Below are 288,358 nucleotides of genomic sequence, written 5' to 3'. Positions count from 1 at the left end.
TGCTGTGATAAACTCGCAAAGACGTCGTCACAGTGCAGCTCACAATGATATATCGATATGCCAACACAGATCAACTGCGGGGTCATAGATACAACTCGCGCGTTATGCACTACTCTGCCGCCGACCAACGTCTCTGGCGCATTTGCATCTGTGGCCGCATGCGCAGTCTCGCGCGGTACAACAGTATAAAGGGACGAAGCGAGCACTGGAGCCCCCCCCCCCCCCCCCCCCGAGTCATTTTGTACTCCCCTTCTCTGCCTTCCCCAATCCCTGGCACGTCTGCTCAGCACCCCCCACCCCTCTTATGGATCCTTCTCTTCCATTGGCTCCTTTCCCCCCCTCCCCCTTCACTTTTCCTCTCCTTCCACCCCCCCCACCCCAGCCCTTTTTCCCGTCATGTGACCAGTTTCCCCCCACCTGCTCTCGGGTGTGGTATGTCGTATTTGTGCCAACTTTTAGCGCAGTGTTTAAGTGAGTGTTCAGTGTTGTGCGTCCTTCCACAGTGTTGCGAACAGAAATCATGCTGTCGCTGGGTGTGCTTTTTATATCTCTTGCGAACAGAACTCAGACTGTCGCCGTGTTTTTTTAATTGTCTGTCTATTATTTTTCTGCTTCCTGTGTATTTTATTAGCTTCATCGACCCTGTGTTTTATGTTTTATGCTCCAGAATCTTCTGCCATTTTTACCTTTAAGTCACCGATTTTATCGCCAACTGTTATTATTTTTTTATTATCTTCATCTTTTTAAAACAAATTCTGTAGGCTGCAGAGCGGCGTAATAAGCTGCTGCCAGCCCGCCCCCTTTAGGGGGAATCGAAACTCAATAAAGGAAAAAAACTGGAGCGGCAGTCTTGCGGCTCACTCTGAAGATGGCTGAACGTTATACAACCGAAATATTAGCAGAAGAAGGAGATTTCTTGCGACTGCACACCCGAAACTTAATGGAACAGTCTTTGCGCCGCCAAAACCTGAAGATTCACAACAATGTTAGTGGGAGCTTTGAAAAACAAAAGGGCGCATTGGGCATCGGGAATCCAACGCAGCTACTGAATAAATATGTGCGTGAGGCCAACAATAGCTCAGTCTGGTTGCAGTCCACACAGCAAGTGTACAGAAGTCGCAGCACCAGAAGAAGACAGCTGGGTCGCTACCGCAATATTGTGCATAAAAAGGAAACAACAACTAGACCGAACACCCGGAAAGGCACCATTAGTCTATCACGCCGTCGAAACCTGAGAGACTGCGTCCTTACTTTGTCGATTCTCTGAACGTTTCAGCCGACAGACAAAAGGGCTTCCTCGGTGCGGAGGCCCGTGCCCAGCGCTCCTCCGGGGGAGGAAGTGTTGGAGGGCGCCTCGCCCGACACGGACTACCAGAGCGCGGCTTCGACCCCGCGCGCCAAGTCCGCGGCGCGGCCGGAGCCGTCGGCGCCGGCCGGCAGCGCGCTGTGGCCGCGCGCCGCGCCCTGCCCCTGCTGCCCGCCGAGGCGGCGGCGCCCGCGGGGGCCCGCCAACTGCCCCGAGCAGATCCTCTGGGCCGTCACCAAGATCTGCGTCTTCCCGGACGCCTCGCGCACCTACGAGGTGCTCACTCCCACTTTCGAGAAGCCACCCAGGGCTTCGGGCCGCACGCACGTCGTGTTCGCCATGAGGCCGCCGTAGAATCCCACTGCAGCACCACAACTCGACAGGACGAGACTAGTACCATAACTCTGGACGGATTTGCGCAACATTTATTCATATTCCTTACTGATTCTTTCTACCACCTACGCGCCTGATCTACTGAATATCTCACTGTTTCCACTTCATGCCTCAACTTTTGCAACATTGCATTAAAAAATTTTCGTATATAACACTCAATGTCATTACTCCATCTCCTGTGAGATCCAACTGGAGTCTCCTCATCCCTAAAGCTGTCAAGTCATTTTAGTTTCGTTTCACCTTTTCCTATTTTCCTGTGACGAAAGTGCTACTGTACTTTTCTTTAAAGCGATATTCGTGCTAATATTTAATTTCTACTCTGTATTTTAGATATTTTGTGTCTACGTTTTTGTAACGTTCCTTTTTCTGCGAGTACATGTAGTCCACGTAATTAAAGATGATAATTTTGACTCTGATGCCGCACTTGTTGATTTTACTTGAAGAAGTTGAAACGTCTCTGTGAAGTCGTTTCATAAAACGCTTGTCGATTTCGGTATAACTTATTCATTTTACTACCTGATTTTAGCTCAATTCATGAACTCTTCCAGAAAGACTGAGCACTCAAATAAGGCCTATTGAATATTATATGTATGTTTTAATGTGGGGTTTCGGTTTTGTTTTTGTGGGAAACGCTGAGTTGGTCTTCGTCTGTTGGGAGCAGACGATGTTGCTTCTCGTTCGAAGGAGAGCATAGGATGGCCAACTTAGGTTTCCAATACCTGAACAGAGAGGTTTACCCATCTTAGTCGAAGGCTGTTTTTGTGTGTGAGGTTGGTGACGGATCTTCCGCTGCACGGGGAGCTAGGTAATCTCGAAAGAGAAAGGGACTCTTCGGTGAACGCTTGGTGAGTACGGATCAAAGCTCTTAAGGTGATAGGAATCAGGTTGAGTTAGGACTTCGTTATGTGTAACTGTTGAAATACTTAAGAACTTCAGCTTAACTGAAGCGTATGAAGCGAGTTATTTTTCCGAATGTGCCTTTATTATATTTCTTTAAATAGGCGATTTTTGGGTGTTTGAGTTAAAAGTGTGAAAGTTGCTTTGTTCATTTTGAACAACGATGAAGTAGAATTTCAAACGGCAAAGCTGGTTAGGATCACTTCAACCGTACGTGGGTGTAATACTGTATCGAAGGGAGTATGATTTTAATGATCTTTGATATTATATTTTGTGGAAATTGATTTTGTCTTTATGTGTCGATTTTGTGCCACTTGTTTGGTAATCAATGACGCTTCTGGTCCACCACGGCACCGCAATAGGCTTTATTTTAACAGTTTGCTTGCTTAATGAGCTATAATTTCTGCAAGAATATCTGTTCTTTCGTGCGCTTTCTAAAAAGCAGCACAACAGTTTGATTCGGAATGCACCACGTGCCCTAGTTCGGCCGTTTGCAAGCAGCAGACGCAGTTAGTATGTTGAATAATTATCGCACAACCTCGTGCATTGGTTAGACCTCTGTCCAGAATAGTGCATGTGTATAATCGTAATGCGAATCTCACTGAGATATTTTTATGGTATGAATGCAAAGGAGATGATAGATAGTACCACTGTCTCCCACCCCCGTTTTCTGTGTTTCTTCTTGTTGTAATTTAATTATGCTGTGTTACATTCTCACGTAAGTCTTACTTAAATATTTCTAATCAGGCACCAGTTATGTGTAGTTAGGATGTGCAACCAAATACTTAGATACAATAAATAATCTACGTGAAAGATAAATTATGTGGTGCTGATCTTACCCACTTACTCCGATTTCCAATTCTGAATTAATCAAGCTGCTTCATGCACGACATGGAGTGCTACTTATCTGGCTACTTAAGGAAATTTGCATACTTGTAATTAAATTATTAAAGTAATTAAACTAATAATTTTCCAGCTCCGTTTTTTCTAAATGGTCAGGAAGGGCTGGGGCTGGTGGCGACCCTGAATTTCTGAATTTTTATCATTATTTGTGTGAGAGAAGCAAACGTCGTAAATATAGTAATAAGTTACACTATTTAAAAAAGCTTCTTTTTCTCAGTAATAGTAATCCAGCTAATCCATGTGACTGTTACTACTATACTTGCACCAAAGTAGTGGAGATCAATATAAAGACATGGATATTTGTAGGAAAATTAACATTGTTGGTTGAAGTAGTTGTGCACAGTGCACATGCAATAGTATGGGATTCAGTAGACTAATAAATACAGCCAAACTGTATCGCATTTGATGTCAGTAGTGCTGTGTGTAACAATACATCAACTATTCATGTAGTAAAGGGTGGAACTCCGTATAAGGACACTCACCTCTGTGCGATTTTAGTGTGTGCGTAGGCTCCTTTCCTGCAGATAGGAGAAAGAAACTTTGACAAAGCCACGTGGAAAATAGTTCTCATGTGATGAAAAAACAACAATGGGTGCTTAGAGGGAAATGGGACTCTAATTGTCAAGAAATTGAACTGTTAAAGTACAGTGATTTATAACTTTGTTAGATTCGCGGACGATACGGACAGAACGGAAAATATGGGCAAAGTAGAAACTTATCTGGATCATCCAAACGTTTACTTTTGCGCAAAGCAAGGGTCACAAGCCTTATTCTTCTCATGTTATTCGTGATTTACGGTTGCCAGTAACTGCCAGATGTGTACGTCAAATTTTTTCAAATGAAAACATCTTGCATTCAATAAACGACTGCAGAAACCTGCTCTAACACACAAACATAAACAGGCTAGACTGAACTTTGCTGAAAAACATATGTCAAGGACTTCAGAATACGATGAAATGATCTTCGGTGATGAGCAAAAGTTTAATTTAGATGGTCCAGACGGATTTCAGAATGATTGGCATGATCTGACAACAGAGCAGCAGGTAAGAATCAGCAGAAATTTTGGTGATGGAAGTTTTATGATTTCGGCGGTATTTTGCACTAATGGTCAATCACGCACTGCTTGGGAGAACACTTGAATAAATTTTGATATTTACACTGAGATGCTACAGGCAGAATGGGTTAAAAGGTGTAAGGACGTAGGAGCCGAAAATGTAATGTTTCAACAAGACAACCCATCTGTAAGGTTTCTGCACAACGAAAAAGTTGTTTTAAGGTAAATATATCGAATGCTTGCCCTGGCTTGCACGTACCCTGGATATGAACTTCGTGGAAAACCTTTGGGCAATACTTGCAAGGGGGTGTTTATTATAATGGAAAGCAATTTGAGGCCGGGCATGAGCTGAAAAGAGCGACATGAGAAGACTGGGCGACAAAGTCACTGCAAGAACTACAAAACTTAACTAAATGAATGTCGAAAAGAATTTTTAAGGTAATTTATACTAATTTCCATCCAGGAAATGCAAACACCTTATTTTGTTACTCATGTTATGAACGAAACTACGTAAATCCGTCATGATTGTTTATCTATTACACGTATCTATTACTTTCACAATAAATTCGATGCGTATATGCTTCAAAAATTGTGTATTACTTTCGTAGGAACCCTGCCTTTATACTCATTTCCACTACTGTATTACTTGCCATCGGAGCGGAGGAATCTTTGGAAGTGGGATGACTTCTGGCGGATACGGACTGCTTGCATGTTGCCAAAGGCCCAAGTGAAATACCAGTGAACGGAAATCGAAAAGAAGCTATTTTGCTTTCAAATACGGTAGGGCATACGGATATCTTATTATATTTGTAAGGGTTAAGGCGCATGCATTACTCGATATTTTTAATGCAATTTCTCTACGACACATTTTTATTTAGTTCGTTTTATGTAGTTGGCACTCCCCCTGTAACTCTTGTAAAGCAGCAGTTGAAATGTGTGTCGACGTATGCGTGAAGAAAGCCTATAATCCTATCTACCGGCACCGGATAATGTTGCTGCTTCTCATAGGTGGCGCATTACAGCAGCACTTATTCCATCTCGCGAATACGCTAGTGGAGATCGATAAGACAACATGGAAGCAGACAGGCATGGCAACGGTGGACTGTGTGGTTTCTCTGAAGGGAAGAACTGGCTGCTTCATATATCCGCAAGAAGTAAGTAGGCATTTCTGGGAAAACAACACCAAGTCGGAGATGTGTGTTTCGTTGCATATCAGAGAAGGCAGGCACTGCACTGAAAAACGTAAAAGCAGTGGGCACCCAGCAACTGCATGTAAACGAAACAATCCCAGTGTGTGAATGACTTGATGATAATGGGGCACGGGCGAATCGCGTCGATGAACTAGAAGACAACAGGTCTATCACGGGGAATCCTCCGCACCATCATCCAAGACGATTTAAACATGAAGAAGGCGTGTGCGCAATGGATGCCCAATTCCCTCACCACTGCGCAGAAACAGAGGCATTTGGAGATATGCCGACGGTTGGCGCAAATCCAGCGGTGTTCTTTGAGCGTCTGGCCACAGTCGGCGAGTCATGTTTCTTCCACGAGACCCCACAAAAGCAACGTGACTATGGAGTGGAAGCATACTGGGAGCCCTCGTTCCAAAAAATCACGGACGGAACTATTCGCGTAGAAAGAAATAGCGTCTGTGTTCTCATATCGGAAAGGGATACTACCAGTTCAAAAAATAGTTCAAATGGCTCTGAGCACTATGGGACTTAACATCTGTGGTCATCAGTCCCCTAGAACTTAGAACTAGTTAAACCTAACTAACCTAAGGACATCACACACATCCATGCCCGAGGCAGGATTCGAACCTGCGACCGTAGCGGTCACGCGGTTCCAGACTTAAGCACCTAGAACCGCACGGCCACACCGGCTGGCGATACTACCAGTGGATTGGCTCCCTCCATATACGAACTTCATACAATGCCCTCAGTGCCGTAGCGAGAAGGAAGCTATTCTGCCTTACTTCTCTGGTTTCTGTACTACTAACCTGGGGTCTTGCTGCTTCGGTAGTCCCTCGTCGCACAGCTGTAGCGCCCAGGCCCCAGGTTCAATGTAGGTGATCCTGCTGAAGTGGAGTGTTTCGGGATGCCAGTTGTTAAATGTCAACAACGTTTGTACTATACTCGTTTTAATAAAGAAAATACTTTGAAACACAGTTTACAGAATTTCCAATATGGCGGCTCTTGGCTACGCAGTTATTCAACCCTTTACAATACATTAACACATTTCTCGCTTTCCATACTCGTGATATACATTGCTCACGACACGTGGCGTTCACTGATAACTAACCTTCACTTTATATCTCATGTTTAAAACCTGGAACATTTACTCGCGACCGTTCTTTTGGAGCCGCACCCGGTTATGGTTATTCGACCGTGCGTTTTGAATGGCGCCTCGCTACTAAATCACCCTCTCTTCCCGACGGACAAGCGAGACCTCACCTTTCTCCCTCAGCCAATAAGGACATTTCGCTCGTTTCCCACACACACACACACACACACACACACATATATATATATATATATATATATATATATATATATATATATATATATATAGTGAAAAGTGTTTAAACCGAGAAACTTTGGGAGGCTGTAGGGGACATCAGATCAAATATTTTTCCCTAATGTCCTTTTTTTCCTATGAGGATTATTTAAACCGGTGGAGGCCATATGCCGCTCTTCAGTTGTTAGAGGCCGTATTACGATCTTCAGTTGTTAGAGGCGTATTACGCTCTTCAGTTGTAGGCAACTACTGTCCACCAGTGATTAGCGCATTGTCTCTGTTTACTAATGGAGCGATACACCCCGATTGAGTACACTGATATGATTGGTGCGTACTAGGTAGCGCAACACAATGGATGAACTGCACAGCGGGTTTGTCAACAACAATATCCTAATCACCGTATCCCGCATCATACGACCTTTTGTGCTGTGTATCAACGTCTGCGTGAGACCGTATCATTTAGCAGATTACCTGGACAGGGATGCCGTCACACGGTAAGAACGCTGCAATTTGAGGAAGCTGTCTTGCAGCATGTGGACCGGGATCCTTCAATCAGCACTCGTGCAATTGCACATAACATGAGGACGAATCAGACGAATGTAAGAACAGTCGTTCGAGAGCAATTGTTACGTCCACTTCACTTACAGCGTGTCCACATCATAGAACCAGTTGATTATCCACCCAGAGCACAGTTTTCACAGTGGTACCTGGAACAGTGAGAAAGTCTTCAACATGCACAATTCGCATGTTTGGAGTGAGGATAACTCACATGCCTAAGTTACTAGCGCTCATCAAGTGCGGTTCTTCGTTAATGTGTGGGTCGGTGTTGTTGGGGACTGTTTAATTGGGCTGTATCTGCTACCTAGGCCATTAAATGACAGGCACTATTACAATTTTCTCGCCAGAGCATTGCCAGAATTGCTGGAAGATGTCCCGTTCCCTGCAAGACAAGGCATGTGGTTCCAACATGACGGGGCACCGGCACGTTTCAGTCGTCGTGTGCGTCGATTCCTGGACCGACGGTTTCCAGAAATGTGGATTGGCAGAGGTGATCGCTGTTGCTAGGCGGATCTGACGCCACGTTTGCGGACATCGTGACGGAAGTTTGTCTCGTAAGATCCTACTCCCGAATAGTCGGATCTTGTCCCTACTAAGGTTGCACAACATAGCTTACTATGATTTCATCACTAATGCTCCTTGCTGACGCTTAATTGTCAAATCTACATGTAGCCTGGCTGCTACTGAGCTTTCCTGATCGCATAAATGTGCGTAATACTTAGCATAAACACGTGAAGGGAATGCATGTATGCATTACACTCAACAGTGATCAGTACTACAGTTCACTGCACCTGTTCTGCCGACGCATTCAATAACGCCGCCACGGAAAATAGGGCCGTGGGTTTCTGCTCCGATACGACTATGCGCAACCACAAGCCAGTTGCCAAACCATTGCCACCGTGCGTGAACTAGGGTGCACTGTGTTGCCACTGTCTCCACATTCTCCGAATCTGGCTTCGGGTGACTATACCCTATTCGACACTGTGAGAGAGGTCATGCAATGTAAAAGTTCACCACCATGCAGTTGCCCACCTCCAAAGAATGGTTTGGTACGCAAATACGGAAGCTGTCAGAACGACTGAAAAAGTGCATGGATGTCGTAGGTGGGGTGGGTGTGGGGGAACACCTATAATATAGTCTGTATTCGTTTGTTCAGTAAATTGTACTTACGAACAGAAACAAATTATAGTGACAATCATTTTTCAACACCCCAAGTAATACCATGCAAGATAACAAAAGTGTTCGTTACCATACTCAAATAAAAAGTTTTGTTGGATCATAAGGTTCACATTCAAGTTTTATTGTCGACAGAAATGAATGGGCGCCTGTAGACGTGCTTGAAACGTCTGTAGCGCTCGAAGATGCAACTAAATTTGTTGGCAAAATATCAGTTGTACTATTCTTGTATGCATTCATAGTGCCTACTTTGCTTGGTACTTCAGATGGAAATTCCTAATTTTTACAGCACATTGACATCAGAATACGCCCTGCTTGTATTGTAATTATTACGTTTAACAATTCCGATGACATTCTATTGCGTAGTTTGTTTTTCGCAATGTTCATGGTACTGAAAATTCCTTTCACTTCTGCATTTGACCATGGTAAACTAGTAAAGAAGTTGCTACGTCCACTCAACACTCAAACGGATTAACAAACGAAGGATCTTTATAGTTCACCATCTCGTGTCAAAACACAAAGTCCCAGAAGTTCCTTTTGAACAGATGTCAAATCTTGCCACTGATATTCTGTTCTCGCTTCCCGAGCACGGGGTCCCGGGTTCGATTCCCGGCGGGGTCAGGGATTTTCACCTGCCTCGAGATGACTGGGTGTTTGTGTTGTCCTCATCATTTCATCATCATCCAGGAAAGTGGCGAAATTGGACTGAGCTACGATTGGGTAATTGTACGGGCGCTGATAACCACGCAGTTGAGCGCCCCACAAACCAAACATCATCATCATCATCATCATCATCATCATGATATTCTGTTTTTATGATCGTTTCGCCGGGATTTTTGATTTTTCGTTATAGGTATAAATCATTCTTTGACTATTCGCAAAGAAGTTTAAACTGACAACACTGACATATTGCTCAAAACTTTAACATTATAAGGAATTCTTGCTTGAATTCACTATGTAATTTAAGAAGCAACGTAAAGCACCTTTTCCTAAACTCACTTTCCTCCTCCGTACGCAATTTTGAATTGTGTAACTTCTTCCAAATCTCAAATCCTAAATAGGCACGATACATCTACATCTACATTTATACTCCGCAAGCCACCCAACGGTGTGTGGCGGAGGGCACTTTACGTACCACTGTCGTTACCTCCCTTTTCTGTTCCAGTCGCGTATGGTTCGCGGGAAGAACGACTGTCGGAAAGCCTCCGTGCACACTCGAATCTCTCTAATTTTACATTCGTGATCTCCTCGGGAGATATAAGTACGGTGAAGCAATATATTCGATACCTCATCCAGAAACGCACCCTCTCGAAACCTGGCGAGCAAACTACACCGCGATGCAGAGCGCCTCTCTTGCAGAGTCTGCCACTTGAGTTTGTTAAACATCTCCGTAACGCTATCACGGTTACCAAATAACCCTGTGACGAAACGCGCCGCTCTTCTTTGGATCTTCTCTATCTCCTCCGTCAACCCGATCTGGTACGGATCCCACACTGATGAGCAATACTCAAGTATAGGTCGAACGAGTGTTTTGTAAGCCACCTCCTTTGTTGATGGACTACATTTTCTAAGGACTCTCCCAATGAATCTCAACCTGGTACCCGCCTTACCAACAATTCATTCGACTTCTAATCGTTCCGCACGCATACTCCCAGATATTTTACAGAAGTAACTGCTACCAGTGTTTGTTCCGCTATCATATAATCATAAAATAAAGGATCCTTCTTTCTATGTATTCGCAATACATTACATTTGTCTATGTTAAGGGTCAGTTGCCACTCCCTGCACCAAGTGCCTATCCGCTGCAGATCTTCCTGCATTTCGCTACAATTTTCTAATGCCGCAACTTCTCTGCATACTACAGCATCATCCGCGAAAAGCCGCATGGAACTTCCGACACTATCTACTAGGTCATTTATATATATTGTGAAAAGCAATGGTCCCATAACACTCCCCTTTGGCACGCCAGAGGTTACTTTAACGTCTGTAGACGTCTCTCCATTGATGACAACATGCTGTGATCTGTTTGCTAAAAACTCTTCAATCCAGCCACACAGCTAGTCTGATATTCCGTAGGCTATTACTTTGTTTATCAGGCGACAGTGCGGAACTGTATCGAACGCCTTCCGGAATTCAAGAAAAATAGCATCTACCTGGGAGCCTGTATCTAATATTTTCTGGGTCTCATGAACAAATAAAGCGAGTTGGGTCTAACACGATCGCTGTTTCCGTAATTCATGTTGATTCCTACAGAGTAGATTCTGGGTTTCCAGAAATGAATGATACGCGAGCAAAAAACATGTTCTAAAAATCTACAACAGATCGATGTCAGAGATATAGGCCTTCTTGAAAACTGGGACTACCTGTGGTCTTTTGCAATCATTTGGAACCTTCCGTTCCTCTAGAGACTTGCGGTACACGACTGTTAGAAGGGGGCCAAGTTCTTTCGCGTATTCTGTGTAGAATCGCTGTTTCCGGAATCCATGTTGATTCCTACATAGTAGATTCTGGGTTTCCAAAAACGACATGATACTCGAGCAAAAAAACATGATCTAAAATTCTACAACAGATCGACGTCAGAGATATAGGTCTATAGTTTTGCGCAATGTTCGTAGCTCTCAAGATTCTGTCAAGAAGTCCTTCCTACATATTAAGAGAACGAATTTCGTTGCAATACGCTCCACTGAAACTTTTACGCCTTCCAAAAGTTTAGAATGTAATAAGCGTTTGCACTTCGGTAGAAGAAAGAAGGAAAATGAGATATGTAATATTTGTTATCTAGGCGCATGCAATGCAGGAGAGAGGCAGCATAATTCATCTCTTTCGACCTCGCCCTACCAAATATAAAAGAGAGTTCACTCTAGTGTTCCACAATTCGAACAACTACATTTTTAATCGAAAACCATTTACAGTGACAACTTAACAAGTTGTGTTGACTCGTATCCATCATTTAGTGCGGCAAACTGGGTGTTTTAATTGTACATGCAGCGATGTACTGCAGAATGGGCAAACCAATTATAAGTTTCTTTCACGAGAAAATTTAAATTCATCGGTAAATATCCTAAAGCTGACTAAATCACTGCCTGTAAATAATGATATACTCGTCGAATCATGAAGAGACTGCGACATTCATTTCGCAATATGGCACAAACTGCACAGTTAAACCCTGCCGTCACACTAGCGTTATCATCATCAATTCTTTCATGTTCTTTACATTTAGCCCTTGCCACGTAATGTTTGCAGCGTACATGCACTGATACACTGGGCGTCACAGTTTTGTAGCTCAGACAGGGACAAAAAAGTAGAAATCCAACCCATTTTACGACGATTAAAAAACACGATAGCAATTCCCAGCATTTTGTTGACACTGATGTCATTAAATTCATTAATCAGAATACCAGAAAGTCCACACCCAATATCCTACAACAAAAGCATTTAAAAATGAGGACCAAGACAAACTTCCATATATGTATTTTAATTCCTGCTGCAGTTAGTCTCTGGTGAAACCTATTTCGGCAAAATTCACTGAGGTCATCAATACTGTGTATTGATGAACGACGTGTTACAAAAAAGGCCCGAGGAGCTTCAGATTGTTCTGCCGTTTGTTAGGTTTCTTTAGTTCATGTAACAAATTCGAGCAACTTCCCTGACGACGAACTTGATGCCGGACGACGAAAAGCTTTTTTTGTTTTTTTGTTTTATTTTGGAGTGCTGCACAAGGTCACTGTGTTTGGCGTGAAAAACGGGTTCACAAAATTTACACTTTGCCTTAACATTCTCCCCGGGAATCTCTGTTAACCAGTCTTTAAATAAAGGATTTTTCAACCAATCTTTGCGAAATTTCTGTTGGTATTGTAGAGGCATTGTAAATTAACACACGAATACTTTCTGCTTGTATATATGTACCACAAATAGAATTAAATAAATAAGCAGGACTTGACACATAAATAATTCGTGACTCGCTAACACTGCCGAGTAAGAAACTCACTGCTAGAAACATGGAGACAGAATATTACGAGATCTGTGTCGTTGCACGGTGAGAAATGCCGTCTCCAGGCAAAAGCAGATATACTGTCCTTCGTGGATTGTGGAAGTTCTCTGTGGTAACTTTGCCAATACGTTTTGATATCTGAAAGCCAGATACATTGAATTCATGGAGGTTATTTACGTACTGCGTCTGCAGCAGCAATTTGAGCAGCCGTTTGCACCACAGTGACACAGCGACCTGTTACAAATCGGCTGCTTGAAGGACAGCTCCGAGCAAGACGCCCAGTAGCGTGCGTTCTATGGACGTCAAACCACCGCCATTTGCGACTTCAGTGGTATCAAGCGAGAGCTCGGTAGAGGGCAGGATGGAGGTCTGTTGTGTTTTCTGATGAGCGCTGATTCCGCTCCGGTGCCAGTGATGGCCGTGGGATTTTTAGAAGGAGCGTAGTTGAGGGCCTGCAACCGACCCATTTGCGTACTAGACACAATGGATTTATGGTCGGGGAACGATTTCGTAAGACAGCAGGAGCACCCTCGTGGCTATCTCAGGCACCCTGATTATAAATTTGTATGTCAATCTGATGATTCGACCTGTTGTGCTGCCAGTCATGAAGAGCAAAAAATGGCTCTGAGCACTATGGGACTCAACATCTTAGGTCATAAGTCCCCTAGAACTTAAAACTACTTAAACCTAACTAACCTAAGGACATCACACACACCCATGCCCGAGGCAGGATTCGAACCTGCGACCGTAGCAGTCCCGCGGTTCCGGACTGCAGCGCCAGAACCGCTAGACCACCGCGGCCGGCTCATGAAGAGCATTCCAGAGCGTTTTCCAACAGCATCACGCTCTACCACACACCGCTGTTGTATCTCAACATGCTCTACAGAATGTCGACATATGGCCTTGGCCTACTCGATCACAGATCTGTCTCCAGTGGAGTACATATGGGACATTATCGTGGGACATTATCGGCCGACAACTCCAGCGTCACCCACAAACAGGAATAACCGTCCCTGTATTGACTGACCAAGCGCAACATACACAACTTCATGTAACCGAGATCCGGCACCTGTAAAGAACAACGCATGCACGTTTGCATGTTTGCATGTTTGCATTCAACATGCTGGCGGTTTCAGCGGTTATTAATGTACCAGCATTTCATATTTGCAATGGTTTATCTCGCCCTTACATTAACATGTGATCTTGCAATGCTAATCACTTACATATGTTACCTAGACAAATATATTCCCAAAATTTCATTACTCTACGTTAATTATTTTTTTGGTGTTGTTATTTTTTCCGTCAGTTTAATATAAATGCGAAAGTTTGTGTGTGTGTGTTAGTATGTTTGTTGCTCCTTTATGTCGAAACAGCTGGATAGATTTGGATGAAATTTGGAACAGAGATATCTTATACCCTAAATTAACACATAGGCTACCCTATATATACTTACCTATCAAAGGAGGGCTGGAGGAGGAGGGGGGGTGGAAAAGAAGTGTAGCCCACAACGGGCGACTACCCATTCTTTATTCATCTGCTGTTTCAGGATGAGGGCACGTAGTAACGAGCAACGAACTTTACACATAATTTCAAAGCTTTACGAAACATCTTCTCACTGACAGTCCCCACAGGATGATGAAAGGAAAAAAAAAACTTTACCGCTTGCTACATTTTCGCTGTTCGTGCAGTAAAACTGCGCTATGAATCAAGACGTTTTAATTTATTACTTCTTTGCTGCTTACTGTAATCGCGACATATTTTGCAGAAAGTATTTACATATAACAATGAATATACCAGCAGTACTATATCACTGTGCGACACATAGTGCAAAAGATATGACGTAATCACTGAGATGCGTGAAAAACAGCCGCGTCATGAGTGACGTTTTATCTTATTACTTCTTTACTATTAGCTGTAATCACAACATATATGGCAGACGGTATCCTCATATGCCGGTGAACGTATCTAAAATAATATATCATTGTACGACGTATAGTTCAGGAGATGTGACGTCAAACATTGAGATGCATGCGAAACTGTGGCATCATGTACGACGTCATGTTGTGCTCTGTATACAGAGAGAATAAGTAAATTGTTAATATGCAGCCTTTCCGTATTCCTTCCTGAATCTTGATCCGTTCACAACTCATTTTTCAGACAATATCCACGTACACCATTCGATGTACCTGCAAGATTATATCATTGTACTTGACATAGTTCAGGACATACGCCGTCATAAACAATGAGCCATTTGAAAATTAAAGTACAGGGCGAAATTCGCTAGAGATACGAGTGAAATATTTGTACGAATGCATGTGAAACGTGTTAAATACATGTGGAATGTATTTATCATATAAGTATATCGGCAAAGCAATGGGCAAAAATCTCATCCTGAACTCCTGGACCGATTTCAGCCAAATTTGGCACACTGGGAAGAACTACTGTCGGGGTAAGAACCACCAGCCAGCTATTGAGATGGGAGTGATAACGTGAAGAGAGAAGAGGTGAGAAGGAAGTGGACAGATTGAGAGAGGAAGTAGGGAGATGGATACAGACAGGGTGAGGAGGAGACGAAGAGAGAGAGCGGTGGGAGGAAATGGACAGTGAAAGGGACGAGGAGGAGATGGGCAGGGAGCGGGAAGAGAGGGAGATGGACAGGGAGGAGGAAGAGGAGGGAGGATATGTTGGACATAGAGAAGGGGGAGGAGAAGACGGGTAGAGAGAGGGACAGCAGGTGGGGGGGGGAGGGGGGAGGAGTGAACAGAGAGAGTGGGCGGAGTAGTTGGACAGAGGAGGGGGGGGGGGGAGGAAATGGATAGAGAGAGGCGGAAGGAACTCGTTAAGGCCCTCTTAAAGAGTAAACTTGTGTCACATTCGCCACGGACGTGTTGAACCAAGGCGTACACGTGTCAATGAAGTTTGCCACTGTAACCTTACTCCTGAAGCAGCCTTTCTCGTGTACGTTGCATTTTGACTCTAGTGGCAATGGCTACAAATACAGATAAAGCATTTATAAGTGCGACTCTGGCACTATGTTTAAAGAAGAAGAAAACAAAACGCTAGTCCAGGGAATGGTTTAAAATGAGAGAAATATACACATGAAAATCTGTTAAAGGATTTGTTACACACGGATCCTGGTAATTACATCAAATTCCTGCGAATAGACAGTGAAACAGAACAAGTTACTAAAAACTCATTTAGAATTACTTCGCCATCACACTGAAAAGAAGACAAGTACCCGAAAATGGATTCTCTTGTACTTGGTCCCGTGGTGACAGTTCATTAAAATATCACAACGTGGGAACAGATAGCCCACATCTTGTGTAGAAGACTGGGGGAGAACTTCGATTTTTTTACTTTATTGCACTCCCGATATATGTTGTGCGTAGAATACTGATTTTGTTCTTAACCTCTGCCTGCGTAGTACTATGTCTGGGAAACATGCCTCAGCGCTACTATTTTGTTAACTGCCAGGGCTATTTTGTTTTTATCTTTGGTAGTAGTATCCATACTTATGGATTCTCACGACACAGTGAGATACATTGCAATAAAACTGTTTTTGAATAAACATGTGTGGTGAAACATCGACACAAAACCGTCCTCCGTGTTGTCAAACTTCCGTCAATCAAAATTTCTCGAAAACACATCAGACACTATCTGTACTTGAAAAACACCTCATTCAGCACCGTACACAATCAAATATTTGGCAAATATAACAAAGCTTGACAAATTGTTTGGTCGTGTACAGGACCGTACACTATATGCAGACAAGCTCCACACACCTCACACACAGTGAGATGATCTATGGCTGATCCCCAATACTATATAATGATCCTGATTGTTTCAGGAATGCAGCAGCTGCAGCAAACTCGGATACATCGCCATCGCCTGCCACGGTAATGATGCATGATACCCATACTAACGAATCCAACCTTGCATGAACTATCGCATCTAGTAAGCCACTACTGCTCTTACTACTCATCACACTGTCGCAGAGGTTTTTCTTTCCCACGGCACGAGCCGTGCCACTTTTTTCCCTCTGCTCTTCAAATTGCTACCCTCATTCGCGTTTCGTCCACTATCTATCACCTGATGGACCATGTTAATGCGTAGTCTTACCCAGACGCACGGATAACATCACAGCTCAACATCCTGTGATCCACCTATTAGATAACTAACATGATGACGGAAATGACAGTAGAACTTTTGGTATGGTCACCACGTTGGTGCCGGCGTGGAGGGGCCCCAACTCTATAAAAGGGGCCTTAAAATTGGAGCGGACACTGAAGAAGAAAACATGGTCCTAGTCCAGGGAATGACAGAGAAATATACACATGAAAACCTGTTAAAGGTAATGTTACACTCACAACCTGATGATTACATCAACTTCCTGCTGATGCGCAGTGAAACTTCTAATATCTTATTTAGAGTTACTTCATCCTCATGCCGAAAAAGAAGCACAATTATTTTCTTCTTAACCTCGTCCTGTGGAATATATGGCTTGGAAAGATGCGACAGTTCTACCATTTTGATAACTGCCAGTGCTGTTTTGTTTTTATCCTTGATTGTAGTTTTCATAGTTGTGGAAACTCACAGTACGGTGAGATGATTGTAATAAAACTATATTTTTCACTAAAATATGCGGCGAACCATCGACGCAAAAATGTCCGCCATCTTGACAAATTTCCGGTCAGTCAAAATTTCTGGCAAACACGTCGAACGTGCTGTTTGTTTGACAAACACGTCAAACAGCACATCACTTTACAGTCATATATTTGGCAAACATAGCAAAATTTGACAAATTGTTTGATCGTTTTCGGGGGTCTTCAGCTAAGAAAGAATACTGCATGCTATAGCAGAACATCGATATTGAAAATAATCGATTTAGAATCGATCTTGTAATCGATTCTGAATATCGATTTTGAAAATATCAATTTGAAAATCCATTTACAAAATACTTTTTCTATCCTACGGAAACGCTCAACCTTTTTTGAAACATACTTTGGTTGTCAGGTGCCTACCTGCTTCTGAAATGTCGACTGGTCTGGACTGTGTGAATTGTTGGGTAGTGAAAGAGAAGAGGAATATAGAAATGATGAAGAATTTACTCAAACCTTATATTTAACTGAAAAGAAACAGCTACCGTGCCGAGTAAATCGGAAACTGGAAGAGCTAATTTCCAGGACATTGTGTGAAACATTTAACGGTCGGAAAATCAATATTTGAACTGTTCAGTTCTCACATGTAAACACCACAGCCAAAAACTATTTTTGAAATTAGCTTTTCGTCTTCCGGAAGTTGTGTCACTTTTGAATGTCATGTGTTACCTAGCTACTAACGTAAATCCTGGCTCATATTACATGTACTTCTCATTCTCCAGATCCATAGTGAGGAGATCCTCAAGAATGTAGAACGTGTCACAGAACCATAATAAGGGGAAATGACGCTAGAGATTTGCTTTGAAGCCGACACCGTCATGTTAGATGCCGCAAAACATTAGCAGACGAGTGATTCGTTTTCTTCTGTCGTAATCCAGTATTTTCCTTAATACTAACTGACAAAACTCACGCTCGGTCTACATCATTTTCCTGACAATTCTGAAAACACGTTCTGCTATGTTTCATCGGTTTCCTCTCACAGCGTTCACCCATAGAGATTTCCGAGTTGGACTGATAGGAAATCTAAAGTCAAATAGCAGAAATGAAACTGCTATCGTGAAAATAAACAGTGCATCCTAAATTTGTGCACGTAACAGAGAATATCGCTTGAGTGAGTCCGCTTACGAATGAGATGTGATTTCTTTGCATTTTAGACTATAATTAGAACGACTGGTACATCCGTAAATGAAGTAACGTGGCCTTCTTGGTCAAAACACTTTACTAGATGCTAATTTTTGGGGCAACTGACATGGCGGATGTCGGCTTCAAGTTTGTGGTAATAACAACTCCCCTTGTCATACCTCCATGCACAGAACAAGAATCATGAAACCGGGATCAAGGTGATAGCAGGTTGACCCCGACTGAAACCAATAACTCGATCAGCTGACTAGTGCCGGCACCGAAAAAAATGGTTCAAATGGCTCTGAGCACTATGGGACTTAACATCTGAGGTCATCAGTCCCCTAGAACTTAGAACTACTTAAACCTAACTAACCTAAGGACATCACACACATCCATGCCCGAGGCAGGATACGAACCTGCGACCGTAGCGGTCGCCGGTACCCATTTTCAGGCCACTTCTGAAATACTGTTCAGTTTTGTCTTAGCTGTAGTGTTTTCAGTAAAGACATCTTTATAACAGTGGTGAAATCATGTGCAGCGCTTGGTTGCATCGAACGATATATGATAGGAAGTAATATTTCGTTCGCCATCTTAAGTTGTAAAAGCACAATAAAATTTACGAACACATTTTTTCGAGATTCAGCCAAAGAATTTACAGGTTGAAGTTTAGATGTCACATCGTTTCCAAGCAGAAGCGAATTGTCTGCTGTTTGAGAGTATTTATTTGTGTAAAAACGATGCAAAATTAAAGGTAATGGAGGCTGTATATGTATCTTCTAAAAAATACGTTGTTCCTCAGATCTAAAACTCGATGAATGATTAAGATTTTGAGGCGTCAGCCTGTTAATGTCTAACTCACTATAAGACGTTCTCTAATATATTACTCTTATCTTGATACTGTTTCGTTTGTCGTTTCTTAAGAAAACATAATAAAACATTCCACACGTATTGTTAAGGAATCGTCAGAAAACTAAACGCTTCCTTCGTGTCAAACTGATATTTTGTCCTTTGCTCGTGTCGAAGTAGTGAACTAAATGACTTCCGATGCAAAAACTACAGAAATTCACGAAGAACTGCACTTCTGCCGGTAGCGCTGCCAGCACAGAAAAATTTATTCCGTTAAACTGAAGTTAAAATTTCGCTAAATACTTGTTATTATTATTTACCCTCCTAAAAATGAAATTTTAATGCACTGATAACTTACAAATAAGATTTTTGCCCTCGTCATTGCATATTATTATTACTATTACTACTACTTCTAAAAGGAAGTTTAATAAATTTAGATTCCACTCAGCACATTTATGTAGTGCAAGCGACAATATTTAATTTTCCTTTTCGTCCTGCAGTAGCTTGTCTCGCATGTCCACTGCTCAAATACTGGAACGAGTCAAGAAATACCTGTGGCGTACGCTTCATGGTGCCGATTTCTCGGTGAACATTTTCCGGCAGCTCGTAATCGTGACACGATTAAGACCAGCTCTTACTATAATAATGGCGTTCACCATAATAGTAGTTAGTTTGTTCTGGAGAGATGTTTTTATCAAATTCAGTTGCCTAAAGGCCCTTTCCACATCTGCATTGGACGACGTTAAAACCAAAAGCATAACAGCCAGTTCTGGTAATTCTTGGAAAGGATTGAAGCCGCTGGCACCTCTGTATGTCCTAATGTCATTCCAAAAGGCCATAGTATTGTTTATTTCCTTCCATTAGACAGTAGTAAGCTTCGAGCACTGAAAATCACTTTCGTATACTGTACTATCCGAAAGTCCCATATCCTTAGCCAGCGATGTTATTGGTTCTTTTACCACTCGCAAGCAATTAAGGATACATTTCGGGGCAAGCGTTGCAGCCAGAAGCAAAGGCAACAAGAAAATGTTCACGTTTTCTTGCTTATTGCATTCTCAATCTGAGGTGAAATTCTAAGGGAAATTTTCATACCTTGCAGTAGGACTTCCACTTCACGATAAGAATAACCTCGGCGACTCATATTTGCGAACATCTGCTGTTACAGATCACTTTTATACCCTGGTACAACAATTCCGCTTACAAGCCCACAGATAAGTAAAATAACATCATTTAGGAGCTCTGCTTGATCTGCAGAATTTAACTTAAAAAAATGGCTCTGAGCAGTATGGGACTTAACATCTGAGGTCATCAGTCCCCTAGACCTTAGAACTACTTAAACCTACTAACCTAAGGACATCACACACATCCATGCCCGAGGCAGGATTCGAACTTGCGACCGTAGCGGTTGCACGGTTCCAACCTGAAGCGCCTAGAACCCTCGGCCACTCCGGCCGGCCAGAATTTAACTGAAATGCTTTATTTACCAGCAGACATTCTTGCAAAGGTTTCAGAAAATAATATGAATTTTGTTTACGTCATCATTGTACATATTATGGAGGACTTTAGTTTCAGTTCTCACCAAACGCTGTTATCTCAAAGTGGGATTTTAGTTTAAGCCATGGAGAAAAGCGGGAGAAACAGCCTCTAAAATAGACACTTCTGAACTATTTCCAGTGGATTAGCTCCGTCATTTATTACACCGACAAACTTTCTATAAGCGATTTGACGAAAAACTAAGAATACTTTTCTGAGAACAAAACTCTAAATTCCGGGGCAGGATTTCATCTGCAGCAGAAGATACCGCCAGCTGTACGGAATGGCAGGCACGAGGAATTAAGACAAGATGTGGAACTTCTCTTTTCAAATTCTGATACACACCATTATTGATGCCTACCATAACTGCTGCATTTTCAGTTTCCAAACAGCGCATTGAATGAATGTTGAGGCTGTACTCATTAAGCAAAGATTTCAGACCGTTGGCTATTGCCAGTACGTTGCTTCTTCTAACTCCACCATTCCCAAGAATGTGGAAATAATGCGATCTTGGGCTCTAGAAAAGTATACCACGCACGTAGCTAACGATTTACTGACACTAATGACCGCAGATTTATACATAAGTATACTGAACTTTCTTCCAGACTGCCCTTTAAATGTGAGTAAAAGAATGTTTTTAATCACAGCACTACACTGGCTTCTATGTAAACGCATCTGAGAGGTGTGGTCAGCACCTTTAAAACACCTTTTTTAAAGGCTGCAAAACAGGTGATCCACAGATCTTACTGCGCAGTAGTTAGCCTCAAAAAGCGGCATCTGCAACAGAAACTTGGAATGCCTTACTACATGAGAAACTACTTTCAGCCGCCCCTGTGAAGGACAGGGTGCTTCAGCTCTTACATGCTTTTTGAATGATTCAATAAATCCGACAGACGTGAATTTAAATAGCGCCGTCAAAATAGACATTACACACTGGAAGAACCGACGAGGATCTCAACACGACAGTCTTTCAATTGTTATTTGCTAAGCTACTCTTTTCTAAACTTTTGGATGTATTTTTTGTCCTTCAGTTTCGACATTTTGACAACACAACTAACAATACTGCAAAGAAAGTCACTGATTACACTGCTATCAATTTAACCATTAAGATTAATAATTTAACACTAAGCACTGTACCGACGCTAGAGCTAAACTTTGGTCCAGGGCAACTTATAAATGCACAGCTAAAAGCAAAGTACTAAGACTGGGAAGGATTGTTTTCTTGCTGAATTGCACGAACAATACGAGACTGGAATAGAAGGGAGAAACGACAGAGGTACTCAAGGTACCCTCCGCCACACACCGTCAGGTGGCTTGCGGAGTGTGGATGTAGATGTAGATGTAGATCATAACTTAGCTAGAAGAGCTTATCAGAGATGGAAACCAAAGAACTGAAAGGTGCCTGTTCTGATTCATTTGTTATTTCTTGCTTGTGGGCTCTCATTTAAACTTGAGAAAAGCATAAGCTTGCTATTTTTCAATAGCATTATAATTTCGGCCGCATCGTATTACGACAATCATGCGTAGAAACACATTCCTCGAAGGGCAAGTTGGTATGTGTAGATGACGTCATGTTTCGTAGGTATTGTGTACCGTGCACGTTTCATTGGAATGGATGTGTGGGAAGAAGGGAAGTTAAATTGCAGTCTCATCATAATTTAATGGTAAGAGTTAGCTGTAGCCCTATCGTTGCCAGTCTAGGGTTTTTCGCACTAAATATATATTCTACAGTAATTGCTTAATGGAAACACTGAATTAAACAGAAAAATATTATTGCAAACAATCCAAAATGCCTTAAAAATCGTTTGACCATTAAACGTCAAATTTCACACGTTTACAGTGTGTAAAATCCGTCAGTTTTAGAGGAAATTCCGCTAACGTGGCAACCCTCCAGGGAAGGAAAAAAAGTTAACAATACAATGTTTCAGACTGATACTCTTTCACCTGGCCGAACGCAAAACCGATAACCACTGCACTGGCATCGAGAATTTCATAGAAAGTAGGTTAACTGTACTGCTACAGGTGTAATACTAACACAACAAGTCGTTTCATCGTTAAAAGCAATACCTGATTTCACCTATAAATGAGAAAAACTTTAAATGTCGGCTCCACACGACACAGTGTATAATGACAGAAACTCGGCTTTTTTATTTCTGTTACGTGAATTAACCCATTTGCGTAGGATTTTTTGAGAACAGATTTGTTACAGGAACATAGCCGTCGATAAGTTAGTATCAGGTGTATTATTAACAATAATATTCATCTCCTCCCTTCTTTCATTTCTCTCTCTAGAGCAATTCGTCATTTATGCCCTATACCCCGTAGTGAGAGCATCAGATCTTTCTTCTTAAATAATAACAGGCATACAATAAAATACTGATTTATTACTAAGTGTAATCTTTTACAAAACTTTTTTTCAAAGTTACGTTAGAATACAATTGTTTTTTACTTTGAAAGAAAACATAAATACAGAGATATATCAAACAGTTATTACATGTATACTATTATGTTTTCCACTGAATATTTACATACTTTTTTACACAATATACAGTTTTCTTTCTATGTGCAATATGTACAGTACACGGGGAAAAAGAGGCAGACTGCTACAACTACCAGATAATGGACGCCGGCACGGTGACTCAGCGTGTTCGGCCAGAGAACTGGTTGGCCTCTGTAATAAAAAAAAAAACTGAGTGGAAGGATCAACAAAAGAACTTGAACGGATGTCTTGTGACGTCCGCAACGACCAAACACAACGATCAACAACGAACAAAAAATGAAAAAAAAGTGGTAACATGTTTGCCTATCATGCAGCAGGCCTGGGTTCGATTCCCTGTCGGGCTGGAGATTTTATCCACTCGTGGACTGGGTGTTGTGTTGTCCTCATCATCCTCTCACCATCATCACTGACACGCAAGCCGCCCAGTGCGGCGTCACGTGAAATAAGACTTGCAAATGGTTCAAATGGCTCTGACCACTATGGGACTAAACTGCTGTGGTCATCAGTCCCCTAGAACTTAGAACTACTTAAACCTAACTAACCTAAGGACATCACACACATCCATGCCCGAGGCAGGATTCGAACCTGCGACCGTAGCGGTCGCGTGGTTCCAGACTGTAGCGCCTTTAACCGCTCGGCCACTCCCGCCGGCTAAGACTTGCAACCTGGTGGCCGAATTTCCCCAGATGGGGCCTGCTAGCCAACAATGCCACACTGTCCTTTCATTTTTACCAGCAAATGAATAATAAAAAAAGCACAGTCACGTGACGTGGCAGACTGACTTTCAGCTGCAGAACAGTATGTACCTCATGACTTGCAATAAAAATACTACTTGGCGCACCAAGTGCGGAGGTTGAGACTGAGCACCGCAAAAGCCCTTGAGTAGACACTCCTTATAAATTTAGATTGTTGGAGCCTTTGAAGCTCCATGATGCACACACTTAGCCTGTCTTTGGGTGGTAGACCTACTTGTATCTTTATGGCCTCTCCACATTTTCGATCAGAGCCTCAGAAACTTTCCATTCACCCCACCTTTCATCATATCGATTATTTTGAGGTGTAATACTATAAGGATTATCTTCTGCATAACCAGACATGTCAGAAGCTTCAGTATTGTACTTAACTTATATGTATTGCAGCCTTTCACACAAAACATAAAATTGTATATAGCCTGATAAACTAACTTCGGATTGGCAAAGTTTGGTTTTGCAAACTCGTAGTGAAAGAGGTACATATGGAGATGGTGAAGGACCAGTGTACTCATACTTACATAAACAGGTTTTGTGAACTACACTGAAACGCTAGTCATCTCCAGGGCAACAAATTCTTGATGGAAATAGTGACCCACTTAAAATTAGACCTGGTGACGTAATCTCTAGAGGCATAGCACCCAGACCAATAGTAAACTAAATGAATTTCTCGACATATTCTTAGATCTTTCCATAATTTTCCTAAAAATTAACTGTTCAGTAATTTTTAAGAAATCTTTGGAAATCATACGTTGTGAGAGACCTCTTTTCTGTACTTACAGCTGTGTACTCCCTCAACCAGGCGACAGTTTGCAGGAGATGGTGCAGGTGACTGATAAGCTCCATCCCCAAGCTGAGGCACAGCTGGAGGTTTCTGTAGTGCGTTATGCATCTCTGTCTTCAGGCCGACCGCTGTGTCATCCTCGGTGGAGGATGCGGATAGGAGGGGCGTTGGGTCAGCACACCGCTCTCCCGGTCGTAAGATGGTATTCTTGACCGAAGGCCCTACTATTCGGTCGAGTAGTTCCTCAATTGGCATCACGAGGCTGAGTGCACCCCAGAAAATGGCAACAGCGCATGGCAGCCTGGATGGACACCCATCCAAGTGCCGACCACGCCCGACAGCACTTAACTTCGGTGACCTCACAGGAACCGGTTTATCCACTGCGGCACGGCCGCGGGTCATGCAAAAGGACAGAATATGCTATGTCAGCCTTCACAACGTATCCACACCAGAATCTGCAGCCACATCTTGGAACTTATCCAGTCTGGTGATTTCCTTTTTGGACGGACATCAGAACACTCAATCGGCACAGATTGCTCTATGGTTCACCTGCATAGGTGCCTTACATCTTAGTACAGGATATAACTCAAATCGTCATATGATTTGTGCTCCTCCTTGTTCATTCGTGGATTATTCGTCTTAGCATGCCTATGCAAACACTAGCAAAGTCCATCATGAATCCCTCGTTCGAAAAACAGCAGCATGTCACGAAAAGTCAATAGTCCGTTGCTGCCATGTGACCTTCTGAACACTGCATCCCACGAAAGCCCTGGTGTGGTACAATAAGATGCGGGGTCCAGATTGTATGAGCCACGCGTGCATTCCGGAGTTCCGCGAAAATATCTGTGAGCAGGCGTATGTAGGTGTCAAAATACAGACTGACATATTCCCCTAAAGTGGGGATGCGGATCTCCTGCCAAACATTCACCACGCATCCTTACACCGGATCTGGCAGTACCTGTAAGTTTATTAGTGAATGAGGCTATGCCGGGCAATGTGTTTTGTTGAGTCTGTCCTTCAAATCCGGGTATTTGTAGGATAAGACCCCTTTCTGCGTCACAAGCTGAAACTTAGCGTCATTGAGATGTGCAGTTAAAGTGATGTACATGTCCTCCTGATCAATTGTCTCAGCAAGTTTCCAAAGAGGTCATCATCATCATCATCATCATTTAAGACTGATTATGCCTTTCAGCGTTCAGTCTGGAGCATAGCCCCCCTTATACAATTCCTCCATGATCCCCTATTCAGTGCTAACATTGGTGCCTCTTCTGATGTTAAACCTATTACTTCAAAATCATTCTTAACCGAATCCAGGTACCTTCTCCTCGGTCTGCCGCGACTCCTCCTACCCTCTACTGCTGAATCCATGAGTCTCTTGGGTAACCTTACTTCTCCCATGCGTGTAACATGACCCCACCATCTAAGCATGTTCGACCTGACTGCTACATCTATAGAGTTCATTCCCAGTTTTTCTTTGATTTCCTCATTGTGGACACCCTCCTGCCATTGTTCCCATCTACTAGTACCTGCCATCATCCTAGCTACTTTCATATCCGTAACCTCAACCTTGTTGATAAGGTAACCTGAATCCACCCAGCTTTCGCTCCCATACAACAAAGTTGATCGAAAGATTGAACGGTGCACAGATAACTTAGTCTTGGTACTGACTTCCTTCTTGCAGAAGAGAGTAGATCGTAGCTGAGCGCTCACTGCATTAGCCTTGCTACACCTCGCTTCCAGTTCTTTCACTATGTTGCCATCCTGTAAGAATATGCATCCTAAGTACTTGAAACCGTCCACCTGTTCTAACTTTGTTCCTCCTATTTGGCACTCAATCCGTTTATATTTCTTTCCCACTGACACTGACATTACTTTCGTTTTGGAGATGCTAATCTTCATACCATAGTCCTTACATTTCTGATCTAGCTCTGAAATATTACTTTGCAAACTTTCAATCGAATCTGCCATCACAACTAAGTCATCCGCATATGCAAGACTGCTTATTTTGTGTTCACATATCTTAATCTCACCCAGCCAGTCTATTGTTTTCAACATATGATCCATAAATAATATGAACAACAGTGGAGACAGGTTGCAGCCTTGTCTTACCCCTGAAACTACTCTGAACCATGAACTCAACTTACCGTCAACTCTAACTGCTGCCTGACTATCCATGTAAGGAACTTTAAATGCTTGCAAAAGTTTGCCTCCTATTCCATAATCTCGTAGAACGGGCAATAACTTCCTCCTAGGAACCCGGTCATATGCCTTTTCTAGATCTACAAAGCATAGATACAATTCCCTGTTCCACTCATAACACTTCTCCATTATTTGCCGTAAGCTAAAGATCTGGTCCTGACAACCTCTAAGAGGCCTAAACCCACACTTATTTCCATCCAATTGGTCCTCAACTAATACTCGCACTTTCCTTTCAACAATACCTGAGAAGATTTTACCCACAACGCTGATTAAAGAGATACCTCTGTAGTTGTTACAATCTTTTCTGTTTCCATGTTTAAAGATTGGTGTGATTACTGCTTTTGTCCAGTCTGATGGAACCTGTCCCGACTCCCAGGCCGTTTCAATTATCCTGTGCAGCCATTTAAGACCTGACATTCCACTGTATTTGATGAGTGCCGACTTAATTTCATCCACCCCAGCCGCTTTATTGCACTGCAATCTATTGACCATTTTCTCCACTTCCTCAAATGTGATCCTATTTCCATCATAATTCCTATCCCATTCTACCTCGAAATCTGAAACATTACTGATCGCATTTTCACCTACATTGAGCAACTCTTCAAAATATTCCCTCCATCTGCCCAAAGCATCCACAGGATTCACCAGCAGTTTTCCTGACCTGTCCAAAATACTTGGCATTTCCTTCTTACCTCCCTTTCGAAGACTGCTAATTACACTCCAGAATGGTTTTCCAGCAGCTTGACCCATAGTCTCCAACTGTTTCCAAAGTCTTCCCAAGATTTCTTCTTGGATGCTGCAATTATCTGTTTGGCTTTGTTTCTTTCTTCAACATAACTTTCTCTGTCTACCTGGGTTCTAGTATGTAGCCATTTTTGATACGCCTTCTTTTTGCTTTTACAGGCTGCCTTGACTGTATCATTCCACCAAGCTGTTTGCTTCATCCTACTTTTACACACTACTGTTCCAAGACATTCTTTAGCCACTTCTAGTACTGTGTCCCTGTACCTTGTCCATTCCTTTTCCAATGACTGTAATTGACTACATTCAACTAACTGGTACCTTTCTGAGATCGCTGTTATGTACTTGTGCCTGACTTCCTTATCCTGAAGTTTCTCCACTCTTATCCTCCTACATATGGACCTGACCTCCTGCGCTTTCGGCCTCACAATCCCAATTTCACTGCAGATTAAATGATGATCAGTGTCATCAAAGAATCCCCTGAATACACGTGTGTCCCTCACAGCCTTCCTGAATTCCAAAGAGGTGCGTGCATAAAATGTAGGGAATCCAGGAAGTGGAGCTTTATTACTTTGGAGAATGAAATGGATTTTTCGACGTTATCAAGCAGGAGATCACCTAAGTGCTCAACAAGGAAGTGAGCATTATACCTGCTTAAACTGTGAAAGAAAACAGTATTTGTCGTGGTAGGTATTATTTTAAGTTGCATGCGCTGTGTGCTGCCCCACACAGCTCTTTTATTTCATGAAAATGGTCTCTATTTGTCGTTTCCGCATTTCTATCCCACTGCAGCCCACAAATACGACAATCAAATGCCTGTTCGTATAAGGTATAATTCTCGCGCAATTTGGTCTCAGGAATGTTAAGCGATAAATTTGATCAACACTTAGTGCACGTTTTTCGAGCTCAGTGAGTAACCATCTCGCAGGATTATCGCCAGTGTATGATGTGATTTGTTTAAGAACGGTATTCCACAGTCAGATTTCTTTGCCAAAGAAATTTGATTAAATAGGCATATTTCTTTGACAAAAATCTTTGACATGGTGAAAAAAAGGGTATTACACTGTCATCGAATACTTCGTCAAAATTCGTTCCAAATGGCCGACGAAGACTTTTACTTTGTTCTACAGTTGCGTGTACCACAAACGCATTGTGTTTATATTTGGAAGAGAACCACATAAAAATGAAACGTACTTGGGTGAAGCCGTGGGTTTCACGGAGAGATAATAACAGCATTCAACAAAATCCGTTATGAGAGCTGCGAGTCAAAGTCATAAAGTCGTGTTGTTGGCGAAGTAAATCCCTGTATGATTCAAAGTAGTAGGCGTCATTCTGTTCTGATTTTTCCTTCTTTTCTTTTTAGCTTATGTGACCCAGTGAGTTTCAGATACTCCTGCAACCTCTGTACTTACTATCCCACATTCTTTAAACTTCCACGTCGCCTTTGGTAACGTATTTCACATAAACACCCCGTGAAATGTCAGGAATTTGAGTTTTTCGAGGAATTTAAACAGATCAGCTTTTTCACATGGTCTTTCTGTTAGTAAAGCTAGGGGACTGTTTTTTGTAAACAGACCACGTTCTCTCCTGTACGGTTGTAAATATAGTCCTTCCCCAACAGTGATGGCGTCCATCATCTTATTATGCCTTATAGTGTCCTGCAATTTTCCTCTGCATTTTGTGCATTCTTTACAGTTTGGCTATGGCCGCCGCTCATCCTGCTAAAGAACCAAAAGCCAGAAGCCCCACAGCTGTTTGAATTAGGAATGGAATAGTCTCACAAGATGCCTTATGCATGCTTTAGACATTTACCCCTGCTCCCAATTAAAATTTAATATCCAACTGTGAATACTGCAGTACATTGTCCCATGCCTATGACACTACTTCGACCTATTTGCTTGGTCCTTTCAGTTAAAATTCTATCAGAAGAATGATGTCCTGCCAGACCTTGATTTGCAGCATACGCTAATTCGTGTTCTTTAAGGTCTCGCCTAGTAGATCACCAAGAGCTAGCCGCCTTCTCAGCTCCTTCCCAGATCAAGAGTAATTATTAGGTTGATGCTTAAGTTCGTACCGTTTTTCCTTAAGTTTAATAAATACAACAGATACACATAACAGAGACGTCAGTAACAAATAATGTTTTCTGTTTCAATAGTTACAACAGACTGCCAACGCTGAGGCATCATTTCGATTCCACGACTGTAGAAATCATGTGGTGTTGAAGTGAAGAACTCGTTGAGCCATGTTCGGAGTGCATGTTCATTCGGAAAGGAAGTTCCTTGAAGCTCGTTCGACAGAGTGCAGAAAACGTGAAGATCTGAGGGCACGAGATCAAGCGAATAAAGTGAGTTAGGGACGACTTCCCAACCCAACTCCTGTATAGCATTTTTTGTCAGTCTAGCAGAACTCGGACGAGCGTCATCATGGAGCGCGATCACTTCACGCAGTCTTCCTGGTCGTTGTTCTAGGACTGAGTCAGCAAGACGTCTCAGTTTTTGACAATAAAAGTCAGCAGCGTTCGCTACACCTCAGGGAAGTAATTTGTGGTACACCATATTGTCACTGTTCGACCAGATGCATAATATTATCTTCTGTGTTTTGCACTCAGGTCTTTGTACAGGGACTTACTGTTTTGTTTGGGCTCAACTATTCCTTTTTTCCCTTATGTTAGTAAAAGACGCCACCTCTCACCATCAGTAACGATAAAAGATAGGAATGGTCGGTGTTGTTCATGAGCCAACTGTCCACGAGCAAGCAGAGATACGCATATGACCACCCATCTGCTTCTGTGATGTTGGCTTGTAGCATGGGGTATCCATACACCCGATTTTTGAAACTTCCCCATTGCTTATAAATGTTGCAAGGTGGTGGAATGATCACAGTTCATCACATTTGCTAGTTTTTGAGTACACGGATGTGGATCAATTTGAATTAATGTGTTTGGACAATCTTCATTAAACCCCAAAGGTCTGTCTGAACATAGAAGGTCATTAACGTCAAAACGATACACCTTAAAACGAGGAAACCGTTTTCTTGCCATGCACTGTTCAATAGCATTATCCCCATACATGGCGCAAATGTTTGTGGCTGCTTTCATTGCTGTCACTTCTCTGTTGAAATCAAACAGAAGATATGTCAGAAGTGTTCCGATTTCTCCACTTGGAACTCCATTTTCTAGCATCCACAGATCCACTCACTATCTCCAAATGACGAAATGACAATATGTAAACTCAAATAGCAACAATGAACTACTAATAATGCCTATCGATAAATAAACCCAGAGCAACCAGAATACCATTTTATGTAACACAAAAAAGGCTACAAACTTACGCACCGATCTAATGTACCAATGGATAAGCAATGCAACTGCTAACTTATCAAGAATACCATTACGACCTCTGACATGCTTTGCAGTACTCATGTTACGCTACTGCACTGTCTGGGGTTTGCACGCCCCATTAAATACCAAATCGCAAGTGAGATACGAGAGAGCATTACATATATGCTCTGTTTCTACATCGTTAGCAATACTGAATGTGAGACTATATTTGTCAGGTTTGTTGTTGAACCGAGTGAATCTGTATCTTGTTTTGCTTGGTAATAGTTTCAAATCTATCATTATGTTTTCTGCAGGGCGAATACTGTTTTCTATTAACGTTCCTCAAATTGAATGAATTTGTTGGCTGGCATGCGTTCATCTCGGCTTGGTTTCTCATCGAAAATATAAGACGCTATTGAAATCAGCACCTTGGCATAACATCCTTAATGAAAGGAGGTTTTTTTTACAAATGACTCCCTGAGCGTGCATGACGAGTAGGAATCATTTTCTCAGTTCCTTAGTGACACGGTAATGTCTCTATTTTTAGTACTGTTCGAAAATTCGAGGCTCTGTATTTCGCCGTAAGACTTACCATTGCTTCATCAAAAATAAGACAGACAGCTCAGATGACTGAGTCGTCTACTCGTTGGCAGGCGTAAGTAATAGTACTACATATTTCCTTTAGTACGTCTATGTCCTACCTTCTTCCTGAAGATGAAATACTGACAAGCTTCCACAAGTTACCACTCGGTTCCACCCATAATGACCACCTTCGTTGAGGCATTCAGCTGGGCCTCCTGTAATTGATAAGGCGAGGACTGACGTATATCAGTATCTGAATCCGCCTCCACTAAACCCTCCTTGTTCACAATGTCTTCATCTTTATTTGCACTTGCGTCTTCCACAAAGTTCTCATCCTCATCAGTAAATTAAGTTTCGAATTCAATGTCGAAATTCTATGAGAGACGTAATATTTCTTCATCAGAAAGTTCACACTGAAAAGACATGTTTGAAAACATCTTTCTGGGTGACATGATACCAACTGTGGCAGATTGGAATGAGCACGTGCCAAGAAGCAACAGTTAGCAGCCACTCTGCATGATTGCTGAGTAATGCCACTTCATTGTTCGTTTCTATATATTCAGGATACAAATTACATCTGTGACAAATTAACCCCTTCCGCCGTTCTAGGTGTATCGAATGAAATGTCCCAGAAAATAAAAAATGTTTTATTTATCCCAATACATTATCGCAGAGAGGACAAATAAATTAGGTAAGTCATGTTTTCATGAACTAAGAAAAAAAAATGGATACAGCACTAGGCCAACGAACGCCAGTGAACAACTAATCGCTTCATTAGCCGAGATTTGCTTAGTGGTACGGGCGGCAAATCGTTGACAACCAAGCTGATGTCCTGAAGTTGCGGTTCCGTTTGGTCTGCCTGCAATATCGTCAAAGCGTTGGCGGTGGGTTGGCCTTGGAATCCCTCTTCTGGTGAGGATGCAGGGCCGAATGTTCGTTGGTTCAGTAGCGATTTCCCGTCTCTGTTAAACGGTTGTGTATTTACTTTGTTTAAAAATAATGGACTATGGAATGGAATATATTAAAGCTGACAGAGTTTTATCGTAAACAGGGATGTTTATGTGACACTACGAACTGCAACTATAAAAACAAATTAAACAGATTAGTCTTGGAGGGAAATAACTAACTGTTAGAAAGTGGATGTAAAAAAGATAAAGGAGCCTCTATTGACATCTTTTCGCAGCAAACGACAAAGAAAAACAATCAAAACTAGGGGCGCTCTTGATTAAGTCTACAAATCGTCATGTTTTGCCTTCAGCAGCATGGGCTTTCTGCAGGATAAATTCGCAGTAAAAAAGCTGAACACAGAGGTAATGTTTTCTTTTACTTTCGTATACCGAACTTTATTTCAGGCGTCAGTATTATCAATGTAATGAAAAAACGTTTTGTTAAACGTAACACGCTCTCTTGAGTTCAAGAGGAAACGTAAAATTTAAAGGTACATTTTTTTTTAATTTTTTTTGTAGAAACGCAGATTCGTTACGTATTACGAAACATGTCCAGATTCACTATGCATTTAATTTTGAATGAACATTTCAAATATACATTTATATTGTATCCTTTTTCACTTCGATTTTTCAAGCATATTTAGGAGAGACTGGATGAATATCAACGTCTTAAGAGATTTTTCGTGTTGTTTTGGATTCTGTAACTTCCCTGGAAAAAATCATGGCATCCTCTGTGACCCAGGAATGTAAAACATGTATCCGTACCAGAAAAATCGAAAAACGTTGAATACCTCCAGAGCTATTATAAAAATTTTCTCAGATCTGCAATCAGTCGGTATTGTCCTGAGTACCTGAGTAATATCGATACCCTTACATAGTAATACCAAAGGTTTGAAATACAAACAGAATAAAATTCCTGTTCTAGGAAAGCAACCATTTTTTCTCGTAATATGTAACTCATAGCATGTTTTTCGAAAATGGTGTTCTACTTGAAAAAAATAAAAAGAAAAACTTCAGCTTTACTGGATGGAACCTATAACTCTGTTGATACTTGCTGGTGTCGATTTTTCTAAGCTTATTTTAGGATTTTTCTTTTTAAAACAAAAGTCCCAGTCTTCTCCCGCTGTTTAAGGTTTAGTTTTTCAGCAAGGTCATAGGCAGTTCGCCGCATCTCAACGAGGGAAATGCCATATAATAATTGTGTCATTGTAGTCACATGTCTGACTAATTCTTGCACTTGTTCGGAAACAAAAACAGATCGTCTTTCCCAAGGAAGGTTTATGGTCTCAATTTGATTTTAATCTAACAAAAAGTGTAATTTTCAGTATGTTCAGCTTCTTTGATATGCTGTTTAGTGCTCGCCTTAACTTAACTGAACTTGATGCCTTTTTTATGGTTGCTTCAGTGCATTTAGCCCTCTCTGATTTTCTTTTTCTTGTCTTGTCCGTCCGAAGTTAGGTATAAGACCTTACTTAAGTGTAAACAACTTTTTTCTGAACTTTAGAGCATGGGTAAGTATCTACACACTGTCGACATTACCCCATACTCGTACGTCGATATTTCCCCGCTCAGATATCATGGTAGAGCCAGAGACCAGTCTTTAATGGCTTTGTTAATACAGTAAAAACTCGATTAACCGTCACTCTTTAAACCGTCAGTTTCTGTTAACCGTCACTGCTGTAACAGCATAATAATACTGTAATAACAGAATGCTCTAAGGTGCAGTGACGCGTTCGCTTTGTTTATTTACTCATTTTAGTGGGAAGTGAATGTACCGCCCGCCGTAGAATGGTACATAAAATATGACCTTCAGTTGACGTGCTAACATATCTTCCCCTTTTCTTGTCTTTGTCTCACTTGTGAGTCAACAATCACCACTGGATCGGTTTCCAGTTGTGGCGAGAAGACTGTAGTTGTCGCAGTGTATCTAGCGGGCTGTGCCGTGTTACATGTTTTCTACTTGAATAAGCTTTATTAACTAATATTTTACACTACCGTATTTAGTGCAGGTAAGTGTGATACAGTGACTTGATAAAATGTCTGAAAAACGTAAACGAGTTGTTTTAGGACTTAATCAAAAACTTGAAATTATAAAACGCTTAAGAAAGGGCGAAACTGCGACAAGTGCAGCGCTGATTTATGGTATTGGAAGAACAACAGTTAACGATAACGTGATGCTGATAAAATGGAACAACATGTGTCAACAATGCAGAGCATGGATGGAGATGTGCGAGCAAGAAAGACAATGAAACCTGCAAAATATGATGAACTGGGCACTGCAATGTACCGATGGTTTAGACAAGCAAGAAGTCAGGGGATTCCACTTTCAGGGCCTATAATAATGGCCAAGGCTGTTGAAATGAACAACAAACTTGATGGTGAGTCGTCTTTTAAAGCAAGTATCGCATGGCTCGACAAGTTTAAATCTCGTCACGGCATTCGCCAACTTGATATCAGTGGAGAAAAACTCAGCGTGGATAGCTCTGTAATTGCTGAGTTCCGAGAACAATTTAAAGAAAAAATGGCTGAATTGAATCTTGTAGGGAGCAAGTTTACAATTGTGATGAAACTGGGCTTCATTGGAAGACTTTACCACAAAATACATTAGCATCACTCTCTGAAAAAGCTGCTCCAGGTTTCAAAGTACAAAAAGATCGCATCACTGCTATGGTTTGCGCAAATGCGACCGGTAATCATAGGCTACCCCTACTTGTGATTGGGAAATCAAGAAAACCCCGTGCATTCCAGAATTTGAATTTGAATGCTCTCCCTGCACAATACTACGCCCAGAAGAGTGCTTGGATGGATCAATCAATTTTTTCTGACTGGTTTCACAAACAATTTGTACCTCAAGTTAGAGCACATTTGGCTGAAAAAAGTTGCCACAGAAAGCGCTATTGCTATTAGACAATGCCCCAACGCACCCTACTTGTGAAGTGAAAAGTGATGAAGGCAACATAACATGTCTCTTCCTTCCAGCAAACACAACTTCACTTATACGAGGTGCATTCAAGTTCTAAGGCCTCCGATTTTTTTTCTAATTAACTACTCACCCGAAATCGATGAAACTGGCGTTACTTCTCGACGTAATCGCCCTGCAGACGTACACATTTTTCACAACGCTGTCGCAATGATTCCATGACAGCGGCGAAGGCTTCTTTAGGAGTCTGTTTTGACCACTGGAAAATCGCTGAGGCAATAGCAGCACAGCTGGTGAATGTGCGGCCACGGAGAGTGTCTTTCATTGTTGGAAGAAGCCAAAAGTCACTAGGAGCCAGGTCAGGTGAGTAGGGAGCATGAGGAATCACTTCAAAGTTGTTATCACGAAGAAACTGTTGCGTAACGTTAGCTCGATGTGTGGGTGCGTTGTCTTGGTGAAACAGCACACGCGCAGCCCTTCCCGGACGTTCTTGTTGCAGTGCAGGAAGGAATTTGTTCTTCAAAACTTTTTCGTAGGATGCACCTGTTACCGTAGTGCCCTTTGGAACGCAATGGGTAAGGATTACGCCCTCGCTGTCCCAGAACATGAACACCATCATTTTTTCAGCACTGGCGGTTACCCGAAATTTTTTTGGTGGCGGTGAATCTGTGTGCTTCCATTGAGCTGACTGGCGCTTTGTTTCTGGATTGAAAAATGGCATCCACGTCTCATCCAGTGTCACAACCGACGAAAAGAAAGTCCAATTCATGCTGTCGTTGCGCGTCAACATTGCTTGGCAACATGCCACACGGGCAGCCCTGTGGTCGTCCGTCAGCATTCGTGGCACCCACCTGGATGATACTTTTCGCATTTTCAGGTCGTCATGCAGGACTGTGTGCACAGAACCCACAGAAATGCCAACTCTGGAGGCGATGTGTTCAACAGTCATTCGGCGATCCCCCAAAACAATTCTCTCCACTTTCTCGATCATGTCGTCAGACCGGCTTGTGCGAGCCCGAGGTTGTTTCAGTTTGTTGTCACATGATGTTCTGCCTTCATTAAACTGTCGCACCCATGAACGCACTTTCGATACATCCATAACTCCATCACCACCTGTCTCCTTCAACTGTCGATGAATTTCAATTGGTTTCACACCACGCAAATTCAGAAAACGAATGATTTCACGCTGTTCAAGTAAGGAAAACGTCGCCATTTTAAGTATTTAAAACAGTTCTCATTCTCGCCGCTGGCGGTAAAAGTCCATCTGCCGTACAGTGCTGCCATTTCTGGGACGTATTGACAATGAACGCGGCCTCATTTTAAAACAATGCGCATGTTTCTATCTCTTTCCAGTCCGGAGAAAAAAATTCGGAGGCCTTAGAACTTGAATGCACCTCTTACAGCCCATGGATCAGGGAATCATCGATAACCTGAAACGTCATTATAGAAAAATATTTATCGAAAGTTTGCTCTCATCTGATGAATCAACATCTGTAAAACAGTTTTGGAGGTATTACAGTATTAAAGATGCCATTTTCAATGTGTAAGTATGCTGTTTATATTTTCTTATTGGCAACGTTACGTAGCGCTCTGTATGAAAATCACTGGCTGTGCTGTGTGCAGTCTGTGGCTAGTTAGCATTGTTGTCTCCCATTGTAGTGTTGGGCAGCTGGATGTTAACAGCGCGTAGCGTTGCGCAGTTGGAGGTGAGCCGCCAGCAGTGGTGGATGTGGGGAGAGAAATGGCGGAGTTTTGAAATTTGTAAAAATGGATGTCATGAACTGCTGTATATATTATGACTTTATATGACTATTAAGGTAAATACATTGTTTGTTCTCTATTAAAATCTTTCATTTGCTAACTATGCCTACTAGTAGTTAGTGCCTTCTGTAGTTTGAATCTTTTATTTAGCGCTGCCGGTGTGGCCGTGCGGTTAAAGGCGCTTCAGTCTGGAACTGCGTGACCGCTACGGTCACAGGTTCGAATCCTGCCTCGGGCATGGATGTGTGTGATTTCCTTAGGTTAGTTAGGTTTAATTAGTTCTAAGTTCTAGGCGACTGATGACCTCAGAAGTTAAGTCACATAGTGCTCAGAGCCATTTGAACCATTTTTTTTATTTAGCTGGCAGTAGTGGCGCTCGCTGTATTGCAGTAGCTTGAGTAACGAAGATTTTTGTGAGCTAAGTGATTTGTGAAAGGTACAGGTTAATGTTAGTCAGGGCCATTCCTTTGTAGGGATTTCTGAAAGTCAGATTGCGTTACGCTAAAAAAAATATTGTGTCTCAGTTTAAGCACAGTCTTGTATAATTGTTCTAAGGGGACGTTTCATATGTCGACCCTTAGCCGAGGAGACCTCACAGGAATCTTCTGATTTTTTTCTTGTAGTTTGTGTAATTAGTGTAGCTATTGTTTATTGCTAGTGCGTAATTGTAGAGAATATCTCCTTTGTAGTTGCAGTCTTTCATTGTTGTACAGTAAAACAGTTGTGGTATGCATGTAGATTTGCACCAAGTATTTCGCAGCTGCGCTTGCAATTAACTACATATTATTTTCAGTGCTATGTTAATGTGTTCTCTTATTTTTGCTCTTCAAATTGTGCTTTTCTGTGTTATCGTGTGAAATATTGTGACAATAATGGCATGTGAAAAACGTAATACTAGGCTACCAAGTAAACTGAGAAATAATAGTGACGACGTGCGTAGCTTATCAGCACCACTGTGTAGTGAATTAACAGACATTTGAAGTAGTAATTTGGTAATTGTGCATATGGAAATGGAGCGGGCGGCAAACAATGGCGTAGACAGTGAAACAATTAGTGAACAGGGAAGCATTATCGATCGATCGGTCGGCAACAGCTCGCCTCAGAAATCCGAAATGACAGGACACAATCTTGCAAATACTGTAGATTCAGGTTTTGCGTCCTCACCGTTTTCTCAAATACGTCAAGACACATTTTCTGCTTGTCAAAATGTGAATGTTGCCGGTGCAAATGCACTGCCGAGTTAACTACTGAGTTACATAACATTGAATCGAAATGTCAAAAAGTCTGTAATGACGTAAAAACACAAATTTGTGAGCATTTTCAACCTATTTTTTCGCGGCATGAAAATGCATTACAGAATCACGAAGCAGCCATAAAAGAACTGCAAACCATTGTTCATGAAAATCTTGAGACCTTGTGGGCTAAAATTGACTCAGTTGCATCTACCGATTCAGTTACGCAACTTGCAAAAACTCAGGAAAACTTAAAGGACACAGTAGATTCGATTTCAACACAAATGGACACTCTGAAACTTGGTTCAGAAAAACACACTGAAGAAATGTGTTCACTATCGGAGAAAGTAGCTGAACTTTCGGATCAGGTCACTAACTTATCTACAAAGGTAGATGATGATCTGAATGACACAAGACCCGTAGCCTTCACTGATACAGAAGAGTATGAACAAATTAAGAAATTCAAACAAAATCAGAATCAAATTAATACGCAATACAAAAGAGAAATCCGGGAAGTACAAGGTCAGTTGGCACAAGTAATACAAAAATTTCATATTTCAGAGGACACTCGCGCTCCAACACGGGAAGAGGAACTTAGAAATACGGAAAAGCCACAAAATAATAACCCAGGGCATTTCGGAAATTATGAAAGAAATTGGCAAGGTGCACCGAATTTTGAGATGGAACAGCCGACACGACGTAACAATGACCGATATGCTACTCGCCGACACGATGATTTTGACTATAAGCTGTTCATTACTACACGTAAATTCAAAACGTTTAAGAATTCTGCCAACGACATTCATCCACAAGCGTGGCTCCATCAATTCTCTCATTGCTTTCCTCCCAACTGGTCATTAGAACACAGATTAGAATTTATGTGTGGCTACTTAGAGAATGAACCAGCTGTAAGAATGCGATCGGTCATTCACGATTGCCACAGTGAAGGAGAATTTTACCATGCCTTCCTCTCAGCATATTGGTCTCAAGCCACACAAGGCCGAGTAAAACATGGCATCATAATGATGAAACATTTCGAACAATCTGAATTTTCCAGTCTTGTGAAATATTTTGAAGACATGTTGCACAAGAATCCGTACCTGTCAAACCCATACAGCCCCTCAGAACTCATCCGCATTTGCTTAATCAAATTACCTGAACACTTACGGCATATTATTTTGGCAGGACGTTGCAAAGACGACATTGAAGCTTTTCAGGGGCTCTTACAAGAACTGGAAATTGACACTGACAATTGCGGAACGCGAAAACAGGAACACAACAATTACAGGTCACATCCGTCGCAATTCCGCGATGACAGAAATAAATGGACACAACAAGGCTATTCTTACAACGTAAATCGTGACCAAAACAGACACCACCCGTATGACAACCGTTGGCAGAGTAGTAATAATTACAGGGAAAGATCACCTCTTCGCAGTAATGACTATCACAGAGACAATCAGAGAAACAGACAATATAGGAACCAAAATAAATATTATCAGGGGAGACAGAATATCTTTAGACGCAACGGTCCAGCGCGCAGTTACGACTCAGGGAGAAATTCTCCACCACGTGACCGACAAGAAAGAAACTATGGAATCTACCGACATGACGACAGACGATATGATCGTAACGACAGACCTGAACTGCATCAGAACTGGCGGGATTTAAACAGGTCAGGGCCCTCTCGTCACGGTGAATTTGTAGAAGTTAGGTCTCCAAATCCCAATAACGACGCGCGCCAACAAAGGAACAGACAATGACTCGCACCGCAGGTTGCCGCGTGCGCCGGCTGGCTCAGAGAAAAATAACATTGACGCCAACCTTGAGAAAAATTCCAGTATTCTTTACCGACGTATACCGCATGATAATTGCGCTAAAGTTGAAACTCTGCATACTAGGAAGAGCAAAGGGCTACACCACATTTCACATGTAAAACAGTTTATTGAAAGATAATCTGCTTTTTAACTTAGTCTTTGCCATAAAATTTTTCACTTCACATTTCTAGTATGCATTGTCAGACTTAGAATCTGTTAACATGCAACAATGTTTGAAGTTAAATATCCAGTCAAGAACCAGGAGAACGTATTTAAACAGAAATTAGGAATGCATTGTTCTAGTGAACAGAAGACACAGTGTGGTTATTTGTACATTCTTGCTTGTTAGTTGCACAATCACGTAACGATTATAAGGCTCATATACTTAGAACATATACAGGTACTGCTAATGAGATTTTAATGCAACATTTTGGTTCACTTGAAAATACATTCTTTATTTGAAGTACTTTCTGTGGGACTAAAGATGACTTAGCATTTGGTTTCTTTGACAGCTACACGATTATATCACGACGCTACTAGTGTGACACAATTTACATTGTTGCTTTTGCAGTGTATCTGTTTTTCTGAATTCTTTTGGAAAGTAAAACATGTTTTAGTAGTAAGCTACAATGCGACAGCCTTTTTCGTAGCACAACAATACATTACAGTATAATGCTTTCTTGATCACGGTAATGTACGTAATAACTACGATATCTATACACAAAGCATTTCACTTTCGTTTATGATGAGGTAAGTACATTGACTTCAGCAGAACTTTGCTTACAGAGGACAAAAATTACGACACTTCCACAGGATTATCTTACAACAAGATGCACATTGAGCACTACAGGACACGCATTTCAGTGATTAATTTTGTACTTAAACGATTTAGTTTTCAAGATTTTTGAATTACAAAGAAAGTTTTCCGTGATACATTTCATTCCATTGCTGTAATCTGTAACACCTGAGGGTATAATTACATTAATCCTCAGGGGGGTACACGCCTACTTTGTGTACCACATGTTTGGCAAGCACAAGGAGCCCTAGCTAATATGGTATTTGCTTATACAACTTTACACATCGGTACCATATTCCTCTAACACATAAATTACACAACTATCTGATCATTTAACTGAGAGATAAACTTTTTTACTACATCAGTGACAGATGTTTACGTAATTACACCGTTGGATAACTTCACACTTACGAAATTGTATTTTGTCTGTACTGTGTGAACTGTTCATATTTTTTCGGAACCATTGTGATACTATGAGAGCTTTGAATGATGTATTTGGTATGGGATCATGATTTTTAAAGTACGTTTGAGGTAGATGACACTATTGAAATGAGCAAAGAATTTTCTTTAGGTTCTGAAATTATTGGAGAAAGCTACGACGTTTTCTTGAGATTTGGCTGAGGTTTTATGATGTTATTATTACGATGACGATGTGTATTATGCTGTTGCGGTATGTTTATGATCAATAAGCTGATGTTATATGAGGAATTTGATTATGCCACGTATTTATTAAGATGAAATATTGAAGAACTGTCGACGAATATGTATATGTGTAATAAAGTAAGGACTAATGAATAGTGGTTAGGGACTCTGACTTGTGAAAATGGATGTTGGAAACCAAGAATCGTACTTTAAGAGTTATGAAATGTGTGTAAATGCGTGAATGTATCACAATGCCGGCGAAAATTTTTTGGACACTGTTATATTCATAAGATTTTGTTTCTACACATTTGCAACGCAAATTATCGACCCGTGAAATTTTGTATATGAGACTGTCACTGTAGCGGAAACTGCTGTCGTAAATATTTCCGTAAGAAAGTTAAGTGACCACCTGCACGTAATGCGTCGTGGGCACCCAGCTGTGTCAGACGCCTGGAGAAAAAGCCATTAGTGGTGCCTTTTCAGCGGCACAGGCAGAAGAAAAAAAAAGGGGGAGGCCATTATCCTCGCTATTGACATTCCTCTGTAGAAAGCATCGCAAATACGACACGCTCAAACTTGAAAACATATGATTATACTGTGGAGCTCTTAATTTATGATATTTACTAAAATGCCTAATGAAATGATGAGAAACATTTCACGGCTATTGTCTTGCTAGTTGAGAAAAATGCCATATGGCTTGCTTTATGTATTTATTTACTCGTTTTGTTTAATATCACGTTTCTAGCTGCAGCAGCATTGGTTAAAATAAAATTTAGTAGATGTACTAATATAAATATTTTATGCCTACAGATCCAGTAAATAATTTTATGATCTATTCAAAAAAACGAAGGAGCATAAAAAGACGTTTCCCTTCACAGGAATTGCATACAGAATTTTATTTTCAACTACTTGGTAATTTTTTTTGGTAGAAGTACTTCTTGTGGTGCACCACTTTAATTACATAGACATTAAGATGTGAATATACATTTCCCTTGTCTGCATTGTTGTCTTTAGTGTAATGTTTTTTTCTGCTTGAGCTATGTCATGTTTAGATATAAGTTATTTCATTTGCTGCTGCTGTTTGCCAGGCATAGTGTTACTGAATTTGACTTTGTGTTACTCTTCTAAGCCAGTTTACTACTGATTTATTTTTCTTGTTTGCTGCACATTGCCTTATATTAGTTGTAATATTGCAATTGCTTTGCTAATTTCTATAATGCTGCTTGCTTCGCAAATCTGCATTTTTTATTGCTGTTTGCGTTAATTGTTTTGTGCTGCTGCATTGCCTCGTCCCTTAGTTTAGCATCTGAGCTCAGTAGATTTAAGTTAGCTTAAAAGGGGTAGACTATATAAGAAACTGACTATGGAGAATAGGTAAAGAATGCATTCCGAAGTTATATGAAAAAGATTTGGGCCAAAATGAGTATTGTACAATCAGAAATAATTATTTTGAAAGAAATATGAATAGAATACAGGAAGGAGGTATAGATAGGACTTATTTGAAATAATGATGAATGAAGGGAGATCTCCTAGAAGCAAAGAAAGTTTTGTTTGCAAAATACTGCAATAAAACAAAACCTGTCCTTTCCTTGTGTTATCCCACTATGTGTTTATGTACCCTTGTTTATTTGTCTTTTTCCTGTCTTTATGTGTTTAGCTGATGAGAGCTATGTTGTAGAATTTTTCTGATAATATGTTATTTACTTTGTAAAGATGTTTAGACATTATTTATTCTGTTCTGTTTTAATGCTCATGTGTGAAGTTGATGTTTCGAAAGTTATTCTGATCTTTTATGTATGTACTCATGTCATAATTCCTGTAACACTGATGTATATGTTATTTCTATTCTTTTGTAAAGCCTGTATTACTACAAATGTTATCTGTATTGTTACGTTTTTAATGATGTATTTTGTACCTTTGTAATTCTATTCTCATGTTATAATATTGTAATTGACACCAGTTCATCAAATTAAGTAACTTGTAAGCATTCATTTCACTGCACACATTTCTGTTGGTCATAGTATATGGACAATATGTGAGAAGTAGGGACTGATAGTGTTTGCACGTGTGTTAATAATTCAGCAAGGGACTGGATAACTGCATTGCTGGTTCTAAGGACAATTCCAAAAACTTTGTGAGTGCACAAGTGGTGGTTATGGACTTGCTCTATTATCCGCAAGACTCTTCAATGGTGATTGTGCACCTGCACAGTCACAACAGATGGCTGCTGGCCATCTCTACAAGGACTACAGTGGGTCTGCATCTTTGATGACCCAACAATACCATTATTTCTACAAGGATTACAGTGGGTCTACACCTTTGCTGACTCACCAGTACCATTATTTCTACAAGGACTGCAGTGGGTCTGCACCTCTGGTGGCCCATCAATACCACAATCTCTACTAGGACTACAGTGGGTCTGCACCTCTGGTAGCCCACCAATACCGTAATCTCTACCAGGACTACAGTGGTCTGCTCTGTGATGACCTACCTACCAATATTCTTCAAAACTTCGAATGACTCTGCTGTGGGTTTACTCTGTTGTGGCCCATTACCTGTCTGCATGTCGAGAGTCAGCACTGTCTTTCTGTTGGAAGGACAACACTACTTCTTTAAGACTGCATGGAAATCCACTACTTTCGTGTGCATTTTCTTTTATTGTCCACACTTTGTGAAAAAAACTGTAATTACTATTATGATGAATGATCAGGACTATCTTTATGGTCTGTGAGAAAATTTTAGCTTTTGACCAACATTGTATTAATAAGTGTGTGCATTTGATATCTTTGTTATTGTAATTATGAAAAATTTTATCAAATCATTATTGGCCACTGCCCAAAACAATTTGTAAAATTTTTTGTGGGGAGCATGGGGGCTGTGTAAGTAGGCTGTTTATATTTTCTTATTGGCAACGTTACGTAGCGCTCTGTATGAAAATCACTGGCTGTGCTGTGTGCAGTCTGTGGCTAGTTAGCATTGTTGTCTGCCATTGTAGTGTTGGGCAGCAGGATGTTAACAGCGCGTAGCGTTGCGCAGTTGGAGGTGAGCCGCCAGCAGTGGTGGATGTGGGGAGAGAAATGGCGGAGTTTTGAAATTTGTAAAAATGGATGTCATGAACTGCTGTATATATTATGACTTTTGATGACTATTAAGGTAAATACATTGTTTGTTCTCTATTAAAATCTTTCATTTGCTAACTATGCCTACTAGTAGTTAGTGCCTTCTGTAGTTTGAATCTTTTATTTAGCTGGCAGTAGTGGCACTCGCTGTATTGCAGTAGCTTGAGTAACGAAGATTTTTGTGAGCTAAGTGATTTGTGAAAGGTACAGGTTAATGTTAGTCAGGGCCATTCCTTTGTAGGGATTTCTGAAAGTCAGATTGCGTTGCGCTAAAAAAAATATTGTGTGTCAGTTTAAGCACAGTCTTATATAATTGTTCTAAGGGGACGTTTCAAATGTTGCCAGTGCATGGAGTGATTTGTCAGTGTCAAATCTCAAGAACGGCAGGAATAAACTTTGGCCTCAACCTAGAGGTGAAGAATCAGAGGAACCTGAGTGTGTGACAGTTGATGAGATGGTCAATTTGTGCAATTATTTACAAATAAGCACAAATTTGACGTCAGAAGAAGTATCAGTGTGGTTAGAGTGTGACAAAGTGTACGGGGGTTTTCAAATTTTGAGTGATGACGAAATTGTTGCCAGCGTAAGTGCCACCAAAGAAGAAGAAGAAGGGGCTGATGAAGACAAGTGTTCAAACCATGAAGAAAAACAAACTATTAGCCATTCAGAGGCCGAAACAATGCTGTCCAAGTGTATAGAATGGTTTGAAAGTCAAGAAGAGGCTAATGCAACTGAGGCACTACTCCTCCGAAAAATACGAAATATTGCCGCGGTGAAAGCTCGAACATTATAAAGGCAGAAGAAACTGACTGACTATTTCCAAGCTAGATAAACTATTTCACCTGTATGTTTATAGTACAGTACAGTACAGTACAGTACTGTACATTACGTATTTTGCAACTTTTGTAGCTACTGTACGGATGTTTTTATCATGTAATAAATAGTTTTATTTGCTATTACAATCGTGTTTAATTTGTTTTCCCTCCGAAATATTATTATATTACAGTGAGACGGATATGTGTCTATACATAAAATAACTGATTGAGGTTATGTTTTTGAGGAATACAGTGTTTCTGTTATCCGTCTATTCACTCAACCATCACAACCATGGTCCCGAAGATGACGGTTAATCGAGTTTCCACTGTACTCGAAAAGTTACAAAACCCATGCTAAAAGATGCGCTAGAAAACATACTATCTGTTTACATTATACAGGATGAGCAAGAGGAAAGGTACATGCTTCGAGGGATGATATTGTTCCTGATTCTGAACAAGAAATATTATAAGGTCATACATACTGGTACTTTTCTTAACAGTTTCTGAGGAAACTAATGAAAATGAAGGGGACCAGGAGAAATATAAGGGACAGTAAATGAAACATTGCAATCTAATGTTTCTTTTAATTGTGTACATTTCCTCACAAAAGATGTTCAAAAAGTCCACCATCAACTACAATGCATTTTGCAGCTCTTGTAGAGCTGTTGTGTTGCTGATCTGAGCTCATTCATACAGTTCTTTACTTGAGCACACACATGTGAAATATGAGCAAGTTCTTCCTTTGTCTCCACTGTGTACCCATAGGCATCACCCTTAAGCCAACCCCACAAACAGTAATCTAATCGAGTAAGATCAAGTGATCTCAGTGGCCAAGAAATACCTCCACTGCAACTGGTCCAATGCCCAGGACATCTTTCATTGATGTACTGGGACACTGTACTCGAAAAGTTACAAAACCCATGCTAAAAGATGCGCTAGAAAACATACTATCTGTTTACATTATACAGGATGAGCAAGAGGAAAGGTACATGCTTCGAGGGATGATATTGTTCCTGATTCTGAACAAGAAATATTATAAGGTCATACATACTGGTACTTTTCTTAACAGTTTCTGAGGAAACTAATGAAAATGAAGGGGACCAGGAGAAATATAAGGGACAGTAAATGAAACATTGCAATCTAATGTTTCTTTTAATTGTGTACATTTCCTCACAAAAGATGTTCAAAAAGTCCACCATCAACTACAATGCATTTTGCAGCTCTTGTAGAGCTGTTGTGTTGCTGATCTGAGCTCATTCATACAGTTCTTTACTTGAGCACACACATGTGAAATATGAGCAAGTTCTTCCTTTGTCTCCACTGTGTACCCATAGGCATCACCCTTAAGCCAACCCCACAAACAGTAATCTAATCGAGTAAGATCAAGTGATCTCAGTGGCCAAGAAATAACTCCACTGCAACTGGTCCAATGCCCAGGACATCTTTCATTGATGTACTGGGACACTGGCCTTATCATGCGGAAGTGAAATGCACACTAAAGTGGTCAGTAAGGACAACACTACATAACCTCTTGTCATTTTGGTGTGTTTGAATCTGTGTACTGGTGAAGAAAAGAAATGTGACTGGCACATGATTTTTGAACAACAGTATGTTGTATATAGTTAAGAAAAGGGCATATTTTCATTTGAATATTTTTATTCAGAATCGCCAGTACTATCAACCCTCAAAGTATATACCTTTCCTCCTGGCTAACCATAAGTTACTGCTGCCAAAAAGATTTTGAAATGCTTATCTCAATCTAAGTATAAATCAAACATGACATCAAAATTCAGTAAAAATTAATTTTTAGCACCACAAGAATTTTCAAGAATTTGTCAGCTCTGCACTCCACATCTGGCATTATCTTCTATGCTGCTGCACTATCTCCCACTGACCACAACACTACTTAACTGAGAAATTGATGTTGTCGGTATTGCATGGTATGTTGGTATCTCCCAAGTCTCTCCTATCCTGCCATTCTGCTCTACCTTACAAATGAAAATAATCAGTTACTTCATCCCTGATTGATTCACTTTTTATTGATTGGCGACTCCATGGAGTGTCCTGTGCACCACGACCAGGTAATGTATATACTTGGAAGGTGAGACGGCATTGGTCGCATTTTTTTGTTTTATGAACTGCAAAATCGATTTTCGGTCACTAAGTGACCATCCTCAGTGCTGTAATATACAATTTAAATTGGTAGGCACTGGTGTCATCAGGCTTAGAGCGATCACATAAAAAAGGTGATCGCTCTATGCTTGTTGACACCAGTGCCTACCAATTTAAATTGTATATTACAGCACTGAGGATGGTCACGTAGTGACCGAAAATCGATTTTGCGGTTAATAAAACAAAAAAAATACGACCAATGCTGTCTCTCCTTCCAAGTATATGATTCACTTTTTCTAGCTTTTTTTTCCTTATTGGAAATAAAAGAGTGTAGATTACTGTTTTGGCTTGTTATCCTCCAAGAAGTTCCTGGGATTATTACCCCTCCATCCTCATGAAACGTACCAGGTGGCATGTAAAGACTGGATGATACTTTGCTGTTTCTTAAGGAGTTGTGCAAGTATACACTTGGCAGAAGTTCAGTAGTTGTTTTGCCTGCAGTCAGTAACATGGGGTTGTGAAGCTACAAGGTCAAACGTTAATTTTATCTCAACACATTGCTCCCTGGTTTTTAAAACAGTGATTGTGTACCAGTGTCGTGTGTAATATATATTAACAGCAAAATTATCCCACATCCATTTAGGGCCAGATACTATTACCCCCTCGAAAATGACGTCAAAATGACGGGCCACATGATGCAACATTGATTTTGGTGAGTTTAGTTGCTTTGTATTATAAATACGGGTTCACACAGACAACAAAAGTATCGCCACTGCTAATGGCGAACTGCAGTTGCTTTGTAGTTCCATGTGTGAACTCCTAGTTTTCGGTGACGCCATTTAAGAAGCGCAACTTTCGTCACGCCACAAAAAGTTGAACTTGGTTCTACTTTGTTGCGCCATTTTGCCTTCTCCACAATCGAATAACGTCATTCAATTGCTACCTCGCGGCTACCTTTCTAGTGCGTATTCGTTCGCAGATACTGCTTTTGTTTGTGCGTTTGCTTTTAATATGTCGAAAAAGTGGTCAACAGCGACAATTATGAGATTCTTGGAGGTGTATCAAGAACGAGAATGCCTTTGGAACCACAAAAGCGAATCATACAAAGACAGAAATTTGAGAGATTCTGCATTAATTGAAAAAGTAAACAGTATGCTTGAATATGTACCTGGATTTGATGTAGCTACAACAAAATTAAAAATTCGAAGCATTCGAAATGCTTACATGACTGAACATAAAAAAGTGCTGAAATCACTTAAGAGTGGTGCGTGTACAGATGGTATTTTTAAACCCAGCCTTGCTTGGTTTGAAGCTGCAGACCGGTTCTTAAAACATGTAGTTGAGACAAGAGAGACGAGAAACAGTTTGGTAAGTAATATTTTACATTTATTATGTTTCCAAAACATCTTATTTAGTAATATGTACAGCCGTTTAATCAGCTGTGACAGGTGACGCCACTTTGCAAACTGCGCTTACGAAGAATTTGTGGCGTCCTGTGTGAATGGTAGCTCACAGCGCCACTCCAGAATGACTTGACTTGTGGCGATACTTTCGTTGCTTGTGTGAACCCGGCTTAACCTGCAGCATGCTGTTCCAAGACAATGCTCCATTGAAGATTTGACACGAACATGTCATCCACATAATTAAATGTCAGTTAATGATGCATCAATGATATAAACCATCAAGAGATACGATGATAACACACAAAAGACGAAAACTGCTTGTCAGTAGCGCAGCATAGTGGATGAGGATGTAAATTACTGAGTCAAAGGAAGCAGATTCGCATCTTGCTATTTCCTAATTTTCTTTCTTTCTTCTTTTTTTTTCTTCAACTTAGCGTTCTTAACACATTCTGGTACTTCTTATGAAAATAATACAAGTATGATCTGCAACATTTGTTATTTACATATAAATGCGCGTTCTCTGAAGAATGAGTTTCTTTGATTTTGCAACTTCCATCATTAGAAAACGAAGGATGAAATACCATAAATATTTGGTTGTTTATTTCCGAATATGTGACGATTTCTGAATATATGATTGGGCAGAAACCTAAGGGAACAGCGTAAAGTACTGTGAGTGAAAAATAAAATTCATATTCTTCCTTGCCACAAATATTTGGCTGTTAATTACGAATACGTGGCGATTTCCGAATGTGTAACCTAAGAGGACAGCTGAAATTGCTGAGAATGAAATCGTCTATGCTTTGTGCATGCAAAAATCATGAAGAGACAGATACTTCACATGTTACAAACAATTATCACCACTTCCAGTTGGTATAATTCTACCGTAGACGACATGGATTGTTTCTTCTTCTTATTATGATGACCGGCTTCTTGCAGTAAAATAAATTATGAACAACGTTCAATCACTGCTAAATCCTCTTCTTCTTTCATAACATTGGTTGACAAAATTGTAATTGTAATGCTACCTTATATCAATAACAATATGGCCGGCCGCTGTGGCCAAGCGGTTCTAGGCGCTTAAGTCAGGAACCGAGCTGCTGCTACGGTCGCAGGTTCGAATCCTACCTTGGGCATGGATGTGTGTGATGTCCTTAGATTAGTTAGGTTTAAGTAGTTCTATGTCTAGGGGACCGATGACCTCAGATGTTTTAAGTACCATAGTGCTTAGAGCCATTTGAACAATTTTTTGAATAACGATATGAGAGTAACCACAACAACTTATCAGCGGCAAATAAGATTCCACATCACCCATCCCATTTGTTTGGTGAGAATAAGAGGTGAAAACACCAGTGCATTGGTGACCAACATTCAGCCGAATCCATTGCCTGCTTTTCATTGGCCTCCTTTGGCCTAATATGGACACCCTTTATGAAATATTCCAGTGATCTGTAATACCTTAGTGACAGTCATGCAAAAATTAACGTCTTATTATTGAATTACTGTAACACCTTAGTGACAGTGATGCAAAAATTAACGTCTTATTATTGAATTACTGCTCAGATTAACTAAGTTAATAGTGGAGACTCATAGTGTTTATGAACATATAAATAAATTTAATTTTAGTGCATTTGCAACTATAGAAATATTATTTTGCTTGAACCTAGGAGATACTACTTTATATAGCACAAACACCTTGCCCAACAAATGCTAATTTTCTATTTATAAAAACCTTACTAATAAATTTATGAAACTATCACTTCGTGTCACACAGGAATTGTATACAATTTTTTATCTGATTTTTCCTGACTGGTAGGCTGCATGCAATAAATGATGAGTTCCCAAGTAGCATGTAAGTAGAAGAAATATTTTATCACTTCATTAATACAGCAGAGAAAGAACAAGTTCAGCGTATGGTAGCTTCTGAATGATACAACTGAATGGGATCCTTCTGATCTGGTAATGTAGCACAACCAAGATTCTGTCGTGATCTAGGGTCTTGATGATGTTGTGATGTAGGTCATGATACTAGACCATTGTGATGTGGTGTATAATAGTAACTGTGATGACTGCAGAGGTACCAAGTACAGGGAAGGCTAGTGCCAGACATTCAATGGCCCCAAAAGCAGAGACTGGCAGTTGGCATGGTGTGACCTCCAAATGATGGCCATGAGGCCAGCATTAAGTACAGAGCGTTAGCTGGTGTACTGCAGACTGCTTGCAGTTGAGTGGTTTCTTAGGCAGTGGGTGGAAGAATGTCACGCAATGCTCAGCAAGCACATAGTGGCAGCAGATCCAGTGTAGTCCCTGTGATTGCAGTGCTGCTGTTGTTGATGTGTGCACTGTTTGAGAGCAAGGCTGGTGATATCTGCTAGAGGTTGGCATGTCAACAACCATATTACAGTTTGTTGTAGTAAAGTTTCCATAACATGCAGTATACCAACAATACTTGGTGTGTGATTGTCTTGGTGGAGGAGTCCCTGTGGCACTGGGGCAAACTCCCCATTGGTTACAGGAGTTGTGCTGGAAGCCGAAGTAGCTGACATGGTCAGGTACATCAGATCGCTTCCCCCTTAAGGAAAAAGATGAAGAGCCCATCTTGACCTCAGCTATGGATCCTGCATCCCTTCCCCTGTGGGGAGGGGGGGGGGGTGGCGTGCAGCTGGACAGCATATCTGACAAGAAAGAGCAGTGCCAATGGGTATCCACAGAGAAGCAACGCCTTGTCCAGATGACAGGATTCCAAGTGTGTGGAAAGCTAGAGGGGACTGCGATCCTTTCTCTGGAATGTGGGTGCCGAGGTTGTGAAGCAGTTGCTGTAAAGGGTGTGCACAGACAGGGAATAGCTGTGAAGGATGTTGGTGAGACTTCTGAAAATGGAAAAAAGCTGCAGGACCATTGTGGCGACGATGAGGGCAAAGAGTGCTGTGTCACCCTTATGAGGGAGACCACCCATGACTGTATCTTCTAAGTGAAGGCACGAAGCATCGTGCAGTTTTGGGCATGGCTGACGGAGGTGGTCGAGAGATGATGGAGCCAGTGAGGGAAGTGGAATGCAGAGATTTGGGCATGGGGTGGTGGGGTGCTGGGAAGGCTAATGCCTGAAATGACAGAGATAGGGTCTGTGGAGGTGTATGCATTGGGCAGCATTGGATTCACCCATGAGGAGCATGAGAGGTGTCTTGTGGTGGTGTATGCACTTTGAAGCATTGAGGTAGTGCATGCAGAGCACAAGAAAAGTGACAGCTGTTTGGAGGCCTGATGCTGTGGGAACGTTGTTGCCAGATGGAATACGTGCAGGGGCACAAAAGAAGGTGACCTGGTTGGGAGGTCTGGATTAGTGGGAGGATTGTTACCAGATATGGTGTGCACTGGAGCAAAGAATAAGGAGGCATCAGGTAGGCTTAAAGCAATGGGAATGTCGTCACCATGGTGTGCATAGGAGCACGGAAGGAGAGCCAGTAAGGAGGACTGATATGGTGGAAGGATTGTTGCAAGATTTGTCATTCACAGGAGCATGGAAGAAGCAGGGTCAGTAGAAAGGCCCTGAAGTGGTACAAAAGATTGTCACCATGGCGTGCTTTGGGGCACACAAGGAAGAGGGCTGGTAGGTTGTTCCAGAGTGGCAGGATGGTCGTCACATGGCTTGCATAGGCACACGGAATGAGAGGTCAGAATACCAGAGGAAGTGAGGAAAGAGGCATGCAGTTGCAATCCACCGAGAGAAGAGGAGGCATGAAGTACGGGAGGCTGGCCATGGGAGCACATTTGTTGCAAAGGCACATAATGTGCAGGGCAGTGCTGGGCCAGGTAGAGGAGAGGGCAGTGACTCAGTGGAAAGCAGCCATCCATTGTATGCTGATGCTGCCAAGGAAGGGAGGAACACTCGTAGCACTGGATAAAACAATGGAGCCAGCACAATGTCATACTGAACACAGATATGGTGAGGACATGAAGTGCTGAACCATCCTCATGAGGAAGATGTGCAAGGCTGCATCTTCTGGATGAAGGTGCGATGTGGTGGGGCAGTGTTGGGCTCACCCAGGACAAGGTAGCATCCAGGTAGGACACAATGGCTTGTGGGTCCAGTTGCTGTGATGGGAAATACTGACTGTATGCTCATTGCCATGTGATGTGCTGAGCCACCCTCATAAGGGAGGCCAGCTGTGGCTGCATCTTCAAGGTGAAGGCCAAACTGGTGGGAGCAGCAGCAGGTGCAGCAAGGGAAATGCAGTGACTGGGTCCTGGTGCTGTGTGAAGAAGACTGGCTATAGATGCATCTTGTGGCAAAGGTGCATGGGTATGGATAGGGGACAGATGGGGGAGAGAGTGAGTGGTGTGCTGTGAGACTGGTGTTAACCCTGGAGTATGAGTGGAAGCATGAGCTGGTGTACTGCTACAATGGCAGCATGCCACTGTTGCTGGTGCACGTGGTGCTGAAGAGCAAGGCTGGAGCCCATTTTGGTGCCCACTAGAGATTGCCATGTCAGAAGGCATTTTATGGTTTGTCTGCATTAATGATTTCCATAATGCACAGTATGCGACTGATGCTAGACATCTTGAGTGAGGAGTGCCTGCAGCACTGGAGTAGACTACATGCTGTGCCAGAAGCAGAAAAGGCCAGTGTGTCATCAGTTTATAGCAATATACGAAGTATAATATTCTGTAATCTTCTTTAGTCAACTCTTTAGGTTAAATGAACTACCCTTAAAAATCATCTGAACTTTATCATTCATAAGTATCTGAGCTTAAAATCTACATTTAAATTACAGTGCTGCACATAACAAAACTGAAAATTGTTGCTGAATTATTTTCATTTTTGAACTATCTTATAATAAAATGCAATTTGGTAATCTCTTAATTGTTATTTTCCATTGAATTAAGATCTTTAACTGAAAACTTGAAACACAATTTTCCAGCAGAGCTGACAATGACAATCGGTGCAATCAGTGTGTGTGTGTGTGTGTGTGTGTGTGTGTGTGTGTGTGTGTGTGTGTGTGTGTGTGTGTGTATGGGGGGGGGGGGGGAGATGCCAGATGTGGGGTGTAATACAATATCCATTATGAATAATGCTGTTCATTTTTGGAGATGCATTGAATGTCACTATCACTACATACTTTGGGAAAAAGAGCAGACAACGAACAAAGCTTGCACTAGAACTGATTTGGCAATAAAAAAAAATGAAGGATTAACACAACTACAAGCTGCAGTAGTAAGCAATGTCAAGGTCAGATCAAGAAACAAGATTACAGACAAGTCCTCTGAATCAGTGAAAAGGTCCAGGAGGATCTGCGAGTGTGATAACTTCAGTCTGACTCCAAAAGCTTTCAACTTTGGAGATTATAGAGAGCGCAGACAGACAATCCAACAACCTCAGAAGCAGTCAATCTGCACAGGGCATAAGGTGCAAATCAGAGCTATAAAGGAAAGTGTTGGGTAGTAGTCATGGGAGGAGAACGTCAGAAATGATACAAATCTCTATAGGAGAATATTTGCAGGTGACTAGTAATTTACACCAAAGAACAAGGCTCTGCTATGTCACTTGTGAATTAAGCTGTTGCGAACATGTCTTGGAAAAGGTCATACTTTAATAGTAGGAGGTACAGGCAACAATTTGAACTGCAACCACAATCAGGCACATTGACGAGAATGTTCCTCATCGTAATGTAAATGTCACATCAGTCTTTGAGTGGTATGATAACCCTTAAATAAGAGTTTTAGGGTACATGTTTATTCAGAACTTCAAAAATTGCTCTGGAGAGATTCACATGTGAGTGCAGCACACGACTTCAGACTGCTTCTGATAATAAGCTGCTTACATGGCTGATCACCAAAATTATTGCAGTCTTCTCCCAGTGATTTACTATGTGTTCTGTAGGCAATTTTTAAGATAAAATTGTGAGGAAGACAGAGGTGCAGAATAAGTATAGTTAAACAGCAACAGCTACCAGCAAAACAAAATGGTGCAGCTTGGACAGAGTTACGGACATTAAAAAACACTCAAAACACTCCTTTAGTATCTTCACAATATTATGAAAAGAATATTCTCTACTCATCATACAGTGGAGATGCTGACTTGTGAGTTTCAGATAAGCACAACAAAAAGACTGTCAGAAAATGAAAACCAGAACACACACACACGACCTCGTCTCTGGCTGCTCAGGCACAGCAACCAGAAGCTGCAGTTGTGTGTGTGAGTTGCATTTGCGAGAGTGTTTGTGTGTGTGTGTGTAGTTCTATCTCTGATGAAGGCATTATTGGCCGACAGCTCATTTTCAGAGAGTATTTTTGTTGTGCATATTTGTGACTCAGCATCTCTACTATATGGTGAGTAACAACTATCCTTTTCATAATATTGTTGCTTTCCATCCCAAATTTCCTACTGTCACATTTAGTATCTTCCATCGAAATATCAGAAGCCTCATTAATAACAATTAAGACCTTCTCATATCCATACAGGAAAATAAAAAGACAGATGGATATTTACTAGATGTGTTATGCTTATTGGAAATTAATGGTATCCAGCACTTACATTTTAATGGATATGAGCCAGTATTGTTCTACTACAGAATCAGCACAAGGAACGTAGAGTGGCTACATATGCAAGATATGAATTATGTCCTAGGCTCTTTAGGTTAATTAATACTGTGTTTAACAGCTCTTTGAATCTTGGATCACAGTATTGGAACAGGAAACAAACACCCTAGTGGTACTGACAGCTTACAGGCAATCAGCAGGAAATATCTAAAGCTTCATTATAACTATACAGACTTAACTGGAGAACTATTGTTTGTGGAGACATACCATTCATTTTCTGTCAGACAGTACTGATTGAAGGCTCATGGAAACATTGGTGTCCATCTTTGAATTATTTGCTACAGTAAAATTCCTTAAGAAGATTGAAGGGTTTAGTACAACAACCATTACTGATTTGTTTTTAGATCCAACTATTTTTTCTGATTTAGATGTAAAAGTGATAGTGGTTTGTCTTAACACGATAGCCAAATGTGAACAATAAAATGCACTGACTAGTTATGTTTTTATCGCAGTGAAAAGTTATTGTTTCACAGAATCATGAACAATCAAAGTGTTTGAGGAGAAATTGCATGAAGTGTACTAGGAAGTGATTTAAGAGGCAGACAATGAAAATGGATAACTGACTACTTTCTTAAACATATTCCTGCAGGACTTTGTCTTGTTTTCCCATAAAGCAAACATGGGTAAAATATATCAGCAGTAAGGACAAGAAATAGATAGCACCCAGAATTAAAACATGTTGCATTTGAAAGAGAGAACTTCAGCTAATTCAGAAGACAAATTGTTGTCAATGGTTGAAACTCCATTACCATCAGTATTTTAAATCCCTTCAGTTTGTTATTATAGCAATAAAACAAGACCAGTATGCAAAAAACCAAAAAGTGCATGCTTCAAGAATAATACAAGAAAAGTTTGGGAACATTATCAAACAAGAAAGATATGGTAATAGTGATGCAAGTAAAACTGAGTTCCCAAAAGATGGTTGTGGCAGAAATGATAATACACTGAAATCAACTGCCACCAAATTCAGTGATTACTGCCACTCAGTGGCAGCAAACAGTGCACTCATTAGTAAAGAATAATAAAATACGTGAGCATTAGGTTTACTTTGGCAGACATGGTGTATACAACTAACAGATATTAATTTCATGTGGTTATAATAGAAGGAAACATTCCACGAAGGAAAAATATACCTAAAAACAAAGATGATGTGACTTACCAAATGAAAGTGCTGGCAGGTCGACAGACACACAAACGAACACAAACATACACACAAAATTCAAGCTTTCGCAACAAACTGTTGCCTCATCAGGAAAGACGGAAGGAGAGGGAAAGACGAAAGGATGTGGGTTTTAACGGAGAGGGTAAGGAGTCATTCCAGTCCCGGGAGCGGAAAGACTTACCTTAGGGGGAAAAAAGGACGGGTATACACTCGCACACACACACACACACACACACATATCCATCCACACATATATACAGACACAAGCAGTGTCTGTATATGTGTGGATGGATATGTGTGTGTGTGTGTGTGTGTGTGCGAGTGTATACCCGTCCTTTTTTCCCCCTAAGGTAAGTCTTTCCACTCCCGGGACTGGAATGACTCCTTACCCTCTCCCTTAAAACCCACATCCTTTCGTCTTTCCCTCTCCTTCCCTCTATCCTGATGAGGCAACAGTTTGTTGCGAAAGCTTGAATTTTGTGTGTATGTTTGTGTTCGTTTGTGTGTCTGTCGACCTGCCAGCACTTTCATTTGGTAAGTCACATCATCTTTGTTTTTATTAATAATATGAATATAATAGAGGGAAACATTCCACGTGGGAAAAATATATTTAAAAAGAAAGATGATGAGACTTACCAAACAAAAGCGCTGGCAGGTCGACAGACACACAAACAAACACAAACATACACACAAAAATCAAGCTTTCGCAACAAACAGTTGCTTCATCAGGAAAGAGGGAGGGAGAGGGAAAGACGAAAGGATGTGGGTTTTAAGGGAGAGGGTAAGGAGTCATTCCAATCCCGGGAGCAGAAAGACTTACCTTTGTGTGTCTATCGACCTGTTTGGTAAGTCTCATCATCTTTGTTTTTATATATATATATATATATATATATATATATATATATATATATATATATATATATATATATATTTAAAAAGAAAGATGATGAGACTTACCAAACAAAAGCGCTGGCAGGTCGACAGACACACAAACAAACACAAACATACACACAAAAATCTAGCTTTCGCAACCAACGGTTGCCTCGTCAGGAAAGAGGGAAGGAGAAGGAAAGACAAAAGGATATGGGTTTTAAGGGAGAGGGTAAGGAGTCATTCCAATCCCGGGAGCGGAAAGACTTACCTTAGAGGGAAAAAAGGACAGGTATACACTCGCACACACACACATATCCATCCGCATATACACAGACACAAGCATACATTTGTAAAGGCAAAGAGTTTGGGCAGAGATGTCAGTCGGGACGGAAGTACAGAGGCAAAGATGATGTTGAAAGACAGGTGAGGTATGAGCGGCGGCAGATTGAAATTAGAAATTAGCGGAGATTGAGGCCTGGCGGATAGCGAGAAGAGAGGATATGCTGAAGGGCAAGTTCCCATCTCCGGAGTTCAGACAGGTTGGTGTTAGTGGGAAGTATCCAGATAACCCGGACGGTGTAACACTGTGCCAAGATGTGCTGGCCGTGCACCAAGGCATGTTTAGCCACAGGGTGATCCTCATTACCAACAAACACTGTCTGCCTGTGTCCATTCATGCGAATGGACAGTTTGTTGCTGGTCATTCCCACATAGAACGCTTCACAGTGTAGGCAGGTCAGTTGGTAAATCACGTGGGTGCTTTCACACGTGGCTCTGCCTTTGATCGTGTACACCTTCCGGGTTCCAGGACTGGAATAGGTCGTGGTGGGAGGGTGCATGGGACAGGTTTTACACCGGGGGCGGTTACAGGGGTAGGAGCCAGAGGGTAGGGAAGGTGGTTTGGGGACTTCATGGGGATGAACTAAGAGGTTATGAAGGTTAGGTGGATGGCGGAAAGACACTCTTGGTGGAGTGGGGAGGATTTCATGAAGGATGGATCTCATTTCAGGGCAGGATTTGAGGAAGTCGTATCCCTGCTGGAGAGTCACATTCAGAATCTGATCCAGTCCCGGAAAGTATCCTGTCACAAGTGGGGCACTTTTGGGGTTCTTCTGTGGAAGGTTCCGGGTTTGAGGAGATGAGGAAGTGGCTCTGGTTATTTGCTTCTGTACCAGGTCGGGAGGGTAGTTACGGGATGCAAAAGCTGTTTTCAGGTTGTTGGTGTAATGGTTCAAGGATTCCGGACTGGAGCAGATTCGTTTGCCACGAAGACCTAGGCTGTAGGGAAGGGACCGTTTGATGTGGAATGGGTGGCAGCTGTCATAATGGAGGTACTGTTGCTTGTTGGTGGGTTTGATGTGGACGGACGTGTGAAGCTGGCCATTGGACAGGTGGAGGTCAACGTCAAGGAAAGTGGCATGGGATTTAGAGTAGGACCAGGTGAATCTGATGGAACCAAAGGAGTTGAGGTTGGAGAGGAAATTCTGGAGTTCTTCTTCACTGTGAGTCCAGATCATGAAAATGTCATCAATAAATCTGTACCAAACTTTGGGTTGGCAGGCCTGGGTAACCAAGAAGGCTTCCTCTAAGCGACCCATGAATAGGTTGGCGTACGAGGGGGCCATCCTGGTACCCATGGCTGTTCCCTTTAATTGTTGGTATGTCTGGCCTTCAAAAGTGAAGAAGTTGTGGGTCAGGATGAAGCTGGCTAAGGTAATGAGGAAAGAGGTTTTAGGTAGGGCGGCAGGTGATCGGCGTGAAAGGAAGTGCTCCATCGCAGCGAGGCCCTGGACATGCGGAATATTTGTGTATAAGGAAGTGGCATCAATGGTTACAAGGATGGTTTCCGGGGGTAAGAGACTGGGTAGGGATTCCAGGCGTTCGAGAAAGTGGTTGGTGTCTTTGATGAAGGATGGGAGACTGCATGTAATGGGTTGAAGGTGTTGATCTACGTAGGCAGAGATGCGTTCTGTGGGGGCTTGGTAACCAGCTACAATGGGACGGCCGGGATGATTGGGTTTGTGAATTTTGGGAAGAAGGTAGAAGGTAGGGGTGCGGGGTGTTGGTGGGGTCAGGAGGTTGATGGAGTCAGGTGAAAGGTTTTGTAGGGGGCCTAAGGTTCTGAGGATTCCTTGAAGCTCCGCCTGGACATCAGGAATGGGATTACCATGGCAAACTTTGTAAGTAGTGTTGTCTGAAAGCTGACACAGTCCCTCAGCCACGTACTCCCGACGATCAAGTACCACAGTCGTGGAACCCTTGTCCGCTGGAAGAATGACGATGGATTGGTCAGCCTTCAGATCACGGATAGCCTGGGCTTCAGCAGTGGTGATGTTGGGAGTAGGATTAAGGTTTTTTAAGAAGGATTGAGAGGCAAGGCTGGAAGTCAGAAATTCCTGGAAGGTTAGGAGAAGGTGATTTTGAGGAAGAGGAGGTGGGTCCCGCTGTGACGGAGGACGGAACTGTTCCAGGCATGGTTCAATTTGGATAGTATCTTGGGGAGTTGGATCATTAGGAGTAGGATTAGGATCATTTTTCTTCGTGGCAAAGTGATATTTCCAGCAGAGAGTACGGGTGTAGGACAGTAAATCTTTGACAAGGGCTGTTTGGTTAAATCTGGGAGTGGGGCTGAAGGTGAGGCCTTTGGACAGGACAGAGGTTTCGGATTGGGAGAGAGGTTTGGAGGAGAGGTTAACTACTGAATTGGGGTGTTGTGGTTCCAGATTGTGTTGATTGGAGTTTTGAAGTTTTGGAGGGAGTGGAGCTGGAAGTGGGAGATTGAGTAGATGGGAGAGACTAGGTTTGTGTGCAACGAGAGGAGGTTGAGGTTTGCTGGAATGGTTGTGAAGGGTGAGTGTGTTGCCTTTCCGGAGGTGGGAAACCAGGAGATTGGATAGTTTTTTAAGGTGGAGGGTGGCATGCTGTTCTAATTTGCGGTTGGCCTGAAGGAGGATGCTCTGAACCACCGGTGTGGATGTGGGAGAGGAAAGATTGAGGACTTTTATTAGGGACAGGAGTTGATGGGTGTGTTGCTTGGCTGAGTGGATGTGTAGGTGAAGGATTAGGTGGGTGAGGGCAATGGATTGTTCGGTTTGGAACTGGTATAGGGACTGATGGAAAGAAGGGTTGCAGCCAGAGATGGGAACTTTAAGTGTGAGGCCTTTGGGGGTGATGCCAAATGTCAGACAAGCCTGAGAAAATAAAATATGGGAGTGTAATCTGGCTAGGGCAAAGGCATGTTTGCGGAGGGAATGTAAATAAAACTTAATGGGGTCGTTGTGGAGGTGTTGTGAGGGTGACATGGTACTAGAAGGTGGAAAGTGGAACACGAGGCTGAAATGAAAATGAAAATAAATATAAAAATATATGGGGAGAGATAAAGGTAAAACTAGAAATCAAATGGAGATCTGGTGTGAAAAAAGGCGAAAAAGGGTTGGTTAGAGCTGGGCTATGTTGATCCTATGGTGAACTTGTGTAGGTAGATAATGATGTGCATAAAGGTTAGGTGGTTGTGTTGCCGCCAAAACACGTTAAAGGGTGGAGAAATACGGGAAAATTTCGAAAAAACTACGTGAGGATGTATTAAAAGGGTGGTTTGGTGGTGGCAGATTATGGAAATGAAGCTAAAAATTGTCTGATGAAGAGATAATGACGTTAAAACCTGTGGGAAGCGGCTAAAAATGATCGATGATGTGAGAAAAACGGAAATGGAAATAAAGCAAAAGATATTAAAACTGGCCGAAAAGGTTGTTTAATAGCTGAAAGGAACTGTTTGTGAACTGGAAACGGCGGATTTTATAGCAGCGGTAGTGTTGAAAGCGGAAAAAAATTTTTGGTTATGGTTTGGAAGTGGGTTACGTATTATTACGTATTATTGAGTATATATCGGCGGGATAAAATTGTATACTGGATTACGGTAAAAAAGGAGAAGGTGAATAGAAAGTAAAACTGATGGCAAAAACAGAAGGAGGAAATAAGAAGACAGAAAAGACTACGAAATGTAACAGTAACAATAACAATAACAATAACAAACGTGATTGTTGGGTTCAAATTAATGATATGAATATAATAGAGGGAAACATTCCACGTGGGAAAAATATATTTAAAAAGAAAGATGATGAGACTTACCAAACAAAAGCGCTGGCAGGTCGACAGACACACAAACAAACACAAACATACACACAAAAATCAAGCTTTCGCAACAAACGGTTGGTTCATCAGGAAAGAGGGAGGGAGAGGGAAAGACGAAAGGATGTGGGTTTTAAGGGAGAGGGTAAGGAGTCATTCCAATCCCGGGAGCAGAAAGACTTACCTTTGTGTGTCTATCGACCTGTTTGGTAAGTCTTATCATCTTTGTTTATATATATATATATATATATATATATATATATATATATATATATATATATATATATATAAAGAAAGATGATGAGACTTACCAAACAAAAGCCCTGGCAGGTCGACAGACACACAAACAAACACAAACATACACACAAAAATCTAGCTTTCGCAACCAACGGTTGCCTCGTCAGGAAAGAGGGAAGGAGAAGGAAAGACAAAAGGATATGGGTTTTAAGGGAGAGGGTAAGGAGTCATTCCAATCCCGGGAGCGGAAAGACTTACCTTAGAGGGAAAAAAGGACAGGTATACACTCGCACACACACACACATATCCATCCGAATATACACAGACACAAGCAGACATTTGTAAGGGGAAAGAGTTTGGGCAGAGATGTCAGTTGGGACGGAAGTACAGAGGCAAAGATGATGTTGAAAAGACAGGTGAGGTATGAGCGGCGGCAGATTGAAATTAGAAATTAGCGGAGATTGAGGCCTGGCGGATAGCGAGAAGAGAGGATATGCTGAAGGGCAAGTTCCCATCTCCGGAGTTCAGACAGGTTGGTGTTAGTGATTTACCAACTGACCTGCCTACACTGTGAAGCGTTCTATGTGGGAATGACCAGCAACAAACAGTCCATTTGCATGAATGGACACAGGCAGACAGTGTTTGTTGGTAATGAGGATCACCCTGTGGCTAAACATGCCTTGGTGCACGGCCAGCACATCTTGGCACAGTGTTACACCGTCCGGGTTATCTGGATACTTCCCACTAACACCAACCTGTCTGAACTCCGGAGATGGGAACTTGCCCTTCAGCATATCCTCTCTTCTCGCTATCCGCCAGGCCTCAATCTCCGCTAATTTCTAATTTCAATCTGCCGCCGCTCATACCTCACCTGTCTTTCAACATCATCTTTGCCTCTGTACTTCCATCCCGACTGACATCTCTCCCCAAACTCTTCGCCTTTACAAATGTCTGCTTGTGTCTGTGTATATGCGGATGGATATGTGTGTGTGTGCGAGTGTATACCTGTCCTTTTTTCCCTCTAAGGTAAGTCTTTCCGCTCCCGGGATTGGAATGACTCCTTACCCTCTCCCTTAAAACCCACATCCTTTCGTCTTTCCCTCTCCCTCCCTCTTTCCTGATGAACCAACCGTTTGTTGCGAAAGCTTGATTTTTGTGTGTATGTTTGTGTTTGTTTGTGTGTCTGTCGACCTGCCAGCGCTTTTGTTTGGTAAGTCTCATCATCTTTCTTTTTAAATATATTTTTCCCACGTGGAATGTTTCCCTCTATTATATTCATATCATTAATTTGAACCCAACAATCACGTTTGTTATTGTTATTGTTATTGTTACTGTTACATTTCGTAGTCTTTTCTGTCTTCTTATTTCCTCCTTCTGTTTTTGCCATCAGTTTTACTTTCTATTCACCTTCTCCTTTTTTACCGTAATCCAGTATACAATTTTATCCCGCCGATATATACTCAATAATACGTAATAATACGTAACCCACTTCCAAACCATAACCAAAAAATTTTTTTTTCCGCTTTCAACACTACCGCTGCTATAAAATCCGCCGTTTCCAGTTCACAAACAGTTCCTTTCAGCTATTAAACAACCTTTTCGGCCAGTTTTAATATCTTTTGCTTTATTTCCATTTCCGTTTTTCTCACATCATCGATCATTTTTAGCCGCTTCCCACAGGTTTTAACGTCATTATCTCTTCATCAGACAATTTTTAGCTTCATTTCCATAATCTGCCACCACCAAACCACCCTTTTAATACATCTTCACGTAGTTTTTTCGAAATTTTCCCGTATTTCTCCACACTTTAACGTGTTTTGGCGGCAACACAACCACCTAACCTTTATGCACATCATTATCTACCTACACAAGTTCACCATAGGATCAACATAGCCCAGCTCTAACCAACCCTTTTTCGCCTTTTTTCACACCAGATCTCCATTTGATTTCTAGTTTTACCTTTATCTCTCCCCATATATTTTTATATTTATTTTCATTTTCATTTCAGCCTCGTGTTCCACTTTCCACCTTCTAGTACCACGTCACCCTCACAACACCTCCACAACGACCCCATTAAGTTTTATTTACATTCCCTCCGCAAACATGCCTTTGCCCTAGCCAGATTACACTCCCATATTTTATTTTCTCAGGCTTGTCTGACATTTGGCATCACCCCCAAAGGCCTCACACTTAAAGTTCCCATCTCTGGCTGCAACCCTTCTTTCCATCAGTCCCTATACCAGTTCCAAACCGAACAATCCATTGCCCTCACCCACCTAATCCTTCACCTACACATCCACTCAGCCAAGCAACACACCCATCAACTCCTGTCCCTAATAAAAGTCCTCAATCTTTCCTCTCCCACATCCACACCGGTGGTTCAGAGCATCCTCCTTCAGGCCAACCGCAAATTAGAACAGCATGCCACCCTCCACCTTAAAAAACTATCCAATCTCCTGGTTTCCCACCTCCGGAAAGGCAACACACTCACCCTTCACAACCATTCCAGCAAACCTCAACCTCCTCTCGTTGCACACAAACCTAGTCTCTCCCATCTACTCAATCTCCCACTTCCAGCTCCACTCCCTCCAAAACTTCAAAACTCCAATCAACACAATCTGGAACCACAACACCCCAATTCAGTAGTTAACCTCTCCTCCAAACCTCTCTCCCAATCCGAAACCTCTGTCCTGTCCAAAGGCCTCACCTTCAGCCCCACTCCCAGATTTAACCAAACAGCCCTTGTCAAAGATTTACTGTCCTACACCCGTACTCTCTGCTGGAAATATCACTTTGCCACGAAGAAAAATGATCCTAATCCTACTCCTAATGATCCAACTCCCCAAGATACTATCCAAATTGAACCATGCCTGGAACAGTTCCGTCCTCCGTCACAGCGGGACCCACCTCCTCTTCCTCAAAATCACCCTCTCCTAACCTTCCAGGAATTTCTGACTTCCAGCCTTGCCTCTCAATCCTTCTTAAAAAACCTTAATCCTACTCCCAACATCACCACTGCTGAAGCCCAGGCTATCCGTGATCTGAAGGCTGACCAATCCATCGTCATTCTTCTGGCGGACAAGGGTTCCACGACTGTGGTACTTGATCGTCGGGAGTACGTGGCTGAGGGACTGTGTCAGCTTTCAGACAACACTACTTACAAAGTTTGCCATGGTAATCCCATTCCTGATGTCCAGGCGGAGCTTCAAGGAATCCTCAGAACCTTAGGCCCCCTACAAAACCTTTCACCTGACTCCATCAACCTCCTGACCCCACCAACACCCCGCACCCCTACCTTCTACCTTCTTCCCAAAATTCACAAACCCAATCATCCCGGCTGTCCCATTGTAGCTGGTTACCAAGCCCCCACAGAACGCATCTCTGCCTACGTAGATCAACACCTTCAACCCATTACATGCAGTCTCCCATCCTTCATCAAAGACACCAACCACTTTCTCGAACGCCTGGAATCCCTACCCAGTCTCTTACCCCCGGAAACCATCCTTGTAACCATTGATGCCACTTCCTTATACACAAATATTCCGCATGTCCAGGGCCTCGCTGCGATGGAGCACTTCCTTTCACGCCGATCACCTGCCGCCCTACCTAAAACCTCTTTCCTCATTACCTTAGCCAGCTTCATCCTGACCCACAACTTCTTCACTTTTGAAGGCCAGACATACCAACAATTAAAGGGAACAGCCATGGGTACCAGGATGGCCCCCTCGTACGCCAACCTATTCATGGGTCGCTTAGAGGAAGCCTTCTTGGTTACCCAGGCCTGCCAACCCAAAGTTTGGTACAGATTTATTGATGACATTTTCATGATCTGGACTCACAGTGAAGAAGAACTCCAGAATTTCCTCTCCAACCTCAACTCCTTTGGTTCCATCAGATTCACCTGGTCCTACTCTAAATCCCATGCCACTTTCCTTGACGTTGACCTCCACCTGTCCAATGGCCAGCTTCACACGTCCGTCCACATCAAACCCACCAACAAGCAACAGTACCTCCATTATGACAGCTGCCACCCATTCCACATCAAACGGTCCCTTCCCTACAGCCTAGGTCTTCGTGGCAAACGAATCTGCTCCAGTCCGGAATCCTTGAACCATTACACCAACAACCTGAAAACAGCTTTTGCATCCCGTAACTACCCTCCCGACCTGGTACAGAAGCAAATAACCAGAGCCACTTCCTCATCTCCTCAAACCCGGAACCTTCCACAGAAGAACCCCAAAAGTGCCCCACTTGTGACAGGATACTTTCCGGGACTGGATCAGATTCTGAATGTGACTCTCCAGCAGGGATACGACTTCCTCAAATCCTGCCCTGAAATGAGATCCATCCTTCATGAAATCCTCCCCACTCCACCAAGAGTGTCTTTCCGCCGTCCACCTAACCTTCATAACCTCTTAGTTCATCCCCATGAAATCCCCAAACCACCTTCCCTACCCTCTGGCTCCTACCCCTGTAACCGCCCCCGGTGTAAAACCTGTCCCATGCACCCTCCCACCACGACCTATTCCAGTCCTGTAACCCGGAAGGTGTACACGATCAAAGGCAGAGCCACGTGTGAAAGCACCCACGTGATTTACCAACTGACCTGCCTACACTGTGAAGCGTTCTATGTGGGAATGACCAGCAACAAACTGTCCATTCGCATGAATGGACACAGGCAGACAGTGTTTGTTGGTAATGAGGATCACCCTGTGGCTAAACATGCCTTGGTGCACGGCCAGCACATCTTGGCACAGTGTTACACCGTCCGGGTTATCTGGATACTTCCCACTAACACCAACCTGTCTGAACTCCGGAGATGGGAACTTGCCCTTCAGCATATCCTCTCTTCTCGCTATCCGCCAGGCCTCAATCTCCGCTAATTTCTAATTTCAACCTGCCGCCGCTCATACCTCACCTGTCTTTCAACATCATCTTTGCCTCTGTACTTCCGTCCCGACTGACATCTCTGCCCAAACTCTTTGCCTTTACAAATGTCTGCTTGTGTCTGTGTATATGCGGATGAATATGTGTGTGTGTGCGAGTGTATACCTGTCCTTTTTTCCCTCTACGGTAAGTCTTTCCGCTCCCGGGATTGGAATGACTCCTTACCCTCTCCCTTAAAACCCATATCCTTTTGTCTTTCCTTCTCCTTCCCTCTTTCCTGACGAGGCAACCGTTGGTTGCTTAAGCTAGATTTTTGTGTGTATGTTTGTGTTTGTTTGTGTGTCTGTCGACCTGCCAGCGCTTTTGTTTGGTAAGTCTCATCATCTTTCTTTTTAAATACATCTTTGTTTTTAGGTATAGATATTAATTTCAGAAATACGAGATTACAAAATTCATCAGGTCATTAAAAATCATTTCTGCTGACTAAGATGTTGTTTCTATTACACCATTATAATCATGTCCTGATTTGACAGCACTACTCTTAAGCTATCTTTCCAATTCATTAATCAGCGATGATTCAGAGCATATTTCATTACAGGCAAATATGCTTAATACCCATATATAGGCCTAAAGATCAGCAAACCACTTCCAATAATGGAGCGATGACTCACGTTTCTGAGCATAATTTATTAACTACTCATTTTAGTTTGTATAATATGCAATACTTAAAAAAACATTGGACATGTCATGTTTTTCATTGAAAACTAGTTATTACCTATCCTCTGATATTTAAACAGCTGTTCTTGTTTGGATGCTAATGTTTTCAAAAAGGCTGGTCCATTCCATAGTCATCTGACAGAAAGAAAAAATGAAAGATTTCTTTGGCACTGTTGCTTGGGAGACTCCAAGAGATAGGTTCTGTCAAACTGAAAAGGGTTTTCTTCCCCCACATGCATTGGTCCTGTTACTGGTGATGTATGAGAGTTGTGTCTTAAGTGTATCTGTTGAGTGTGGGAGAATGTAATGGATGTGTGAATAGTGTGGCATCAGGTTTATGTTACACAATGGTGAGAGAATGAAGACAGTGAAACTAGGTGCTGGCAGATGGCCTACTTCTCTCAAATACCACCAAGGTTAATGTCCACAGCCATCAGCTTGATCAACGTCAATAGTGCCACATAACTTCACCCCATGAATCAGTGTAGAGAAGTTTGAAATTTCATCCAGCACATTAACAGGAAGTCTAGTGGTTAGGAACTTTCTTGCTTGACCAAGAACTTTATGCTACCACCTCTCCTCCCCTTGCCAGCCAAATTCTAGTGGTGAATATTTTGTCCACCTCCAGGAACCAGGTACGTCTGTATCAAGTGCCATAATACAGGCATGTCTTGGCAACCTCTGCTATGGTGGTGAGTAGTCATTTCACACATTTCAAATTACCAAATGATCGTGTCAAAGGCATCTTGACTGTAGAAAGCACATGTCTTTCCAAAGGTCCTGTCTTCTCTTTTCACTACAGTGAATACATTTTATTAGAGAAGTTTTATTTGCTTTATTTAACAACACAGTACATAAACTTCACATCAAATATATTTTTCTTTATATCACCACAGTAAAAAATTGCATTAATTATGTAATTCATAAACACAGACTGCTTAATTAATTATAGTCTGGAACATGGAATTAACAGTCAATATTAACATGTTCATTATTATTACAATGATAATGAAGTAAGGCACTTTATCAACTGTTTTTCACTGAGATGCACCATTAAATGTTGTATGGATTTGTACACAGTATCAGTAGATGGCACAAAAGTCAGTACCTGTGAGCTTGGTACAGACTATGTAGTGGTATCCAATCAACTCCTTCATTTTCAGAATCAGGATTTTTGTTTACCTTCCAGTATTCACTACAGCTTTCATACTGAAAAATAAAAATATTATTTTCTTTAGGCAGCATAATATAGGAGAGTAAGTATTAAATCACAGATATGATTGAAATGCAAAATCCTTACAGGAAGTCTGGTGAAAAAAACAGAGAACTACAATTTGTTGATTAGAACTTGACTATAGGGCACGCAACCTTTCTGATATTCTACTGAATGTAATTGAATGAGTGCATAGAACCATGAAATGGCACAGAAAATCAATTTTTCACTTTCTGAGCCTGTGAAATGGTACAGAAAGCTCATTTCCACTTTCTTAACCTGTGCACATTAATTTCACATACTGAGAAAACCGTAAGGGCTTAATTTGTCTTCAGAAAAAGAAATTGTTGAAAGTGATGCAACAAAATAGAGAAAAGGTGATGGTGGAAGACTCTCTGATAATAAGGATCTTCTATTTAATGAGAGGCATTTTCCAAACGTTTTTAGGAGGAAAGACTAATAGAAGTGTGCTATTTCAAAGGCAGTAAGAGAAAAATTTTGCTTAAACAATAATGTACAATTTCAGCTGAAAAAACAAAATTCATGACAAATATAAAAAATGCGGCAAAATTCATAGAAACACAAATAGGTGAAATAGAGCGAGTAAATAATTGAAATGTCTTGGAGAAACTATACAACAGAATGGACTAGAAAAACATGCAATAGATGCAAGAATTAACAAAATGGAAAGAGCATATGGTGTGACCAAAAATATTTACAACAAGAAATGTATATCTAGAAAAACAAAACTACAACACTACATCTCAGTGGTACGACCAGAATGTTTATATGGATCTGAATGCCTAACAATGATCTATAAGATGGAGAAACTAGAGGTAATAAAAAGAAGGATTATTAGAAAAATAATGAGATCAATAAAAACTGCAGATGGTTGGAAAATAAGACGTAATGAGTTGTTGTTGTTGTTGTCTTCAGTCCTGAGACTGGTTTGTTGCAGCTCTTCATGCTACTCTATCCTGTACAAGCTTCTTCATCTCCCAGTACTTACTGCAACCTACATCCTTCTGAATCTGCTTAGTGTATTCATCTCTTGGTCTCCCTCCACGATTTTTACCCTCCACGCTGCCCTCCAATGCTAAATTTGTGATCCCTTGATGCCTCAGAACATGTCCTACCAACCGGTCCCTTCTTCTTGTCAAGTTGTGCCACAAACTCCTCTTCTCCCCAATTCTATTCAATACCTCCTCGTTAGTTATGTGATCAACCCATCTAATCTTCAGCATTCTTCTGTAGCACCACATTTTGAAAGCTTCTATTCTCTTCTAGTCCAAACTATTTATTGTCCATGTTTCACTTCCATACATGGCTACACTCCATACAAATACTTTCAGAAACGACTTCCTGACACTTAAATCTATACTTGATGTTAACAAATTTCTCTTCTTCAGAAACGCTTTCCTTGCCATTGCCAGTCTACATTTTATATCCTCTCTACTTCGACCATCATCAGTTATTTTGCTCCCCAAATAGCAAAACTCCTTTTTACTTTAAGCGTCTCATTTCCTAATCTAATTCCCTCAGCATCACCCAACTTATTTTGACTACATTCCATTATCCTCGTTTTGCTTTTGTTAATGTTCATCTTATATCCTCCATCCAAGACACTGTCCATTTAATGAGTAGACCGACAAAAATATAGAGAAAATATATGAGGTAATGGCCAAACAAAATTAACCTTTTTTGGACACCTCTACCGAATGGATGAAAATAGACTAAAGAAACAAATACTCCTATATTTATGGAAGAAGAAATTGACAGTAGCATGGATTACAGAAGTAAGAAAAGATCTTGAAAGGAACAACATCAAAGAATCAGAAATAGCAGAAAGAAACCGTTTTAAAAATAAAATACAGAGTGTTTATAAATGAATACTGGGGTTTTAACACTTTATAATATTTATTATATTAAACTTACAGTTATAAATGATATGTCAAATGAAAGAGCAACTCAGACAGTTTTACCAAGGACCTTATAAATGTTCAACGTGAGCACCATTTGTCACATGGCACACATCAAGTCTATAGCCAAGTTCTTCCCTAACATCGATAAATGTGTCTTCAGTGATTGTAGCAACAGCTGCTTCAATCCAGTTTCTTAATACAGGGAGGACTGCCAGTAGTGGAGGCACATACACATGATCTTTATACAGGGAGGTCTGCTGGTAGTGGAGGCACATAACACACAATCTTTGATGAAGCTCCAAAGGAAAAACTTGCATGGTGTTAGGTCACGTGAACGTGGAGGCCATGCAAAGCAAGCCTTGTCATTGGGCCCCTTGCAGCCTATCCAGTGCTTGGGTACAGTGAAATTCAATCTGTCTCATGGATTGCAGCGGAAACATTGCACACTGCGCATGCGCACTGGTGCCAAACACAACTGTTTGAGTTGCTCTTTCATTTGTCATAACATTTATAACTGTAAGTTTAATGTTGTAAATATTATAAAGCATTAAAACCCTGATATTCATTTATAAACACTCTGTATTAAAATTGGAAGGCTTTCAAAGCAGAAGAAATAAAAAATCAGGAACAACATGGACAGAAGAAAGGAAGAGACTTCATGGGGAGAAAATGAGGGAATACTGGAAAAGTAGGAAACAACAATAAAGGAAGAAGAGGAACTGAAGTTGTTAATGTGATCCTACTTGGTCAATACAATTGTAAAAAAGTACAGTCACATATTTTTAGCACCCATAAAGTCACATATTTTAGCACCCATTTATAAATGTCATAAATCTTAGGGCAGAAGTTTACTAATATTGGTAATTGACAGTTTTTTAATCTTGAAACTGGATTTTGACTTATTTCTCATGAATGAGGTACCTGTACAATCTTGAAATGAAAGGTCATTTCATGTATAAAGAACTACGACTCTAATGTGATGTCAAATAAAAGTATCCTATATCCTATGAACTTCATTCTGGCAACAATTTTAGTTGCTGATGTCACATTTCCAATCACTTTTGCATAAGTTGTCCTAAAAACTAAATTTTGCAAAACCTTTATTGCAGTGCTATAAAATAGCTCACAAGTATCATTGTGAAAATCACCAAATATAGTACTTTAGTTCCACAAACACATAAATCAACACAGTATCAGCTCAGTTTGTTTCTATCAGCCAATCACAACTTAAGATAGTTGATGTCTTGCAAACATACTGTCAACATACAAGATGAAAAAATTTAAATCATGCTGCATGGGTATAGTATGATAGCTTCTTATGGACTCACATTCATTGGCTTTGCCAACTCTCAATCAAATTATTAACTTTTGATCTAATCTGTGGTATGCAACAAGTTGGGCTGTCACCATAACAGAAATAATATTGAAGTAAACATTCTGAATGTTATGTTTTACTGCCAGTAACATGTTTATATATGTCACATGCCCTATGCTTTTCTTACTTACACATGCATACTACAAAAGTGTGCAGTTTACTTGATGCACTGCAAGAAAGAGTTCTTTAAAATGTATATAGTTTTCGGTGCAATTTCTTGTGCAAAAATATCAGCATACCAGATAAAACTATTATTTCTATTTCAAGTTAAGAGAGTTTGAAAACTGTTTCCTTATTGTGGGAAGAGGAATTTTTGGTGATGAAAAATTTAGCTATTGAGTAGGACATGTCCTAACATTTAGTTACTCTGAAGGTATACAAATCTCTTCATAATTAAATGGAAACACAACTTTCCATGGAAGAAAGAAATGTTGGCATTATCAAAAGTTTAGTGTTGGTGCTGAAGGCACTTTGTCTTCTGTGCTCAGATAGAGACTCCAGGTGGCTGTTTCCACACTACATGGAAGTGTTGCCAGGTTGTCATGGAGGAGAACTTCGTAGTTATGCTTTCTTTTGAAAAACTTTCACATGTATAGTTGCAGAACTACTTTTTCTATAATTGATTGGATTTAAAAGGTTTAATGTAAATGTTCCTCTTTTTCAGTAATGTAATGAAACGAGGCAGTAAAAATAAAGTTATTTGATGGCTATATTTTCGTTTTCAATAGAAGAAAAAAGGTCAATAACATACAATACTTCAAAAAATCCATCAGAAATTAATGCCAAAATTGAAAAATATAATAGAAAGAATGACAGAAAATCTGGTAGAAAATAATACTAAAATTAGCAGAAAATATAAAACCAAAAGAGGGCCAAGAAAACTGTTTACAAAACATGGAACACACGATAATGTATTGTATCCTGTTTCAAGATGTACCACACAAATTACTAATCACCATCAGATGCACAGAAAAAAATACATAATTGGTACTTCTCAGAACCTCATCAAAAAAGAAAGGTTATATATGAAATAAAAGCTAAATGCAAATACACTATTGAGTTCAGAAATACCTGTCCGAATGTGCAAACAAAAATAATATAGACTGAAGAAGAAATGTTATGATAAGTAGCTAGGAAGGAACAGTGAACAACTGAAATGAATAGGTACTGACATGTTTCTTTTGTTTATAATAAACTGGCAACAGATTTTTAATTCTTAGTGAGAAAAGCAATTTTAGCATCTCTTGAGTTTTACCATTACAGTATCAAACTTATGAGAAGCTTGAGTCAAACAATGACTGATATTTATAATTTTTACAGCACTGTACTTTGGTCTAGGCAATTACAAAGCAATAACAGTCATCATTGCAAGTGAAGTGCTTCAGAAACATTAAATACAGGACAAAGAAGACTATGTGGGTAACTCAGCACCTGGTAATGTTCTGAATGCAAGTCATTCATAGCAGGCTGATGGATAAGAAAATAACAATTTAACAATGAAGATAGCATGTAGCAATGTTATCTGCAGCACTCAAGAGTTAGTTAAGCTAGTTGAGGAGTCATCTGTTTTCAGCATAATTTCTGGACCAAGTTGTGATGGTAGCTCATTCAGCTCATTCAGGAGTTAATGGACACCAGTGATGTTCAGTTGATTACAAATGATCTTTGACAACTACCAAATTCGTTAATCCCACAATATAAATCATGATACATCAGTCTCCCAACCTTCATCAAAGACACCAACCACTTTCTCGAACGCCTGGAATCCCTACCCAGTCTGTTACCCCCGGAAACCATCCTTGTAACCATTGATGCCACTTCCTTATACACAAATATTCCGCATGTCCAGGGCCTCGCTGTGATGGAGCACTTCCTTTCACGCCGATCACCTGCTGCCCTACCTAAAACCGCTTTCCTCATTACCTTAGCCAGCTTCATCCTGACTCATAACTTCTTCACTTTTGAAGGCCAGACATACCAACAATTAAAGGGAACAGCCATGGGTACCAGGATGGCCCCCTCGTACGCCAACCTATTCATGGGTCGCTTAGAGGAAGCCTTCTTGGTTACCCAGGCCTGCCAACCCAAAGTTTGGTACAGATTTATTGATGACATTTTCATGATCTGGACTCACAGTGAAGAAGAACTCCAGAATTTCCTCTCCAACCTCAACTCCTTTGGTTCCATCAGATTCACCTGGTCCTACTCTAAATCCCATGCCACTTTCCTTGACGTTGACCTCCACCTGTCCAATGGCCAGCTTCACACGTCCGTCCACATCAAACCCACCAACAAGCAACAGTACCTCCATTATGACAGCTGCCACCCATTCCACATCAAACGGTCCCTTCCCTACAGCCTAGGTCTTCGTGGCAAACGAATCTGCTCCAGTCCGGAATCCTTGAACCATTACACCAACAACCTGAAAACAGCTTTTGCATCCCGTAACTACCCTCCCGACCTGGTACAGAAGCAAATAACCAGAGCCACTTCCTCATCTCCTCAAACCCGGAACCTTCCACAGAAGAACCCCAAAAGTGCCCCACTTGTGACAGGATACTTTCCGGGACTGGATCAGATTCTGAATGTGGCTCTCCAGCAGGGATACGACTTCCTCAAATCCTGCCCTGAAATGAGATCCATCCTTCATGAAATCCTCCCCACTCCACCAAGAGTGTCTTTCCGCCATCCACCTAACCTTCGTAACCTCTTAGTTCATCCCTATGAAATCCCCAAACCACCTTCCCTACCCTCTGGCTCCTACCCCTGTAACCGCCCCCGGTGTAAAACCTGTCCCATGCACCCTCCCACCACCACCTATTCCAGTCCTGGAACCCGGAAGGTGTACACGATCAAAGGCAGAGCCACGTGTGAAAGCACCCACGTGATTTACCAACTGACCTGCCTACACTGTGAAGCGTTCTATGTGGGAATGACCAGCAACAAACTGTCCATTCGCATGAATGGACACAGGCAGACAGTGTTTGTTGGTAATGAGGATCACCCTGTGGCTAAACATGCCTTGGTGCACGGCCAGCACATCTTGGCACAGTGTTACACCATCCGGGTTATCTGGATACTTCCCACTAACACCAACCTGTCAGAACTCCGGAGATGGGAACTTGCCCTTCAGCATAGCCTCTCTTCTCGCTATCCGCCAGGCCTCAATCTCCGCTAATTTCTAATTTCAATCTGCCGCCGCTCATACCTCACCTGTCTTTCAACATCATCTTTGCCTCTGTACTTCCGTCCCGACTGACATCTCTGCCCAAACTCTTTGCCTTTACAAATGTCTGCTTGTGTCTGTGTATGTGTGGATGGATATGTGTGTGTGTGTGCGAGTGTATACCTGTCCTTTTTTCCCCCTAAGGTAAGTCTTTCCGCTCCCGGGATTGGAATGACTCCTTACCCTCTCCCTTAAAACCCATATCCTTTTGTCTTTCCTTCTCCTTCCCTCTTTCCTGATGAGGCAACCGTTGGTTGCGAAAGCTAGATTTTTGTGTGTATGTTTGTGTGTCTGTCGACCTGCCAGCGCTTTTGTTTGGTAAGTCTCATCATCTTTCTTTTTAAATATATATATATATATATATATATATATATATATATATATATATATATATATATATATATATATATATAATAGAAGGAAACATTCCACGAAAGAAAAATATACTTAAACTTTTATTAAGGATAGGAGATGACGGGTGTGTTCATTGGCTGAGTTGATGTGTACACCTACACATCAACTCAGCCAATGAACACACCCGTCAACTTCTATCCTATATATATATATATATATATATATATATATATATATATTTAAAAAGAAAGATGATGAGACTTACCAAACAAAAGCGCTGGCTGGTCGATAGACACACAAACAAACACAAACATACACACAAAAATCTGCAACCAACGGTTGCCTCGTCAGGAAAGAGGGAAGGAGAAGGAAAGACAAAAGGATATGGGTTTTAAGGGAGAGGGTAAGGAGTCATTCCAATCCCGGGAGCGGAAAGACTTACCTTAGGGGGAAAAAAGGACAGGTATACACTCGCACACACACACATATCCATCCACATATACACAGACACAAGCAGACATTTGTAAAGATTTTTGTGTGTATGTTTGTGTTTGTTTGTGTGTCTATCGACCAGCCAGCGCTTTTGTTTGGTAAGTCTCATCATCTTTCTTTTTAAATATATTTTTCCCACGTGGAATGTTTCCCTCTATTTTATATATATATATATATATATATATATATATATATATATATATATATATATATATATATATACCTAAAAACAAAGATATGGTTATAATAGAAGGAAACATTCCACGAAGGAAAAATATACCTAAAAACAAAGATGATGTGACTTACCAAATGAAAGTCCTGGCAGGTCGACAGACACACAAACGAACACAAACATACACACAAAATTCAAGCTTTCGCAACAAACTGTTGCCACATCAGGAAAGAGGGAAGGAGAGGGAAAGACGAAAGGATGTGGGTTTTAAGGGAGAGGGTAAGGAGTCATTCCAGTCCCGGGAGCGGAAAGACTTAGATAATGTGACTTACCAAATATAATGTGACTTACCAAATGAAAGACTTAGCTAATGTGACTTACCAAATATAATGTGACTTACCAAATGAAAGTGCTGGCAGGTCGACAGACACACAAACGATCACAAACATACACACAAAATTCAAGCTTTCGCAACAAACTGTTGCCTCATCAGGAAAGAGGGAAGGAGAGGGAAAGATGAAAGGATGTGGGTTTTAAGGGAGAGGGTAAGGAGTCATTCCAGTCCCGGGAGCGGAAAGACTTACCTTAGGGGGAAAAAAGGACAGGTATACACTCGCACACACACACATATCCATCCGCATATAAACAGACACAAGCAGACATTTGTAAAGGCAAAGAGTTTGGGCAGAGATGTCAGTCGAGGCGGAAGTACAGAGGCAAAGACGTTGTTGAAAGACAGGTGAGGTATGAGCGGCGGGAAATTGAAATTAGAAATTAGCAGAGATTGAGGCCTGGCGGATAGCGAGAAGAGAGGATATGCTGAAGGGCAAGTTCCCATCTCCGGAGTTCTGACAGGTTGGTGTTAGTGGGAAGTATCCAGATAACCCGGATGGTGTAACACTGTGCCAAGTTGTGCTGGCCGTGCACCAAGGCATGTTTAGCCACAGGGTGATCCTTCTTACCAACAAACACTGTCTGCCTGTGTCCATTCATGCGAATGGACAGTTTGTTGCATATATATATATATACCTAAAAACAAAGATGATGTGACTTACCAAATGAAAGTGCTGGCAGGTCGACAGACACACAAACGAACACAAACATACACACAAAATTCAAGCTTTCGCAACAAACTGTTGCCTCATCAGGAAAGAGGGAAGGAGAGGGGAAGACGAAAGGATGTGGGTTTTAAGGGAGAGGGTAAGGAGTCATTCCAGTCCCGGGAGCGGAAAGACTTACCTTAGGGGGAGAAAAGGACGGATATACACTCGCACACACACACACATATCCATCCACACATATACAGACACAAGCAGACATGATATGGTCTTTCCGCTCCCGGGACTGGAATGACTCCTTACCCTCTCCCTTAAAACCCACATCCTTTCGTCTTCCCCTCTCCTTCCCTCTTTCCTGATGAGGCAACAGTTTGTTGCGAAAGCTTGAATTTTGTGTGTATGTTTGTGTTCATTTGTGTGTCTGTCGACCTGCCAGCACTTTCATTTGGTAAGTCACATCATCTTTGTTTTTAGGTATATTTTTCCTTCGTGGAATGTTTCCTTCTATTATAACTATATATATATATATATATATATATATATATATATATATATATACCTAAAAACAAAGATGATGTGACTTACCAAATGAAAGTGCTGGCAGGTCGACAGACACACAAACGAACACAAACATACACACAAAATTCAAGCTTTCGCAACAAAATGTTGCCACATCAGGAAAGAGGGAAGGAGAGGGTAAGACGAAAGGATGTGGGTTTTAAGGGAGAGGGTAAGGAGTCATTCCAGTCCCGGGAGCGGAAAGACTTACCTTAGAGGGAAAAAAGGACGGGTATACACTCGCACACACACACATATCCATCCGCATATACACAGACACAAGCAGACATTTGTAAAGGCAAAGAGTTTGGGCAGAGATGTCAGTCGAGGCGGAAGTACAGAGGCAAAGACGTTGTTGAAAGACAGGTGAGGTATGAGCGGCGGGAAATTGAAATTAGAAATTAGCAGAGATTGAGGCCTGGCGGATAGCGAGAAGAGAGGATATGCTGAAGGGCAAGTTCCCATCTCCGGAGTTCTGACAGGTTGGTGTTAGTGGGAAGTATCCAGATAACCCGGATGGTGTAACACTGTGCCAAGTTGTGCTGGCCGTGCACCAAGGCATGTTTAGCCACAGGGTGATCCTTCTTACCAACAAACACTGTCTGCCTGTGTCCATTCATGCGAATGGACAGTTTGTTGCATATATATATATATACCTAAAAACAAAGATGATGTGACTTACCAAATGAAAGTGCTGGCAGGTCGACAGACACACAAACGAACACAAACATACACACAAAATTCAAGCTTTCGCAACAAACTGTTGCCTCATCAGGAAAGAGGGAAGGAGAGGGGAAGACGAAAGGATGTGGGTTTTAAGGGAGAGGGTAAGGAGTCATTCCAGTCCCGGGAGCGGAAAGACTTACCTTAGGGGGAAAAAAGGACGGGTATACACTCGCACACACACACACACATATCCATCCACACATATACAGACACAAGCAGACATGATATGGTCTTTCCGCTCCCGGGACTGGAATGACTCCTTACCCTCTCCCTTAAAACCCACATCCTTTCGTCTTCCCCTCTCCTTCCCTCTTTCCTGATGAGGCAACAGTTTGTTGCGAAAGCTTGAATTTTGTGTGTATGTTTGTGTTCGTTTGTGTGTCTGTCGACCTGCCAGCACTTTCATTTGGTAAGTCACATCATCTTTGTTTTTAGGTATATATATATATTAAAACCCACATCCTTTCGTCTTTCCCTCTCCTTCCCTCTTTCCTGATGAGGCAACAGTTTGTTGCGAAAGCTTGAATTTTGTGTGTATGTTTGTGTTCGTTTGTGTGTCTGTCGACCTGCCAGCACTTTCATTTGGTAAGTCACATCATCTTTGTTTTTAGGTATATATATATATATATATATATATATATATATATATATATATATATATATATATATATATATATATATATATATATATATATACCCATTAAATTCATACAACCAGTTTCAGACTTCGCATTAGGCCCTTATCAAGTGAATGTGAAACTGCCACATATTAGTACGTAATATGAAGTGCATATCAATTTTTTTAAATAGGAGATGAGAGACAGTGGTTATATATGTACAGTTCAAGTGCACAAATAATATACAACTCAAATTATGCTGTAGAGAAGCAACATCAAATGATAAAAACAACAGAATTCAAATGGATTTAAGAGAGTTTCAAGTCCAATGATACCTTGAGAAAAATGGGCATGTTGTAATTATAAGAACAGTACACTCCAGTACTTGAAACTTGTCTGATAACTCTTTTCAAGCTAAACCATGTAACAGTTTTAAAGGATCAGAATTGCAACATAACCAGTTTTTTCATGACAGCATTGGATGCAAAACTTTTTAAAATTGACTTAACTTCTACTCCTTTTATAATTTGATATTGGTTCTCTACAGCAAAAAGTAAGTTATATATTACTTTCCATATAGCGGAGATGCTGAGCCACGATAGGCACAATAAAAAGATTCACACAATCATACCTTTTGGCCATTAAGGCCTTTGTCAGCAGTAGACACACACACATTCCATCCTGGATTTTCCATTGTTTGATTATATATTACTTTTGCACTTATACCATACATAAGTAAGCATAACCTCTTATCTCCTATTATAAAAAATATATACCATTTATATGCACATCATATTACGTACTAGTATGTGGCAGTTTCAGATTCAGAGGCAAAAACCAGTTGTGTGAACTTAAAGAAGTTCTATGAAAGCAACTGGACTAGCTTTTCATTAATTGAACATCAGTTGCAGAATCAGTAGCATCATCATCATTCAGATATGGAGAAATTAATAATAAGTGATCTCGTCATAACAATATGTATTCAACTAAGGCTTTTGTTCACAATGAAGTTCTTGCACTAGGAATATTGAGTGTTCCTAGATAAGACAATTTGTTTGTTTAGGACTACTAATTGTAATGCACTGAGTCATTTTGAGTGAACATCACCTTGTAGAACCACATGCCCACTTTATAACTATTTTTGTTACAACTATATGGCACACAGTACTTTTTGTATGCAACAGAGATGTCAAAGTCCTGAAGCAACCCAATTTTTTATTCCACTTTACTTACCTCTATTTCTATTGATGGAAGAACACCATTATTACTACTCTCACTTCCAGTGCAACAAACAAACAACAAATGTATTTTGGTCATGCCTCTACATAGTAAAACTATAATTCTACCAATTTTGAACACATTTAGTTCCATGCTAAGTCATGTTTCCTTTGACAGTGTTCAGTAGTTATATCATGCAAAAATTTTGTAAAAATTTAAATTCACAATATCCTTACATCGTTAATTATAGCTTTTAGTTTTTCTTCATCGGTTAACCTAAATGTAGCATAAGGGTTGACTCTTGCTGTTGTATCTGATGCAGATGAAGTTTGATGGAGCTTCTGGTCCTGTGAAACATCTGCAGTGCCGTACCCCACCTTATCTTCAGATTGGACATGTGAATCTGCTATATTCTCACCTAAAACAAGAATTCAGTTGTATAAATACATATTGTCAATATATTAATCTGAAGACCTTTGCAATAATTTGAGAACATGATACGTTGTATTACAGCATAAATTATCATATCAGGCACCATGCCATAATATTAATTTTAGACATGCTTGAAATATTGCATTTTTTTTCCTTGGTCTAATGCTGAACCATGTCCATATTTATCCAAAGGACACATTTTCTTTTATCTAAAGAAGCAATTCATGCCATTAAACATGAAATTTGACATGAAACAATGGAAACTCCAGGTTGGAATATCAAAAATATTAGGAAAATTCATACTCACCATAAAGGTTACACAGTGAATTAACATACCTCACACACACACGACTGCCATCTCAGGCAGCTTGGACTGGAATGCAATGTGTGTTTCTGCAAGTCAATGCGTCAGCTTTATGGTGGGTAGCAACTATTCTTTTCCTAATATTGTTGAAACTTGGGTTGGTGATCTACCTCAATCTGCATTCTGTAAACCACAGTAAGTGGCAGAGGGTACTTCCCATCATACCATGCATTATGGTTTCTTCCTATCCCATTTCTATATGGAACATAGGAAGGATGGCTTCTACATTTGTTGATGAATTTCCATCCCAGATAAGATGCTGGTCCTCCCATCCAAGAAATCCTCAGTCCAGTCACAAATTCTGTTTGATTCTCTATTTAATCATATTATCTTTAATGAACATTGTCATAGTATTAAGACAAATGCATTTAGAATGCAAAAAAAAAAAAAAAAAATCTACCTGATTGCCTTGATCCATGTCACATCAGCTAGTGATAGTGCACATATATGACTGATATTTGAGATATGATATAAAAATATTTACCCCTCAGTCCTATTTGATTATGTAAGAGCCTTTTTACTACATGTGACTTCCTCATTTTGGTATTTGAGAGAACAACACTGTTTGTCAGCCCTACTACATTTCATCACAAATCACTCTCCATCTCCTCACAGAACTTCTCTTTAATAATTACCCAAGTTTATATTTCACGATAAGAGGGAAGCTGTTAGGTCTAATGGTTTAATAAAATTATAATCACTCTGAATTCTACTTTAAAACTAAATAAAATTATAATTTCTCTGAATTATCTTTTAAGACTAAAATTTTAAATGGACTGTTTCGTACATTATGAAATAATATTGTGGCTCAAACATTTTACATGTAAAACGGCTAGTGGTTTGGATTTAAAAGGGTACCTTCACTTTTGAGGAAGCTGCTGTTGGCATAAAACAAATCCTGTATCATTAGTATCAAATGTGCTTTTAGTTATTGAAAAAAATGTATTGTCTGACAAGATATTGCCATTTCGCACATGTTAAGTACTGATACACTTCCTGAAGCAGTAAAAATTTTTAAACACTTTGAATAACTCCCACTGTCAATGAAATAAATAGCCTATGTATACAGAGGAGGGTCTAGAAATATGAGAAAGACTCATTCGATGAAATATATGTACTGCTATTACAGCACAGAGTACCTTTAAAAGTGATGGGTTGTCTTTCCAAATGGTAATTACAAAATTATCTGTTTTTTGATTAATTCATGGCTTTATTTTTTGTGATCATCTACCAGCTTCTAGGAAGCATTTGCTGCAAGACATTGACTGGAGTGTGTGCTGTTTGTATTTCTTACCCTTTGGTTCTGAGTTACTTATTTCTAGCTCTTTAAAGATGATTTTTATTGATTACATATTTTACTAGTCTAGTTGGTCTTGCCATGAAAAAGAAACTGCTTTAAATGCAGCAGTTTAATTTAGTTCTACTTAAAATTTCCATCATTGAGAATTCTTTTGATTAGAATTCAGTTTGAACATTAAATTATCAGCACTTTGTGACGGCAATAGTATGTGACAGTTTTCTCAGTAATAGAGAATAAAAGCTCAAATCTATACTTGCAAAATTTTTGCAACCACTGTTCTGTATATAATATTAAGTTATTTAGATAACACTTCATCAAATCTTTTAGTACACTATTATTTCTTGTCTGCATCTTTACCATTTATTTATACTTTCCTGTGTTCTATCATCTAAACATTTATTTTTGTGATAATGGCAAACAACTGAGTCATTCTTGTGGCTTCCATTTCAGAACTAAGCAATGCAAAAATAACGAACAGTAAGAATAGATGGGAAAATGAAGAAGGTGGATGAAAGTGATCTTGTTTGGAATTCAGGTTAAAAGTCCATGCAGTCACATGAAAAAAAATCACACCTGATGATAAAATAATCTATAGTTGAAATTAAATATATTACCTTCACTCTTGCTGTCAGTGTGGCTTCTTTTCTTTCTTTTCACGTACAGAAACATCCCAATTCCAGAAGTTACTCCAATAAGTGTTATAACAGCAACAGGTATAATTACACCAGGATCTTTGTAGAAGTACTTTCTTCTATAATTTCCCCACATAATGAGTTCAGGCTGCACAACAGCTGAAACAGAATGTGTATCATTTTGGGATTCACACTGTGAACTTGTTATTAATGTTGTATTTTCTGTTTACTGTGCAATATGAATAATATTTCTTTTATTATTTATTACTCTTACTTCATTAGCTGTCTAAGTCAACACCATTTCAGCTGAAGCCTAAAGTCTTGTCCCTCATATTAAGTTTTTACTTCATATTCAATTTATAATGACAGGTTTCCAATATAGACTCTGATGTCCAAAATGATACCTTCCACCATCAAATTAGATTCAACAAGTGGAAATGAGCAACTTTTCAGGGAGTGGCCATCCAGCTCTGACACCTCTACAAAAGTGTCCACCAAAGACTACCAATGCTCCACTTCACACATTCTACAAGCAAAATAAATCTCTCTGACATCTCCTGCAACTGTGATAAGTGGGAACATTTATCCAAATATAATGTTAATCTTATCAAGTCATTGTCGTACAGACCATATTCTACCCACTTAGTGCACAACCAGACTTCCCATAGGATGTTTTCCTACAACCAAACAATCCTCTCACCTCTACAGACCAGATACTAATTAATGCTTTTTGTACCACTTAATATCAGAGCTTGAAAATAAAACCAAATTCATTGCCAGGGCTTCAATTAGCTGTTGTTGTGTCCTGAGATAAGGGATATCTTACCAGTAATTTTACTATACATGTCCACAAAATGTAAGTTATATCCTAGTCCATTTAACTAACCAACTGTGTACCTACATGAATGGTCAATGCTGAATTCTGTATTTCTATACAAATGCAAACTTGCCTGCTACAAACCATAACATCACACATTAACAGCTGCTTCTGTGTCCATGCTATTTGGACCCACCTCAGCAGCACATCCTCCATTACTGCAACCCTCTAGCCTAAAACTCCACTAGTTCACATACACAACCATTCCCTTATCGCTTATTTCTTACCCTTACTTTTCTTGGCATTTTACACTCTGTTCTTGTTTCCTCCCAATCCCTATTCTCTCCCATCATCACTGCCTGTGACACAGAATTTTCCACAGCTGTATAGCATGGTGGTCACAGAAGAATGCTCACAGCTTATAGTTATAGACGTTCAGCAGCTTTCACCAGTCTCCAGCTCAGGAACCCAAGGTTCACCAAAATACTTATCAAACGCTGTGAATGTGATGAGCTTTACTCCACCCCCTCTCCTGGTTAATAACAAGAGGTAATTTAGGACTAATTTGCATTTCACAACCAAAATTTTAAAAGTAACAACAGTTTCTGTACAGACTATGTATCCATATGTAGGGTTCTGAATGGAGTTTTATATTCAGATGCAAAATTTTATAACAAATTGCTGAGGGACATCAGGCATGAAACTGAAAATCCCCAAATATTTAAAGAGAGAGAGAGAGAGAGAGACAGACAGAGAGAAATTTGAAAGAATACCTCATGAGCCACTCCTGCAAAGTACCTGAATATTTAGACTCAGGAATGTAAGTTTTACATAACTCTAATGTATATATTGAACAAATCGACTTTGCCAGAATGTAGACAGCTGATAGTGGTCTGTGTAAGGTACAGAAATGCTTTGAAGTACTAGAAAAAAATCAGCAACTGAGTAGCAGTGAAAGACTAGTGGCTATTTTTTTCCAAAGTGTAGTTACTGGGAGATGAAGAAGCTTGCACAGGATAGAGTAGTGTGGAGAGCTGCATCAAACCAGTCTCAGGACTGAAGACCACAACAACAACAACAGCTTTATTCCTACTCTTTGTAAAAAGGTTGTCTACATACATTACTGAAATGGTTTATTTGTCACAAGAAATATATACACAAGATGTTACTAGGAACAGTGCGAGCTACCTTAAGTTGTTATTTCCCAGTCCAAGCTGTATTAGAGTTCTATATATTACACTGAGAGTCTACCAGAACACCACCTTAGCCAATATAGTAAGAACTCATGCCATGTATTTCACTGCACACATCATAACACACACATAGAAGAGATTGAGACCAGCCCTACACTGGCTTGTTTGAGGTGTGGCTATAACATAATGGAAGTGATGCTGACACAAAGTAAGTAAGTGTGCACCAAAGATGAACAACCAACAGCTGTGAGGCATGAACCTTCTTAGTCAAATGCAGCTTCTCTGGTGTCTATAGGCAAATCAGGGTGGCCTTGGCCTTCATTTGTGTAAAAGCGGTTATTCTGTTTTGCCAGAAAAATGATAAATGTAATAACACAGCAACAAACTGTTGTGAAGTTTCACACAAAACTTTGAAAAACTGCTACTGAAACCTATCTTTTTCTGAAAGGAGTGTATGGTTAAGTTTGTGTATCATGTACATGGGTTTTTGGAAGTTTCAAGCATTTACAAGAAGAGCAACAAGACGCTGAAGTTGATTCACACCTGGGACATCCTACGTCTTCAAAAGAAGATGAAAATATCAAAAAAGTACGTAATCTGATTTGATCTGACCATTGGTTGAGTATTTGATTGATTGCTGAAACTGTAGGATTTGACAAATAATATTTAAGGCAAATTGTTTGTAACTAATTTAACAAGAGAAACGTGTGTGAAAATGGTGCCAAAAATTCTCACAATCAAATAAAATGAAGCTCATGAAAATATTTGTACTGACAATTTGAATATTGTTGAACATGATTCTAATTTCTTGGAAACAGTGAGAACATAGGACAAATCTTGGTTTTTGACTTATTATCTAGAAATTAAGTGCCAATCCATGTGCTGGAAGGGCCCAATTTCAAAGAGAGTGAAAAAAGTTCAAATGAACAACTCATGATTCAAAGCAATGATGATTGTTTTTTTTTTATATTCATGGAATTCTGTATCATTACTGGGTTCCTGAAGCTCAAACTAATAATAAACATTACTACCTTGAGGTTCTTGTTCAGCTCTTTGAGAAAAAAAAAGTGGCATGAAACGTGAAAGAACAAATCATAGTTTCTACATCAAGACAACACATGAGCTCACACCACATTGTCTGTTAAGAGGTTTATAGCAAAGTACAGTGTTCCACTGTTTTACCACCCATCTTATTCACCTTACCTAGCACCATGTGACTTCCCAAGGTCAAACCTGCATTAGAAGGAACAAGATTTCAGTCTTATGAAGCAGTGTAAGAAAAAGTGGCATGCATTATCAAGAAGCTCACAGAGGAAGACTTTCAGCACTGTTCACATGGAGTATTGTGGCAATAGAGGAGTGGAGTACATTGAGGTTGACAATAATTACAAATGTATGTTTCTGAAATAGAATGTTTTACAGCTGTAATCCCATTGTTTTATAGTCATACTTCATATGCCTGAGTTCAGTGTGATCCTGTTGGAGAACTTGCTGAAGGACCATTTTCATCTGAGTAGTGGCGCCATAGCAGTCAATAGTAATGTTGTGTCAGCTACTCAGTTTCCCCCCTCTATCTCTCTCAACTGTCACAATACCTTCCTCTCTTGAACCTTCAACACTCATCTGCCCAGACAACTGGTCATAACAGCTTATAAACAGTCAGCACTGCCATGGCAGTGGAAGTAGGTGGGATAGAGAGAGAGAGAGAGAGAGAGAGAGAGAGAGAGAGAGAGAGAGGAGTGGGGGTGGGGAGGCTCAAAAGGTAATGTAATTTCCTGATCCAAACAGTTATGGAATGATGATGCTGGATTTGTATATGACATGATAAAAGCAAGTGAAATGTTCAACTCATTGTGAATAATGGAATACTCTATTATCAAAAACAATTTATATAAGTTACAAGTATCTTGAGTTCTAAAGTCTTCCTCAATTGTACAAAAATAAATATATAAACATAAATTACAGTTCAACACTGATAATTTCAAGTTTTTATTCTTGAATTTGAAGTATTGCATACAAACAGGCACAGATGGACATGTGGGTTTTTTGGTTATAGTGACGGACCACACACAGAAAACTCCAACTTATTACTATAAGACACTTTTATTAGGGTTCATGTAATTACAGAAAACACAAGAAAAACAATGCAGAAATTCACAACACGCGTATCACTCAGTCAAGTTGCAGATGGAACTCCAAAGAAGCTCCAGTCTCCAAAGACCATTTACTCTGCACTTCACTGGAGAAGTTACTGGCGGTCGACTGTCACCACAGATCCCCCCCCCCCCCCCCCCCCCACCCCCCCTCCGGGAGTGTGGAGCACTGGGGGAAGGACGTGTAGTAGCGTTGTGGGATGCTCGCTGGTTGATAGCAGCATGTGCTAAGAGTCCATACTGTCTGTGCAGGGTGGACTAGCACTCGTATAGTCCTCCATCCAGTGGGGAGGTCGGCGGGGGGAGGGGGGGGGGACTGGTTGACCTGCATTTGTGAACTGGACTGGCACAGGAGATGTCGTCGCTGCAGTACAGGTGGAGAGGGGGATGCAAATCTTGAGCACCCCATCGGTGCTGAGCGTTGCAGCTATGGCAGCCATATTCACCCTATTTGGGATAGGGACTGTGCACAAGATGGTGATATGTGACATGGGTGTGGACCCACATGAAGTGTCCCCTATGCAGAGGATGAAGATGGATCCCTCGTGGAGCTGCAAGGAAAGCTCGTCACATGGGCACTCAGAGGCATTGATTGAGATGCAAATTTTGTCGACAGTGGATGTAGGGGGCACTACAGGGGGTGGGGAGAAAATAACGTAGTTCAGGAGAAACACTGGAACACTCTGTGGGGGTATTGGGTACCAACATTTGGGACGGGGTAATGTCACACGCAACATGTGGTTGAGCCTGAGGTTGTGGATTGTCACATGCAGTGCAGGGTAGAGTATCGTCATACACAACCACTGAGTTGCCCACAGGTGTAGGCTCGGTGCACATATGATCACGGTGGGGCACAGGGGAGTGGGCGGTCTGTGTGAGATCGGGGTCATCATCTGATGGAAGAAATCTCGACTCAAGGGGATGTGTTACAGATTCCTCTATCGTCCAGGCTGGTTTCACGCGTCGGAGGGAAACTGTCTGCCGGCGGCCACTGATGAGAATGTCCATAGTACTGTCTGTGCGAGCCACTACTCAGTGCAGGCCAGAGTAAGATGGCAGTAATGCCGGTTTGACTGTGTCATCCCATAACATAGCAAACTCGAAAAAGTCCAGTGCCGATGCAGGAATATCCGAGGACAGGTATGTGGTCGAGGAGAAGGCATGCAGATCATGGCTATGTGTGTCTGGACACGTTCAACTAGCGTGGGGAGTTCAGATAGGTCAGCGATTGCTTCGTCATTGACAAACTCTGCGGGGAGAACTAGGGTCTCGCCATACAGGAGCTCTGCGAGTGAAGCCTGGAGGTCTGTCTTGTAAGCCATGCGTATTCCTAGCATAACCCAGGGAAGGGCACCACCGTGGCACATGAGTGCCGCTTTCAGAGTCCTGTGCCACCACTCAACCAGTCCATTGCTCTGAGGGTGTTAAGCCATAATGCAGAATCTATCCACCCTACAGAGTATGCAGAGTTTGTTAAACAGCAGGGATTCAAACTGTCTTCCCTGGTCGGTGGTGATGGATATAGGGCAGCCAAATCAAGCTATCCAGGAGGATACGAATGTGCATGCTACAGAATCCACTGTGATGTCCTGCAGGGGTATTGCCTCCAACCAACGTGTAACACAGTCAATGACGGACAGGATATGCCTGAAATCATCAGACACGGGTAACGGTCCTACGAGGTCCACATGTACATGTCAGAAGTGGCCTTTTGGGATGTGTGTGCCTGCCGACTTTGCTGCGCTGGCACTGTAAACAAGCACAAGCCAAAGTACGACAATCCCTCTTCACACCTGGCCACACAAAGCATTCTGTAACCAGGTGCGTAGTAGTCTTAGCACCAGGATGTGCCAGGTTATGTAACGTAGTGAACACCTGGCACCGCAGCGCGGGGGGAACAATAGGCCGGGCGGTGCCCATGGATGTATCACACCACAGTGGCCTGGCTGAGCCTGAAAGGTTGTACGAAACGATCTGAAGAGAAGTATCTAGGTCCTGTCGGAGGTTGTGCAATTCGGTGTCACTGTCCTGTAAGTGGGCACATTCGTCGAAATTAATGGGGAACAAAAATGCAGTGATACATTTTCTGAACCTCGAATGTAACAGATGTCTGTTGTGTATTGGCAAATTAAGTCCATTTGCCAAAACCTATGTGGGGGAAGGTCAGAACCAAGGTTACGGATAGCCTCCACGAGGGGGCGATGGTCTGTGAAAATTATTATATTCCTTTCTTCAATGTCTGTGCAGATATATTTTACAGCTTCGTAAACTGCAAGCAATTCTCTGTCAAATGCTGACCATTTATGTTCGGCTGTAGATAGATTTTTGCAAAAAAACTGCAGTTGTTGTGTTGTGTCATTGACATGTTGTTGGAGGACTGCACCGATTGCAAAATCACTTGCATCTACTGTAATAGAGATGCAGGCATCCGAGGAGATGGTGTACCCCAGAAAAGTGACAGCAGTGCAGCAGAGTTGTGACTTGTCATTATTTATCTCTACTCCGTTACGTGTCAATAAGTTCTGTATCATGGCCAGGTGGAGTTCGTGTTCCCTGTCAGAGGGGGAAAAAATTAGTATGTTGTCGAGGTATGCGTAGCAACATGTGCAGTTAAACAGAAGTGAGTCTATAAAACGCTGCCAAGTTTGGGCAGCGTTTTGAGACCATAAGGCATGTAACAAAATTTGTATAGGCCAAAAGGTGTGATCACTGCTGTCTTTGGTATGTCACTCTGTTCCATTGGTATCTATAAATATGCCTTGTGGGTGTCCAAGACACTGAAGATGCATGCTCCGCTAAGTACTTCTGCAAAGTCTTGTATGTGAGGTATTGGATAATTGTCTAATACCGTCCGTGCATTGAGGCGACGATAGTCGCTGCAGAGGTGCACTGTGCCGTCCTTTTTGGGGACTAAATGTATGGGCTGTTACTGTCCGATAGGTGAATAATACCTGCCCATAGAAGTTCCTCCACTGCAGCTTTTGCAAGGCGTAGTTTAGGTGGTGGCAGTCAGCGTGCTTTATGACGCACTGGTGGCCCATCTGTTGTGACAATTTTGTGTGTCGTGCGATTCATGATAGCGTTCAGCTCAGCTGGTGAACTCGCTTGGGGGCCATCGTGAATGGGAATTGGTAGCACACAAGAGTCACTAACCTGATGTGCTGGGGAAGCTGTCTGTGTCAGTGGTGACAAAGTTCCATAAGGTGCATCTCCAGTGTCGGATGGTGGCAGCATTGACAGGCGTTGTACGAGGCATCATGCCTCGGTGAGGGCTTGTGTAGCTTAAGATATGGCACGGTTCAGTTCGGCATTGTGAGCACAAAGATCATTGACTGCAGGGCGTTCGGGCTGGATCTGGGCATTGGAAGTTGTGAGGCTGTCCGCCAGTGAAGAGCACTCGATAGGAGCTATGTCGAAGTCGTCGGGAAGCTGAGGGGGAGGGGGGGCTGAAGAGGTGACTGAACATGCAATATGGGTGGACAAGGCGTGGTGCAATAATGTGGCCGACTGAAGATCTGGAGACAGTCCGAAGTGGAAAAGGAAGTCAATGCCTAATACTGGATCTTCGACATCAGCCACGTAGAAGGACCAAGTGAACTGTTTGCTAGGTATGAGTTCAGTAGGTAACTTGGCCAAACCACAGACACGAAGTGGCGACTTATATGCTGTTCGAAGGGACAGTTTGGTTGGTGTTGTGTCCTTTACAGAAAATGTGGGAGGTATGACACTAACATCTGCTCCAGTATCGACGAGAAAATACCGGCGCGAACCTAAATCCAAGGCGTACAGACGTCGTCGTGAGGTGGGGGATGTGACAGATTGCAACGTCTGTGGGCGCCCCTGCATGTATCCATGTGCCATGGCGCCTACTGCGGCCCACGTGCAGCATTTGGGAACACGCAGGGCAGACAGCAGTTGCGAGCGGCGACCCTGAAAGTGGAGTGGAACCAGCATATGTGTGAGTCAGCTGTACTCGTCCCGGCAGCAGAAGCATCAGGCGAGGGGAAGGCAGTGTGGGCAGGCGCTAGCCTGGTTGGGGTGGGGAGAGGCTGTTGCTGACCCACTGGTACCAGGTCTTGGCCGCTAGATGACTGCTGTTCCATGTACTGTCTGCGATACACACACGCCTGGCCTCTACCACCCGATGGTGGAAGTATAATCACAGGATTACCAACCTCGGTGGTATTAGGAACTGTGCTGTGCAGAGGGAGGTGGCTGTGTCGAATAATGGCGTATGCCTGGTCTGCCAGCCATAGTTTATCCTCGAGTGACACCGCGGTATGTGGAAGCAAATGTAACTGTAGTTCTTGCGGCAGCTTCACCAACCACAATGCCCAGAGTGCTAAGTTCGGCAAGATCTCGGTACTGACCTGCGCACGCAAGTGTCACCATAGCTGTGAGGGTGTTCTGTCGCTAAAGTCTCGTCATAAATTATGTTCTGAACCATATCGGCTGCCGGACGAGAAGGCCATTTGATGAGTAATGCATGAGCAGAGGCACATTTGTTGCTCTTGGGTGGGTTCAGCAACAAGTCACTGATGAGATCAGGGTGGTGGTAGGTGATTCACTAAACATACAAAACGAGTGCTGTCATCCGCAATACCGTGTATGTCCAACACGTTATCCACCAAGGTAAACCACATCACTTGGTTGTCTGGTTGTAACAGCGGCAGTTTTGGAAAGCGAACGGGGGCCAGTGCTTGCGGGGCTGTAGGAAAGGCCTGGAACATACAGGGATTCTGCACGGTGTTCACTGGTGCGAACTGTGCCTCAGTGACAGGCGATGTGTTGCGTTGAACATCCATTAGCCGTGTAGGCGAGACGCGGTATCCAGTCCTTGTAGGCAGGGAATCTGTACAGCCACACGATGAGCACACCGCGGCGTGCACGGAAGGATCAACCGCTGATGCATTCTAAATATCGAGCAGAGGTGCGAGATCACGACTGAGCACCGAGTGACGGGGCGGAAACATGGCAGGTGCATCGCCTGAGGTGTGCACGGGGCGGCAGGACAGATAGGCGTATAAATGGCCCAGCACGGTTGGCGTGAGTGTCCCTTCGACCAGCGCGGAGGGGGACACGTTAAATGGTGGGCCGCTCTAAGAAGGGGGCGACCATGCGTGTGCACCCCAAAACTGGACAGCCGCGTGGTCCATGTCATGCAGTAGAAACTCTGGCAAGGGATTTCTGGGATCTTGTGCTGGAGGAGCATTCTGTCGAGCATAGAATGCCATTGAAGGTGTCCGCGCAGATGTGTACAGCACCCATTGTGGTATGCCGGCAGAGGTTAGAGTCATCCGGCCAGGTGAGGCAAACACTGGAGATATGAACATTTCCGGTGTATTAGTAGCACTCAGGGTAAAGCGTTGAACTTCACAGTTGAATGTCCATTCTGCATTCTGAAATGCCAGCGATATTGTCTATTGACCCGAAACCGGTGATACACAGCGAGCGAATGCAACATATTTTCGTGACTCTGGGTCACCAATGTGGGTTTTTTGGCTATAGCAACAGACCACACACAGAACACTCCAACTTATTATGATAAGACATTTTTATTAAGGTTCGTATAATTACAGAAAACACAAGAAAAACAATGCAGAAATTCACGACACGCGTATCACTCAGTCAAGTTGCTGACGGAACTCTAAAGAAGCTCCAGTCTCCAAAGACCATTTACTCTGAACTTCGCTGGTGAAGTTACTGATGGTCGACTGTTGCCACAAACACATTAGCATGAGGAAATTTGTTAAGTACCACCAAACAAGGTTTTTTGTTAGGATTTGCAAAATTTTGTTGGGAACTGAGTGTTGCTTACGTCCAACAAGAATGGATTTGCCTAGGCCAGTTTATGGAAGCTACAAAACTATGTCTTGATATCAAGATTAGAGTTTAGGGATTAAAGGAGTGACTCAGTTCTTGTGCAGTCACACCAAATATAGGTGATATCTTGATATCTAAGATTTGCGGATTCTGTAGAAAAAGAAACCACAGAACAAAATAAATAGCCTTTCGTTAAAACTGGTAAGCTCAGAGTTTGAACAAAGATCACATGTATTACAGGCATAGTAAGATAAGGGGTAATAGATGATAACCATTGCACGAGATTCAAAATGTCGTCAATGTTATGAGAAATGACTAGCATAGCGAGGGACTATGCTTATTATGGAGGTGATCTGACAAACAGTGAAGGAAGAGAAGTTCTTGTAATATTGGGTAGACACTGAACAGCCAGAACATTATGACACCAACATAAACCTGTCCAGATGATAGCAGTGTCATACGGTGAGGAATAATTGCTAGTCAGACACATGAATGTTGCACATAGTATCAGTGTGTGTGCTGTTCATTGTGGAATGGGGAAGGCATGCGATCTACCTGAGTTTGACAGAGACCCAGAGGCTCGAAACAAGCATTTCAGAAACGGCACAGCTTGACAGATGTTCGAGGAGTGCTGCAGTGAGTGTCTTCAAAATGTGGTGAAACCATGGTAAAATCAAGGTGAAACCATGTCCAGATGTCATGCGGTTGGGTGGCCACCCCTCATTACAGATGTCCAGATGTTGGATGTCATTGGCTGGCCAGACTGGTAAAACAGGACAGGCAGCAAACTGTGATGAAACTAACATCAGACTCTAATGCTGGGCAGAGTACAAGTGTGTCTCAACACACACTGTACCAAACACTCCTAATAAGGGGCCTCCACAGCTGCTGAAAATGTGTGAATGTGCCAATGTTAACACCATGACATCAGCAACTACAACCGAAATGGCATGTGACCATCAGCACTGAACATTGGTGCAGTGGCAGAGTGTTGAAAGGTCTGATAAACCCCAATAACTTCTTGATGCTGATGGAAGAGCATGAATTTGTCGTCTTCCAAGGGAACAGCTCATTGATACTTCGTCTGTGGGATGGAGACAAGCTGGTGATGTCTCCATTATGCTCTGGGGGAGAATCTCGTGGGCATCCACGGGTCCAGTGAAACTCATGCAAGGCACCACAAAGGTCAAGGAGAACTGTACATTCGTTGTACAACCCAACATGTTTCCCGACAGCAGAGGCTTTTTCAACAAGATAATGCACCATGTCACAAGGTCAGGGGTGTGATGGAGTGGGTCGAGGAACACAGTGGCGAGTTCCAATTGATGTGCTGGCTCCCAGCTTGTCAGATCTGAACTCTACCACCCAAGAATTTATGGGTGTTGGGTGACTTGTGTGTGCAGATATGTTGTCAACTCCCTGCAGCACCAACTAAGACCTCAGTGCTTAAATGCCATAATGCATCACTACTGTTATCAGTAACACTGATGTATTAGATAGCAGGTAAATTTTCTTCTATAGTTAACTGATGGCTCAGGTTGTTGTTGTTGTTGTTGTTGTTGTGGTCTTCAGTCCTGAGACTGGTTTGATGCAGCTCTCCATGCTACCCTATCCTGTGCAAGCTTCTTCATCTCCCAGTACCTACTGCAGCCTACATCCTTCTGAATCTGCTTAGTGTATTCATCTCTTGGTCTCCCTCTACAATTTTTACCCTCCAAGCTGCCCTCCAGTACCAAATTGGTGATCCCTTGATGCCTCAGAACATGTCCTACCAACTGATCCCTTCTTCTAGTCAAGTTGTGCCACAAACTCCTCTTCTCCCCAATTCTATTCAATACCTCCTCATTAGTTATGTGATCTACCCATCTAATCTTCAGTATTCTTCTGTAGCACCACATTTCGAAAGCTTCTACTCTCTTCTTGTCTAAATTATTTATCGCCCATGTTTCACTTCCATACATGGCTACACTCCATACAAATACTTTCAGAAACGACTTCCTGACACTTAAATCAATACTCGATGTTAACAAATTTCTCTTCTTCAGAAACGCTTTCCTAGCCATTGCCAGTCTATATTTTATATCCTCTCTACTTCAACCATCATCAGTTATTTTGCTCCCCAAATAGAAAAACTCCTTTACTACTTTAAGTGTCTCATTTCCTAATCTAATTCCCTCAGCATCACCCGACTTAATTCCACTACATTCCATTATCCTCGTTTTGCTTTTGTTGATGTTCTTCTTATACCCCCCTTTCAAAACACTGTCCATTCCGTTCAACTGCTCTTACAAGTCCTTTGCTGTCTCTGACATAATTGCAATGTAATCAGCGAACCTCAAAGTTTTTATTTCTTCTCCATGGATTTTAATACCTACTCCGAACTTTTCTTTTGTTTCCTTTACTGCTTGCCCAATATACAGATTGAATATCGGGGATAGGCTACAACCCTGTCTCACTCCCTTCCCAACCACTGCTTCCCTTTCATGCCCCTCGACTCTTATAACTGCCATCTGGTTTCTGTACAAATTGTAAATAGCCTTTCGCTCCCTGTATTTTACCCCTGCCACCTTCAGAATTTGAAAGAGAGTATTCCAGTCAACATTGTCAAAAGCTTTCTCTAAGTCTACAAATGCTAGAAATGTAGGTTTGCCATTCCTTAATCTTTCTTCTAAGATAAGTCGTAGGGTCAGTATTGCCTCACGTGTTCCAACATTTCTACGGAATCCAAACTGATCTTCCCCGAGGTCCGCTTCTACCAGTTTTTCCATTCGTCTGTAAAGAATTCGCGTTAGTATTTTGCAGCTGTGGCTTACTAAACTGATAGTTCGGTAATTTTCACATCTGTCAACACCTGCTTTCTTTGGGATTGGAATTACTATATTCTTCTTGAAGTCTGAGGGAATTTCGCCTGTCTCATACATCTTGCTCACCAGATGGTAGAGTTTTGTTAGGCCTGGCTCTCCCAAGGCTGCCAGTAGTTCTAATGGAATGTTGTCTACTCCCGGGGCCTTGTTTTGACTTAGGTCTTTCAGTGCTCTGTCAAACTCTTCATTCAGTATCATATCTCCCATTTCATCTTCATCTTCATCTACCTCCTCTTCCATTTCCATAATATTGTCCTCAAGAACATCGCCCCTGTATAGGCCCTCTATATACTTCTTCCAACTTTCTGCTTTCCCTTCTTTGTTTAGAACTGGGTTTCCATCTGAGCTCTTGATATTCATGCAAGTGGTTCTCTTTTCTCCAAAGGTCTCTTTAATTTTCCTGTAGGCAGTATCTATCTTACCCCTCATGAGATAAGCCTCTACATCCTTGCACTCCCTGTCGATCTCATTTTTGAGACATTTGTATTCCTTTTTGCCTGCTTCACTTACTGCATTTTTGTATTTTCTCCTTTCATCAATTAAATTCAGTATCTCTTCTGTTAACCAAGGATTTCTACTAGCCCTCATCTTTTTACCTACTTGATCCTCTGCTGCATTCACTATTTCATTCCTCAAAGCTACCCATTCTTCTTCTACTGTATTTCTTTCCCCCATTCCTGTCAATTGTTACCTTATGCTCTCCCTGAAACTCTGTACAACCTCTGGTTTGTTCAGTTGATCCAGGTCCCATCTCCTTAAATTCCCACCTTTTTGCAGTTTCTTCAGTTTTAATCTACAGTTCATAACCAATAGAAAGTGGTCAGAGTCCACATCTGCCCCTGGAAATGTCTTACAATTTAAAATCTGGTTCCTAAATCTCTGTCTTACCATTATATAATCTATCTGAAATCTTTTAGTATCTCCAGCATTCTTCCATGTATACAACCTTCTTTCATGATTCTTGAACCAAGTGTTAGCTATGATTACGTTATGGTCTGTGCTAAACTCCTCCAGGCGGCTTCTTCTTTCATACTCTCGAATTCCAGTCACCCATGACTATTAATTTTTCGTCTCCCTTCACTACCTGAATAATTTCTTTTATCTCATCATACATTTCATCAATTTCTTCATCATCTGCAGAGCTAGTTAGCATATAAACTTGTACTACTGTAGTAGGCGTGGGCTTCATGTCTATCTTGGCCACAATAATGCGTTCACTATGCTGTTTGTAGTAGCTTACCTGCACTCCTATTTTTTTTATTCATTATTAAACCTACTCCTGCATTACCCCTATTTGATTTTGTATTTATAACCCTGTATTCACCTGATCAAAAGTCTTGTTCCTCCTGCCACCGAACTTCACTAATTCCCACTATATCTAACTTTAACCTATCCATTTTCCTTTTTAAATTTTCTAACCTACCTGCCCGATAAGGGATCTGACATTCCATGCTCCGATCCGTAGAACGCCAGTTTTCTTTCTCTTGATAACGACATCCTCTTGAGTAGTCCCAGCTCGGAGATCCAAATGGGGGACTATTTTACCTCTGGAATATTTTACCCAAGAGGACACCATCATCATTTAATCATACAGTAAAGCTGCAGGCCCTCGGGAAAAATTACAGCTGTAGTTTCCCCTTGCTTTCAGCCGTTTGCAGTACCACAACAGCAAGGCCATTTTGGTTAGTGTTACAGTGCCAGATCAGTCAATCATCCAGACTGTACCCCTGCAACTACTGAAAAGGCTGCTGCCCCTCTCCAGGGACCACAGGTTTGTCTGGCCTCTCAACAGATACCCCTCCATTGTGGTTGCACCTGCTACGGTACAGCTATCTGTATCACTGAGGCACACAAGCCTCCCCACCAACAGCAAGGTCCATGGTTCATGGGGGGGGGTTTCAGGTTATGATGTCAAATTGTGAAGGGGAAGAATAAGAACTCAGGAATAGTGAATTAGCTATTTGTTCTACTTCATTTGATGAAGCATGACAACAGCTAACAGAACATCACACTAAATCAGGATGACAGAGGTACTCTGGGAGTGGATAGGAGAAAAATCACAGAATTCACAACCAGTCATGATTTTATATTACAGATAATCCATGTCTCAATGGTAAATGTAGAACATATAGTAGTGAGAAGGAAATTGGCACAAAAACTCTTCTTATGAAAAATAAATTTGAAGAAGACTGGGAAATACTATCAAATCTATTAAAATAGTGAGTGAATTATGTGAATGTATAAGTGAATCCGAGATTGTTAGCGTGATGGAAACACAGTTTTCCAAATAATAGCTTCATGTGATCTATGAACATTGTCATAAGGCCTTGCCTTGGGCAAACCACAAGACATAAATGCAGGTATTATTTGGTCATGGACAGTTAGAGGATGGGGAGGTTGGGGGTTGGAGATAGAGCTAACCACATGGGCAATGTGCTTTTCATGAGCCATGCTGCTAAGAGAACCATATACACTTAAATTCAGATAAAAAATCTACTGCCATGATCAGATGCCTTGGCTAACAATGCAAGAATGAGAATATCAACTTATTTCTGCACACAGGTGCCGTAATCATACATGAGTGATTAGCATCTGTATCCACATTTGGGAGGATGACCTTTCAAATCCCATCTGGCCATCCACAGTTGTGTTTTCCCCAATTTCCCTAAATCACTCCACACAAATGCCAGATTAGTTGCTTTAACTGAGCTAGTATTCCATCTCTAATGACTGCATTGTCGATGGGACAAACTCCAATGTTTCTTTTTATACATGAGTGTCTTTAATAACTACACAGGAGCATTGCAACTGGACACTTAAAGCATGGTAAAACGGAAGAGAAGTTGGTAATATGAACATGAAGATTGGAAAGAAAGGAATTTTGTACATAAGGTACTAAACAAGAGAGAAAGACAGAGAGATAAAGACCAGCTTCTAAAGACCACATCACACCCACCCACCTACGCAAAGACACGCACACAAACTCTCTCTCTCTCTCTCTCTCTCTCTCTCTCTCACACACACACACACACACACACACACAGAGAGAGAGAGAGAGAGAGAGAGAGAGAGAGAGAACAGACATTTTCAGGCTTCCTTTAATCTAATCTTCACTTCTCAACAATGTGAGGAGTCATGAGGAACGATACATGGTTTGTAATCCATGTTAAGCTTTTGGAACCCATGTTAAGCTGTAGGTCTCCTTTCTTTGGTTGGTTAATTGGGGTAGATCAGGGACACCCAAGTCACCATAGTGGCATCTAATTAATGCCTTACTCTCAAACATTGAGCCACACTCAAATACTAAAAAATGATCAGAACTGTTGCTAACACAAATATTAAAAGAATGAAGGTTGAAAGTTAAAATAACAATACAGACAAAGAGAAATGTATATTCTGTCCAGCAGGATTGCAGATTAAAAACCAGAGCAAATAATATACAATTCACAAAAACAATAACATAAAGCAAAGAAATGAGGAAGGAAGTGAAAGAAAAAAATAATTTATTGAAAAGGACTTGATTTAATGAGACAAATATAATTACCTCCTGTGCTGGATAAAGTTGTGAAGTCATATGTGACTACAGTGGAACCTGCACTGTTGTGAGCAGTCATCCGAAGCTCATAATTTGTCACTGGATTAAGATCAAGAATGGAAAACTTCTCTTCTGTGTACTTTAGATTGTTTGACACAAGTATCCATTTTGTTCCAGTTTTCAGTTTATATTCTACAACTAATGTGGTTATTGGGCAGCCACCAGTATTCCATGTGCCAACATTCAGTTGTATGAAGGTAGAGTTGGTGGCCAGTAGATCTTCTTTCGTTGGAGCAATAGGAGCTTAAAAAAACATAAACAGTGTGATTATTATTTTAAAGCATGTCTTTAATACACTAGGATAATTTTTTAATAAATGGAGAAATATGTATTGAAATTAGTGTGATTTTAAAACTGTGTTAAAAAGCAGATCATAAACTTATATCTCTGCCATTCATCTTTAGTGTTCTACCAACACCTATTTGATCATGTCTCATACTAAGTTTCAGCCTGCCACGGTCCATCTTCCTGTCTTCCCATACTCATGAAGGTTCCTCCACTTAAGATGCCAAATTAGGGACCTAGGATGAAACAAAGTGCTAAAGGATTGGACAACTGATGCTGCACTAGCCATAGATAGTAAAGGCATAATTGGCAAACTGATGTAATTGTCATGTATATTCTTCTCTACGTATATGTTGTTACTGAATGAGGAAATCAACTTGGAAACAATCCTGAGGGTAAGCCAAGTTTACTACATTCTTCATTGTTATCCACACTATTTATATCTTCAAAGTGAACTAAATGAGTTTTCTGGTGAAGCTAACTGATTTTATCATAATTTGTTTTTCAATTTTATTTTCGTGAATTTATGACTAAAATATGTATGATCTCACTTACGTATGTAGATGATTGTTCAGTGAACGGTTTCCAGTCCCTTTGCAGTGATGCAGTGTGTGTGTGTGTGTGTGTGTGTGTGTGTGTGTGTGAGATAGAGAGAGATGTCTGCAGACAACTCGATCGTGTGTGTGTGACCGTCAAATGAGGCTTCCACAATAGTCTGACAAAAAGTGGAAATTGACAGTTGGTACTTACCAACAGTAACCAGCAGACACCACCTGACAGTGTTCAGTAGTTGCCTTGAAGAAAATTATGGGATTTTCAATACATGATCCTAAGGAGATCTGAGGGCTGTATATGGTACATAAACACTAGGAAATCTTGAAAGATGCATGACTAATAATACTATATCCAAAGGCTTTTTTGTCATTGACTGCTTGTTGACAGTCCTGATAACATTTCACCTGGTGGGGTTCGGATGACAATTGGGTGACATAAAAATGACAATTGGGTGACATAAAAATATATAATCAGAGAATGCTAAGTAATCAGCTGGAAGTTACTATTTTAAAACCAAACTTATCACTATACTAGCTTCACAAATACAGACTGTACCACTAAAAGATGTCAGAAATATCACACACAGTGGGAGTGGGCGTAAGACTAAGGCACTTTTGTCAGTCAAGGAATTCATGGAGTGTAAAAATGAAGAAATTGCATTGTGACTATTCATGTTAACACATTTGTATCTTTTATTATTATCTTTAGTACTGTAATTTACTGTAGTCCAGATTGTGTTTTACATTTCATACTATGTATTATTTGCTTATACTTACACAGTTTCCAGTTTTTATTTCTAAATAGACTCTAGATTGATATTATGAAACAGTTATAACTTTGGAAAAATTTGTGATTATAAAATATGCTGGTGTTACCTTTCCCTTGTGTGTAAGCAGTTATATTTTTTGTAGGACTACTGTTGCCCATATGGTTGAAGGCTTGAAGATAAAGCTGATATTTAGAACCACACTGAAGGTTTCCAAGAGTAAAGTTTTTATCTTCAGCCTGTACAATGACCTTTTCCCATTCACCAAACTCTCGTTTAAAGTATAAAGTATAGCCTGTAAATAAAATGGTGTTAATATTTCTGATGATATTAATATTTTTTGCAAATGAAAATAATTTTAAACTAGAAATTTATAGATTCTAAATTTGCTAGTCACTGAACATATACAATGGATTTCAGATGGATAGAAGAGCAATCATAATGAAAATGTGTCTTTCAGATATTAAAATTATAGTTTTGACTATTTTAAGTTACTTTTAATGAGTTACAAAATCCATATTTGGAATTATATTATGAAATATGGTAGTCCACTGGAGGGCTGTTCAATAACTGAACACTTTTTACATTTTTATGATACATACATTACTTGTTTTACTTTTCACATTCACTCTCCTCCCCTCTTGCTCTCTCTTTTTCCTCTGTTTGTTGGTTGCACTGATCATTTTTCTTCCTCTTAATCCATTTTTACTTCTCATTTCATCATCATCATCATCATCTCTAGACTGAAGTTGGCACAATGCTTACCAATGTGCTGTGTTTGATCTCCTATTCTCTCTGAACCCTCCCCCCTCCCCCCACACCTCCCCCCACACCTCTTGCCCACCCTTTCCATCTTTGTTTCTTCTTGTCCTCACAACAGGTGAGCTCCTCTCAACTTGGGGTCTGAGTGACACACACTTCATTTTTAACCTTTCTTAGCCTATAGGATCTAGGATAGTGTAGTGTAATTTTACATACACTTATCAGCAGAACTAAAATCTCAGCTCCTGAAGGTAAGTATCAAGAAGCAATTCTGTTATGATATTACTGTTTTGAGTGAATTTTTCTTTTGGTACAATAATTCAGTTGATAAAATAAAACTACAATATACAGTATTCCTCTCAGTTTAATGACCATAAACAGACAGTCAGCTACTTATGCTCTTTGTATGTCACTCATATGCAGAGCTAACTGGCTATATTTTACAAAAGGCTGTCATCCCATTGCATTTGTTTTGCCGTGTATACAGATGTTAGTAACGCATTACCATTTCAAGTTGTGGGTGCCTGTGGGTGAATAGTATTCTGTAGGCAATGAACAACTGTCAACTAGTTACAGCTTCATATCACTGATGTACAAATTTATCGTCATTCTGCTTTTGCTGCTTGTTGACATTTTGCAGCCCGAGGTCTAAGTTAGGTTGGAAGTTGAAAATTTTGTTGTGAGCTGGCGAAGGCAACTGCTGTGGTGCCCTAGACAGCATTGGCATCATGCACAACATATACATCATATGGGCTGCAGCAAGCTGAACTCCTACAGTTCAGATGATGCGGGACTTGGCAACCCCAGAACTTAGTGGCCAAGCCAGCAGAGGGCATCAACAGTGGTCTGGCCAGGCCATAGGCAGTGTACACAGCAACAATACAAGTCATTGACAAACTGCACCTCTTCATCCAACCGCTGTGTCCTGTAATGAAGATTATAGGCAGAGATCTATGTTAGCCTGGCAGTTGACAGTTTCATTTTCCATTATTTAAATGCATCCAGAGTTATACAGTATATGCACCAATAACAGAAACATCAAGGTGCAGAAATAGCAGAAAATGAAAACTCTTTGTGAAATTATTTATTATGTGTTTGTGTGTATTTTTCTCTGCAAAACAATGGTTTTCCTTCAAAAATTCAGTCTTATCTCATTCCATCACTGGATTTATTAAGCTTACATCAGATACCTAATATTTATGCAATCAAAGCAAAAACTTTGCTGCATCATTGCCTCTACAAATCAGCTGTTCTGCTGCCTTGCCTCTGCATGACAGGTGTTATGAACATACACTTTATGGTTAGAGTGTAAATGGTCCCTCATTAAGTTTTACTGACCTAACCTAGTGCTGGCAATGTAATAACAGATTCATCAGACAATATCACTCTCCTCTGATTATCGTTAGTAGTTGCTGCACGTCAAAAAATCTCAGTACCACTTGGCTTATTCTGACAATTGTGGTATCAATCTAGGGCTTGGAGAATGTTGCCCAATTGAGAAAGATAGTTTTGCTCTGTGTGACGCATTAAAACTTGGAGCCAGACTAGGGTGTGAACACAAATTCTTGCCTTTTGAAGGCAATGTGCTATGAATATGCTATCTGTGCCACTTTAATATGAAATTACTCAAAGCTTTAAAGAAGGAAACTGGAGGAGCCAGTGACAAGTTGTAGCTTTGATTTAGCTTATGAGGAATGCAAAAGACAGGGATCCTGGTTCAAACCCCTGCCTAGCTCACAGTTTTGACTTCTCGCTTACAATCATGAGAATGAGAGGTTTGAGCACTTTATGTTAGTTTATGATACAAGAAACAAATTATTTGACATGCTAACTGTGTTCTAGTGTGATATAAATTGAAGTATCTGCTTATTTGGAGGTGGTTCATAGTGTGGGTTCCTGTAGTCATGTCCTAGTTCATGAACCACGGGCAACGTATGAGTGGCCAAGTAAGTGATCCCGACAGTCGGGATACCAGTTACTTTGGAATAAGGCTGGGCATCTCGGACATATTCTGAGTCATGGTCACCTTTGTGCTCATACGGCAAAGACTACCAAATCCACCGGTTAGTCCCTCAACCATTAGGGGTAAAACTCAATGGGACTCGGGGCAAGTAAGGCTAGCAACCTGCTTCCCTGGTACTTTAAATATGATGCTGGCAACAATCAGAGCAATCAGAGCTTATTTGGAGATGCACCAAGAAGTCATCCTTGTTTCTTTTGACAGTCGTCAGCAATATCTGATGAAGAGTCTGATCAATATTTGGTGAGACTGCCCCCCTTCACTATTTGCTAATGTTAATCACTCCGTATCCATTTCTGTTCACTATTATTAATCATCGGTGATATTGTGCCAAGAGTTGTCAGTACCATAATCCTTTTGGACATTGTTCGTCTTGATAAACGTGGCACACTCATTTTATGATGCTGTTATTCCAACTTGTGCTTCATCTAACAGTGTTATAATAATTTACTGTTCTGTGAGAGGCAGTCAGATGGAAACTGAATACTCACCACAATGGGACCATGGAATGGTTCTATTCAAAAGTTATCACCATATGCATTAAGACATTTATCCAACTTGGAGACGAAATGACCAACTTCTCTTCTGTAGAATGGGGTCCGCTGCTGAGGGATCCACAATCTCACCCACTCTTGCTCTTTCTTCAGGTCACTAAAGATACGTAAATCACAAGGTGAAAGATCACAGCTGTACGGAGGATGATGCAATGATTCCAACCAAATTGCTGAAGCGTACCTGTTGTCTGATTGACACTGTGAGGGTAGGCATTATCGTGCAACAGGATGATTCAGTCTGACAACATTCCTGGGCATTTTGATCTTATGTCACACTGCAGTTTCTGCAATGTGTCTTCACAGTGCTGCATGTTGATTGTGGTGCCATTTGGGGAACTTAATGAGCAGAGGACCCCTGCAATCAAAGGAGGAGATCATCATGACCTTACTGAAACTTGTGTGAACAGCTTTGGATTTCTTTCGCGGGGGAGATGTGGGGCATCTCCACTGCTATGCCTGCCATTTGCCTTTGGCTGTGGGAATGCTGTCAGGTGGAATCATCCTGTTGCACAAGAATGCCTGCCCTGCACTGCTGATCACACAAAGGCTACACTTCAGCAATTTGGATGGGAAACATTGCAGTCCTCTATAAAGACCAGATCTTTCACCATGTGATTTTCGCACCTTTGGTGACCTGGGAAAGAGAAGGGGGGGGGGTTATGTGTGGTTGCCAGCTTCAGTCAGAGAAGTAAGTGCAAGAATGGGAGTAGTGGATCCATCAGTTGCTGATTGCATTCTTTGAAACAGTAATTGATCACCTCATCTCCCAGTGGGATAAATGTCTTAATGCATGTGGTGATTACTTTTCAATGGAACAATTCCATCATCCCATTGTAGTGTGTGTTCAATTTTCATTTGACTGCCTCTAATAATACAGATCCTGTCTGAAAGCACATAGGTAAGGAACTATGGTAATATAATTTCATGACAGAGAAACAACTTTTAGTTCATGTCATAACAATGGGTACCATGTAAAATGTGTCCATATGTCTCATTATACTGCTGTATTCCACTGCTTTGTTTGTGCTTTGTGATGATTTTCCTCCTTCAGGCCTCAGTCATTCATCATTAAATTTTTCTGTTTCATTCCACCTATGGCTTTCTTGATTTGTTTTCTCTTAGCAATTTCAGCAGTATTTTAATGAATTTAAATGAATTTGAAAATTCGTTTGTTATTCTTAGTTACCAATACATCTGGCAGTTTTATTACAATAAATCATTAAAATTCAGTGCCACAAAATGAGGAACAGTTTGCAAAATAACAAATTTTTCATTTGGTCGAATAATGCAGGGTGTTTCAAAATGAACATACCAGTTTTAAGGTATTGTATCATTTATTACATTCAACTTAAATTGTAAATAATACACTAAATCAAAGAGCAATTTAAACAGTTTTGTTTGTATACATGTGCGCAATGGGAAGAGAATGGAATGACAAAGAGTGACTGAAAAACGTGTTGAACAAATGCTAGTCTTTCACACTTAGCCCCAATAAAAATCCCCGTGGAAAGTTTATGGGCCTTTCTTTTTCGGTGAATCAACTATAACTGACGTTTCTTGTCTTGATGTGCTACAGCTATGGCCCATGCCTCAATGGGAAGAAGCTGAATAACACATCTTTATTTGGGAGCCTCACTGGCATAACTCAGTACGAGACTTGTTAAATGATGTTGTATTATCCAACCGGTAGATTGGGCACAAGGGGCCACTTGACACAGCATTTTATACATGACCTCCATGTTCACACATGATCTGACATGATTATGTGTATGTGCCTCCAATACCAGCTGATCTATCCAACTTTAGAAACAGTGTTATTGTAAAAGTTACTCCTGACACACTGATCAAGGTTTCGGAACAACTCACCTATTGACTCGATGTGCGATAGGTGTTCACACTGAATAATTGTAAGAAAAACTGTTTGTGTTTCTCTGTTTCTGTCTTGGTGTATTATTTATAATTGTAAGATGAATGTAATATGTGCTACAAAGCCTTAAAACCCGTACATTCATTTTGAAACACCCTGTAGTCACAATGGCTTGAAAGAAAAGCTGTTATTTCACATTCTATGAAACATTGCTCACAGTGTTTAGTAATTCATAGTATGTGATGACAGTAGCTTGCACTAGTAAGCCAGTATGACTCACTAAATCAGGCACAAAATAATAATGCTACTGAAATGCTTTGTGAATAAATATTCATATTGCGAAAATAGGACTGCACCAACAAGGTTATTCTCATCAAAATCGATTTTGGTGACACAAGGAACCCAGTATCAGAGTCAAACTTTCACAGAGCTCTGTCAGACTTGTAATTGCCGAGCCACAAGGGATAAACAACATTCATTCAAAATTTTTGAAGTTGTCGAGGAAATGGTTGCCAAGCAGTTATTGAGTTAGGGAGACTCAGACATTCCATCAGACTTTTGGAAAAATATCATCCCACACCTCACAGATAATAAGGACAGACAAATTTGAGAAGTACTGCATAGTCAGCTGAACAGTTCATGCATCCAAGTTGCTGATAAGAATAAAATACAGAAGAATGGAAGAGAAACTCAATCTGTTAGTTGATGAACTATTTGGCTTAAGGAAAGGTAAAGGCACCATAGTGGCAGTTCTCATGTAGAACTTGACATTGGAAGCAAGACTTATGATAATCAAGACACTTTCACAGAATATGTCAACCTAGAAAAAGCATAAAACAATATAAACTGATGCAAGATGTTTTCAATTCTCATAAATAGTTATACACTACAGGGAATATCAGATCCTGTAATATACAATATATATAAGAACCAAAGGGTACAATAAGAATGGAAAACCAAGACAGAATGCTTGGCTTATAAAGGGCATAAGGCAATGGTGGAGTCTTTCTTCCATAGTTTTTGAAACGTATCAGTCTAATTGAAACCCATTTAAACACACAAATTTTAACCATAAACAGTAATTTCTGACATAGATGTGTATGGAAATACGTACTTGTGGAAAAGTTACAAAGAAAATAATTATGGAATCTTAATAACACTACTGTGTAGAAGTTCTGTAAATGAAGGGTACATTTTCCATGAAGGGAATCTCTAGTAATTAATAAAAAATGTAAATGTATTATTATAATTTCTTATTCAATAAGTTATTCTCAAATAAAATAACAGACAAGTACTAATATCGTAGTGTACTAGCCGTTCTGGAGTAAACGTACTACCATATATGTATTTTCCATTTTTCTATGTCAATTTTATTTGTTAATTAATCAAAAAATAATTCTAAACAGTGCCGAGGATTGTTTTGGATTGTTAAGAAAGTATAAATAGTTACAGCAATGTTGGCAAAAGGGGGTCAATACTTTGAATGTATTTGGATAGAAAGCATGTAGCTTGCTGACCATGATTTATTTAATTATTGTAAGTGTGTTACAACTAATTTCAGATTTGTCAAAGTGTCTTTATTTACTTTGAGATTGTAATAAATATTCAGCTGAAACACAATACAAGACTGATTTTTAATTTTAGCTTTTCCGAAGTTGGAATTTTTACAGTGACTGAGAATTTAGGACTTCTGCTGTGAGAGATTGCCAGCTACAATAAGTAAAATAACGCATAAGAACATTATATGCTCAACCTGTACATCAAAGAAGCAATGATGGAAATAAAAGAAGCAATGATGGAAATAAAAGAAAGATCCAAAGTGGGATTAAAATTCTGAGTGAAAGGGTATCAGTGATAAGATTTGCTGATGACATTGCCATCCTCAGTGAAAGTGAACATTGGGAGACGCATTTTACACATTCTCAAAGTTTTACCCATACACTTACACACACTATCTTCTTGTGCCAGCAACTTTACAAATAAATTGAGAGCCTGTGTGTGGAACTTTGCTTCAAGAAATACCACACTCTGAAAAATTGTCAGTAAGCTTCTCCTGTGTTTATAATGTTGAACATGATTTTCATGATTCCCACATTACATAGGTGAAATGTCAGCTGTAAAGTCAGTTTTTAGTTTTCTTGTTACATTCTTTTCATGAAATCTTAACAACTATTGTAATTACTTAATAGCATTGGTCTGTGGTTTTATACAGAAAAATGGGAAAACTGCCCACAGTTGTAGGGTAAATAATTTAATTGTTGAGTTAGACTGTTAACATAAAATTATACCTCTTAAGGAGTAGATTATGACAGGATTTTAAATTTATAAATTTGGTAGATAATTATACAAAACAGTGAAAATCAACTTCTTGTTGCCCTGGAAGCCATTATATAGGCAACATGCAACTGGGATTGTGCACCATTTTAGTCTATTTAGTAATATAGATTGATATTAACAAACAAGTAAATATTAAAATGCAGTACAAATTATGTTTTGCCTTGATTTATTATACATCTGTAAGCAATGAAGTTTAAAAGAAATATGGTGTTGGTAATATATTATAATCTTTCCTGTACCTTCAGCTGCATAGATACTGTCATCTGGTGCTGACCACCTCAAAGATAAACTTGTTTCAGTGGCAGAAGAAACTCTGAAGTCAGTTGGAGGCAATGGAGCTGTAAGAATAATAATTATTTTTAAATATAGGTTCAAAATTAATATTTTCTTGTTTCGGCATTCTCATGACAATAAAATAAAGTCATGGTATGCAAGGTACAGAATAACAACTGAATCAACTGAAATGAAAATTACTACAACTTTTAAGTCAAGTTCGCTTCATATTTCAGAGGCAACTTCTCATTATATAAAAATTGCTGTCTCACACAGTACATGAACTAATTCAGTTCCCAAGCACTTTGTGTAAGAAAACAGAGGTAGAGTTCACATTTTATACACAATTTTAATTTGTTAGCAGTGTTAACTTTTTGTATTTTGTTTGTTTCCACATCTATGTGAAGAGTCTGTCAATCAGACACTGCATTAGTCAAGTTATATACAAAGTAAAAGCTGAACACACGTAAAAGTGATCAGATTCAATTGCAGATACTCCTCAGAATTTTATTGTTTGGTTTTTGTGACTATGGTATCAATGTACTACCTATCTGTACCATGCATTTCATGATCATATTTCAGACATTCTTATCAGTATTTTGTATATTCAGTACTTAATGTGCTATGACATGAGAGACAAAACAGTGCCTAAGCATTGTTGTTTCAAATGTAGTTCACAAACTTCCTCACTCAGTATTATAAAACTTGAATGTTATCAACAAATAATGAGATGATTTGGAAGCTGAGAAAACATCACCTTATAAATTGGTGTATATGAAAAGTGAAGGCACTAACTCAAGTAGAAATTCTGTCCACGTGTTAAGGAGACCAAGGACATTTTATTTCATTTTTTTAAATATAATAAGCAGATTATGTTTATAGCTCCACATTAATAATATTGTTAGTTAAGCATTACAGTTTCACAATATTGTACACTGACGGATAAAAAATATTTAAATGCACTGGTACATTGTCATATGTTTTCAAGGTTAATTTTGTGCATGAATTACCATCTTTGATGAACAGATGAAAGCTGTGGTGAATCTTCATTCAGCTGCTAGGAGGAAATAAAAATCTTCCCAACCCTCTTGCATAATGCATACACTAATGGTATTCATTAGAGATCTACATCTACATCTACATCTACATCTACATTTATACTCTGCAAGCCACCCAATGGTGTGTGGCGGAGGGCACTTTACGTGCCACTGTCACCACTGTCATTACCTCCCTTTTCTATTCCAGTTGCGTATGGTTCACGGGAAGAACGACTGTCGGAAAGCCTCCGTGCGCACTCGAATCTCTCTAATTTTACATTTGTGATCTCCTTGGCAGGTATAAGTAGGGGGAAGCAATATATTCAATACTTCATCCTGAAACGCACCCTCTCGAAACCTGGCGAGCAAGCCACATCGTGATGCAAAGCACCTCTCTTGCAGAGTCTGCCACTTGAGTTTGCTAAACATATCCGTAATGCTATCACGGTTACCAAATAACCCTGTGACAAAACGCACCGCTCTTCTTTGGATCTTCTCTATCTCCTCCGTCAATCCGAACTGGTATGGATCCCACACTGATGAGCAATACTCAAGTATATGTCAAACGAGTGTTTTGTAAGCTACCTCCTTTGTTGATGGACTACATTTTCTAAGGACTCTCCCAATGAATCTCAACCTGGTACCCGCCTTACCAACAATTAATTTTATATGATCATTCCACTTCAAATCATTCCGTACGCATACTCCCAGATATTTTACAGAAGTAACTGCTACCAGTGTTTGTTCCGCTATCATATAATCATACAATAAAGGGTCCTTCTTTCTATGTATTCGCAATACATTACATTTGTCTATGTTAAGGGTCAGTTTCCACTCCCTGCACCAAGTGCCTATCCACTGTAGATCTTCCTGCATTTCGCTACAATTTTCTAATGCTGCAACTTCTCTGTATACTACAGCATCATCCACGAAAAGCCTCAAGGAACTTCCGACACTATCTACTAGGTCATTTATATATATTGTGAAAAGCAATGGTCCCATAACACTCCCCTGTGGCATGCCAGAGGTTACTTTAACGTCTGTAGATGTCTCTCCATTGATAACAACATTCTGTGTTCTGTTTGCTAAAAACTCTTCAATCCAGCCACACAGCTGGTCTGATATTCCGTAGCCTCTTACTTTGTTTATCAGGCGACAGTGCAGAACTGTATCGAACGCCTTCCGGAAGTCAAGGAAAATAGCATCTACCTGGGAGCCTGTATCTAATATTTTCTGGGTCTCATGAATAAATAAAGTGAGTTGGGTCTCACACGGTCGCTGTTTCCGGAATCCATGTTGATTCCTACAGAGTAGATTCTGGGTTTCCAAAAACGACATGATACGTGAGCAAAAAACAAGTTCTAAAATTCTACAACAGATCGACGTCAGAGATATAGGTCTATAGTTTTGCGCATCTGCTCGACAACCCTTCTTGAAGACTGGGACTACCTGTGCTCTTTTCCAATCATTTGGAACCTTCCGTTCCTCTAGAGACTTGCGGTACACGGCTGTTAGAAGGGGGGCAAGTTCTTTCACGTACTCTGTGTAGAGTCAAATTGGTATTCCATCAGGTCCAGTGGACTTTCCTCTGTTGAGTGATTCCAGTTGCTTTTCTATTCCTTGGACACTTATTTCAATGTCAGCCATTTTTTCGTTTGTGCGACGATTTAGAGAAGGAACTGCAGTGAGGTCTTCCTCTGTGAAACAGCTTTGGAAAAAGGTGTTTAGTATTTCAGCTTTACGCGTGTCATCCTCTGTTTCAATGCCATCCTCATCCCGGAGTGTCTGGATATGCTGTTTCGAGCCACTTACTGATTTAATGTAAGACCAGAACTTCCTAGGATTTTCTGTCAAGTTGGTACATAGAATTTTACTTTCGAATTCACTGAATGCTTCACGCATAGCCATCCTTAAGCTAACTTTGACATCGTTTAGCTTCTGTTTGTCTGAGAGGTTTTGGCTGCGTTTAAACTTGGAGTGAAGCTCTCTTTGCTTTTGCAGTAGTTTCCTAACTTTGTTGTTGAACCATGGTGGGTTTTTCCCGTCCCTCACAGTTTTACTCAGCATGTACCTGTCTAAAACGCATTTTACGATTGCCTTGAACTTTTTCCATAAACACTCAACATTGTCAGTGTCAGAACAGAAATTTTCGTTTTGATCTATTAGGTAGTCTGAAATCTGCCTTCTATTACTCTTGCTACACAATGGCGATTTTCTGCACTCATACTCAAATGCACCACACTTGGGCATGGTGTTCTTGAGTGCAGATGCTTGAAACAAGCATTTGGTAGTCAAGTATGGCAACTTTGGACAAGCTGAGGCAAACAGGTCTGATCCATCAGCCACCCAGCTGTTGTGAGCATAAAAACTGTGTGTGTGTCTGTGACCTGGTGTGACCTTTTACATTCCTGCCAGCTAATGGAACTATGCTCAGATCAATTTAGATTATACCGCACACACATATGTCTGCATGATAGATCTAACTGCAACATTATTATCTCCAAGAGGAAAGAAGTTTCGCTAAACAACAACAAAAATTTGGACTATGTAAAATGTAGAAAGAATGCAGTAACTATTAATCTTTGTAATGATTGTTAATTTAAGAATGAAACATCAAATTATTCATTTTTATAACATGCTCTGCTTTATTAAATGAAATCTGAATGTGAAAATCTGTTGGCACTGATGTGAATGTTACTATCTAAAAAATTAAAACTCTAGTGGTAGCAAACCTGTTTCAAAAATTTGCAAGTTAAACAATGTTTCAAGACTGTGATTCTTAGTAAATTTCCCAGATTTTTTTCTTCTCAGTGTTCAAACACGGTCAGGAAAGTTCTCAGTAGTTGTTTGGTAGTATCTTTTTCATTACTGAAGTGTCCATGTGACTGCTGTACATGAAATGGCATAGCCTTAACATAAAATATACCTATGTTTTATTGACTTGTCTTCCAATTTTCAGTGACACTGCTGTAGGATTAGGCAGAATATTGAAACTGTGAAGCAAAGTCTACAAGCTTCCAACAAAATGTGAAATCCTCTTCATGATACAAAAGTAAATGGATGTAGATTCTGGCACAAATTTCTGCATACTTTCTAGCTACAATATCATTCACTGAAGATGGCGATGCTTCAGAATTTACATTTTGATATCTTCTGCAGATGTCTTCAGATACATCATAATGGAACTGAGAGACAAGAGAGAAGAGCACCTGCCACAGTGCATGTAACAATCATGATTTCTAGTCTGTTTAATCAACAGTGATCATGCTACAAGTGCTGCCTTTAACACTCATCTTTGGAATCTGACTTTGCTTTCACATTTTCCTGGAGAGGTCAATTGAGCAGTGTTCAAGTAATTTGATGATCAGATGATTTGAGCATGAGCTGCATTAATTAACTGAATGCAGTTGATCACTGTGTACAAAGAAGCCCAGCTAAATCTGCCAGAGTTTCATGGAACTACCTTTGCTGATCAATACAAGTGAGCTAAATGCCAGATGCAGACCTTTAGTACAGCACCTGTGAAATTCTTTTTAGTATGATCCATTGGATCAAATATCCCAAAGTGTCTGAGGTAAGTGAAAATGTAATAACATCTATGCCATGATGGTATGGCTCAATCATTTATTTTACAAGTGTGTTCCAACACACTATTTGAGTATGTACACTTTTAGTCATCTGAAATGAACACAGTGACATTCTGATATAAACTTAAATTTATTAACTAGTATAAACTGAGTTACTGATTAAGTTTAAACATGACAGCCTTTCTTATTTCAAGTTGGCATGATTATATGCAGTGGAACTTTGCAAGTTGTATGGTATAGTTAATACTGAACAAATCAGTTTTGGATATTTCTCTGTGAAAAATGATGCAAACTATTTATTCTTCATATCAATATGCAATGCCTTGTTGCATATCTACAAAAACATAAGGTATTTTGGTGCAGTTTTACAATGATGTTGAATTTTTAATATAAATGTTTCCCAACTCAGGTTTAGTTTCAAAGCGTATTTCAAAAATTGTGTGACTTATTTATAAAATCCAAGGATAAAATGTGAAGCCTTTTGAGAAAGGAAATGATGGCATCACTGAGCAATTCTTTGCTTAGTAAAAGATTCTACTGAATGATGAAAAGGAGAATAATGAAATTGTACCTAAGAGAAAATGAATTAGGCTGATAAATTGCATACTTACACCCATTATTCCTTCTGTCTTTGAAAGCATGTAAGAACACAGTATATTAAATTTAGGTCCCCAAGAGTGGATAAAATAACTTATTGTATTCTGAAATATTTCACTACACTGAAAATATGATCTGCTGTTATGTGTTTTATTCACAAGGAATATTACAGCCATAATCATAATAGTTACAAGGACATGAGTGGCTGAAAAGCTAACAGAAATATTCAGATATGTATGAGAGAGGGGGAAAAATGGTGAAAATCTGTTGGAGGATACAGAGGTGGAGAAGAGAGAAATAATAATTCAGGACAAAATGATATAGGCAGAAAAACTGAGAAAATAAACTCTGTGGAATGCAAAAAATGATATTCAAATTCCAATGAAGCTGATAATATGAAGCACTAAATTTACATCATAAGAGCATAGTAAACAGACAACAATAAAGAAATATACACTAGAGTAATAAAGATCTGTACATGAATGAGAGGTAGTGTTTAATAGAGGAAACTGTCAAACAAAATGGAGAAAACCAGAGACACTATGTCATGGCTGTTAAGATGTTGACAAAGAGGTCACTGTTAAATCAGAATATCAAGAAATTATGTTGTAAAAAAAGTTTCTGCCTGCATAGTTTTGCAGCATTAATAACCAAAAGAGTGCACAAGAGGATGGGAGTGTCAAAACATCTGCACAGATCCTTCCTACTGACTTTTTTGTGGAAGCCTCTGTCTGTGCAGAAATACAGTTGGTAGAAATTTTGTTCAGTTAACAATTGTGTTCATGAATAAGACAGCAGTCACTAGAAGTGAGATATTGTGACACTGGTGGTTCCATTGTGCTGATGTATTTTGGCTGTTCTCCACTACATTATGTGGAATAATGAAATCTAAAGCAAGAAGTAACTTTGGATCTTTCATAGGAGTTGTTTATGAGTATAACAAAGTGAGCTCAAACATACAGAAGAAAAATAAGTGTTTAACTAACAGAATTCAAATGTGAAAAGGTGAAAAGATTCTTATTGTATTGTACAGGCAGTGTCATAACCTAGCTGTTGCTTACACTAGGAAAAACATTTTCTTATCAATAATGTCTTACTTGTGACTGTAGAATGTAGTTCCAATCATAGATCCTTAAATTCCTAACCGAATGCCTTCCAATTTTTAAGATTTTGAAGATGTAAAACACTTCAGTGTTACATGGACACACCTCCTCCATTCCTTTTGTGTTTCATATATCAGAGAAATTAACCCCTACGATTCCAACTTAATCAATCACATTTTATAGATCTCATCATGAAGGAATGAATGTAACTTTGCTTTTTCTGCCTATGGCTTTCAATAAAAGAAATCTTGAGATTAACACTGTATTTCATCCATCAGTATCAGTCATTCTAACAATCTCTATATATGTTGATACATCTACTGAATGAACTAGTTAAATTTTATGGATTTATGGTTATTGGAAGCAAATGTATTTGTTATTTAGCTCACATAAATTCTTACTTTTCACTATCACTGTGTATGTGATTTCATCAGCCCCTAAGATATTCTGCACTCGGCATGAATAATTTCCAGTATCAGCTGTCTCTACTGAGGAAATATGGAGAGTCCACTCAGCATTGATGTGTATATGATTATTTTCTTGAATAAGCTGACCTCTGAAAAAAAATTACTTTATTAGATATAAATGGTTTGCATAATTTCTTATATTATTTAATTCAGTAGCAAAATATGTACATTTTACGGCTAATAGATCATGTAGTAAGTAGAGAGAAAAAGTAGAGTGTATATGATAAGTTAGACTCTCACAACTGTGTAAAGTCTGCATTTCTCATGAGAACTGAAAGTTTGTGGTAGAAAGAATACAATGTAGTGAAGACAAAGTATCAGTAAAATTATTGTTCATACAGTGTGATTACATTGTAAAACAAATATTAGATATTCAATGAAAATACTAAAAACCATGGAAGTGAATAATAATTCCCAATGACAAGAAGCTGAATTTCTTGCTTCTGTAACCCAACCTTTCCTTACGGTCACAAATGAGGAAAACACAGTTTCTAAGAGGATGGTAAGAGATGCATACATAGACCAAAAGTGATGCAAACATTTGGTTTTGAAACTAGAATTTCTTTATCCAACACCTAAAGAGTTAAAGTGGTAGAGAAAAAAGTTGGCAAAATGAAGGACAGAATGTAGCAAGATTTATTGCTGACACAAGAATAAATGTCAGTAGAAAGAAGAAAAGAAAAATTACATAATCATGTGGAAAAAAAAAGAGAGAAATGTGAAAGACTGGACAGGCACTGGAAGACATTGAGTCTAGTTATGGTAGTGGAAACCACAAACATACAGTAGAGCAAGTTTCTGCCTGAATTAGTGGTGCTAGCAGAAAGAATACAAATAATTCATATTTTCAAGCAAGTACCAAGATGATGGCTATTGTGTTGGTGACTAAGTTACATGATGGTGTTTTATGTATCAGAAGTCTGATTCACAGTTTCTAAGGTAAATTGTCCTTAAGGAAGTGGAGTAAGCAAAAAAACTTATTTCAAAGTTAACACCAATTTTGTCACAAACATGTAAATGTCTATACAGTAAAACTGTGATAATTCAAGCCCTGGAAATCTGAGTCTTTAATCTAAGTGGATGATGGATGACTACTACATAAAAAAATAATGTATAAAATGGAAAATGCACAGGGGCACAGGGAATGGGTATGAAGAGTGGTTGAGATACTCATGCATATACAGTTTACAATCATGCCCACTTTAGCCACTATTACTGTTTCACCTGCCGCCAGTTAGCCAGTGCCTGCTCAGGCTCAGTGCAGTGTGTATGTGCAGTCAAGTAGTGTTTTGTATTTATTATTGTTCTTGCCATTTTTCACTAATGTGAATGCTGACTCTTCAAAATAAGAAAGGAAATTTGTTTCTTTGGAGATGAGAGTTTTAGTACTGAAAAGACTGGACAGTGAGGAGACATAAAAACAGTATCATGAGAATTTTAACAATTTGTGGAAAGGAAAGTTGCAACTCACCATATAGCGGAGATGCTGAGTCGCAGATAGGCACAACAGAAAGACTGTCTAAAATAAATCTTTTGACCAGTAAGGTTTTCATCAAAATTAGATGACAAACACACCCATACACACTGTCACAAATGTAACTCACACATGCTTGAGGTGTGGCCTCAATTTCCTGAGACTGCAGTCATGTATGTGTGAGTCATGTTTGTGTGATTGTGTATGTGTGTGTTTGTTGTCTAATTTTGATGAAGGCCTAACTGGCCAAAAGCTTTATTTGTGTCAGTCTTTTTGTTGTTCCCATCTGTGACTCAGAATCTCTGCTATATGGTGAGTTACAACTTTCCTTTTCACAACATTGTTACATTCCATCCTGGATTTTCCATTACCAGGAGAATGGAGCACAAAGTAACAGGAGGTAACTGGCAGTGGAACAAAACCAAACTAGAGCAATGGTATTCTAACAAAGCATCAAGTTTTGAATTAATTTTTAAATCAGAGATCGCTAAATCTGTCACTCTTCATGTAATTTGAGTTTTCCCAAATTTGAGCTGTACTCAGTCCCAATTATCTCAAATTACCAAGGTTTCATTGTGCACTGAAGCATATAAGATAATTTTACAGTACTTATTTACACAGACTGCACTACTACAATCAATACGTGCAGAAGTAAAGTTTTTATGTAGCACTCACATTATTTAATATTCCACTGCCTGACAAAAAATCTGAAGCACCCAGAAGATATGGTAGAATGTCAATGCAACTTCAGTCACTTTCTCAGCATTGGTGGGTATGTAAATGATGAGAATTGCAATTCTCTGTGCAGGTAGAACAGCTACCAGATAGCATTAGTATTGTTCATTCTTAGTGCTGTTACCAGGCATGTTACTTATATATGGGATGTGAAAAGTGTCAGATGTTGAGTGATTCTGTGCAGGAGATGGAGAAGCCATGTACTCATGCGAGACAAGATAACAGCACCTGACAGAGTTTCAAAAGGATCTCACTGTGGGACTCCATTTGGCCAACCAGCTGAATCATGCAGTATCCAGATTTATGGAGTATTCAGGTGTAACCGTGGCCCGATGCTGGAGTGCATGGGAACATGAGGGCAGGCCTACTCATTGCCAAGGTTACAGTCAACCCATCTGACCACTGTAAGGTATGGTTGCTGTATTGTGCACCAAGCGTATCATCATCCCTTCACATCTGCACCTGCTAGTGTGAACAATTAATGGACTTTCTGCAACATTCTGAGTCATCCCACATCTTAAGTTGGAGACTAGCAGCAGCTAGACTAGGGAATTACTGCCCCATGTGTAGGCTGCCATTAAAACCACAATACAAATTGACTGTGTTTGGTTTGATGATGTGACCAGAAGGCTTGGACTGCTGATGAATAGTGTTGTACTGTGTTCAACAATGAAGTGCAGTTCTGCACTATCTCAGATGAACATTATAGAAAAGAATAGTGGCAACTTGGGGAGAGGAAGCTTTCTTCTAATATTTTGGAGACACACAGTGGTGTTACTTCTGGTTTCATGTTGTGGAGAGCCACTGGGTTTGTCGCCAGAACATGGCTGGTAGTGACTGAGAGAATTCTGGTGGCACAACGGTATCTCACAGACATCCTGCATCCTCGTGTGTTGCCTCTCATATGACAGTGTTGTGGTGTCACTTTTTAACAAGATAATGCTTGACAACATACAACACATATTTATACAAACTGACTGTGATGCTGAGGTACTCAAGTGGTCAGCTACATTACCAGATCTGTCCCCAATAAAATGTGTGAGATACACTTGGACATCAACTTTGTTGCAGTGCCAGTATCCAGGATCTCCAGGACCAGTTACAACAGTGATGAACAGCTTGCATCAGGAGAGGACAGAATGGTTGTATGACATCCTTCCCAGCTGAATCAGTGTATATGTCCAGGCCAGTGGGAGTGCAACCCTCGAAGCTTAACACATACCCTCTCAACCCTCAAAGCTTCATTTCGATTCCTCATCCCTTTCAGGGTGCTTCACTTTTCTTATCAGGCAGTGTCTCAATAACATATATATCAACTAGCTCTACTAAGAAATTTCTCTGTGGAGTAAGAATAGTTCACCACCAATAAATCCACTTATTATTGGTAATATCTTAATGGTCGTTATGTGGACATAGAACATTGGAAGGTAATAATGTTTCAGCTGGTGCAGTTGATGTGAGGGTGGTATTTTGTGACATGTGGTAACCTTCTTTTTAGTTTTTAAGGTAACTCAAAGTTCTGGGTATAGCTACTATGGCACGAGAAATTGCGTTTACGCTCACCTCATGCAGCACTTGGGCAAATTAAAGCCTGTGGATCTGTGCAGTGAATCAGTGTCCATACAGATGCATTTTTTATGAATCCTACACATTTGTGTTTGATGTGGAAAAATGTCAAGGTGCATAATATGTTGTTTGTTGTTGTTGGTGCTTTAACATATGTTAGAGTGTGGAATGGACTGTCACAGAAGTTTTCAACATCAAAGGAATATGGCATAAAACCAAATAAATGTAATGCATTCCATCTATGAAACTGAAATAAAATGTTCTAATAGATTCTGTGATTCAATTTCACCATGGTGCCAAACTACAGAAAGAGTGTCAATGAATTGGAATCATGTGAAAGACTGCAGTACCTTGTGAGATATATATACGACATTGGACAACCAGATATTGAGATTTCATTTGCGTGCAAACAGTTGTGAAGTCAGCATTTCATATGTATGTAAATTATTTTAAAAAAATTGAAATACTGAACATTATTGTTCTAATGTAACTATAGTGTCATGCCACTGTAGCAAGTGGCCATTAACATATTTATGTTGAAGCCTCACTCCAGCCACTGCCAACTATAGAAGTGCTACAGTTATTCACATTAACATGCAAGACATTCTTATTGGTGCAGCATATTATGCTCTCTGATTGGGCTGCATGTAGGACTGTTCAGGTGTAATTCAAATAAGTCTATGAAGAATATCACCAGTGAATAAATGTACAAGTTTTCTGGTAATGAATGTTTGTTAATAGTAAAGAAGATCCCAGACTGTCATCCACTCATTGAGAGGAGTTCAGTGAGAGATGGGTGTACCTCAGAACATTGTGTGCATCTGGACCTCAACCATCACAGCAATCTTTGGATTAATTGATGCAGTTAATAAAGTCTGGTGAGTTTGCATAGTGGCATACCAAGTTTTTCGGGAGGACAATTGTTCATATCCACATCTGGCCATCCAGATAAGGTTTTCCATGATTTCCCTAAGTCACTTCATTAAATGCCGGGATGGTTCCTTTCAAAGGGCATGGCCGATTTCCTTCCCTACCCTTCCCTAATTCGAGCTTGTGCTCCGCCTCTAATGACCTCATTGTCAACGGAATGTTAAACGCTAAACTCCTCTTCCTCCATACCAAGTTTGCACTGCAATGAAGAATTGGGACAGATCAGGTCTTTGTAACTGTAGGAAAAGTTTTTTAGGTATCAATACATGGTGTTATAACTTAAACTTGATCAGATAATCAACAATAGATACAAGCTTCAAAAATGTATAACGCAGAATGAAGAAAAGTAGAAATCAGAGAACAGGAATGATCACTATGGTTTTAGTAGGAACAAAATCAGCAGGTGGTTCAGGTATTTTGCAAAATAGCAGACTTAAAAAGGCAGGTCCTCCCAGCCATCATTCAACAATATAGATGCAAAAACCTTAAATAAATTGGTAACCTAGCATGAGCGGGTTGGAAATCACGTTAAAAGCAATCAAGACAAGCAAGCATGAGGGAAAGGACATGCTTGCAAATCAAATTGAAATATTTTTAAAAAGTCAGGAATTAATTGGAAGAAATATAATAAACTGTAAAACCAAATAAACTGTAAAACCGAACTTTTAAATACATCCTTAAAGGATATCAGGCACCAAGTATTTGTTTCAAAGATGAAAATGGCAAAATGGGATTAAATAACAAAGAAAGTTGTGAAATTTTAGCAAAATGTTTTGAAAAGCTGTTAAACTGTCCACTTCCAACAGATAAATTAGAATTTCGAGTGACACCTCAAAATCTAGAGGATGATTTCCCATCAAGACAGTTAGAAATTCATGAAGCCATCAAAACACTCAAAAACAATAAAACAAGTGGTGAAAACTCCATTACAGCAGAATTATTGAAGTGGTCAGAACCAAAAATCATAAAGGACCTAAAACTGCTACTTGAGAACACTTGGGAAACTGAAAAAGATTCCAGTTGAATGGAAAACAGCATTAATCCACTAGCTAATAAAAAGGAAGACAAACAAAATGTCAATAATTATAGAGAAGTGTCACTTTTGCCAGTGGCATACAAAATATTATCAAAAATTCTTCTGAACAGAGTGGTAGATACTTTACACAAACAACTGGGAGAATATCAGGGTGGTTTTCCAAAGGGAAGATCCCGTGCAGATCAAATTTTTAACTTAAAGTCAATAATTCTGCATAGAATGTTAACCAGCAAACCTATAATTTACAAATTTCAAGAAATCATTTTTGCGGATGATTTTGAAATACTTTCAGAAATCCTGACAGAAGCAGTTATTCAGATAAACCTATTGTAAAAAACAGCAAACATAGCTGGTCTCAAAATTTCAGCTACAAAAACAAAATTCATGACAAATACAAAAATTGTGTCAAAATTCATAGAAACACAAATAGGTAAAAATAGGGCGAGTAAATAAATTTAAATATCTGGGAGAGGCTATACAACAGAATGGACTAGAAAAACTTGCAACAGATGCAAGAATTAACAAATGGTTTGACCAAAAATATTTACAACAAGAAATGTATATCTAGAAAAACAAAACTAAAACACTACACCACAGTAGTACGACCAGAACATTTATATGGATCTGAATGCCTAACGATAACCTATAAGATGGACAGACTAGAGGTACTGGAAAGAAGGATTATTAGAAAAATAATGGGTGCAATAAAAACTGCAGATCATTGGAAAATAAGAAGTAATGAGGAGATCTACAAATATGTAGGGAAAATATCTGAAGTAATGTCCAAATGTAGATTAACCTTTTTTGGACACCTCTACTGAATGGATGGAAATAGAAGTTTTCTTCTGGAAGAAGAAATTGAAAATAGCATGGATTACAGAAGTAAAGAAGGATCTAGAAAGAAACAACATTAAAGAATCAGAAATAGCAGAAAGAAACTGTTTTAAAAATAAAATACTAAATTTGGAAGGCTTTCAAAGCAGAAGAAATAAAAAAATTGGGAACGACATGGACAGAAGAAAGGAAGAGACTTCATGGGGAGAAAATGAGGGACTACTGGAAAAATAGGAAACAACAACAAAGGAAGAAGAGGAATTGAAGTTTTAATGTGATCCTAGTTGGTCAATACAATTGTAAAAAAATAAATAAATAAGTAAATAAATAAATAAAAAAATAAAAAAAGACTGTGAAAGGAATTTCATACTGCACAATAAATGTTCAAGGGCAAGAGGCAAGTAACTCAAAACCAGCTAGCTGATACAACAAAAGAAAGTTAGTATTGTTATTTTTAAGTCACAGGTGAACTATCTTTCTGTGTAACACAACAAGAGCAAGCAACTGAGAAAAATAAGATTGGGTGGGGGTAAGGAGGAGGCTTGGGCAGGGAGGTGTAGGAATAGGAGGTTTGGAGGGAGATAGTGCAGTGCTGCTCTGGAGCACACAGGGACAAGGTGGAGTGAGGGTAGGGCAGCTATGTGCAGTTGGGAGGTTAGCGGGATAGCAGGGGAGAGGTGGGGGGAGGGGGTAGTGGAAAAGGAGAGAAGTTGAAAGACCGGGTGCAATGGTGGAATGAGGGCTGTATAGTGCTGGAATGGGAACAGAGGGGCTGCATGGGTGAGAACAATGACTAACTTTGTCCAAATCAAAACTACTAACCACCAACAATACCTCCACTTTGACAGCTGCCACCCGTTCTATACCAAGAAGTCCCTTCCATACAGCCTAGCCACCTGTAGTCATCGCATCTGCAGTGATGAGTGGTCCCTCTTCAAATATACCACGGGTCTCACTGCTGCCTTCACAGACAATAATGATCCTACCAACCTTGTACAAAAACAAACATCCTGTGCCTTATCTTTCCCTCCCACCAACTCCCAAAATCCCATCATCCAGCCACAGAGGAGCATCCCCCTCGTAACTCAGTACCACCCAGGACTGGAGCAACTGAATTACATTCTCCGCCAGGGTTTCAACTACCTCTTGTCATGCCCTGAAATGAGAAGTGTCTTACCTCCCACAGTGGTTTTCTACTATCCACCAAACCTAGACAATATACTCATCCATCCCTACACAATCCCTGCTCCCAGCCCCTTACCTCATGGCTCATACTCCGTCCACCACCAGCTACTTCAGTCCGGTCACAAACATCGCCTAACCTATCAAAGGCAGGGCTACCTGTGAAACCAGTCATGTGATCTACAAGCTAAGCTGCAACCACTGTGCTGCATTCTATGTGGGCATGACAACCAACAAGCTATCTGTCCGCATGAATGGCCACTGACAAACTGTGGCCAAGAAACAATGGACCACCCCATTGCTGAGTATGGTGCCAAACATGACATCCTTCATTTCAATGTCTGCTTCACAGCCTGTGCCATATGGATTCTTCCCATCAATACCAGCTTTTCTGAATTGCACAAGTGGGAACTTTCCCTGCAATATATCCTATGTTCCTGTAACCCTCTTGGCCTCAACCTTTGTTAGTCATTGTCCTCATCCATCTTGCCTCCCTTTTCCCATTGCAGCACTATACAGCCCTCATTCCACTAATGCAACCAGTCTTTTTATTTCCCTCCTTTTCTGCTACCCCCTTCTGCTCCCACCTCTCGCCTGCCCTCCTAACCTCTTGACTGCACATAGCTACCCTACCCTCTCTCCACCTCATCCCTGCATGCTCCTGAGCAGCACTGCACTGTCTGCCACCCACTCTACTATCCCTCCTCCTCCCCGCCCCAACCTCCTCCTTACTCCCACCCAGTCACCACTCCCATCATGCACTGGTGCTGCTGCTCACAGTGTGGCCACAGTTGCCTGAGACTGCAGTCATGTGTGTGTCAGTTGCATTTGCATTTGGGTTTGCATATGTGTGTGTGTGTGTGTGTGTGTGTGTGTGTGTGTCGTTTATTTTTGATGAGGGCCAAAAGCTTTATTTATGACAGTCTTTTTGCTGTGCCTATCTGCAATTGAACTGGTACAAACACTTATACTTCCAATTGTGATTAGTTTGACGTTATCATGAAAGGTCTTTCTGAGGGAAAGCTCACAGCACCTGAAACTGGTGATAAACACCTGTGTTTGATATATGTGTGGCATTTTGCTCTTTGATCAATTTTCACTCTCTTATAACAGCTATTGCAGCTATATGCAGACATGTGAAACAGATTTCCATACTTTTATCTCTTCTGTCTTATCAATTTACGCTCCCCTCATAACTTTCACTGACCTTAACTCATCAGAGCAAAATCCTTTCTGTCCCACTACATCAATCAGCCATTTCCTTAAGAATCCTTTTCAGTAGCAAGAGCCAGACTCTGGAATCTCCTCCCACATTATCTTAGAAAACTGAATATCTACAGCTTCAAAAGACAAAGACATATCTACTGAAGTAATAATAATGTCTACCCTTGTCCCCACATGCACTTGTTACCCTTCTCTCAGTGAGCACTGCCTGCATAAAGTTCTTCCCCTCAGAACTTTCTATGTGAGAAACAACTTTTGTATGCCTGTAAATATATTTTGTATCTGCTGCTACCACTGTTGTTGTTATTATTATTATTATTATTATTATTATTATTATTATTACTGTATTTTAGTGCCAGCAGCAGAAGTAGTAGTAATAATAGTAGTCCTGCTAGTATGAACTTTATTAGTTTATAGTCAGTAGTATTTATTCTCGTTCTCTATAAATACATCCAGATCATTTTTATTACATAAAACAGATTATTGTTTTTTTTCTTGGGTAACTATGATTTAAAAATCAAACAATCAAAAATCCAGGATGGGATGTAACAATATTATAAAATTCATTTTCATAATATTGTATGATTTAAAAATGCACTGTATGTGTGAAACCTGGACCAACATAAGAGAGGGCCTAAAGGCCCTAATCTGCTCAAGTTAAATGTATACACTTGAGAGCAAAGTAGTTGAAATGTGAAAAATTAGTACAAAAATGTGTACTGGCAAATGTCAAAGAATAAGGAGAGGTTACATGAAGAAATCTGAGTAATTTTGAAAGAAAGGTATAATGATTTATAAAGGTTTTCTGGGTGCAGAGCTACACCACTTTGTAAAAACTGTCATCGGCATTTCAGCCACATTTGCAGTGGGCTTCCTCTGGGTTTACTGCAGCTGCTACTTTGGCCAAGACATTGGTGTGAATGTGCGTGCTATTGCTGGCAAAAGAACTAGTGGTCAAAAGCTATTGCAAATGATATTTTCTGTTATGTTTTTCTGTGGTCCATGCATCAGTCTGCTGTAGGTGAGTGGTTGCCTTTCCCTATGAAAGAAAAAGAATTAATAGACATTTCAGTACTGAAGCTACCATATTTACTCGAATCTAAGTCGCACTTGAATCTAAGCTGCACCTGAAAAATGAGACTCGAAATCAAGGGAAAAAAAAGTTCCCGAATCTAAGCCGCACCTGAAATTTGAGACTCAAAATTCAAGGGGAGAGAAAAGTTTTAGACTGCACCTCCAAGTCGAAACAAAGTTGGTCCATTGTAACATGAGACACAATTTAGGTCACATGGATGAAGATAAAGCTACAGTAGTTTGGTTCGAGTTGTAATCTTAACACTTAAGCTTTTCCAAGTAGCTATTGCTATGTGTCAGGTGCTCCATCCGTATTGATATGGGTACCCTTCCTTTTTCAGATGCTTCGTCTGGTTTTAATCGATTGCTTATTTTGATTTGATCTGGTAAGTGCCGTTCTCTTTGTTATAGGTGTTTGCATCACACTAAGCTGAAAATGCATTATTGTATTGTGTCATGGATTTTTTGTCACATTCTGATAATGAGTGTTTACGACCTGTTGCCACTCGCGGCATGGCTTGCTTTTGTGCACACTACCACTGCTTACAATTAAAAAGGACAGGAATTGTCTCATTAGCAAAACAATGGCAAGAGACTACTATTTGTTGTTACTCACACTGCTGCTTTCTTTGATAATGATCAACAAGAACCAAATAATACACTGTGTATGATAGATGATGTTCTGAAAGAGAGTTTAGCAAAAAATTTTCTCCATTTGAAAATCTTTGCAGATGCCTCTTTAGTACATTACATTCTGCACAGAAATTAGAGTCATCTTAGATTTAAAAATCTAGTCAGTTGCTGTGCTTCATTTCTGACTGTATCACTATTGAGCATAAGAATAATACGAATATAAACATGACATGCTATGTATATTCTTCTGCGTTTGCTGTTGTCTCACTCTAGTTTCATAGTTTATTAGGCAGACAGGATTTAAATGAGATAACAGCAAACACGAAAGAATACATGACACGATGTTTACATTCTTCTACCTTTTCTTTTAATTTATTTGCTGATGCACACAGTTTTGGCGCCAGTATTTGTCTTTGTGCCTGCAAAGCATGCCTGTGCAGCGGTGCATATATTCAATGGCAGAAGTTAGTTATGGCAGCACCTACCAACATTTTACAGAACTTCCACTTACTTTGCACTTGATTCTAAGCTGCAGGCAGTTTTTTGGATTACAAAAACTGGAAAAAAAGTGCGGCTTAGATTCGAATAAATACAGTATGTATTTTCATGTGTGAGATGTTAGCATTAATGCTGCACCTTGGTACTGAAGAAATTTATCTTAAACTTCATCAAACTGAATCAACTGAACAGAAAATCTTAATCATCACAAAAAGAGAGAACGAAATGCAGAACTTTATCATGGAAATTTCAATAATTACAGGGATCAAGGTCCACTAAACTGTTGGGACAATGAAGAAAAAGTGTCATCAAGGTAAAACAGAAAAATTCCACCTGATTATCAATGTAATGTCAAAAAAGTATGAGAGCAAGGAAAGGAAATATAATGCGAAATACGTAACAAGTACAAGACTGCCATGATGTTTGTTCATCCATTCATTGCCTCATCATTTTCCATGTGGAACTGGAGATAATAGGTTTCATTTCAGGCATAAGTAAAATTAAAGAAAAAGTTGGTTGTGCTGGAATGAGCTGGTGCCAGCACACCAGTCGGCAAAGAGGTTGCGAGATGATCAATAGAGGCCAAAGGCAGATGCACAAGAAATGTGCACCTACCTCCTCTCGGCCGCCAGTATTTAGATTGCCGCCACAGACTGGAGGGACAGTCAGTTTCAGTCTGTCATCCAGTGAGTCACTGAGACATCAGTCACAGCCCAATCACTTGCAGCTGCAGACAGTCGCAGGCAGCACATAGTGACCATAGTAGTGTACATAGTGGCCTTGTACTTCACCAGCAGTGAAATTAATGTGGTCTATTACAGAGGGCTTGTACCACAACAGGTGGACTATCTTCAGTTAAGTAATTTTCTATTCTTATGAATAAAGAGCCTAGGTAATATATGCATGCAGTTAGTGTTATAGAAAGAGGATACTGGCCACCAAATAACATCCTCTCCTTGCTTTCCATGGTACAAGCCTGCAATGACAACGAGATGACACAAAACTGGAAGTGAACAGACTGTGTGGGGAATGCTAATATAGATTACAGTAGCATTAGGAAGAACCTAAAATATGTGTATTGGATATGGGACAGATACCTATACAAGTATGTTTGGACAATAGACTGTGCTTAGAGATCAACAAAAGCACAGTCATTTGCAGATGGCACTTTGAAACCATTAACTATAGGACAGTATTAGAATGATTATGGAAGATGGGAGTATGGAATACGAAACTCTTTTCATTGCAGATTTCCTTCTCATTCTTAACATGGGCACCCACGTTACACTTTCCCTAATCCTCAAATTGTCTCAGTTCCTTCTGGTCTTTCCTCTTATGTGATGGACAAAAGAATTCGTGGATCATAAAATTTATGTTTGAATCAGCTTTTGTCTACATTTTGAAGACTGGTGATGGCTTGTAATGTCTATTGTTTTATTTTCACACAAGTGAAATTTCCCATTGGAGATTATTTTCTTCACACTGCTCTTCTTCCTCATTATTTTTTATCTTCAGATTGACCATCTAGGTTTATGTAATAACTTCAGTCATTGTCAGTTATTATTATTATTATACAATTGGTACCTCTCATCCTGGAGTCTGACTGATCTGCTCTTCATTTTTATCATTTCCTGACCTATCCCTCACTCCTCCTTGAAGAAGGAATTAATACTTCCATATGCTAGGCTAGTGTCATGTACTTATACATGTGTATCTCAACAATGCTAAATTTTTTGCCCCCTAGAGATAATTATTGACCAGCAATTCTGTATCACTATTTTATTACTATTTTTATGCTGTGTGTATTCTAGCCATACACTATAACATTACCTGCAGGCTAATATTTTCTCTAACCTTCGTACAATGGCACAGTAGCTCATTAAAAAATTAATGTTTGGTATTACACATTTCAAACTCATCACACTATTCTATTACCTGTAAGACTGCTGTAAGGAAACAACTTGTGAGAGATTCACAGCAAAGAAACCAATTCTGACCATTCTTTAAAATTTTAAGCAAGTTTTCCTAAAAGTAATATAACTTCATTATGTAAAATTTCATAAATTATGATGTAAGTCACTGAAGTAAGCAATGAATTTTACTAACCCCTTACTCCATATTGTACTAGGATGTGGTTGTCCAACAGTGATGCAGGGCAGAGAAAGTTGTTCTCCTCTGGCTGCCATCATATGGGTTCCAAATGATGCAATCCTTGCTGGAACTTGTTCTGTTGGTATCTGTACTACATGCAGACTGGTGTCACTCTCTCCTACCACCGTAGCTGCAGTCACCCAGAGCTCATAGCGATGGTGAGCGATTAGATGAGACAAAATATAATGTGTCTGTGTAGGAGGAATTTCATATTCTTCCCTCAGCTGTGAAGGATTAAAATGTTCAAACATAATAACCAAATTTTCTTGCAAATTGGGAAAAAATCTTGAAAAACAAAAGGGAATTTAACAATTCTTGCAGAGATATTCATTTTATTATGGCACCAGATGCTACCGAAATTTAGTTAAAGCAAAACATTTTGTCAATTAAGAGCCATCGTATCAGGTCTCCAATGTTTTAAACTCTTCATAGTACATGCACTGTTAGCCATGATTTTATTTATTATTAACTTCCTAGTTTTTCCTTTTGTTCTGTGAGCTATCTATAGCGCACATTCAGAAGACTTCAAATTTTATTTTACATAAGATATACATTTTAAAAAATAACACTCTTACCTAATTATTTATCAAGTTAGTTGCTTTTTATGATGATAAAATATCTGTAATAACAATAAAATATTAACTGAAAATATTGTTTTTCTGAGAATAAAGAAAACATTTTGCATGTCATAAAGCAATTGTGGGACACAGGTTTATATAAAGTTTTAAACACATGTTCTTCATTGGAAAAAGAATCACCTATTTTGTCTTTAGCTCGAGGCTCTGTAGGTTTTGAGAAAATTTATTTTGTATCCCCTTCAGCAGACAATATCAATATGAGAGGCATAGATTTTGTTAAGGTATATAATCATAGTTTTGGTGACCATGCAGCTAATGACTGTTCTTTGAGTCCTCTCAAACATGTTTTATACATGGAGTCAGAGGCTCACATGACTTTTGGTGACCATGCAGCTAATGACTGTTCTTTGAGTCCTGTCAAACATGTTTTATAGGTGGAGTCAGAGGCTCACATGACTGATTAATCATGAGCATGGAGTAACAGGTGGGTAGGTCAGTTACTTGTGAGAAGCTGTTTGTTATGTTACTTATTAGTCCACTATTTATGACTTTGCTGTGTTTTGGTTACATTTTGAACTAGCAGTTTGAAGCACATAACAAATTTGGTTCATGACTTTTGAGTTGTACTAGGCTTGTAACTTTGACAGTTAAGTAGCTCACTTACTTTATTTTTTGTTGTTTGGGACATACATCCAGTCACAATTTTGCTACAAACTATACACTTATATATCTAGTGGGACAGTAAAATTCATACAAAAGGTTTGTGTGTCATTTAAGTCCTGATAACTGTAGTTCTATGATGAGAAAGTCCAGTGGACAAGTGGTGAAGATGTAACAATCTGGATTTGCAAACTTTGATTCAAATGCTCATTTTGGTTTTGATTATACTTTATTTTTCCTAGTGTAAAATTTTTCACAAAATAATCATCTGTTCAACAATACAAATAGCTCTAGTTTTGACCTCCAGTACAAACTATCAGGGTGTGCTGAAAAGTAATGCCTCAAAGATGTAAAATGTTAATAATGTTTGTTTTAAGTGCAAAGTTTTAAGTCTTTTCACATAAAAAATTGGAGGCATTAGTTTTCAGCACACCCTCATAGCCTCTTGAATGTACCGCTTCTGTGTTATGGTCATACCACATTTACCATACAGATCTAATCCATGAAGATGTCTTGTATCAGTGGAATTATACTCTAATGAATATTTGGAATCCAGGAAATGGTTTCTAAATGAACATTAACATTGAAAACTAGTTACAATCAAGTAATTGTATGCAACTGTGACAGAAACTTGAATAAATGATAAAATTAAATTAAGTGTAGGAAGCCATTTTTTTTTAATTTCTGTAAGTATATGTTGGAAGAATAATTGAGTATGAATGTGAAACATGAATGATAAACAGAAAAGAAGAGAATAGAAGTTTTGAAATGTGGTATTTTTACAGAAGTATGATGAAGATTAGATGGTTAAACTGGATAACTAATGATGATATACTACAGTGAACTGGGGAGACATCAAATTTAGTCAATTTGGAAGTGAAAGGAAGCGTGTTTCTGGGAAGGAGGGGGAGGGTCTTTAAACTGTAGAGGGAGACCAAAGCTTGACATCAGTAAGCACATACCAGTGGATGCAGGTAGCATTAGTTTTGCAGATGTGAAAAAACTCACATGAAATAGACTAACATGTAGAGCTGCATCAAACCAGTCTTTGGGCTGAAGATCAAACACCAATGACTAGAACCTTGACATCTACAGCTACTCCATAACCCATTGTGTGCTGCACAGCTGAGGGTATCTTGTACCATGACTAGTTATTCCTTTTCCTGATCCACTCATAAATGGAGTGAAGAAAAAATGTTATCTATATGCCTCCACATAAATTATAATTTCTCTTATCTTCTCTTTGTGGTCCTTACCCAAAATTTACACTGGTGAATGTAAGAAACTGTTCTGGAGTCAGCCACAGATGCTGGTTCTCTAAACTTTCTCAATCATGTTGTTGCAAAAAGAAGGTCATCATCCTACCTGTGATTCCCATTTGAGTTTATGGAGCATTTCTGTAATACTCATATGTTAATCAAACCTACTGATAATAAATCTAGCAGCATGCCTGTGATTTTGTTTGATGTCTTCATTTCCAACCTTGTGTGGATACCAAACGCTCGAGTAGTACTCAAGAATGTGTTCTACATGTGGTCTCCTTTATAGATGAGCTACACTTGAATAAGGGGCAGAAAGACACGTTGGCTCAGTTTCCTGCAGAAAATATATGAGAGGTCATCATCACACAAAGCAAGATCCCTGTGGTTAGTAGCACCAGAGGGGGTTAGAGACAGGGATCAGGCATCCTGTTGTGAAATAAGTTCAAATAACACAAGAACCCCGCAAAATGGTTAAGAATGCACAGAAAAGTAAGGTTACCTTATTTCATCAGAATATTACAGGACTGAGTCATAAGCTAATTGAGCTTCATGTCTGTTTGGATAATTTAGAGAGCTCTGAAAAGATAGACATCCAGCACCTATCTGAGCACCACACAACCACAGGGTGAGAGTAGTTGACTATGAAAGATTACAGTACAGTACCTTACTGATGAAGAATTAACAGGTGCAAAAGAGTTGTTATATACATTTAGATAGAGCACAAATTTAGAAACATTTAAACATTGTAGTGATCAGTGCACAAAAGTGTGTGCCTGTGAATTAATGGTGAAAAATAGTTTACTTTTAATTGCAACAGTAATAGATCCCCTCTCAGAAATTTTGAACTCCTTATGAAGAATGTGGATTCCCTAGTATGCTATGTGTCACACAGCAGCAAGCAGCAGTGTAGATTTTCTAAAGGACTGTGATAGGAAAAATCATCTAACACCTTTCTCGGATCTTAAAATTTGATCTCAACAATTAATTTTTCAGCACTGATGGATATTGACAACAGGACACAGATTGATAGTGCTTTCTTTTCTGAAGCTCAAAACGAGAAAATAACGGTACACCCAGTAACAAATGTTCTCTCTAGTCATGATGCACAGTTTGTTAGGATAAATGAGGAATGCCTTGTGGCATAGATACTCCTCGGTGGAAATCAGTTGGAATAATTAATGATTTCAGGATGAACATTTTTAAGTATAGTTTACAAGAGATGATATGGGAAATTTATAATGAACCAAATGCTGACATGAAATTTATAATGAACAAAATGCTGACATAAAATTTAATCTATTCCATGATACATTCAAATCAGTGATTGAAAATAGGTTTCCACATAAGCTAATCAGAAACAACATTAAACAGTCATATAAAAACCATGGATCACTGGGAGGATTAAAGTATCATATGAAAGGAAACCCTCCATGAACCATACACCTTTGCTGCTGGTGGGGAGGCTTGTATGCCTCAGCGATACAGATAGCCGCACCCTAGGTACAACCATAATGGAAGGGTATCTGTTGAGAGCCAGACAAATGTATGGTTCCTGAAGAGGGGCAGCAACCTTTTCAATAGTTGCAGGGGCAACAGTCTTGATGATTGACTGATTTGGTCTTGCAACATCAACCAAAACAGCCTTGCAGTGCTGATATTGTGAACAGCTGAAATCAAGGGGAAATTACAGTGGTAACTTTTCCTGAGGGTATGCAGCTGTACTGAATGGTTAAATGATGATGGCATCCTCTTGGGTAAAATATTCTGGAGGCAAAAGTCCCCCATTGGGATCTCTGGGCAGGGACTCCTCAGGAGGACGTCGTTATCAGGAGAAACAAAACTGGCATTCTACACATTGGAGCATGGACTGTCAGATGCCTTAATGGGGCAAGTAGGTTAGAAAATTTAAAAAGGGAAATTGATAGATTAAAGTTGGATATAGTGGGAATTAGTGAAGTTCAGTGGGAGGAAGAACAGGACTTCTGGTCAGGTGAATACATGGTTATAAATACAAAATCAGATAGCGATAATGCAAGAGTAGGTTGAACAATGAATAAGAAAACAGGAATTCGGATAAGCTACTATGAACAGCATAGTGAATGCATTATTGTAGCTGAGATAGACATGAATACCACAATAGTACAAGTTTATATGCCAAGTAGATCTGCAGATGAGAAGGAGATTGAGGAAATGTATGATGAGATAGAAGAAATTATTCAGATAGTTAAGGGAGGTGAAAATTTAATAGTCATGGGGAACTGGAATTCAATAGTACGAAAAGGAAGAGAAGGAAAAGTAGTAGGTGAATATGGTCTGGGGGAAGGAATAAAAGAGGGAACCACCTGGTGGAATTATGCACAGAGCTTAATTTAATCATGGCTAATGCTTGGTTTAAGAATCAAGAAAGAGGGTTGTAAATGTGGAAGAGACCTGGAGTCACTAGAAGGTTTCAGATACATTAAAGACATGATAAGAAAGAGATTTTGGAACCAGGTTTTAAATTGTAAGGCATTTTCAGGGGCAGATGTGGACTCTGACCACAATTTATTGGTAATGAACTGCAGATTAAAACTGAAGAAACTTCGAAAAGGCAGGAAGTTAAGGCGATTGAATCACCGGTTGGCATTTTCTGTGATCTATCTAACGCATTTGACTGTGTGACTCATAATATTCTCCCGGACAAACTGAAGTTTTATGTAAGTGATGGTATAGCAAAACCAATGTATAATGTCACACATAATTAAAAGACTGCAGAAAGCTATACTTAATAATACAGCCAATGTAAGCAGGAGAGATTCTTCTGTCTGAGGAGAAGGCATTTATGGGCTTCCACAAGGCTCAATCTTGTTCCTGTCTGTCTAACATACAACAAGCAGAATTAGTTTTTTCTTTGGGGCTGGTATTGTAATCGATCCAAACATACGTACAGCAATGGGAGAAATGATAAATAATGTTCTTACCCTAGAACACATGGACTGTATCTCTCAGACCCACGTGGATTTTTTAAAAAAAATATCCACAGTAGTACACTATTGTCCGCCCAGATAGCTGAATGTCTCAGCATGACGGACTGCCGTCCTAAGGGGCCTGGGTTCGATTCCCAGCTGGGTTGGGGATTTTCTCCACTCAGGGACTGGATGTTGTGTTGTGTTCATAATCATTTCATCTCCATCCAGCACGCAGGTTGCCCAATGTGGCATTGAATGTAATAAGACCTGCACCATGGCGGCCGGACCTGCCCCGTAAGGGGCCTCTGAGCCAATTATGCCAAATTCTCATTTCATTTCCAGTACACTATTTAATACTACGCCATTCATTGTAGCTTTCAGTTAATGTTCCTAGAGAAGACCACTACTTGTCTCATCATTCCTCTTTGTTCGCCAATCTATTGTTGACACGGGAAGGTACATGTTCTGGGTCTGAGAGACACAGCCCATCCATTTACATTAGCTTTCTCTGCTTATGCACTTTTCTTGTTATGCTGACTGTGAGCAGTAAAACTGCTCAATAGTGGCTTAACAGTGTCCACTAAGTAAGGAAGAAACTGAAAAGTTGTTATTATAAAGTGATGATGACAATCTTGATGCAGATTCTAATTTTGGCCCTGAAAGTGATCATGACACAGTGTGTGAAATGAGTGACAAACAGCTGGACAGAGAAGATAATGTTATTATCCCTGTCAGATATGTGAGTATAATCACTAAAACTAATCAACACTCTCTATGAAGTTGTGTAGTGGTTCCAATCCCTCTTCCAGTGAATCTTCTCCTTGCTATCTGTCAAGAGATGGGCAAACTAAATGGCTGAAAAATGTTGCCAACCAAGAAGTCAATACCAAATTTCACAGCATAGTTACCCTATTTCCTGGTGTAAGTGGGGAAGCAAAAAATGCTAACACCACTGTTGAAGTCTGGAAACTGTTCATTGATGACAATTTGTTTGATTTGATAATACAGAGCAAAAATACTTACATAGATCTTGTAAAACCTCTTAATTAAAATGACCCAAATACTGCAGAAACTTAAAAACATTATAGTTCAAGGCATTTTTGGGTCTTCTGTATGAATGTTGGACACTTGTGGCACATGGAAGGAATTTATGTATCTGCAAAGACTTCACTTTCTTTTGGATGTGTTAGATTAGATACTATTCACACAAAAGAGGAATGTTAGAAAGTGGTAAGTTGGCTCCTTTACATGATATTATGGAGGGATTCACAAAAAACTAGACAAGGCATTACAGAACAAGTGAATACATAACAGTGGATGAAATGTTACTGGATGAAATGTTACTATCCCTTTGGGGATGTTGTTCTTTCAGAGCATACATTCTTTCAAAACACAGAAAGTATGGGATCAAAATATTTATCATGGCAGATGCAGGAACATACTACATACAAAATTTTGAATTATTTGTAGGACAACAATCCGCAGGTTTCTTTCAAATGAGTAACACAGGTGGCAATGTTGTGCTTAGACTTGTAGTGCCAATGAAATAAACTGGAAGGAATATTGCCCTTGAGGAATATTGCCCTTGACAACTGGTTCACAAGCTACACTCTTGCTCAAAAACTTTTCATAAATTGTAAGCTTACACTTGTTGGAACATTGTGCAGAAATAAAAGAGAAATATTTTTTTTCCATATTCAGATTTACTGGCAATTTCATATTGGTGTCCTATGTGCCAAAGAAAATTAAAATGTGATTTTGCTGTCTTCAGTGCATATTACAGTACAGTTGGTGAAGAAACAGGTAATCTGAGGAAGCAAAAGATTACTGAATTATGTTCTACAACTCAACAAAGACAGGAGTGGATGTAGTTGATGCTAGGTGATAAAAATGTAATGATGGAAGGCACACAAGACATTGGTCATTGGGTTTTTTATGTAATTTGGTACATTACTGTTATAAATACACTCCTGGAAATTGAAATAAGAACACCGTGAATTCATTGTCCCAGGAAGGGGAAACTTTATTGACACATTCCTGGGGTCAGATACATCACATGATCACACTGACAGAACCACAGGCACATAGACACAGGCAACAGAGCATGCACAATGTTGGTACTAGTACAGTGTATATCCACCTTTCGCAGCAATGCAGGCTGCTATTCTCCCATGGAGACGATCGTAGAGATGCTGGATGTAGTCCTGTGGAACGGCTTGCCATGCCATTTCCACCTGGCGCCTCAGTTGGACCAGCGTTCGTGCTGGACGTGCAGACCGCGTGAGACAACGCTTCATCCAGTCCCAAACATGCTCAATGGGGGACAGATCTGGAGATCTTGCTGGCCAGGGTATTTGACTTACACCTTCTATAGCACGTTGGGTGGCACGAGATACATGCGGACGTGCATTGTCCTGTTGGAACAGCAAGTTCCCTTGCCGGTCTAGGAATGGTAGAACGATGGGTTCGATGACGGTTTGGATGTACCGTGCACTATTCAGTGTCCCCTCGACGATCACCAGTGGTGTACGGCCAGTGTAGGAGATCGCTCCCCACACCATGATGCCGGGTGTTGGCCCTGTGTGCCTCGGTCGTATGCAGTCCTGATTGTGGCGCTCACCTGCACGGCGCCAAACACGCATACAACCATCATTGGCACCAAGGCAGAAGCGACTCTCATCGCTGAAGACGACACGTCTCCATTCGTCCCTCCATTCACGCCTGTCGCGACACCACTGGAGGTGGGCTGCACGATGTTGGGGCGTGAGCGGAAGATGGCCTAACGGTGTGCGGGACCGTAGCCCAGCTTCATGGAGACGGTTGCGAATGGTCCTCGCCGATACCCCAGGAGCAACAGTGTCCCTAATTTGCTGGGAAGTGGCGGTGCGGTCCCCTACGGCACTGCGTAGGATCCTACGGTCTTGGCGTGCATCCGTGCGTCGCTGCGGTCCGGTCCCAGGTCGACGGGCACGTGCACCTTCCGCCGATGTACTGTTGAGATCTCACGCCCCACGTGTTGAGCAATTCAGCGGCCTCCCGCATGCCCACTATACGCCCTCACTCAAAGTCCGTCAACTGCACATACGGTTCACGTCCACGCTGTCGCGGCATGCTACCAGTGTTAAAGACTGCGATGGAGCTCCGTATGCCACGGCAAACTGGCTGACACTGACGGCGGCGGTGCACAAATGCTGCGCAGCTAGCGCCATTCGACGGCCAACACTGCGGTTCCTGGTGTGTCCGCTGTGCCGTGCGTGTGGTCATTGCTTGTACAGCCCTCTCGCAGTGTCCGGAGCAAGTATGGTGGGTCTGACACACCGGTGTCAATGTGTTCTTTTTTCCATTTCCAGGAGTGTACATTTGTACAAGACAAAGCAAACACAGGACTGGACATTTCAAGAGACTGTTTCTCAAGCAACTGAATTTGGAACTGATAAAACTGTATGTGGCACAGAGAGCTAACCACAAGAATTCCCCAAGGGACGTTCGCCTACTGGAAGCACAGCTATCTGGGATTACCAGTGAGAATGAAGTTGTACCAGAATGCAAATGTGGTTGTTCTTATAAATGGAAAGACAACAAAACAAGAAATTTTTGCAAAAGTTGTAGAAAGTGGCTATGTCTGTCCATTCTGTACTGTTATGCAAAGATTGTGCAGAAAATTCTGATAAGTAATATGTATATCATAATGAGTGACAACTATTTTTTATTAGACTGTGATCTGCATTAAAATGTGTAATATTGTGGAATACTGAGTAACAATCCTAAATTCTGAACTTGTTAAGGATACGAGATTTCAAAAGTAAAAAAAGTAGTTTTAAGTATTCAAGAATGTTTTTAAATACTTTATAATTTGATTTACAGAAGTTTGGAGGAAATGCAGTCTTATTTTTAAAGAAATTTATGGTAAATTTAAATACTAATAAACAGTAGAAGAAGTATTTTAGGCAATGCTGTTGAAAATTTATGTCTGTCTTATTTTTGAATGTAAATAAAATGTTAGGTTTTGTCAGACCAAGCACATTTGTTTGTGTGTGTGTGGGCTATTTCCCCCTCCCCCATCCCTTATCTATTCTATGGTTAAAACTATACTAGAGTCATTTTCTGTGAATGTTCTCACTCTCAGTTTCAAAAAGACACATCATATTCAGTTCCGCCTATCTAGAAGTTCTACACCAATCTAAGTGTAAAATACAGTGAGGAAATAATTACTAGGATGATGCCAAAAAAATTGTGGGATCCATATTGATGAGAATTTAAACTGGAAAAAACACATTTTAGAACTCCTAAAACCACTTAATTCTGCCACATTTCCATTTAAAATCAATGCAAATCTTAGGGAGAGACAAATCAGTAAGCTGACATATTTTTCATATTTTCATTCAATAATGTCACATGGAACAATGTAATGGGCAACTCAGATTTACTGAAGAGTATTCATTACTCAAAAACATTCTGTAAGAGTAATATGTAGTGCTCAGCCATGATCAACTTGTAAACACCTATTTAAGGAGCTATGCATTTTGACTAATGCTTCACAGGATATTCATTCTCATGAAGTTTGTTTCAAAAAATCCACTGCGATTTGAAAGCAACAGTGATGTACATAATTACAATGCCACAAGGAAAAATGAAATTTGTTACTCCACATTAAGGTTGTCTTTCACACAAAAAGGGCTGCAAATGTTGCCAGCAAAACAGATGATCACTTACCAAATGATATAAAAGTTAAATTAGAAAACAAACTGAAAAAGTTTCTCCTTGACAACTCCTTATATTCCATAAAATTTTGTAGTGTACAAAAGATTATGCATGAAACTAACAAATTAGAAAATGTCTCTCTCCATTATCTGAAAAAATTTTGGTGTGTCCAATTAAAATCAAATTGTGTGTTTTTTCCCAATAATATATTCCTGAGATGTTGTCTTCAAAACTATGACCCACAATTGCCTGTCACCTCTTGTTGGTTAGCAATATTTACCAATGTTCCGCCATCCAGTGACCGCACGTATACAATGTATTTTTTGATGATGCCGTTCGGAAATTTTGGCTTTAACCAAGATATTAACAATGTTTCAGCATTCACCACAAGTGCCTTGATGTCATCAGGCTTATCAGGTACTGAAAATTAAAAAAAAATCACACAACATCAGCTGAATTTAAGTGCTGAAATAGAAATATGCTTGTCTTATTCTAAATTTATTATATTTTTCCAAAATAATATAATTTATTGAAGTAAATCAGTGTGTTGCTGATAGATTAGATTAGATCAGATTTACTTTCATTCCAAATGATCTGAAGTGAGGAGGTCCTCCAGGATGTAGAACATGTCATAAAGACAGTAATAAAGGACAAATATTTACAACTCAAACAAATAAGCTAATGTAATTTTTTTAACGAACACTATATGAAAGAATCATTTCACAAACACTAATGCACTGAATTTAAAATAAAAAAAGTTTTTATTTTATTTATAAGGTATTAAGGTAATAAACATGTAATAGAACGACTATAATACTTATTTACAATGAACACATTACTGCACTGAAATTGTGCAGAATATATATATGAATAAAGGCTACTTTGATGATACAGCTTTTTAAAAAAAGCCAGATACTAAATTTCAGACTGTTTTAGGATACAAAAGTGCGTGTGTACTGGTTGCTTAAAAGTGGAACAATCATGATGGAGCAGACAGTGGTACAAAACAGCGAAGGACTCTAAATCACGAATAGGATTGATCCTTACTACACCTAACAAAACATTTTCTGTGATTCATCTTATTTCCCTAATAAACTTAACAGGCACAGAAATCCTGGTATATATGAGTAGCCTTTGCAACCATGTTATGATCATTTAAGTTTTGTACCACACGTCCTCACTTCCAAGACAGTGTGATCTCTTGATTTTTTTTCTTTCTGTTACCTAATCTCTGTCTTCAAATAACTGTTAACATTTTATTACAACTGAGCTTCTCTTTTCAGTCATAACTTTCACTTTCCTCCTGTGTTATAATTATCTGTAAAGGAAAAGTGCCAAGACTTGAAATTTCTTATTTTTTTGTACCAGTGTGTTATACACTTCCATTTTCCAGCAGATGAAGGCAGTACTATTTTCCTATACACATTATTATTATTAATTTCATTTCTCTCATTTTTAAAATTTGGCTTTAATTATTTATGTTTCCATCAGCCCTGTTCGGTTGCTTCAGTTTCTTTGACTGGTGGCTATAGCCTGCCATGAACTGAGTGTTTATAATTGGAGTATTACAGTCTATCGTACCATATTATGCAACAGTACTAACACATTTCGTACCATCCTCTTGTGTCCTGCAAAAGACTGGTCTACTTGGAATGCCATCTCCCATTCTTGTGTAGCCTTTCACCTCTATACTGTAGTTACAGTATTTCTGCAGGCCCATTAATTCCAGTCTGCATTCTTCAGTGGATGATTCAACAGGTGCTGATACCTCTGGATATGAAAAAAAGGAAAATACCAGATCATCGAACACCATGAATGAAAAATTGGAAAAGTTTAATTAAAAACTGCAAAAGGCACATTATTCAGCTAACATAATAAAGAGACTGTTTATGTAGCACCCTATGGTGTTCTGCAACTGAAATTCCTAAAATTTCAAAAAGCTTTGAAATACTGAGAATAAAAGATTTGCAGATAACATTTGAATAAACTCTGAAGTGAAGCTGCTTTTAATTGTACTTAGTAATACATAAAGTTTCTGGCGCACACACAAATGGCAAAAATTATGTCAGATGTCAAAAAAGAATCAGTTGCAATATACCACTTCATTGATTACTGAAACAAGTAGGAAAAAATTGAAACAATCCTACAGATACAATATTAGAAATTTCACAAGTACTGAAAGTATAGTTAAGTGGAGTATAATAGCTTGTCCAATACTGTATGCAAGAACATATTTGCTGTTTTACAGAAATGGATTACGATGTAAACACTTTGTGTATGCACTAGAAAAGAAAGAAAACAGAGGATGGTGTGAAACATGCTGGATTATTATTTATTGAAACAGTTGTGTAAAGCAATTAAGAAGTTCTTTAACCTATGAGGAATGAAATCTCCCTTAAGAGACAAACATAGCTCTTAAGTAGAGTATGATTTATTTAGAGCACTAAATGTTCATCATTAATTGCTTGACATATTATTTTGTCATTATCTTGACAGTGGTGTTGGCACTGGCCATATTAAATAAATATGTTTAGTCTGAGGATGAAACAAATGTTATTGAACTTAAAAAATTGCCAAAAATAGCATAGTTCTTCCTCATACCACTGAAAAGATGAGTGGAATCAGTATTAGTGTCAGTGGTGTTGAGAAAAAAACTGAAATTATTTTGAACAAAGCTCCAGGGTCTGATGGAATACCTATCAGATTCTATACTGAATTTGCAACTGAGTTAGTCTCTCTTCTAACTATAAACTATTGTACAGTCCTCAAACAAAACACCATGCCCCATAGTTGGAAGAAAGCACAGGTAACAGCCATCTACAACAAGGATAATAGAAGTGATCCACAAATCTACTGTCCAATATCTTTGACATTGGCTTGTTGTAGAATCTTAGAAAATATTCTGAGCTCAAACATAATGAGGTACCTTGAACATAATGACCTCTTTCATGCCAACCAGCATGGAGTCTGAAAACACCTATCATGTGAAACCCAACTCGCACTTTTCTCAAATTACATACACAAAGCTGTGGATCAAGGCAGTCAGATAGATGCAGAATTTCTTGATTTTCAAAAAAGCATTTGACTCAGCACTACACCCACACATATTGTCAAAAGTTTGATCATATGGGGTATCAAGTATCAAGTGAAATTTGTGACTGGAATGATAACATTTTGGTAGGGAGGACACAGCATGTTATTGTTGTGAATCGCCGAGCTTTCAAAGTGCCGCCGTGCAGTTACGCACATCCTCTACATGCGGCGCTGTCTGCCAGCCATGCAGCAGCACTGCCACCTAAGCATCCAGCCAGCCAGCAGCCACTAGACTTGGACTCAGTTATGATTTGACTGTTAAAGTATACACACGTCTTACTCTGTTTACTTGATCTGTGACTTTCATGTATTGCATCCTCCTTGAAATATATTTGTTCAACTTGAAGTTATTACAATTGGCGACAAGGATGGAATTTTTCTTTTCCATCGTTGACCCACATGTTTCCATGGCTACTTTAGAGCAACTATTGCAAGGTCTCACAGAACAGCAAACACTTCTCACAAATGTGATTCGTGATTTCGTTACGGCATCAAATGCGGGGCATCTCTCATCATTGTCTCTACCTACTTTTCCTCCTTGCGATGAGACAGCAGAAGACTGGTCTGATTATGAAAAATGTCTTCGACAGCACTCCTTGGCATTTCATGTTGCGGATGAACAAACATGTAAGTCTCTATTGCTTTCATGGATTTCACCTCAAATGTATTGGTTGTTGTTACAATTGGCTCCTTTGAAAGATCCTGCGTCTTTGTCCTTTGCTGAAATGTGCTCACTTCTGTCTGTCTATTTTCAAAAGCAAACACATGTGGTAGCCTCTCATGTTGCCTTTTATCGTTGTCAAAAACAACTGAATCAATCCTATCGTGCTTGGGCTGCTGAACTTCACGGCCTCAGTAGAAAGTGTCAATTTGTTACTGAAGTTCACAAAGAATCCTATGCCGATTCCATGGTACGGGATGCCATTATCCGATCGGCGCCCAACAGAGAAGTTAGGCAAGTGCCCTTCAGTTGGCAAATCTGACTCTAGATGAAGTCCTATCCATTGCTCAGTCTTTTGAAATTTCTCATGCCGCTGGAGCGCAAATAGAGGCATGGGGCGACGTCAGGGAAATACAACCTCTGTGCAATGTTGACGAAGCATGTGGCGTGTCCCCGCTGGCCGACGTGGCTGCAGTACGCTCCCAAGCGCAGCCTTGGCCTAACCATAAACAAACCTCTAAGAAACTGCAGCAAAACCCACGGCAACTTCCTTCATGTCCGTGGTGTTTTAAGAAACATTCATGAGAAGATTGTCCACAACATTGAGCCGTGTGTCACAAATGCAAAAAAAAGGGTCCTGTGTCATCCGTTTGCAAATCCGACTGCATTCATGATGTTCATGAACATGATGCTGATTCTGTGTTGTCTGTCAATTGTACTTCTTTCCTTTCAGGTAAGTTATTCCTCACTGTCCAAATACTTGGTCGAGATGTTCGCATGCAGGTGGATACTGGTTCTGCTGCCACTATCATCAATTCTCAGACGTATCTTCAGTTGGGTTCTCCAATCCTGTCATCTGTCACTAGGCAATTATGGACTTACAATAAACAGAAGATTTCTTGCTTGGGACAATTTGATGCTGAGGTATCTTACAAATCTGTCGTTCGCACTGTTCCCATATTTGTGATCAACCATAGTAACGCGGAGAATCTTTTTGGTTTCAATGCCTTTCACGTTTTTGGGTTCTCCATAGACGACTCTGTCAATATCATCTCTGATGCTATTCCTTATGCTGAACTGGATTCCTTGTCGATGACATTTTCGTCCATATTTTCTCCTGGGTTAGGCCATGCAAACGACTTTGAAGCTCATATCATGGTCAAACCCACTGCTCGGCCTAAGTTTTTTTGGGCTCGGCCCATTCCTGTGGCCCTTCGTGATCAGGTCAAATGGGAGCTGGATCATCTCACTGCTTCAGGGGTCTTGCTTCCTGTCACTTCCAGTGAGTGGTCCTCTCCTGTTGTTGTCGTTGCTAAGCCAAATGGTGATATTTGTCTCTGTGGCGATTTCAAAACCACTGTAAATGCTCGATGCCTTATCGACACTTACCCTATGCCTCGACCTGAAGAATTGTTCACTAAACTTGCTGGAGGCAAATATTTTTCTAAACTTGACCTGTCAGAAGCTTATCATCAACTTCCTCTCGACTCTGCTTCCCGGCAGTTTCTGGTCCTTAACACACCTTTCGCCCTCTATCAATACCAATGATTGCCATTCGGGGTTGCCAGTGCCCCTGCTCTCTTTCAGCGATTCTTGGAACAATTATTGCTCATTGTCCCTGGGTATATAAATTATCAGGACAACATTGTTGTCACTGGCTCCATCACTGACGAACATCTTCAAAATCTCTGCACACTTTTTCATGTCTTACAGACTGCCGGTCTTAAGTGTAATCTTCAAAAAACACAGTTTTTTCAGGCCTATATCACGTACTTGGGGTTTCAATTCTCTCAGGATGGTATTTGTCCGCTTCAGCAAACTGTCGCTGCGGTCGATACCCTTCCTCACCTTATGTCTGTTAAGGAACTGCAGGCCTTCTTGGGGAAAATAGCATACTATCAGAAGTTTTTACTGTCTGCTGCTTTGGTGGCTAAGCTGTTGCATTGCCTGTTGCATAAAAACGTGCCTTTTCACTGGTCTGCATCATGCGATGCAGCTTTGCAGAAATTGAAGACTATGCTGAAACAGGCCCCGTGCCTGGCTACTTATCGACCTGGCCAACATCTTGTTCTTGTCACGGACACCTCTCAATATGGAGTTGGTGCAGTCCTTGCGCACCGTTTTTCTGACGGTTCTGAACAACCCATTGCTTATGCCTCCAAAACACTCCCGGATTCCCAACAAAAGTATTCTCAAATTGAAAAAGAAGCTTTGGCCATTATTTATGCTCTTCATAAGTTTGGTGTTTTTCTCTATATGGATCCAAATTTCATCTTGTTATGGATGACAAACCACTTGTTTCCTTGTTTCATCCATCGACGTCACTTCCCGACAAGGCTGCACACCGCCTCCAGCGTTGGGCTCTTTACTTGTCTCGTTTCAATTATGAGATTCATTTCTGGCCGACGGCTCAACATGCAAATGCTGATGCACTGTCTCACTTTGCCATGGGTCCTGATCTGGCATTCAGTAGGGATGAACTTTTGTGTTTCCACCTGGATGTTGCCAAGCAGCGGGTTGTGGACGGGTTTCCCATCACCGGGGACCGGCTGGCGGCTGCTATGTGTTCTGACCCTACCCTCTCCCAAGTTTTAGGCTGTATTCAGAAGGGTTAGCCAGATCGTCCGTCCGCTAAGACTTCTGACTACACAAAGTCAGATCGAAGAGTTATACGTTACACGGGGTTTCCTTAAGTCCAACACATGTCATTATAACATCATTGTTGGTACTATATATCTCAAACAGTACGCTATTACTTGCATCAAATCAATTGCGCTTTTTTTTTGTGATATGTTACAATACAGCATCACCGGTCTATTGCGGTCTAACTGTGTTGGTGAGGGAACTACTACGCTTTGCGTTACTGCCTCACGGCTAGGGATGGTATTATCCTCCTTTCCACTGACAATGCTTCACTGCGTGTTGTGGTACCTGTATCTTTGCATGCTTCGGTCATGCGCCTCCTTCACTGAGGGCTCTGGGGTGTCTCTCACACAAAATCTCTGGTGCACTGTCATGTGTACTGGCCTGGCATCGACTCTGAAATCGCACACATGGTCGCTGCCCGCGGCCCTTGTGCGTCACAGGCCGCCGCTCCAAAGTCATCTTTGTCACTGTGGCCTTTGCCTGAGAAGCCCTAGGAGCATATTCATGCTGACTTCACAGGACCTTTTTTAGGTACTTATTGGCTTCTCATTATTGACGCTTACTCTAATTTTCCTTTCATTGTCCGTTGCACGTCGCCTACCACCGTGGCAACCGCCAATGCAGTAGCTCGCATTTTCTCTTTGCAAGGCCTTCCCTCTACTCTTGTTACTGATAGTGGTCCGCAATTTGCCTCTTCCAATTTTGCGGATTTTTGTGCCCGTCATGGTGTCATGCACATCACGGCCCCTCTGTTCCATCCACAGTCAAACGGTGAGGCTGAACGACTGGTCCGCACATTTAAGGCTCAGATGAGGAAACTCCTGATTTCTTCTACTGATGATGCACTTCTCCAGTTTCTGGCTTCTTACCATTTCACCCCCATGGGCGACCACAGCCCAGCTGAGCTCTTACATGCCTGACAGCACCGCATCCTACTTCATCTTCTGGGGCCTTCCACCTCACGGCCGCGGGTGCCTTCGCTTGGCCGGTTCACTGCCGACGACCTTGTATGGGTACGGGGATATGGCAGGCAGCCAAAGTGGAGTCCTGGCCGCATCTTATGACAACGTGGCCAACGCCTGTATGAAATCCAGATGGACACGGGTGTTGCAGTGTGTCATTCGGACCAGCTTCAGCCTCATGTGCTGTCAGCGCCTGTTCCGGATGTCGCTACACCACCTTCAGCTCTACCTGATGCTTGGGACACTGGAATCTCTCATTACTCACAATGCAGTCCTCTCACCATCATATCAGTGCCACCACAAGAACTGACACCACCAGGAGACGTGTCCATGCAGGAACCAGATGACTATCATCTGTCGGAGCAACTGTAGTCACATCCTTCTCCTACGGACGCAGACACATCACCCATGTCTCCTGTTATAACAACCGGACTTGCCGCAATGGGCAGATTGGTGCACGGGGCCCCAGAAGATTCGACCCCCACGTCTCCTGTCATCTTGACCCGTTATCATCGGGGACACTTCCGTCCGTACGGGAAGCCTCCTCCTCGAGACTTTATGGCCAGTCAAACAACACCTATGGACGTTATCAATCTACAGGCCACCTCCATCAAGACCTGAGCAAAAATTTCAAAGGGGGGAAAAGTGTTGTGACTCGCCGATCTTTCAAAGTGCCACCGCGCAGTTACGTGCATCCTCTACATGTGGCGCTGTCTGCCAGCCATGCAGCAGCAGCACCACCTACGTGGCCAGACAGCCAGCGGCTGTTAGACTTGGACTCAGTTATGATTTGACTGTTAAAGTGTACACATGTCTTACTCTGTTTACTTGATCTGTGACTTTCATGTATTGCGTCTTCCTTGAAATATATTTGTTCAACTTGATTATCCGCAGTGGAAAAATCATCATCAGATGTATAAATAAATTTGGGTGTGCCCAAGGGAAGTGTGTTGGGACCCTTGCAGTTCATGTTGTATGCTAATGACCTTGCAGACAATATTAATAGTGAATTAATAGTAACCTCTGAGTTGTTGCAAATGATGCAGTTATCTGTAATGAAGTAGTGTCTGAAATAAGCTACATAAATATTCAGTCAGCTCTTGATAAGATTTCAAAGTGGTGCAACGATTGGAGACTTGTTTTAAATGTTCAGAAATGTTAAGTTGTGCACTCATCAAAATGGAAAAAAATGTAGTATCCTATGACTATAATATCAGTGAATCACAGTTGGAATCAGCCAACTCATACTAATACCTGGGTATAACACTTTGTAGGGATATGAAATGTAAAGATCACATAGGTTCAGAATACTGGGAAAGTGCAAACAGTGTACAAAGGAGATTGCTTATAAATCACTCATGCGACTCATTCTAGAGTACTGCTAAAGTGTGTGGGACCTGTACCAAATAGGACTAAGAGGGGATACTGAATATATACAGAGAGGGGCATCATGAATGGTCACAGGTTTATTTTACCCATGAGCGAGTTTACAGTGATGCTGAAGAAACTAAGTTAGCAGGCTCTTGAAGATAGATATGAACCCCTGAGAAAGTCTATCAACAAAGTTTCAAAAACTGGCTTTAAATAGTGACTCTAGGAATATACAGGGTTTTATAAATGAATATCAGGGTTTTAACACTTTATGATATTTATTACATTAAACTTACAGTTATAAATGATATGTCAAATGAAAGAGCAACTCAGACAGTTTTACCAAGAACCTTATAAATGTTCAATGTGGGCACCATTTATCACATGGCACACATCAAATCTATAGCTGAGTTCTTCCCAAATGTTGATAAGTGTGTCTTCAGTGATTGTAGCAACTGCTGCAAGAGCAATGACTCTTCCCTCAGTTGAAAGAAGATGAGCCAGAGAACTTCATTTTCCAGCAAGATGGTGCGCCACCTCACTGGCATAGCGAAGTATGCGATTAGTTGAACTTCACTGTACCCAAGCGCTGGATAGGCCGCAAGGGGCCCAATGACAGGGCTTGCTTTGCATGGCCTCCATGTTCACCCGACCTAACACCATGTGATTTTTTCCTTTGAGGCTTCATCAAGGATCATGTGTACATGACTCCACTGCCAGCAGACCTCCCTGAATTAAGAAACCGGATTGAAGCAGCTGTTGCTACAATCACTGAAGACACACTTATCAACGTTTGGGAAGAACTCGGCTATAGACTTGATGTGTGCCGCGTGACAAATGGTGCTCACATTGAACATTTATAAGGTTCTTGGTAAAACTGTTTGAGTGCTCTTTCATTTGACATATCATTTATAACTGTAAGTTTAATATAATAAATATTATAAAGCATTAAAACCACGATATTCATTTATAAACATGCTGTACTATGACCCCCAACATATTGCTCACATAAGGATCATGAGGGCAAGATTAGAATAATTACAGCAAGCACAGGGGCATTCAAACAATCATTCTTCCCACACTCCAGACATGAATGGAACAGGAAGTAGCCCTATTAACTGGTACAATAGGACATATCCTCTGGCATGTAAGTTGCAGTGGTTTGCAGATTATGGATGTAGATGTAGATTTAGATTCACAGTTGTGCAAGCTTTCAGTGCTGGTAATCCATATTGTATAAACACAGATTTATCTATTACACTGGATTTCTTTTTCACATTTTTTCATGAATACAGCTTCAGAAATTATCCATCACGTAATTTGTATGATTACGAATAGTAATGACTCTGTAACAGTTCCTTGCATTATGACTGAAGTTAACATCAGTTTGATCACTTCCACCCATTAAGAACAATATGCTATGTTATATCTGCTAGGAAGTCCTCAAGCAAACAATTCTGGTTTTGTACTAGATTACTTGTGAAAGCTGGGAAGTAGCATTAATGTGGACACCATTCTGTATTGCAGTCTATGGATATCATGGACAGAGAAAGCTTAGGTGTGAGTAAAGGCTTTCAGAGCTGTTGTCTCCAGTAATACTTTTCTGGATATGTGAGACAGTTGATAGGCCACATGGAGAAATTTTATTAAAGAGTATGCTTACAAGAAGACTGCATGGTGAATGGAGCGTTTGGTGTGTGTGGCTGCTGGCACTTCCACCAGAGGACAAAGCTCTGTGTGGACATCTGCTGTGGCTGATTTCACTTATCTGTGTGCTATTGCATCTTGTTGCTGTAATTTCGATGGGAACATTGGTGATATGAATGGTGATGATGCTCATTCAGGTATGGAGTGGTTAGAATTTTTGAATTGCCTTTCTAAGTGCCAGCCAACAAAACAGATGCAATGAGTTAGTATCCATGTACAGTAAAGTCATTAGTAGTACTGTGGTGCACTGACTGAAGTTCCACAAATTCCCCATGCTGAATGGTGTCTGGCAATTTATGGTTGATCTCCAGAAACACATTCCATCTTGCATAAATGTGTGCAGGTACTGCATCATAGTTTTTTATGATGGTCAGCGTTCCTATCTGTTCCGGATTTGGCTCACCAGGCCACCTGTGCACCCATTGTTTATGGAAGCATGTGGCCCAGTTGATTGCAGACAAAAATCCACTGCCAGAAGCTGTTACTACTCTGCCCATGACATATGTGATGGTTGCTAGTGCACAGAGACCCATCACTGTAGTTACCGAAACAACCACCAATGAAAATATCACTGATAAAAATATATCCATGTAAATTAGTGTTATACAGGATGTGATTTTGATTGAAACGCAACCAAATGCCTCAATTATGAAACATCCAAATGAGGCTGTTCCACACAGCAACTACAACTCTGAGGCTCTTTCTGCTAACAAGAACAAGCACAAAAATAAATCAAATAATGTAGCACAAACTGTTGAAAGTTTGAATAATAATAAGTTCATGTGTCTCAATGGCTAGATACAAGTCTTTCATTTCAGTGACTTGCTTCTGCCTAATGTATCCCATTAATACTACTGGGCAGTTGAATCAAACTTGGTCTCAAAGTAAACATGAAAAGTGAAGGCTTGCATACCAAGATGCTGAACAGATCAAGTAAGATAGCAAGAGACAGTCACAATATTGCTGCTTAAAAGTCATAGGCTGACAAAATGGATGAAACAAATCCACATCAGATCAGTTGGTAGGAAGTGGATACGATGTGGACCCATGTTAACTACATTAAATTTAATGTAAATGACAGAAACCTAATAAGAGGGGTACACTACACACAGTTTCCAGTCTTATAGAATAGAGATTTTGGCCATTAACAATATAAATAGTTCCATAAAGTTACATAGCTTGAAAGACTATTAATACACTGCAGACACTGGCATTCTTTTAATGGAGGGTAGTGACAGATATCAAATTAGATGACACCTGTGGCTACAACAAACTTTCAAAAAGTGTTTGAAAAGTAAGGAGTCAGAAAAAGCTGAGAAGAAGAAGAAAGTTTTGTTGTTAGGTAGTTCACATGGTACAGGTGTTGGCCAACTGTTGCAGGATGAACTAGGGTCAAGTTACCTGGTCACAAGTTTTTTAAACCTAGTATAAGTCTATGTTAGGTGATGGAGGATGTAGTTTCACTTTGTAAAGACTTCATAAAGGAAGGCACCTTGGTAATAGTGGGTGGGGTGGGCAACAGCATAGATAGGAACCCTAATTATTCAATTGAAAGTGACCTGGTGAAGATAGCTTCAGCAATGAGACACAATGGTGTTAGGCTTGTGTCTGTTCTGAGGTGCCATGACCGGCCTCATTTAAACTCTTCTGTTACGAGAGTTAATTTCGAGGTGGAACAGCTGCTTGGATCAGACACGGGGTCTCACATCAGTGTGGTTCTTGTTGACTCTATCAGCAGGTGGGGCTATACTGGGCATGGCCTTCACCTCAACAGGAAAGGGAAGGGAAAACTGTCTGGGCTAATAGCAAGTAACTTACGGAGGGAGGGGGGGGGGGGGGGCACTGTCACAAGTGGTAAAGTACCAGTGGCTACAAGTGACAGATCAGCAGTTTTCTTAGGGTAGGGAGGGCAGAAACAAAAGATGTTCAGAGACAGGCTAAAAATGGCACTCACATTGATAAAACAAGCAGCCAGAAAGCAAATTGTAATTAACACAATTGACACAGAGAGTCTCTGATTGAAACTAGAGAAACTCAAAAATTTGCAGGAAAATTAGGTTCATCCAGTTGTAATTCAGCCAGTGCACAAAATCAGCTATCATTATTGCATCAGAATATCTGAGAACTAGGGGATAAGCTTAATGACTTGCTTATTTGTGTTGAAGAATTAGAGTTGAGCAAACCACCTGATATAATCTGCCTCTCTGAATATCACGTGACCAGTGGTATATATATGTTAAATGTTACAGGATTCAAGTTAGCTTCTTATTTCTGTAGAGAAAATATGGAGAAAGGAGGAGTTGCCATATTTGTCCGAAACTGTTTTGATTTCAAGAATATTGATATTAATAAACTTTGCTTAGAGCAGCACTTAGAAGCTTATGCATTAGAAGTAGTATTTCACAATAAGTCCTTTATAATACACTCCTGGAAATTGAAATAAGAACACCGTGAATTCATTGTCCCAGGAAGGGGAAACTTTATTGACACATTCCTGGGGTCAGATACATCACATGATCACACTGACAGAACCACAGGCACATAGACACAGGCAACAGAGCATGCATAATGTCGGCACTAGTACAGTGTATATCCACCTTTGGCAGCAATGCAGGCTGCTATTCTCCCATGGAGACGATCGTAGAGATGCTGGATGTAGTCCTGTGGAACGGCTTGCCATGCCATTTCCACCTGGTGCCTCAGTTGGACCAGCGTTCGTGCTGGACGTGCAGACCGCGTGAGACGACGCTTCATCCAGTCCCAAACATGCTCAATGGGGGACAGATCCGGAGATCTTGCTGGCCAGGGTAGTTGACTTACACCTTCTAGAGCACGTTGGGTGGCACGGGATACATGCGGACGTGCATTGTCCTGTTGGAACAGCAAGTTCCCTTGCCAGTCTAGGAATGGTAGAACGATGGGTTCGATGACGGTTTGGAGGTACCGTGCACTATTCAGTGTCCCCTCAACGCTCACCAGTGGTGTACGGCCAGTGTAGGAGATCGCTCCCCACACCATGATGCCGGGTGTTGGCCCTGTGTGCCTCGGTCGTATGCAGTTCTGATTGTGGCGCTCACCTGCACGGCGCCAAACACGCATATGACCATCATTGGCACCAAGGCAGAAGCGACTCTCATCGCTGAAGACGACACGTCTCCATTCGTCCCTCCATTCACGCCTGTCGCGACACCACTGGAGGCGGGCTGCACGATGTTGGGGCGTGAGCGGAAGACGGCCTAACGGTGTGCGGGACCGTAGCCCAGCTTCATGGAGACGGTTGCGAATGGTCCTCGCCGATACCCCAGTAGCAACAGTGTCCCTAATTTGCTGGGAAGTGGCGGTGCGGCCCCCTACGGCACTGCGTAGGATCCTACGGTCTTGGCGTGCATCCGTGCGTCGCTGCGGTCCGGTCCCAGGTCGACGGGCACGTGCATCTTCCGCCGACCACTGGTGACAACATCGATGTACTGTGGAGTCCTCACGCCCCTCGTGTTGAGCAATTCGGTGGTATGTCCACCCGCCCTCCCGCATGCCCACTATATGCCCTCGCTCAAAGTCCGTCAACTGCACATACGGTTCACGTCCACGCTATCGCGGCATGCTACCAGTGTTAAAGACTGCGATGGAGCTCCGTATGCCATGGCAAACTGGCTGACACTGACGGCGGCGGTGCACAAATGCTGCGCAGCTAGCGCCATTCGACGGCCAACACCGCGGTTCCTGGTGTGTCCGGTGTGCCGTGCGTGTGATCATTGCTTGTACAGCCCTCTCGCAGTGTCCGGAGCAAGTATGGTGGGTCTGACACACCGGTGTCAATGTGTTCTTTTTTCCATTTCCAGGAGTGTAGCAGGTATATACAGATCACCTTCAGGAAAATTTAACCTCTTCATAAATAATTTGAAAGCTCTGCCATCCTATCTCATGGTAAAAAACAAGGAAATAGTGGTTGCTGGTGATTTTAATGTGGATTTATTGAAAAGCTCTGTCAGTGAATAATTATTGCAGTCAGTAACACTATCATTCAATATGGTCCCTACTGTGAACATTGTTACTAGGACATGTAAATGCTCTGAGACTGCTATTGATAATATCTTTGTAGATAAATCTAGGGAAAACAGTCATATCACAAAACCAATAGTAAATGAGCTATCTGAAAATTACATGCAGCATCTTGTGTTAAATGTTGAAACATGTCAGGATAAAAAAATCTATTAAATCTGAGTACAGGAGGGTAATATATAAAGCAAAAATTGAGAAAATCAGTAAATTGCTCAAAGGCATGAACTGGATAGATGTTTACAATACTTCTGACTCAAATGGAAAATACAAAGCATTCATTAATAAAGTTACCTCCACTTTTGGAAACTGTTTTCCCCAAGGTAACTCAGCTCACAAGAAAGTCGAAAAATAATCCATGGATTACACAAGCAATAAAGATGTCATTTGGGACAAAAAGGAGTCCGTATCTACTATCTAGGAGCAGCTCTGATGTTAGAATTGTAATGCATTACAAAGAATACTGCAAAATATTGAAGCAAGTAATCCAGAAATTGAAGCAGCTCTATTATGAGAAAAAGATAATTACATCAGGCAACAAAATAAAAACCGTATGGGATATAGTGAAGACAGAGACAGGTGGGGCCAAAAAGGAAGAGGAATAGATAACTCTAAAAATAAATGAGACTTTGGTAACTAGTACATGCACTGTCGCACACCTTTTAAACAAGTACTTCATTTCTTTTACTGACAGCTTAGGGTTATCAGGTTCAGTGTACAGTGCAATGGAGTATCTGAGACCAGTCTTTAAAAATAACTTCAGTAAAATGGATTATGACACTCACTGTCTCCCAAAGAAATAGCATCCATCATAAAATTCTTAAAATCAATGTATTTCAGTGGGTATGATATCATATCAACAAAGTTAATCAAAGAGTGCTAATGCAAATTGAGTTCTATCTTACATTATTTGTATAATCAATCTCTTATCAGCAGAACATTTACAAACTGGCTAAAATATGCTGAAGTTAAGGCTCTTTACAAGAAGGGGGATAAAGAGATGCCATCAAACTATCGACCAATTTCACTTTTGCCGGCTTTCTCAAAAATATATTAAAATGTTGTGTTCAAGCATTTCCTTAAGCATCTGACTGCAAATAATATATTGTCCAAGTCAGTTTGGATTTGTTAAGGGTTCTGATAAAGAGAAAGCTATTTACACTTACAGTGAGAATGTAGTAACTCATTAGATAATAAATTAGAGGCTACTGGTATTTTCTGTGACCTGCCAAAAGCCTTTGACTGTGTGAACCACAGCATTCTCTTAAGTAGGACAAAGAAATTGGATCAAGAATAAATTCTGGAAAGACGACAATCTCTTTATTGAATGGAATTCTCTGGGACAAACACATAACAACTGATAACAAAATAAGGATTTTTAAAACAATAGTTAGGAGCATTATTACATATGGTTCAGAGTGTGGACAACAAAATGGCAACTGAAATCAAAATTATTAGCCACAGAAATGGATTTCTGGAGACGTTCAGCAAGAATATCAAGACGAGAAAGAATAAGAAATGAAGTAATCAGAGACAAGATGAAATGTAAAAATTCAATTATTGATTTCATCGAGCACAAACAACTTAAATGGTATGGACACATCAGACGAATGGACAGGAAAGGCTACCAAAATGCATAATCGACTGGGTACCAATTGGAAGAAGAAAAAGGGGACGACCACCTGATACATGGAAACAGGGAGTTCAGTCAGCAATGAGGAAGAACAACATTCCTGAAGATTTATGGACAAATAGAGAAGAGTGGAGAATAATAATTAGTGACTTACTGTAATCTAGAATAGGTGCTGGAAAAATGTACTCACATTGTGAATCCAGAACAATAATAATGGTGTCATCGGCAATGCTGCGAAATGGTTTGAGTCTTATCTCCCTAACAGGAAACAAAGGGTGTCATTGCAAAATGCCTGTGCAGTAAGCAGTCAGTCTTCATCTGACTGGGGATTAATTACATGTGGTGTTCCTCAAGGTTCCATCTTGGGTCCATTACTTTTTCTTGTGTACATTAATGACATCTCATCTGTTACATTGCCAGATGCTAAGTTTATTTTGTTTGCAGAAGATACTAACATTGCAATAAGTAGCAAGTCAAGTACAGATTTAGAAACAACTGCTAATCAAATTCTCACTGGCATTAATATGTGGTTTAAAGCTAATTCACTGTCATTAAGCTTTGAGAAGACCCACTATATGCAGTTCAGAACCTGTAACAGATTTCCTTCCAGCACGTGTGTAACATATGAAGACATGCAAATTGAACAGGTTGACGGTGTTAAATTTCTGGGATTACAACTCAATAATAAATTCAGTTGCTTAAGTGCCTAGACAAGTCTGTGTTTTCCATGAGAATGATTTCAAATGTAGGAGATATAAAAAAAAATTGCCTATTTTGCTTACTTTCATTCTATTGTGTCATATGGGATTCATATTCTGGGGCAACTCGTCAAACTGTGCAAAAGTTTTTAGGGTGCAAAAGTGTATGATGAGAATCATTTGTGATGTAAACTGAAGAACATCATGTAGAAACCTGTTCAAGGACCTTTGTATTCTAACCACTGCTTCTCAGTATATTTCTCCTTAATGAAAGTTGTTGCAAGTAATACATCTCTATTTACAACCAACAGCTCAATACGAACAATCTACATAAAGACCTACAATCTCTTACCTTAGTCCAAAAAGTGGTCCAATATTCAGGAACACACATTTTCAATAAATTGCCAGCAACCATTAAAATCTTGGTTTCAGATAAAGTGCGATTTAAACAGAGTTTGAAATACTTTTTGATAGGCATCTCCTTCTACTCCATAGATGGATATATTAACAGAGACTGTTAAGCCAGCTTAAGTAAAAATATCTGTTAGATTTCAGTTCTGACAACACTTGGTCACAACAGTGCATAGCAGTGTTTCACCGTGACAACTTGTTAATTCAGTAAATATTAGCTGTTCCAGTTTACCGCAATGTATTCACCTATTTCCACAGTTTCCTGACAAATGATCAGGGTAGTAGTATTATACTCAAATGTTTTATGTTATACTTTCTGACATGTTCCATACCCATGAGAATCATCTCATTTTTTGGGTCTATGGAACAAAAATCTAACAAGAATCTAATCTAAACTAAACACTAAAGTAAACTCAGGGACCAAAAGAGATTTGAGGACTGTGATACTCACTAAAGAGGGGATTATAATCAACCAGTGGAAGTACTAGTAAACTGCTGACATGTTACTCTCAGCTACAGTGCTCAGTTAAACCCTGTAAATCACTGGCTCTCTCTCTGTTAGTCTAGGGACAGACCTCTTCTTCCTGAGGTTCAGTTGTTTTAAATTTAATAAAAAAGCAGTAAAATAGTTATTGACAACTAATCAGAACTCTAAATCTACTATCTTGATCGCAGGTAGCACTACAAAATCACCTATTCAACTAATGATGGTTTAAGTTTTGGTAAGATAGTTTATTGTTCCAACTGGTGGTTGACACAAGTGGAACAATGTGTATTGACACTAACAAACTAAAAGTGGGGTAAATTAGAATATCAGTGGTGTTTGTTCCAGGATTCTAGTTGAGTCATTTATGAGATATCATGTTATGAAGAGTTCCCACACTGACACTTGTACAATACATATGGTAGCAAACATTAAAGAACAACACAAGTGAATACATTAGTTATGTGGATTCTGATCAGAAACGAGACAATTAATCATCACAAATTGTATTCCAAATGACCTCCACTAGCAGCAATACATGCTTCCAGTCTGGTATGGAAAGAATTTTGCACATCATCTAGCATTTCAGCAGAGATGTCCGAGCAGGCTGCAGTAATATGTCATTGCATATCAGCGAGTGGAGTCGTTATGTCCTTGTAGATAGCACCTTTCAGATTTCCCCATAGAAAAAAAGTTTACAGGTATCAAATCCAGCAAACAAGCTGGTCAAGATACCAGTCCTTTGTACCTAGTCCAAAGATTTGAAACAATTCATGAAGGCATGCTATAGTACTTTGTGCATTATCAGCTGGAGAGCCATCATGTAGGTATCACAGGTTCCTCCTAGTCTACAGAGGAATGTCTTCTAGCATCTGTCTGTTAGGAGGTTCCAATACTTGAGTGTGTCCTGTGTCCCATCTATCAAAAATGAGCCTATGAGCTGATGGTTCATTGTCCCACACCACATGTTTATATTCCATGGACACTGACATTCCACCTGAAAAAGCCAATTGGGGTTGTCAATAAATCAATAGTGCTTGTTATATTAGTTTACCTGGCCACAATTGGTAAATGTGACTTTATCACTAAAGAAGATACATGATACATCTGGAGTATCCCATCTTAAGGCTCATGTTCAGAAGTTAACATGATCCTCATAATTATGTCCATTCAGCTCTTGATGGAGAGAGATGTGACAGGGACAGAGCCTCCGTCAATGGAGAATGTGTAGGACACTTGCCTGACTCATGCCACTTCCTTGTGCAATTATGCAGGAGCTAACATCTGGATCAACTGCAGCAGGAGCAAAAACAGAATTTTGTCCTCTTCTGTCATCACTTGTTTCCTTCTATTATGTTGTCTAGGTGTTACACTACCACTTCCATTTAATTGGTTGAAGAGGCTGATAAATAACTGCTGAGATGGCTGAAGTCTATTGTGATATCTTGCCCCCATACAACTTAGAAGAACAAACTGCTTTCTTCTTACACTCTCCATACACCATGAGCATGTTGTTTTTTCTCTGCATTGGTAAATCCCAACATCCACTCACAATCTACTGCTTGTTGCGTCACACACTAAGTGACTACCAAGTCTTAGTGCCCTTAATGAACACACAAACACTGGAAGCAAACGTAACAGCAATATACCGAGCAAGAACACAGGTCGAATGGCACAAACAAGTGTTGGTGTGGAAACATTTCAAAATATGATATCTCATAAATGACTCACAACAAACAACACACATCTTGTAGTTCACCCTACTTTTAGTTTATTAATGTCAATAGAATTGTGAATTGTGGTTTATTAGTCTCATAACATACATAATCTAAATCATTTGATTCAGGTACAGGAGACACATCAAAATTTTGGTAAAGTTTTACCACACACATACAACACCTTATTTTAATAAATGGTACCATAACAATAATACAGTACAAAAATACACATACAATAAAAAAACTAACAATTAATTACAACTGATTTTAACAAATGGTATCATAATAATAATACAATTTTGTTACACATACAATAAAAGACTAACAATTAGTTATCCCTTGCTCAAATTATCATGTCATCCTCTATGAATTCTTCTACTGAATAGTAGAATTTCTCCCACAGAATCTGCTGTAGCCTTATTTTTAGACTCTCTGGCTTCATATTAAATATATTTTTGCCCATTAGCTTGTTATATACTGTCATCCCCATATACTGTGGAGTTCATGCATATAATTTCAAATGGTGTGTGGGTAACATAAAATTATTTTTATTTTTTGTGTTGTATGTGTGGTTAAAATGATTTTCCTCAAATAATTTTTGTCTGCTGTGTACAAAGAGTGTAATTTCATAAATGTATGAGGAGGGAACTGTTAGGATTTGTAGGTTCCGAAATAATGGGTGACAAGAGTCTGTTTGTTGTGCACTACACATGTATCTTATAACTTTCTTTTGCAGTTTCAGTATTCGAGATGCACTACTTGAATTTCCCCAGAAAATGATACCATACCTAAGGACAGATTCAAAATAACTATGATGTGCTATTTTTTGTGTACTCATGTCAGTAGAGTTTGCTAGTATTTGCATTGCAAATGCAAAGCTGTTTAGTTTATTTGATAGGAACTCAATATGTGTACTCCAGTTTAAGTTGTCCACATTTAGTCCTAGGAATTTGACTGTGTTAACTTCTTCCATAGGAATTAAAACAGAAGTATCGTCCGCAAACAGAACTGATGGGGAATTTATATTTATGGGCAAGTCATTGCTCCATTTAAGAAAGTGTATGTTTGCAGAAAAATACACTTTCTAAGTATTATTACAATCTGTTTACTTGATAACACTACAAGTTCCTAAACTACCAGTTCATTCTGTCAAAGCACTTTCCATTTGCACACTATTTATGGAGCAAGTTTTTGGTGATTCACACTGTATAAATTACATAAAATAATAAATTAGCTGGAAAACAGCAGATCATGTTCACAGCTATAAAATTACTGGAGTATCTTCATCAATAAAATGACTAATCAACACAATGGTTCACTGTTCTAAATCCTGATTAGTTAAGAAATTTAAATAAAGTCCCCACAACTCTGAGACTAAGTCCAACTCTGTACAAAATAATCAAAGTCTGTACAGTGTCAGAATATTTCTAAGTCACAAGAAACTTGAAATATTTCAAATACCCAATGAATGTGGCTGCACCACTGCCCATACCTATGCACATGCTATCTCCTTCAAATCGTCCCAAAATGCGAGTGCTGTCTTCCTGTACTGAGTGACCATGAGGATCTTGGCCACTGATCTTATAAACACCTGGTCATCTCTTCCAGAAAACTGTCATCCTTCTCTAACTCTTGGCACCCCCACCCACAAAATGTGTGAACACTGACATAACCACTCCTTTTACACAACTTTTGATACAAAAGTTTGATTAAAATTCTGTTTGTGCCTTAGCTGCACATTACAATTCAACACTATAAACATATATAATAATAATTTTCAGGTACCATGGTCTGCTCACAAATCAGAGTTTAAATATTTACAATTTGTAGTTGCAATAGTGGGAATTGGTTATTCTAGTGATACATTTACTAATTATGGTACAATTATGAGTGGTATTGTTTTTATAGGATTTTCCCCCTCTTTCCATTGCTGTTATTAGAATTCATTTATCTTCAATTAAATTTAAATCATTGGCAAAACTATGCAAACTTCTCAAAGATCAATAAAAATAATAAATCTCAACATCTAAATAGTGTGTGTGTGGTGAACAATAATCACTGCCAACACATACACCATGCTGTCAGTGTACTGTCTTCATTCAAAAGATATGCTGATTTTAATTAATATTCCAATTAAATATCCTTCATAGCTGAATTATTATAGTGATTGAACATGTCAGTAGTTCCATCAATGTGTGTTATCAAAAGCTACAAACTGAGTGCTGGTGGGATGAATACTTTAAAAGTTATAAAATATTTAGTGAATTACTTTATTTAACCTGTTTGTCTCAGTACCTCATCTTATATAACATTTCCAGATCATATCTATATACCATGGGATTCATAATCAAATTCTCTTTCATTAAACAGCTTGTGCTCCCCTGTAAGCAGCATGAATCACACTGCACGTGCACAAGTAAGTACAATGGCATTTGGAAGATATAACAGCTACTGGGTACTGATATCACACCCAGTCCACAAGAAACAAACATGGAGCAAGGCTGCCTCCACTGGAATTGAGCTGCCGCCCAGTGCTGCCTGGCCTTAGCACAGCTGGTGGCTAGCTAGCTACTGGCGTGAACTCTGCCTTACACTCACTACATGTGTGTGACTTCAATGCTGCACTCAGCCAAACAGAATCCCAATATGCAGATATGACTTAGCATGTTCTGCAATCCACAACACCAGGGCTATCAACATTTATGCACTACCAGGAAGCAGTAAAAGATGCAACAGAGTCAACTTCTTTAAAATCAAGGTAATTCCCCACTTTGGAGTGCACCAAGAAGATTTAATCTTGGCTGGAAATTTTAACTGTCTCTTAAATACTTAAGATTAAACCCTAATTTCAAAATGTCATGACAGTTAGCCTACTCAGTCAAGCAAATTATATTAACTGGTATATTGGAACATAAGAATAGAAATGTTTCCATTTTTACATGTATGATCAATACTTCCGCAAGATGGTTAGATAGCATTTATGTCTAATGACTTGAAGAACTGAACATTACAAACTGAAGTGTGGCCTACCCGTTTCATGGATCATGCAGCCTATATATGTACATTAGATATGGAAAATGAAAAACCTGTCAAGAAAGAGGAATGTGGAAACTTAACTTCTTATACTCGCAAGATGAAAAATGCTGCAAACAGGTCAGCTGGATGTGGAAGAATGTGACCAGAAATATGCATCATATGATTCTGCAATAAGTCAGTGGCTCAAGGATGCAAAGCCAAAAATTCGACAAATATTAATAAACTACTAGTGAGTAAAATATTTCTGGTAGAAGAAAAGAAGTGAATTTTACTTACAGTGTTTTCGAGACCTTTACAAACTAGATGCCTCAGTTATCGGAAATTATCCAGAAAATAAATTATAAAATTTTTCAATGGAGAAATAACACTGCCAACTGGTTGAAAATAATTGTTTAATACATTTACCTAAGTAAAAAATTTTGGCACAAAATCAGAAACATTTAGTTGGATATAAAATTGTGGGTGAGGAGGCAGGATAGTGTACACCATGAAGAAACCTCAATGCATCACATCCTGTGTGAAAGTGAAGAGTGCACAAAGGAAAATATTGACAGAAATTAAAAGGGAAGATGGGACAGCACTTAGAACACAGCATGAAATAAAGGGAGGCATCTACAGTAATTTACGCAGTTTGATGTTGAATAGACCAGTGATAATACTACTCAGGGATAACTCTTAAGGAAGAGAAATATCAACAATATCAACTCAGAAAATCCCACATTGGTGATCAACTAAGAAGAATTGGAAATTGCAATAGCACACAGTCCTAAAAATAAATTATCGAGCCCTTCTGGAATACTCGTAGAGTATTATCCGATTTTCCAAGAACAAACAAAGATTAAATAAACTAATGAACTCTGACACAGAAATCCCAAAGGCCTTTGCAATGTTTTCATTAAAAACCTGAGACCCATAACATTACTTAACAGGGTCTATAAGATCATGGCATGTATACTAACTCAAAGGCTCAGACTGTAATGTGGCCCTCACCATACCAGCATGGGCAAAGATACATTGATTATACAGACTATGTGTGATTATAGAGTTATAATAACCAGAGCACATGTTCTAAAATTGAGAAGTGCTGTACGTCATTCTACTCTTAAAAAGCACGTGACACAGTGAACCATCATCACTTATTCAAAATTATGAAGACAGTGGGTTTTCCACAACATTTTCTCAATTGTAATACTCAGAATATTAAGCTTAAGTTCATCCAGAATCGTAATAAATGGTCAATCAACAAAAAAAAAAAAAAAAAAAAAAAATTAATTGCAATAGTTCAGCAAGGCAAGGCTGTGCAGTGTTAATGGCTCTATTCATCATCACATTAAAAATTCTGCTAGCCGTTCTGGCACAACAGTTATGAGGGCTAAATATGAATGCTCAAAATATCATAGATAGGGCATATGATGAGATGTGGGTTTCATTTTTATGAATGCAGGGTTGCCTGCTCAGCAGTCATAAACAGCATAATCACAACACAGGCCTACAGATAGTGTCAACTCTGTTAGAAGATGCCAATGTGGTTGCACTATTTTAAAATGTCAGTCACAAGTGCACTGAACAAGAACATGTTAGAGTCATTCCACTTGTTGGATATTTAAAGGGCTGCAAGGTCCAATGACAGTTAGTTGTCTGAATTAAACTGAAAGTTACCTATGAGTTGTATACATGTGTCACTGAGAGCTCTACAGTGCTCTATGAGCGTCTATTTGCTGGAGGACGCCCTGAAAGGCAGCACCCCTTGAATGAACTTAGATTTGGGGTTGAGTAAAGCTGCTTTGTTTAAGACTTCATGTCTAAATGGTCATTAGTGGACACACGTGTTTTACGTTAATACTCTTCGTATGAGCTAGACTGTGCTTACCGTACTTACAACAAACATAGTGACTCTTATTCAGTTCTGTCACTCAGTAGTCGTGTAGCTACTTTGACAAACTGGGACAATAACTTTGTGTGCAATGTAACACATGGTAATAACTGTCACAGGATTTTATAAATCATATTACACAATACTGTTGAATTTTATTCACTTATACTCCTCATGCAGCCTTAGAGATGAATGTCTGGTGTAACCTGTTCAGATAATTTGCAATCTGTTGTTTGTCACATTTGCTAAGTACAACTTTTCTTTCTTTTCTTGGTATTGCCATTGAACTCTGTGATGTCTGGTGCCACAAAAGTCTTACAATCACTAATAGAGAAGTATATATTTGTTAGTCACCAAGATATCTAATACAGGGTTGGACAAAAATATGGAAACATCAAAAACATAACAAATAACAATGCTTGATATGGGGTAAGAAACCTGTTGGCATTCGAAACAGCTTCCATTCATCTTGGAATAGACAAATACAAGTTCTGTATGGTTTTCCGGGGAATATTATACCATCCCTCCTGTAAAATAGTAGCAAGTTCAGGTAAAAATGATGGAGATGGATAACACTCACACACCCTTCTCTCCAACGTACAGTAGACCACAAAGTCTCAATGGTATCAATATATGGTGATTGCGGTGGCCAGAGGAGATGCAACATTTCATTCTCAAAAAACTAGTCCCAGACAGTGTGAACAGGAGCTCTGTCAACTTGGAACACTGCAACACCATTGGGGAACAAACATTGTGCCACGGGATGGACCAGATCAGACAGAATGGCCACATAATCCTCGGCAGCAATGCAACCTCACGGAGTAACCATGGGGCCCATGGAATATCATGATATGCTTGCCCAAATCCTCACTGAACCCCTGCCATGTATCACTTGGGATGTAAAGGTGGCTAGAAGCTGGAAACAGTGTGAAACAAGAATCATACAACCCAATTACTTTCTTCCATTGTACCACAGTCCAGATTTTATGTCTTCAGCACCACGTTTTCCTGTTAAGGGCATTTTCATCACTGATGAGTGGTTTTAGAATTGCAGCTCACTCTGTAGGTCCCTGTTTATGAAACTCCCTTTACGTTGTTTTTGTGCTGACAGTATTTGTGAGTGTGACATTCAATTCTGATGAGACTTTTGCAGCTGTTCTCCTTGTATTTTTTGTCACAATCTCTTCAATGACCACCTGTCATGATCACTTGAAACATACTATCATCTGCATTGTGACTTAGTGGATCATGTTCTCTGGATTATGTTCTTTTCCTTTCCCTAATTGTAATATAATCTATGATACAGTGTCTCTCAAAACACCAGCCAATCTGGCTTCCTTGGTTATGGAAGCATCCACCATCCAAACAACAACAATTTGCTCAAGTTCAGATTCACTTAGCTCCAACATGATGCAATCACAGCTACACAGAACACTGTTATGACCATGACTGACACTTGAGAACTTTGCACAGGTGTAATGCAGGGTCAAATACAACAGCACAACCTGCAGGCATGGCTAGCATCTGCTTTCATGTTCAAAAAATATTTCTCATGATGTTTCTCTAGTTTTGTCCAACTGCTGCATGTTACACTCACAAGCAGACTCTAGTTGACTGCTGGAGGTAATTTTCAGGAAATAAATCAAGAAAAATGTCAGATAAATCCTGGAAGCCATTTTAATCATGCAAGTCTTTAAATGTGTGGATAGCAAGTCTAAAGGTTGCAAATCTTATGAACAGTATTCTCCAAGTTTTCTCTAAGGCATTTTAACACTGTAGCTCCAGTTTTTGATGGCCTATGAGAGCAGCATATTCCTGTTAAAAACTGCAGTTACTGACTTTTCTAATTTAGTGCACAGAACTGTTAAATCAATTTTTTCAGTTATTTACTGTTTTACATAGTTATACAGGGTGTTTAAAAAATGACCGGTATATTTGAAACGGCAATAAAAACTAAACGAGTAGCGATAAAAATACACCGTTTGTTGCAATATGCTTGGGACAACAGTACATTTTCAGGCGGACAAACTTTCGAAATTACAGTAGTTACAATTTTCAACAGATGGCGCTGCAACTGATGTGAAAGATATAGAAGACAACACAGTCTGTGGGTGCGCAATTCTGTACATCGTCTTTCTGCTGTAAGCGTGTGCTGTTCACAACGTGCAAGTGTGCTGTAGACAACATGGTTTATTCCTTAGAACAGAGGATTTTTCTGGTGTTGGAATTCCACCGCCTAGAACACAGTGTTGTTGCAACAAGACGAAGTTTTCAACGGTGGTTTAATGTAACGAAAGGACCGAAAAGCGATACAATAAAGGATCTGTTTGAAAAATTTCAACGGACTGGGAACGTGACGGATGAACGTGCTGGAAAGGTAGGGCGACCGCGTATGGCAACCACAGAGGGCAACGCGCAGCTAGTGCAGCAGGTGATCCAACAGCGGCCTCGGGTTTCCGTTCGCCGTGTTGCAGCTACGGTCCAAATGACGCCAACGTCCACGTATCGTCTCATGCGCCAGGGTTTACACCTCTATCCATACAAAATTCAAACGCGGCAACCCCTCAGCGCCGCTACCATTGCTGCACGAGAGACATTCGCTAACGATATAGTGCACAGGATTGATGACAGTGATATGTATGTGGGCAGCATTTGGTTTACTGACGAAGCTTATTTTTACCTGGACGGCTTCGTCAATAAACAGAACTGGCGCATATGGGGAACCGAAAAGCCCCATGTTGCAGTCCCATCATCCCTGCATCTTCAAAACGTACTGGTCTGGGCTGCCATTTCTTCCAAAGGAATCATTGGCCCATTTTTCAGATCCGAAACGATTACTGCATCACGCTATCTGGACATTCTTCGTGAATTTGTGGCGGTACAAACTGCCTTAGACGACACTGCGAACACCTCGTGGTTTATGCAAGATGGTGCCCGGCCACATCGCACGGCCGACGTCTTTAATTTCCTGAATGAATATTTCGATGATCGTGTGATTGCTTTGGGCTATCCGAAACATACAGGAGGCGGTGTGGACTGGCCTTCCTATTCGCCAGACATGAACCTCTGTGACTTCTTTCTGTGAGGACACTTCAAAGACCAGGTGTACCGCCAGAATCCAGAAACAATTGAACAGCTGAAGCAGTACATCTCATCTGCATGTGAAGCCATTCCGCCAGACACGTTGTCAAAGGTTTCAGGTAATCATTCAGAGACTACGCCATATTATTGCTACGCATGGTGGATATGTGGAAAATATTGTACTATAGAGTTTCCCAGACCGCAGCGCCATCTGTTGTTGAAAATTGTAACTACTGTAATTTCGAAAGTTTGTCTGCCTGAAAATGTACTGTTGTCCCAAGCATATTGCAACAAACGGTGTATTTCTATCGCTGCTCATTTAGTTTTTATTGCCGTTTCAAATATACCGGTCATTTTTGAAACACCCTGTAGTTGCACTTCTTATACAAAAGTAGCCTCTATCACTTTTTAGACAAGTAGCAAAAGAACAACATACGTGAAAATTTTGTTTTCATTCCATACTCTGATGAATTACTCAAATTTCTCCTTCTAAAAAGAAAGATGCAGAGTTTATTGAGTGGAAATGATTAACTATTTGAAGTTTGATGGTATTGGTATTGTCTTATGTTTGGTATGTCAGTGGAAGTGGCTAAAACTAGTCCAACACACTCAAAACTTTGAATAAAATTTCACAATATTGCTTACCATCCCAGTCAGAAACTGTGTTGTACAGAACTTTGTAGCCAAGTAGAATACCATTGACATCATCCGCTGCTATAGGCAACCATGTTACTAGTATGCTTTGTGACGATTTACTGGTGCATTTAAGATTTCCAGGAGGTAATTCTGGAACTAAGGAAATTACAAAATTTTAAAACAATTCAGCCAGAGAGAGGTCTGAAAATTGTGAATTTTATCTAGTTTACTAAATTACAAATACTATGATTACTCAAAATTATGCATTCTGTATTGCATTAAAGCTCTTTTCAGCAACTTACTCATTATATGACATTTCAGCACCCACTATGCAGTAATGCAATAAGCAGATTATTTTTTAATGATCTATATCTTAATATCTAGAATTCAATAGCCCCTCATTGAAATGGAGAGCAAATATAAGAAAACTATTGTTGCATAACGGCGATTATCACATTCATAATGTTACTTATTGTGTATTTGGTACTGACAGGATTTTGTGTTAATAATATAATTCAAATGAAGTTTGGGGAGAATGAATGACACAATGAATCACACACACACACACACACACACACACACACACACACACACACACACACACACACACACAGGGGGTGGGGGGTGGGGTGAGTTATCAATTGGATGAACATTGATGGCAATGGGAAAGACTGGACATGAGGAAGCCAAAAGAAACAAAATACAACCTGAGAGAAAACTTGTTACCCTTCTGACAAGGAGTGCACTGCAAATCAGGACAACAAGGAAGGGGGTTTAAGGAAGCTCACTGTTAAGTCCAGCCTTACATAACCTCACATTGTGCCTTTACTAATACTGTTTATTACACAGTATGTGATGAATGTTGAGGGTGTGTGCCACATGCAGAATACTGGTACCAAGAACTTAGATGATTTAATGTAGTCCCATTGTAACTGTACAAAACACAGAAGTATCAGGTGAGAAAACTATGACTTTAACAATTCATTAGAAAGATCAACATGTTTCTATTAAAATTTAGTATTAATAAATAGATGAGGCAAAGGACATGGTTGCCTTGGAATTATATGTATTACTGTACTTGTAGTGTTCAGATATTACACATCAATAAACATTACCCATGAAGAGTTGGAAAATATGCATCTCATATATGGGGTCACTGAATACAGTGAAAAAGTGCTATAGTGGTGCTATAATGACATGCTCACTTGGTGACAGAAAGCACATAACATACTTTTACATCTGTCTGCGAGCTGTTGCATTACTCTGTATTTTGTGTTGTATATTTTGGTAATAGCATATTACAGGCTTTTTCACTGTTGTGATGTATATTTACCAAAGAAAAGATAATTGGGATAAGATACTGAACAAATTATAATTACAATATTATTCTATATGGAGCCACTCATAAAAATTCCTGAATAACATCCAAAATTTTGTCAATGGAGTTCAGGTCCACCCTGTATATGCATATTAATAAACTTACTGATATTTTTAAGGGCTTGGCTGCCCTCTGAGGTCCCTACAGTAATATATATTCACAATACACATTTAGTCGTAGAAGATATTATGGAGAAAGCAGTATGCATGACTCCAGAACCTAATTGTAAAAGGGGAGGGGAGGGGAGGAAGAAGTACAAAGTTAGTAACAACAAGATACTAAGTAAAAGAAAATAACTCATTACTTTTAATAAGCATTATGTAAACACACAGTTATATCTTCACATGGTTGTAATATATTATCTATAAATGCTGTAGAATAAAAGTTTATCCAAAATTAAATTAAATTATAAAATTACCATCTTCTTCAGTAAAAACTGAGACTCCCAAGCTCTGAGGCCCTGCACCTGCACTGTTGTATGCTTGAACAAATATAACATACTCTGTAAATTTCTTAAGACCTGTAAGGAGGATTCTCAGCTCGGCACCTGGGAGAACTTCATAGGTTTTATAATGGAATGGTTCAGATGAGTTACTTGTTCGGTAACCAATGTAGTAGCCAATTATTTCTCCATGTTGATATTGATCACGTGGTGGCTATAAATTAAGAAATAGATTACAAAACACATTAAATACAAAAACAAATACCACAAGCACAGAGACGTTAATTTATAAGTTTGAGGTAACAATTTATGAACAATTATTTATGAAAATTGGCTGAACAAATTTTGAACTCACTAGGGGGAAAAAAGGAAAAGAAAGCATCATATTTCAAATACAGAATAGTATAATGAAAAGGATAGTTGCTACTATTCACCATACAGCAGAGTTGCTCAGTTGCAGAAAGGCACAACAAAAAGACTCACACAACCACTGTCTCTGGCAGCTGGAGCCAGACTGCATGCAGCAGCACATTATGGGAGAGGCAACTGGGTGGGGGTAGGGAGGAGGCTGGGGCAGGGAGAGGGAGGGATAATAGGGTAGGGTGGGGGATAGTTAAGTACTGCTGGGAGCATGCAGGAATGAGGTGGAGAGAGTTTCAACTACATCTTGTCATGCCCTAAAATGCCCTGGGAGCATGCCACCCAACACAACATCCTTTATTTCAATGACTGCTCATAGCCTGTGCCATCTGGATCCTTCCCAGCAACCCCATCTTTCCTGAACTGCGCAGGTGGGAACTCTCCCTGCAACATATCCAATGTTCCCATAGCCCTCCTGGCCTCAACCTTCGTTAGTCATTATCCTTACCCATCCAATCCCTTCCCAGTTCCCATTACAGCACTACACAGTGCTCTATTCCACCAATGCACCCCATCTTTTCACTTCTTTCCCTTCCTGTTAACTCCCCCTTCACTCCTCCTGCCATCCGTCTAACCTCCCCTCTCCATCTCGTCCCTGCACACCTCCCAGCAGCACTTTACCATCCCCCACCCCTACCCTGCTACCCCCCCCCTCCCCGCCCCCCCCCCCCCCCCCCCCAACCCCCACTCATTTACCTCTCTCATGAGCCCCTGGTCACAGTCTGGCTCCAGCTGCCAGAGACTGCGATCATGTGTGTGTTGAATTTGCACCTGTGTGTGTGTGTGTGTGTGTGTGTGTGTGTGTGTGTGTGTGTGTGTGTGTGTGTGTGTTTTGTGGATGTTGTCTATTTTTGACAAAGGCCTTTTTGGCTAAAAGCAAATTTTCTGACAGTCTTTTTGTTGTGCCTTTCTTTGGCTCAGCATCTCTGCTATATGGAGAGTCGCAACTATTCTTTTGATTATATTGTTACAGAATAGGAGTACAGTAGATTTTATTGAGATTGCTTGCACTGAAGCTTACAGATTCACATATATCTGATGTTCCTCGTGCTTTTCTCAACAGTGACAACTGTTATGATTTGTTGTATTAGATACAGTGAAATAAAGCAGAACCAGTCATTATAAACATGTTAGATCTTGAAAATATGATTACCAGAAGACAAGTTTAAGCAGGTATGACACTTTTACCTAAGATGTCCAAAAAATGGGAGTGTTGTTTCCAAAATGTGGTTAGATAATCACATTTATTGATGTAGTAGTGATATTCTTTTAATTTTTGTTAAAATACATTCATTCAAAAATTATTTCTATCAGGCTCAGCCACAATGTTCATTAATGTTGTTCCTGTTATAACACAAACCTACATGTTTTGTGAGATCATGCACACATACTAAGGCAAAATGTAGACAAGAAACGTAGCACACTAAACAAAACACTATGCGGAAAGCAGAGGACCTTGTAACATGAACACAGTTATTTTGTAGAACAAGTGGACAGCTGTATGTATTTTAGTAATGTGCAAGAATTCTTCTACAAGATTAACAGAATAGTGGGAACATTATCTTTCAAATAACTTTGCTTTGTTTTTTAATGTGGATACCATTCATGATAATTGTGGTTGAAACTAACCAAAAAAGCTCCAATTATGATCTCATACATGGTGAAATCAACAGTTCTAAGTATGTTTGTTTCCTTTTGGATTATATACTTGGATCAACAGCTGGTGCAGGGATTGGCAGCTGACTCTCAACATAAAAAAAGCATACTGCACATTAATGGATAGAAAGACACTTTATTAAATGATTACATGATTTCAGAACAGGCACTGGGAGTGGTTACATCCATTAAACTCTTGAGAGTATATGTATGGAGTGATTTAATATTGAATGGACTCCTAAAACTAGTCATAGAAAAGGTAGATGCCAGACTGAAATTAAATGGGAGAATCCACAAGAAATGTAGTCCAGCCACAAATAATGCAACAAAAAAAACCATTGTTCAAGCAATACTTGAGTATTGCTCATCCCGTAATCATACCAGATAAATTCGTTAGAAGAAATAGAGAAGATCCAAAGAAGAGCAGAACATTTAACATCAGGTTCATTTAGTAAGTGTGAAAGTGTCACAGATATTAGCATCCAACTCCAGTGGCAGATGCATATTATGGTGTGGTTTATGTTAAAATTAAATGAGCTTATGTTCTTTGAAGAGTCAAGTAATGTATTACCTCCTCCTATGTACATCTCACTAATATATTGTGAACATAAAATTAGAGAGATTAAAGCTCAACAGGCAGCATTAGGGGCTGGAACAGGAAAGGGGAGGAAATTACAGTGGTACACAAAATAGCCTCTGCCATACATCATAATGTAGCTTGTGGAATAAGGATGTACATACTAGAGGTCTGCAAACAGGGTGTTTCACTCGTTTATACTTGCTCGAGCCCGCTGAGCTTGGCATGGCTTCCTCAAGTACAAATATTTGAAGCGAGGATGCTGTGATTGAACCAGGCACCACGGGGATGGCAGAGGCCACTGGGTCTGGCGCACTTGCCTCATTGCTGATGCGCCTCATTTTAATAGCAGCTATGTGTGTCTGCAGGTTGGTGCCCCTTGTGACATGCTCCCATCAGCAGATGAATCTATTATCACATCAACTTAGTTATGCTGTAGATGCATATTCCTGTGTGGTAGTGTCTAACAGTGACACCATTATGATCCATAAGAGAAAATAGCGTGCTTTAGGCAATAATGAAAATTTAGAAACATTATGGAGTTTCACAGGAAAACTATGTAACTACCAATTTTTGTAACATTGCTGTTGGTTATAACACTATCTGCTTTACTGGCTCACATATACATACATGAACTTGACCCTCTAGCAAATTAGAAATCTAACAAGAACAAAATTGTCTCCAAATTATTCCCTGTTGACATAATTACAATGAATAGACTCATTTCAGATCAAGTTTGTGTCATCTGTCTGAGATATTGTATCAAACCACAATGTAATTTCTTTTGCTATTCACATTTGAGTATGGACGACAAGACATTTTTTTCACTAAATTTGACAGTTTGGGAAAGAGACTGGGGTTACACTATCACCTTTCAAACAGATCTTCATTGTCAGTAGTATACATTTGGGTTAAATAAAAGTCAACTTTGTGGGCAGATTGAGTGTGACATAGCCTACAGTGAACTCATTCTGAAAACAGAGACTTCATTTTCTTGGCTGCTGAGTGCAGATGACATTCTCTCAACAGTCAAAAATAAATATTTACAAATATAACAAAAACAGTGTAAGATATTACTGCTAAGTTATAGTTTTGTTCTAACTTATCAGAAACATATTTCATCACATACTTGGTATGCAGTATTTAAAATCTCATCTCTATCAGAAACAGACATCATTTCCAATAACTGGAATGGTGAATACAGAATTGTTACTATTCTGTACAATGTCCAAATTTTGACTTTCTCATCTGTGAGATGGAGACGGCACTGTTTCAGCACTCATAGTATCTGCAGTTAATAGACAACTAGCATTTTGCAATTAAGCACAATTTTCATTTTTTGGACATGCAGCATGTCTATAGTAATTTAAACATATGTATCTCTGCACAATGTCTTTTCAGTTTGTGCACCTGTAACAAAACAAACTGAATTGTTGGAAAATGCTCAACTCCCAGGTTTACAATTGCATCTTTGAATGACTCTAAAAATTTCAGTAGTTCTTTTGCAGTGTTTTTGTCACAATCAGTAAGTTTTTCAGAGATGCCTCTGTCTGGAAGCAGTTCCATGATTTTGTCATACTGTCTTATTACATAGTGTAGCATTCTAAACAAGCTGTTCCACTTACTCTCCATTTCTTGCTTCAAGCTTAGCTGCATCCATTTCACATCAACAATTTTCTTCATGAAATGGACACTATCTGTAGCAGCATAAGTCATGGAGTAAACCACTCCAAGCCCATTTATCAAATAATTATCAACCAACATGTGTTTCTGGACTGTTTTCAAAACATGTGTAATGCATACATAATGCTGAAAGGATTGCAGTGCATTACATATATTACTGTCTTCATCAGTGGCAAATGAAATCACATTAAAATGTTGGGGATTTACTCCTAATAGTTTGAATAATGTTTCATCGATGTAGTTCAAAATAAATTCAGCACTTTTTTCCCTCGGAAAAGTCAGCTGTACCAGTACCATATTTTGCAGTGCCTAAGCCTGATAAGCAAAGTGCGCAGGTAACATATTTTCCAATTTGTATTGGTCCATACATCCACATGCATTCATGTCTGTTGCCTGGATAATACTGAGCATCAAACTCACTCATATTTTATTGGCTTGCCTTTCAGTGCTTTGTACTACAATCATCAAGCTCCTGACATAAAGCATGAAATCCTACACCTAATGTTAATGTAAATAGATGAAGGTCTCCAACTCACATCTCTATGCACCTTTGTATTTACTACAGTTTCACTGAAACTGCTGATGCTTCATAACTTATATTTGTCATATTCTGTCTAAAAGTGTCTTCAGATGTGTGGTGGCAGAAGTGTAAGACAGGAGAGCAGAGCACTTGCCACAGCACAATAGCCGACATCTTTATCAGTTATTAATGAAAATCTTCCCCATACATTATTACAACTGTCATTTTCCACACTCAGGATATATTATTTTGAATCAATTTTTTCTTTAATACTCTCCTTCATCTCACATTCATGTGACATGCTCCTACAGCTGGCAAGCTGTGCTTGGGTAACTATAGTTGACAGAGGGGCAATTCGAGTGTATGGCGCTCGAACGAGCATCATGGAAGTTGAGTGAGTTGCCCTCTCAGTTCACATGCACTGAGCAATTTGAGTCAGCATAAACACCAGTTGCAGACCTCTAGTAGCTACATATTGCCTTTCGCATTTCAAATATTTGTGTGTGTGAGTTTGTGTTAGTTTCTAGGTCTTGTAATCACTGCAAATTAATGGATGCTCTTTATTTTGCAATTGAGCACTTGCACATATATCAATGCCACAAACATGTGAATAAATAGATCACACTGAGGAAATTTTAATAATGTTGCATTCATTGTGACTGTGACACATAATTCAGTTAAAAGAATGCATTTTCAGTTCAAAAGAAAGATACTTCAATATCAAACCTTATGAGCCTTTTAAAGGACCATTTTGAATTTAGGTTGTTTGTAAACTACTGTTGAAACTATAGATACATGATTACAGTGTTTTAATCAAACAGTGAAAAATCCAGGATGGAATGTAACCTCACCAGACAGTGGAGATGCTTAGTTGCAGATAGGCACAACAAAAAAACTGTCACAAATATAGCTTTCGGCCATGACTGCTGTCTTAGGCAACTGAAACCACTCTGCAAGCAGCAGCACCAGTGGGTGATGGGAGTAGCAATTGGGTGGGGGTAAGGAGGAGGCTAGGGCAGAGAGTGGAAGGAATAGTATGGTGGGGGTGGCGGGCAGTGAAGTACTGCACATTAGACAGAGGGCAGTGGAGAGGCAGGGAGGGTGGGGGGTGGGAGGGGTGAAAGTACAGGAAAAGGAGAGAAGTAAGATGACTGGGTGTGATGGAGGAATGACAACTGTGTAGTGCTGGAATTGGAAGAGGCCAGGCGGGGTGGGGGGGGTGAAAGTACAGGAAAAGGAGAGAAGTAAGATGACTGGGTGTGATGGAGGAATGACAACTGTGTAGTGCTGGAATTGGAAGAGGCCAGGCGGGTTAGGGAAATGTAGGATGTATTGTAGGGAAAGTTCCCACCTGCACGATTCTGAAAAGCTGGTGTCGGTGGAAAGGATCTATATGGCACAGGCTGTAAAGCAATCATTCAAATGAAGGACGTCGTGTTTGGCTGCATTTCAGCTAAAGGGCAGTTTACTTGTTTGTTGGCCACAGTTTCTCAGTGGCCATTCATGCGGACAGACAGCTTATTGGTTGTCATGCCCACATTGAATGCAGCACAGTGGTTGCAGCTTAGCTTGTAGATCACATGACTGGTTTCACAGGTAACCCTGCCTTTGATGGGATAAGTGATGTTGGTGACCAGACTGGAGTAGGTGGTGGTCTGTCCATATCAAACCTACTAACGACCAGCAATACATCCAGTTCAACAGCTGTTCCGTACCAAGAAGTCCCTTCCATACAGTCTAGCCACCCATGGTCATCACATCTGCAGTGATGACTGGTTCCTCTTGAAATATACCAAAGGTCTCACTGAAGCCTACAAAGACCATAATTATTCTCCCAACCTTGCACAGAAACATATCTCCCATGCCTTATCTTTCCAGTCTCCCACCACCTCCTAAAGTCCCACCATCCAGCCACAGAGGAGCTTTCCCTTCATAACTCAGTACCACCCAGGACTGGACAACTGAATTATGTTCTCTGCCAGGGTTTTGACTACCTTTCATCATGCCCTGAAGTGATAAATGTCCTGCCCACTATCCTTCCCACCCCTCCCACAGTGGTATTCCACCATCCACCAAACCTACACAATATGCTTGTCCATCCTTCCACAACCCCTGCTCCCACCCCCTTACCTCATAGATCATACCCTGTAATAGACCTAGATGCAAACATCCTCCCACCACTACCTACTCCAGTCCAGTCACAAACATCACCAAGGCAGGGCTACCTGTGAAACCAGTCATGTAACCTACAAGCTAAGCTCAACCAATGTGCAGCATTCTATGTGTGCATGACAACCAACAAGCTGTCTATCCACATGAATGGCCACTGACAAACTGTGGCCAGAAACAAGTGGACCACCCTGTTGCTGAACACACTGCCAAACATGACATCTTTCATTTCAATGACTGCTTCACAGCCTGTGCCATATGGATCTCTCCCACCAACACCAGCGTTTCTGAATTGTGCAGGTGGGAACTTTCCCTGCAATACATCCTACATTCCCATAACCATCCTGGCCTCAACCTTCACTAGTCATTGTCCTCATCCATCCAGCATCTTTCCTCTTCCCATTCCAACATTACACAGCTGTCATTCTTCCATCACATCCCGTCTTTCTACTTCTCTCCTTTTCCTTCACTCCCCCCCTCCCTCCCCCCCCACTGCCCTGTGTCTAATCTGCAGCATTTCACTGTCCACCACCCCCACCATACTACCCTTCCCTCCCTCACCACCCCAGTCTCCTCCTTACTCCCACCCAGCTGCCACTCCCATCATGAACTGGTGCTGCTGCTCACTGTGTGGTGTGGTTTCAGTTGCCTGAGACTGCTGTCATGTGTGTGCACTTGCATTTGCGTGTGTGTGTGTGTGTGTGTGTGTGTGTGTGAGTGTGTGTGTGTGTGTGTGTGTGTGTGTGTGCGCGCGTGCGTGTGTCTAAGTCTATTGTTGACACATGCCTTAATGGCCACAAGCTATATTTGTGACAGTCTTTTTGTTGTGCCTCTCTGTGACTCAGCATCTTCGCTATACGGTGAGTAGCAATTTTGCTTTTACAAGTGGTCCATGAAAAGCTGGCCTGGACTGCTCATTGTTGCCTGCCAGTTGTCAACTATTGCTTCAAAGCTGTTAAACTTCATTTTGTATTGTTGTTTCTTTATTATCTAGTTATTACATATGTTTCCATTTGTTGTTATACCTGACGGTGGCAGGCAACAATTTGTGTATAACTGGTAAGCATTATGTATTTGGGGCTACTTTTTCAAGTGCCACCCTGTACAAGAAAGTTAAGAACTAATGAATATTATCTCAGCCCATTTGCTTGAAGGAATAAACAAATGATGTAAGAAAGCCTCCCAAAACACCAAACCCATAACCTGCTCCATGATCTTCATGATCTTGACTGTGGGCCAAGACCTCCTATCCTCGTTCCTTCATAACCTCAACATCTTCTCTCCCATACACTTCACCTGGTCCTCCTCAAGCCAATGTGCCACCTTCCAGGATGTTGACCTCCACCTCTCTGATGGTTTCATTCACAACTCTATCCACATTAAACCTACTAACCAGTAACATATGTCACCCAACATCACCCTGGACTGGAACAGCCAAATCATATCCTTCCTCTGAGCTTTCATTACCTCTCATCACGTCCTTCCCTCCTAAAGTGGTGCCTTGTCACCCACCCAACCTGCACAACATCCTAGTCCATCACTATGTCACTCCCTCTCCCAACCTCTTGCCACAGGTATCATATCCCTCTGGTAAACCAAGGTGCAACACCTGCCCAATCCACCTACCCAATGATTCATACTCCAGTCCTGTCACAGGCTTATCATACCCCATGAGAGGCCCGGCCACCTGTGAAAGCAACCATGTCATAAACCAAATCTGCTGCAAACATTGCACAGCTTTCTGTGTCAGTATGACTACCAACTGCTGTCCACAGGATGAATGGCCGCCGGCCGGAGTGGCCGTGCGGTTCTAGGTGCTACAGTCTGGAACCGAGCGACTGCTACAGTCGCAGGTTCAAATCCTGCCTTGGGCATGGATGTGTGTGATGTCCTTAGGTTAGTTAGGTTTAATTAGTTCTAAGTTCTAGGCGACTGATGACCTCAGAAGTTAAGTCGCATAGTGCTAAGAGCCATTTGAACCATTTTTGAGGAATGGCCACCACCAACCTGTTGCCAAGAGCAGAGTTGACCACCTAGTTGCACAACATGCAGCTGAGCATAATGTGCTTGATTATAATGGCTGCTTTACAACACGAGACATCTGGATCCTTCCCTCATATACCTGCTTCTGTGAACTATGCAGATGGGAGCTATCCTTGCAACACATCCTCTTTTCCTGTAATTTTCCTTGTGGCGGAGCTTGGTAACCTACTGTCCTCACACACCCCACCCAACAGTTTCTCCTTTCTCCATCCTGTCACCCCCTGCCCCTTCCCATTTCGCATCCCCACTTCACTTTCCCACACTGGCTCTGGCAACCGTGCATTGCATGCCTAGCCCACACACCTACCACCCCTCTCTTCTGCATTCCTACCTGGAAAACTGGCTGCCTCCTCTTTCTGTCTCCCCACAACCGATACAATCTAGTCCACCTGGTGAAATGGAGCACTTGCACTGTGTGTCCACTGGCACACATATGTACCCACGTGTGTGTGTGTGTGTGTGTGTGTGTGTGTGTGTGTGTGTGTGTGTGTGTGTGTGTGTGTGCGCGCGCTTGACACCAGCTCAAAAAAGACTTTAAAGGCTTATTGTGAAAGGTAGAAAGTTTCCTTTTGTATATACCTATCCATGACTCAGGGCTTCTCCTTTTCAGTGAATGGTCTTCTTTAATCCAGAAGTATTTAGAATAAACAAGTGGCATATACTTGGTTACAGAGTAATAGCTATAGACATTAAAAGAGGACATCGAATTACAGTTTGCATCAGATATAAAAATATTGTCATCCTCCGCTACTGTAGGTTAATTTATTCACTTCATAACTAGTTTTGGAAAATTTATATCCATTACAATTGCTTTATTATTCATGGGACTGTGCCTGATAATGGAATCTAGTTGTTTTGCTTATCATATTTGTCTTTAACACACTTGAGTAACAGGAAATTTACCTTCCAGCTTACATGAAGACTTTCTGAGCTGACAGCTCTGACTCTTATTTCTTGTGGTGCTTCTCCAGGAGCTTCTTCTGCAGTGGTTACTGTGATTGTATCACTAGCATTTGAAGATCCAAGACTGTTTCTTGCTGTAACTCTAAAATGGTAGCTATTAGCTGGCTGCAGTCCAGTGATACTCGCAAAAGTCTGATCACCCGGAACAGTCATCTGAGAAACATTCTTCTCCCATGCCACTACACAAGAAAACCAATGATTATGTCTGAAAAGGATGTTATTAACAAAATGAGCATATTAGCCTTTCAGAGGACTTTTAACACCCTAACTTACTGTGATAACCTCCAAAGCAGTTCTGCTTTTGGGATTTCATCATATCCTTCTCTCATTAAAGAGATAGTATTGGCCATATGGATGTGCTCTCTCTCTCTCTCTCTCTCTCTCTCTCTCTCTCTTTCCCTCCCTCCCTCTCTCTCTCTCTCTCTCTCTCTCTCTCTCTCTCTCTCTCTCCCTCTCTCTCTCCCTCTCTCTCTCTCTCCCTCTTTCACATGCAAACATAGACACAAATCCTTCAGGAATTTTGCATAGTGACATACTCATTGGATTCTTTATATTCAATGTGCTTCATGTATAGATCTGAAATATTGTCAGCAGTGCAAAATTATTACCAAACAGTCAATAATAAAGATATTTTCTGTTACAGAGTAAATTTAATCTATTGATGTTATGTTGTTTCTACTGCATTTTGTATCTGCCATGCCAAATCTTTAGCATTATGTTGCATTTACTGACTATTTGCTGTACATATAGCACTTGCTGCCTTTGACTTCCTTGATCCTTAATTATATTTTTGCTCTATCTTTGGATGCTTTATTACATTGAAAACTTAATCAAAGTAAAACTTGGGGCTTTAAACCCGACTGTCAAGTAAGAAATAATAACAACATGGAATTTAGCAAGTGTTTGTAAAATGTGGTCAGTGACAGTGCCTAGTACAAGTCAAAAAATCAATTTTGTAGAACTTGAAATTTATGAACCTTAAAACTCTACCATCTGGTGATCAAGATGTATGTGACAGGCAAAATGCCGCCAGACTTCAAGAAGAACATAATAATTCCAATCCCAAAGAAAACAGGTGTTGACAGGTGTGAAAATTAGTGAACTATCAGTTTAATAAGTTGCGGCTGCAAAATACTAACATGAATTCTGTACAGACAAATGGCAAAACTGATAAAAGCTGACCTCATGGCAGATCAGTTTGGATTCCAGAGAAATGTTGGAACATGCAAGGTAACACTGACCCTATGACTTATCTTAGAAGATAGATTAAGGAAAGGCAAACCTACTTTTCTAGCACTTGTAGACTTACAAAAAGCTTTTGACTATGTTGATTGGAATACTCTTTCTCAGATTCTGAAGGTGACACGAGTCAAATACAGGGAGCGAACTGCTATTTACAATTTGTACAGAAAGCAGATGGCAGTCATAAGAGTCGAAGGGCATGAAATGGAAGCAGTGGTTGAGAAGGGAGTGAGACATATTTGTAGCCTATTGCTTATGTTATTCAATCTGTATATTGAGCACACAGTAAAGGAAACAACAGAAAAATCTGCAGCAGGAATTAAAATCCATGGAGAAGAAATACAAACTTTGAGGTTTGCTGATGACATTGTAATTCTATCAGAGACAGCAACGGTCCAGGAAGAGCAGCTGAATGTAATAAGACAGTGCCTTGAAAGGAGGATGTAAGATGAACATAAAAAAAGCAAAATGAGGATAATGGAATGTAGTCTAATTCAATCAGGTGACACTGAGGGAATTAGGTTAGGGAATGAGAAGCTTAAAGTAGTAGATGAGTTTTGTTATTTGGGGAGCAAAATAACTGATGATGGTTGAAGTAGAGAGGATATAAAATGTAGACTGGCAATAACAAGGAGAGCATTTCTGAGGAAGAGATATTTGTTAACATTGAGTATAGATTTAAGCGTCAGGAAGTCATTTCTGAACGTATTTGTACAGAATGTAGCCATGTATGGAAATGAAATATGGATGATACATAGTTTAGACAAGAAGAGAATAGAAACTTTCAAAATGTGGTGGTACAGAAGAATGCTAAAGATTATATGGGTAGATCACATAACTAATGAGGAGATACTGAATAGAATTGGGGAGAAGAGGAATTTGTGGCACAACTTGACTAGAAGAAGGGATTGGTTTGTAGTACATGTTCTGAGGCATCAAGCCATCACTAATTTATTACTGGAGGGAAATGTGGAGGGTAATAATTGTAGAGGGAGACCAAGGGATGAATACACTAAGCAGATTCAGGAGGAAGTAGGTTGTGGTAGTTACTCAGAGATGAAGAAGCTTGCACAAGATAGGGTAGCATGGAGAGCTGCATCAAACCAGTCTCTGGACTGAAGACCATAACAACAACAACAACATGAAGTAATTGTTGGATGAATAAAAGCTGTCACACTATGAAGCCAGATAAAACAATTAAGTTATTTACAAATGAATACTCTGCACAAGATAGCCATACTTTTCCAAGAGAACAGAAATAAGTGTGCTAACATCAAAACACCAATGGCTTCAAGTGTTCATGAACTACAGTGCTTGCACTGTCTTTGCTTATCTTCATCTGTTCTGCTCTCGTAGTCAAAGACAGCCTGACCATCCATCACACTAGGGTCATTGCAAAATTGCATAATGCATTAACATGAAGTTTTGCTTTAAATTACAGAAAACAGTGGCAGACACTCTTAGAATGCTAGTGCAAGTGTATAGTGTTGAAGCAGTGAGAAGAAAGTGTATGTCTCAGTGGTTTGAATGCTTTAGAGGTGGAAATGATGATGTTGAGGAATATCCGTATTCAGGTCAATATGTACAATCCCAGACAACAATGGATGAGTGTGATGATCAGCAGGTGCCTTTTAGAATGAGACCAGAAGAGTTGAAGATATGCAAACACAGTGTAAGCAGTATTGTTCATGAACATTTGCAGACATTGCAGACATCCAGCAACATGTGACCACGGTGCTTTGAGTGAATCAACAAGAAGTGTTTGCTGACAGTTTCCAACAGCTTTACAACCAATATCAGAAGTGTGTTGTGACTAATGGTGATTACTTTGAAGGCAAGTAAAGGTCTTTTCTTTGTAACTCTTGTTTTCTTTCTTATTAAAAGACTGTTCACAAAACTTTTCAGATGTACTTTGGATGTTATATGACGTATCAGGGCTATATGGATGATCATCCTTTGTTTCTGTTACTCAATAGTTTCTTTATCATCAAATTGCACTTAAAATAATTCTTATCACAGGAAATGTATATGTATTAACTAAAGATACAGCATGAATATCATCAGCAAAATTTTAGCATGAAAACTCAACTAATACTTTAATTTAGATTAACCTTTTTTATTTATTTTTTATTTAATAGGTAGCTGTCAGTCTCAACAATTAAAACTTCATTGTATCCCACACAATTTTTAACGACATTAAAAAACATCTGGCTCATAATTAGCAACTTGTCATAGGAAAGGAAGAATACAATAAACAGAAGTGAAAATACTGCAAAATGTGGAAAAACTTGACCAAGACAAAGAATTACAAATGTTATTAGAGCAGAACAAAAATGCTACTCTTTTCAGAGTTGAGTTTTTGAGTGGTGTATAGGCATAAAAACGAGATCTGGAACATAGTAGCACAATGTATCATTTGTGTTCTCTTTCAGAATTCACAGCCACAAACAGCTTCATTGTCACAGAGTGGTACTCTGAAACATATTGCCAATTTATAAGCACAATAGGGCTCAAGTGGATCACAAGATCACAAGGACAATCTCTCTCTCTCTGTCTGTGTGTGTGTGTGTGTGTGTGTGTGTGTGTGTGTGTGTGTTTGTGTGTTTACTATGAAGAAGTTTATTCTAATCACTGCTGCATTTAAGGAAAACATTTACTACGTATCATTAGAAATTTGGGTAACACAGGAAACCATTTTATAGTTCTTGTTTTTGCATGTACCAACCATTCACTGTATCCAATAATCAATGGGCGACTATGTTTATTCGTTTATATCTTTATATTCTACCAGCATTTCCTACTTCTGTATGAACATGATAATTTTATTAAATTATTCACAGAAGTGCCAGATGTGGAGCAGTGTGGAAAATAATTTTTAGATATAATAATGAGATGTAAGCCAAAGTTCCTGTGGTATTAATATGCTCTGATGTGATTAATCAAAGAAGGTATTGTTTCTGTACAACTGTAGAACTAATGAATTGGCAACCAGGATTATTAGACTGCTGTTGGAATATATTGTTCAAGTGATATAATGGTGCCATTCCATTCATTTTTGACAAGCTTGAGTACAAGCAGTTTATATGTAGCTGTGCGTTCAAAAGGAAACTCAAATATGATAAGATGTGAAAGTGTATACCAACACATTAAGATTATAACAGCACAGAAGATTACTTTTGGAAGCTCCCATGACAATAGTGTCAGGTTAGTTGGTTAGTTTTATGATTAAAAGGTCCAACAGTGAGGCTATTAGTAACCATTATGGATAATTCCACTTCCAATGATTAACTGAACTTCTTGGCATCTAGACCAATCATTCCTAATCTTTGACCAGAAGCTTAAAACTATGTTGACTGAATAGTCTTTCATCAGATCAAGAACACCACGAGAAAAAATTTCTCTGCAACAGGTCCATTGTTTTTGTCACTGGCATATCTGGCAATAAGCACTTTTTACTGAATGTTGCAAACACAACATTAAATCCGAGGCTAACAAGGATTATATCACATAAGTATAATTGAGTCTACTAAGTCCTTATAGACAGCTTCATATGAGCAAGAAGTCTGTAATATGCTCTAATCCAAAAATGTTACTAAGATACAGTAGTTAATAAATTTCAACATAAATTTTGGATGACACACTGATAATGATATTGTTACGAAATTCTTGTCTATTTTGTTGTACTTATTTTTGTCTGCTGATGGACAAATAAAGTGAACCAATCCTTACTAAACTTTTAATTAATATTACAAATTTTTTGAACTTTTTTGTAAGATATGTGGTGATATGGTTTCTGGGTGGCTATAAAACATTACGGCAATGTTTAAGTGAGGGCCAAAATGTTCATCACAGATGTGTTTATTTATGTGCCTACAACATTAGTCTATCCAGAATTTCACTGAAACCTCTAGTGGAATTGTTTTGACAAGTCCTATAACATCTGTAGGTAATTTTCTGTACATGTTTTTGCAGCATAATCAGTCTCTTGATCCAACCAAAAACTTACCTAATTTGTGCTTATGCTGAATAGTATATACAGTGATTTGACTGTTGCCACTGTAAGGTTGCTCCCATGTGAGATTTACAGCTCTGCTACTAAAGTTGAGTACATGAAGATTTCCAGGTGGCTCAGGAACTTCTTGAACAATGACCCAGATCTCTGATTGATCATTCCCATATTGGTTATCTGCATGACACAAGAATGCTGAAGTATCATTTCGAAGAACATTTTTCAGTGTTATTCTTGAGTGGATACCGAACTCCAAGCTTTCTTCACTGACATCAGCCCTTGGATGGTTATGTGCCTCAAACAGATCCCCACCATGAAACCATTTTACTGTTATCGGCTTGTCACCTCTTGCCACACAATCAATTGCAGCTGTCCCACCTTTAGCAACAGTCACATTCTGAAGAGATGTGGAAAATCTTGCAGGAACTGGAGAAAGAAGCAAATATTCACATAAGTATTTAGCCTGTGGTACTTTTGACTTTTATGTTTTGAACTTTATTTATTCAGTAAATCTATATATTGAATTAGCAGTTTCAATGTCATTTAAACAGCACAATACAAAATTCCCTGTATCCATTATGTGAATATCTATTATAAATCATGATTGGCAGAAATTATAATGATGCAGATACCTTCTAGTTCCATCTGATACTTCAAACTAAACATTTATCATTGCCAGTTTACATGGAGGTGACAAATATTATAAGATATTGATATGCACATATACAAATGACGATATTATCACATACACAAGTTATGAAAGGGTAGTGCATAGGTGGAGCTGTAATTTGTACTTAGGTAATTCATGTGAAAAGATTTCCAACATAATTTTGGCTGCATGATGGGGATTAACAGACTTTGAATCCAGAACAGTTGTTGGCAGTAGAAGCATGGAATGTTCTGTTTTGGAAATCATTAGCAAATTCAGTATTCTGAAATCCACAGGAGTGTGCTGAGAATACTAAATTTCAGGCATTACCTCTCACCACTGACAATGCAGTGACCAATGGCCTTCACTTAATGACTGAGAGCAGTGACATTTGCGTAGAGTTGTCAGTGCTAACAGACAATTAACACTGCATGAAATAACTGCAGAAATCAATGTGGGACAGGATTAAGGGAAAGGATAAGAGAATTTTTATTTTAATTTCTATAATAATGTGTTACATCTCCAGTGACTTGTACTTTAGCACATCTTCCAGCACCTTTCATCCACAGACATACACTCTCCTGTTCACTTATTTTACGATGATTTCTTGTTCTGAACGAAAATGCCTGGTTAGATATGAAGTAGGAGACGCCCAAGTCTCTATTAAAAACTTCTCCAACATGAAAAGTCCGATAAGCTATAACATCTCTTGCATTAAATGCTTCCAAACCAGTAACTTTATTCACTGTATTGCCATTATAACGAACAACAGCAACTGTAATCCAACCATTGCCAGCTTGATGTGCATCTAATTGGGTAAGTGTAAAATTAATAATGCACCCACAAAACACAGATGGACCTTGCAAAATAACTTGTGCTCCTTTGTTAGCAACTTTGACCTCAAGATCTTCTAAGGCCTTATAAACAGTTAGACGGGAACGTCTATATCTTCTTCTATATGGTGGCATCTCAAATAATAGTATGATGCTGCTGTACGCGCTGCTGCACGCCGACTGAAGCCGACTGAAGCCGGCTTAGACTGTTACTCCTTATATATGCCACATGCAAGCACATATACAAATGACGATATTATCACATACACAAGTTATGAAAGGGTAGTGCATAGGTGGAGCTGTAATTTGTACTTAGGTAATTCATGTGAAAAGATTTCCAACATAATTTTGGCTGCATGATGGGGATTAACAGACTTTGAATCCAGAACAGTTGTTGGCAGTAGAAGCATGGAATGTTCTGTTTTGGAAATCATTAGCAAATTCAGTATTCTGAAATCCACAGGAGTGTGCTGAGAATACTAAATTTCAGGCATTACCTCTCACCACTGACAATGCAGTGACCAATGGCCTTCACTTAATGACTGAGAGCAGTGACATTTGCGTAGAGTTGTCAGTGCTAACAGACAATTAACACTGCATGAAATAACTGCAGAAATCAATGTGGGACCTACAACAAACATGTCTGTTAGGACAGTGTAGTGAAATTTGGCACTAAGGCTATGGCAACAGATGATCAATGCAAGTGCCTTTGCTAACAGCATGATATCACATGCAGTGCCTCACCTAGCTCGTGACCGTATCAGTTAGATGATAGACGACTGGAAAAACATGGCTTGGTCAGATGAGTGGTGCAGGCCCCATAAAGCTAGTGTCATTTTCTTGATTGGTTTGAATAATGTTCCAGACAATTCAAGCAAATAATTTGGCCACCCAGATCATTTGACACGAATCCCATCAAACAATTATGGGGCATAACTGAGATCAGTTTGTACACAATATCCTGCACCGGCAACGATCTCACAATTATGGATGGCTATAGAGGCAGCAAGGCTAAATATTTCTGCAGGTGACTGCCAACCATTTGTTCAGTCCATGCCACATCAAACTGTTGCACTACACTGGGCAAAAGGAGGTCCAATATGATATTAAGAGATATCCCATGACATGTCCCCTCAGTGCTTGGTGTTGTAGGGCTCGTAATGCTCCTGAATTTTGGGCCCCTCTACTACAAAATGTACTCATATTTTTTAAATGTATTATTTTTGTAACATTTGAAGGTAATGACTATAACATTTTATTTCTCTGGTTAAAATAGTAAAAGATGTTATACACTTAAATGTTCTGAACCATTATTTCACCAATAAAATTAAACATTACTCAAAACACTAAAAGTTCCCATCATGGTTGACTTTTATTACCTTCAGTAATACAGCAAAGACAAGATGTTTGAAACAGAATAAGACATTTATAAGTCACAAATGGAAAACTTCCATTTTTGTCACTGAAGGGCTGCACTAGATAACAAACTAAAGTGATTGGCTATTTCACTTTGTTTTTTGAAGGAAGTGAATTTGAAGTACCATTAGCTTTTGAATATTAAATGTTGTCAACATAATTACAGATGTAAAGTAACAAAATCACATAGATGGAAATTTAGCGTTGATGACCATCAGAAGTTCCCTTAATTTTGGTGTTTATGCTCATAAAGAAAACTACAGTCTTGAAGAAATTAACTATAGAAGTGTTCCTATGTTGCTTTAATTTTTCAGAAACTTGATAGCATGGATTTTGTAACTGTTAAAATTTTGAAGTAATTGACAAGCATTTTACTTTAACTAGCAGAGTATTTATTTAACTTAGCTCTTTTGCAAAGAAACTGGTAACTGTAAAAGAAAGTAAAGCATACAGGAACATGGGAAGAGTCTGGTAGCTGTGAGGGGTGTTAATAATGCAGTATATTTGCTTGAATTATAATGAGTAAATTTTGGATAACTTTTGAACTTGTTTTTAACTGTTAGTTAAAGTAAAATGCTTGGCAATTACTTCAAAATTTTAACAGTTACAAAAACCATGCTATCAAGTTTCTGAAAAATTAAAGCAACATAGGAACACTGTAAATTCGCGTAGTCATCTGTATTCTGTTTTTGTCTTCTGTTTTTGTTTTGAACGGCCAGTGTTGGTTGGTCACAGCCAGTGTGCTCCCTGCCACAGTTGGATAAGCAGATGCCAGCAGCAAGTCGCATACCACTAGCTTACTTATTTGTTACATAGTTCCATTCTTAATTTCTTTGCATGTTTTTGGGTACTTGCATTGTTTAATTCATAAATTTCGGGTGTACTATGGTATTTGAGAGTTGTAGCATCATGCATTAGTGTTTACTTCGTAGATTCTTACTTAAATTGTGTGTGAGTTTCATATAGGAGGTGTAATTTCGAGTTTTAGTTACTGTAATCGTAAAATCAGTCAGATTGTAGTGCAGTCGTTAGGCATTTGTACAGGTTAGTTCATGCATTCTTTGCGTGTTTCCCTAGTGTTATCTAGGCATGGACTCGTGTTTCAGTAACTGTCGTTCAACATCGATTAGAATGGACAGGGACTGTGATTGCTGTGTTCAGATGAGGGCTGAGTTGGCATCCCTTTGCTCACAGCTGCAAGCGGCGCTGACTTTGGTCACGCAGCTTGAGGCTGTTGCCAATGGGCACCACTGTGGGGAGCCGGGCTTGGGTATCATGGAGATGTCAACCTCGTCCTGTCTGTCCCCAGATCAGTCTGCCGCTGTGGTTGCCCCAGTTGCTGTCTGCAGTGGGGCTGAGCCCTCACCTGTGGTTGATTGTGAGGTCGTTCCAAGGCGTGGCAGGCAGCAAAAGATGTCCCTGGAGGCTGATCAGAAAGCCTCCCCGGTGCATCTGACAAGCAGGTTTCAGGCACTGCCTTTGGCTGAGCCAGATGCAGCTGCCTGCCCTGTTTCAGAGGATGATTCTCAGCCTTCAAGGTCCGGGCAATAGCAGAGGGTGGGCTTATTGGTAGTTGGGAGATCCAATGTTAGGCGCATAATAGGGATATGGCGGCTAAGGAGGGGAAGAAATCCAGTGTGCGCTCTGTGTGCATTCCGGGTGGAGTCATTCCTGATGTGGAAAGGGTCCTCCCAGATGCCATGAAGGACACAGGGTGCAGCCAGCTGCAGGTGGTGGCACATGTCGGCACTAATGACGTGTGTCGCTTTGCATCTGAGGAAATTCCCTCTGGATTCCAGCGGCTATGTGATTTGGTGAAGGCTGCCGGTCTAGCTTACGAGATGAAGGCAGAGCTCACCATCTGCAGCATCGTTGACAGAACCGACTGCGGACCTTTGGTGCAGAGCCTGGTGGAGGGTCTGAATCAGAGGCTCTGATGGTTTTGCGACCATTTTGGCTGCAGATTCCTTGGCTTGCGCCATAGGGTGGTGGGGTTTCGGGTTCCGCTGAATAGGTCAGGAGTTCACTACACTCAGCTGGCGGCTACACGGGTAGTGGAGTCTGTGTGGCATGGACTGGGCAGTTTCTTAGGTTAGAAGGCCTTGGGAAAGTACGGGGTGGGCTGCAATCTCAAAGGGTGCATGGCAAATACAGGACGTGCTTGGATCAAGGAACAGTCGGAATTATAGTTGTAAATTGTTGTAGTTGTGCTGGGAAAGTCCCTGAGCTACAAGTGCTAATAGAAAGCACAGAAGCTGAAATCGTTATAGGTACAGAAAGCTGGCTAAGGCCTGAAATAAGTTCTGCAGAAATTTTTACGAAGTCTCAGACGGTGATCAGGAAAGAGAGAGTAGACAGAATTGGTGGTGGAGTGCTTGTGTCTGTCAGTAGTGGTTTATCTTGTAGTGAAGTCAAAGTAGATACTCCGTGCAAATTGGTATGGGTGGAGGTTATACTTAACAGCCGAACTAAGTTAATAATTGGCTCCTTCTACTGACCCCCAGACTCCGATGATATAGCTGCTGAACAGTTCAGAGAAAATTTGAGTCTCGTAACAAATAAATACCCCACTCATACGGTTATAGTTGGTGGGGACTTCAACCTTCCCTCGATATGTTGGCAAAAATACTTGTTCAAAACTGGTGGTAGGCAGAAAACATCTTCCGAGATTGTCCTAAATGCTTTCTCCGAAAATTATTTCGAGCAGTTAGTCCATGAACCCATGCAAATTGTAAATGGTTGCGAAAACACACTAGACCTCTTAGCCACAAACAATCCAGAGCTAATAGAGAGCATCATGACTGATACAGGGATTAGTGATCACAAGGTCATTGTAGCTAGGCTCAATACCATTTTTTCCAAATCTACCAGAAACAAACGCAAAATAATTTTATTTAAAAAAGCGGATAAAGTGTCACTAGAAGCCTTCCTAAGAGACAATCTCCATTCCTTCCGAACAGACTATGCAAATGTAGACGAGATGTGGCTCAAATTCAAAGATACAGTAGCAACAGCATTTGAGAGATTCATACCTCATAAATTGGTAAGAGATGGAACTGATCCCCCATGGTACACAAAACAAAAAATGGCTCTGAGCACTATGGGACTCAACATCTGTGGTCATCAGTCCCCTAGAACTTAGAACTACTTAAACCTAACTAACCTAAGGACGTCATACACATCCATGCCCGAGGCAGGATTCGAACCTGCGACCGTAGCAGTCATGCGGTTCCAGACTGATGGGCCTAGAACCACACGGCCACATCGGCCGGCTACACAAAACAGGTCTGAACGTTGTTGCAGAGGCAATGGAAAAAGCATGCGAAGTTCAGAAGAACGCAAAATCCCGAAGATTGGCTAAAATTTACAGATGCGCGAAATTTGGCACGGATTTCAATGCGAGATGCCTTTAATAGATTCCACAACGAAACATTGTCTTGAAATTTGGTAGAAAATCCGAAGAAATTCTGGTCATATGTAGAGTACACAAGCGGCAAGATGCAGCTAATACCTTCGCTGCGCAGTGCCGATGGTACTGTTACCGACGACTGTGCTGCTAAAGCGGAGTTATTGAATGCAGTTTTCAGAAATTCCTTCACCAGGGAAGATGAATGGAATATTCCAGAATTTGAAACATGAACAGCTGCTAGCATGAGTTTCTTAGAAGTAGATACCTTAGGGGTTGCGAAGCAACTCAAATCGCTTGATACAGGCAAGTCTTCAGGTCCAGATTGTATACCGATTAGGTTCCTTTCAGATTACGCTGAAACAATAGCTCCCTACTTAGCAAACATATAGATAGATCTGTACCTACAGATTGGAAAATTGCGCAGGTCGCACCAGTGTTTAAGAAGGGTAGTAGGATTAATCCATCGAACTACAGACCTATATCATTGACGTCGGTTTGCAGTAGGGTTCTGGAGCATATACTGTATTCAAACATAATGACTCACCTCGAGGGGAACGATCTATTGATACGTAATCAGCATGGTTTCAGAAAACATCCTTCTTGTGCAATGCAGCTAGCTCTTTATTCGCACGAAGTAATGGCCGCTATCGACAGGGGATCTCAGGTTGATTCCGTATTTCTAGATTTCCAGAAAGCTTTTGACACCATTCCTCACAAGCGACTTCTAATCAAGCTGTGAGCCTATGGGGTATCATCTCAGTTGTGCGACTGGATTTGTGATTTCCTGTCAGGAAGGTTGCAGTTCGTAGTAATAGACGGCAAATCATAGAGTAAAATAGAAGTGATATCAGGTGTTCCCCAGGGAAGCGTCCTGGGACCTCTGCTGTTCCTGATCTATATAAATGACCTGGGTGACAATCTGAGCAGTTCTCTTAGGTTGTTCGCAGATGATGCTGTAATTTACCGTCTAGTAAGGTCATCCGAAGACCAGTATCAGTTGCAAAGTGATTTAGAAAAGACTGCTGTATGGTGTGGCAGGTGGCAGGTGGCAGTTGACGCTAAATAACGAAAAGTGTGAGGTGATCCACATGAGTTCCAAAAGAAATCCGTTGGAATTCGATACTCAATAAATAGTGCAGTTTTCAAGGCTGTCAATTCAATTAAGTACCTGGGTGTTAAAATTACGAACAACTTCAGTTGGAAAGACCACATAGATAATATTGTGGGGAAGGTGAGCCAAAGATTGTGTTTCATTGGCAGGACACTTAGAAGATGCAACAAGTCCACTAAAGAGACAGCTTACACTACACTCGTTCGTCCTCTGTTGGAATATTGCTGCGCGTTGTGGGATCCTTACCAGGTGGGATTGACAGAGGACATCGAAAGGGTGCAAAAAAGGGCAGCTTGTTTTGTATTATCTCGTAATAGGGGAGAGAGTGTGGTAGATATGATACACGAGTTGGGATGGAAGTCATTAAAGCAAAGACGTATTTTGTCTCAGCGAGATCTATTTACGAAATTTCAGTAACCAACTTTCTCTTCCGAATGCGAAAATATACATAGGTAGGAATGATCATCAAATATGCATATACATAGGTAGGAATGATCATCAAAATAAAATTAGAGGAATCAGAGCATGAACAGAAAGGTTTAGGTGTTTGTTTTTCCCGCGCGCTGTTCGGGAGTGGAATGGTAGAGAGATAGTATGATTGTGGTTCGATGAACCCTCTGCCAAGCACTTAAATGTGAATTGCAGAGTAGTCACGTAGATGTAGATGTAGACTTCTATAGTTAACTGAAAGAATGAAAAGATGTTCATTTTTGATAGTATCGCATGGTTTGACATTTAGTATCTGTTAGTCCACAATCTGAATCTGACTTAAGAATAATGATATTGATGATGCTAATAATAATAATAATAATAATAATAATAATAATAATAACATAAAAGTGGTTTAATTATTAGTGACTGAAAAGCAGTTTGAGTGAATTTATGACAGTAATTTGAAATCTGTGAAAGATCAGTTGGAGGGAAATGATATGTCAGTGATGGTCATAGTGAATAATGGATGAAATAAGAGAGCTAGTGTGACAAAGGCAGAGAATGTAATGGTTGAGAAAGTGGAGCATCCAGGAAGGACAACAGAACAAAAATTGTAAGAAAGGATGATTAATAGAGACTCTGAAGATGGAAGCACAACAGAGTTAAAAGAAAGAGGAAAAGAAACTTATTAAAATATGGAAATAGTGGAACCCTGAAGTAGACTGTGTACATGTGGATAAAGTAAGACCTAGAAGAGGGGAGCTACCTACAGAGGTAATGGCATTTATGATGCAAATGCTGCATCAGCAGCTTTGTAAGAAAACACAGGACTGTCATACAGAAATACAGCAGCTACTTAGAGAATTTGAGAGCATCAATAAGAAGACTGCTGGCCGGAGTGGCCGAGCGGTTCTAGGTGCTACAGTCTGGAACTGTGCGACCACTACGGTCGCAGGTTCGAATCCTGCCTCGGGCATGGATGTGTGTGATGTCCTTAGGTTAGTTAGGTTTAAGTAGTTCTAAGTTCTAGGGGGCTGATGATGTCAGAAGTTAAGTCCCATAGTGCTCAGAGCCAATAAGAAGACAGACAATTTTAGCAAAAACATAGTCAAGAAGATTGAAGAAACTAATGAAAGGTAGGATATGGTCACTAAACAGTCAAAAAAAGTAATGAAGGAAGAGCTTAGAAAACCTTAAGAATGAGATTGGTAACAAAACTACTGAAGTGAGGAAGGAAGTACATGAGGAAATGACAAAAAAACTGATGAAAATGGAAACTGGAATTAATACAAGTTCTGAGGAGATCCATGGAAAGGAGGAAAAGGTAGAAGGGCAGTTTGACAAATTAAAGGACAGGTTGAAAGGGCAAACTAGTGAACATGAAAAGAGGTAATTCATTATTTTTGAGGATTTTTGGATGCTTACAGAACTATATTTTCATAAATTACCAGTATGAGTGTTTTACATGCATAACTTATTTAAAAGTAAATCAGCATTTGTGGTACACAGTTCTGCCAAAGAATACACTACCCCTGATATTCAGTATATTATCAGTGCAAATAAATATGCATTTTTGAGAATTTTCAGAAGGTACTGTTGTCCTTTCCGTAATCTATGAGCAATTTGTAATAAATAGGTGTTTGTTATTTAGTTACTGTAGCAGATATTCTAAAATATTGTGCTATAGCTAGTTTTCCATTAAGGAGGAGTAGACCTATATAATATCTATTTATCATAAATTAACCCTGTTTTTGAGTTTGCTAACACCTATTATCAACCTCAAAATGTTTTAGGGAACTAGTAATTTTCACCACAGTTTTTGCACTGCCTTTATAGAAATCTTGTTTTGTGTACTTGCTTCAATTACTATAGGGTATTGGCAACTTTATAGCTCAACAGATTAAAAAATAGTCAACAGGTTTACTTTATAGGAGTTTGCTCACTGCCTTGTAATACATTCCTCTTCCATGGATCCTGCTAAAAGTACAGGATCTGTCAATACTCACCCACCTGACTGCAAGTGGTATGTCAATGGTACATCTGGGTGTCCTGTACAGGGTGGATGGGGATAAGGGAGGACTTAGTGTGTTGTACTGAGCCCCCTAACCAACAAGTCTGGGGTGCTGTCTTTCACAGAAACCCACTTCACCTATTTTGGGAAGCTGTTTTGTCTGGTGTCAAGAGGAGACCAATATGAAATGGAAGGGGGTCTATTGAGCATTGGTAGTTCGAATGTACTGCCCTCGGGCAAATGGCAGAAAGGGACGGGAAAGGACTTCAGGTTGTAACGGAACATATTAAAGGCTTTACTGTACCGAAGTATGCGATACCCTCCAAATTCAACCAGTTTAACGAGTATTTATGATTATAGAAAAGTTATTGTGTATGTTAACAATGATTGCATAACATGTCTGCATAAACAGTCAACCCATTAAATTATACTGAATAACTGACCCACACAAAAGTTTATATCACTTGATCACTGATACAGCAAATGTCATCATGTAAAAACACTAAGTTCATCTTAAATAATTAATATGAAGTACGAAAAATAGTGGACAACTTAGATATTTTGGATCTCCTTAAATAAAAATCACCCAGTGAAACCTATTTGTTCACTAGGAGCGTTTTCACTCAGTATTCACGAAATTGATCCTATTTTAGACGAAAACCAATGTAATTCTTAATAATTCATGTTAATTACTTATTTATGTAAATTAGAGAAGTCAATTGACAAACTTCTAAAAAACGGCCTTTTGTAACAAAGAATTATTCTGTCAAGTCAACAAATCTGTCTGTCATTTTAATAACATGTTAAATTATGTCACTCGATGCAAATTAATAACTTTTCTGCACAAATTATGATAACAGATGTACATGTGACTTGTAAACTATATCTCTTTTTAGTAGTTCTTTGACAATGTTATAAATACAAGCAGCAAGAACGGTCGGGAGGCAGTCGGAATGTCACTTTGCTAAAGTGTGTTTGTGTGTTATTGTTTGAGGTGGATAAACAATGCAAAGAACATGTAACAGAAGTATTACTTTGTGTTGTGTCATGGTCTTTGGTGGACAGTGGAATTAAGATGGCCACCAGAGTAATAAATATTTGAAGTTTACATATTTGTTGGTTTCGCTCGTTCTTTATCATCAAAAGCATATAAAAAACACGGGACCTCATGTTTTTAACCCTAGACAACCAGATTTAGAGCCAGCATCAACATCAAGACAGCAGCGATCCAGCAAGCAGCAGTGATTACTACAATGCATTTTAATGGCGCCAACCTAACATCAAGTGCTAACAAGCTCCGTAAATGGGAATGAAATAGTGCGATTATAGCAATTAGCAATATCTACGACCAGGCGACCATTACAAAAGTGGGGGCTCGTCCGGGATCTTTAAGTGTATTGATGATAATAGTGCAGTGATAAATTTCGTAAGTGCTTATCATTCCAAAAAAGTTATTTGTGCAGTGTGGCAACAGTGAAAAATATGTCAAAAATAAATAAATAAATAAAGTGTGTTTGTGCGACTATGCCGCTCGGAAGATTAACGTCTGGATTATGTCAATGGAATTCATCAATCAAGACTTCAGCTTCGATAAAACCGAATAGAAGTGAAGAAAGCCAACAGGAACACCGATCACGACATCATAGCATAACTACACATAACAAAGTATTTTGTTGTTGTTGTCATTTAAAATAATTATTAGTTAACATGTCTCTACCTGATAGTGATGAGATCGTAGGAAATGTAAAAATTGAACCAGGGGATGGTGAACAATTAAACTTAACAGAGTGGCTAGCAGGGTTTGCAACTCAAATAAGCTCGCAACTTAAACAATCAATTGAACAAGTAAGTTTGAAACTCACAGATAGACTGGATAAGTTAAGTTTGGATTTTGATCTATTAAGTACTCATCTCAATGAGAAGTGTGAGGAAATTAAAACTACCCTCAGTAAGGACACTAGAGAACAGTTGATACACTTCAGAAAAGAATTTCAAGTTAAAGTTGAAAGTTTAAATGAAAACATACAAGCTAACACAGACAGCATTGCTGTCATCTACAACAGAGTACATACTGAAGTTGAAAGATTAGATCAGAGAATAGACAAAACATCAGAAAACCGTAAACAAGAATACAACCTGTATACCACTAATGTAGATACTAAAGTAGAAAATATACACACTAAATGTACACAATTGGAGGACGCATTGATGTCCAAACAAACGATTTACAGTCAAAATACAATGTATGGGCACATCCAAGTGAAATGCTTTCCTGGTGAAAATCTGCACCCTATTGACTTTATTCACCAATGTAAGGATATGTTTGTTGTAGGAATGTCAGATAACATAAAAATTAAGTTAGTAAAACGGCTTCTAGAAGGGGAGGCCCTATCCTGGGCAAATGAGAATAATGATTCTTGGAATACTTTCGAAGAGTTTGAAGCTAAATTTATTTGCAAATTTTGGTCACAATCCATACAAGCCAGATTAAAGTCAGAATTTCTAAATGGACCAGTGTATAGAGGGAAAGTAGGAGGAATGCAAAAATTTTGCAGAGATCAATTGAGAAAGCTTGCTCACTTGAATAACTCTTTTGATATTATGACACAAATTGATGTTTTAAAAAGAAGGTTACCAGAGAGACTGCAGTGGGAATTGGTCCATAGACCAGACGATTCAATTGAAGAGTTCTTGAAATTTGTAGATAGATTAGATAGGGCCTTAGAAAGAGAAAATAACCAAAGTTTTGGCTCTGGCAACAACCAGTATGGGGGGTGGAACAGGATTATTATGGGAGGAGAGACTTTGAAAATTCTGGAATTAATGCTCCAAATAGGGGAGATAGGAGATATGAAAATGATTTCAGAAACAATACACAGGAGGGAGGATGGAGGAGAGATAACAGGAATGATAGAAATAGGTATTGGGGAAGAGAACAAGATAGAAGGGGGTTTGCTGAAACTAGTGAACAAAACGACAACTACAAACGAACAGACTGAGGGAACCAGCCGGGAAACGGTGGACAGTCCCACTAGATGTCCGTAGTTTTGGGGCTAGACAATATTATGATAGGACAACACATAACCGAAACTGGAAAAAGAGAGGATACAATGTAAAGAGTAAGTACCCTGAAAATACTGATGTTGTTAGAATGAATAAATTAGAATTTAATAAAAGGTTTTGGGATACTATGAGTAAAAGTGATACAGTTAATAAAAACAGTGTTCAAGCACAGGTAGTTAGTGAAAGTGCAGAAGTTGAAGGTATTGCAGAGTTCCATAGTTGGGCTGAAAAAGATACTGGTGTTAATAACAAGTCAGACACACCACAAATAGAATCTATTTTGGGGGGTTTATTTGATAAGAAGGGGGATGACGAAGTGTGTAATGGAGCCAAAGACTCAATTGCTGAGATTCAGATACATAGGGGGGAAACTGAAGATGGGTTGTTGTGGAGGAGGAGGAGGAAGAAGAAATAGAGGGACATTTAAATAATGATCCTAAATCAAGTGATGTTGTTGATGAGAGTGTGGAGGAAGAAATAAAAGTATTTGTAGAATTGAAAAGTGATGATGAGGTAAAGGTAAGTGATGTGACAAACATGGGTAATAATGAGGTTAATGTAAGTGAAATGCAGACTAGGGAATGTGTATCTGAGGACAAGCTATTGCCTATTGGGAACTATGAAACACTAATCTATGAGAATGGTAATAATAATAATAATAATAATATTAAAGAAAATATAAAAAGATGGAATGTAAATGCATGTTTTCAAGAAAAAGGGGAAAAGTTTTTAGAAGTTTTGTGGAACAACTATGGAAACTGTATAAACAAAGATGCCTTTTGGAAAGAATTAGCAAAGGTAAGTGCAACCTTGTATCCTACATGGTGGACAAGAATCCGTAGTGGACTATATAAAAAAGGGGGTGAAAACAGTAGTTTGTTGAGTGACAACACAGTGTTAAAAGGAACTGATGAAAACAAAGGTTTATGTTTAAATGTCAATGCTTTGCAAACAGAGAGGGATGTGTCTAAGTGTAGGAAAGAGACATTAGACTTAGGAACTAAAGAAATTGAAAATGATCTATTGTTTGAAAATACTGAAATAGACAAAGATGTTGAGCTAGGTTGTCCATATGTTAAAGTAAACATTGACATTTGTCCATTTGAAATAAAAGAAAGCCCACATCCTAATGCATATAGACTTATCTTTCCCCGATCAAGAAGGTTATTTGGATTAAGAAACATCACTGAATTGAAACCATATAAACATGATTAAGCACATTTCCCTGTTTGAATACAGTTACTTACCCATTTTCCATAAAGCATGTTATCAGCAAAGATTTTTACTGGGTGTGTCAAATAGCAACTACCACTCATCCTACAGACCCTCGAAAAGTTCCAGATCTCTGAGAGAATGTTTTTATATTTTTATTGTCACTATTGAATATTAAATTTTGAGACATCTTATTTACTTGCAACGGGCAAGAAGGTGACAAACATTTATTACTTTCCTTTTGTATTGTTGAATATGGGACATATTTGCACCAAATAAAAGACAATGAAAAAATTGTTGTGCAAGACCCATCAATTTGTTACTATTGTGTTCTTAGGCATAAGATTTGTGTACAATTTTCTACAGCTAATCAGATGTTCACCAAGTTTGATGTTTGTGTTATGTTGTGACCAATTTAAGTGTCCAATTTTAGTATTAATATGTTCTTGTACTGTCTTGACTATGCGTCTCAATGGGAGACAAGTTTTTAAATAATTCCTTTTTTTTTTAAATGCATATTATATTCATACATGTGACTTCTCAAGTGTTTGTGTTTATATATCATGTCCATACTTATAATTATGTTCTTTGTTTTCATTTCTTTTATGTGGCTCAAAAAGAGCAGGCAGTTGCAATATTTTCCTATGGACATAAGACCTGTCCATCTATGTAATATGTTTATGTTCCTTCTATTATCTTGATTAATCTGTGACTCAATGAGTACTGACTTTGAAATAATTTACATATATTTTTTATATACCTTAAAATCGCATGTGATATATTTGTGTCTGTTTTTGATCATTTTCCATGTGGCTCACTGGGAGCAAAGATTAACATTTTTTTTTACTTTCATATATTACTAATTATTTTTATTATGCTGTCATACTGAATAACATAACACAAAGTGCATTTGAAACAACACAACTAAAATATTTGCAGGAAAAAGTCATTTTGAAACGGTGTAACGGTCATTGCATACATACACATTATGCATAGTAAAAAAAAAAAAAAAAAAATAGTAGTACTTTTCCAAATTTTAACCATTTGACACATTCATCCTAGTCGGCTAATATCATTAACATTCTGTAAATGATATTACCCGAGGGGGGTATTGTAACGGAACATATTAAAGGCTTTACTGTACCGAAATATGCGATACCCTCCAAATTCAACCAGTTTAATGAGTATTTATGATTATAGAAAAGTTATTGTGTATGTTAACAATGATTGCATAACATGTCTGCATAAACAGTCAACCCATTAAATTATACTGAATAACTGACCCACACAAAAGTTTATATCACTTGATCACTGATACAGCAAATGTCATCATGTAAAAACACTAAGTTCATCTTAAATAATTAATATGAAGTACGAAAAATAGTGGACAACTTAGGTATTTTGGATCTCCTTAAATAAAAATCACCCAGTGAAACCTATTTGTTCACTAGGAGCGTTTTCACTCAGTATTCACGAAATCAATCCTATTTTAGACGAAAACCAATGTAATTCTTAATAATTCATGTTAATTACTTATTTATGCAAATTAGAGAAGTCAATTGACAAACTTCTAAAAAACGGCCTTTTGTAACAAAGAATTATTCTGTCAAGTCAACAAATCTGTCTGTCATTTTAATAACATGTTAAATTATGTCACTCGATGCAAATTAATAACTTTTCTGCACAAATTATGATAACAGATGTACATGTGACTTGTAAACTATATCTCTTTTTAGTAGTTCTTTGACAATGTTATAAATACAAGCAGCAAGAATGGTCGGGAGGCAGTCAGAATGTCACTTTGCTAAAGTGTGTTTGTGTGTTATTGTTTGAGGTGGATAAACAATGCAAAGAACATGTAACAGAAGTATTACTTTGTGTTGTGTCATGGTCTTTGGTGGACAGTGGAATTAAGATGGCCACCAGAGTAATAAATATTTGAAGTTTACATATTTGTTGGTTTTGCTCGTTCTTTATCATCAAAAGCATATAAAAAACACGGGACCTCATGTTTTTAACCCTAGACAACCAGATTTAGAGCCAGCATCAACAGCGAGACAGCAGCGATCCAGCAAGCAGCAGTGATTACTACAATGCATTTTAATGGCGCCAACCTAACATCAAGTGCTAACAAGCTCCGTAAATGGTAGTGAAATAGTGCGATTATAGCAATTAGCAATATCTACGACCAGGCGACCATTACAAGGTGCATTCAGTATGTATGCCTGGAGGCCTCACTCAACATGTTGAAGAGACTATTCCAACAGCTATTGAGGGAACAGAGTGCAATCAGTTACAGACTGTGTCATGGGTTGGAACAAGTTATGCCTGTTGTCTGGACTCTTGAGGTCATAGTTGCATCATTTCAGTGACTGGCAGAGAAGGTTGAGAAGACCAGCCCTGTGCATGAAGTTTCAACAAAGCAATTGCAGCATTGTCCCCAGAACTGATGGTGGCCCTTTGGTTCTGAGTCAAGTGGAAGGACTGAACCAAAGATTTCAAAGGTTCTGTGACAAGCTACATTGTCACTTCCTGGAGTTGCACCACAGGGTTGAGAACTATGGAGCCCCACAAATGTATCAGGTGTGCACCGCACATCAGAGGCTGCTACTCAGGTAGCTGACAGTGTGTGGTGTGCACACAAGGGGTTTTTCTTAGATTAGGCAACTCTCCACTAAGTCTATATAATGATATCTGTAGGAAACTTCAAAGCATCAGTGTAAAATTGAAAGAAATGCCTCCCAGAGATGAGAGTATTAAAATCCCAATGGTTAACTGCCAAACCATTTGTAATAAGTTCCAGAGTTCGAAACGCCCGTGGAAAGAAGTGAGGCTCACATAATACTAGGTACAGAAAGCTGGTTGAAATCTAAAATTGATAGCAGTGATATTTGGGGAAAATTTAAGTGTATGTCGAAAGGATAGGCAAATGTGAAATTGTGGTGGTGTATTTGTCACAGTAGACAAGAAACTCAGATCCATTGAGATAGAAATTGAAGCTGCATGTGAGACTGTTTGAGCAAGACTCAGTATCAGGAGTGGGCACAAAATGATAACTGGGTCCTTCTATCACCCACCAGACTCATCTCTAGATGTAATCAAAAACTTTAGAGAAAACCTCAGTTCACTTATAAATAAGTTCCACAATCATACTGTAATTATATGTAGAGGCTTCAATCATCCAACAATTAATTGGGAAAATTACAGTTTCGTTAGTGGTGGGCATGATAAGACATCCTGCAAAACATTACTAAATGCCTTTTCTGAAAACTACCTGGAACAGATAGTTAGGAACCCCATTCATGATGGAAATACACTCCTTGAAATTGAAATAAGAACACCGTGAATTCATTGTCCCAGGAAGGGGAAACTTTATTGACACATTCCTGGGGTCAGATACATCACACGATCACACTGACAGAACCACAGGCACATAGACACAGGCAACAAAGCATGCACAATGTCGGCACTAGTACAGTGTATATACACCTTTCGCAGCAATGCAGGCTGCTATTCTCCCATGGAGACGATCGTAGAGATGCTGGATGTAGTCCTGTGGAACGGCTTGCCATGCCATTTTCACCTGGCGCCTCAGTTGGACCAGCGTTCGTGCTGGACGTGCAGACCGCGTGAGACGACGCTTCATCCAGTCCCAAACATGCTCAATGGGGGACAGATCCGGAGATCTTGCTGGCCAGGGTAGTTGACTTACACCTTCTAGAGCACGTTGGGTGGCACGGGATACATGCGGACGTGCATTGTCCTGTTGGAACAGCAAGTTCCCTTGCCGGTCTAGGAATGGTAGAACGATGGGTTCGATGACGGTTTGGATGTACCGTGCACTATTCAGTGTCCCCTCGACGATCACCAGTGGTGTACGGCCAGTGTAGGAGATCGCTCCCCACACCATGATGCCGGGTGTTGGCCCTGTGTGCCTCGGTCATATGCAGTCCTGATTGTGGCGCTCACCTGCACGGCGCCAAACACGCATACGACCATCATTGGCGCCAAGGCAGAAGCGACTCTCATCGCTGAAGACGACACGTCTCCATTCGTCCCTCCATTCACGCCTGTCGCGACACCACTGGAGGCGGGCTGCACGATGTTGGGGCGTGAGCGGAAGACGGCCTAACGGTGTGCGGGACCGTAGCCCAGCTTCATGGAGACGGTTGCGAATGGTCCTCACCGATACCCCAGGAGCAACAGTGTCCCTAATTTGCTGGGAAGTGGCGGTGCGGTCCCCTACGGCACTGCATAGGATCCTACGGTCTTGGCGTGCATCCGTGCGTCGCTGCGGTCCGGTCCCAGGTCGACGGGCACGTGCACCTTCCGCCGACCACTGGCGACAACATCGATGTACTGTGGAGACCTCACGCCCCACGTGTTGAGCAATTCGGTGGTACGTCCACCCGGCCTCCCGCATGCCCACTATACGCCCTCGCTCAAAGTCCGTCAACTGCACATACGGTTCACGTCCACGCTGTCGCGGCATGCTACCAGTGTTAAAGACTGCGATCGAGCTCCGTATGCCACGGCAAACTGGCTGACACTGACGGCGGCGGTGCACAAATGCTGCGCAGCTAGCGCCATTCGACGGCCAACACCGCGGTTCCTGGTGTGTCCGCTGTGCCGTGCGTGTGATCATTGCTTGTACAGCCCTCTCGCAGTGTCCGGAGCAAGTATGGTGGGTCTGACACACCGGTGTCAATGTGTTCTTTTTTCCATTTCCAGGAGTGTATATTGGACCTAATGGCAACAAATAGATCTGACATCTTTGAGGATGATGTTTGAGGATGTCCACACCAAAAATGGTATCTGTGATCATGTTGTGGTTGTGGCAACAATGATTACCAAAGTACAAAGGACCACTAAAACAAGCAGAAAGATATATATATTTAGTAAACTAGATAAAAAAATAATAGTGTCATATCTCAGTGAGGAACTTGAAACTTTCAGCACAGGGCAGGAGCACAGAGAAGAACAATGGCTCAAGTTTAAAAGAATAGTTGATCATGCACTGGATATGTACCCAGTAGAACAGTTCATAATGGGAGGGAAACTCCATGGTATAGTCACTGTAAAGAAACGTCTAAAGGGACAGAGATTACTGCATAATAGATGTAAAACAAAGCATAGGGCTAGAGATAGAGAAATGATGAATGAAACTCGAATGGCTGTAAAAACTGCAATGTGTGATGCCTTCAATGACTGCTGTAGCACCAAAGAAATTCTAGTCATATTTAAAGACTGTTAGTGGCACCAAAAATAGTGTCACATCCCTAGCCAATAAAACAGGATAGCAAAGCAAAAACTGAAATGCTTAACTTTGTTTTCAAATGTTCCTTTCCAAAGGAAAACCCAGGAGAATTTCCTCAATTTAAACCTCATACCATGAAAATATGTATGAAATAAGTATTAGTGTCAATGAAACAAATTTAACAAAGCTCCAGGGTTCAATGGAATCCCTGTCAGATTTTATACTGAATTTGTGGCTGAGTTAGCTCCTCTTCTAACTATAATCTTCTTCTTTCTTTATTTGTTTGGGTCATCTAAGGACCACACACCAATTTCAATGCTTCCTTGTCTGTTGTTCTTCCTTTTTCCTCAATTATTCTTTCATATTTTCACTATGTATCCTTTTTCTCTCCTCAGACCATTTTGACCCTGTCTTCTTCTCCCTTCTGCCTTGGAATCCTTCCCTTTTTAACACTTTCCTCTTGAAACTCTCTCTTTTGTTGCATCTTTTTCCCTTATGATGTTTCTTTCCAAATCTTTCCTAACTTCTTGAACCCAGGCTATTGTTGACTTCTTGTCCCAAAGATGTTTAAAAATCTATTTGGTTAACCTGTTGCTGTTCATTCTGTATAAGTGTCCAAAAAATAGGAGTGGCCTCTTTCGTAGTGTTTCATTTATGTTTTCTATGTTGCGATAAACTTCTTCATTGCTTCTTAATTTCAATACCTCTGTATTTTTTGGTGGTCCAAGTATTTTTCAAATGATTTTTCTTTCTAGGACTTCAAGTTTGTGTAATTTGTAGTTCAGTACTAAACATTCACTTGCATAAAGACTTTCTGGTTTTACTACTGTGTTGTAATGTTGTATCTTCAAATTTTTAGACAGACACCTTTTGTTGTAGACATTCCTAATTATTCCATACGCTCTCTCCATTTTATTTACTCTTCTTCTATAATGAATTCTTCTATAATCTATTGTAGATCCCTCAAACCCGCACCCAGATCTAGAAGAAAGAACAGGTCTCGCCTGTCTACAAGAAGGGTAGAAACAGTGATCCACAAAACTACTGTCCAATATCCCTGACATTGATTTGTTGCAGAATCATAGAACATATTCTGAGCCCAATGCCAGCCAGCATGGATACTGAAAACATGGATCATGTGAAACCCACCTCGCACTTTTCTCACGTGACGTGCTGAAAGCTTATTGTCAGCCATGTGGGGTATCAAGTGTGATTTGTGACTGCATTGAGGGTTTTTCAGTAGGGATGACACATTATGTTATCTTGGATGGAGAATCATTGTAAGACGTAAAAGCAACTTCAGCTATGCCCGAGGGAACTGTTCGTGTTTTATATTAATAAAATGTTTTTATGAATTACCTTGCAGGCAATATTAATAGTAATCTCAGATTTTTTGCAAATGATGGAAGTTATCTATTATGAAGTACTATCTGAAAGAAGTTGCATAAATATTCAGTCAGCTCTCAGTAAGGCTTGAAAGTGGTGTAAAGACTGGCAGATTGCATTGAATGTTCAGAAATGTAAAATTGTGCGCTTCGCAAAATGAAAAAATGTAGTATCCTATGACTCTAATCTCAATTAGACATTGTTGGAATCAGCAAATTCATACCAATACCTTGGTTTAACACTTTGAAGGGATATGAAATATAATGATCACTTAGGCTCAGTCTTCAGTACAGCACATGGTAGACTTTGGTTTACTAGGGAAGCGCAATCAGTCTACAAAAGAGATTGCTATACAAATCACTAATGCAACCAGTTCTACAACATTGCTCAAGTGTGTGGGACCTGTACCAAATACGACTAACAGGGGATACTGAATCTATACAGAGAAGGGCAGCATAGATGGTCACGGGTTTGTTTGATCTGTAGGAGAGTGTCATGGAGATCCTGAAGGGACTGAACTGGATGACTCATGAGTATAGAGATAAACTATCCTGTGAAAACCTATTAACAAAGTTTCAAGAACTGGCTTTAAATGACGATTTTAGGAATATACTATAATCCCCCATGTATTGCTTACATAGGGATCATGGTGATAAGATTATAATAATTACTGCTCGCACAGAGGCATTCAAACAATTATTTTTCCTGCACTCCATATGTGAATGAAATGTGAAGGACCCCTAATAACTGGTGTGGTGGGATGTACCCTATGCCATACACCTCGCAGTGGTTTGCATAGTACAGATGTAGATGTAGATGTGGATGTATAAGAGATAAATGAAATGTTGTATATCAAGTTACCAAGTAGCATCAAGCAGGTTTTAATAATACCATGTTCTGAAACTGTGAAGAATTTTTTAATCTTGGTTGATTGTATTGATAATGCAAAAAATGAGCTTTTAACAGCAACAATGAAATGAGCTATTGGAGGAATGATGGTAACGTAGGACATGTCACTATGATATCTAATCACTGTTATGACAATGGTACGAGAGGAAGAAGAGGAATCAGTGGTGGGGGTTGAAAAAGTTATATTCTTTGAAATGAAGAATGAAGGGATGTAAATAGACAGGGTTGTTACAATGAAATATACAATGAGAACAATAAGGAAAATGAAAGACACTATAAGTAAGGACCTGCCATGATGCTGGTCCAAAATATGTGTATTTATGTAATGCAAATGTTAAAGGAGAAAGAGAATTTAGTACAGGAAAACAAAGTACATCGTAAATGTATAGTACAAAATAGTACTACTGATGTACATGAATTAAAGGGAAGTATAAAATTGATTGGTGTAAATAGGGATGGTAAAAACATAGTTGATGTATGGGATGAAGTTGATATCGGACTAGATATACTATAGGCTAAGGGTTCTAGTAAAGAACATAATGAGGAATTACTCCAAGCAGTGGGGTATAAGGAAGTACTGAAGTTTCTGGATAATTTAGAGGAAACAGAAAGTATAAGATGACTATTTGTTCAATAAATTGTGGAAGAAGAAGAAGAAGAAGAAGAAGAAAGTATCAACACATTGGTAAGCATTAGTGAAGAATTAAGTAATATAGAAGATCAAACTCAAGTGGAGAATAAAAATTGGTGTGACAGTGAGAGTAATATTATCCATGAAAGTGGGTAAGATTCAGTTATATTTATTTTGAGAGTAACAGCTATTTGCAGGAAAAAAGTGATGGAAATGGTGTGAAGATGGTGATGTAAATCTTAAAGGGCAAGATATTCAAGTACAAGAATCATTAGCTGAGGAAGATAAAGTTACAATTCTATACATAAGAATGGAAATGAAGGTTGATAATTATCCAGGATACTCAGAAGCCAATGAAAAGGAAGATAGCATAAAATCTATCGAGAATGAGAATGAAAAGAACAGGAACAAGAAATCTCAACTGGTAAAAGAAAGAAAGAAAGAAGAAGGAGGCACCTAAGAAGAAGAGAAATGAGAGATGAGACTGTTGCAAATAACCATTGATGATTTTATCAACAATATATGAAAAGATACATTGCTATTTACCATAAAGATACCATGTTAAGTTGCAGACAGGCACAAGTAAAAGACACTTACAAGTAAGGTTTTAAATAAAATATGGCGTTTCAGTCTTCGATCGCTATTCTTTATTTTCAATTACCGGTTTCAGGCTAGCTGCCCATCTTCAGATCTGTTAGACAATATTAAAAATGTAATTAATAAGAGAGATACAGTTAGTGATAAAAATATCTTAGTTTACAAAAATAAATTTTGGAACGTAAAGTAAATTTCAATCTGTTAAAACATTATATCACAGTATTTAAGAGTAACCTGATTGGTAACAGTAAAAAGTGCCCTCTACCTATAACAATTGTGCATCTGTTATTATATATTAAAGGCAAATATTCTTTTTAATAAAACAATTTTTAAGGTAATAACATACGAATAATCTTTTTGAGTAGACCATGAAACGAAAGATTTTTACATTAATTTAAAATTTCTTTATAAAGAAACATAAAATATAATTAAAATGTAGATATTCTTCCGAAAATGTGCGTTTGCTCTTCTTTGTTTTTGATTGGTGGTGAAGTGGATTTCCCTACGTCAGAAGGTATACAACGCCACGCCGAGTCGTCTTGTGCCGCGCCCAATTCACCTCGCCGTCAGTACGCTGAGGGCCGTTCCGCTGTAGCTGTTTCCTACTGGGGCGTGCTGTTGCATTCAAGAGTAAGCCTAAAACAGGTCTTTAAAAATATATTAAGCAAGTAGCAGCAGCTAACGGATACAGGACACAAGATGTTACACGTATGTTTAACAAGATCAAAAACAAATCCGCGGGCATCAGTAGCGATTCTAGGAAAATTAAAGTTAAGAAGAAGTTTGTCACCCTGACATACAAAGGGCGTGTGTCGGAAAGAATTGCTAAATGCTTTCCAAAAAACATCGCAGTGGCATTTCAGAACGAAGGGCAAATGGCACATAGATTAAGACATGCAACAGCACGCCCCAGTAGGAAACAGCTACAGCAGAACGGCCCTCAGCGTACTGACGGCGAGGTGAATTGGGCGCGGCACAAGACGACTCGGCGTGGCGTTGTATACCTTCTGACGTAGGGAAATCCACTTCACCACCAATCAAAAACAAAGAAGAGCAAACGCACATTTTCGGAAGAATATCTACATTTTAATTATATTTTATGTTTCTTTATAAAGAAATTTTAAATTAATGTAAAAATCTTTCGTTTCATGGTCCACTCAAAAAGATTATTCGTATGTTATTACCTTAAAAATTGTTTTATTAAAAAGAATATTCGCCATTAATATATACGGCGAAATAATAACAGATGCACAATTGTTATAGGTAGAGGGAACTTTTTACTGTTACCAATCAGGTTACTCTTAAATACTGCGATATAATGTTTTAACAGATTGAAATTTACTTTACTTATGACAGTGAACTGTGTGTTCTGTACGCACAAGTTACTCTGTAACTACAACACATGGTATGTTGGCATTTAACACGTTCCAAAATTTATTTTTGTAAACTAAGATATTTTTATCACTAACTGTATCTCTCTTATTAATTACATTTTTAACATTGTCTAACAGATCTGAAGATGGGCAGCTAGCCCAAAACCGGTAATTGAAAATAAAGAATAGCGATCGAAGACTGAAACGCCATATTTTATTTAATGAAGGAGCGCAGAATTCCCAATGAGACAACCATGTCTAGTTTTGATAAGTAAGGTTTTGGCCACAGCCTTTGACAGAAAAAGAGAAACACACCTCATTCATTCACACAAGCAAGCACAACTCATGCACATATTACTGCCAACTCCAGCAGTTCCGGCCAGAATGGCCGTTGCATCCTGGTTCGAGCTGCCCGAGTTGGTGGTCAAGTGTGCATGATGTGCACTTGCTTGTGTAAATGCATGGGATGAGTTTTTCTTTTTCTGATGTAGGCTGTGGCTGAAAGCTTATGTGTAAATGTTTTAAATGTACCTGTCTGCAACTTAACATGTCATCTCTACAGTAAGTAGCAATCTATCTTTTCCTACATTATTCATGTTCCTATTTGGAGTTTCCATTTTTTCATTGATGGTTTTATGCTTGATGATGATGAAGAAGAAGGAAAGTAAGAGCCTATTCAACCTTTGTAATTGAAGTAGAAGTAAATGGAAATGAAGAAGAACCTTTTGGACACTACTGTTAGTGTTATTTGATTTTCTGTGTGTAGAAAGAAAACTAAGAGTCATGCCTGTGATTGGGTTAGAACTGAAGGGGCAAAAATTACAGTTGTAGTACAAGGAAAGGAGACAGAAGTTGAATTCTTTGTGGTACTAGAACTAAAAGTAAACATAATTTTAGGAACAGATTTTATGATGAACTGTTTTGTAAATATAGATTGTGGTTGTAATGGTGTGAGTATAGGGCAAGGCATTTTCATGTAACTGGGAAGATGTCAGTCTTAAAGCTGTTCATGTAATTAAAGTTATTTCTTTCTTCAGTGACTTTATTTATGTGTAAATTTTGCCTGGGTGTGACACTTTACAGATGGTATGAAGATGCTTAACACATGTGATGTTATTTGAAGTGTCAGCGTAAAATTTGAATCAAGCTATTGGAAAAGTGTAAATGGAGAGGAGCCACTGGAGTGAGTATTTCCACAAGTGATCCAGAGCATGACAACTGAAAAAGTAAAGGGGTAAGTGAGACAAAACAAGGTGTTCATAAATTGCGCATGGATGACTCTCATTCCTGTCGCTGGAGGGCAGCACAACATGATGAACTAACAAATCAAAAAACGTAATTCTAGCTTATTACATCAGCATAAACAACTGTTGGATAAGAATTTTCAACAATCAGTTAATGTGAAATGTCAGCTATCTTTATTGCATCAAAATATTTGAGGACTGAGAAATACAATTAATGAATTAATTATCTGCATAGATGAAGTAGAAACCTCAAACCCAGCTGACATAAATGCCTCTCTTAACATCATTTGACCACTGGTATAGAACTATTAAGTGTTACAGGATTTAAGTTAGCATCTCATATTTGTAGAGCAGAAATGGGGAAAGGAGGAGTTGCCACATTCATCAGGAACTGTCACAAATTTAAGAACAGAGACATTCATAAATTTTGCTTGGAACAGCATATGGAATCATGTGCAACAGAAGCAGAATATCATAAAAAATCCTTCATAATATTAATTGTATATCAAGCACTTGCAGGTAACTATAATCTGTTCATAAGCCATCTTGAAGCTGTACTGGCCCAGTTAGCAACCAAATACAAAGAAATAGCGGTTGCTGGTGACTTCAATGTAGATTTCCTTAAAGACTCTCCCAATAAGAACTTATTTGAGTTAGTAACACTATCATTCAACTTAATTTGCACTGTATAGTTCCCAACTAGGGTAGGCAGTTGCTCGCAAACAGCCACTGATAATAGCTTTACAGAAAAGTCCAATGAACAAAATTACGAAGTGGAATCCAAAATTTTGTGGACTGGTGCTGCCATCTGGAGAGTAGGAGTAGTAGATCTTTGCACCACTAGGAGTCGAGAGATGCATATTTGATGAGTCAGTGTGCGGAGTGACATTCAGCTGGAATGACATGTTGCGTCTCCACAGTGATTTCTGTAATACTCTATGTTTGGTATGTGACAATTTTATGATGGATCAGTGAACAGAACAGCGCGTATATCAAATTCTATGTGAATCTTCAGAAAAGTGCTATGGAGACCCTTGCAATGATTCAACAAGAGTTTCAGGGACAGAGCATGAGCCATGAGCGTGTGTTTGAGTGGCATGCTCGGTTAAGGGCTGGCCATACAGATGCTGAAGATGATGCTCACTCTGGAAGGCCCGTTAGCCGCACAACGCCAGATATTGTGCACAAAAAATTCGTGCCACCCAACCAAACAGTGAATTTCACATACTACTGTGACATTTTGCGATGGCTCCATGAAAACGTGCGGCAACAACTGCCCGAACTTTGCCGTCAAGGGAACTGGTTGCTGCATCACAACAATGCGTCCTGTCACATGTCCTTGCTCACCATCACCTTTCTGGCAAAAAACAACATGACGGTTGTACCCCACCAACCATACTCACCAGAAATGGGACCTTGCAACTTCTCGCTATTCCCAAAACTGAAACTCAAGATGAAAGGTCGTTGGTTCAACACTCTAGAGAGAATTCAAGAAGCATTGCTGGCAGTGATAAATACCCTTTAAAGAACAGGACTTCCAGAAAACGTTTGACCAGTGGCAGAAGTGCTGGGACTGGTGTATACATGCAGATGGGAACTACTTCGAGGGTGATGGTGAACATTAGTCCAAAGGTAAGGTTTTCAACAGATGGCAGCACCAGTCCCGAAAATTTTGGATAGCACCTCTTGTATTACTAAACCAATAGTCAATGGCCTCTAAGACCATGAAATGCAGCTCCTTTTGTTAAATGTTAATACTGAACAGTATATAAAATCTGTTAAATCTGAACTCAAGACAGTAATCAATAAGCCAAAAATTGATTATTTTAGGACACTCCTCTGAGACATTCACTGGAGTGATGTTTACAGTGCTCATGGCATGAATGAAAACACTTTTCCTAATAAATTGCTTAGGAAATGAGACACTTAAAGTAGTAAAGGAGTTTTGCTATTTGGAGAGCAAAATAACTGATGATGGTCGAAGTAGAGAGGATATAAAATGTAGACTGGCAATGGCAAAGAGAGCGTTTCTGAAGAAGAGAAATTTGTTAACATTGAGTATAGATTTGTGTCAGGAAGTCGTTTCTGAAAGTATTTTGTATGGAGTGTAGCCATGTATAGAAGTGAAACATGGATGATAACTAGTTTGGACAAGAAGAGAATAGAAGCTTTCAAAATGTGGTGCTACAGAGGAATGCTGAAGATTAGATGGGTAGATCATATAACTAATGAGGAGGTATTGAATAGGATTGGGGAGAAGAGAAGTTTGTGGAACAACTTGATTAGAAGAAGGGATCGGTCGGTAGGAGATGTTCTGAGGCATCAAGGGATCACCAATTTAGTATTGGAAGGCAGCGTGGAGGGTAAAAACCATAGAGGGAGACCAAGAGATGAATACACTAAACAGATACAGAAGGATGTAGGTTGCAGTAGGTACTGGGAGATGAAAAAGCTTGCACAGGATAGAGTAGCATGGAAAGCTGCATCAAACCAGTCTCTGGACTGAAGACCACAACAACAACAACCTTTTCTGAACACTGTTTTCCTCCAAAACTAACCAAGGTTAGAGCAAAGTCTACAAAGAAGGCATTGATTGCTCAAGGAATAGAGGTATCTTGTAAAATAAAAACAAAATTGTATCTGTCAATCCGAAACAGTTCTGATATTGATGATATACTACAATACAAGAAATACTGCAAAATATTAAAGACTGTACTACGGACATCAAAGCACATATATTACAAGGAAAAGATAGTCATATCAAATAGCAAAACAAAGACAATACGGGATATAATGAAGGAGGAGATCGGTAGAACCAGACATGAAGAAGGGCAAATAGCATTAAAAGTAAATGATACATTGGTGACAGATGTGTATAGTGTTGCAGAACTCTTTAACAAACATTTTACAGCCTTTACTGAAAAGATGGGGTGTCAGGTTCTGTAGATGCTGCCATGGAATACCTCAGACCAGACATTTCAAGTAACTCCCATAATTTGAATTTGACCCTCACTACCCCAGCAGAAGTAATGTCCATCATAAAATTTTTAAAATCAAAAACATCTAGTGCGTATGATGAAATATCAACAAAGTTAATGAAATAATGTGATTCTGCATTAAGTAACACATTAAGCTATCTGTGTAACCAACCGTTTATCAGTGGAATATTTCCTGAATGGTTGAAATAGGCTGAAGTTAAGCCACTGTTTAAGAATGGAGATAAAGAGATAATGTCAAATTTCCATCCAATTTCATTTTTGCAAGCATTCTCAAAAATTTTGAAAAAAGGTAATGTACAATCAGCTTTATAACCATCTTATCACAAATAACATACTGTCAAAGTCGCAGTTTGGATTTCTACAGGGTTCTGATACTGAGAAGGCTATCTACCCTTACACTGAAAATGTATTTCATTTGTTAGACAAAAAATTGCAGGCAACTGGTATACTTTGTGATCTGTCAAAAGCATTTGACTGCGTAAATCACAATATTCTTTTAAGTAAATTAGAATATTATGGTATAACAGGAAAGGCTGCAAAATGGTTCAAATATTATATCTCTGGCAGTAAGCAAAGGGTGTTATTAGGAAAGAGACATGTATTAAGCTGTCATCCAACTGGGAACTACTTACATGTGGGGTGCCACAAGGTTCCATCTTAGGGCCCCTACTTTTTCTTGTGTATATCAATGACCTTTCCTCAGTAACATTACCAGATGCCAAGTTTGTTTTGTTTGCTGATGATACAAACATTGCAATAAATAGCAAATCAAGCATAGTCTCAGAAAGCCTGGCTAAAAAAATATAATAACTACTGGTTCCTAGCCAATTTTTTGTCACTAAACTTTGAAAAAGCACAGTACATGCAGTTCAGAACTTGTAAGGGGTGTCCCACAAGTAAATACCTAACATATGATGACAGGCAGATAGAAGAAGTGGACAGTGTTAAATTCTTGGGCTTACAGCTTGATAATAAGTTCAACTGGGAGGAGCACACCACAAAACTGCTGAAGCATCTACACAAACTCTATTTGCAACATGAATTCTGTCAGACAGAGGGGATATAAAAATGAAAAAGCTGGCATACTGTGCTTACTTTCACTCCATTATGTCTTATGGGATTCTTTTTTGGGGTAATTCATCAAGCCAAGCTTAAGTTTTCTGGGCACAAAAATGTGCAATAAGAGTTATATGTGATGTTAACTCAGGAACATCCTGCAGAGGCCTGTTTAGGGAACATGGGATACTAACTACTGCTTCCCAGTATATTTATTCCTTAATGAAATTTGTCATTAAAAACGTATCACTTTTTTAAATCAACAACTCAGTTCATGGAATCAATACTAGAAATAAGAATAACCTTCACAAGGATTTAAAGTCACTTACTCTTGTACAAAAAGTTGTGCATTATTCAGCAACAAACATTTTCAATAACTTGGCAGCAGCCATAAAAAGCTTAACAACCAATGAAATTCAGTTTAAGAGAAGCCTAAAGGATTTATTGGTGGCCAACTCCTACTCCACTGATGAATTTGTGTGTGTGTGTGTGTGTGTGTGTGTGTGTGAGTATGTGTGTGTGTGTGTGTGTGTATGTGTGTGTATTCAGTGCATTAATGTGATCTTAGTAAATAAGTGTTGTAAAACCTGTAAAATGATCCTTTCATATAGTGTTCATTTTTTTTAAAGGCAATCATTCCACCTGGGATCTGTGGAAGGTACATTAGATTATTTGTTTTAGTTGTATGTATGTGTCATGTATTATCGTTTTTCTGACAAGTTCTATGTCCTGGAGGACCTCTTCACTACAGATCAATTGGAATGAAAGTAAATCTAATCCAAGCTCTAATCTCATGATTGACTGGTGACTAACAAGATGCTGTTGGGAGTGGACAATGGACAGGGGAGAGGAAGGTACAAGAGCAGGTAATAGAACTGGAACTGCAGTAGCCACCAGACAGATCGCGGGAGGCGCACATCGGCATGGCGCGTCACGGACGGTAGTTGCTGCAAGTACAGTCCCGCCCACCAGAGGGCACACGAGAATTCTGACGCGACCTCTGCCGGCGTAACAACAACAACAACAACTCAGGCAGCACGGGCCGTGCCCAGTCAGTTAACATCGGGCCTGCCTAGGACTCAGTCCCGGTCTATGCTAAGTGAAGTGCTACGTAAACGTGAACAGTGTTACTACAGGAACAAAAGTTTCATGTAGAACATAATGTGACTTAATGTATTTTTCATAATTTGGTTTCATGTGTGAGCTACTTTGATACACAAATTATTTTATAAATAACTAATTATACCAGTAAATTTTGGAAAATGTACATACAAACAATCTGTTAGACATCAGACAGTCTTTAGATTTCTAGGCCAACTTGAGTTACTAATTCCCTAGCATTTTTGGTGAGAAACTAACGGCATTTTACAAAGTTTTAGTTGTTACAAGTGTCCATTAGCCTACTAATGCTGTCACCAAAGTAGCAAATGCCAGCAATTTGAGGTTGGCTGTTTAGGTTTCATACTTTATCTTTTTCACAAAACAGAAGTTTTAAGTAATAATGAATTTAAGTTTGTTATGAAGAAATATTGGAGAAACTGATAGGGAATGTTAACAGTTTTATATACTTACCATGCACAGTAACATAAATAATTTTATTCAGTGCCATTCCAATTTCATTTTTTGCCTCACATGAATAATAGCCTTTGTCTTCTGGCAAAACATTCTCAATCCAAAGGCTGCCATTACTGAGAACCCTGTTAAAACAATCAGATTCATAAATTAATACATAAATCAGTTAAGACTGTACCTGCATGACTGATATATTTGGAAATCAGCATTCACTGAACTTTTGAAAATCGGGTGAGTACTGTTCATGTGCAGACTGAATTATGGATTCATCATGTGCTGCAAAACATGTTCAATGGGGAAAATCAGATAGCCTGATCGAGTAAGGAACAAATAATTCTTGTACGGAGTCTACAAGAAAAAAATTAATACAGAACATAATGAAGCAAAGAGACAGCGTGGTTTGCCACATATACAACATGAGTCATTGCAGAAAATAATAGCTGAAGGGATAGTAGAAGGAAAGAATTTAGGGGCAGGCTTAGATATGAGTACATATGGCAGATCATCAATTATTTTGGAGCTACGCCACAAAGTTGAACAATGACTTTGAGATGTTACTTGTAATTATTTAAGCCATATTGAAAATCATTATAATGTTTGTGATAGTACTTCAAGTACTGGAAGGCTTTTATTTACCTTAGCATAAGTAAATATATGAAATACAACATATTGTACAATTTACAAAATTGGTTTGCTTTAGATGAAATTTGAAACTTCTGACAATACATCACTGTTCTCTTACATAGATTTCACAAAATGTAATTCACCCAGCTGACCAAAATCAAAACATGGATGACGAGACAAGAATTGTATCTGTCAATAGGCTTGACTTCACAGTTATATCCAAATATATGCTTATCTTCAAAAGGAACATATTAATAATTTAGATGGGGAAAATTCATTAATACAGTAGAAACTGATTTGAAGAAAAAATATAGAATACAAATTTTGACATACAGTATTTAAAATAGAGTGTCACTAAACTGATGGATATGACACAGGACACATGGGTACGTTGACTAACAGGAAAGTACAAACCAATACATCTTTTTTATATTCCATCTCAACTATATGTATTTTTCATCTCAATCTGTGTTTATGACAGAGTATAAATCTGTCTAAAATTATAGGATCAGTTATATTGTTCTCCTTTTAAAGATGTTGCATATGATGAATGGACAAAGTAAGTTTCATTAGTTCAGTAATTAGTTTCCTGTAATAAGATGTATGTGTTGATCAGAAACTTGTACAATAGTTTGTATGTTGGGATATTATTAATAGCTAATAAGATTTTGGGATTCATTAGGTACTGATGGTCAATTTGTTTGAATTTACATTTAGACATTTTTAAATGCTCCTATTTCTATCACAATGTAAAATAATGTGGTACTAAAGTTGATGTTGTGAAGGAGTTTCTGGAAGTTCCGATGATTAAACTTCAGTCTTGCAATAGCTATTGTACAACTTCTTGATGTTTTTATCTTATGAAACCATGGTACTGTTGAAAGTATTGGATGAATTAATGCATAACAGCTACCTTTAATTTTAGAAGTTGTTTCTCATTTGTCTCGCCAGGTTACTGTCACTTTCTGAGAATAGGAATCCCAGTCTTCACACACATTTAAGAGTGGCATTTGCAGATCTTTATTTAGCAAAGTTGTCTATCTTTTCACTACAAGGGACTCCAAAGTGGCATTTCATCCAAACTATCATAATTTATCAATGTTTTATCTTCATATTGAACATGATTTCAATGAATGTGTTGGCTGCTGAATTTGTACAACTGATGTGGTGGTTTTTATTAATTGCATGCTAACTTACCATTGGATTTTATGATCATTGTCTATTAGTAAATTGTCTGTGTACATATCAATGATTCTAGTACTGCAGTCAGCTCAGTTGTCACCTTGGTTGAGGATGGATCTAGCTTGTATATGTCTCCTTGTTGGGTGGGCTCATATCCCATTATACTGGCAGAGGAATTGTGTTGTTGTTACAGTTTGTTGCTAAGATTGTGGTTTTGAAATCTTAAATATGTCCTAATATCAGTTTGCAGAGTTAAGGTTTTGTATGATCTGACATAAGATCAGTATGAGTGGAGCCATCCATAACCTTTTCTGTAATTTCTGCTTCTACTAATATTACCAGATGCCAAGTTCGTTCTGTTTGCCAATGATACAAACACTGCAATAAATAGCAAATCAAGTGTAGTCTTAGAAAGATCGGCTAATAAAATATTTGTGGACATATATCACTGGTTCCTAGCCAATTTTTTGTCACTAAACTTTGAAAAAACACACTACATGCACTTCAGAACTTGTAAGGGGTGTCCCACAAGTAAATACCTAACATATGATGACAAGCAGATAGAAGAAGTGGACAGTGTTAAATTCTTGGGATTACAGCTTGACAATAAATTCAACTGGGAGTAGCACACCACAGAACTGCTGAAGCATCTACACAAACTATTTGCAATGCGAATTCTGTTAGACATAGGGGATATAAAAATGAAAAAGCTGGCATAGAATGCTTACTTTCATTCCTTAATGTTATATGGGATTATTTTTTGGGGTAATTCATCAAGCCAAGCTGAAGTTTTCTGGGCACAAAAGTGTGCAGTAAGCATTACATGTGGTGTGAACTCATCCTGCAGAATCCTGTTTAGGGAACTATGGATTCTAACTACTACTTCCCAATATATTCATTCCTTAACGAAATTTACCATTAAAAATATATCACTTTTTCAAATCAACAGCTCAATTAATGGAATCAATACTAGAAACAGGAACACACATTTTCTATAACTTGCCAGCAGCTATAAAAAGCTTAACAACCAATGAAATTCAGTTTAAGAGAAGGTTAAAGGATTTATTGGTGGCCAACTCCTTCTACTCCATTGATGAATTTCTCAGTAGAACCAACTGATGTGTGTGAAGGTGTGTGTGTGTCAATATATATAACTTCTGCACCATTTTATTGCAGTAATGTCTTCATTGTAAGTAAGTATTGTAGTAGTAGTTCTACTGCATGTTTATTACCTTATAAATTAAAAAGAACCTTTTGATTTTAAATTCAGTGCATTAGTGTTTGTAAAATGATTCTTTCATATAGTGTTCATTTTCAGTTGTAAATATTTGTCATGTATTATTGTTTTTCTGACATGTTCTACATCCTGGAGGACCTCCTCACAACAGATCAATTGGAATGAAAGTAAATCTAATCTAACCCAATCTAATCTAGACCACTACTGGTGGAAGCTGTTGATTTACCACATATTTTCTGGCCATAGAATACATACACTGCTCAGATTTTATCATGTAGAGACACATATCTTCAAAATATAAATAGAGAAGGAAATTGCTGCACACTGTTTTAACAGTGTCTAATTTGGTTCAACCAGTTATGAATCCGTTGAGGTCATCATAATAGCCATGTAATTAATTACATGCCAGGAATTCTACTACACAATGTTGAGCTCCAGTGGACTCACTGGTGCTGATCCATAGCACATGAAACCATAATGAAAGCGTGTCATTAACAGGCTCTAGTATAGAGTCATCGCTGTTTGTTGATTGGCAGGCAACCTTGCTCCAGTTGTAGCTCTTATGATATTACATGCTTCTTCACATGTTCTGATATGATGTTCCTACTTGAGCTTGTCACTTATGAAGATCCAGAGACTTTTTTATCTTTGCAACTGTGAAACTGTGTTCGCCTACTTGCATTGTTTGGCTACCTGGAGTTCAGTGTCTCGTGAAAATCGTCACAGCAGACTTTTGCCACTGTCTACACATCAGTCATGCTCACTGGAATATAAATGAATTGTGTGACTCACTCAGATCAGAATGTCCAAACACAAACTGGTAACAGCTTTCTTATGTTTTCCCCATATGGGTTTATGAATTTGCTAAATTGCCTAACTGCAGTGACTCATGACAATACACCATTTTATTTAGCAATTCTTCATACTGATAAGCTATATGTGTACAGTGCTTACAATGCATTGTTTAGTAGTAAGTAACTTGGTGATGTAGGCATCAAAACTTGCTTTGTTTAAACAGTTTTTATCCCTGCAGCCATAATGTAATTACAGGTTTAAATAATGACTCATATTCCAACCTAATGAGCTTTCCAATAGCCACAGGGTGCAGCCTGCCTACATTTTTGTCATTACTTGCTACAAATAAAATAAAAGGACCTTCTTCATTAATTGCACACAAGTCGGCAGGTTGTTAAAGTGCTGTGGTATCTTTTTGGGTGGTGGTGATGCATAGCAGTTTCTCTGTTGTATCTAATTTATTGATAAGCCCTTCTGCCACCAACCTATCTCAGTGTTACTCTGAAAGTTCTTCATGTCTGTAGCTGTCATCATTTCAACATTCTAAATTTGTTACAGCTTCTCTCTATCACGTTATGTGATGACTATAACGCTAATCACTATGATAATTGGCACATGTTCTGCAACACCAAAAAACCACACGTTACCGTGCCTGATACAGTGTAGGAAATCTGTTGGCATTCAAAGCAGCTTACAGTCCTTTCAGAATGAAACCACAGGACCTATATGTTTTTCAGGGGAATCTTATACCACTCTTTCGGCAAAATAGTGGCAAGTCGAATAATGATGATGGATCCGGATAGCAGTCATGTATCCTTATGTCTAAAGTAGACCACAAATGCTCAAAAACATTGAGATCTGGTGGCTGTGATGGTCACGGGAGATGCAACAATACATCCTTGTGCTCATAAAACCAGCAGTGTGAACAGGGGCCATGTCATTTTTAACACATTACCACCACTAGGGAACAAACACTGTACTGTGAGATGGTCCTAGTCAGCCAAAATGGTCACAGAAACCTTGGCACTTTACTAACAGTGGGCCCCATGGAATACCACAGTATGATTGCCCAAATCATAACTGACCCCAACATGTTTCATTCTTGGGATTTAAACTTGGGCAGAAGTTGGAAACAGTCTGGAATAAGACTAAATGCCCAAACCACTTTCTTCCATTGTTTGACAGTCCAGGTTTTATGACCTCAGCACTATGTTTTCTTGTTACAGAAATTCCTATCACTAATGGGACGTTTCAGAATTCCGGCTCATCCTGTAGTTCCCTGTATATGAAGGATTATGCATTTTTTGTGCTGATGGGGTTCATGAGTGTGACATTCTGTTCTGTGGTGACTTTTGCAGCTGTTGTCCTCTTATTTCCTGTCACAATCCATGTCAATGACATTTCGTGATGATCACTCAACACACACTTTTGACTGAATTGTGAGTTAGTGGGTGATGTTTTTTGGCTTTCCATGTAACTGGTACAAATCTATGATACAGTGCCTCTTGAAACACAAACACTTCAGCTCCCCTGACTACAGAAGCATCCACTGTACAAGCATTAACAATTTTCCCATATTCGAATTCACATTGCTCCAACACAATGCACTCACAACTGCACAGAAGACTGCTCTGGCAAATACTGACACTTGCAACATATTGAAGTTGTGTCTGCTGCTGAGAAATGTGCAAGTTGTTGTTACAGCCAGTACAAACTAGCAGCCAGCATCTGCCGACTCCCCCACAGATTTACTGTTTAGCCAAATCTTGGTGGTGGTGTGCACAACATAAAGCAATGAACAATGTAAATACTGTTTGACAAGTCTGATTCTAATTGATTTGGACCATATCGGCCGAGCTTAATGTCAGCTCCTGAAAGCATATATGGGATTATTTAGACAGCACCATCCATTCGTCCATCTTTTTACATCGGAACTGTGAAGTTCACAGTAGCTTTTGGGTTGGAAGATGGTTATTGGTTTTGTTGACTCATGCGTCCATTGTTTTTCTTTTAGTAATGCAATCAAACAATGTGATCAATCGCTGAGTAGTGTATATTCCCTGGGAATAGCGTTTGAGCAAAGCCCGTTACTGTGACCACACAAATGCAAGAGCAAAGACTTTCATTATTACAAAACATTATCAACTGATTGCATATTCCTTTGCCACAAATAAATGTACCATTACGCTAACAGGTTTTCTGTCAATTACCATCACCACTTCCTACACCCTGAGCACAGTGTGTGTGCAGCAATAAAACTGGCCCATCACACTATTAACTTTTAACCAGCAGTCCTACATGTTCCTGCTTCACTGGTGACCTCAATGAGATCTGTAATGTAAACATGTGGTGATGAACTCTGTGAAGTGGAATCATGAGTGGAATCAAGCTGACATCCTTGTGTGCGAACAGTATCTTGTTACCAAACAAACAATTCTTTGTTCACCCTCAGTCACATGTGAAAAATCTTTCAACTCTGAACATTTATCTATTTTCTGTCAAATTGTCTTTATTGTCTGCTTTTCCCTAGTGTGAGGACTTGACTCTAAACCAAGATGGCAGCCTTAGAGGAACTGCAAAAGACTATAGAAGATCTGCTAGTGTACAATCAGAGGCTTGAAAGCGAATTACAGGCATGCCCACATACAGAGGCTCCACACACCCAGGACCAGCTCAGAAATGTCACACTGCTGGAGTAGTGACAAGTATTGGGCAGACATTGGGCAGTCTGCCTCCATTTTGGCCCCATGAGCCATTCATGTGTTTCAGACAAGTGGAGGTGGTCTTCCTGAGTAACAATATAACCAGTGACCTCGCCAAATTTGGGCCTGTCATGAGTCAACTCAACCAGAACTAAACAGTCCAAGTCTGGGACATAATGTCTGCCCCAATGAGGTCACCAGTTAAAGGAGAGTAATGAGTACATCAGTTGCCTTGCCAATAGGAATGTGGTGACAGGAGGCCATCTCAGTTCCTGTGCCATCTGCAGAGTCTTGCACAGTGCTACATGGTCCCAGACTTGCTGCTGCATGCTATCTGCGTGTGCAGCCTCCCAGCAAAGGTGCAGGCTCTCATAGCTATGCAGATTGATATGCAGCTGGATGCCACTGCCGACTTGGCTGATCAGGTGCACAACGTGCTGGCAATGGTCCCCTGTACCGTAGCTGCAGCAGCCTATGACACTGTTCCCCCACATCCATGGTGACACACACCTCCCGCACCTACTGTCTCAGGTGCTGATCTGCACCAGCACTGAGCATGGAGATCGACCAGTTGGTGCAGTGTGGACAGAATACAGCAGGCACAATAGCAGCATCTGATACCACTACTGATAATCCAACTTGCTCAGCTGACAATGCAGCACCAGCCACTCTAGCTTTTATTCAGCTACCATCAAATCAACCACCAAATGAGTTCTGCTAGTACCATGCCTGCTTCAGTAATGGTGAGACAAAGTGCCAACCACCCTGTTCACACCCAAATGCCAGCTGTAACTGGGATTAGATGCACCCAGCTGCAGTGCTATAACAAAGCATCTCTCCATTGTGGAGCAGGCTGGTGGTGTCAGATACATTGTAGACACAGCTTTTGACCTCTCAATATTGCTTTGAGACATGCTGAGGGACCAGAGGATCACCAGGGCACTATCTCTCAGGGCCGCAAATACTTCAACAATCTAAATCTATGATATACCAATGAAATCTGGACCTCAGACTATGCCACACATTTGGTGTGGACCTCCACTGTGGTTGACATCAACAAGCCAACCCTAAGCCTGGATTTCCTTGGACACTACAAGATACTTGCTGATATCACAGACACCCAGCTGACAGACACAACTACAAGTTTGAAGATAGCAGAATAGCGATGGCAGGCTGCTGCGTTCAGCACAAAATCAATTAATTGTCCCAGGCTGTATGCCAACATCATCAACAAATTTCCAGAGCTCAATCACCTGCCCGATGCTCCAAGGGTCGTGAAACAGTCAACAGTCCACCACATCATAACCACACCCTGTCCTACCACTTCATGTCACCATATTGACTTGCACCCAGCAGGCTTGCTGCAGCAAAGGCTGAGTTTAATGCCATGCTATGACAAGGCATTGTCTGACCATCAAGCACCCCATGGTCCTCTGCCTTACACTTAATTCCAAAAAAAGACACTCTGTGGTGCCCATATGGGGAATATCATGTCTTGAATTCATGAATATTGCCAGAACGATACAAGGTAGCACACCTTCAAGATTTTAGCCATGCCTTGGTAGGCTCAGTAATTTACAACACAATCGACTGCACAAAGATGTTCACATAAATTCCAGTGGCGGCTGAAGACATTAAAAAAATGGCAATAATCATGCCATTTGTGCTCTTCAAGAACATGTATACAACATTTGGTCTTCAGAATTTTGCCCAGGCCTGGCAGCGTTTCTTGGATGGCATCTTACAAGGTTTACCAAGTTGTTTCATGTATCTTGATGACAACTTGGTCTTCTTGAAGTCCCCCGAGCTCCATCGCCATCCCCTACCAGCTGTCTTTCAGCACCTGGGTGAGGTCAGCATTATTGTTAACCCCTGGAGCGCATATTTGTTGCCATGGAAACAGAGATTCTGGGGCACTATTCACTCCAAATGGATCCATGCCATTACCTGATAAGGTATAGGAAACCTTAAAAATGCCACACCCACCAACACATAAAGAGTTACACCACTACCTTGGCATGCTGAAGTTTTATCGGCACTTCTCCCTAATGCTGCTGCTGTGTAGGAGCTACTTACTGGAGCTCTGCACATCCCCACTGTGAAGGAAAGGATTCCTGTGCACTGGACAGACACAATGGAAAAAAAAACTTCACCAAAACCAAATGAAACTTCACAGAAGTGACACTACCCATGCACCCAGTCTATGACACTGAATTGGGTGTGGTTGTTGACCCTGGCCAGATTGCTGTAGGTGCAGTGCTCCAGCATCATGCCCACAGTAGCTGGCAGCCACTCAGCTTCTTCTCATGGAAGCTAATGATGTCACAACATGCTTGGAGTGTCTATGAGTGGGGTTGCTCACAGTGTACAAGGCAGTAAAATACTTCCACCTGTCAGTAGAAGCCTGTTCCTTCATGACTTATACCAACCACAAGCCCGTCACTCACTTGTTTCAGGCGTCAACTTCACCAAATGTGCACCACACCAGTCCCAGCAGTTGGAGTACATGTCACAGTGCTCCACAAACATTTGTGGTATTTCTGGGGTAGCCAATATAGTTGCCATCAGTGTGTCCGCACTTGTGCTGTTGTCTCTCCTCCTATAAACTTTAAAGATTTTGCCCATGAACAGGAGAGTGATGACCAGCTTGACAGCCTGTGCCACCATGCCTTCACCAGCCTATGACTCAAACTAGTCTCAATTTGCCACATCACCTGGATGGAAACACTTCTGTAGTACTTCTCAGACTGCAAGTTTCACCGAAGGAAGAGATTGGCCTTTCATCTACAGATAACACAACTCTCCATTCCTGGAGATTTCATGGAGGAAGTACCCTGCTATTGGTAGATCATCTGAACAGCCATATGGCCAGCCACCGATCACATGCACTGACATGGCATGGCACCAACAAAGGATTTATACATGGCAGTCTACAATGATGTACACATTGTAATGTTGTGCACTGATGCAGTGCAGCCTCAATATCGGTCACCCTTCTTGGGGTCGCAACATGTAATCACTCGCAGTGAAAAAAAAAAAAAAAATAAAAAAAAAAAAAAAGAACACACACATTCAACATTGAGTACAAGGGTGAGCCATCTAAAGTCTTGATTGACCAAGTAAAGCTGATTTATGTCTTATCCACTCCAGCAGCTGGTTATTTCTTTGATCCAGTGGAAGATAACTTGTTGATGGATGACAATTTCTCCATTACCAGACAGACAGGCTCTCTGGCACAGCTGCTGGCACACGAATGCTGTCAGCTGTCACTGCACCGCCACATGTGCCTCAGTCCCCGCCCACCAAGCCCAGGCAGGTGGTGCAACTGCTCAGTCCGTGCCTACCACAGGTACACCAAGCACCCCCACAAACTACATCACACATTCTGGCTGCCATGTCCACTTCAAATGACCAAGCTACTTATTAACAACACGACATAGGATGCAGCCTGCATGCATGCCAGCCATCATATGGGGTTACAATATGCCCCCAAGCCACTGCTTGCTGTAGAGACCTTTTGTCTAGTGGACTACATCATCAGCTGGTCTCCCCTCAAGCTGTAGTCATTACCTCTTGGCTCATCGGCAGCTTCTGCATTGGAGCTCCTGCACTCACATCTGTGCCTCCATCGCATCGGGCTTTGAGACTGGATTAACTGCCCTGCAAGTGTCTGTGTTTGTATTCCTGTCAAACTCTGGACTTCGTCCACCATGTCACCAGGCTAGTCCATTGCAGTTTCGGGACACGCGTGTGAGTCATAATGGCACCGGGCTCAACTTAAGTCACTTCATGCAGTTCCCCTGCCTCCATAGTCTTGAGCATCAAGGTCAGACTGAATGCCATGCTATGCTTCCAAATCAGACTGTGTCAGTGAATGTAATGAAACATGAACAGCGCAACTTGTGAACACTTCGTTTCATGATATTAACTGCCAACCAGAGTTTGCTTGTGTGTCAGTTCCCCCAAAAAGGAACCACACATGGCTATGGGCTGGGCACAGCCTGCTGCTTCTGTCACTAGCCAGCTGTATGTGGACACACCGACTCTGTTCTCTGCCAGCCTGCGCGCTGACATCATTGACTGCCAACTAATCACTGCCACCATCGTGCTGCCACTGGTGTCACCAAAAAGCACATGAGCTCCAGACCTGTTTAAGCCTGCACCACATAAGATGGTGCTTCTGTGCATAGAGATGGAGCAATAGTGAAGTGTGGGGGGGATGAGGTTTGTGTAAGTGTGGTGGTAGAAAGCAGACAAAGCCCGTATTGCCAAACTGTGTTGGTGCTGAGAAAAATCAGATTCATTTGCTTACAGTATACCCTATTACACATTCAGATTTGTGAGGAATGTAATAAATTTTATAACTGATTCGATCAGTCATATGTATGAGAGAAATCTTAATTCAAATGTTGACGTGTTAGGCCAGGTGCTCAACAGCTTTATTTTGCGTAATGTTGGAAGGCAAGAACAACTGACATGTCAAGTACATTTTTTCTCAAAAAGACAATTCTCCAGTGATAAGGCCATTGAGATTGCTTACAATATTTGTCATTTTGGTGCATTTATAAGCAAAACAGTAATACACAGTCACCTGTAGGTAAAAACCGAAAATGAAACTCACAGGCTACAAATCTGTAGCTTCCAAGCTCTGCAACTTATCCCTTTATGGGTAACAGCAGAGATGCAGTTGCAAATTTCAAAAGTTGACTTAATTTTTCTACTTTTGTTCACTAATTTGTTATGGCATCATAGCTTCTGATAACTTTTCCTAAAGGAAGAAAGTGTTTTCACACAGAAACTTGTAACAATACGTAATGTCCACTCTAGAACTTGTTGAAGACAGCTCAATAAACTGTCGTTCCAATGATGAATTGAAGTCTGAAAACAACAGTAGGCTAACATTCATCATTACAATAAGAATAAGAGGAATCCTTTACACTAACCAATGATCCATAATACTGGGCACAGAAATGAGTAAGGTATTTTGCCACAAAAATCTTTCACAACTTAATCATTGAAACGAAGAATCTAATGAGTAACAAAATGAACTTCAAACACAAACTGAAACCATTATATTTTCTTGAAAACTACTCTATAGAATTTCTTGAAAATGTGAAATTTTATAATACGTTTATGTATCTGAATGTAGTTAAGTCTAAATCACTGTTTGCAAAAAAGAACTACTAGTAGCAACGATTAATGCAAAATATTACAATGTAAATGATCAGTATGTCATATTTTTCGCTGAAAAACATTATTGTGAGCATACACTAACATTTTCCAAAGTACAGTTAGAGACCACACCTGATGTCCATGGAACAACCAAACAACTTACATCATCTCTGAATAACTTGAGGGAATGCTGCCCTGTAAGTAAGTCGAAAATGTCCGATATCTTGACAGGTAAACTTCCCTGTTATTTTAACACATTTTCCAATTCATGCCTTGAAAATGACAGGTTTTTAGCTGCTACCTGTTAAAATATTGCAGTTTTTGACAAATTTATCTGGCTGCATTCTAGCGAGTGCATAGTAAATGCTGGGAAAAGCTTAAAGTTCACAACTAACAAAGTAGCTAGCTAATTCGTCTTGGGGAAACACATTGAAAATTATAGGTATGTCACTCATAAAAAGTTAATGTCTGCATACTTATTAGGATACAATAAAAGCCAGGACGTTTTCATATACTATAAATGCAACTGATATTCTGAAACACAAAAATACTTTATTAATTATGAGTCTTTTAAAACAAGAACTATTGTTACCTTACTTTGTTCCTGACTCTACATTGTAGTAATAACATCATTGCTGCTATCTGCATCTGTGTCCGAACCATCTGACTGCAGATTTATGATTATCCATATCCAACACCCTATCAAAGTCATCTTCCTGAAGCTTTTCAGCGTGCCACACACAATCTGTCCATGCTGAAGGGGAAATGTTGTCTATTGCTTCATGTACAAGTGATTCAGTGTTTGCTATCTTGAATGTTTTATTCCTTTCTGCCACATAGCCTTTAACCTGTGCCCAAATTAATTCAATCGGGTTATACAGGCAGTGGTGCAGTGGTAAATGCAAAACTGTGTGACCACATTCACGTGCAAGTAAGTCAAGTTCATACGTTTTCACATGTGACTTGTGTAAATTAATGAGCTGCAGGAGTTCTGCATGGGTCTGGCTGATACTGTGTGCAGTACTTTTATTTTAAGGCCAGAGCACAATATCTGCTTTCCTGGTGTTTGTACTCAATGTTTTCTCTGTTACAGCTGAATAATAGCTGGCATTGTCCATTACAATGACAGGTATCGCAAGAACTGTTCAGTGAACCACTTCTTGAAAGTGACAGCATTCATTTCTGAATGATAGGCACTGCTGTTTTTCTTACATCTAAAAACAAGTTTACTCTCAGGCACAAAACTGGAAGAAGTATGGGGAATAATTATTCAAGAACCTTATCCTATGGGAATGTTAAAACCCCTGCTATGATCACTCATTTTCCAGCAGATTTTCCTGGAATGATTTTGATTCACCTATGTTTCATCCAGGTAATACACTGTTGAACTACCTTCTCTTATTTCATGCATCTTTCCCAGGAATGTGGCTCATGCTGCAGCTACACCACTTCGATCCATTAAAAATTTTCTCCCATCATTACTTTTAACATATTTGAAACCAATGGCTTTCAAATTTCTTTGCATTGATGAAGCACTTCCTTTAAAGCCAGTTTTGTCATTCATAATTTTAACAAGTTTTTGTGAAGTCGGATATTTACCATTCATATACATTTCAAAGACGGAGTGCCTTAAAACATCCTTGTTGAAACCATCCATTCATGTAACAGGTTTCTTACGATTTTGAAGCTTTCCAGGTGACATGAAACCAACTTCTCCTGACATTTATACTGCTGTGACACATTCATTTACAATTTGCTGTACAGTTCTCTTACCTACACCACACTCCTCTGCAGTCCGTTCTTGTGTCTTTGAAATGTCAACGATGAGAGCCCCACTTTCATATTTACGTTTGAAGAAGTTGTAAATGCTGTAAATAATCATCCTTGCCTGTTTGTGAAGCACTTCACATTTATTGCCGTCACCTGACATATTTATTTGGAAATCGCACTAACACGTTTAAAGATAGACGTTCACAGCTATAAGGCAACAAGAAAATAACACCGATATCTGAATGAATAATATGCTCCCACTGTGAATTAAATTGTACTGTTGCGAAGTATGGCAACAGTACAGCTTGCAGGAGAGAGATTTTCATAACTCACAACTAGCCATGTGGAAAGCGAATGAATCTTACTGGCTGCCAGCACCTTATCGAAGGGGATGCGCAGAATGGCTGAATATTGGGCTGCTTTCTTATGTGAAGCACATAATAGTCACAAGCAGGCCTCTGGCAGCTTGTCACAGCTCCAAAGCACCACTCTCCAAGGGGCGATCTGTGTGGCAGTCACACCTAGAAATGTGCAAGCCATAGTTACAGCCAGCACAAGCTAGTGGTGCCTGACATCAGCCAGCACATCCTCAGACTTATTGTTAGGTCAAATTTTGGCAATGATGCAATGTGCAGAGGCATGCTAAAGACAAAGTAGAGACCACTGAAAGCTGAAGAATGGAACAGTGTAGACGCTGCAGGATGAGCCTGATTCTGCTTGCTGTGGGCCACATGGGTTGAGCTTAACTACAGCTCCTCACAACGCGTACAGGATTATTTAGGCAGTGCTGTCCATCTGTCTGTCTCATTACATCACAACAGCAAAATACATTGTGCCCCGCAGAAGGAAAGATTATTATCGGTTCCTACATATTCCTACTTCAAGAATGTTGCACAGGTGCTATTTGTCACCACATAACCTTCAGGTTTGGCTTGCATCTGCATTTAAGTTCAAGCATTCATTTCTCATGGAGTTTCCATATTTCTGTCCAAGCCCTGTATATACAATGCTATACAATGTAGCTGACTGAGCAAAATAAAAGTTTTCTTGTGTATCATATCAGCTGTTGTATATTTAACACTGACATAAGAACTGTCACTGTTATTACTTCATGAGCACCAATGAAGCAAATTAATCACTTGCCTGTTGTCAAACCAATCAAAATATTAAATTATAAACATCAGTTTAATGAGTTTGAATTGCTAGGCAAAGATTGCAAAAAAACTGAATTGAAGTTCAAGCAATATGCCCGATAGCACTTGAGAATGCATCCCTCTTTTACTTAATGCCAAAACAAATTGAGACTAAGATGTAATCACAAAACATCCATTTCTAATGCTATTTCACTGACGAGAAATTTATAGGTCTCAAACAGGAAATGTTTAAAATTTCATTAAGCAATTGGAAATGTTCTACTGATAAGACTTAGTAGAGATTTTAATACTGAATTTCATAACAGGTAATATTGATCAAAGGCACCTAAAATTGCTATCTCACATACTGATGAGAACAGAAGGCAGTGCAACAACAATTGGTAATTTATTTTTAAATCCCACTGCCTTTCATTAAATAAATGTGAGCCCCATAATAGATGGTATGACCACAATCATCAAGTGACAGCTAAAACAACCATCCCAATAAGGTTTAGCTAAGAAGGGAAAAGTACAGTTTCACAGAATCATAAATTGTTACTCAGTCACATTAATTAGAGAAAATTTACTGGATGAACAATAGGAAGAAGCTTACCATGGGCACAAAGTAGATAACAGGTTTAATTACACCCTAGAAATATTCTTACAGTACTATGGAACCATTTTTCAATTATAATGGATGAGGGATAATCACAGTAGAAGCCACAAGAAAGTGAGGCTGACATCAAGAATCAGAATATCTTCTACTAGAAAGAGAAAGCTTTATTTGTTTCAGAGGATGAACTCTAACCAAGACGTAAAGGTGCAGTACAAGTCCTATTGAAAAAATTCTTACTCATTTAATCAGACAGACTAAAACTATTAATGATACATATACAAAGGAAATTTGGGCAATATTAGACAGGAAATGAAAAGGTGGTCAGTAAAACAAATGCTATATGGCTCCCTGATGGCAGTAGCAACAAGACAGATGAGGTCAAATTCAATCCATTGGCTACTAAATTGTGCAAAGAATTCTTTCTAACAGTAGCTGAAAACATACAGACAAAAATGGATATGCATCATATAATTTACCACTAGAGATAAGTTTTTCCAAGTAAACTGTGAAACATACAACAAAACTCATGTCACTGAAAAGATGTAACCCTTCTCTTACAAAACTACTACATTGGTGTCCAAAATTAAAGCAACAAACTACTATTTCCCCATCATGTGTCTAATTCATGATGTAATCACACAAACTGTCAACAGATGTCCGTATGATCACATTCTGCATGGAAGATGGCATTTTGGTCAACGGAAATCGATGCCAATGGTGATGTTAGGCCACCTATCAAATGGAGTAGTGTTCGCTGGGTAGTTCCACATCCACAGTTGCTGTGTACAAAGTCACAGACAGTGCAGTATGGCACAGAGAAGATGCCTACCAGGCTATCTGTGGTGGAGGGCTATAGGAAGAATGGAAGCAGTACAGCCCCAAACTCATGTGACCTGATGTCTTAAAGTGAATCATTCTGTTGTTTCTTGGATGTGACAAGGGTTTAGAAAGACCAAAGCTGCATCATGAAGATCAGGGCAGGGCCACCCATGTGTGACATCAGAAAGAGACTGTTGTTTGGTTGTAAGGCGTGACAGTACTGCCTTAGTACTGTGCAGCAACCGGATCTGTCCCTGCAGCATCCACTGGACATGTTGTATCGATGCAAATAGTGTTGAGAAGGCTTCGACAGAGTGGCCTTTATTGTAGGAGACTTGCTGTATGACTCTGAGACCAAGATATTGTGGAAAGAGACTGATGTTGAGGAAGATTGCTAATGGTGTGGGCGAGGATTATTTTGACCACTCGAACACCTCTTCATGAAACTGTATGGATGAAGCAGAAAGGTTTAACTGCTGTCAGGTTCATGATGATGTCTTTGGACCTAATATATGGTTGTTGCAAGGTGCTGTGTGCTTATACTTCACACTGATGGTTGATAATGCTCGACCTCATAGAGCACAAGTGGTTGATGTTTTCTTGGAAATGGAAGACACTGCAAGCATGGTGTGGCCTGCTCACTCTCTGGATTTGAATATCATAGAGCATGTCTGGGATGCTCTAGGGAGACGGGTTACTTCATGTCAGAATAAACCAACTACTCTCTAAGACTTGCTACCAGCTCTGCAGAAAGAATGGACATTATTGCCTCAACATGACATTGATGGCATTATTCACAGCATGCTCCATCGTTGTGAAGTCTTTATTGCTGCCATAGGTGGTCACTCTCCACAGTAAGCACGTTAACCATTTGTCAGAATGTGTGTGTGAATCTATTATGTTGGAAAAAGTGATGAACATTTTCATGCATGTTGCAGTTGTTTATGTTCTATATTATTTACAGGGTTTCTACTTTGGTTTCACCTGTTTATACTGTTGGTGGAAAAATAAATGCAACTTTGCAAAATTTCTGTTTGTTGCTTTAATATTGGACACCAGTGTATTTTAGCCGAGTGCTATAATACAAAATTGGTGTGAGTACTATAATATTCTGCTGATTGGGTAGTACCCCACCACCACCCCCTTGAGCTGTAATCAGATGATGGTTTAACTGATTTTCTAAGTGATGGAAGTATGCAGTTTTAACACCCATTAATGGTAGTGGCAAAAAGCCAGTGATGCCTAATTATAGACACATATACCTCCCACCTTCCCATTTTATGAAAAATTTGAGACAACAGCCTACAACAGAGTACTGAATCACCTTTATGAGAATAATATATTACAAACAGTTCAGCCTGGCTTCTGTAAAGGGGTTCTACAGAGAAATCAATATACAATGTCCAGTCACATTAATGTAATGACCTGTCAAAAGTCTGAATAACTACCTTTCGCAGTGCAGGCCAGTGTAAGACATGCAGGAAGAGAGTCAATGAGATTTTGGAAGGTACCAACAGGGATGTGTGAGCCGTGATAACTCCAGTGCCATGGCCAACTGTGCTTGGTTTCCTGGTTGTGGAACCACACTGCGAACAGCCCAACTGAGATGGTCCCACAGATTCTTGATAGGGTTTTAAACTGGGGAATTGGGTGCTCAGGGGAGTACAATAAAAACATTCTGTTACTCTTCAAACCAGGCATGTATTCTATGAGCTGTGTGGTAATTTGCATTGTCCTGCTAGATACCCTTGTGCTGCATGTAGAAGTGGACATCATCCCCAAGAATAGCTGCATTCTTGTGTTGATCCACTGTGCATTCTAGAATAACAGAATCACCCAAGGAATGCCACAAAAACATTCCACAGACCATAAAGCTGCCTCCTGCAACCTGGACCCTTTCAACAACTGTTACAGAGTATTTGCTTTCAGATGTTTCTCTCTGTTGACACCAACACTCATCTGTCACAGATGCGATTCATCTGAAAAGGCCACCTGTTGCCACTCAGTGGATGTCCAGCTGTGGTACTGGTGCAGAAATTCCGATCTTTGTCACTGATTAACAGCAGTCAGTATGGGTGCATGAACCAGGCATTTGTTGCAAAGACCCATATGCAGCAATATTTGCTGAAGAGTCATTGAGGAGACATTGTTCGTACCCCCTTGGTTCATCTGGGTGGTCAGTTGCTCAACAGTTGCACATGTATTTGCCTGTACACATCTTCCCAGCTGTCACTCACACCTGCCATGTATCGGCCATGTTGCACCACAGCTGCCTTGATGCCAGTTTTGGATAGCGTTATTTCGCCATGCATGGTATATGTTAACCATGGCAGCATGCACACAGTTTCCAACCTTAGCTACATCAAAAATACTTCCACCCTTGGCCTGAAAGCCAATAATCATACCCTTTTGAATGCCAGGTAAATTGCTCCATTTCTGTATTATGACAATGACTGCACTGTTTTCCAGATCCCCACAACATATCTTATATACCCTCCACTGCTGTCCTGCCTGCCATCTGTGAATGGTTACTGCACTTTGACATCAAATGTACCATATTTACTTAATGATAAGATGAGGCTATTTCCAAATTCATCATTTTGAAAAATACAGGGTCGTCTTAAGTTCACAGATTAAACTATTACTGCTGAAGTCAACATTTTTACATTGTTTAGTAGAGTGTATAGGAGTAGTCTTACAGTTATAGGGGTCATACTACATTCAAAGCTCAAGCTTTGGCTACTGAGATCACATGCAGATTTATTTTAAAGAATTCAGAAGGACAGGACTTGGTAAATGATACTCACATTCCAGCAGGGTCTAGATTTCCCAACATGCCAAAGTGCTTCACACTGTATTAACATTGCTCGAACAATCACATGTCACTGAACTGTGAGGTGCTAGTGCAAAGAGATAAGTGAGAAGCTATTAACTAGCCACAACAACAGTCTATTGCTCTGATCAAAACTTAACAATTTTGTGAAATGCAGGAGGAGTTAGTATTAAATTATGTCATCTTACAAACTGTTGTTATATTCGAACAAGTTAGCAAGAAATATTCTCTTACATGTATAGATACTGTATATAAGCTTTAATGGTGCTTTTTAAGTGAAAGTAGCATTCAAAAATGGAAATGTTGTCCTTCAAAAAACATTAGTTGATTTAGGACCCAGACCAGTATTTTATTTAGTTATGAGAGACTGTGGATTGCAAATGAAAAATTCAGTTGCTGTTCACATATTAGAATACAAGGTAAAAACATTCTCAGCTTTTAATCAGCTTTAGAACATGATGGTCTCATTCAGTTGAAATGAGAAGGAAAGTTAATCCAGAATGAAATGTGTAACAAAGGAAATAAACCACATTAAACTTACTGTAACAGTTATCACCAGACTAAATTACAGTGGCAAGGCCCATCGTGGAGATAGTACAGACAGGCACCACTAGATTGTGGGACAAGTGCAAGTTCAAGAATGGGTCTGAATCATAATTGCAATCTTTTATTTATGTATTAGTTGGTGTTGTGTATGACTTGCACACTACCTTACATTTCAGTTTATGTTTCACAATTGCTCAAGCTCAACACTATGGATGGGTTGGAAGGGGATCAGTGACTCCTACATGGCTGAAAGCTAGGATAATTCTGGGGAAAGGAGCAGCGAACGAGTAGCAAATTTTGTGTCGCCAACCATGGAAATCTATACCGTGTACTTTGGCTTTTTACAAACACCTGCCAAGTTTAAACTGGAGTTTGCTTGAGTCCATTTGTAGTCAAAATCAAACTAACATTAAAATTGGACAAACGCTCAACAATTTCTGCAGGAGACAGTAAAAGCCTAGATAGGGGCCAGTGGCACATGTCCATGTTTCTTGCTGCAGTACTGTTGATGCTTCCCATGGTATATGGGGGGAATGAAAAGGGGGGGGGCGTGTATCATCTAGTTCTACACAGAAATATACCAGTAACTGGAAGATACAGTATGTCTTAGTGGCAGGCAGGTGATATGTTTGGAAGTAAGAGACACTGTAACATTCTCGCATCAGTATAGAAGCGAAATATGATATGTATTCAGAAAAAAAAAAAAAAACCTGCTGTGTTCTCAGACCCCACCATAATGACAATCCCAGAATTAACAACATAGTCAGAAGAAACAGCCAAATATTTGTGACAATGAATATACAAATTTCACAGCTGTGCTATTACGATAAAGACAGTGATGATTATAGGAAATGGTGATACATAGATTCAGGGTTATTAAGCAATAAAGTTAGAAAAGAAAACTGTCCAAAAATTAATGTAAACCATTTATTTTTGTTTATTTTATTTCACCTAGTATTATCAAAATTTAGACAGTCAATAAATGGCATAAGTTTGGAATAGGTATAATTTTAGCCTGTTGATAGATACTTCGTCAGTAAAACAGTTTGTAATTTAGATTAGTCAGAATACTGTAAAAAAAAAGTTTTCTCAAAGAGCCTCTTAGAGAAGGGGCATAGTCTTATACTCAAGTAAATATGGTAGGTGGTTGTCACATTAATGTGACTGTACATTGTATCTCCCAAACTCAGTTATAGTAGAAACAAGCAAGTAATACCATGCTGTTGACATTTTCTGTCATCATGCTAAGGCCTTCGTTTGTGTAGATCATAAAATTCTACTGTGGCAACTGTAATGGTGTGATGTTAAAGGCCTTGTATGGATTGATGCTTATTTAACAGTAGAAAGTAGAAGGATATATTAACAAATAACTCCCTGGGAATAGGACCAAATTCAGAGTGGGGAAACATTGAGTATGATGCCCCACAAGATTTGTTTGTTGGTTTGCTCTGTTCTTGCATATGAGGGTTATTTGGAAAGTAAGGTATGATTTCTTACAAAACATAAACCATCACAGATTTTTTTCAAAAACTGTTTTTATTTAATTCCTTACATATTACTCTGTTTTGCTACATAATTTCCATATTTGTTTAAACATTTGTCATAATGTTCTACAGTCTTTCATATCCCTAAGCCACAGACATCTGCCACCTGTGAGGATAACCAATCTTTAACTGCTTCTTTCAGTTTGTTATCTGTTGCAAAGTGCTTGCCTCTGAGAATCTCCTTCAGGTAACAGAACAAGTGAAAATCTCTTGGCCCGAAGTCTGGACTGTACAGCGGGTGGACTGTTGTTTCTACCCAGAAGATCTGATCAGATTTTGTGCACACAAGGCAAAATGAGGTCTGGCATTATCAGCAGTAACAAAAATCCTGACATCAGAAGGACACAATGGTTATTCTGTATTCCACACTGAAGGTTTTCAGGGTAGCACAGTAAGTGGCTGCTTTTGTTGTTGTCTGTTGCTGCAGAAACTCAACTTACAAGACTCCATGTCTATCCCAAAACATGGTTGCCATAACTTACATGTTGAGATTATTTGCTTGGCTCTGACTTTGACTTGTGATGTGCAACACCATTCCATTAAGTGACATTTAGACTCTAGGATCATGTAACAAAAACATGTCTTCTCCCCTGTGACAATGTTCCCTAAAGGCTGATCACCTTTCTCATGATATCAGTCCAAAAATGGAGTGTGCAAGCCCTTCTTTCCATTTTGTATTTCTCAGTAAGCTGCGTGGGAACCCAAAATGCACACAATTTGTGGAACTGCAACTTTTCTAAGACAATGTTGTGCAAAGGTGTTCTACCCACATTCAGGAATTCCAATGGTAAAATTGAAATTGTGAATTGCCAAACTTTATGAATCATTTCATCTACATATTTAATGAAATCTTCTAAGATTACCAATGATTGGCCTGATTAGAGTTCATCATGGACATTTTCCCATCCATTCTTGAAAGCTCCCGCTCACTTACACACTTTGTTGTCACTCATCACATACCAAAAAGGCATCAAACACAACCACACCCTCTGTACCCAGGAGAATAATGGAACATACAACTGGCTCAGAAAACAGATCGACCCTTAATATTACAAGGACTCATACTGTGAAATTCCAAACAAATGAAAATGAATTACAGGTAACAGAAGTAGAGATCACAAAGCACACACTAGATGACGCTTTGTATGTGCCTTTACATTGTCAGAGCTACTACCTTGTATATTTCTAAGTGTGTTCCTGATGTACAGCACTCAAATGGCTGTTGAGTGAATTACTGATTCAGGTCTATGGCCCAGGACATACTCTATTGCATCACATCTGCATGATGCCAAATGGTAGAGGTTGACAGGATGGCTGGTCAACACCCTGTGGGCCTTCAGAGCCTGGACAAGGAGCTTATATTTTTATTCCCCCTTTCCTTTATTGTGCTTACAGTAATGAGATACTAACTGGTACCAATTTAGCTGTATATATTCAATTTCTGTGACTTTGGAATTATGGCTTATTAAGTGTAGCTCATACTTAGAAATACCTTGATCTTTTTAATATTCTACTGTATATCACACTTCTTATATCTTGATGGGAAAGCCCAAATGTATTGTCTTTGTTACCATTGGTGCTGTCCAACCTGCTTTCATTTGTAATCATGCTACACATGTGGTGAGTGTTACCCTCTATCAAAGAACAGATAGTTGAAGATCATTAAAATATATATTGCAAAATATCTATAAAAAGAGGATTTACTAGTTTGTACTGTACTGGCAGACAATTTTCTCCATGTATACTATGTTATATTCTTCATCTTATTTACTCTACTTTAGATACTGTATGTCGAACTTTGTATACTACAGATTTATGTAATTCTTGCCATTAATATTTGGATAATTTTGAAATGATGAAAAACCAACGAATAACAAACCAAATGTAGGCTGATTCTATGGCCAAATTTTGAAATCCAATAATTTTTTAAATAAAACATCAATTCATAGATCCTTGATAAAGGAATCACTGAAGACAAATTGATCTGCTACTGGATGATTGTATCCAATACAGTTAAGTACTGCACATCAATTACATAAAAAAATAAGATATAGGAATGGTGAGGCAAAAGTATACTATACAAAAAATTACTGAAATATTCTAATAAATGCAATTTCGAGTTAACAAAATAGAAACACTCAATGACATAACATTTTACAAGACTAAAACCATTCTCTCATGTTTTGGAGAGACATAGGTAGGAAAAATACTGTCATTTATATCTCTTAATATATCCAGCAAAATTAATTTCTCTTGACAGTAAGTAGTTAAAGCTGTTTTATATGCTTTACTCACTTATAATTTGCTGCCTGAAAAATGTGATTCTGGGATGAAGACTCTGAGTTATCTGATTCTTTTCTCCATAATATTACTGGCTTTGGTGACCCATCAGCAGCACAGGGTATTAATAAAGTATCACCCATAAGCACATTAATATCTTCAGGCTCATGTAACCATCTGGGTGGCACTGTAAGCATAATTATTTAATTGAATAAAATTCTCTGATTTAGTTCTACACATAAGAGTGTAGCAAAATGTTACTGTACCAGTGTTAATTTCCTTTTGATGGGAGAGAAATCTGGTGGTATGAAAAATACTTCCCTTGATTTAGTGTTTTAAACATCTGTAATGTCATTTAGGGGATTTATATTTCATCCTCTTTCTACACTGAATGTTTTGAAACTATTTATAGGAACTTGTTTACTTTCTGAGAAAATTAAGTGGATAAAAATTTTATTTTTTCATGCTTTAGTAATACTATACCAGTAATATATTAAGGAAAATCCTAGGTAATAGATGGGTTGATGGACAATGGTGAATGAGAGCAAATGAAGACTTGTACACAAGACAGAACCTATCACAGCATTCTTATTTTACAGTCATATCATGAGGATGGATGGTGACCGACTAACTAAAAGAATATGGAGTTTCATCCAATCTAAGAAAACAAGGCCAAGAATGTGAAAAAGATCTTAGGCACATTGGTATCTCAGAAAGAGAAATTCCTGACAGAACAAATTTAGAAGATTGGTGAACAACTACCAAGGTTTTAAAATGGAATCAACATCCGAAAGACAGAGAGGACCATTATTCGAATAGCATAAACAGGCACTTCTTGGTGGGCACAGAAGATTCTGGCAGGAAGTCAAAGCTGGAACAAGAACAAGACCTACACACTAAGATGAATTTGGTTGTTACCACGCAGTCCATAGAGGCTCAACTCGATAGTAATATAATATATACCAGTTACTAGAAGATACAGTGTGTCTTACATTTTATGAAATGAACATTATATACAATTATAATATTTAATGCTTTGATTAATAGATTTTTCTTTACAGTAATATTGTGTGAGGTGACCTGAAATACCAGTTTAGTCTCAAGAACCACTGTTTGCCTCATGGCTAATCTTTGGTACAAGCAAATCAATACCTTAAAACATATTGCGTATTTACGCAGAGTTATGACATAACTCCGCTATTACTGGTCATAAGCCTCATATCACAAGTAATGAGGAAGGAGGAGTACTAGGAGTATTAAGGTTGTTGAAACAACCAGGGCTCATCTGGCTCCAGATAGTCGCACCTTGCACCTTGACATATGGCCCCTTGCCAGGTTTATGGTGAAGAGATTAACAGCACCTGCAGCAGAGAAGGTGGACTTCAGTAAGGTGTCAGTGGTCTGTGCTACAGGGGAGTGGCGACAAAAAGCATCTGACTTCATCTTCAGGATGGCCTAAATAAAACAATGGAAGGCAATGGGAAATCAGCACTGTTATTTTCCCATGACAACCTCATAGATTTACTCGGTCTTAAATTAAATTCTGGAACAAGCCCCACGTTGGATCTCTGAGGGCAACAGGGTTGAGGGGAGGCTCAGAATGCACAGACCAATCTAACCTGGAATGTGAGAGGCCTCTTGTAGACACAAAAGTTTGCTACCATGGTGTGAGAAAGTGCCTATCAAGATCTATATGTATTTGGACTTAGCAAGACATAGTGGAAAGAATGTGGTCACTTTGTGATTCAAGGCAAAGAATACAGTGTATTTTTCTGGAAGTGAGGAGGTGAGTAGAAATGGTACCACTATAGTGATTCCCAAGAGCCTTGGTAATGCTGTCATTGTTTATGAACCAATTTGTGATAGAATAATTTCCATTAAAATGAAAGCTTCTCCTTGCATTATCGGCATCATCCTGCATGTTGTTCATTATGAGCCATGCTGTGATGCTAGTGTAGAACATAACATAGTAACTGTGCAATACAAACAATCGTTAGTTTCTTCAGTGCAAAGCCACTTCAGCAAACTTTTAGTGGATTTCATTATTGCTGGCCAAAGTGTTCAGTTTCAGTTAGACATGGGTGCTTCAGTGTCACTGGTAAATTGCACTACTTATGATCTCCTTGGAAAACACAGGTTACAGAAGTCAACAACTACAACACTGACTGGGTGTAATGGACAGGATATTCCAGTATTAGCATCTTGTAGCCTTCCTGCCATCAATCAAAATTTGCAAAAGAGTGTGTCATTCCAAGTTTTTCACTCATGGGGCAGTGCTAATACGAGGGCCGTTCAGAAAGTAACCTCCGGTTGATTTAAAAAAATACACCAAGTTAAATAAAAATATTTTAATATATACATCTTACAACTACATCTTTGCACTATTTTTCTACATAGTCTCCATAGCAATTGAGGCACTTATCGTATCTCTTCACAAGCTTTGAAATTCCTTCTGCATAAAAATCACCCGCTTGTGCCTGGAGCCAGCCTGTGACCGCATCTTTGAGCTCTTCATCGTCATCAAACCGCTGTGACCCGAGCCATTCCTTCAAATGCATGAAGAGGTGATAATCACTTGGCGCCAGGTCTGGGCTGTAAGGTGGATGGTTGATAACGTCCCACTTGAAGGACTCAAGAAGGCCCGTCGTTCTGCGAGCAGAGTGAGGACGGGCGTTATCGTGCAAAAAAACGATACCGGAAGTCAGCATACCACGGCGTTTGTTCTGTATAGCCCGTCGTAACTTTTTTATTGTTTCACAGTACACGTCTTGATTAATGGTCGTACCACGTTCCATGAATTCAACCAACAACACCCCTTTGGAATCCCAAAACACCGTTGCCATCAGTTTTCTGGCAGAAAAATCTTGCTAGGCTATTCTTGGTTTGGTAGGCGAATTTGAATGTGCCCACATCTTTGATTGTTCTTTTGTCTCAGGGTTCACGTCACCGGTCACGATACTGTTTAACAATGGTTCTCCTTCATCCTCATAACGTGACAGAAAGTCTAATGCAGAGGCCATTCTTTGAGTTTTGTGGTGGTCGGTAAGAATTTTGGGCACCCATCGTGCACAGAACTTACGGTAACCCAATCTTGCTGTCACTATCTCGTACAAGAGAGTCTTAGAAATCTGTGGAAAACCAGTAGACAACTCCAACATTGAGAAACGTCGATTTTCATGAACTTTTGCATCAACTGTCTGAACGAGTTCGTCAGTCACCAATGATGGTCTACCACTCCTCTCTTCATCATGAACGTTTTCTCGTCCACTTTTAAATAAACGTACCCATTCACGGACAACTCCTTCACTCATAACTCTTGGTCCGTACACGGCACAAAGCTCACGATGAATAGCTGCTGCAGAATATCCTTTGGCTGTAAAAAACCTTATGACAGCACGCACTTCACATTTGGTGGGGTTTTCTATTGCAGCACACATTTCAAACTGCCACAAAAACTAAACTAGCGCAGGTACGACGTTCACTCGACCACAGATTTATGCCGACTGACCTGTTGAGTGCGTGAACGCACAGATGGCGTCGCTACTCCCCCCACAACCCGCACTGTGACCGATCGGAGGTTACTTTCTGAACCGCCCTCGTATTTTTGGCCTTGATTTGTTTGGCTTGCTAGCAGTTACTTCATCTGACTCTAGAGACAGTGTTACTCAGTTGTGTGGTGAATTTAAAGATTTTTTTTTGTTGAGGGGTTAGGTAAAGCTACCATTTTTGTTGCTCCTGTGATAATCAAAGACAATGCACAGCCTCACTTTTGCAGAGCTTGTGTGGTACCACACGCACTCTGTGAATATGTTGCAAAAGAATTTGCACAGTGGCAAGAAAAAGGTGTCTTTGCAGCCATCACAGCCAGTTTGTTGGCATCTCAATCAGTTTTCTTGAAGAAATCTTCAGGGGAATTGAGAATCTGCACAGACTTTAAGGCAACAGTGAAACCTCAGACAGTAGTTGATTCCTTCCCACTGCCGTGATGTGATGAGCTTATGGAGCACTTAGGAGCCAGTTGCTACTTGTCCAAGATCAATTTGTGTGATGTGCACCTACAGATTCCATTAGATTAACAGTCACAGGAAGTGTCTGTGGTTAATACACACATGGAACTCTACAAATTTCTTCGTTTTCCTTTTGTAGTGCATCAGCACCAGTGATCTTTTAGCACTATCTGGAACAAATAGCTGCACCTGTGCCTTTATGTATAAAATACTTGGAAGACATAATGGTATCAGGCCACACACCAGGAGAGTACCCCAGTAATTTACTTACCCTGTTCAAAGTGTTGTCAGAGGCAGGCCTCAAATGTAATGAAGACAAGTGTGTGTTCTTCCAGACAGAACTTGAGTACATATGTCTTATGATCAATTCCCAACATATTCATCTGGCGCAGTCACACTTGCAGGCTATTCATGATCTAAAACCTCCAAGAAATCTCTATGAACTGCAATCAGTACTAGGGAGCTGACCTACTGCATTCACTTCATTCCTAATGCAGCTCAAATCACAGTGCCCTTACATCATTTTCAGGGCAAGCATGTACCTTTTGCATGCTCCCACAAATGTGACATTGCATTTCAGAAATTGAAAAACACTTTGCTCAGTGATCATTGTCTGGTCCATTTAAATTCTGGCAAACCAGTTGTCTTGGCCATGAATGCATCCTCATACAGCACTGGTGTGGTTCTTTCATACAGAATTCGTTCTGCAGGCAGACCAATAGCTTTTGCCTCCAAACTTCTCAACAAGGCTCAGTCTGATTATTCGTATAGAGAGAAGGAGGCTCTTGCAATCATATATGGAGTGACTAAATTTCACCAGTGCCTGCATGGAACGAAATTCTACTTAGTCACTGGGCACAAACCACTGCAGTCACTTTTCAATCTGGACAAATCTATTCCAAACCACAATGCACTAAAATTGCAGTCATGGGCTCTTATTCTCTTACATTATCAGTACAGGCCCACAGGCCTACATCCAAGCATGCTAATTCAAACACGCTCTTGCATCTTTCTGTTGGACCAGATGTACACTTTGAAACATCGGAAGCACGATGTTGTCACATCGATGCATAGCAGTTAGATGCTCTGGACCAGTTCCCCTAGATCACCAGAATGTCACCCAGGCAACAGCAGTGGACCCAGACTTCCTGATTTTGTTGTGCTATGTCCACACTGGTTGGCCTCACTCAGTGAAACAAATAATTAGCCCAGTGATCTGCTGATACTTTGCATGTCGGCATGACTTGTCAGTGCTTCAAGGTGCTGTTTTGCTATGTACTGCATCAGAACAATCGCATGTGGTGATCCCAAAGAGTTTCCAGAGATGTGAGCTCAGCTTCCTGCACCCAGGTTACTGGGGCATGGTCTGCATGAAACAATTAGTTCACAAACACTGCACTTGGTTTGCTATGGATGTTCAAATAGAACAGATGACAGCATAGTGCCATGCTTGTGTGGAGCAGCAGGCAGCCCTCCTCAACAATTTTTTGATTGACAAAACCAGAAGTGTCTTGGCAGCATGTTCATTTGGACTTTGCTGGACCATACTGGAACATTCATTGGCTGATTGTCATCAATACATACAGCAAGTTTCCTTTTGTCGTGCCCATGAATTCAATACTGAAATGTTGCACACTCCAGTCTCTATAGTCCATATTTTGCTTTGGAGGTCTTCCAGAGTTGCTAGTGACTGACAATGGACCTTGATTTGTGTTGGCATAATCTGAGGACATTTGTGCAACCAATGGTATTTGTCACATCATCAGTGTGCGTTTTCACCTGCAGTCAAACGGAGAATCAGAGCACTTCATGCGCACTTTCAAATAGCAGATGGACAAGCTATGCACCACCACACATGGGAATGAGCTTTACTGGCCTTCCTCTTGTTTTATCACTCCCAGCCCTGCAATGGTCCTTTGACAGTGGAGTTGCTCCGTGGTTGCTGCCACCACACACTGCTTCAGCTGCTGCACCCATCTCAGCAGCCAGTGCCTAGTCAACCACTCAGGCAATGCATAAAGCTAATCAACAATTTCTTTCAGATTGTATGGCAGTTGGAAGAGTTGGGAAGTTTACATTATTGTAAAATCATTAGGTAGATCCATGTTTCTTGTACAGAGTCCAGGAGGTTCGCATTGCGGTATTGGAACCAACTTCAGCCTTGTAATTTGTGTGATCCTGCCACCAAGTCTTTGTTTACAGATTCATTGTGTGCCTGAATGATGCAGCATGCCCTCTATCCAGTGACATGGGGGTCTGGTGTCGGCACTATCAAGTCTTGAACACATGGACCTTGACCCAATGCCCCAGCCAGTCCATGGTCCACTCCATACTGCAGTCTGCTAATGGGCTGCCATTCCACCTCACGATGCTATTGTGAGTCAATGCCATGAAGTTTGTGCTCCATTGACAGTTTGAAGAATGGGCCTTCCACCTCGTTTTTCAGTTGCAAGTGAATGATGGGACACAAGCAGGGACATGGCACCAACTACAGACTCGGCTCCAGTTTCCTCATCACTTACTGCATATCCACACCTCACCCCCCGCCTCGCCCCCCTCATAGCAGCAACTGACACTACATGATGATGGTGGGGAGGTCTGTGGGGGGGGGGGGGATTGTTGTGCCCTTGCCAATGTATGCAACTGGAGCTGGTGCACTGAGACAGTTCCTGACTGGTGCCATGGGCAGCAATTCAAAGTTTGCCATTAACCAAAAGCATGGCCAGATCAGCAATATCTGTGTTGCTCAACTTCTGCACTGTGATAAGCAGCGACCACAGGCAGCAATGGATGGTCCATATTCAATGTTTGCTTATGACAGGACTAGACTGAAGATTTCACCTTTTTGGGTTGCTGCTCGTAGATACAGTTTGTAGTGGAGATCAAACTGTGAGACTTAGTCTACAAGTGGAGTTGTCTATGGCCTTTGCATTAGGTCAAGTGTTTAGTACAGAGAATGAGAGTATGGTGCCCAGGATGGACAAAGACTTGTTGACATCATATTCAGTAATGCATGCCATGACAGGCCATTGCTTATTTGTCTCTGTCTGCAAGCACATCAAACAAATTACTTTACAACTTAAGTTAAGTATAGTAGTGCAATAACATATATATTTGTGTGTCACTCATCTTTTGCTTGGTCACAGCTCCTCTGTCCACCTCAGAGTATCTGAATCTAATATGGCATGTGCAAGCTGTTCTATCTAGATACACCTCATAATATGTAATGGTGAACAGCCTACAGACTGGACTACATTTGTTCTAGTTCCTTGGTGCAAAAAAGGGACTGGTCCAACTATCGTACCATAGTATTAATATAGCATACTAACGAAGACCTTCTGTATGTAATGACTCAATGCTTGAATTCCTGCAGTCCCAGATTTCTGCAGAAGAAGCAGGTTTTGTGACAGGGAGAGGTACTTGACAGGCAGTCACGAATTTAAGGCAGATAACTGCAAAATGCCATGAGTTATGTGTCCCTGCCTTCTTTGTTTCCTATATTATAAAAAACATTTGATAGTGAAATGTGGGACGAGTTCTGGCATGAGCTCAATGAGTTTGTGGTTCCAAAACAACTAGTATCATTACTAAAAGGCCTTTGTAACAGCTGTACTGCTGCAATAAAGGTGGGTTGAGTCAGACAAGATTGTATACTGTCATCTTTGCTCTATAACATATATCCAGAGCATGACATCAGGGATGCACTGGACGACTAGGATGGTGGAATTTCAATTTGTGGCAGGAAAATCAACAACTTACACTTGCAGGTGATACTACCCTCATTGCAGGAAGCGAGGAAGAACTTAGTGATCTCGTCTGCAGAGATAAGAACATTAGTTTAAGTTTTGGTATAGACATAAACATGACACCCAACAATCAGTAAATCAACTGATGATGATATTGCCTTTTTGTATGTGACTGAGAGAACCTATGTCAAACCAGACAGTAAAGATATCATCTCCACATGATAAATTTGGCTTCTAGGTGTCAATTACAAACAACAGTACAACCTCCTTGGCACCATGCTGCAAACTGGGCAAAGGAGTGCCATGGTGCAAGTTAAGTAAGGGAACATCTGAAATGGAACATGGATCAATGGTATCAAGTTTTCTTCTTCAAAAAGTGCAGGATTTGTCTGATGCCTTGTGACGATATTAGAAGACTCAGGGGGTGGCCAGGTACCAAGGTACTCATGTTACCAGACCCTCAGACATGCTGTCTCACTGGTTCTACAGAGAGTTGGCTCACTCATACAGGGTTATTACAAATGATTGAAGCAATTTCACAGCTCTACAATAACTTTATTATTTGAGATATTTTCACAATGCTTTGCACACACATACAAAAACTCAAAAAGTTTTTTTAGGCATTCACAAATGTTCGATATGTGCCCCTTTAGTGATTTGGCAGACATCAAGCCAATAATCAAGTTCCTCCCACACTCAACACAGCATGTCCCCATCAATGAGTTCAAAAGTATCGTTGATGCGAGCTCGCAGTTCTGGCATGTTTCTTGGTAGAGGAGGTTTAAACACTGAATCTTTCACATAACCCCACAGAAAGAAATCACATGGGGTTAAGTCGGGAGAGCGTGGAGGCCATGACATGAATTGCTGATCATGATCTCCACCACGACCGATCCATCGGTTTTCCGATATCCTGTTTATGAAATGCCGAACATCATGATGGAAGTGCGGTGGGGCACCATCCTGTTGAAAGATGAAGTCGGCGCTGTCGGTCTCCAGTTGTGGTATGAGCCAATTTTCCAGCATGTCCAAATACACGTGTCCTGTAACGTTTTTTTTTTTGCAGAAGAAAAAGGGGCCGTAAACTTTAAACTGTGAGATTGCACAAAACACATTAACTTTTGGTGAATTGCGAATTTGCTGCACGAATGCGTGAGGATTCTCTACCGCCCAGATTCGCACATTGTGTCTGTTCACTTCACCACTAAGAAAAAATGTTGCTTCATCACTGAAAACAAGTTTCACACTGAACGCATCCTCTTCCATGAGCTGTTGCAACCGCGCCGAAAATTCAAAGCGTTTGACTTTGTCATCGGGTGTCAGGGCTTGTAGCAAGTGTAAACGGTAAGGCTTCTGCTTTAGCCTTTTCCGTAAGATTTTCCAAACCGTCGGCTGTGGTACGTTTAGCTCCCTGCTTGCTTTATTTGTCGACTTCCGCGGGCTACGCGTGAAACTTGCCCACATGCGTTCAACCGTTTCTTCGCTCACTGCAGGCCAACCTGTTGATTTCCCCTTACAGAGGCATACCATCGCCGAATGGAGTTAGCAGTTGGTGGATCTTTGTTGAACTTCGTCCTGAAGTGTCGTTGCACTGTTATGACTGACTGATGTGAGTGCATTTCAAGCACGACATACACTTTCTTGGCTCCTATCACCATTTTGTCTCACTGCGCTCTCGAGCGCTCTGGCGGCAGAATCCTGAAGTGCGGCTTCAGCCGAACAAAACTTTATGAGTTTTTCTACGTATCTGTAGTGTGTCGTGACCATATGTCAATGAATGGAACTACAGTGAATTTATGAAATCGCTTCAATCATTTGTAATAGCCCTGTATTTTGGGCTGATATCATTATGTCAGACACCTCTCATTAATATCAAGGGTAATTTGAGGGCTGTGTAGTAGTATGATTCATTGTTCAAGATGGTAATGTAAGAGGACGCCATGCCCATATCATGAACAGCTCTCTCCAGGAGGCAGAAATCAAGAAAATGGAAAGGTCTGCAGTGTCTACAGACATAAATCCAATTGAGCATGTTAGGAATGAGGTGAAATTCACAGTATGTGATTGCAAGAGCCCACTTAAGACATAGGATGAGCTTATGAGGGCCATTGTTGAAGAGTGGAGCAGGATTGAGGAACAACATCTTGGTTATTTTGTGGACTGCATACCCACAGGGACCCAAAATATCACAATGTGTGGCGTGAAACAGTATGACATCGAACATTAACTAGCAGCATATTTAGATTTCACTGATGTGCAAAGAAATGCACTTTCAAAGAAGCTGCCTCTACTTTGGTTATTGTTTGGCTTTCATTTCACCAAATATGGTAGCTAATAAGGAAGGAAATAATAATTAACTAACCTATTGACCTAAAAAGATTTAAGAGTCTTCACATAAAAAATTTGGAGGCATTACTTTTCGTCATGTCTTCATATATTAACTGCATAAAAAGAATATCACTAACCAGGAGGCATAGATATGTTATTTATTTCATATTTCTGACATATTATTAAATAATACTTAGATAGTGGACAGTAGGGCCTTCCAAAAAATTAAACCTAAGTGTAACATTATAAATCTTAAGAAGTAGGTCTGATTTTTTTTAATACTGTGGAACTACCTATCTGTTGAAGGAAGTTAGGAACATGAATGGTAGTGATGGACATTCAAAAGATTTTGGAGAGAAAAAGAATATGTTTTGGTTCAGTGTAGTATGGCTCACCTTATCATAGTACTTTAGAAATGAACAAAATTTGCTTCTTGTGCTTCTGTACGATGATTTACCTCTATAACTATTGGTAAATTTGCTTATCTTAATCACTATTACTATTTACTACTTCAATTGTTAAGCTACCCTAAATTCATTCAAGAATAAATGAAAGGACTCACCGAAAGGCAAAAGTGCTGCATCATTGATAGACACACAAACAAGAGGTGAGCAGCTTGGCTAGCTTTTGGAATGTGGTTACTTTTTATGGCTGTAGGAAAAATATGCATGAAAACACACACACACACACACACACACACACACACACACACACACACACACACACACTTACTCACATGCACATATTTGTCTCCCTAAACTGCGCTCAGTTGACTGCCAGTAACTCTGAGTGAGGAGCTGGCAGTCGACCAAGCACATCACAGGGAGACAGGCGTATAGGGGTATCCATGTGAGAGACTGTATGTGTGTGTGTGTGTGTGTGTGTTTCCTATAGCTAGAAAAAAAAGTGCATTCTGAAAGCTTGTCAAGCTCCGTATCTTTTGTTTGTGTGCCTATCGACGATGCAGCACTCCTGCTTTCGTGAGTTGTATCCTTTATTCCAAAATAATTTGTAATTTCCACCAGAACTTTCTGTACATTAATAAATTCATTCCATATTTTCATGTATGAAAATCAGTTAATGAATAAGAACATTGTGAAATTTCATTACCATTAACTATAAGCTGCGTTGTATGGCTTGTATTAGCAACAGCATTTCCTGCAATGCATGTGTAATTTCCTCTATGCTCCTCTGTAACTTTATTGATTGTCAATGTACTTGAGTATTCATCAATGGTTCGTTCAGCAACTGACAGTCTATAGGGAATGATTTTTCCATCCTTTAGCCATTGCAGTGATATAGGAAAGTCTCCTTTGACAACAACACAATGCAGGTGCACTCTCATTCCTTTCTGTACATCTTTTTTCGTGTATAGACGATCAATGACAGGTGCCTCTAAAACAACATGGAAACAGAAAATAAAAGGGCATTTATTCTGAAAATAGCCTAGTTATAAATAAAAACAATAAATGATAATACAGAGAAACTGCCATAACTGGTCACTATAAATAATTGACATTTATTGAAGTTAGATGTGCCCTAATTTCATTAGAATATGGTAACTAAGCAATGAAAGATCTAACTGATGAAAATTTAATCATGAGACAGAGAGAATGCTGGAGAAGGAATTAACAATCTGGTATTCTGTTTTCACCAACACGGTTCCAGGTATGTTTGGGAATAAGGTGACTCAGTAAAAATAAAAGTTTTTTTCCAAAATGTCTGTCTTAAATTATTAAGTAACCATATGCAAAAAAGGCTGAGGTGCCAACAGCACATGCACAAGTTAACTAAAAACCCAGCTCAGCTCTGCTTGTTTTGCACTTAGAAAATCTACCTCACTGTGTTCACCAGCAGACTTGATTGCTAGCTTACTAGCAGGCAGTACTATGCTATGACATGATGTTTTGTGGCAATGCAGTTAATTTCAAAAAAGTATTTACTATGCAAGCAGTAAAAATATTTTGTGTAGTTGGTATCTCCAAATAGTTAATATTAAGAATGAATTTAGGATGATCTGCGAAATTAAGAATATCAACAACAGAAGTAAAACTTATCTCCATACAATCCATGCATACAATTCAGACTGGAGATTTGTATACAGAAAGTGATATCTGTACTGTAATATGTAGGTGGTAGACATCGGACATGGAATTAGAAATCTCATTGCATTTAAAAACAAAGTAAGTGTAGGCCTGCTTTACTAGAGACTCCTACACTGTCCAGTCACAGAATGTGACCTCATGTCAAATGCCTGAACAACCACTTTTGCAGCACAGGGCACTGCAAGATATACAGGAACAGAGTCATTGAGGTTCTGGAAGAGGTACTGTCTGGGATGTGGAGCCATGCTGACTCCAGTACCGTGGCTTACTGTGCTAGATTTCTCAGCTGAGGCTCCATGATATGAACAGCCTGATAGAGGTGATCCCACAGATTTTCAATTGGGTTTAAATACTGGGAGTTTGGTGGTCACGGAGTATTGTAAGCTCATCCTGGTGCTTTTCAAACCATGCACATAATCTGGGAACTGTGTGAGATGTTCTGTTGTCCTGCCACTAGATGCCATCATGCCAAGGAAAACCAAACTGCAAGTAGGGGTGGACATGTTCCCCAAGGACAGAGGCATCCACTGTTCCTCCCAGAATGATGAGATCACCCAGGGGATGCCACAAAAACATTGCCCAGACCATAATGCTCCCTTACCTCACCTGGGTCCTCTTGATGATAGTTGCAGGGTGTTGGCCTTTAACTTTCCTTGCATAGAGACAACTGACTGTGTTCTCTGAGATTAATTGAGTTAATTAAATGCTTAGTATAGAGTAAAACAGGAGTAGTGTAAGAGAGATGGCAGTGGCTTTTTTCAGAGCAGCTGCTTTTCTGATAATATATACATAATGTAACATAGAAGTAATTCACACAGTTATCATAAGAGCAGATTTTCAGTAGTCGTTACTGGTTGTTAGCCTGCATAACAGAAGCAACTTGAAGTGACTTCTGTAACTGTTAATGTATAGCATGAGTGTTTGACTCATTCCAAGTCACTCATGGACCTTCTTCACAATAAGATTTATGGAACAAAATGTTTGAAATAATGAATATCTAGAATGGGCACTCACAAAAAGTAGCATGTCCAATCGAATATGCCCATATACTGAACATAAAAAGGAGACTGTTTCTGCTGAAAGATCAGCAATGTGAAAAACTGGTATGACAGAATAGCAGAAACCAACTATACTTTGGGACCATTTGGACCAGTATAGCCTACATGAGTGACATCCGGTGAGCTGCAGGTGTACTCTTTCTGCGCAACACACCAGATGCCATTTTCATCAAGACAATGCATGGCCACACAATGCTGCATGAACACATGCCTTCTTGTTGTCACAGGATGTCAGCCTTTTGTCCTGGCCTAGCAGATAACCAGACTTGTTGCCAGTCAAAAATGATTGGAATATGGTGAAATAACAGGTGCAGTATTGTGACTTGATGTCAGCCACCAAAGAAGAACTTTGGAACCAGGTGAGTGCAACATGGATGGCTATACCACCTTATATGCGTCGATACTATCACACATCGAACAAGTTATCAGGACCCACGGTGGATCCTGTACCTACTAGGCAACAGAACTTATGCTGAACTGAGTTCTGATTTCTGCAGAACATACTAATGTACATGTTCTGTGAATATGAACGTTCTCTGTCTAGTTGTTCAAGGTGTTCTATTTTTTCTGTATGTGAGTGTACAAAGTGGATATGTCACTTTGCTTCAGTGTAAGCAGCATCAATATGGCGTGTAATAATGCTAGAAATGCATCAGAATTAAGAATTTTTTAAGCTGTTAATGATGTTCACCTATGTCTTCTATCAGAGATGAACAGTTTTCTTTTGGAATGTTATTCTTAGCATTGCAAATATGTGGAAAAATACAGCTCACAGTAACACTTATAGTTTGCTTTGATATTTGTTCACAATGCAAGTCATGTGTCATCGAGAAAAGAAGTGCACAGGGTTGTAACTGACAGAATGTTGATACAGTACTAAGGCTGCAAGTGCATAACAGCGTATGTCGATCATTGATATACAAGGGACTGGTGGAAAAAAAGTAAGTAAATTGTTTATTATTTCAAAAGTAATCACCATAATTGTTAAAACATTTACCACAATGTGGAACAAGATGGTCAGTGCCTTAATGGAAAAACTGTTTGAAGTTGCCTACCAAACCACGATTGTGCCCAGGTGTGCAGCTCTTCATATTAAGCAAATTGTTGGGTATCAATGTCTTTCTTCAGGACTCCAAAAATATGGAAATAACATGGGGAGAGGTTGGGACTGTGTCTAGGATCAACACTTCTGCAACATAGTCGAAACAACCTTGGCAACATATGAGCCCACCTGTGATTTCCATGTTTTTGGATCCATGAAGAAAGATATTCATGACAGTTGATTTGCTTCAGATGAAGAGGTACAATCCTGGTTCTGTAGACAACTACAAAAATTTTTCCATGAGGGAACTGACTGACTTGTCTCACAGTGGGATAAATATAATAACTGTTATGGCAATTACTTACGAAATAGCAAACAGTTTACTTACTTTTTCCATCTGTCCCTATTTATTAGACTGTCCCTTATATATTCCAGTTGTTGATTGTCTGTATTTGAGGCTTTAAATGACATATCTATAAACTATAACCTATATACTTGAATAAGAAAAAGAGAAATTGTCATCCACATGGTTATTGCCACCAAAGCCTGACTCACTTTTAATCAGCATATGGCCCTCTATTGCACTGCATCTAATAAATGACACCTCAGTACCACTTAAATGAGTTGTTGGTGTTTTGTGGCTTATTTCTAACTCATGGAAACCAGTAATTTCAAATTTGCTTAGTGACTATATCCATGATCTAATGGAGACAATTAGTTAAAGAATCTTGGTGTAATTCCTTAATATCATCCCTGTTTTTTATTCTCTGCATGAGGTCTTACTGAAAAGTGATACTGTGAAGACATCCAGGAAGTGCACTACTTCTCCCTATCAGTTATTTATTTATTTGTCCATATAAATCTCTTCTTCAGTACATATATTGTACACAGGATATTGGACAGAAAACTTTTCTAGCTATTGGTTTTTCAAATGTCAAACATACATTATATAAATTTTTATAACAAATTGAATCTATACAGTTAATAATTACAATTTTTTTAAAATACTGTATATTTATAAATTATTTCTACAATTAAAGATACAAATTACATTTTTTCTTGCATAAGATGCTGTGAGATTGAATAGAAGTAATTTTTCAGAAGGTAGGCTGTCACAGACTTTTTAAAGCTTTGTAGTTCAGGAAGAGATTTTATATGTCTTGGTAATCTGTTGTAAACTTTTGTTCTTACATGATATACACACCTTTTTGGCACAATGTGGTGTTACAATGAGTAACATGTATGTCACTATTTGACCTGGTACTGCAATCATGGACACTTTTGTTTTGATGAAAAAGGTTTTTTTTCCTCAGTATGCTTCTTTTACATGAATGACTACTTCCAGTATACAAATGCAGGGAAGGGGTAGGATCTTCAGATCTTTAAAGAAAGGTTTCCATGGTTTTCTGCTACTCATTTGTTTCATTATTCTTATAATTGCCTTTTGTTTCCTGAAAACTGTTATGGTCTGGTGTACATTTCCCCAGAAAATGATACCATACTTCAGTATTGAATGTACATGAGCAAAGTATACAGCACTAACTGTTTCTGCACTAGTATTGTTGCAAAGAATTCTTACTACATAGTTAATTTTGAATTTTGGGATGAGATATGAGTGCTCCATTTAAGATTTTCCTGGATATGAATCCTAAGAAATTTAGTTTCATTGACAGCAATAATGTTTTGGTTATCTATACATACTATGGGTTGTGCCACATTTTTATTTCGATCAGTGTGGAAATTCATGAGTATCGTTTTTTGGCGATTAACTATTGGCCTGTTTCTGGTAAACCATTCTGACTTTCCTTTTGTAATATCTTTTGCAGATGCAGTAACATTTTCTTCTTTATTTCCTTCAATCAACAGACTGGTGTCATCTGAAAACAGTACTGGTTCAAAATCCCTAACATGTGATGGGAAATCATTAATGTTCACCAAAAAAGAAAGGGACCTAAAATGGAGCATGTGGAACACCATGACTTAGTCCACATGGTTCTGAAAGGTGTACCTGGAGTTCATTTCATCCCAAGTACTGAATTTCAGTTACCTGAGAGCGATAATCCAAATATGATTTAATCCACTGGCACACCTCTTACACCATACCATTCAAGCTTCCTCAGGAGTACAGAATGATCAATCACATCAAAAGCTTTTGTTAGGTCCAAGAATAAACCTGAGATATTTCTGTGGTTGTCCACTGCATTCAAGACATGTTTTATCAGATTGAAAGTGGTTGTTTCAATTGATCGCTGTGGTCTGAAGCCATGTTGACACTCAGAAATAATATTATTCTTTTCGAAGAAAGTAGTTAGTTTTGAAAGGAACACTTTTTCAATAATTTTCAGAAAACATGACAATAGAGACACAGGCCTGTAGTTACTCACATATTGATGAGATCACCTTTTTTTATATAAGGGTATTATGTTCACCATTTTCAGTTGCTGAGGGAAGACACCACATTCTGCTTTATGAAGCAGAGGCATTTATATTATTCAAATAACTCTTAAGGTTTTCTTTGTTGGTTCAGTACAAACTATTACAGTCCACTCAACAAGAAAATATTCTTTGTGACACTGGACATCAAATTAGCCTTTTCCTTATGGCAGTAAGGAATGTCTGCTGCTCAGCCATGGAAGTATACCATGATAAACAAGATTATTATAAGGACTGACAGCAGGTAATATGGCTCTTTTGTATTATCCTTGATCAGAACTAACATTTGGTATCTCTGTGTCTATGTTATTAATGATCACTAGAATTGTAATAATTTCATATCCTGGACATGCAAAATAAATAATTAAGATTAACTAGCATTTGTTCAGTTAGACTAAGTTGTGAACCTCATTTGTGAAAACATATTTTATCATACAGCTTACGTGTATAATGGCGTCCATAGCTTTATATCTTTTTTTGAGATACAACAACTGGTTATTCACTGTATTCTTAAAATCATTATTTGTTGAATTTTTATCTGAAGCTAAAGCCACAGAATGTGATTAATTAAAATAACGATAACAAGGACGATGAAATGGTGGAACAGGTGACAATTGTGTGTGTGTGGTGCATTTAGTTTCCGTTCTTTATATTCTGATTCCAGTTTCACATTAATTACAAATTTTACAATTGTCAAAGGGCACAATTGTCACTAGCACATATAAAGAAATTTTGTGAATTAACGTTAATGATAAATATGATCTTAAACATCGATTAAAATTACATTACATAAAGTGGACACATTACTTTTTTAATAGGAAATACAGGATGCAGAGACTTGGTTAAAACACAGTTCAGATCTATCTGACTGGTCATTTGTCTACGTATCTTATTTTCACAAACCTGTTTTGCTCAAAAATGCGTGACTGTACTCTGTGGCCCTTAAGATTCTCAGCATCTCATACATTTGTGACTGCATTACAGTAAAGCTCTATGTGATAGTTTTGACATGACTTACCCATTACTTGTACCATTAATTTGCTTCTTGAAGTGAGTCCATCAGGATTGGATGCTACACATAAGTATCCATCTTCATCTTCCTTCTTTGCATCTCGAATTACTAGAGTACCATTTGGGAAAACCAGTTGTCTATGGTTCTGTGGCAGAAATTTACCTAAATAAAAAGGAGATCAAAAGGCTAAAAGAAATTCATAGGAACAGATGTAAAATACACCACAAAATTTCTCAAAAGCACAATGTTAATTTTATGTTCTGTTCATGAATTACTCAGTCCAAGGTAAACTTCCAAACACATTCGTAGTAGATACTGGTCAATGAAAAGAAAACCGTTGGAAATATTGCATTAACTGTATAAATACCTACTCTCTGATTAATGGGAACAATTTTTGCTCACTAGATATTGCTGTTGAAATTTATACATTAGCAACCACCAATTTACTATAAAATGTGTTATATACAATATTCATAAGCTTCCTAAAATTGTCAAAAATGCAGGGGAAGACTGAATAGTATCAGACACACAAGTTTTTCCTGAAGGTTGTATAGGAATATCCCTTCCACTAAACAGTGCCGATACATTACTAAATAGAATTAAAAAAACTAGATGTACTAAGAATAGATGCTCATTGAATTTATAAAATTTTTTGCACCCTTTGCAATTCGGTCATTTAAATTTTTGAAGGCTTGAAACTGAACATCATTAACAAATAAGTTTTTTTGGAAAAGAGTTTTAATTGGAACATAAATGATTATAAACACATACTTGTGTGTCAACTCATGTAGTTTCCAGAGCTGTAGCAAGGTGATTCTGCACCAATGGTAGAACAGCCAAAGCTCCCCAACCCACCCCCATCACCCCCAGGAATGTGTAAAACTCGCCTATGCTGCATGGTTCTGAAGAAGAAGACTGGCCACTCCCACCTATGTCCACATAAAGGTGCATAGTCAGAGGAACGACTGGTGAACACCTCCATATTGACGTTGGCCAGTGATTTTATCACAACCACCTCCATCCAAGAGGTGACAGAAGACATTGTAGTGTGTTCAAAAGCACGGCAGGACAAAAATGCAAGAAGAGCAGCTAGATGGCCCCTCTCAGGAGAAAATGCACCACTCGGCAAACGAAGACTGGTTGATATAGTGGTAATGCTGTAACAAAGTCTCACACCTTGCCAAGATGCTCCCGCAGACGTCTGAGGCCATGATGAGGGCTGCTCAAGCAGTTGTTCTGGCTGTCTCACAGCTGGCACCATAAATGTGCTTTTGATGTGGTCCACACCCGGAGTAGAGAACATAGTACAGCACAATGACCTAGATGTGCTATCAACTTGGCTGCCAGCAACAAGAAGTGAGAAAATGCAGACAATCATGATAGAGAAGTACATTTTCTACATTGCAGATTCTTGGAGGCAAAACACCGTGGTTGAGCAGAACCACTGAATGAGGCATCTCATGAAGAAGTCCCAACATGTTTGTATCATACACAATTTGGTATTTTCCTTCTCAGTTGCATGATTAAAAGCTTTGACCATGTTTATCAATTTTCAATTACTTTCATGTGAAATTTTCTAAAAGTTACCTAATTACAGGAGAATTTCTTCTTATGAAGTTAAACAGCATCTGATGTATAACATGTCAATATGAAATTAGATGATGTTTTTAATATTTCTGCCTCCCCCCCCCAACCCCTCCCTCCCTCCTCCACTCATTCTGAGTTTTTCCAGTGGGAAGCTGCATTACTTGTGAATTATAGAGTTATGATGATGGCATTATTAAAATTAAAAAAAAAAAAAAAATTAACAGACATTGAAAAGTTGCTGTCTAAGCCAATTCTAAACTTTTTTGTCACATAACATTGCTTTGTAACCTTGGTTGTATGTTGCACAGATAGTTTTCCTGTGTGTTGTACTTGCATTGTTGTTCCTTGGAATGAGAATCCGCATGGTGCGACAATAGCCTAAAAGTGCTGTCAGTTTTATTTCATGCAATAACCATTATCTTCACCTCATCCATTCCATATTCAAAAATAATACCTGTGATTATGAATGTGTGGGTTTATGCATTCACATCTGCTGGCGAGGGAAATAAAGACTTTCTTGTGCTCTCTGATACTGTAGTGTCTACCTTAACCTTCTTCATAGAGCCCTCATACATTTGCTTCTGTGAGAGTCAGAGCAGTTGCTCCTTTTCCCCTTCAAACTACTGGCTGTGAGACCCTTCCCCACTTCCATAAAAACCTTGTGTTCACAGTTACCAATGCTGGCTGGCTTGTTTGAATGGAATTCTGGGTTCTACTGCCAGGCCAATAAGTATGAATGTTCTTTGGCAAATGTTTTAGTGCGATGGCAGAGACTTGTCTTTTGTTAGTACATTGCTTCATCAGTTTCACAAAATGTTCGGAAGTGTTTCATATTTTGAACTGCGGAGTTTTTCTATTAATTTTTGTGAGTGACTTTTAAACTTGAGTTCTTCCTTTGTTTATATCAATACTGACCATGTGTCACCAGCACTAGTGTTTTTTTAACTGAGAATATTTCCTCATTTGTTTAAAAGTAGTGTTTTCTGCAGTCTGCGAAATTCCTTGATGCTGATATAAATTAATTTTTTTGCAAACATAATCAGACTTTCAGCTTTCAACTCATAGTCTTGATGTGTATTTATCTGAATTTGGAGGCAGAATTTGAAGTTGTTTCTACACACGAACCTTTGTGTAACTGCCATGTGTAAACGAAATAATGATGTGAGCATACACTTTACGAGTACTACTGATTGAAATACATGATTGTATGCCGAATGAGTTCCAATGAGCATAAAATTTGTCAAATATAATGGTAGTTATGAAATTTGTTAATTTTAGGGTGAAGGCTCTGACATTGACTTCAGTCACTCTGTAGTTAAGTTTGTTCCAAATGTGGGGTTGAATGGTAGTGAAGAAGCAGCTGTCTCTGTCAGTAACTATATTGTGTGTAATTATTTTAATGGTGGTGAAGGATTATTCTCCTCTTTGTATGATCTACCAGTTTTTACATCCTTGCCTCTGAAGTCATTCATGATGGTTTTCTCCAGTAATTTTATTTAAACATTGTTGTCATGCATGTAAGTGACTATATAATTTTACCATTGGTTTCATGTCAGTTCATGTGTTTTATGTGTGTTGTTGATCATTACAATAAACCACCAGTTTAGTGAGAGCTGCTTTACAAATAATGACCCTTGACATATGTTCCCACGTCTTATAGTTGTTCCCCTGAAAGATAAAGAATTAAAGTCCTTTTACACTTAGAATAACTTTTAATCAAATTTAATGTGTGATGGATGTTTATATGATGTGCACTGTCCCCAAGTAGTCAATCCATTCCATAGGGACTTAACCTTTGCACAATAAAATATCTGGTTCCTGATAAAATTTGGAAATTGTCCCAAATGATCAATGTTGTATGCATGGTGGATAAGAGTGAGACAAATTTTTTTTATATTACTTGCTGCCTTCTTTCATTACTCCAGGGCAAGTACCAAAGTCCACTATTTCATGGCAGTTAGTGAAACTATTCAAGCATAATAATGGGCAGTCTTCAGGGACTAAATACCCCTTTGGAATGAGGTCAGAGTTAAACAAAAGTAATGCCCTTAGACTGCAGATATTAAACCAAATCCTAGATTTTTAGAATCTAAACAAAAGTATTAGTAGCCAGAATGATTTTCACTCTGGAGTGGAGTGTGACCTGATATGAAACTTCCTGGCAGATTAAAGCTGTGTGCCCGGACAGGGAATCAAACCCAAACTTGCCTATCCATGGCAAGTGCTTTACCAACTGAACTACCTGAGGATAACTCACAATGTGTCCCCAAATATTTACTTCTGCGTTTCTCATTTCCTGTCTTCCAAACTTCGCAGAAGATAGGACATTACAAAGAAAATCTGAGCCTGGTCGATTTTTTCCACAATGAATTTTCACTCTGTAGCACTGTGTGCACTGATATAAAACTTCTTGGCAGACTAGAAGTTTGTGCTGGGCCAAGACTTGAACCCAGGCCCTTTTTAAAAGTAGTTGTATGCTTACAAAATTTCAGATTTTCATTCTTCCCATTCAGTTTAATAGCTAGAACATCTTTGTTGAAGGCAGAACAATACAACTGGTCTAGTTTTTTCAGCTTTCACCAAACACTTTCAAATGCTTATGTTAAATGTAAATAATTATTTCTTCTTTTAATATTTAGCATTGATATAAGATTCAGGAATTTATTTCTGTTACAGATAATTGTCTATGTAGTTCTTTTTTTCAAAAGCAAAAATAATCCACAGTGACGATCATTAGAGTTGGACTGATTTTCAAAGCCATTACCAAGCTCTTCAGGAAAGAAGAAGAAGTTATATTACTGGTACCTGTGTAAAATGAAGATTTATTGCAATGTATTAGATACTGGTTCCAGTTGGTATGCAGTGATCTCTCGTCTCATTTGTCTCAAAACTGATAGAGAGTTAATCTATAGAAATATCGGCGGTCCTCGAAGACGTTAATCGGCTACATTCCGTTCGCCGGGAGAAGCAAAAGTCTCAGAGCAACAGTACTAGATGGAGAGGCTAGAAAATTCGACAGCCCCCTTTTCTACTTGCTGCCTCCGCCATCGCGTCACGTTCCAGTCATCAGTTGGCCAAAATCAGGCAGCCTTTGGTCACATAGCATGTTTGCTTCAACACCCGCTCGTCATCCTTTCAGATCGCAAAAACTTCACTGTTTGAACGTTACCTGCATAGATCTGTCTGTATGTGGCAGGTGAGTGAACCAAGCGCACTGTGATGTGTATACCATGTTTGTGATCCACGTTTCTTCGGTAGACGTTCAGTTCGGTAGCAGTCATTTATTTACGAAGCTACTTGGACAAAATGACAATATCACAACAGCGGTGTGAGTTTGCCGTGGTGTGCTGCGTGCAGTGTTCCCTATACGGTGGGGTGGGGGTGGGGGTGGGGGTGGGGGGGGAATCGCTAAATATGGGGTGCCTGACAAGCACAACAGCGACTACAATTCACGTTTGGGGCTGGCGCATTTTTTGGGGTCTTCTTGGATGTTTTATGGAAAATTTGAAGATGTTTTGTTACTAAAACTCGCAAATTATACTCTTTATTCGGTACTACTGTAATACTTCTGCAGTAATGTAAAGAGGCATACGGAGAAAATATCTACACCAAATACCTCTCCTGCGATTGTGGGTTCTTAAGTGCGGGAGTGTAAGAGGTGAGTAAACCTGACGCTATCAATCATCTTACATTCGAACAATAAATAGTAAGAGCTTTGCAGAGTAAATGAACATGATTCATTCCTGTATCGCACCACTTGTAAGGCAAGAGCAACTTGCGCTGTGATCTCGTTCGCTCTAATCTAAAGAACAAAACAAATAAGTTACAACAACGAATCTTGCAGAGTGCGGTGTACTGATACGCAGTTTGCTTGCACTGTTGAGTTACGTTCAATTCAGCGTTTGATTCCACCCACGTGTGTGTGTGTGTGTGTGTGTGCAAAATGTGCACTTCGCTGGTGTTTCGCGATGGAATCTCATCCTAAATACGAAAAACATTACATACAGGTTTCGCAGTCCTATCCTCAATTTAAAGGGTGGTTACACACTCTTGAAAATGACACTACAAGAACGTACTGTACTTACTGCAACTGCGAAATTGATGCACATTTAACAGACATTATGTTAAAACATAGCAAATTTTCGGATCGTTTTGAATGTTTTCGAAGTTTCCGTTTAAAACCGACACTGAAAAGAAATGCCAATAAATTATCGGAAGCAGGAATCTGCATGTTCACTCCTGAACACAGTTCATTTATTTCGTGTGATCACTTTTCAGAATTGTGTAAAAAAACTATTTTCAGATACAAATGTGCGAGAGAACTCCAGTTACACAGAACTAAGTGCAGAGAAATTGTCGTAAACGAGTTAGCTTCACACTTTTCGGAAACGTTGCGTCAAGCTATTGGTGGTAATGGATTCAGCTTAACTTTAGACGAATCAACAAATGTATCCGTTACGAAATTACTTGGCATTTGTATACGCTATTTCAGCGTCTTAATGCAAGAAATAGCGTGGCGTCCTTGGATTTGGTGGGATTAGAATCTAGCACAGCTGAAGCCATTGTTAATTCAATAAAAGCTTTGTTGCCGTGTCATAAACTTAACCCAGAAAATATGATTGGGTTCGGGGTTGACAGTGCTTCCGTAAACGAAGGAATAAACAATGTTTTATGGCTGAAATGAGATTTAAACTTAAAACCTAATTATGTGTTTGTCGTTCACTCTCATGCAGCAGAAGAGACATTACCGAGAAATATCTACTTTTTGGTTCGAGAAACCTACAGCTCGTTTTCGCATTCTTCTAAGCGCCAAACAGGGTACAGGGATATTTATAAAACATTAAATCACGGGGAGAAACCTTTGAAAATTCCAGCTGTGTATGAGACGCCATGGCTTTCTATTGAGCCGGTTGTTGCAAGAATGTTATCACAGTGGGAAGAAATGAAACTTCACTTTCAGACTGTCAGATCTAAACAAAACAGCTACAAAGCGGAAATGGTGTACATGTATTGCGGCCCTGTGAATAAGTCATGTTTCTGTTATTTAAAACCAATAGTACAGGAAGTGCAAAAGACAACCAAGGCTTTTGAAAATGCGAATTTTGACCCTACAAAATTACTTCTGTCTTTGACAAATCTCATACAGTCAGTGAGTTGGGGCATTGCAATACTTACAGCGAAAGTAGATATCCTGACAAGTGATCCTAAACTATATATGGGGTATGAATTTGAGAAATCATTTCAGAAATTGGACTCAGTTGTGAAACGGAAAATCTTCGTAAATGGTGCATAGATTTCACAATAAAACTCACTAAAGAACTAAGAAATAGGCTTTCTAATAACATTCACATCTTGAAAAAATTTTCATATTCTCTGGTAGAATTTTGCACAGAGCACAACATAATCATAGCTGACACTTGGTTTAAGAATCATGAAAGAAGGTTGTACACATGGAAGAACCCTGAAGATACTAAAAGGTATCAGATAGATTATATAATGGTAAGACAGAGATTTAGGAACCAGGTCTAAAATTGTAAGACATTTCCAGGGGCAGATGTGGACTCTGACCACAATTTATTGGTTATGACCTGTAGATTAAAACTGAAGAAACTGCAAAAAGGTGGGAATTTAAGGAGATGGGACCTGGATAAACTGAAAGAACCAGAGGTTGTACAGAGTTTCAGGGAGAGCATAAGGGAACAACTGACAGGAATGGGGGAAAGAAATACAGAAGAAGTAGATTGGGTAGCTTTGAGGGATGAAGTAGTGAAGGCAGCAGAGGATCAAGTAGGTAAAAAGACGAGGGGTATTAGAAATCCTTGGGTAACAGAAGAAATTTTGAATTTAATTGATGAAAGGAGAAAATATAAAAATGCAGTAAATGAAGCAGGCAAAAAGGAATACAAACGTCTCAAAAATGAGATCGACAGGAAGTGCAAAATGGCTAAGCAGGGATGGCTAGAGGACAAATGTAAGGATGTAGAGGCTTATCTCACTAGGGGTAAGATAGATACTGCCTACAGGAAAATTAAAGAGACCTTTGGAGATAAGAGAACCACTTGTATGAACATCAAGAGCTCAGATGGAAACCCAGTTCTAAGCAAAGAAGGGTAAGCAGAAAGGTGGAAGGAGTATATAGAGGGTCTATACAAGGGCGATGTACTTGAGGACAATATTATGGAAATGGAAGAGGATGTAGATGAAGATGAAATGCTAGATATGATACTCCGTAAACAGTTTGACAGAGCACTGAAAGACCTGAGTCGGAACAAGGCCCCCGGAGTAGACAACATTCCATTGGAACTACTGACGGCCTTGGGAGAGCCAGTCCTGTCAAAACTCTACCATCTGGTGAGCAAGATGTATGAAACAGGCGAAATGCCCTCAGACTTCAAGAAGAATGTAATAATTCCAATCCCAAAGAAAGCAGGTGTTGACAGATGTGAAAATTACCGAACAATCAGTTTAATAAGCCACAGCTGCAAAATACTAACACGAATTCTTTACAGACGAATGGAAAAACTAGTGGAAGCCGACCTCGGGGAAGATCAGTTTGGATTCCGTAGAAACACTGGAACACGTGAGGCAATACTGACCTTACGACTTATCTTAGAAGAAAGATTAAAAGAAAGGCAAACCTACGTTTCTAGCATTTGTAGACTTAGAGAAAGCTTTTGACAATGATGACTGGAATACTCTCTTTCAAATTCTAAAGGTGGCAGGGGTAAACTACAGGGAGCGAAAGGCTATTTACAATTTGTACAGAAACCAGACGACAGTTATAAGAGTCGAGGGACATGAAAGGGAAGCAGTGGTTGTAGCCTCTCCCCGATGTTATTCAATCAGTATATTGAGCAAGCAGTAAAGGAAACAAAAGAAAAATTCGGAGTAGGTATTAAAATCCTTGGATAAGAAATAAAAACTTTGAGGTTCGCCGATGACATTCTAATTCTGTCAGAGACAGCAAAGGACTTGGAACAGCAGTTGAATGGAATGGACAGTGTCTTGAAAGTAGGATATAAGATGAACATCAAGAAAAGTAAAACAAGGATAATGGAATGTAGTCGAATTAAGTCGGGTGATGCTGAGGGAATTAGATTAGGAAATGAGACACTTAAAGTAGTAAAGGAGTTTTGCTATTTGGGAGCAAAATAACTGATGATGGTCGAAGTAGAGAGGATACAAAATGTAGACTGGCAATGGCAAGGAAAGCGTTTCTGAAGAAGAGAAATTTGTTAACATCGAGTATAGATTTAAGTGTCAGGAAGTCATTTCTGAAAGTATTTGTATGGAGTGTAGCCATGTATGGAAGTGAAACATGGACGATAAATAGTTTGGACAAGAAGAGAATAGAAGCTTTCGAAATGTGGTGCTACAGAAGAATGCTGAAGATTAGAAGGGTAGATCACATAACTAATGAGGAAGTATTGAATAGGATTGGGGAGAAGTTTGTGGCACAACTTGACCAGAAGAAGGGATCGGTTGGTAGGACATGTTCTGAGGAATCAAAGGATCACCAATTTAGTATTGGAGGGCAGCGTGGAGGGTAAAAATCGTTGAGATGAATACACTAAGCAGATTCAGAAGGATGTAGGTTGCAGTAGGTACTGTGAGATGAAGAAGCTTGCACAGGATAGATTAGCATGGAGAGCTGCATCAAACCAGTCTCAGGACTGAAGACCACAACAACAACAACTCTGTAAACGAGGTTCTCAAGTCTCTTAAGGAACCGCTTACTGAATTAGCTGAAATATTTGGTTGTACTAAGTTCGGCGTAACTGAATCAACCATTAGTCAGTGGCGGAATCTGAGTTTCATAAAATGGCGCAACACTATTAATACAGTGGACTTTTGGACTGGAATAGGTGCTTATAAAGATACGAATTCCCTTCAAGAGTTATGGTGTCTCGGAATTATTAGGTCTCACAATTAAAGTCTCTCCCATTCAAATGCAGAAGGGCAGAGGACTATTAGCCAAATGAGCATTGTGAAATCAAAATTGCGCAAATTGGATGAATATCGAATCTCTGAACTCGTATCTTACATTAAGAAGTGGGCTAAAGCGCATAGGAAAGTGTTGTCATTCAGATGAACCACTTCGTGTTGAAACTGATAGCTACAATGTCAAGTTACATCGGACAGATTGTTCCTGACAATGAAGCAGTTGGACCTAGTGAGTATGATGATTTAATGTGAATCTAAGTTTAAAAAAAATACTTTACTTTAGGTATTATTATTACTATCATTATCAATTTAGATTAAATATAATAATAAATTTTAAGCGAAATTTGATATTTTATTTATTTCTATATTTTATTTAAAGTTGGAGTATTTTGATTAAAAACGGCGACTTTTTAAATGACTTGGAAATTTTCAGTATCACCGAATTGGCAACACTGGCCATGCTATGGCTTTTTTCACAGGCGGAAGACAGAAACACCAGAGGCAGGGAACTTATATACGTCTTCCTGTTAATTCTCAAATAGTCTTTCTTTTTTGTCAGACAGTTTTTGCGTCCTCTGTGTCTACGATCTTGGTGGGGACCAATCTCGCCATGCCCTCGGTTCGGCCCTGCCAGTCTGTCAGAAAATCTGTCAACTTGTTCCTTGCTGAAACCTATTGCTCGCTGCAAACTGACGGATTCGGCTGTTCTCAGCCTTAAGTCTTTTCTTAAAATCATAGCAAAAGTCTTCATATGATTCCATTTCTTTTATTGAACCGATGCCTTATTTTCATTTGCTCTGCATATTTATACACTAGTTTTAAGGACTCATCTTTACTCGACGGTGTAAGCTGGTTGTAAAATCTTTTAACAAGATCATACAGTACTATTTTCTGTTTATTAGTTAATGTTCTCAGAAAAAATTATTTCCTAAAACAAGTTACACCGCAACGTCTCTGTTTCCCCGTAAACTTATAAGTGTGTTACCTAATTAACTTCTTGGAAATGAATATTTGTCTCTCACTACTCTGATTATCATTTCAAGAAGTCTGACTTTTTCCGTGACTTTCTTTACATTTTTTTCGCCGGTTTATATCCCGACTTCTCTGCCGTTGTCTGTTAATGAAGAAAACGATACCAATTTAAGTTTCAGTGCTATCTGTTTTGTCCGGTGCAACCGCAAATATAACTCAAACGCAAGCGTTTGAGCAAATAGTGTGACCGTAGCGCAGAAACGCATTCTTGTTCTGAGCGTTCTGCGAATCCATCTCTGTGTTCTGATAGTGTAAACGAGGAAGTAGAAATTTTATCAAAAAGGATGCTTGAGGGGATTGCGAGAAATGCTAGTTATTCCAAACGGTACAGTGAAAAAAAAAATAAAAGAAGAGATAAAAAACATTGTTGCAGATACATATCAAAGTTTCACCGCATCAGGAAAGACGGGGAAGAAAATTTCGTCTTTAGGTAAAATCAAACAGCGGAAAAAGCAGAATGAAATAACGTTAAAATTATGAAAAGCATAGATTGCTACTCACCGTGTAGTGGAGGTGTTGAGTCGCAGAGAGATACAACAAAACTACTGCTAAACAAGTAAGCTTTTGACCAAAAGGCTGTGTGTGTATGTTGTCTAATTCAGAAGAAAGTCATTTGGTCGAAAGCTTACTTGTTTAGCGGCCTTATATTTAGATAATATTGACAAACAGTTTACCACGGACAGAAAGCTAACTTCCACGTTACATACATTCTTTATTTTATATTTTCAGTATCATAGTTAGTGAAGTTGTCCGCTCTGCAACATTTTTTATACCGTTATTGTTGTATGAGAGTTTCTTATGGCAGCATACGATCAAAATTTTGTTGTTTGTCTGATTTTCTGTTTATGCGACCATTTCTTTTTAGGTACTGTAATGAGAAACTAGTGACTTTATTCGTCTACATTTATTGAATTATTCGTCATACTGATATAATCCTTTAATGCAGTTGTTCCAGACTCAACAGCTGCAGCTTACAACCTATACAAGATACGCGTTTTAGCCCGCATCTCTCATACCTCGCGGTGGCCATTGGCAAGGCAACATCACCACTACCCCCTTCCCCAACAGCGCCGTCCTGCGCAGATACGGTCCGAGCTAATTTGTGCTCACTCTACCGCCCTGGAACATTCCCATTGTCATTACTTGGGCTATACATTGTTAAGGACCTCACCAGCGAGCGACGGATCGCAGCGATATCACCTGCAACTGGTCGCTTGCCTCGCCACACACGAGCGATTTGCCAAGCAGTTACAACCAGTAGCCTATTCGAGAAGCTCTGAGATGGAATATGAGCTGTTATGTTTATCAGCAGTGGCAGCTGATCTCCGTGTCTCCACAAATTTAAGCAAAAAGTAAATTTTAAAAAGAAACGGGAATTGCCCGCTATTAAGGTTGTTTTGAATGCTTTTCTTGTGAACTGTGGGATATTTTACAGAATACGCTACACTTTTCACTGACGCCACGTTGGCTGTGAATATCTTTCTAAAAAAATAGTGTGTTAGTGCAATTCCTTTCTCATTGATTAACTGCAAGTATTTACACAGTTTCTATTGCAATCTGGATGCGTCTATAGAAATGTTGACAACAGCAGGGAGAAACGCCATTGTTTTAATGATGTCCACTCCATATCCTGTATCACGTCCGTGACACTCTCTCTCCTATTTCTCGATAGTACAAAATGTCCATTTCAAATCCTGTATCATGTCCGTCACTCTCCCCTATTTCTCGATAATACAAAATGTGATGCCCTTGTTTGAACTTTCTCGACGTACCCCGTTTATACTATCTGGTAAGAATCCCACAAAGCGCAGCAGTACTCTCATAACATTTTGTGTTCTTTCCAACTTAAGTTGTTCGTAATCGTAATTCCTTGTTTTTTAGTTGAATTTACGGCTTTTAGATTTGACTAATTTATCGCACAACGAAAGTTTAACGGATTCCTTTTAACATTCATGGGGATGACCTAACACTTTTCATTATTTAGGGGCAATTGCCAATTTTCGCGCCAGACAGATTTCTTTTCTAAATCGTTTTGCCATTTGTTTTGATCTTCTGATGATCTTAATAGCCGATAAACGACTGCATCATCTGCAAACAACCTAAGCCGTCTGCTCAGATTGCCTCCTAAATCGTTATAGTTGTTACGGTATATTGATAATTTTTACTTATGGACCGCCTGACAGCAACTGAATAAAACACAATTTTAGTGCCATACGCGTTTCGCTTTTATTTTCTGCAAAGCATCATCAGTGGCAGGTTGCGTGGACAATTTCTTACATACTATGCTCCTGTTGGATTTTTGGTGTTGTTCTTCTTCTTATGAATGCCAAATTGCGGTTTTCTCCCCACATTCCACAGCACTATGAACTGAACGCTTGTTTCAATGCAATCAATGTCAGACGGTCCATAAGTAAAAATTATCAATATACCGTAATATTACACGCAACTGAGGAAGACAGGACTAAAAAAGTTGAAGATGTCGTTATAGTTGTGTTCCATAAGAACGATGTTTTCTAAACCCTGTGTGCCAATAGACCGTGCTCTTTGAGGTGATTCATAGTGTTCGAACACAATATGTGTTCCAAAATCCTGCGGCAAACTGGCGTTAATGATATGGGCCTGTAATTTAGTGGATTACTCCAACTGCCTTTTTTGAATATTGGTGTGACCTGAGCTACTTTCCAGTCTTTGGGTTCGGGTCTTTCGTCGAGCGAGCGGTTGTATGTACTTGTTAAGTAAGGAGCTACTGCATCAGCGGAGTCTGAAAGGAATCTAATTGGTATACTGTCTGGACTCGAAGACTTGCTTTCATTAAGTGATTTAAGTTGCTGCGCTACTCCGAGGATATCTACTTCTAAGCTACTCGTTTTGGCAGCTGTTCTTGATTCGAATCTGGAATATTTACTTCCTTCTTTGGTGAAGGAATTTTAGAAGGCTTTGTTTAGTAACTCCGCTTTGGCAGCACAGTCATCAATAGGTTTTCCATTGCTGTCGCGCAGATTAGATTGCGTCTTGCCGCTTGCATACTTTACATACGACCAGAATCTCTTTGGATTTTCTGCCGGTTTTAGAGACAAAGTTTCATTGTGGGAAGTATGCATCTCGCATTGAAGGCCGCGCCAAATTTCGATCTTTGGTAAAAGATCGCCAGTCTTGGTGACTTTACGTTAGTTTAAATTTGACTTGCTTTTTTCGTTATTTTTGCAACAGTATTCTGACCTGTTTTGTGAACCATAGGGGATCAACCCTGTCGTTTGTTAACTGGTTTGGCATAAATCTCTCAGTTGCTGTAGATACTATTTATTTGAATTCAAGCCGCATCTGGTCTACACTTACAGGGGATAGGTGAAATAATGTGAACACCTGTGCTTTCTTGGGAATGGTTTATTCATAAGGGGCTGGACCCCCATTTGCCCGTAATACAGATGCGATTCTTCTTGGAATACTGGCACATAGTTATTGTACAGTATCCAGTGGAATGTTATGCCACTCTTCGATCAGAACCTCTCCTAACTCCTATAGCGACGAGAGGGTCGGAAATCTGCTTCGGAGTCTGCGCTCCAATACCGTCAACAAGGGTTCGATAATGTTCAAGTCCGGGGACTGTGCTGGCCAGGGAAGACGCTGCAGTTTAGTTGCATGCTCATCATACCAAGATCGTACTGTTCTGGCTGTGTGAATGGATGCATTATCGTCCTGAAATATGGCATCATTTTTGGGGAACAATATTTGAAGCATGGGGTGCAGCTGATCACCTAAAATGTTCGCATAATAGTTGGCTGTAACATGACCTTTGAGAGTAATGATGGGACCGGCAAAATACCATGATATGGCTGCCCACACCATCACATTTCCACCTCCATGCTTAATCGTTGTAATCAAGCAATCAGGATTGTAGGCCTCTTTTGGCGTTCTCCAGACGTAAATCCGGCCCGGTGTCGGAAATAACGAAAACGTTGACTCGTCGGACCATATGACGTGTTTCCACTGATAAGCCGTCCTGGATTTATGCTCCTGACACCATGTCTTACGCTTCTTTGCATTGTTTGTCGTCACTAATTGTTTTGGTATAGCAGCTCATCAATGAATATTCGATTTAAGGAGTTCTCGGCGGACAGTGTCGATAGATACAGGGTCTCGAAGATGGCTATTGAGCTCTGCAGTGACTATAGCCGCCGTAGTTTTGTGTTGTTTTGACACAATTCGTGTTAGCGTACGACGATCTCTGTCATTAAGTTTTGATTTGCGCCCACTATGACGTTTACACGATGATGTCTTTCCATGTTTTGTGTAGGCTGTCATGACTGTTGGAACAGTTGCTCTTGAAACTTTCAATAAGTTGGCTGTCTTGGTTACTGATGCTCCAGTTAATGGGGCCCCCACATTTTGCCCTCTTTGGAATTCTGTTCGGCCTTTCATAGCTCGTCGACCTCGGCCTCTGAATGCAGATACGAAGTGTGCACTAATCGTCAACAACATGGACTGATGCTAGTCTGTACTGAACACGCCAGCGCGACACGTGCCTCACCTGCGTTGTTGACCATCAAACACAACCATCCTACTACTACCACTGTTCACATTATTTTGCCTATCCCCTGTCCATTGTTATTGTGGAAGGAGTGGAGATTGTCTCTATGGAAAGCGTCAAGCCAATTTTTATCCGCTTTTTTGAATAGATATATTTTTCGTTTATTTTCGGAGGATCTGGGAGTTACGGTATTCAGCGTCGGTATGACGACCGTGTTCACTAATCCCTGTATCTGTTTTGACGCTCTTTATTAGCTCAGAGTTACTTGTTGCCACGAGGTCAAGAGTGTTTTCACAACCGTTTACTATTCGGATGAGCTCATGAACTAACTTTTCAAAATATTTTTCACATAATGCGTGTAGCACAATTTCGGATGATGTTTTACGCACATCTCCGGATTTAAAATGTAATTTTGCGAACACACTCTTCGGACAAATCGCACAACCTGGCGACGTAGACTGCGATCCATCGATACTGTGTGGGGCCCTTTACAGCCTGCAATATAAGGAATAATGTCAGATGGATCCAAGATACAATAAAACCGTAATATTACTTACTTGGCAACAAAACTCAACACTCCAAAATTAAGTTCGTGCACCAGAAAACACACTAGAAACAGATAACTTTCTGCCACAGCGAAACGCACTGTTGTTTAATACAAAATCGCTTACGTGGTCGTGTTTCTCCATAGCTTACGCAGCAGTGATCCTTCAGGCGCTGTCATTGGCGCAAGAGTTTAGACACGGCTCTTGTCGGATACAAACAGCTGTCCGATAATACCAGACATTCCCCTGCCTTTATCGACTTATATACAAACAGAAATAAGGGGAACGGGTGTCTGAACGAGGATAATACTGCCAAATTGTGTATGAAGCTCAAACGCAGATTACAACAACTGCGGAATTAGTACGAATATTGTTTCTCACAGAGGCCAGCCTTCGAAAACACACAATGATGAGATCTGATACAATGAGTGAAAGATAGTGGCAAAACAAGACGAATGGCACCTTAAAATAATGAACAGAACACATTTATCTGATAAACAAGGGAAATACCGAATGGTTTCATGACACTTCTACTCAAGTGTGACGAAGATGAATACTATAGTGTCAGTTTATCCCTATAAAAAACTGGAAAATTTGTGTAGCACAACATACACTACTGGCCATTAAAATTGTTACACCACGAAGATGACGTGCTACAGACGTGAAATTTAACCGAGAGGAAGAAGATGCTGTGATATGCAAATGATTAGCTTTACAGAGCATTCACACTACGTTGGCGCCGGTGGCGACACCTATAACGTGCTGACATGAGGAAAGTTTCCAACCGATTTCTCATACACAAACAGCAGTTGACCGGCGTTGCCTGGTGAAACGTTGGTTGAGATGCCTCGTGTAAGGAGGACAAATGCGTACCATCACGTATCCGATTGTTTCGGATTGTAGCCTACCGCGATTGTGGTTTCTCGTATCGCGACATCGCTGCTCGCGTTGGTCGAGATCCAATGCCTGTTAGCAGAATATGGAATCGATGGGTTCAGGAGGGTAATACGAAACGCCGCGGTGGATCCCAACGACCTCGTATCACTAGCAGTCGAGATGACAGGCATCTTATCCGCATGGCTACAACAGATCGTGCAGCCACGTCTCAATCACTGAATCAACAGATGGGGACTTTTGCAAGACAACAACCATCTGCACGAACAGTTCGACGACGTTTGCAGCAGCAGGGACTATCAGCTCGGAGACCATGGCTGCGGTTACCCTTGACGCTGCATCAGAGACAGGAGCGCCTGTGATGGTGTACTCAACGACGAACCTCGGTGCATGAATGGCAAAACGTCATTTTTGCGGATGAATCCAGGTTCTGTTTACAGCATCATGATGGTCGCATCCGTGTTTGGCGACACCGCGGTGAACGCACATTGGAAGCGTGTATTCGTTAACGCCATACTGGCGTATCACCGCGCGTGATGGTATGGGGTGCCATTGGTTACACGTTTCGGCCACCTCTTGTTCGTATTGACGGCACTTTGAACAGTGGACGTCACATTTCAGATGTGTTACTACCCGTTGCTCTACATTTCATTCGATTCCTGCGAAACCCTACATTTCAGCAGGAAAATGCACGACCACATGTTGCAGGTCTTGTACGGGTCTTTCTGGATACAGGAAATGTTCGACTGCTGCCCTGGCCAGCACATTCTTCAGATCTCTCACCAATTGAAAACGTCAGGGTCAATGGTGGCCGAGCAACTGGCTCGTCACAATACGCCAGTCACTACTCTTGATGAACTGTGGTATCGTGTTGAAGCTGCATGGGCAGCTGTACCTGTACACGCCATCCAAGCTCTGTTTGACTCAATGCCCAGGCGTATCAAGGCCATTATTACGGCCAGAGTTGGTTGTTCTGGGTACTGATTTCTCAGGATCTGTGCACCCAAATTGCGTGAAAATGTAATGACATGTCAGTTCTAGTATAATATATATGTCCAATGAATACCCGTTTATCATCTGCATTTCTTCTTGGTGTAGCAATTCTAATGGCCAGTAGTGTAAATATTCAAAACAGCTTAAAATGCAAACAGACATCAGTAACATGTGTACCAACAAGATAAAAAAAATATGAATATCGGATGCATGAAGCCAGCGAAATTCAATAATTCTCTTTACTTTTTGATCTCACCGCGTACGTGGCAGGTGACGTAAATAAGTAAGTACATAGTAATAATACAAAAGTGTCCCGTTTTCCTTGGCGATAGTCTAAGAGTTCATAAACGAGATAAATTTGGCTACATTTACACTTATAAGGCCTGTGATGGTGATACGTGGTGGGTACTTTTTTTTGGAGGGGGAAGGGTGATCACAGGTCACCGTCCAAAGCAGCAAGGAGGCGCTGAGCTGAGAAAGTTTGAGAAGCACTGGCGTCTTGAACTCACCATTCCTCTGCCACTGTATCTGGCTGATTGGGAATCCTGCGACGCGGCAGCTGAAGACGGCGTCGGTGCCTGCAGGGACCCTGCGGTCCTCCATGGTCTTGACGTGCGGCGGCCCGAGCACCCGGAGCGCCGCCTCGTGCGACACCGTGCCGGCGGCGTTGGCGGCCACGCAGCGGTAGACGCCGGCGTCGTCCGGCCCGACGCGCGCCACCAGCAGCTCCGACAGCTGCGCGCCCGTCGTGGCCGACTCCGCGACCCTGTGGTCGGGCGCCAGCGGCGCGCCGTCGAGGAACCAGGAGACCGCGGGCCGCGGGGAGCCGGCCGCCTCGCAGGCAGCGCGCCACGCGGCGCCCGGCCGAACTGTGGCGCCCACGAACGTCCGCAGCAGCACTGGCGCCGACGCTGCGCATCACGTGCCGCACATGATATGACCTCTAGGCGGCAAGCATGCATCAAGCAAAGGGACGAAGAAAGAGGTTACCAATTCTACCTGGAACGACGAGAAAGGTGACAGACGCTGTATTAACAGCATGAGGTAAAGTTCCGAACGGAACTCGCTATAGTTCGAGAAAGGGATTTTCTCGTTAGAAGGCTGGAGAATTCACAGGATGCTTTTGCTATGATTAGTTTCATGGAGAGATTTGCACTTAATAGGAGTGTCACAGACAGGGGTAACATCAGACCTGTTAATCAGTGATGTTAATGTCTCTTTGGTATGTTGAAGAGGGACCTGTCTGAGAAACTGGCAATCGGCTGTACATGCGAAGTTCCCTAGTTTCCGAGAAAATCCCTGTTGAAGTTTTACGTTTATTTCCTATGCCTATAAAGTTAATCACGATTATTTAACCAAGTGAGCATAGAGCAGCCGCCAAGGTTCATGACTACCACGCTGGCAGTACAGGTTCAAATCCAACGAGAGTTTTTTTTTCCAGTTTCATCGTACGGTATATCATTAAACAGTATATGTCATGTGAGACCTTAACTTTTCCCGGCGAATTGAATGTTCAACTAATTTACGGATTTGCTACCGGGTGACGTCGTCGGCCACCGCCGATATTTCTGCAGGAGCACACCCTGCCATTCTCAAGGCACAACTGCATGGAGGAGGCAATGTGCAAGGGAATTTAATACCTTGGTTCACAGGGGAGAAACAAGGAAGATACCACAACAGAACAAGTAACCGCAAAGTCAACACACAACCGAAGATAACCAACATCAGAAATATCGATAGTGACTATTAATCAACAGGTGATGTAGCCCTAATTCTGTCCCTCTGTTTTTGATGAGAGAGATCCGGATTACAAGCCGCATTTAGACAAAATCCACCATCTCTGTTTATAAGGTTGCTTGATAGTTTGATTTCAACAGCTACCTTAAAGACACTATCCCAATAGCTGGACGTGCAAGCCAGAATTTCCGTGTTGTATTCCATAGGATGGCCGGTGTCAAGACAATGTTCTACAATAGCGGATTTGCTCGGCTGTTGTAAGCATGTGTGACGCTTACGTTCAATACACCGGTCTTCCACAGTCCTGACTGTCTGATCAATATACGACATGCCACAACTGCAAAGAATACGATAGACACCAGCCTTACGCAAACCAAGATCATCTTTTACGGACGTCAACAGGGCCTTAATCTTAGAAGGTGGTCGAAAAACACATTTCACATCATATTTCCGCAAAATACGGCCAATCCTGTTGGAAATGCTTCCCACTTAAGGCAAAAACGCCGTAGACTTAGGTGCCTCTTCGTTGCTGTCGTCGCTCACCTGTTGCACAGAAGGCTGATGGCGCAACGCACGTTTGATCTGCATCTCACTATAACCATTCTGACGAAAGGTGACTTCGAGATGTGATAGCTGAGCTGCCAAACTTTCAATGTCTGGGATAACGTGGGCCCTGTGAACCAAGTTACGAAGCACTCCTTCACGCTGAGCTGGGTGGTGACAACTATCAGCTCGCAGATACAAGTTAATGTGAGTAGGCTTCCTATAAACAGAATGTCCCAACGTACCATCAGTCTTCCTTCTGACCAAAACATCAAGGAAGGGAAGGTATCCATTCTTTTCCACCTCCATAGTGAACTGAATATTCGCGTGGAATGAATTTTGGTGTTCCAAAAACCGGTTTAAATTCTCACTACCATGAGGTCAAACAACAAAAGTATCGTCTACATATCTGAAAAAACAATCAGGTTTCAAGGTCGATTACTCCAATGCATGTTCCTCAAAGTCCTCCATAGAATTAGGGCTACCTCATCTATTGATTAATAGTCAGTATCGATATTTCTGATGTTGGTTATCTTTGGTTGTGTGTTGACTTTGCGGTTACTTGTTCTGTTGTGTTATCTTCCTTGTTTCTCCCCTGTGAACCGAAGTATTAAATTCCCTTGCACATATCTTCCTCCTTGCAGTTGTGCCTTGAGAATGACAGGGTGTGCTGCTGCCGAAATATCAGCAGTGGTCGACGACGTCACCCGGCAGCAAACCCGTAAATTAATTGAGTACATGTCATGCAAAATTATTCAAAAATAGTGATTTTCGCACCAGTAACGTGTATTCCTTTTGTGGATGGTAGTTAAAATTCCAAATATTTGAACAACGTACGCTTCTTGCGTTTCCGAGGCGTGACCTCACCTCTTGTCGTCCCTTCCGGAATTACCAGGCCCCGTAAGCCGCCAGCTTGCATTTGTCGCCAGCATCAGTTGTTCGCAACGCATGGTCAGTGCAGTGTGGGTTAAAAAAGTACAGTGAAATGGAAGAACCAAGCGTTTCTACGGAAGGACAGCCAGAAGAAGATCCATCACTAGCAGAGAGAGAACTACGATGAGCAATCGAAGGGCGAATTCATCAAAGCCATCAGATACGCGAAAGGATTGGCACACGATGAGCATGACATATTTTTTTAATGATTTCTGTACGATGAAATTGGGAAAAAAAGGAAGACTTGGCAGGATCTGAAATCGTAGCGCCACTGTGGTAGCCACGAACCTTAGCTGCTGTGCTCCACTCGCCTGGTCGAAATATTATTACCACTATAGGTGTTGCAGATGCGCATAAAACTTCAACATAGATTTTCTCGGAAATTAGTGAACTTTTCATTAACACCCGCTATCCAAGTACTCAGGACAGGTCCCCCTACAACATACCCAAGACTCATCATAATACGCGGTTAACAGGTCTGATGGCCCCCTTGTGAGACTCAGATAAGGCTTACGCACCAACGCGAGTGGAGGTACGGCATCGGGAATTACTGGAAATCGATGAAAGGCCTTCACGTTTGATTTCTTTTGGCGCATCCAGCTTAATAGTTACCCTTTTACGTGCTTTTCAAGTATTTGATGTTACAGTGTGTGCTGCAATCTTTGTGTGTGCCATAGGTACACTATCTAGATCTACATTTATATTCCGCAATCCACCCAACGGTGTGTGGCGGAGGTCACTTTACGTGCCACTGTCATTACCTCCCTTTCCTGTTCCAGTCGCGTATGGTTCGCGGGAAGAACGACTGCCGGAAAGCCTCCGTGCGCGCTCGAATCTCTCTAATTTTACATTCGTGATCTCCTCGGGAGGTATAAGTAGGGGGAAGCAATATATTCGATACCTCATCCAGAAATGCACCGTCTCGAAACCTGGACAGCAAGCTACATCGCGATGAGGGAGCGCCTCTCTTGAAGAGTCTACCACTTGAGTTTGCTAAACATTTCCGTAACGCTATCACGCTTAACAAACAACCCTGTGACGAAACGCGCCGCTCTTCTTTGGACCTTCTCTATCTCCTCTGTCAACCCGACCTGGTACGGATCCCACATTGATGAGCAATACTCTAGTACAGGTCGAAGGAGTGTTTTGTAAGCCACCTCCTTTGTTGATGGACTACATATTCTAAGGACTCTCCCAATGAATCTCAACCTGGCACCCGCCCTACCAACAATTAATTTTATATGATCATTCCACTTCAAATCGTTCCGTACGCATACTCCCAGATATTTTTCAGAAGTAACTGCTACCAGAGTTTGTTCCGCTATCATATGATCATACAATAAAGTATCCTTCTTTCTATGTATTCGCAATACATTACATTTGTCTATGTTAAGGGTCAGTTTCCACTCCCTGCACCAAGTGCCTATCCGCTGCAGATCTTCCTGCATTTCGCTGCAATTTTCTAATGCTGCAACTTCTATGTATACTACAGCATCATCCGCGAATAGCCGCATGGAACTTCCGACACTATCTACTAAGTCATTTATATATATTATGAAAAGCAATGGTCCCATAACACTCCCCTGTGGCTCGCCAGAGGTTACTTTAACGTCTGTAGACGTTTCTCCATTGAAAACAACATGCTGTGTTCTGTTTGCTAAAAACTCTTCAATCCAGCCACACAGCTGGTCTGATATTCCGTAGGCTTTTACTTTGTTTATCAGGTGACAGTGCGGAACTGTATCGAACGCCTTCCGGAAGTCAAGGAAAACGGCAACTACCTGGGAGCCTGTATCTAATATTTTCTGGGTCTCATGAACAAATAAAGCGAGTTGGGTCTAACACGATCGCTGTTTCCGTAATTCATATTGATTCCTACAGAGTAGATTCTGGGTTTCCAGAAATGAATGATACGCGAGCAAAAAACATGTTCTAAAAATCTACAACAGATCGATGACAGAGATATAGGCCTTCTTGAAACCTGGGACTAAATGTGCTCTTTTCCAACCATTTGGAACCTTCCGTTCCTCTAGAGACTTGCAGTACACGACTGTTAGAAGGGGGCCAAGTTATTTCGCGTATTCTGTGTAGAATCGAATTGGTATCCCGTCAGGTCCAGTGGACTTTCCTCTGTTGAGTGATTTCAGTTGCTTTTCTATTACTTGGACACTTATTTCGATGTCAGCCATTTTTTCGTTCGTGCGGTGATTTATAGAAGGAACTGCAGTGCGATCTTCCTCTACGAATCAGCTTTGGAAAAAGGTGTTTCGTATTTCAGCTTTACGCGTGTCATCCTCTGTTTCAATGCCATCATCATCCCAGTGTCTGGATATGCTGTTTCGATCCACTTACTGATTTAACGTAAGACCAGAACTTCCTAGGATTTTCTGTCAAGTCGGTACATAGGTTTTACTTTCGAATCACTGAAGGCTTCACGCATAGCCCTCCTTACGCTAACTTTGACATCGTTTAGCTTCTGTTTGTCTAAGAGGTTTTGGCTGTGTTTAAACTTGCACTGAAGCTGTCTTTGCTTTCGCAGTCGTTTTCTAACTTCGTTGTTGAACCACGGTGGGTTTTTCCCGTCCCTCACATTCTTACTCGGCACGTACCTGTCTAAAACCCTCCACAGCTCTGATCAAAAGTATCGGAACACCCTTGTGTAATGCGGGACTAACCACTAGTTGTCACAAGAGGCGGTCCCGCCATTATAAAAGGAAGTGGGGAATATCGTGTTGTCAGTGAAGAAGCACTAACATCAGAATGGGTCCACCAGGACAGCTCAGTGACTCCACACATAGACTAGTCGTTGCATGTGAACTTCGTAACAAGTGCAACACGAAAATTTCAAGTCTTCTAAAGATGCCCAAGTCGACTGTTGGTGATGCGATATTGAAGTGGAAACGTGAAGGAAAAACCATAGCTAAACCAAGACCAGGCAGAACTCATGCACTGACGACACGGACTGTCGAGCGTTGCGTAGGGTGATCGTAAAAAATGGCTTGAAATAAGCAGAAGGAATCACTCGTTAGTTCCAAAGTGGTCCCCTAGACCAACGTACGTAGTTGAAAGAATGGGGTACAATGGTCGAACCACTGCTCATAAACCACCCATTTCTGTAGTCGGTGAAAAGTGACGCCGGTAGACAGTGGACGATGAGTAGCGAGTGATTTGGCGTGATGATCATGCATCAGACTTTTGATTGGTTTCATGCAGCCCGCGACGAATTTCTCTCCTGCGCCAACCTCTTCGTCTCAGGGGTAGTATTTGCACCTTCCTTGCTCAATTACTTGTTGGCTGTGTTCCAATCTCTGTCTTCCTCTACAAGTTTCACTCCCCTCAGCTCCCTCTAGTACCACGGGAGTTATTCCCTTATGTCTTAACACGTGTACATGTACAGGGTGTTTCAAAAATGACCGGTATATTTGAAACGGCAATAAAAACTTAACGAGCAGCGATAGAAATACACCGTTTGTTGCAATATGCTTGGGACAACAGTACATTTTCAGGCGGACAAACTTTCGAAATTACAGTAGTTACAATTTTCAACAACAGATGGCGCTGCAAGTGATGTGAAAGATATATAGAAGACAACGCAGTCTGTGGGTGCGCCATTCTGTACGTCGTCTTTCTGCCGTAAGCGTGTGCTGTTCACAACGTGCAAGTGTGCTGTAGACAACATGGTTTATTCCTTAGAACAGAGGATTTTTCTGGTGTTGGAATTCCACCGCCTAGAACACAGTGTTGTTGCAACAAGACGAAGTTTTCAACGGAGGTTTAATGTAACCAAAGGACCGAAAAGCGATACAATAAAGGATCTGTTTGAAAAATTTCAACGGACTGGGAACGTGACGGATGAACGTGCTGGAAAGGTAGGGCGACTGCGTACGGCAACCACAGAGGGCAACGCGCAGCTAGTGCAGCAGGTGATCCAACAGCGGCCTCGGGTTTCCGTTCGCCGTGTTGCAGCTGCGGTCCAAATGACGCCAACGTCCACGTATCGTCTCATGCACCAGAGTTTACACCTCTACCCATACAAAATTCAAACGCGGCTACCCCTCAGCGCCGCTACCATTGCTGCACGAGAGACATTCGCTAACGATATAGTGCACAGGATTGATGACGGCGATATGCATGTGGGCAACATTTGGTTTACTGACGAAGCTTATTTTTACCTGGACGGCTTCGTCAATAAACAGAACTGGCGCATATGGGGAACCGAAAAGCCCCATGTTGCAGTCCCATCGTCCCTGCATCCTCAAAAAGTACTGGTCTGGGCCGCCATTTCTTCCAAAGGAATCATTGGCCCATTTTTCAGATCCGAAACGATTACTGCATCACGCTATCTGGACATTCTTCGTGAATTTGTGGCGGTACAAACTGCCTTAGACGACACTGCGAACACCTCGTGGTTTATGCAAGATGGTGCCCGGCCACATCGCACGGCCGATGTCTTTAATTTCCTGAATGAATATTTCGATGATCGTGTGATTGCTTTGGGCTATCCGAAACATACAGGAGGCGGCGTGGATTGGCCTCCCTATTCGCCAGACATGAACCCCTGTGACTTCTTTCTGTGGGGACACTTGAAAGACCAGGTGTACCGCCAGAATCCAGAAACAATTGAACAGCTGAAGCAGTACATCTCATCTGCATGTGAAGCCATTCCGCCAGACACGTTGTCAAAGGTTTCGGGTAATTTCATTCAGAGACTACGCCATATTATTGCTACGCATGGTGGATATGTGGAAAATATCGTACTATAGAGTTTCCCAGACCGCAGCGCCATCTGTTGTTGAAAATTGTAACTACTGTAATTTCGAAAGTTTGTCTGCCTGAAAATGTACTGTTGTCCCAAGCATATTGCAACAAACGGTGTATTTCTATCGCTGCTCGTTTAGTTTTTATTGCCGTTTCAAATATACCGGTCATTTTTTAAACACACTGTATTATCATCCTGTCCCTTTTTGTCAGTGTTTTCCACAAGCTGATCTCTTTTCCTAATTTTTAAAATTCTTCTGAGCAACACACCTCAAATGCTTCGTTTCTCTTCTGTTCCAGTTTTCCTACAGTCCATGACTCACTACCACACAATGCTGTGCTCCAAACATACATTTTTAAAAATGTCTTCCTCAAATTAAGGTCTATGTTTGATACCAACATACTTCTCTTGGCCAACAACGTCTTCTTTGCCTATTTAGTCTGTTTTTTATGTCATCCTTGCTTCGTCCGTGATGAATTAGTTTGATTCCAAGGTAGTGAAATTCCTTAACTTCACCTACTTCGTGATAATCTATCTTGATGTTAAGTTTCTCGCTATTTTTATTTCTCCTACTTCTCATTATTTTTGTTTTATTTCGGTTTACTCTCATTCCATATTTTGTACTTAATAGACTATTTATTTTATTCAAGAAGTTCTGTAATTCTTCTTCATTTTCACTGAGGACAAAAATTTCATCAGTGAATCTTATCTTTGATATCTTCTCATTCTGAATTTTAATCCCATTCTTGAACTTCTTTTTTTATTTCTTTCGTTTCCGAGAAGTTCATTCTAGGTTCCAGTCTTCTTGTTGTTTCTTGGCTGTTGTACATCTGCATATTACACGTCTTTCCCTATAGCTTACTCCCATTTTCTTCAGAATTTCAAACATCTCGCACCATTTTACACTGTCGAACACTTTTTATATGCTTACAAATCCTACGAGCGTGTCTTGGATTTTTCTTTAGTCTCGCTTCCATTATACTCGGTATCTTTACCATTAATAAAGCCAAACGGATCGTCATCCAACGGATCCTCAGTTTTCTTTTCCGTTTTTCTGTATGTTATTCTTGTCAACAGCTTGACTCCATGAACTGCTAAGCTGATTGGGCGGTAGTTCTTGCACTTATGAACTCCTGCTGTCTTCGGAAATGAGTGGATGATATTTTTCTGATAGTCTGGTGCTATGTCGCCAGGATCATAGATTCAACACAAACGAATAAAAATCCCATCAGAGTAAGCTCTGGTAAGCCCAACGGTACCGAGCGACAGCCATGTCATCCTCAGCTAATAGGCATCACTGGATGCGGATATGGAGGGGCATTTGGTCAACATGCAACTCTCCCTGCCGTTGCAGGTTTCATGACCGGAGCCATTGCTTCTCAGTCAATTAGCTCCTCAGTCAGACCCGGACGGTTACCGATCCAAGTGCTAGCCAAGCCCCACAGCGTTTAACTTAGGTGATGTGTTAGGAACTGGAGTTATCACTGCGGCAAGGCCCTTGGCGTAGATTCCACACATTAACTCGAATAGTCGTTTGGTTTGGAACTTCTCCCAGTGAAGTTAGAAACTCTGACGAAATGTTGTCTACCACTTCCGCCTTATTTGATATGTAAGTATTCCAGACCTCTTCTAAATTCTGACTCTGATACTGGATCTCCTATCTCTTCCAAATCGACTCCAATTTCTTCTTTCACCACATCATCAGATAAGGAGCCCCCTCCCCCCACCCCCTACCCTCGGTGTACTCTTTCTACCTATCCGCTCTCTCCACAACATTTAACAGTGAAATTCCCGTTGCACTCTTAATGTTTCCACTCCTGTTTTGGATTCCACCGCGAAGGTTGATTCGCCTTTTCTGTGTACTAAGTCTATCGTTCCGGTGATCATTTCTTTTTGGATTTCTTCATTTTTCGTTCAGTCATTTCTTCTTGGAATCTCTGCAGTTCTATTTATCTCATTCCTAAGTGCTTTATATCGCTTTATTCCTATCGACGCAACTCTGTGGCAATCCAATGGACGGGCTTGGGTTTAGCGAATGGATTTGACAACGTTACCTGCCATCATGTGTAGTGCCAACATTGAAATATGCAGGAATTCGTTATAGCAGGGTGGTGTTTACAGTGGTTAGGTTGTGGTCCTCTTAGTGAACTTAAGAAAATGAGAAGTGCAGAAGGATATCAACACATTTTACAACATTGTGTACTGAATATAGTAGACGAATAGTGCAGAATCATTTTTTGTATCGACATGACAGTGCATTCTGTCATAAAACAGCATCTTTGAGGTAATGGTTTGAGGATGATAACATTACTGAAATGGACTGGCCTGTCCAGAAGCCCGGCAATGGAACACCTTTGGAATGAGTTAGGACGTGGACCTCACTCCAGCGTCCAAAATCACTAATTTTCGTGGCTTTTGAGGAAGAATGGACTGCCATTTCCCCGTAGACATTCAGACACTCCACTGAAAGTGTCCTGAACAGAGTTCAGGCCGTCATAAATGTCGAAGGGTGGACACATTTCACTAATGGCAACTAACAGGGGTCAGGATACTTTGATAGTATAGAGTGTAAGCAAGCGGAAGAGATCATACTACCATCTGAAATGTAACATGTCATTCTGGAAATGGGATGTCCCACTTCCCTGCTATCTATTGGCCGACGAAAGACGTTCGCGAGTTAAGGTCGTTAGTAAGTAGGAAGCACCGCACGTTCAGGAGGTGTTTTATGGCCGGTGCGGATCGGAATTGCACCGATCCTATGTTATTGGCGAGGCGGGCCAAGAACGGGCGCTTCTACCTGCTAGGTGGAGTCGTCTGCTCTGTGGTGCCGCGTGTGAAGGGCATGGAGAGAACGTGATCTTCACGAGGTCAAAGAAATGCTCGCCGGAGAACAAATGATACTGAAATATTTTTGTACCAGCTGTTATTGTCTTGATGGACTCTGACAGACATTCTCTTGTCTGACAGGAATTCATGCAGATGTAGTCGATCTGTCATCATCTATATTGCAGGCAATACGTCAGATTCAGACTATCTTGGTGCGTTATTCCAGTGCATACACCGAACAACTGAAATCTCTTTTAGCACCTTTCGACGCAAAAGGAGAACTCCAATGAGAAGAGTTGATCCATAGTCAAAGGGGCACTAATTAGCAGGATCCTTTCACCACAAGAAACAGGGCGACCTGTAAATGTATTGCAAGTACTTTGAAGAATTAACCTACGAAAATTCTACAGATCGACTAATGAATTATTTTATCCATCGACACCTATCACTAAAATAGGGAAAGTAGGTAAAATGTTTCACATTCCCTGATGGTAATTATCTGTTTTCGTTTAGTTTGTTGTTGTCAGTATTCCTTTGCTGTTGTTCCTACAGTTCGCCCATCCTATGGACAGACATTGGATTTGCGATAAATGAGGAATCAGAGGGGGAAATTTTGCTGTTGTAGTGAGTCCGCCGATCCTGTCAATTTTAGTTAGTGGCAGCTCCTTATTAAGGTGTCTAAATAAAGGGGAGGTATATCACAATTACCCAAGACAAGAAATCGACCCGTCACACATGACTTATTAGCTCCATTCACACAGCAAAGAAAAACCACGGTTGACTAATGCCTCTTCACAATCAAATTGAAATAAAATTTCGGACTACTGCCTGCTTAGGGCGTGTGTACTCTGAAACTGACGTAGTGAAGAGGGTGTTCTTACTACTGTCATCACTACATCGGGAGAGTAAGCTAACCACCGTTTGCAGGTTTTCACCATAGCTCGAATTACCGAGAAGTAGAAGTGACAGCTGCCGCCGTCGCAGGTGCTCTCTCGTACAGACTTTCTCGAAACAGGTTACAAATTATCACAGTTCACGTTGAGATGGATGATATTATAAAACTATAAATCATAGAACTCTGAAGAGAAACAATTGTCGCGGCAAACTCCAATGTTTTATGCCACACAGTGAAGAGTCGCGATACATCGACTGGAAAATCCTGTCCGCAGCTCGTGGTCGTGCGGCAGCGTTCTCGCTTCCCGCGTCCGGGTTCCCGGGTTCGATTCCCGGCGGGGTCAGGGATTTTCTCTGCCTCGTGATGACTGGGTGTTGTGTGATGTCCTTAGGTTAGTTAGGTTTAAGTAGTTCTAAGTTCTAGGGGACTGATAACCATAGATATTAAGTCCCATAGTGCTCAGAGCCATTTAAACCATTCTTTTGGAAAATCCTAATCCACGTAGCGACTTCAGAAAGTAATGAATTTACAACTAAATGAATACAATGAAATGAATACCCTTAGCTGCATTCAGGCGTGGATATACGTCAACGGGGACAGTTGAAAATGTGTGCCCCGATCGGGACTCGAACCGGTGATCTACGGCTTACATGGCAGACGCTCTATCCATCTTTTTTTTGTTGATCTCATTTTGTACTATATTGTTCGTTGAATTTGTTCGGGGCGGACGTCCGATGAAACCCATTCAGGTTCTTCATTGATCCGTTCACTCAGTTTTTTATTACAGAGAGCAGCTAACCCTCTGACCGAACACGCTGAGCTACTGTGCTGGCATCCATCTGAGCCATCCAGGACACAGAGGATAGTGCGGCTGCAGGAACTTATCTCTGGCACGCCTCCCGTGAGACCCACATTCCCAACCTATTGTCCCGCACTATATTCGTAGTGCCTCTTCCCGTTACACTCATTAATCGCGGCTTTACCGTTTCCCGTAGGAGTTCGGGCAATGTGTGTGCATCTGCCCAGAAGATGGTCAAATGGCCGGTGAGCCTTAACTATATATATGAAGATAGTATCTGTTCTTCATATATTCAGAAAGTAAGTTCCACGTTACCTCCCCGCTAACAAGGAACCCCTTAAGTGCGAGGCCGCAAAGGGACAATGATGTTTACAGCACATGACGCCCATGCAGTCACAATATTGGCTGCTAATGGAAACAAGGAGCCGGACTGGAGATATCCAATGGTGAGCACAGCATGAGGCTATGGAGCATAGTTGAATTGCTTAGTCGACGAGTAACTTACAACAGTGCAGGCAGTGTTCATACAAAGAAGAGAAATGACAACTATAAGCAAAGCAAACACTGCATTATATATACGAAAACAGTTGCCGAAGCTGATATTTCATCTGAAAGGAACCTAAGGAATTTCGCAGAGTGAGGAACAAGTGGCAGTTGAAATATTAGCGTTTCTGCAAGATGAATCAGTAGAACATGTGGTGTGGTATACGCTCGACTGTGCAGACGACGTACATTAGGAGTACAACGATGAGGATATGTGCGTAACAAGTGAAAGTGGTACTGAAGCAGTGTAGTAGTGTTTTAGGGCGCAGGTACTGAAGCGTAGTTCATCATCCTTGTCGGAGAGGAAGCCACAAATGCCGTCTCCAATGAAACACAGTAAAGGATAATCGTTGCCCAAGGACCGGGTAACAAAGACAATCACGTACAATGGAAGCTCATCCGCAGCATAGTAAAAAACAATTGAAGACTGGAAATGGGAAAATCTGGAGGCATCAAAACTGTGCAGTGTCAGATTTTTCATGGAAACCATTGTATGTACCAATGCGACTAACATGGGAAAGGTTGGAAGTACCACAAAGGTTTTCTATTTTATTCTCAAGACATCCGATAGATGTAGGAGAACAGAATGTCCATCGGCTGCGGCATGGTGAACGCTGAATGTGCCGCGCACCTAAAAATATGTTCAAATGGCTGTGAAATCTTATGGGACTTAACTGCTAAGGTCATCAGTCCCTAAG

General features: G+C 40.1%; 1 protein-coding gene across 1 annotated transcript; it reads right to left on the bottom strand.

Annotated features, from left to right (window-relative positions):
* Nucleotides 1–68,860: 68,860 nt before the first annotated feature.
* LOC126152796 (Down syndrome cell adhesion molecule-like protein Dscam2) lies at nucleotides 68,861–258,480 on the bottom strand. Its single transcript, XM_049916029.1, has 20 exons — nucleotides 258,279–258,480; nucleotides 257,109–257,264; nucleotides 250,563–250,847; nucleotides 239,387–239,558; nucleotides 216,119–216,243; nucleotides 184,956–185,384; nucleotides 179,648–179,886; nucleotides 169,653–169,890; nucleotides 167,866–168,012; nucleotides 141,405–141,560; nucleotides 140,071–140,210; nucleotides 129,597–129,865; nucleotides 116,239–116,393; nucleotides 114,749–114,766; nucleotides 109,480–109,578; nucleotides 101,810–101,995; nucleotides 100,044–100,337; nucleotides 83,632–83,808; nucleotides 81,158–81,339; nucleotides 68,861–69,199 (listed from the first exon to the last, which is right to left on the bottom strand). Exons 1-20 carry the CDS (start codon nucleotides 258,478–258,480, stop codon nucleotides 69,092–69,094), a joined length of 3,777 nt encoding a protein of 1,258 aa, XP_049771986.1. The 3' UTR covers nucleotides 68,861–69,091.
* Nucleotides 258,481–288,358: the final 29,878 nt, after the last annotated feature.

The sequence above is a fragment of the Schistocerca cancellata genome, chromosome 2 (genome assembly GCF_023864275.1).
Source record: "Schistocerca cancellata isolate TAMUIC-IGC-003103 chromosome 2, iqSchCanc2.1, whole genome shotgun sequence".
In the NCBI taxonomy this organism is placed as follows: Eukaryota; Metazoa; Arthropoda; class Insecta; order Orthoptera; family Acrididae; genus Schistocerca; species Schistocerca cancellata.
This window is presented reverse-complemented; position numbering and strand designations above follow the sequence as displayed.

Bases quoted from the DNA above. Each gene is read 5' to 3' on its own strand.
- LOC126152796 (XM_049916029.1), bottom strand. From the start codon at position 258,480: ATGATTGTCTGCATTTTCTCACTTCTTGTTGCTGGCAGCCAAGTTGAT. The intron at 179,887-184,955 runs GTAAGTTTTTGG...TTTCTTGTGTAG, and splicing joins TCAGCATAAGCACAAATTAG to TGGCATGGGAGAAGAATGTT. The intron at 101,996-109,479 runs GTACAGGAAAGA...TTTTATTTACAG, and splicing joins CAGTATCTATGCAGCTGAAG to GCTATACTTTATACTTTAAA.